This window comes from Triturus cristatus, chromosome 8 (genome assembly GCF_964204655.1).
Source record: "Triturus cristatus chromosome 8, aTriCri1.1, whole genome shotgun sequence".
Classification (NCBI taxonomy): Eukaryota; Metazoa; Chordata; class Amphibia; order Caudata; family Salamandridae; genus Triturus; species Triturus cristatus.
Window position 1 is genome coordinate 22,264,520 of NC_140591.1, and position 288,358 is coordinate 22,552,877.

General features: G+C 48.6%; 1 long non-coding RNA gene across 1 annotated transcript; it reads left to right on the forward strand.

Annotated features, from left to right (window-relative positions):
• The first annotated feature begins 10,009 nt into the window (after nt 1–10,009).
• Nucleotides 10,010–201,046, forward strand: LOC146799864 (uncharacterized). The gene is made up of 3 exons (XR_014968041.1): nt 10,010–10,085; nt 197,439–197,502; nt 200,215–201,046. It is a non-coding gene; the product is annotated as an uncharacterized LOC146799864 (long non-coding RNA).
• The last annotated feature ends 87,312 nt before the right edge of the window (nt 201,047–288,358 follow it).

Consider the following 288,358-nt stretch of genomic DNA (forward strand, 5'->3'; position numbering starts at 1 on the left):
TCACCCACCCACATTGTTTTAAAATCCTTAAGAAACATAACTGATGTACGAATATTTTGATATATTTTGGTTTCATATATGTTTTGGGTTCATACACCGATATGCAGCTTTTTGGCTGGGTTTGCACTGTAAAAATGCCAAATACATGCATAAAAACATTATTTTTCTCTCTTTAAATGTAGGAAATCGTGGAGGCATGGTCTCAAATACCTACAACCTAAAGCGTCCCTGGCTTCTCCCTAGAGGATATTATCGCCCGAAGACCACAATAAAAGCGTTACCTCTCAGCCCTGGGCATCTTTCGCTGCCTAACCTTCATCCCTAATGTCAAAGAGAGGTTCATTGCCTGGTGTTGAGTTTGGTGGATGGGATTTACTCAGTGAGGGGATGGAGTAAATGACTCCGTTGTCCTGAGAGAGTACCTGCCCACCAAACTTAGAGACATCTGCCAGTCAGGCGAAGGGCTCTTGTATTTACAGGAACCACCATCACAGCCATGCTTCAGTGGGACCTACATTTAGTCCTAACCTTTCTGATGTGCTCTCCTTTTGAGGCGCTACACAGCTGCTCTGTCAGGCTCATTACAATAACAAGCATTGGCATAGCCAATAGGTCTCGCCTTTGGGACCTTGTAAATGTTTAGCCATGCAACAGTTGCATAACTAAACACTTATAAGGTCCCAAAAGCGAGACCTATTGGCTATGCCAAGCGGCCGTGGGGCTGCGAAAGTGAAAGTGATCGCGATCAAACATGAAAGTAATCGCGGTAAAGCGCGGCGCGCGCGCCCGCGCACATGCACTGTAGCTCTGGGCTGGCCTGGTAGCACTTTTTGGAGCCCTCTCAATAAGTCTCGCCTGACCAGCGCAGGCGCTGCATCAGGCGAGACCTAAAAATGACCTTTCTAGTGACAATAACATCTGCCTAGATGGTCAGTGAGCTACAGGCTTTGCCATCATTCTCAGCCTCAATAACTTAGCATTAACCCGATCAGCTGGTTCTGAGGACCGTAGCATCCTTCCTACAGAAGGGGGTTAGTACCTTTCATTTAGGATAGTCTATCACCCTGCCTACTTTTTATGCTCCGCCTCACCGTTCTAACGAAGAAGAGAGACTCCGTTGTCTGGACCCAAAAAGAGCGTTGTCATGCTACTGCTCCGGCCCATTGTAGTATCTGGCAATTATCTACTAGAACCCACTCTGGTCGGATGGAACTTTTTACTTGCCCAATAGCGTGGAGGGAATAAACACAATTATCAAAAATGCTGTCCGCAATTTATCATAATCAAGGACTCGAGACTTAATCCCTTGGCTCTCTGGCTTTTATTATCAGCATAAAGATTTGCAGATACAGAGTCCTCAATACGAGGCACAACAAGTACATAGGCACTAACACAAATGCTACTCTACGAAGAATCCGCATACGGCTAAAAATAACTAAAAGCACAATCTCTAAAAGCATGAGGTAGAAAACTACCAAGCCAATGTCGATATTAGGGACACTGGACCATACCATCTCTGTCCCTACTCTGTACTAGATGACATCCCTACTTAGCAATCCCTTGAGACCCTCAATCAAAAGGTGTCAGAGTGAAACTTCCTAAGAAGTCTTCACTTAGAGAGCTTGGTCTAAGTTGCCCCCTCTAGCTCTTCGCCTGGCCTGTCTCTGCTCTGGGCTGCTCTGATCTGCCTCCACCCTCGGGGCGCTTTCCCTAATACAGAACCCCAAATCTCAGAACACGCCCTTCGCACCTCCTCTTCTGCGGGGTCATCTTTCAGTAATTTTCCACAGAGCGCTGTCCAGTTCCATCGTTCTCTACTAACGAGCAACTGTCCTTGCACCTGGGGTGAGATCATGCAAGACAGACATACTTCACATCTTTTAACTTGCAATTTACTACAGCCTAAAACCTCTACTGGAATAAATCCTTTTGGCCTATTGCCCTTGGCTAACATAAGAAAATACCAGGCCTTTCGCCTCAACGATATATGCGAATTCTGGCCACTACTACGGTTACACAAGCATGTCTAAATCACAGTATTGACATTTACGTCTTTCTTTCATGTGTGGTCAAACTAAACAGTCCACAGACACGTTTTCTAAGTTACACATTTTTAACATCACATTGTGTTCAAGTAAGCTAAACTCTATGCAGTTCTCTAATACGTTCACAGTATGCTTGTACATAGCTAATACTTCTATTGAAATCGATATAGATTATACAATTCTTAATACATTGCACACAAAATACCTGAGTACACATTTGATTATATGCGGGTGCCGACTAACAGTGAATATAACGCACCCCTACAATTTTCAAACTTTTAAGCGCTACATCACTACCGTGACCACACAAAAGAGTTCTGGGTGGCCGATCAACTCTTTGTGGGGTACGCCAGAGCCGAAAAAGTAAAGGCGGTGTAGTGCTCTACATCCAAAGCCACCTCCTGAAGGGTTGCGAGCTCATTCTACCAGAGCTAAGGCTGTGACTGCTGGATTAGCGCACATATTACCCGCCCTGATATCTGTCAGGCGGCCATAGGGGCTTCCCTGCACACGCTTACAAAGCACTACTGTCTTGATAGTCAGGTCCATCAAGGTATTTTGGCCGTTCGGTCCTACAGGAGTTTCTAGTATAATCCGACCCGCAGTCCTACCTCAGAGATGTATTGTTTGGGTATCTGTTCTAAGGTAAGGAATCTGCTGCTAGAATTCTCTATCACATGAACAAGGTACTTACCTTCTTCAATGCCATATTTGTTAGAGACTCTATCCAGCCGCAAATTTCTTACCAACCCACCCATCCTTCCCACACTGCGAACTGATTCAGAGTGAAGTGCGGTTCCCTTTCAAGGGCACTAGCTTGTACGCACCAGTAGTCATTGTTCTTCATGGCTCTGCGTTTTTGGGGTGGAAATTCGCAAAAAAAAAACTGACGTTAGCACTCTGGGGTGACGTCAATATAGGCCCGGAAATGTCACTTCCAGCCTGGATGAATCTAACGACACCACACAAAGCCAAACTGCGGCACCTACCGGCACGTTGGGGTGCTACTCACGAAATACATTCCGGATCCAATCTGACACCTGGGGATTATTCTACGGTAAGGAATCTGAGGCTCGATAGAGTCTCTACCAGATACGGCATTACCCCGTGTAAGTAACTTGTTCTTCAGCATTGTTACAAAGGCTTTTGATCCCTGGGTAATGAGGGCATGTGGGAACTGATAGGAAATTGTTCAATCTGTGACGGATGAGTGAATGAGTTTAATGATTAGGGTGCAATGGCTGTCAGTAAACATTATGCCACCTTGGTTTTGCAAATGTCTGTAGGTGGAGAACATCCTGGTCAGTAGGTGTACTTTGGTGCAAAGTAAACAACAAGGAAAGCCCTGGCATGAATGATGCCAAGTGGCAGTGTGAGCCATGACCTGTAAGCTGCAGTATGTGAGATAATGATCGCTTGTGAGTCTAAGCCTCATCCATCAGGAGATGTTCTCTTTCGGATGCCGTCAGGTGTTGGGGAGGAGTCTGAGCGATGCGCTCTAGAAGCCGTCCCCCCCACATTTTGCAGAGTAGCTATGGAGGATGAAGAGACAACAGCGCCTTGAACAATGTCGACACTTCCTCCTGTGTCCATTGATGAAGGTATCCTGTCTAAAACGACAATCTAAAAACATGCACAAATAATGCGCGTCCCTCACCTCATCTGATCCGAGTTTGACCCTTGAAAGCTAGGGTCCCATCCCAGTGGGTCTGATCCGAGTTTGACCCGTGAAAGCTAGGGTCCCATCCCAGTGGGTCTGATCTGAGTTTGACCCTTGAAAGCTAGGGTCCCATCCCAGTGGGTCTGATCCGAGTTTGGCCCTTGAAAGCTAGGGTCCCATCCCAGTGGGTCTGATCTGAGTTTGACCCTTGAAAGCTAGGGTCCCATCCCAGTGGGTCTGATCTGAGTTTGACCCTTGAAAGCTAGGGTCCCATCCCAGTGGGTCTGATCCGAGTTTGGCCCTTGAAAGCTAGGGTCCCATCCCAGTGGGTCTGATCTGAATTTGACCCTTGAAAGCTAGGGTCCCATCCCAGTGGGTCTGATCTGAGTTTGACCCTTGAAAGCTAGGGTCCCATCCCAGTGGGTCTGATCTGAATTTGACCCTTGAAAGCTAGGGTCCCATCCCAGTGGGTCTGATCCGAGTTTGACCCTTGAAAGCTAGGGTCCCATCCCAGTGGGTCTGATTCGAGTTTGGCCCTTGAAAGCTGGGGTCCCATCCCAGTGGGTCTGATCCGAGTTTGACCCTTGAAAGCTAGGGTCCCATCCCAGTGGGTCTGATCTGAGTTTGACCCTTGAAAGCTAGGGTCCCATCCCAGTGGGTCTGATCTGAATTTGACCCTTGAAAGCTAGGGTCCCATCCCAGTGGGTCTGATCCGAGTTTGACCCTTGAAAGCTAGGGTCCCATCCCAGTGGGTCTGATCTGAGTTTGACCCTTGAAAGCTAGGGTCCCATCCCAGTGGGTCTGATCTGAGTTTGACCCTTGAAAGCTAGGGTCCCATCCCAGTGGGTTGTGAGAAGACACTCAGACCAGATGACCTCACACCATAAGAATCCAGTCCCTTGAACATGAGCACAGCATGTTTCCAATCAAATACAATATTATTTATTTTTCATGACAACTGTAAATGTTATTCCCCTTGATTTGGAAGTTCCTACGGTGAATGACCGTGTGCACAACTGCCCAGGAGGATCAGATAACACAAGTACTCCACTTTTCTATAAGCTCCCACGAGTTGCACACCTGTGTTTGAACCCAGTGTTTACACTTCTTAGTGAAAATTGATCATTTTCCAATCAGTTCAGTGGTGATGTTCCTTCCAGCTGACTTCTCTGGTCATTGGCCCCTCCTCTTAATTATTATTGGTGTCTAGTTGCCCTGCTACAAATAATCTTGCTTTAGGAAGGACTTCAATTCTGTATATTTACCTGGTGAACACAGTAAAGGAGCTGACCTTCTTCCATGACGTGACCAAGATGCCAAGGAGATTGTCCTGAACACTAATGGCAACATGTTACTTTGATTGGCATGGAGGCATGGACCCATAATGCCATGCGTCAATGGGAAGTGAATTTGCATACCGGAGGCACAGGCTAAGCAATGTGCCCTCGATTAGGCAATGGCAAAGTTGGGGCACTGTCTTACTCAATTGCATCTGTGTAATCACTGGTGTTTGGTGTGGGTAGAGTGGCCATAGGATTACGCACAGACAGTGGCCTTGGCAAGGCTGTTAGGAGTGGGACATGATCACAAACTCTGTCTGGTGTTGACCGGTGTAGTACTGAGATCAAATGGGCCAAAGCCTGAATTTAAATAGATGCAAGTTTGTGAGCACTCTTACACAAGTGGCAAATAGTCTTCCCAGTGCTCAAACAACTCCTTCTCTACTTAAAGGTTTTTCAAACTTGTCATAGTCTAGCAAAACAACACATGTTTTGTCATTCCTGGCATAGCCCAATGACTTCATCAGGGCTTATGGTGTATATGTCACCTTATGGATAAGTCCATTCAATCAGGTAACCAAGCCTCATTAGTAATGACCATTAATTGTCAGAGGCGTAATCATGTGGATAAACGTAGGAGAGTATAACGTTGTGTGTATTGATGCAGTCTGTCCAGTGCCGGTGGGGTACTGGCAACTATCCAAGAGCTGACATATGCACTTTAAGCCCTGATGAAGTCAACGTTACGCCTAGATGTCGAAACGCGTAAGATGGCTAGAATATGACATGTTTGGAAACCTATTAAAGGATGAATGAGAAGACTATTTATCACTTGTTTTGGAGTGCTTGTAATCTCACAGCTAATGTATGGGGACCCATTTCCCAATCTTGGAGAGCATTGGAGTTGCCGTCCTCCCTACTTGCTGAGCCCCGAACTTCGAATCAGACAGAAAACAGACAGTGGCCTTGTATGAGTAATTTTGAACCGGTTTGAGGTGTGTGCCGACATTTCTCTGGTCACCCCAGTTATAAATTCTGAATGTAAATGTGTGTTTATGATACGGGTTAAACCAGGCTGGCCACTGTTGCCGCACCATGTGTGAGCTGCACACCAGCAGAAATGCTTCAATTCAAGTCTGTAAAGGTGGACTGCGCTTCCTGAAGCTGTCAGGGCATTGGCCATGTCAGGAAGACACAAGGCCCCAGCAGAAAGGTGCCATGAGAAGCCAGCGAATGGTATATCGAGGTCTGGGATACTTTATACACATTGGCAGCAGCTTCGGTGGTGATCTCAGTCACATCACTAATGGGCCTAATTATCGACTATTCTGAAAATAATAGTTCAAAGGCAGGTGCTGAAATGTAAACCTTATTGGTACTGTGACAAAACGGACGCTGGCTGCCGGGTCACTCTGGTTTCTGGTTCCCAAGTAAATCACTTGGAGGTCATTCCCTGTAGTGTTCAAGGGACTCCGTACTAGGTGACCCAGACTGGAACTCAGGTACTCTTTTGAGGTCTCGCCTAGCGATACAGCGTATGCGCTGCTTGCCTTGGCGAGACTATTGATATCGGTTTGGTGGGTGAAGGGGGACAGGACATGTGCGCGCCTGGACAGCCTATGTGCACACTCATGGCGTGTCTTCTCTGGCGATGTCCGCTTGAGCCCCGACAGCCGATGTGCACGCTCACGGCATGGCACGCTTTCGCGTTCCCTCTTGCTCGCTCCCTCCCTGTCTCCATCAGGTCCATTTTGCTTTCACTTTCCCTCCCCTGCGGCCTTTCAGCACAAGATGTGCACGCGTTTTCTGTGTGGGCACGGCGCTTCGGCGTGCTTTCACTTTCACTTACGGCTTAAATGTGCGCGGGCAGGTGAGCGAGAGCGGCCTGCTGCAGAGCATTGGAGGAGAGCTGTACGTGCCGCTCCAGCAGCGGCGGTCAGCGCTGGGGTCGGACTATTACGCATCTAATACTCGCTGGATTCAGGGTCTGCTTCCGGTTTGCCGGCCAGCCTCAAGGCACTAACCCCACGGTATGCAGGATCTCAGGGCAGTGATACTCTAGCAGCCCTAAGTACCTTGCAGGCCCAGGGGGTGTGGGGCTACAAGGAATCTATTGCCCCCTTTGTCTGGCAGATCGAGATCTGCTTTCTTTTTACCTGCCAGCCTGAAGGGCACCGAGGCCGCTGATCTCATATGATTAGCATAACAATCCCCTGGATCCTCTGCTAACATCTGGCTTATTCAATCCAATTTCCAGCCCCCTCCTTTAGCTGATTCATCGGGGGGGGGTGACCTTCTTAAAGGGGGGCCACAACTAACTTCCCGGCCAACCACAGGGAGCGCGAAAATAGGTCATGGTAAAAGGCCAGAGCCAGAGACATTTACAACAAGTGGGAAGCAGGTACGAGGGAGGGAAGAGCAGCGCTGTGCATGGCGGCCCCTTCCCTACCCTCCGCGCGCAAACAAGGCTGCAGTGAAAACACGCGAGCACACACGGCCACGGCAGGGTGGCGCACATGCACACAGCCGCATGGCCAACACACGCCGAAGCTTCTCTCTGAAAACATGCAGCAACACACACACAGCAATGCACACACACACAGACCGCACAGCAATGCACACATACACAGACCGCACAGCAATGCACACATACACAGACCGCACAGCAATGCACACATACACAGACCGCACAGCAATGCACACACACACAGACCGCACAGCAATGCACACATACTGCTGTCAGAACACATTCACACCTCCAGGAACATCTGCAGCAACAAACATACGCAGCCATGGAATGGCAGGGTCAAAGGCAAGCGCACAGATGCACACACAAGCTGACACTTTTTGAGGCACATATAGAGAACCACACGCAGACTGAGGTGAGCTGCACGTAGTCACGCAAAGGAACCCAGGCGGATATTCCTCCAGAAACATATGCAACAACACACATGTACACCTACAGAGGCCAAGGCAGAGTGGCACAGATGCACATGGGTGCACAGTGTCAAATATTACAGTTGGCGCTCATCGATGAACATATGAAGCATCATGCACAAGTGGGCACACACATACACACGTGTGCACTGCGTAGTCAGGATGCAGCACCACACAGATACACAGGCTTGATTGAGACGGATGGAGCTGTTCATAACTTGCTATTACAAGCATTTGCAATGCAATAAGTGTCGCATTTAAGCAAGTTTAAGCTAGTGTCATTGTAAATGACGATGCCTTTTATTTATGTTTTAAAAACGAAAACAAAAATAAAAGCATTGTTATTTGCAATGTCAATAGCTCAAACTCGAGACCTATTGCATTGCAAATGCTTGTTATTATTTGGCCCTCTGGATATTGAAGCAGAGCAGTACAAGGCTAACGCAGGGAACTGCCGCGGGCACAAAATTCAGAACTGAGCAGCACACACTATTGACAACAAATCAACGCCTACTGGAAAAGAAAACATACTTTAATTCACCCACAAATAAACGTTACTTTATGGATGAAATTCCAAATATATGCACAATCCAGGCCCATTGTACTGACCCGGGTGCTGCATAATACAAACTTATTCCGAGTTACCAGATTTAGCGGGCATTGGCCTTTCACAGTGACACGCTCAGCCCAACTTGCTTTCTCATAAGTTTTTAACAGTAAAGATGCCACGGTTAAAATGTGACCTGCAACTTTGCCCTCCTATTACATCTGCACCATGATGTGTGCTGACAGTAGTCCTAAAAGCTGAGAGTAGAGTCAAGAACTTACCAGAGACTTCATGAGCTCAGAGGAGTAAGAAAGTGCTCCGTGCGCACCCGGTCAGTATGCTGTGTGCCGCTGCGTGCAGCTCATGGCTCGGTATCATCAATGTGTGGACTGCTCTGGCATCCCTGTGAGGCCTTCTGCCTGTCGCTTGGAGATGGTTGAACATAGAAGGCGGTGGTGGACCTGCAGAATTCAGCCTGGCACGAAGGATTTCAATCTTTGGCGTCTTATGTGCTTAAAAAATAAAGGCTATAACTTCCAGGACAGGAGCTTGGACAAACCTTACCCACAGCCCTTTTAAGATGGTTGCCGATCCATAGGATGTTGTCTGAGGTTCCCAATCCAAGATGTCGTTGCGCTATTCCCTGTAATGTCAGTTCCTAGTTCAAGCACGCGCAAAGGAGGTTTTCACAAGATCTTTTGTCTTGTTCTTCAATCTTTGCTACTACTTTTGTCATTGGTTTTTGGCTTCCAGCAGTTGGAACTTTTACTACATCCAATTGGCCCAGAAGACATTTTACCCTTTCTGTTCGTAACTGGGAACACCAAGAGGAGACAACGGACTCCTTTCACATATACTGTTCTGTGCATGGCGACACCGCACAAACTGCGAGAAGATGCGGTTTCCTTGGACAATGAAGAAAGGGACTCCGCACACTGTCCCAGAGTCAAGATACAACAATTAGGCCGTCAACAAAAGCTTTCAACAATAAATAAATCAGGTCTACGGGGCCTAACCATGACTGTTCATTATATCAAAATTCACACCTTTTGCGTTAGTCACAAACATCTTATTACATTAACAAACCAGCCCTACTACTGCCTTTCCCAAAGCTTCCCTGAACATGATATATGAGGTCTACAGCCTTCGTCGCAGCCCTCCCTACCACGGGCAGATACGGTCTAGTGCTTTGGTCAAAGGGTTCCCATGTCACTCACACCCTTCTTCGTGTAATTGTCCCTTACTTTGGGGATGGCCAATCTGACACTGCAAAGGGTTCTAGCAACACTTGATGTTGTTTCACCAAGGACATTGTGCTGCAGAACTAAACACTTATAAGGCCCCAAAGGCGAGACCTATTGGCTGTGCCAATGCTTATTTCTTTGAGTTTCATGCCTCTGCTAAAGCCGATGACTAGGGATAGACAATGGGAAGTCCTTAGCCATTGTGGGCAGGTGAAATGGGAAAGTTTGCCTCAGGGAAGCCTCCCACCTGCGGCCACAGAACTGGGCTCTCTTTCAGCCACACACGTAAAACACCCCGCGACAGGAAAGCTGCCGGGCACCAGAAGGCGCCGCGCCTCGAGGCGCGGCCCGGGCAGCGTCTTCTGTCATTGGGTACGTGTGTGCATGCTTGTGTGAATGTTTGTGTGTGCATGTTTCGAATGGGTGTGCTAGTGTGTGCGCGTGTGTCTGTGTCTCCCCCGCACTGCCGCTGCTCATCACGGCCCCCCACTGATATCTTTAGTAATGCACCGTTTTAAACATGACATCTACCCCAACTCTAGACATCCAGGCGCGCCTCTGTGTAACCCCCTCTCTGTCTCTGTGTTAATAAACTGGGCACCAGGACTCCGTTCACCTCAGCGTTTAGTTACCCTCCTGCCCTGCCGGAAGCGGAACTACTTTCAGCCGCGTGAACTACTACTCGCTGGAGACGGCCGAGCCCCTTCCTGCCTGCCCTGTGTGTGTGTCTCACAAGTAATGACCAATAATCCATATCCGTGGCTCCTTATACACACCCCCTCGTGTCTGCTATGCGGTTATGTATACATTGCAGTTGTGAATACTAAATGTATACTTCTCTATGAATACCTACCCGGTAGATATATTGGTAATCGATATTGTGAGGTCACTGCAGTTGATCTAGAGCTGGTCTCGGTTTTGACATATACAACCAGAGGCGCAACTAGAGCCAAATTTCGGGGGGGGGGCTAATAAAAAAATCTGGGGGGGGGGGCTGAATCTTTAAGCCATAGGCAGAGTGGAGCTGCAGGGGCGCTTAGAAGGGGTGAAACAGCAGCGAGGCCTCATTAACATGCAAATGGTCTTTTAAAGACCCGTGAAGTGCTCGGGCGCGGCTGTGTCTGTGCCCGGGAGCGGTCTCATTCCGGGCTGCCACACACGACGGGGGGGCTGAAGCCCTGTGAGTCCAATGGGTGTTGCGCGCCTGCATACAACCGTGTAGCCTGGATGCGTGCATGTCAGTCTCGCGCCTGGGGGCGGGGTGCGAGGCTGCTGTACGCTGCTTGTGATCGCCTTTGTTGCTCAGGGGCTTGTTCTATTCCCCCTTCCGTGCCCCCCAGCTTTCGTCACCTCCATTCTTATCAACCCTCGCACTGCGCCTACCCGGTGCGACTTACACTCCTGCCCCCACACCCCCTGCCCCCATGGCGATCCCCAAAGAACTTAGCCAACAAGAATGGTACAGTTGTGGTCGTTGTTGGCCGCAGTTTTATTCTGGTTACATACATCTGGCATGACATTGGTCATATCGGGTTTTTGGCGAACCGCCATTTCTTTGGGACACAAAGCCGTGCCCCCCCATTCGTAGTGCGTTGCACTTCCAGTTCGTGAAGGACCCGACCCCCCAACCAGATCTGTTGTTGTCCGTTAGTGTTCTTCCTTTGGTCCAATTACCACTGGGACCACCATTTGGTTGGTCACCCAAGCTTTTTCTGGGTGTAGGGAGGGGTAGCTTTCTCTCCCCCCGGAGTTAGGCCCCAACTCGCTACCTTTTGTGCCCTGCCGACAGGCCGGGTCTGGGCCGCGAGCGCCGTCTCCGTTTGGTACCCCTCTTTCGTTGGCCAGGCCACATCACCCTGCCGTGCGGCATCCCAAGGTGAGCGGCCCTCCTCCTACACACCGCCCTGTCGGTGTGTTTCGTTAGCCAACCATCGTACCGCTATTCCGCCTATTCCGCAAACGTTCGTGTTGCTGTCCAGCACTGCGACATTGCTGTCTCGTAGGTGTGGGTGGGTGGGATTTGTAGAAAACCACGTCGGTGCGCCGCTCTCCCTGCTCCCCGAAGTTAGGAGCTCTCTGGGAGAGCGGCACCTTATATTGCTCATCTTCTTTTCCCGCCGATCGTGCCTGCCCCCCCCATTGGGGGGTTGCATCTTGTCCCGCACCCCCATTGGCTGCGGGGGGGAGTGGTAGCCGCGAGGCCAGCGCGTGGGCAGGAGGGGCTACTGCTCGCCGCTTTTGGTCGCCAAGGGCGCCCAAAACCGGTTCCTTCCTGTCACCTTCGGCGCGGCGAGGGTTATGGCGCCGGCCCCTGAGCCTCTCCCCCCCTACGGGGAGGAACGGCGGGCCTCTGCAACAACCCTCGCACTGCGCCTACCCGGTGCGACTTACACTCCTGCCCCCACACCCCCTGCCCCCATGGCGATCCCCAAAGAACTTAGCCAACAAGAATGGTACAGTTGTGGTCGTTGTTGGCCGCAGTTTTATTCTGGTTACATACATCTGGCATGACATTGGTCATATCGGGTTTTTGGCGAACCGCCATTTCTTTGGGACACAAAGCCGTGCCCCCCCATTCGTAGTGCGTTGCACTTCCAGTTCGTGAAGGACCCGACCCCCCAACCAGATCTGTTGTTGTCCGTTAGTGTTCTTCCTTTGGTCCAATTACCACTGGGACCACCATTTGGTTGGTCACCCAAGCTTTTTCTGGGTGTAGGGAGGGGTAGCTTTCTCTCCCCCCGGAGTTAGGCCCCAACTCGCTACCTTTTGTGCCCTGCCGACAGGCCGGGTCTGGGCCGCGAGCGCCGTCTCCGTTTGGTACCCCTCTTTCGTTGGCCAGGCCACATCACCCTGCCGTGCGGCATCCCAAGGTGAGCGGCCCTCCTCCTACACACCGCCCTGTCGGTGTGTTTCGTTAGCCAACCATCGTACCGCTATTCCGCCACGCCGCAGGGAGGCTCCCGTCTTCTTGCGGCTCCCCCCCTATGCTCGGCCTCTTTTTTTTTTTTTTTTTTATTTTTATTTTTTTTTTATTTTTTTTTTTTTTATCTGCAACCTGCCAAGGCCATCGCGCCCCAAAGGTTGCCCCAGAACATCTTCAACCCTTCTTCGGATAGATGCACCCCATCTTTGCCATACAGCTCCTGGCGCCCCAGGTGAATCAGGCCGTGCCTGATTGACTCCATGCCGTTGGCACTGCAAAATTTGTGCATGGCAATGTTCAGCTTCCTTCTGCTGTTCTCTACTGCTTTATGGGATTCTGCGCCCCTCCAGTGACCCCTGCTGATTATCTCCGACCAGATGATGGTTGTTCCCCCGAACGCCGCCGATGCCCTTACGAGGTCGTCTTGCATTGCGTGGCTTAACACTCTCCTCCCCATGCGTGTCAGGTCATTACCCCCGAGGTGGATGATCAGTATGTCTGGGTGCCATGCTGTATCCGCCAGGAGATGCTTAAGCATCGTCGTCAGCCTGCTCCAGCTCATCCCTGGTTGTCCCAGCCACCGGATGCACGTGTCTCTGGGCTTCCCCGCCAGCCTGTGGCCCGTCTGCCGCCACCAAGTACCCATCCTGGCGACGAACGAGTGGCCCACTACCCATACCAGCCGAGGGCGTTTTCCTGTTGAATAATGGGGCGCATATCAGATCATCATACAGTCTCTCCCTTTTTTTTTTTTTTTTTATATAGTTTGGCGTTCCTGTTGCGTGCCACCCTGCCGTGCGGCATCCCAAGGTGGCATGCTGCGCGCCACTGACCCTGCCGTGTGGCATCCCAAGGTGAGTGGCGCGACCGCATCCGCAGGTTTAAAGCAGCTGCGGCCTGATATACGTTTTGTAGGCCCTGGACCGCCATCGGCCTATTTCTTGGATTCTCGCCTCCGGCATGCCGTGTTGTGATGCTGCCGTTGCTGCGCCGATCCTGAACGAGTGGGGAGCGAACGCTCGCGAGGGCAGCCCTGCTTTCTCCAGGGCTTGGCGCATCACTGTAGTAAACTGAAACCTGCTCAGGTTACTACCATCCTGATGTTTGAACAGCGCTCCCCCGCCTGTGGGGCGAGCCACCATGTATTTCCGCAAGCAGCACACTGCGCATGACCTGTCGCTCTGGATGCACCTTAGCTCCACCACCGCGCCCTTTCCTTCTTGGTCGGTTTTTGACCTTCGCAGCTTTATTTGTACTGAGGCTGGCCCTGGCGTGACGTCCTCTGCTTGGACGCAGCGCTCCGCCGGCCCCTGCCTCCTGGGAGCCACTAGCTCGCTAATGCGGAAGGCGCCAAAGAACGCCACCGAGAATGCTGCTTGGAACAGGAGTAGCTCAAAGTCATCCCTCGTGCACCATGACAATGCTTCCATAATCGCACTTGTACAACTCCCCCTGCCACCCCTTGGAGGCCGGGGTCATAAATCGTTGTCACACATTATTACCAATGTGATGTCACGCATTGTCAGCTGGACATCATAAATCATGGGCCATAAATCATTATGCATCATAAATCATTCTGCCACAATTGGCCCTTACTTTGTTGCCATAAATCACTCTGCCTGATCCCCATAAATCAGCAGCCCGACATCATGGGTCGTAAATCATTGGTCATAAATCATTCTATCACAAGCCATCATAATTTCGTTATCATTTTGCCAACATATCATAAATCATGGGGTCATAAATCATCGGTAGGCCATAAATCATTCTGTCACAATCTGTCATCATTCGGCTGTCATAAATCACTCCGCATGAGCATCATAAATCATCAGCCATAAATCATCGGCTGGCCATAAATCACTGGTTTGTCTTTTTGCTCATTTGCAACTCCTAGGGTCGTAAATCACCCTGACAGCTCATAGATTGTTCTTTGTTGTTTACCACGCCCCTTTGCGTGTGGGGGGGTAGCTTTTTCCCCGGAGTTAGGCCCCCAACTCGCTACCTTGTTAGTCTCTTTTGTGCCCCACCTTCTGGCGGGGGCTGGGCTGCGAGCGCCGTCTCCGTTTGCTACCCCGATTTCGTCAGGCGCACTCTCCTCTCCATCGAGGCCCAGATGCGGCTTCAGCCACTCCCTGCCGTGAATCTCTGCCGCTTCTTTGATGCGCCTGAGAAGTTCTGCAATTTCTTCCGGCTGCCCTTCAGCCATTGCTGCCAGCGGGGTGCTGCCGCTCACTTATGCACCGAAGATGATCCTCCCTGTTCAAAGCCCTCCGTGCCGGGTCACGCTTGCTTTTGCTGCCCGTGAACTGCAAGGAGGAGGGGCACGTGGTGCGCGCTATGCTACCAAGGGCCTGCCGTGACCTATGGCCCCAAAATTCCTCCGGCGCGTCTCAGAAGCCGGGAGCACCCGCGACCTGGCGCGCGAGTGGTGGTGTCCGAAGAAGGAGCTGCTCCGCCACCGCGGACTCCGATGAGCTCCCCCCGCTTATGTTCGGGTTGTTCCGGGGGGGGGGGGCCTTGGATAGTTTCGCCGTGCGCCCAGTGCGTCTGGCCGCGGAAGCAGAATCGCTGTCTTGAAGGGACCAGCTGTTGGGGCACCAACGATCCCGCGAGCGGTACAAGAGGTGAGCCTCACCTCGGTGCTGGTCCCGTCGGTCCGCTCACCCCAGAACCCCCCTGGCTCCTTGGGGCTCCGCTACGCTCCTCAATCAGCGGCGTTCCGCTGCGTGCTTGCGTCCCGCTGGACGCACCGGCGCCCAGTGCGCCTGCGCCGCCGCTGCAGAAGCGGAGCCGCTACCTTGACGCGACCAGCTGTTGGGGGGGTCACCGACGGTCCTGAGAGCGGTGCAAGCGGTGAGTAGCACTTCGGGGCTATTCCTGTCCGTCCGGTCGCCTCAACCCCACAAGCGAAGGCTGTAGACGGGTCTCGTTCCTTGTGGCACCGGTAGACTCCTCAGCTGGCTGTAGACGGGTCTCGTTCCCAGTGGCTCCGGTAGACTCCTCAGCTGGCCCGTCTTCTTGTGCAGTACTTCGTCCGGGCAGTACTTCGTCCGGGCAGTACTTCGTCCTTCGCCTTCGTCTTTGTAGAAAACCACGTCGGTGCGCCGCTCTCCCTGCTCCCCGAAGTTAGGAGCTCTCTGGGAGAGCGGCACCTTATATTGCTCATCTTCTTTTCCCGCCGATCGTGCCTGCCCCCCCCATTGGGGGGTTGCATCTTGTCCCGCACCCCCATTGGCTGCGGGGGGGAGTGGTAGCCGCGAGGCCAGCGCGTGGGCAGGAGGGGCTACTGCTCGCCGCTTTTGGTCGCCAAGGGCGCCCAAAACCGGTTCCTTCCTGTCACCTTCGGCGCGGCGAGGGTTATGGCGCCGGCCCCTGAGCCTCTCCCCCCCTACGGGGAGGAACGGCGGGCCTCTGCAAAAACCAATCCCTTCACGTGACCGCATCTGAAAATCCAGCCCCACAAACGTTAGGGGGTTGCTGTAAGAGCGATGCCTGTGGGGAAGGCGCCGGTTTGTAAAGCAGGGCATTGCTTATCAACGAAGCGTTCGTACCTACTTTCCCTGTTGAATGCGTTAAGGTGATGTTTTTGTCAATCACTGTCTTTCAGGTGAAGATTTGTGGTCAGCCTGTAATGGCGAAAGTAATAACGCGTGTTGTTTTTGTAGCGCTTCATGCTGCACGTCTGCCATTTCTAAGCGCTACGATTAATAGCTATTGCTAGTATCCGGTGCTGATCCTCAATTGTCTTACCTTTGGGAGGATGGAAAGCGGAGCCGCCGTGCCAGGATTGGATCTTGTGAGCTGCTGATCTCCGCTTTGTCGAGTAGCAAACGTATAGCTCTTTGAGGTATCGCTGTAGTATCGCAGGCACTACTGCGCCGCACACAAAACATCCGTCATACCAACACCCACATATTGCAGAAAGTCAGTGTGTAAAGAATAAGGGGTTCATGTGGTTGTAGCAGGATCCAGCAAACATGCCAGACAGGATCTGCTATCCAGGGATCCAAATATAATAAGGAACAAGACGCAAGTGTACACTCTTATTGTGGCATCATTGCTGGGGGCATTTTAACCGTGAAGAGAGCATGGTAACTGAAAAAAGTTTCATTTGTTAGAGAAGATGGGCGTTACCAGCACGTGCTCCTCTAGACGGTTGTGGAGCTGACTCATCCTTTCATTCTTAAAAAGATTGATAAAATGCGTACCACTGAGTTTGCTTAAATTATCTTCCGTAGACAGTTCTCTCTATTGTCTGCTATTTAAAGGATTAAGATTACAATTGTGTTGGCTTTCCCCCTTCCAGGCTATCTCGCGTCGGAAGGTAGATTGCAGGGCCGGCTTTAACGCTGGTGGCGCCCGGTGCCACAATCATTTGTGGTGCCCCCACACCCCATGACCGCCTCCTCTAATTCTCTCACTAGCACCCAGCAAAAGTGCCTATCATATCTCCAACCATAAGGTATTGCTAAACACAGCGCCCACCCTGAGGTCGGCGCCCCGTCCACAGGTCAGCGCCCAGTGCGGCCGCACCGGTCGCACTGCCCTAAAGCCGGCCCTGGTAGATTGCTCTAATGTAGCATGCCTGAACTTGATGTTCTGGGAGATTCCCGAGGGGACGGTTACTGTCGGGAAGCTGACGAGGGTTGACGATTAAACTACTCTCTCCTGCCTCCTCCTCTGTTGCTGCGTCATTTCTTTACCTCCACAAATTGGTAATAGTCGTAGAACCAGGAAATACCCGAACCATCAGGATAATCTGTTGTGACTGCCAAACAGATCATTGTGGAGATGGGTGGCACTGCTAACCAAGCAGGCATGCAGGTCTTTGTATGAACCCGCCTCATGCCTGTTACGTCCTGTGTAGGACTGAGAATGACAGCGGGTAGGTAGGCGGGCAGCATGCACTCCGGGATCGGGGAGGAGATAGAAACACACACCTACGCTGTGCACTGCGCTTCGGTGCACTGACCCGGATCATCCGGTCCAGCCCCCATTTATTTAACTAGGCCCTTCCGGGTCACAGACGGGACCACCCTCGCGTAAGCGGGGGGGGGGTGTTCCCTTGAACATAACATTCCTCCTTTATCATGGCACAACAAAACAAAACACAACTCCAGTTCAAAAACGAGAGAGAGAGAGAGAGAGAGAGAGAGAGAGAGAGAGAGAGAGAGAGAGAGAGAGAGAGAGAGAGAGAGAGAGACAAAAGAACGGGAAAACACTGCATTTCTTTTCCTTAGTCCATTACAAAACCTCTCAGTCGAGACGACACCGCTGGATTGGCTCGGAGATGATATCTGTGTCCACCTCGACCTTCGCTCACATCTCTACGGCCTTCAGCTCCAGCCGCCCCTGGTGAATGTTCCACAACTGCCCCAGGCAGTGGGGGAACTGGCCCTGGTGAACCACTCTCCTCATCAAAACCGTCGCCCGTTGGTTCGCCACCCTCAGACTCTGGCACCATCTCACTTGGTTGTGCCGGACACCGGTACTTTTTGAATTGGGAGATGTTCCTGGTGACTGTCTCGTGGCCCCTCTGGGCAGTGACCATCGTGCCCTTAATTGTCTGAATCACCCAGGGCTCCGGTTCAAACGGAAGGGAGAACTTCCCTCGTGGATGTCGATTCTTCACCAGCACCCGGTCACCGGCCACCAACGTATTGCTCCTGGCATGGCGCCTCTGGGACATTCGGTCATTCTTAGCCCTCCTTTGTCGGAGGCGTTCGGATACTTGACGATACGCAGGCAAGGATGGTGTCACCTGGGGAAACACATCATTCAGCACCCGTTGATTGCACAGAAACCCAGGGCTGGCCATGGTGGTCGAGTGAGGCGTAAGTCTATATTCCTTTACGAAATTGTACAGGGCACACTCCATGTTCTGCTCTCGAGACATTGCTATCCGGAGCACTTTGTTTAGGGTGCGCATGAAGCGCTCGGCCTCACCATTAGCCTGTGGCCACCGTGGTGTGATCTTTACATGACGGACACCTCTTGATCGGAGGTATTCAGAGAACTCATGGCTGGCGAATGGCGGACCATTGTCTGTGCGTAGTTCCTTGATTAGCCCATGGCTGGCCATAATTTTCTCGAAACGGGGTATGGTGTTGCTCGCAGTAATGGAGTCCAGTATCTCAACCAGGTCTCGAAATTCTTCCACCAATGACTCGACATCCTCCAGGTGCACAGCGAATGCAAAAACCACCAGTTGCAGATGTTCCGCCGTACGACAGCCCAACAGCATCCCCGTACCCTCCTTGGTGACGTACACCTTGGTGCGGACGGAGTTGGCCTCGTGGGCGATGTCGGTGGTGAAGACGCCTACCACAGTGAGTGGTGTGCCGGAGCCATAAGCAAACACCTGTATGGACGTTGGCTTCAGGACGGGCTGAGTCGGGAAGGATTTCAGCATGGACTGGGCCATTATGTTTATGGACGCACCTGTGTCGATCAGCACCGGCGTTAGATGCCCTGCAATCTTGACGTGACACTTCGGTGCCCTTCGTCTCGGACATCCATCAGGCTGTAGGGCGTGAATTACATGGACCGTGCCTTCGTCCTCATCGTCCTCCATGTCGTCTTCCTCAGTTTCGGGTGGAGGGGCATCCACCGCATTGATCTGCCGACTTTGTTGCCGCTGACGTCCCGCCGAGCGGCACACTTTGGCTAGATGGTTCAGACGACGACACGCCGAACACCGTTTTCCTTGCGCAGGGCATGGACCTTGGTGTGGGTACGGGCCTCCGCACATGTAGCAGGTACGAGACGAGGGTGGTGGTTTTCCGTGTTCCGGCTTCTTCGTAGACGCTTTCTTCGGGGTAGTCGCCACCACCGCGTTTACTGGCTCTGTTTTTACTTGACGTTGGAGGGCCGTTTCCATATGTGCGGCGCGCACCTTGGACAATTCCTTGGACCGGCCCATGGTGAGAATGTCCGCCATGGAGATTCCGGGCAGTTCGAGGACTCTTTCTCTCAACTTCACGGACGAACAGCCTTGGATGAACTGCGCCCGCAGCTCGTCATCTGTGTCCGGTAGAGTACAGGTGCTTGCCAGTTCTTTCAGACGAGCATAGAAGGTGTCAACTGATTCCTCCGGTTGTTGCCTTGCTTGGCGTAAGAGAAAACGTTCGTAATCTGGATTCGCTAGGGGCTCAAAATGTGCGGTCAGGGCCGCTTTGAGTGTGGCATAGGTGTAGGGAGGGCCGGTTTCCACCACGGACTTGGCCAATCGGTGAACTGCAGAACCACCCAGATGCAGGAGCATGGGCCGATGTCGTTCAGGCTTGAGGCCGACTGCGGCAAAATAATTCTCCAGGCGCTCCAGCCACTCTTTCCACTTGGCCACCTGGGCGGACGGCGGGCCGTCCACAATGAACGCTTCCACCGGGGGAACCGTCGTCATCTTGGCGCCGACTGGGCGGGAGGACCAAAGTAGCAGGTGGAGGCAGACTGTGAAAACGACAGAGGCGGCGCTTCAGGGATTGACGCAGTCAAAACAGCCAAAACTCTGCACTTCCGGCGCAGGCCGCGGCAAAATGCGGCCTACAGGCACCCAGCATCCAGGCCACAGGGACCGGGCGTCGAGCGTCGGCGAGCACACCCCACGTGGCACCAGGCGGCGGCAGGTAAGACCCCCTGGGCAGGAATCAGCAGACACGGGCACCCCTCCGACTCACAGCAGCCTATGCGCCACACCGATGCCGCCACCACAGACAGCAAACCCCTGCAGAGACACAGACAGCAACTGACCGGGAAGAGTAGGCTGCAGGGGGTGGCGTCCTTCAATGCAGCACCGCCAGGACACAGGCACATGCGATGGGGCAAAGCCAGGCAGCAGGCCGGTCGATGAGAGCGCTCCCACGTGCTCTTGGTGCACGACGGCAGCTTCGATGCAGGCCGAGGAGGAAGAGAACACAGCACCGGGAGCCGGGAGAAAGCAGAGAGGCGGCCGGGACAGGCCGCGTGTAGACGCACGCACGTGCGAGTAGCAGCGCTCCGTGTGGCGGCCGCCACCGGAGCGGGTCAGGCAGCGAGGATCCAGCCGTCGTGTTGCGAGAGTCCGGAAAGACCCCCTCGTCGCCAGTTGTTACGTCCTGTGTAGGACTGAGAATGACAGCGGGTAGGTAGGCGGGCAGCATGCACTCCGGGATCGGGGAGGAGATAGAAACACACACCTACGCTGTGCACTGCGCTTCGGTGCACTGACCCGGATCATCCGGTCCAGCCCCCATTTATTTAACTAGGCCCTTCCGGGTCACAGACGGGACCACCCTCGCGTAAGCGGGGGGGTGTTCCCTTGAACATAACAATGCCCACATGCCAGTGCAGTCATAGCCCGGGCTCGGGGTTCCCAGAGTCCGAAAAGCAGTCTCATTTCAACCCAACTGCCCGTGGCTCTGACATAGCATTGGGCGCTGATGGCGTCTGTGTGCAGGAGTACAGGGCACCGGACTGCACTGCAAAGGGCATCCCACATACAAACTGGCAAACTCATCTGCATGGGGCAAGAGAGGACGGCGATTTTACCAGTGCTCGCTTGGGGAGCTGTCGGTGGGACGGGGCAGCGAGCGTGTGCACGCTGTCCATTAAACGGACTCAGCCATCCACGTTAGAGCAGGTTGGCATCTTGCCAGCGAGAGAAATGTTCTTCTTAATTTCATTCTGAATGATGGGAACTCCTAACATGTCAAGAAGGAGACTTGTTGGTAATTGCCGTCTAAGTATGAGATCAGGGGCGGCCTTAGGCATGTGCAAGCTGTGCACCTGCACAGGGCCACCAAACCCCAGGGGCCACCATGAGGAATCGGATACAATACATATTCGTGGCGGCCCCTGGCAGGGATTTGCCGCATGAACGACTGAGGCGTGCTAAATCTAATGTGATGCACGCTGAATGGTTGTTCTTATACTCTTTACATTAGCTATTGGACTCCTGAGGCGGAAGCCGGGAGAATGCATAACTTTGTCTTTTAAACATTTTAAAACTGTGATAACGTGTTTTTATCACCTCCCCTCCTACCTGCACTCCTGGGCTTCTCTTGAACAGCGCTCCTCGCTGCAACGACCCCTCACCTCCAGACGCCATTCTCGAGCGCGAGGCGCGCCACAGACACGCCCACTCTGTTGGCCACGCCCCCTCGACCTCTTGCGTATATATAGCGAGCGCTGAAGCGAGGCGCTTCATTAGCTATTGGACTCCTGAGGCGGAAGCCGGGAGAATGCATAACTTTGTCTTTTAAACATTTTAAAACTGTGATAACGTGTTTTTATCACCTCCCCTCCTACCTGCACTCCTGGGCTTCTCTTGAACAGCGCTCCTCGCTGCAACGACCCCTCACCTCCAGATGCCATTCTCGAGCGCGAGGCGCGCCACAGACACGCCCACTCTGTTGGCCACGCCCCCTCGACCTCTTGCGTATATATAGCGAGCGCTGAAGCGAGGCGCTTCATTAGCTATTGGACTCCTGAGGCGGAAGCCGGGAGAATGCATAACTTTGTCTTTTAAACATTTTAAAACTGTGATAACGTGTTTTTATCACCTCCCCTCCTACCTGCACTCCTGGGCTTCTCTTGAACAGCGCTCCTCGCTGCAACGACCCCTCACCTCCAGACGCCATTCTCGAGCGCGAGGCGCGCCACAGACACGCCCACTCTGTTGGCCACGCCCCTTTCAACTCCCCGCCTCACGACCATAAAGATGTGTCTTGGTAGGAAGCGCAGCGGACGAGCGCAGCGGGCGTGACGATTGCGCGCCGAAGGCGCGCCTAAGGCAAGCCCGTCTGCGCCCGTCCGCGACCGGCCGGGACTAGGGGCCTTACACTCTGCCCCACTTATCACCTACAGCCCGGACCTACTTCGCAGCTACCAGGGCCCCTGGCCCATCACGATCAGTACCAGCTCTCGCATTTCTGCTCTTGGCATAGCCTCCCTCTCTCCCCTCCCTCACCCTCCTCCTATTCTGGACACCCTGCCTACGACCTGTAGGCCTGCTCCTCCGCCAAACCTTAAAACCATCACAGCTTTCTACCTCAACACCCGTTCTGCTGTTGCCCACTCGCATGAACTCTCGGTTTTGCTGGACTTACAGGCCCCAGACCTCCTCTTCTTAACCGAGACCTGGTTCTGCGATGACTCCCTCCCTGCACTCCTATCCACCCTTCCAGCCTCCTACTGCGCCCTCAGGGCTGACCGCCCTTCGGGCAGAGCCGGGGGCGGCGTGGCAGTCATCGCACGCACCGATTTCCCTTTTCAAATTCTCCCTCTACCTAACATTGCTACCACCGAATTCCTGGTGATTCGCACAGTATCCACCTCCCCTCCTCTCACCTGTTTCCTTACTTATCGTCCTCCTCAGTCCCCCCTGCAGTTTCTCCCAGATTTTTTGGAGGTCTTGGCCACCATTGCAATCAACAACTCCTCCATCCTGCTCCTCGGCGACTTTAACTTCTGGCCTTCCGATCCTGCCGAATGTCTGTCATCTAAGGATTTTTCCGAAACCCTCCTCTCCCTTAACTTCACTCCCCATGTTCACTCCCCCACTCACATCAAGGGTCACCAGCTTGACCAAATCTGGTCCCTGAACTGCCCTGTGGAATCCTTATCTATCTCCCCTTGCACCTGGTCCGACCATCATTTGATTTCATTTCTCCTTCCTATCCTTCCCCCAGCTATGCCCCCCCGACCCAAAAACACCTGGGTCCGATCATGGGGCCGGGTCAATCTTGAGAATCTCTCCTCTCTCCTTGCTGATTCTCTCCCGCCTCTTCAGGGCCTCACCACCGTCTCCCAGGCTGACGCTATAGACCAGTGGCTCTCCCGCAGCTGCGACTCCGTTGCCCCGCTCAAGCGCATCACCTCTAAACGCGACAAAGACGCCAACCGGTGGTTTAACCAAGAGCTTAAAGCCACCAAACTTATAGTTCGCCGCGCAGAGCGGGCTTGGAGGAGAAACTACTGCCCCACCTTGAAACTGGAATATATCAATATCCTTAACCAGTACAAAAAAAGCATCCTGGAGGCCAAAACAGCTTATTTCTCCTCCAAAATCCTAGCAGCGGAGAACCAGTCTAAGGAGATCTTCTCCATCGTTCACAACCTGGCATTCTCGGACAGAACTGCGCTTAAACCTGCCCCGTCAAATGATCTCTGTCTTTCTCTTAATAATTGTTTCATCCAGAAAATTATCACCATTAAGGCCAACATCCCCCCACCTCCCCCTTCTTTTTTGGATCCCCAATGTCCCCCTCCCAAAGGCAAACTAATCACCTTTCCCCCTATCACCCGGGAAAACCTGACTACATTGGTGCCTCTGATCAAATCTGGCTCCCCTCTTGATCCCTGTCCTGCCCATATCCTCCGCCACATCTTTGTCTCCTGTCCAGATCCCCCCCTTCACCTCCTCAATTGCTCCCTCGCGCAAGGCATAGTTCCTAGCCCATTGAAGTCTGCGGTAATTGTGCCCATCTTGAAAAAACCTGGGGCAGATCCTTCTGTCCCTGCCAATTTCCGCCCCATCTCCCTCCTGCCATTTCTAGCTAAGGTGCTCGAGCGCCACGTCACCTACGCTCTGAGCTCCTTTGTGCCCTTGCCCCCCACCAAGCTGGTTTCCGCCCGCACACTCCACGGAGTCCGTGGTCATGTCGGTCCTCGACACCCTCAGGGAGGGTATGGACACCAATCATCACCAGGCCCTTGTGCTCCTCGACCTCTCAGCCGCCTTTGATACGGTGGACCACAACATCCTACTTTCCCGTGTCAGGGCGGCGGGGATCGAGGGGTCTGCCTTGGTCTGGTTGTCCTCCTTCCTGAGCGACCGCACCCAGGCTGTTCGCCTGGGTGACTTTACAGCGGACTTCCGGAAAGTCCAGTGCGGGGTTCCTCAAGGTTCATCTCTCTCCCCTCTTTTGTTTAATCTATATATCGCCCCTCTTATCTTCTCTCTCCAACAGATGGAGGTCGCCGTATTTAACTATGCGGATGACCTCCAGCTGGTCTTTGATCTCTCCTCTCCTTCTGCTGTCCTCAACTTTCAAACTGTCATGCTTTACATCAGGGACTGGATGGGCCACAATCACCTCAAACTTAACCCGGACAAAACCGAGTTGGTTTTGACGGGCGGCTCATCCAGCCCCTGGTCCCCCCTTTGCTGGCCTCCCTCTCTTGGTTCTCCTCCTGTCCCCTCCTCCTCTGTTAAAACACTAGGCATCAAGCTCAATTCCCAACTCACCCTCCACTCCCAGGTTAGCTCTGTGGTATCTTCCTCTTTCCTTTCACTGCGTACTATCCGCAAGGTGTCCCGCTTCTTTACTTTTTCCGCTCTCAAACTTATTATTCTGGCCATGGTGGTGTCCCGCCTGGACTACGGGAACGCTCTGTATGCCGGTATTCCTGCATACAGTTTGCGCCGCCTACAACAGATCCAAAACCAGGCGGCCCGCCTAGCCTTCAACCTTCCCAAATTCCACCACTCCACCCCACTCCTGAAATCTCTCCACTGGCTCCCAGTGCGGGCTAGAATTCAATTCAAACTCGCATCCATCACTTTCCTGGCCCGATTGGACCTGGCACCTGCCTTCATCTCCTCTGAGATTGTTCCCTATGTCCCCTCTAGGGACCTACGTTCTTCTTCTCAGTCCCTCCTCACCATCCCTCGCTTCCGGAGAAAGAAGTGGGGCGGCTCCAAATTTGCCATTCTAGCACCAATCCTTTGGAATTCCCTTCCCCTTCATCTCCGTGCCATCACCCTCTATCCCCAATTCCGTAAAAGTCTTAAAACCTACCTATTCACTAAATCCTTTGAATAAATGCCCATCCCTCTCTCCCTGCTCTTAACCCTCAGTCCCCTCTAGCTACAGCGCCAAGAAACCGCCGGTATACGTGCGCTTTATAAGTGCTTTTAAACTCAAACTCAAACTCTTTTCCTTTCTAACCCAGTCTCGTCTTTGTGTGGGGTCGGCCTTGTTTCGGGCTCTTCTGGTAGGTCTTGTGCTTGTTTAGAACTTTTTTTCCAGGAGAATCGAGCTTGTTTTAATAGTCCAGATCTGGCACCTCCGGAGGCTCGCATGCGCGCGCATGCGCAGTGCCCGCGAGTCCTGCAGCGAAGGGGTTACAGAAGCACCATGCATCACTGGCGGCAGGAGGGGTGGCAGCACCCGTGCCCGGCGTGCAGCGAGCAGCACCGAGACCGGCCGAGGCCATGCACCGGCGCGCCTAGAGACCCTGGGCAAGAAAGGCCGCCTTGCAGAGGATAGCATGCCAGTGTGCAACCTTTGGTGCCAGCTGCGAGGTGAGCAGCCCGAGGGTCAGGGCATGGGGAGGGGGAGTGAGGAGGTCAGCGTGTGCCACTGCAGAGTGAACCTGAGGGAAGGTGAGCCATTGGACGAGGGTGTGGGGAGCCCTGGGGAGGAGGGCAGATCAGGCGTAGGAATGTATCCCAGCCCGTGGGGGTGAGGAGCCGGGGGCGTGGCGAAGGTTGGGTGAGGATGTTATTGTAGATGGTGTGTGCTTTGGGTCTGGGTGGAGGTAAGCCATGTGAGGTGGCGAGCTGGAGGTATTCTGGTGGTCATGGGAAGGGAGGGCATGATGAATTGTGAGAGAGCCTCTCTCTCACGATTCATCTCTGAGAGGGCGCGGGTCGGAGAGGTGGTCACCGTGCGCCAGGGGTAGGGAGTGGTACAGATCGGCGCTGTATATTGAGGGAAGAGTGAGTTAGGAGTGCAGGGGCGGTGTTTACTTGTGGCTGAGGGGAGGCATGGTGACTTTTGGAGGTGTAACTTGGGAGGCACGGTCGTATTGGGGGGAAGAGGAGAGCAGGGTACGAGGTGTTAGACGTAATGTTAAGGATTCATTCAAATGATTACAATTACTTATCAACAATCATGAAAACAGAGTATGAAGCTGATACTTGTGATCTAATGAGTGGATCTGCCTGCACAAATCTTTTAAAACATCGAGTGTTCGAATGTACTTGGCATTTGGTTATGCCTGTTTATATGGTGTTGAGGCAGACATGAAATGCAAGCACCTATGGATGGACGCCTGGAATAGGATGGCAGTGCCTACCCATGTTAACTCAATCTAATGCCCTTTTGCAGAGACCTTGGTAGGAGACTGGCTTCTTGATCATTTCTTTAATTACATTCCAGTGCTTGTCATGTGACTAGCAGAGAAAACTAGTTTAACTAGTCCTCAGTTTGCAATTGGTGAAGCAGCCTTCTCTGTCCATACTAGGGGCATAGTTACCATTGGTTCAGCAAGTACAGTGGTACTGAGACCCAAAACCCTCAGGGGCCCATTGAACCCTGATAATTGCTATATTCTACTTCCTGAGCAGCAGCCAAAGGGGCCATTTTCCTTGCTTATGCCACGGCCCATGGGGTCGTTGGTACGCTGTGCTAGTGATTCGTACGTCTGCTTGAAAGTTGTCTCCTGACTGGATGTTCCTTGCACATTCATTTTGCTTCAGTGAACCTCTAGTGCCTTTTCATAGCCTTAGGACTCACTGTAATTAATCCTTGTTTAATAGGTGCTCTGTAAAGCGAGCAGAACTGGTTGCTGGAATATGGCACTATACAAGAAACCTTAATTAAATATATTGTATTTTGTCTTTTGACAATGTGGTAAAGTGGACGAGTCTTTGGTTACCTGTAGGCTGTCTTCAGGTTCAGTTAGTGACGTACTGAGACAGGTCTCTGTGTGCCATGATTTCAAGGTAGCTTACTCTCTTCCTGCTAAGGTCACTTCCCAAATAGATCATGAACTATTCTCCAGGCTCTACTGTTCTCAGTGGACTGATAAAACAGACCTTGTATGCCAAGTCACATGATCTACCCTATACTTTTATAACACTCTTCAAATAAACCTTCCATATGTAGCTAGTCCTCATAATGTGTCATACATGTAGTGGGAAGGGTAATTACTATCAATCAGTCAGAGTTTGTAAAGCTCAGCTGCTTCACACATAAGGGTCTCGAGGCGGTGTGGGATTCATGCTGCTGGATCATGCTGCTTGTGGTTGAACAGCGAGGTCTTGTGGTCCTTCCTGAACTGCTGGAGCGATGGTGAGGCTCTGAGGTGCAGGGGGAGGGTTTTCAGGTCTTCACTGCCAGGTGGGAGAAGTAGCGGCCTCCACTGTTTTATCAGCGGCTGCATTGGGTGGCTGCTAGGGAGATGGTTCTGGAACATATTTTCCTGGTAGGTTGGTGGAAATTCACTCGTTCATTAAGGTATGCTGGTCCTTCATTGTGTAGTCCAGGGAAGACATGGCTTGGCAGTTCGGACTGGACTGTTCCCATGAGGCACAGGGTCAAGGCTGATTTGCATATGGCCATGTCTGAACTGGGGTGGTGTGGTGAGCAAAAAAACGATGGATTTAGGGCCAGATCTCTGTACTGGGGTGAATGTATGACATTGTTCTGCATTCTGTCCATCAACTGTTGTTTTTGCAAGAAAATAAAAATGACACATCAAAATCTTTCAGCAGCCGCCACTGCTGATAGTCTTCTTTTTTTCCCTACCCACTGCTAGCCTCGCACGCTGCATTGCAAGCAAAATGAAGAGAATTCGAGTACACAAATCTGGTTATTCGAAACGAAAGAGAAAGGTGGCTCAGCAGGCTTTCGTAGTGTCACAGGAAGGAGCAATCCTGAACTTTATCACCCAAGGGAAACCTAAAGATGGAGAATCCTCTGGCCAGAGTACTGCTGATGCACTAGGTAAAACAGGCGCTGACGACCATAAAGAAGAACAAAAAAATGATGATATCCATGAGCAGAATGATACTCATGAGCAGACCAACGAAAATGAACAAGGTGACTCTGAAATTGATACAAACATGCAGCAATTACCAACTCAGGATGAGGATTATTACAAAAGACCCTCAGACAGAGAAACTGAAACATCATTCATCGGTCCATCAACATCTGGCATTCTGAAGGAGGTTCAGAGTTTACAGACGGATGATGCTGGTATTGAAAAGGAAGCCAAAGAGCAAGACCATGTTACAGACCCGTGTTCTGAATATGATTTATGTGATTGGAGGGATCCTACTTTGTGGCCGAACTCTCTTACGGACGCGCAACGTGTTTTTCTTGTTGAAAGGGGTCCCTCCAGAGACCCAGATTCTAAAACAAAGTATCCAAGTGATGAGCACTCAAAAAGTAAACGTTGTTTTTCTGTTACCATGTTACTGGTCATCTAACGCCTTTTCTGGACGTTTTATTAAAACACCTTCCTGAGCTCCGCCCCGCCCGGACCCCCTCTTCCGGGGCCCCCTACCTGCGCTCCCTGCACAGGGCCACCATGAGCCTAGAGCCGCCCCTGATGAGATGCATTTGCTATCAGAACCCTTTATGAGGATGCGCGTCATATAGCCCCGCACTGCTGAGAAGTTGTAATGTATGCGCTCTCGCGACTCGTTGCGCCGACCGATAGACTTATGTGTGACATTTAGAGCTCTGATTTGAAGCCATGGACAGATTTTGTAGCAAACACTCAAAAAGTGATGTGAGGAATGCTTACAAATAAGCACTGGCAATCGCACCGCGTGGGGTTCCAACCCAGCGTTTTTCACCAATCCTGCTGCTCTAGACTGAGTCCCACCCATGTGAATCAGTCCTGACCCTACTCTTCAGGGGTGCAGTCCAAACAGAGCTGCCAGGCGAGGACTCTTTCAGAAGGGAACCCAAGCAATCCCAGACAGATTTTGGAGATATTAGGCCTCATCAGTGAGGTTAGGGGGGTCCTATGGCAGGGGTGGCTTGTTCGGCTCGCAGGTGGGCGGTGGGTAGGCATGGGAGACGTGACTCGCGGAATGCTTTAAAAATATATGTTATATATTCAAATAAAACTTACCTGCTGCCTGTGTCCGACTCCAGGTCGGAACAGGAAGCAGGCAGCCAGGCTCCCACCCCAAAGCCGATCACAATGCTCCAGTGGAGTCTACGGTTCCTCCCCTGCAGCTCCGTCCCGCCCCCTCACACACTGCCGCAGCAGGAGAAAAAAATTAAATGATAACATTCTGTTATTATCATTTTATTTTTTCCTTTCTTTGCTACTCTTGGCAGTGGGGCGACGCTCCTCCGCCTTATCGAGGAACCGCCACTGTCCTATGTCACAGTGAGGAAGGGAAATATCCATTCTGGTGAGTGTTCACCAGTGTACTGGATGCACAGCGTGAACTATAGAATGAACACTCCACAGTATTATTTAAAAAACAAAGAAAACAAATCATTCCGTTAATTTATACAAAAGATGTATTGTAACTAAAGAACTTTGGAATCAGGTCAATCTTACCATCAAATTACAAAAAGTGAATGCACATAAATGAATAAAGTTCCAACAATGACATAAAAAGAACTCAAATACACTGTTGGTTCTAAATGACATCTCTAATACATGTTGTGACTAGATTACCCAGCCCAGCCCAATGCATTTCAGGATGATATTAATCCCTTCTTCAGGGGCCGCAGTAAAAGAAAATTATACACACAATAAATATATAGTTTGTGTAATATTTTTTGTAATTGAGACAACAGCGTGTAATGCCCAGATAAGGCAAAATGAAAAATATGTGTTGTGCATGGCAATGAAAACGAATTGTGAAAAATTAGACTGTGCTTGTGCAATACTGTTTAAAAGAAAATGAAAATCAGAATGAATATCACGTGAACGTGAATTGTTGAACTGGAATAAGCGAGAAACAGTGAGAAACATACGTGCATAAACAGAAAACGCTAAGAGTTCGCCAAGCCACCGAATCAGAAGTAAGGCGTAGTGTTACATGCGAGACCCTTGTTGTGAATCCACGACGTGCAACATGGGTGCCCTAATGACTGCCATATAAATCAAGAACCGAACTGTAATGCTAGGAGGATGTCGACTTACTGTGAGCTGTAGCAATAATGAGCCGATATCTGATGAATTCTAAAGCGACGGTGCTGGTGTTTGAACTGCAGAGAAAATGCCAGAACGCCCAATGTCATAACCCTCACATCTTTGGTAAACAGTTCAAGGTATGTAGCAAAAATGGAAAATTACCTCGAAAACTCCTAATGTGATGAATACGTGTGCCGATTGAAAATATCAACGTAGATAAACCACTATCACTTGCTACCTGTGGAAAACACCATATAATGACACTGCTTGAAAGCACACTAAGACCAATGCACAGTCGTAAATGCATTCCTATCTTTGATGCCGTAACTGTGGTATCTAAAGAGTATTTCGTGGAAGTATACTCCTTCACACTATGCGCTAACAGGTTTTACTGCCCTAAAGAAAAAACCATAGAGCCTTGTTCAAAAAAATCCATGTTAGCTTTTGCGCTGAAGCGCCACTATAAAGGATAACAAAATCGCAGCTCACCGGAACAGTGTGTGGAAACGCCGCCTTGAAAGTCAATTATCCGTCGAGTACCAAAATACCCGCTACAAGAAATATACGCGTCTGATCTAAACGTATTTAAAGGACAAGAGAATTCCCGCATCACTGATTGACGCGTCATAGGTAATAATAAACAAGCATTGGCCGCGCGGCCGTGAAAGCGAAGGTAATCGCGATCAAAGTTGAAAGCGATCGCGAGGACGGGCGCGCTGTGTGGTAAGCACACAAGTGGTGCACGCCCAGCCATGATTGGCAGCTGCGCGCGTGCACGCTCGCGTGAACGCAAGCGTTAGGCCAGCGCTGGTAGCGCTTTGAAAATCCTGTATACAAAATGTCCCGCCTGAGACAGCGCATGCGTTGGCTCAGGCGAGACCTAAAAAGAGGGTGGAGTGTTCTCTCACTGCGAGAACATTTTTTGAAAACATGATTCAAATGTTGGATTTTACAGCATAGTGGCGGTCAGTCATTGAAAACGTTGCACTTCGGTGTAAGGCAAAGAGAAAGAGCCGAGTGTGCAGTGTTTTCACCAATATTTATCCACACACACGTATCACTGATAAGAGAACAGTGAGATCTCGGTTCAAGACGTTTCTCGGTGTTCACTACATGTATCCTTGCCTTACTGCTACATTTATCTAGCAATGGCTTCACAGTTCTGTCGCTTGTTTCAGCTGCTCAAGAGAGACAGACCAGAGGCAGACAAGCAAACTTCCTTCATTCTAAGTGGATACTAACTCGAGTGCTGGCAGTACCCACGTGCGGCTCTACTGATGGAGGGTACCATCCATCCTGGCCGGTTTCACCCCAGATACTCAGCGCCTGCTACGACTGGCTGTGTAAGTGCCAGGCCTCGTCCCTGCAGGAGCCACCTGGGCATTGCCTGGGGTTGTGCTCATCTGTCTTTAATCCACCTTTTGTTTTGTGTCTGCTCGCCCCCGTAGTCCGCGGACGACGAGCCCTGCCCATGTTACACATCTGTTCATGAAGTTGCACACACACCTGTGTCCTTGAAAAGCTGCTGTTGTGTTTTTAGGTCTCGCCTGGCTTTAGCAGCGTGCATGCGCTGCCCTTGCCATGCGAGGGCCTTTTCGAATCAATACGGATTCCAAAGCGTACACGCGGACGGACAGAAGATGTGCACGCGGGGCATGGGATTACACGTGACATCTCTGCACAACGCGCGTGTTGGAAGGCGTTCCCCGGGGAGGCTGCGGAATGCGTTCCCGACCACCCGGAGGCCCACCTTACCCAGAGTTAGGCCGAGCAAGAGCAGGGAGGCCCTTCCTGGAAGGGTCTCGTACCTAGGATCGCACATGCTGCGCTTACTCTCTTCTTTGGATAGAGGGACGTCACACAGTAATTCGTTGCAAGATAATATGCTTTTATCGGTGGTTGTCAAGGATCTTTATGATCCGGCAGGCAGGTACAGAATTAATGCCACAAGCGGCAGCGATCTCGTGATGCGGGGAAAAGGGGTAGCGGGACAGTCTTTGAATCAGTGTCTCTGCGAGGTATCCGGCGCACAGCTCTCAATCCTCGAGCTGAGGGGATGTTGCTTCTCTCGGCAATCTCTGCCTATTCTCTTGGAGGAGCGGGCCGCGAGTCACTCAGCAGGCACCGGAGGGTCGTAGTTCAGGGAGCCGCGACGGCGTCAGCAGGGCTCAGATGGTTCAGAATTCGGTGAGCCGCGACGGCGTCAGCAGGGCTCAGATGGTTCAGAGTTCGGGGAGCCGCGACAGCGTCAGCAGGGCTCAGATGGTTCAGAGTTCGGGGAGCCGCGACAGCGTCCGCAGGGCTCAGGTGGTTCAGGGTTCGGGTAGCGTTCTTCTGTTCGGGGAGCGATCGAGCCGCAACCAAGTCAGCAGGCTCTCGTCAGTCCAGGTCTTCTCTGCTCCCGTCCCGTCAGCACCCCTTGTTATACTCCCCCTCCTCTTTGAAGTCCGGAGTCCTCGCGGAGAGGGGTCTGGTGCCTGGGGGGCGGTGTGACGGGGTTTCCTGTCGCTCGGCCCTTTGATCTGTTCAGGTGGGTCCGGGAGGGACCCCAGACACCCAGCAGGCGAGGCGCCCGCTCACCTGGGGCCTGGTGGCCGATCGAAACCTCCCTCGGGGGAGATACCAGAGGTGTGACAGGGTCGGCGCCTCTCGGTCTGGTTTGGGGGGGGTTTCGTTCGCCCTCGGCCGGGCATGCGTGTTGGGGATCTGGTCGGCCCTCGGGATGTTGGCCCACGGGAGTTGGAAGGCCGTGTCCACGAGGTTCGGCGTGGTTGTAGGGTAACTTGCTGGTCGGGAGGGCCCACGCCACGAGGCCGGTCTCACACGTGCCCCCCCCAGCTGAAAGGCGGGGAGAACTACCCATCCACTTGGGGGTTCTCCTCGCTGAAGCGGAAGAATCGGGACAGGCCGTCCGCGTTGGCGTGGTCCGTCCCGGGGCGATGTTCCACAGTGAAATCCATCCCTTGGAGGGAGATGGACCAGCGTAGCAGCTTGGGGTTTTCCCCTCGCATCTGCATCAACCACCGCAGGGGTCGATGATGTGTTTGTACTCGGAAGTGCGTTCCGAACAGGTAGGGCCGTAGCTTTTTGAGGGCCCAGACTACTGCGAAGGTCTCTCTTTCAATTGTGCTCCACCGCTGTTCCCGGGGCAGCAACCTTCGGCTGATGAAGGCTATGGGCCGATCTATGCCTTTGTCGTCGAACTGGGAGAGGACTGCCCCGATGCCGTGTTCCGAGGCGTCCGTCTGGACCACAAACTCCTGGGCGTAGTCGGGTGCTTTGAGCACTGGAGCCGCGCACATGGCGGCCTTTAAGGTGTCGAACGCCTTCTGGCAGGAGGGAGTCCAGTGTACTTTCTTGGGGTGTTTTTTGGAGGTTAGTTCTGTGTGTGAGGGGGCCTGCGATGCTGCTATAGTTCTTAATAAACCTTCGGTAGTAGCCGGTGAGGCCCAGGAAGGCCCGGACTTCCGTTTGGGTTGCGGGGGGTTCCCAGGACAAGATGGCGTCGATCTTCGGCTGGAGGGGGGCGACCTGCCCACTTCCCACCTGGTGCCCCAGATAGGTTACGGAACCGTGCCCAATTTGACATTTGCTGGCTTTGATGGTGAGGCCGGCCCGGCGCAGAGCCAGCAGGACTTGACGGAGGTGCTGGAGGTGCTCGGTCCATTGGGAGCTGAAGACCGCTATGTCGTCGAGGTGTGCTGCGCTGAACCCCTCTAGTCCGGACAGGACCCTGTTCACCAGCCGCTGGAAGGTGGCCGGGACATTCTTCATTCCAAACGGCATCACCCTAAAGCGGTAGTGCCCATCCGGGGGCAACACCCGAGGTAGTCGCTTTCGGAACTAGGACTACCGGGCTGGCCCAGGGGCTGTCGGAGGGTTCAATCACCCCGAGGTCTAGCATCTTCGCCACCTCGGTCTGGATGCAGGTTCGGACCCGATCAGGGACCCGGTAGGCCCGATGTCTCACTGGTGGGCTGTCGCCGGTGTTCACGTCGTGGACACACCAGTTGGTGACCCCAGGGGTCAGGGAGAAGAGGTCCGCAAACTGCCCTAGTAGCTGGCGGCAGTCGTCGGACTGTTGGGCTGTGAGGGCGGTTGACAGTCTCACTCCCTCCACGGACCATCGGTCTCTTTCGCCCCCAGAGGGTCTAGAAGGGGCTCGGTGTCTTCTTCGGCCCCATCGTCGGTGGCCAGGAGTAAACTCAATTCGGTCCGTACAAAGTGAGGTTTGAGGCGGTTCACGTGGAGAACCCGGAGGGGGTTCCGCGGGGACTGCACATCGACGAGATAGGTGACCTGGCTCTTCCGCTCGACCACCTTGAAGGGCCCAGTCCATTTATCTTGGAGAGCGCAGGGTCTCACCGGAGCCATGACCCAGACTTGTTGGCCCGGCTGAAACTCGACCAGCGTAGCATTCTGGTCATACCAGCGCTTCATTTCTTCCTGGCTAGCCTCGAGGTTCGCTTCTGCGAGTTCTCAGAATTTTCGGGTCTGGTTTCGGAGCGCCAAGATGTATCGGAACACATCCGGAGGGGTCCCCCGGGGGGTTGTTTCCCACCCCTCTTTGACCAGGCTCAGGGGTCCTCGGACGGGGTGTCCATATAGTAGTTCGAATGGGCTGAATCCCAGCGATTTTTGGGGAACCTCCCGGTAGGCGAACAGGAGACATGGGAGGAGGACGTCCCACCTCCGGCGTAGGGGTTCCTCGAGGCCCATGATCATTCCTTTCAGTGTTTTGTTAAAGCGCTCGACGAGGCCGTTTCCTTGGGGGTGGTACGGGGTGGTGAATTTGTACGATACTCCGCACTGCTGCCAGAGGGACTTCATATATCGGGAGATAAAGTTCGTACCCCGGTCACTCACTACTTCGCGGGGGAACCCCATTCGGGAGAAGAGCCCCATCAAGGCCCGGCCTACCACGGGGGCCGTCACGGTGCGGAGAGGGATGGCTTCGGGGTAACGGGTGGCATGATCCACCAGGACGAGGATGAAGCGGTGGCCCTGGGCGGTCTTGGGGTCCAGCGGTCCCACAATGTCGATTCCTACCCGCTCAAAAGGGGTACTGACGACGGGGAAGGGCTGTAGCGGAGCCTTGCGCCTGCCCCCACTCTTTCCGCTGGCCTGGCACGTGGGGCAGGACTTGCAGTGGGCCTCCACATTTGCTCGCATCTTGGGCCAATAGAAGTGGGTGACGAGTCGTTGGTAGGTCTTATCTTGGCCTAAGTGTCCGGCCAGGGGTACATCATGGGCCAGGCCCAGGAGGAGACTTCGGAAGCGTAGGGGTACCACTAGTACCCGGGCCGATCCCAACTCGGCCGACTTCTGTTCGCTGTACAGGAGGCCGTTCTCCCAGTATACCCAGTGGGTGCCAGTCCGGTCGCCTGCTGCTTGGGCCTCGGCCTGTTGTCGGGGTCCAATGAGGGACGAGCAGGTGGATTGTTCTTGGCAGAACTCTTCACGGGAGGGGCCCCCTTCGCAGGGCCACTGGGCCAGTTCTGGCAAGTCCCTGAGTTTGGTCAGGGTTTCGGGATCGGAAGGCACTGACCCCTCGTCGGGAGCGGTCGGTCCATCCAGAAGGGGGTCGTTGGCCGCTGGTGGTGTATTCTGGATCTCGGGGATGGTGGCGGTGTTTAGCGGCATGGCCTCTCCCCCCTCGGAGGAAGGCGCCCTGAGAGTCATTGAGCGCGTGGTGGCGCATACCCACTCGGGTAGGCCCATCATCTCGAGGTGGGCTCTTCGTTCCACTTGTCCCCACGGGGAGTTCTCAAGGTCGTTGCCCAGGAGGCAGTCCACGGGCTGGGAGGTTCGGACCGCCACCTTTAACTTGCCGGTGACTCCCCCCCATTCGAAGGGGACTAGGGCCATCGGGCAGAGGCTCTCGGAATTGTCTGATGATATGACGGGGCAAAAGGCGCCCGGCAGGATCTGATCTTCGGAGATCAGGCGACAATGAACCGCCGTGACACTCGCCCCCGTGTCCCGGAGGCCCTCGATGCTGTGACCATTGACCGTTACCTGCTGTCGGTACTTCTTCGTGTTGGCGGGCAGGGACGTTCCGGGGACCATCTCCCGGTCCCCTAGGGAGACCAAGGCCATGGCGGCTGGTTCCCATTCTTCGGAGTCTTCCATCTCTTCCCCCAGGGCTACGGAGGCCATCTGTCGAGCCGGCGGGGTGGTTGTGGCGGTTCGCTGGTACATGGGACATTGAGGGTCGCTGGCATAGTGTCCGGTCTGTTGGCAGCGGAAACAGGTGATCCTCACTCGGGGCCCCGGCCTCCCTGGTGGCCCGGTGCTGGCCGGAGGTGGAGCTGGAAAGGGCGGAGATTGTCCTCTGGGAGGGCTGAGCGGGGATCCCCCCGGGAGCTCCCTTTGCCGGCCTTGATTCCCTCCACCCCTCTGGCGGGGGGGTCCCTGACTGTGGCGACCGTAGTCTCCCAAGGGGCCCCGGGAGGCCCGGGTGTTCACCCACCGGTCAGCCTCGACGGACAGTTTTCGAGGGTCTGTGAGTTTGCTGTCCAGGAGGTGCTGGCGCAGCTCTACGAAGCAATTAGCGGACAAGTGTTCCCATGCGATTAGGTCGAACAGCTCCTCAAAGGTGGAGACCTTGCTGCCCTTGATCCATCCGTCCAAGGCCCGGCTGTAAAAGTTCACGTACTCCACCCAGGTGGTACCGGGTATCTTTTTGCAGTCTCTAAACCGTTGTCGGTACATTTCAGGGGTGAGCCCATATCTGGCTACCAGGGCCTCTTTCATGTGACTGTAGGAGTTCATCACCGTGGAGGGCAGGTCCAGCAGGGTATCTCTCCCCTCGCTCAGGAACCGGCCCCACAGCCCAGCCCCCCAGTCTTTCTGTGGGACTCGGTGGGAGGTCATGGCGACTTCGTAGGCCTTGAACCATTGCTGAATATCGTCGTTCTTATAGTATTCTTTCACCACATCTTTGGGGATGTGGACCTTTGGTTCCACGGTGGAGGAGATGGGTTGGGTTTCCGAGGGTCGGGCCTCCGCCTTCTTAGCCTTGAGCTCGATTTCTTTTAGGCTACGTTCGTGCTCTAGTTGGAGTTTTTTCTCTTCGTGTTCTCTCTGTCGTTTCTTTTCCTCTAGTTCTCCTTGTAGGCGTAACTGTTCCACTGCCAGTTTTTTTTCAGCCAGTTTTAGCTCTCCTTCGATTTTTAATTTTGCTAGTTCTAGTTCGTGGTTGCGACCTCTTTCTCGGTCCGCTAGTTCCTCTGGGGATAGGCCCCCCTCGGGGGCGGCCTTCCTCCCCGGGGTGCTTCGTGGTGCGTTGGGAGGCTCTCCTTCTGTTTGCGTCCGGGGAGTTTCCGCCTCGACCCAGGTTTTTAATGCCCCCTGGAAGTCCTCTTTCGTGCTTAGTCCGGTGGTAGCGATTCCAAAGTCTTTGCAAAATTGTTTCAGTTCTCGGTGCGTATAAGATTCTAACTGGTCCTTTTGGAATGCCGTGCTCGGGTTGGTGTCTGCGGCACCTAGGGAAGTTTCTCCTTCCATTTCTTCTTGGTAGTGCGTAAGCCGTCTACTGCACGATCTCTAGGTGTTGGCTCGGATCCCGTCGCCTGCCACCAAATGTTGGAAGGCGTTCCCCGGGGAGGCTGCGGAATGCATTCCCGACCACCCGGAGGCCCACCTTACCCAGAGTTAGGCCGAGCAAGAGCAGGGAGGCCCTTCCTGGAAGGGTCTCGTACCTAGGATCGCACACGCTGCGCTTACTCTCTTCTTTGGATAGAGGGACGTCACACAGTAATTCGTTGCAAGATAATATGCTTTTATCGGTGGTTGTCAAGGATCTTTATGATCCGGCAGGCAGGTACAGAATTAATGCCACAAGCGGCAGCGATCTCGTGATGCGGGGAAAAGGGGTAGCGGGACAGTCTTTGAATCAGTGTCTCTGCGAGGTATCCGGCGCACAGCTCTCAATCCTCGAGCTGAGGGGATGTTGCTTCTCTCGGCAATCTCTGCCTATTCTCTTGGAGGAGCGGGCCGCGAGTCACTCAGCAGGCACCGGAGGGTCGTAGTTCAGGGAGCCGCGACGGCGTCAGCAGGGCTCAGATGGTTCAGAATTCGGTGAGCCGCGACGGCGTCAGCAGGGCTCAGATGGTTCAGAGTTCGGGGAGCTGCGACAGCGTCAGCAGGGCTCAGATGGTTCAGAGTTCGGGGAGCCGCGACAGCGTCCGCAGGGCTCAGGTGGTTCAGGGTTCGGGTAGCATTCTTCTGTTCGGGGAGCGATCGAGCCGCGACCAAGTCAGCAGGCTCTCGTCAGTCCAGGTCTTCTCTGCTCCCGTCCCGTCAGCACCCCTTGTTATACTCCCCCTCCTCTTTGAAGTCCGGAGTCCTCGCGGAGAGGGGTCTGGTGCCTGGGGGGCGGTGTGACGGGGTTTCCTGTCGCTCGGCCCTTTGATCTGTTCAGGTGGGTCCGGGAGGGACTCCAGACACCCAGCAGGCGAGGCGCCCGCTCACCGGGGGCCTGGTGGCCGATCGAAACCTCCCTCGGGGGAGATACCAGAGGTGTGACAGGGTCGGCGCCTCTCGGTCTGGTTTGGGGGGGGTTTCGTTCGCCCTCGGCCGGGCATGCGTGTTGGGGATCTGGTCGGCCCTCGGGATGTTGGCCCACGGGAGTCGGAAGGCCGTGTCCACGAGGTTCGGCGTGGTTGTAGGGTAACTTGCTGGTCGGGAGGGCCCACGCCACGAGGCCGGTCTCACAGCGCGCATGGCGTGCTTTCGCTTGTTTTTCTTTTGTATTGCATCTGTTTATTTAGTATCACCTCGACCGAAGGTAAACCAACTCGACTGAAGGTAACGAAGCACTTTACATTATCAGTTGTATTTCAGATGGACAGGGACTGGAACTGTGCAATACGCATGGACATTCTCTACATTAATCATGCATGCACCGCGTGCCCCTGCTATTAAGACTTCTACCCAGGAGTTGCTTATTGTTGTGGATTGTCACAGGGTAAATGGCGAGCAGCCTCGGCGTTATGTAATATTCGCTATCCCCTTGTCGACGGCTCTCTTGCGTTGTCATCGCCCGAAACTCACCTAACAACCATTGAAAATGCAATACGTCTCGCTTTTAATAAAGTCAAAGCCATTTGCTTTGCCAATTGCTATACAATATCATTAGCAAAGCAAATGGCTTTAAATTAATCAAAGGCGAGACCTATTGCATTTTTAATGCTTGCTTTTGCTGCAGTTGTTTGTGACAGCGTCAGAGCATCACGCCCCGTTTAGACACTGCATACACCCAGCACTCTTTTAAACGCTCTCTCCGTATAGACACTGCATACAGCCAGCACTCTTTTAAACGCTCTCTCTGTATAGACACTGCATACAGCCAGAACTCTTTTAAACGCTCTCTCTGTATAGACACTGCATACACCCAGCACTCTTTTAAACGCTCTCTCTGTATAGACACTGCATACACCCAGCACTCTTTTAAATGCTCTCTCTGTATAGACACTGCATACACCCAGCACTATTTTAAACGCTCTCTCTGTATAGACACTGCATACACCCAGCACTCTTTTAAACGCTCTCGCTGTATAGACACTGCATACAGCCAGCACTCTTTTAAACGCTCTCTCTGTATAGACACTGCATACACCCAGCACTCTTTTAAACGCACTCTCTGTATAGACACTGCATGCACCCAGCACTCTTTTAAACACTCTCTCTGTATAGACACTGCATACACCCAGCACTCTTTTAAACGCTCTCGCTGTATCGACACTGCATACACCCAGCACTCTCTTAAACGCTCTCGCTGTATAGACACTGCATACACCCAGCACTCTTTTAAACGCTCTCTCTGTATAGACACTGCATACACCAGCACTCTTTTAAACGCTCTCTCTGTATAGACACTGCATACACCCAGCACTCTTTTAAACGCTCTCTCTGTATAGGCACTGCATACACCCAGCACTCTTTTAAACGCTCTCTCTGTATAGGCACTGCATACACCCAGCACTCTTTTAAACGCTCTCTCTGTATAGGCACTGCATACACCCAGCACTCTTTTAAACGCTCTCGCTGTATAGACACTGCATACTCCCAGCACTCTTTTAAACGCTCTCTCTGTATAGACACTGCATACACCCAGCACTCTTTTAAACGCTCTCTCTGTATAGACACTGCATACACCCAGCACTCTTTTAAACGCTCTCTCTGTATAGACACTGCATACACCCAGCACTCTTTTAAACGCTCTCTCTGTATAGACACTGCATACACCCAGCACTCTTTTAAACCCTCTCGCTGTATAGACACTGCATACACCCAGCACTCTTTTAAACGCTCTCTCTGTATAGACACTGCATACACCCAGCACTCTTTTAAACGCTCTCTCTGTATAGACACTGCATACACCCAGCACTCTTTTAAACGCTCTCTCTGTATAGGCACAGCATACACCCAGCACTCTTTTAAACACTCTCTCTGTATAGGCACTGCATACACCCAGCACTCTTTTAAACACTCTCTCTGTATAGGCACTGCATACACCCAGAACTCTTTTAAACGCACTCTCTGTATAGACACTGCATACACCCAGCACTCTTTTAAACGCTCTCTCTGTATAGACACTGCATACACCCAGCACTCTTTTAAACGCTCTCTCTGTATAGACACTGCATACACCCAACACTCTTTTAAACGCTCTCTCTGTATAGACAATGCATACACCCAACACTCCTTTAAATGCTCTCGCTGTATCGACACTGCATACACCCAGCACTCTTTTAAACCCTCTCTCTGTATAGACACTGCATACACCCAGCACTCTTTTAAACCCTCTCTCTGTATCGACACTGCATACACCCAGCACTCTTTTAAACCCTCTCACACTGCATACACCCAGCACTCTTTTAAACGCTCTCTTTGTATAGACACTGCATGCACCCAGCACTCTTTTAAACGCTCTCTCTGTATAGACACTGCATACACCCAGCACTCCTTTAAACGCTCTCTCTGTATAGACACTGCATACACCCAGCACTCTTTTAAACGCTCTCTCTGTATAGACACTGCATACACCCAGCACTCTTTTAAACGCTCTCTCTGTATAGGCACTGCATACACCCAGCACTCTTTTAAACGCTCTCTCTGTATAGACACTGCATACACCCAGCACTCTTTTAAACGCTCTCTCTGTATAGGCACTGCATACACCCAGCACTCTTTTAAACGCTCTCTCTGTATAGACACTGCATACATCCAGCACTCTTTTAAACGCTCTCTCTGTATAGGCACTGCATACACCCAGCACTCTTTTAAATACTCTCGCTGTATAGACACTGCATACACCCAGCACTCTTTTAAACGCTCTCGCTGTATAGACACTGCATACACCCAGCACTCTTGTAAACCCTCTCTCTGTATAGACACTGCATAAACCCAGCACTCTTTTAAACGCTCTCTCTGTATGGACACTGCATACACCCAGCACTCTTTTAAACGCTCTCTCTGTATAGACACTGCATACACCCAACAATCTTTTAAACACTCTCTCTGTATAGACACTGCATACACCCAACACTCCTTTAAACGCTCTCGCTGTATCGACACTGCATACACCCAGCACTCTTTTAAACCCTCTCTCTGTATAGACCCTGCATACACCCAGCACTCTTTTAAAGCCTCTCTCTGTATCGACACTGCATACACCCAGCACTCTTTTAAACCCTCTCACACTGCATACACCCAGCACTCTTTTAAACGCTCTCTTTGTATAGACACTGTATGCACCCAGCACTCTTTTAAACGCTCTCTCTGTATAGACACCGCATACACCCAGCACTCTTTTAAACGCTCTCTCTGTATAGACACTGCATACACCCAGCAGTCTTTTAAATGCTCTCTCTGTATAGACACTGCATACACCCAGCACTCTTTTAAACGCTCTCTCTGTATAGACACTGCATACACCCAGCACTCTTTTAAACGCTCTCGATGTATAGACACTTCATACAGCCAGCACTCTTTTAAACGCTCTCTCTGTATAGACACTGCATACACCCAACACTCCTTTAAACGCTCTCGCTGTATCGACACTGCATACACCCAGCACTCTTTTAAACCCTCTCTCTGTATAGACACTGCATACACCCAGCACTCTTTTAAACCCTCTCTCTGTATCGACACTGCATACACCCAGCACTCTTTTAAACCCTCTCACACTGCATACACCCAGCACTCTTTTAAACACTCTCTTTGAATAGACACTGCATGCACCCAGCACTCTTTTAAACGCTCTCTCTGTATAGACACTGCATACACCCAGCACTCTTTTAAACGCTCTCTCTGTATAGACACTGCATACACCCAGCACTCTTTTAAACACTCTCTCTGTATAGACACTGCATACACCCAGCACTCTTTTAAACGCTCTCTCTGTATAGACACTGCATACACCCAGCACTCTTTTAAACGCTCTCTCTGTATAGACACTGCATACACCCAGCACTCCTTTAAACGCTCTCTCTGTATAGACACTGCATACACCCAGCACTCTATTAAACGCTCTCTCTGTATAGACACTGCATACACCCAGCACTCTTTTAAACTCTCTCTCTGTATAGGCACTGCATACACCCAGCACTCTTTTAAACGCTCTCTCTGTATAGACACTGCATACACCCAGCACTCTTTTAAACGCTCTCTCTGTATAGACACTGCATACACCCAGCACTCTTTTAAACGCTCTCTCTGTATAGACACTGCATACACCCAACACTCTTTTAAACGCTCTCTCTGTATAGACAATGCATACACCCAACACTCCTTTAAATGCTCTCGCTGTATCGACACTGCATACACCCAGCACTCTTTTAAACCCTCTCTCTGTATAGACACTGCATACACCCAGCACTCTTTTAAACCCTCTCTCTGTATTGACACTGCATACACCCAGCACTCTTTTAAACACTCTCACACTGCATACACCCAGCACTCTTTTAAACGCTCTCTTTGTATAGACACTGCATGCACCCAGCACTCTTTTAAACGCTCTCTCTGTATAGACACTGCATACACCCAGCACTCCTTTAAACGCTCTCTCTGTATAGGCACTGCATCCACCCAGCACTCTTTTAAACGCTCTCTCTGTATAGACACTGCATACACCCAGCACTCTTTTAAACGCTCTCTCTGTATAGGCACTGCATACACCCAGCACTCTTTTAAACGCTCTCTCTGTATAGACACTGCATACACCCAGCATTCTTTTAAACGCTCTCTCTGTATAGGCACTGCATACACCCAGCACTCTTTTAAATGCTCTCGCTGTATAGACACTGCATACACCCAGCACTCTTTTAAACGCTCTCTTTGTATAGACACTGTATGCACCCAGCACTCTTTTAAACGCTCTCTCTGTATAGACACCGCATACACCCAGCACTCTTTTAAACGCTCTCTCTGTATAGACACTGCATACACCCAGCACTCTTTTAAATGCTCTCTCTGTATAGACACTGCATACACCCAGCACTCTTTTAAACGCTCTCTCTGTATAGACACTGCATACACCCAGCACTCTTTTAAACGCTCTCGATGTATAGACACTGCATACAGCCAGCACTCTTTTAAACGCTCTCTCTGTATAGACACTGCATACACCCAACACTCCTTTAAACGCTCTCGCTGTATCGACACTGCATACACCCAGCACTCTTTTAAACCCTCTCTCTGTATCGACACTGCATACACCCAGCACTCTTTTAAACCCTCTCACACTGCATACACCCAGCACTCTTTTAAACACTCTCTTTGTATAGACACTGCATGCACCCAGCACTCTTTTAAACGCTCTCTCTGTATAGACACTGCATACACCCAGCACTCTTTTAAACGCTCTCTCTGTATAGACACTGCATACACCCAGCACTCTTTTAAACACTCTCTCTGTATAGACACTGCATACACCCAGCACTCTTTTAAACGCTCTCTCTGTATAGACACTGCATACACCCAGCACTCTTTTAAACGCTCTCTCTGTATAGACACTGCATACACCCAGCACTCCTTTAAACGCTCTCTCTGTATAGACACTGCATACACCCAGCACTCTTTTAAACGCTCTCTCTGTATAGACACTGCATACACCCAGCACTCTTTTAAACGCTCTCTCTGTATAGGCACTGCATACACCCAGCACTCTTTTAAACGCTCTCTCTGTATAGACACTGCATACACCCAGCACTCTTTTAAACGCTCTCTCTGTATAGACACTGCATACACCCAGCACTCTTTCAAACGCTCTCTCTGTATAGACACTGCATACACCCAACACTCTTTTAAACGTTCTCTCTGTATAGACACTGCATACACCCAACACTCCTTTAAACGCTCTCGCTGTATCGACACTGCATACACCCAGCACTCTTGTAAACGCTCTCGCTGTATAGACACTGCATACACCCAGCACTCTTGTAAACCCTCTCTCTGTATAGACACTGCATACACCCAGCACTCTTTTAAACGCTCTCTCTGTATAGACACTGCATACACCCAGCACTCTTTTAAACGCTCTCTCTGTATAGACACTGCATAAACCCAGCACTCTTTTAAACGCTCTCTCTGTATAGGCACTGCATACACCCAGCACTCTTTTAAACGCTCTCTCTGTATAGACACTGCATACACCCAGCACTCTTTTAAACGCTCTCTCTGTATAGGCACTGCATACACCCAGCACTCTTTTAAACGCTCTCTCTGTATAGACACTGCATACATCCAGCACTCTTTTAAACGCTCTCTCTGTATAGGCACTGCATACACCCAGCACTCTTTTAAATGCTCTCGCTGTATAGACACTGCATACACCCAGCACTCTTTTAAACGCTCTCGCTGTTTAGACACTGCATACACCCAGCACTCTTGTAAACCCTCTCTCTGTATAGACACTGCATACACCCAGCACTCTTTTAAACGCTCTCTCTGTATAGACACTGCATACACCCAGCACTCTTTTAAACGCTCTCTCTGTATAGACACTGCATACACCCAACACTCTTTTAAACGCTCTCTCTGTATAGACACTGCATACACCCAACACTCCTTTAAACGCTCTCGCTGTATCGACACTGCATACACCCAGCACTCTTTTAAACCCTCTCTCTGTATAGACCCTGCATACACCCAGCACTCTTTTAAAGCCTCTCTCTGTATCGACACTGCATACACCCAGCACTCTTTTAAACCCTCTCACACTGCATACACCCAGCACTCTTTTAAACGCTCTCTTTGTATAGACACTGTATGCACCCAGCACTCTTTCAAACGCTCTCTCTGTATAGACACTGCATACACCCAGCACTCTTTTAAACGCTCTCTCTGTATAGACACTGCATACACCCAGCACTCTTTTAAACCCTCTCGCTGTATAGACACTGCATACACCCAGCACTCTTTTAAACGCTCTCTCTGTATAGACACTGCATACACCCAGCACTCTTTTAAACGCTCTCTCTGTATAGACACTGCATACACCCAGCACTCTTTTAAACGCTCTCTCTGTATAGGCACAGCATACACCCAGCACTCTTTTAAACGCTCTCTCTGTATAGGCACTGCATACACCCAGCACTCTTTTAAACACTCTCTCTGTATAGGCACTGCATACACCCAGAACTCTTTTAAACGCACTCTCTGTATAGACACTGCATACACCCAGCACTCTTTTAAACGCTCTCTCTGTATAGACACTGCATACACCCAGCACTCTTTTAAACGCTCTCTCTGTATAGACACTGCATACACCCAACACTCTTTTAAACGCTCTCTCTGTATAGACAATGCATACACCCAACACTCCTTTAAATGCTCTCGCTGTATCGACACTGCATACACCCAGCACTCTTTTAAACCCTCTCTCTTTATAGACACTGCATACACCCAGCACTCTTTTAAACCCTCTCTCTGTATCGACACTGCATACACCCAGCACTCTTTTAAACCCTCTCACACTGCATACACCCAGCACTCTTTTAAACGCTCTCTTTGTATAGACACTGCATGCACCCAGCACTCTTTTAAACGCTCTCTCTGTATAGACACTGCATACACCCAGCACTCCTTTAAACGCTCTCTCTGTATAGACACTGCATACACCCAGCACTCTTTTAAACGCTCTCTCTGTATAGACACTGCATACACCCAGCACTCTTTTAAACGCTCTCTCTGTATAGGCACTGCATACACCCAGCACTCTTTTAAACGCTCTCTCTGTATAGACACTGCATACACCCAGCACTCTTTTAAACGCTCTCTCTGTATAGGCACTGCATACACCCAGCACTCTTTTAAACGCTCTCTCTGTATAGACACTGCATACATCCAGCACTCTTTTAAACGCTCTCTCTGTATAGGCACTGCATACACCCAGCACTCTTTTAAATGCTCTCGCTGTATAGACACTGCATACACCCAGCACTCTTTTAAACGCTCTCGCTGTATAGACACTGCATACACCCAGCACTCTTGTAAACCCTCTCTCTGTATAGACACTGCATACACCCAGCACTCTTTTAAACGCTCTCTCTGTATAGACACTGCATACACCCAGCACTCTTTTAAACGCTCTCTCTGTATAGACACTGCATACACCCAACAATCTTTTAAACACTCTCTCTGTATAGACACTGCATACACCCAACACTCCTTTAAACGCTCTCGCTGTATCGACACTGCATACACCCAGCACTCTTTTAAACCCTCTCTCTGTATAGACCCTGCATACACCCAGCACTCTTTTAAAGCCTCTCTCTGTATCGACACTTCATACACCCAGCACTCTTTTAAACCCTCTCACACTGCATACACCCAGCACTCTTTTAAACGCTCTCTCTGTATAGACACCGCATACACCCAGCACTCTTTTAAACGCTCTCTCTGTATAGACACTGCATACACCCAGCACTCTTTTAAATGCTCTCTCTGTATAGACACTGCATACACCCAGCACTCTTTTAAACGCTCTCTCTGTATAGACACTGCATACACCCAGCACTCTTTTAAACGCTCTCGATGTATAGACACTTCATACAGCCAGCACTCTTTTAAACGCTCTCTCTGTATAGACACTGCATACACCCAACACTCCTTTAAACGCTCTCGCTGTATCGACACTGCATACACCCAGCACTCTTTTAAACCCTCTCTCTGTATAGACACTGCATACACCCAGCACTCTTTTAAACCCTCTCTCTGTATCGACACTGCATACACCCAGCACTCTTTTAAACCCTCTCACACTGCATACACCCAGCACTCTTTTAAACACTCTCTTTGTATAGACACTGCATGCACCCAGCACTCTTTTAAACGCTCTCTCTGTATAGACACTGCATACACCCAGCACTCTTTTAAACGCTCTCTCTGTATAGACACTGCATACACCCAGCACTCTTTTAAACACTCTCTCTGTATAGACACTGCATACACCCAGCACTCTTTTAAACGCTCTCTCTGTATAGACACTGCATACACCCAGCACTCTTTTAAACGCTCTCTCTGTATAGACACTGCATACACCCAGCACTCCTTTAAACGCTCTCTCTGTATAGACACTGCATACACCCAGCACTCTTTTAAACGCTCTCTCTGTATAGACACTGCATACACCCAGCACTCTTTTAAACTCTCTCTCTGTATAGGCACTGCATACACCCAGCACTCTTTTAAACGCTCTCTCTGTATAGACACTGCATACACCCAGCACTCTTTTAAACGCTCTCTCTGTATAGACACTGCATACACCCAGCACTCTTTTAAACGCTCTCTCTGTATAGACACTGCATACACCCAACACTCTTTTAAACGCTCTCTCTGTATAGACAATGCATACACCCAACACTCCTTTAAATGCTCTCGCTGTATCGACACTGCATACACCCAGCACTCTTTTAAACCCTCTCTCTGTATAGACACTGCATACACCCAGCACTCTTTTAAACCCTCTCTCTGTATCGACACTGCATACACCCAGCACTCTTTTAAACCCTCTCACACTGCATACACCCAGCACTCTTTTAAACGCTCTCTTTGTATAGACACTGCATGCACCCAGCACTCTTTTAAACGCTCTCTCTGTATAGACACTGCATACACCCAGCACTCCTTTAAATGCTCTCTCTGTATAGGCACTGCATCCACCCAGCACTCTTTTAAACGCTCTCTCTGTATAGACACTGCATACACCCAGCACTCTTTTAAACGCTCTCTCTGTATAGGCACTGCATACACCCAGCACTCTTTTAAACGCTCTCTCTGTATAGACACTGCATACACCCAGCACTCTTTTAAACGCTCTCTCTGTATAGGCACTGCATACACCCAGCACTCTTTTAAATGCTCTCGCTGTATAGACACTGCATACACCCAGCACTCTTTTAAACGCTCTCGCTGTATAGACACTGCATACACCCAGCACTCTTGTAAACCCTCTCTCTGTATAGACACTGCATACACCCAGCACTCTTTTAAACGTTCTCTCTGTATAGACACTGCATACACCCAGCACTCTTTTAAACGCTCTCTCTGTATAGACACTGCATACACCCAACACTCTTTTAAACGCTCTCTCTGTATAGACACTGCATACACCCAACACTCCTTTAAACGCTCTCGCTGTATCGACACTGCATACACCCAGCACTCTTTTAAACCCTCTCTCTGTATAGACCCTGCAAACACCCAGCACTCTTTTAAAGCCTCTCTCTGTATCGACACTGCATACACCCAGCACTCTTTTAAACCCTGTCACACTGCATACACCCAGCACTCTTTTAAACGCTCTCTTTGTATAGACACTGTATGCACCCAGCACTCTTTTAAACGCTCTCTCTGTATAGACACCGCATACACCCAGCACTCTTTTAAACGCTCTCTCTGTATAGACACTGCATACACCCAGCACTCTTTTAAATGCTCTCTCTGTATAGACACTGCATACACCCAGCACTCTTTTAAACGCTCTCTCTGTATAGACACTGCATACACCCAGCACTCTTTTAAACGCTCTCGATGTATAGACACTGCATACAGCCAGCACTCTTTTAAACGCTCTCTCTGTATAGACACTGCATACACCCAACACTCCTTTAAACGCTCTCGCTGTATCGACACTGCATACACCCAGCACTCTTTTAAACCCTCTCTCTGTATAGACACTGCATACACCCAGCACTCTTTTAAACCCTCTCTCTGTATCGACACTGCATACACACAGCACTCTTTTAAACCCTCTCACACTGCATACACCCAGCACTCTTTTAAACACTCTCTTTGTATAGACACTGCATGCACCCAGCACTCTTTTAAACGCTCTCTCTGTATAGACACTGCATACACCCAGCACTCTTTTAAACGCTCTCTCTGTATAGACACTGCATACACCCAGCACTCTTTTAAACACTCTCTCTGTATAGACACTGCATACACCCAGCACTCTTTTAAACGCTCTCTCTGTATAGACACTGCATACACCCAGCACTCTTTTAAACGCTCTCTCTGTATAGACACTGCATACACCCAGCACTCCTTTAAACGCTCTCTCTGTATAGACACTGCATACACCCAGCACTCTTTTAAACGCTCTCTCTGTATAGACACTGCATACACCCAGCACTCTTTTAAACGCTCTCTCTGTATAGGCACTGCATACACCCAGCACTCTTTTAAACGCTCTCTCTGTATAGACACTGCATACACCCAGCACTCTTTTAAACGCTCTCTCTGTATAGACACTGCATACACCCAGCACTCTTTCAAACGCTCTCTCTGTATAGACACTGCATACACCCAACACTCTTTTAAACGTTCTCTCTGTATAGACACTGCATACACCCAACACTCCTTTAAACGCTCTCGCTGTATCGACACTGCATACACCAAGCACTCTTTTAAACGCTCTCGCTGTATAGACACTGCATACACCCAGCACTCTTGTAAACCCTCTCTCTGTATAGACACTGCATACACCCAGCACTCTTTTAAACGCTCTCTCTGTATAGACACTGCATACACCCAGCACTCTTTTAAACGCTCTATCTGTATAGACACTGCATACACCCAGCACTCTTTTAAACGCTCTCTCTGTATAGGCACTGCATACACCCAGCACTCTTTTAAACGCTCTCTCTGTATAGACACTGCATACACCCAGCACTCTTTTAAACGCTCTCTCTGTATAGGCACTGCATACACCCAGCACTCTTTTAAACGCTCTCTCTGTATAGACACTGCATACATCCAGCACTCTTTTAAATGCTCTCTCTGTATAGGCACTGCATACACCCAGCACTCTTTTAAATGCTCTCGCTGTATAGACACTGCATACACCCAGCACTCTTTTAAACGCTCTCGCTGTATAGACACTGCATACACCCAGCACTCTTGTAAACCCTCTCTCTGTATAGACACTGCATACACCCAGCACTCTTTTAAACGCTCTCTCTGTATAGACACTGCATACACCCAGCACTCTTTTAAACGCTCTCTCTGTATAGACACTGCATACACCCAACACTCTTTTAAACGCTCTCTCTGTATAGACACTGCATACACCCAACACTCCTTTAAACGCTCTCGCTGTATCGACACTGCATACACCCAGCACTCTTTTAAACCCTCTCTCTGTATAGACCCTGCATACACCCAGCACTCTTTTAAAGCCTCTCTCTGTATCGACACTGCATACACCCAGCACTCTTTTAAACCCTCTCACACTGCATACACCCAGCACTCTTTTAAACGCTCTCTTTGTATAGACACTGTATGCACCCAGCACTCTTTTAAACGCTCTCTCTGTATAGACACCGCATACACCCAGCACTCTTTTAAACGCTCTCTCTGTATAGACACTGCATACACCCAGCACTCTTTTAAATGCTCTCTCTGTATAGACACTGCATACACCCAGCACTCTTTTAAACGCTCTCTCTGTATAGACACTGCATACACCCAGCACTCTTTTAAACGCTCTCGATGTATAGACACTGCATACAGCCAGCACTCTTTTAAACGCTCTCTCTGTATAGACACTGCATACACCCAACACTCCTTTAAACGCTCTCGCTGTATCGACACTGCATACACCCAGCACTCTTTTAAACCCTCTCTCTGTATAGACACTGCATACACCCAGCACTCTTTTAAACCCTCTCTCTGTATCGACACTGCATACACCCAGCACTCTTTTAAACCCTCTCACACTGCATACACCCAGCACTCTTTTAAACACTCTCTTTGTATAGACACTGCATGCACCCAGCACTCTTTTAAACGCTCTCTCTGTATAGACACTGCATACACCCAGCACTCTTTTAAACGCTCTCTCTGTATAGACACTGCATACACCCAGCACTCTTTTAAACACTCTCTCTGTATAGACACTGCATACACCCAGCACTCTTTTAAACGCTCTCTCTGTATAGACACTGCATACACCCAGCACTCTTTTAAACGCTCTCTCTGTATAGACACTGCATACACCCAGCACTCCTTTAAACGCTCTCTCTGTATAGACACTGCATACACCCAGCACTCTTTTAAACGCTCTCTCTGTATAGACACTGCATACACCCAGCACTCTTTTAAACGCTCTCTCTGTATAGGCACTGCATACACCCAGCACTCTTTTAAACGCTCTCTCTGTATAGACACTGCATACACCCAGCACTCTTTTAAACGCTCTCTCTGTATAGACACTGCATACACCCAGCACTCTTTCAAACGCTCTCTCTGTATAGACACTGCATACACCCAACACTCTTTTAAACGTTCTCTCTGTATAGACACTGCATACACCCAACACTCCTTTAAACGCTCTCGCTGTATCGACACTGCATACACCCAGCACTCTTTTAAACCCTCTCTCTGTATAGACACTGCATACACCCAGCACTCTTTTAAACCCTCTCTCTGTATCGACACTGCATACACCCAGCACTCTTTTAAACCCTCTCACACTGCATACACCCAGCACTCTTTTAAACGCTCTCTTTTTATAGACACTGCATGCACCCAGCACTCTTTTAAACGCTCTCTCTGTATAGACACTGCATACACCCAGCACTCTTTTAAACGCTCTCTCTGTATAGACACTGCATACACCCAGCACTCTTTTAAACGCTCTCTCTGTATAGACACTGCATACACCCAGCACTCCTTTAAACGCTCTCTCTGTATAGACACTGCATACACCCAGCACTCTTTTAAACGCTCTCTCTGTATAGGCACTGCATACACCCAGCACTCTTTTAAACGCTCTCTCTGTATAGACACTGCATACACCCAGCACTCTTTTAAACGCTCTCTCTGTATAGACACTGCATACACCCAGCACTCTTTTAAACGCTCTCTCTGTATAGACACTGCATACACCCAACACTCTTTTAAACGCTCTCTCTGTATAGACAATGCATACACCCAACACTCCTTTAAATGCTCTCGCTGTATCGACACTGCATACACCCAGCACTCTTTTAAACCCTCTCTCTGTATAGACACTGCATACACCCAGCACTCTTTTAAACCCTCTCTCTGTATCGACACTGCATACACCCAGCACTCTTTTAAACCCTCTCACACTGCATACACCCAGCACTCTTTTAAACGCTCTCTTTGTATAGACACTGCATGCACCCAGCACTCTTTTAAACGCTCTCTCTGTATAGACACTGCATACACCCAGCACTCCTTTAAACGCTCTCTCTGTATAGACACTGCATACACCCAGCACTCTTTTAAACGCTCTCTCTGTATAGACACTGCATACACCCAGCACTCTTTTAAACGCTCTCTCTGTATAGGCACTGCATACACCCAGCACTCTTTTAAACGCCCTCTCTGTATAGACACTGCATACACCCAGCACTCTTTTAAACGCTCTCTCTGTATAGGCACTGCATACACCCAGCACTCTTTTAAATGCTCTCGCTGTATAGACACTGCATACACCCAGCACTCTTTTAAACGCTCTCGCTGTATAGACACTGCATACACCCAGCACTCTTGTAAACCCTCTCTCTGTATAGACACTGCATACACCCAGCACTCTTTTAAACGTTCTCTCTGTATAGACACTGCATACACCCAGCACTCTTTTAAACGCTCTCTCTGTATAGACACTGCATACACCCAACACTCTTTTAAACGCTCTCTCTGTATAGACACTGCATACACCCAACACTCCTTTAAACGCTCTCGCTGTATCGACACTGCATACACCCAGCACTCTTTTAAACCCTCTCTCTGTATAGACCCTGCAAACACCCAGCACTCTTTTAAAGCCTCTCTCTGTATCGACACTGCATACACCCAGCACTCTTTTAAACCCTCTCGCACTGCATACACCCAGCACTCTTTTAAACGCTCTCTTTGTATAGACACTGTATGCACCCAGCACTCTTTTAAACGCTCTCTCTGTATAGACACCGCATACACCCAGCACTCTTTTAAACGCTCTCTCTGTATAGACACTGCATACACCCAGCACTCTTTTAAATGCTCTCTCTGTATAGACACTGCATACACCCAGCACTCTTTTAAACGCTCTCTCTGTATAGACACTGCATACACCCAGCACTCTTTTAAACGCTCTCGATGTATAGACACTGCATACAGCCAGCACTCTTTTAAACGCTCTCTCTGTATAGACACTGCATACACCCAACACTCCTTTAAACGCTCTCGCTGTATCGACACTGCATACACCCAGCACTCTTTTAAACCCTCTCTCTGTATAGACACTGCATACACCCAGCACTCTTTTAAACCCTCTCTCTGTATCGACACTGCATACACCCAGCACTCTTTTAAACCCTCTCACACTGCATACACCCAGCACTCTTTTAAACACTCTCTTTGTATAGACACTGCATGCACCCAGCACTCTTTTAAACGCTCTCTCTGTATAGACACTGCATACACCCAGCACTCTTTTAAACGCTCTCTCTGTATAGACACTGCATACACCCAGCACTCTTTTAAACACTCTCTCTGTATAGACACTGCATACACCCAGCACTCTTTTAAACGCTCTCTCTGTATAGACACTGCATACACCCAGCACTCTTTTAAACGCTCTCTCTGTATAGACACTGCATACACCCAGCACTCCTTTAAACGCTCTCTCTGTATAGACACTGCATACACCCAGCACTCTTTTAAACGCTCTCTCTGTATAGACACTGCATACACCCAGCACTCTTTTAAACGCTCTCTCTGTATAGGCACTGCATACACCCAGCACTCTTTTAAACGCTCTCTCTGTATAGACACTGCATACACCCAGCACTCTTTTAAACGCTCTCTCTGTATAGACACTGCATACACCCAGCACTCTTTCAAACGCTCTCTCTGTATAGACACTGCATACACCCAACACTCTTTTAAACGTTCTCTCTGTATAGACACTGCATACACCCAACACTCCTTTAAACGCTCTCGCTGTATCGACACTGCATACACCCAGCACTCTTTTAAACGCTCTCGCTGTATAGACACTGCATACACCCAGCACTCTTGTAAACCCTCTCTCTGTATAGACACTGCATACACCCAGCACTCTTTTAAACGCTCTCTCTGTATAGACACTGCATACACCCAGCACTCTTTTAAACGCTCTCTCTGTATAGACACTGCATACACCCAGCACTCTTTTAAACGCTCTCTCTGTATAGGCACTGCATACACCCAGCACTCTTTTAAACGCTCTCTCTGTATAGACACTGCATACACCCAGCACTCTTTTAAACGCTCTCTCTGTATAGGCACTGCATACACCCAGCACTCTTTTAAACGCTCTCTCTGTATAGACACTGCATACACCCAGCACTCTTTTAAACGCTCTCTCTGTATAGGCACTGCATACACCCAGCACTCTTTTAAATGCTCTCGCTGTATAGACACTGCATACACCCAGCACTCTTTTAAACGCTCTCGCTGTATAGACACTGCATACACCCAGCACTCTTGTAAACCCTCTCTCTGTATAGACACTGCATACACCCAGCACTCTTTTAAACGCTCTCTCTGTATAGACACTGCATACACCCAGCACTCTTTTAAACGCTCTCTCTGTATAGACACTGCATACACCCAACACTCTTTTAAACGCTCTCTCTGTATAGACACTGCATACACCCAACACTCCTTTAAACGCTCTCGCTGTATCGACACTGCATACACCCAGCACTCTTTTAAACCCTCTCTCTGTATAGACCCTGCATACACCCAGCACTCTTTTAAAGCCTCTCTCTGTATCGACACTGCATACACCCAGCACTCTTTTAAACCCTCTCACACTGCATACACCCAGCACTCTTCTAAACGCTCTCTTTGTATAGACACTGTATGCACCCAGCACTCTTTTAAACGCTCTCTCTGTATAGACACCGCATACACCCAGCACTCTTTTAAACGCTCTCTCTGTATAGACACTGCATACACCCAGCACTCTTTTAAATGCTCTCTCTGTATAGACACTGCATACACCCAGCACTCTTTTAAACGCTCTCTCTGTATAGACACTGCATACACCCAGCACTCTTTTAAACGCTCTCGATGTATAGACACTGCATACAGCCAGCACTCTTTTAAACGCTCTCTCTGTATAGACACTGCATACACCCAACACTCCTTTAAACGCTCTCGCTGTATCGACACTGCATACACCCAGCACTCTTTTAAACCCTCTCTCTGTATAGACACTGCATACACCCAGCACACTTTTAAACCCTCTCTCTGTATCGACACTGCATACACCCAGCACTCTTTTAAACCCTCTCACACTGCATACACCCAGCACTCTTTTAAACACTCTCTTTGTATAGACACTGCATGCACCCAGCACTCTTTTAAACGCTCTCTCTGTATAGACACTGCATACACCCAGCACTCTTTTAAACGCTCTCTCTGTATAGACACTGCATACACCCAGCACTCTTTTAAACACTCTCTCTGTATAGACACTACATACACCCAGCACTCTTTTAAACGATCTCTCTGTATAGACACTGCATACACCCAGCACTCTTTTAAACGCTCTCTCTGTATAGACACTGCATACACCCAGCACTCCTTTAAACGCTCTCTCTGTATAGACACTGCATACACCCAGCACTCTTTTAAACGCTCTCTCTGTATAGGCACTGCATACACCCAGCACTCTTTTAAACGCTCTCTCTGTATAGACACTGCATACACCCAGCACTCTTTTAAACGCTCTCTCTGTATAGACACTGCATACACCCAGCACTCTTTCAAACGCTCTCTCTGTATAGACACTGCATACACCCAACACTCTTTTAAACGTTCTCTCTGTATAGACACTGCATACACCCAACACTCCTTTAAACGCTCTCGCTGTATCGACACTGCATACACCCAGCACTCTTTTAAACGCTCTCGCTGTATAGACACTGCATACACCCAGCACTCTTGTAAACCCTCTCTCTGTATAGACACTGCATACACCCAGCACTCTTTTAAACGCTCTCTCTGTATAGACACTGCATACACCCAGCACTCTTTTAAACGCTCTCTCTGTATAGACACTGCATACACCCAGCACTCTTTTAAACGCTCTCTCTGTATAGGCACTGCATACACCCAGCACTCTTTTAAACGCTCTCTCTGTATAGACACTGCATACACCCAGCACTCTTTTAAACGCTCTCTCTGTATAGGCACTGCATACACCCAGCACTCTTTTAAACGCTCTCTCTGTATAGACACTGCATACACCCAGCACTCTTTTAAACGCTCTCTCTGTATAGGCACTGCATACACCCAGCACTCTTTTAAATGCTCTCGCTGTATAGACACTGCATACACCCAGCACTCTTTTAAACGCTCTCGCTGTATAGACACTGCATACACCCAGCACTCTTGTAAACCCTCTCTCTGTATAGACACTGCATACACCCAGCACTCTTTTAAACGCTCTCTCTGTATAGACACTGCATACACCCAGCACTCTTTTAAACGCTCTCTCTGTATAGACACTGCATACACCCAACACTCTTTTAAACGCTCTCTCTGTATAGACACTGCATACACCCAACACTCCTTTAAACGCTCTCGCTGTATCGACACTGCATACACCCAGCACTCTTTTAAACCCTCTCTCTGTATAGACCCTGCATACACCCAGCACTCTTTTAAAGCCTCTCTCTGTATCGACACTGCATACACCCAGCACTCTTTTAAACCCTCTCACACTGCATACACCCAGCACTCTTTTAAACGCTCTCTTTGTATAGACACTGTATGCACCCAGCACTCTTTTAAACGCTCTCTCTGTATAGACACCGCATACACCCAGCACTCTTTTAAACGCTCTCTCTGTATAGACACTGCATACACCCAGCACTCTTTTAAATGCTCTCTCTGTATAGACACTGCATACACCCAGCACTCTTTTAAACGCTCTCTCTGTATAGACACTGCATACACCCAGCACTCTTTTAAACGCTCTCGATGTATAGACACTGCATACAGCCAGCACTCTTTTAAACGCTCTCTCTGTATAGACACTGCATACACCCAACACTCCTTTAAACGCTCTCGCTGTATCGACACTGCATACACCCAGCACTCTTTTAAACCCTCTCTCTGTATAGACACTGCATACACCCAGCACTCTTTTAAACCCTCTCTCTGTATCGACACTGCATACACCCAGCACTCTTTTAAACCCTCTCACACTGCATACACCCAGCACTCTTTTAAACACTCTCTTTGTATAGACACTGCATGCACCCAGCACTCTTTTAAACGCTCTCTCTGTATAGACACTGCATACACCCAGCACTCTTTTAAACGCTCTCTCTGTATAGACACTGCATACACCCAGCACTCTTTTAAACACTCTCTCTGTATAGACACTGCATACACCCAGCACTCTTTTAAACGATCTCTCTGTATAGACACTGCATACACCCAGCACTCTTTTAAACGCTCTCTCTGTATAGACACTGCATACACCCAGCACTCCTTTAAACGCTCTCTCTGTATAGACACTGCATACACCCAGCACTCTTTTAAACGCTCTCTCTGTATAGACACTGCATACACCCAGCACTCTTTTAAACGCTCACTCTGTATAGGCACTGCATACACCCAGCACTCTTTTAAACGCTCTCTCTGTATAGACACTGCATACACCCAGCACTCTTTTAAACGCTCTCTCTGTATAGACACTGCATACACCCAGCACTCTTTTAAACGCTCTCTCTGTATAGACACTGCATACACCCAACACTCTTTTAAACGCTCTCTCTGTATAGACAATGCATACACCCAACACTCCTTTAAATGCTCTCGCTGTATCGACACTGCATATACCCAGCACTCTTTTAAACCCTCTCTCTGTATAGACACTGCATACACCCAGCACTCTTTTAAACCCTCTCTCTGTATCGACACTGCATACACCCAGCACTCTTTTAAACCCTCTCACACTGCATACACCCAGCACTCTTTTAAACGCTCTCTTTGTATAGACACTGCATGCACCCAGCACTCTTTTAAACGCTCTCTCTGTATAGACACTGCATACACCCAGCACTCCTTTAAACGCTCTCTCTGTATAGACACTGCATACACCCAGCACTCTTTTAAACGCTCTCTCTGTATAGACACTGCATACACCCAGCACTCTTTTAAACGCTCTCTCTGTATAGGCACTGTATACACCCAGCACTCTTTTAAACGCTCTCTCTGTATAGACACTGCATACACCCAGCACTCTTTTAAACGCTCTCTCTGTATAGGCACTGCATACACCCAGCACTCTTTTAAATGCTCTCGCTGTATAGACACTGCATACACCCAGCACTCTTTTAAACGCTCTCGCTGTATAGATACTGCATACACCCAGCACTCTTGTAAACCCTCTCTCTGTATAGACACTGCATACACCCAGCACTCTTTTAAACGTTCTCTCTGTATAGACACTGCATACACCCAGCACTCTTTTAAACGCTCTCTCTGTATAGACACTGCATACACCCAACACTCTTTTAAACGCTCTCTCTGTATAGACACTGCATACACCCAACACTCCTTTAAACGCTCTCGCTGTATCGACACTGCATACACTCAGCACTCTTTTAAACCCTCTCTCTGTATAGACCCTGCAAACACCCAGCACTCTTTTAAAGCCTCTCTCTGTATCGACACTGCATACACCCAGCACTCTTTTAAACCCTCTCACACTGCATACACCCAGCACTCTTTTAAACGCTCTCTTTGTATAGACACTGTATGCACCCAGCACTCTTTTAAACGCTCTCTCTGTATAGACACCGCATACACCCAGCACTCTTTTAAACGCTCTCTCTGTATAGACACTGCATACACCCAGCACTCTTTTAAATGCTCTCTCTGTATAGACACTGCATACACCCAGCACTCTTTTAAATGCTCTCTCTGTATAGACACTGCATACACCCAGCACTCTTTTAAACGCTCTCGATGTATAGACACTGCATACAGCCAGCACTCTTTTAAACGCTCTCTCTGTATAGACACTGAATACACCCAACACTCCTTTAAACGCTCTCGCTGTATCGACACTGCATACACCCAGCACTCTTTTAAACCCTCTCTCTGTATAGACACTGCATACACCCAGCACTCTTTTAAACCCTCTCTCTGTATCGACACTGCATACACCCAGCACTCTTTTAAACCCTCTCACACTGCATACACCCAGCACTCTTTTAAACACTCTCTTTTTATAGACACTGCATGCAACCAGCACTCTTTTAAACGCTCTCTCTGTATAGACACTGCATACACCCAGCACTCTTTTAAACGCTCTCTCTGTATAGACACTGCATACACCCAGCACTCTTTTAAACACTCTCTCTGTATAGACACTGCATACACCCAGCACTCTTTTAAACGCTCTCTCTGTATAGACACTGCATACACCCAGCACTCTTTTAAACGCTCTCTCTGTATAGACACTGCATACACCCAGCACTCCTTTAAACGCTCTCTCTGTATAGACACTGCATACACCGGGCACTCTTTTAAACGCTCTCTCTGTATAGACACTGCATACACCCAGCACTCTTTTAAACGCTCTCTCTGTATAGGCACTGCGTACACCCAGCACTCTTTTAAACGCTCTCTCTGTATAGACACTGCATACACACAGCACTCTTTTAAACGCTCTCTCTGTATAGACACTGCATACACCCAGCACTCTTTCAAACGCTCTCTCTGTATAGACACTGCATACACCCAACACTCTTTTAAACGTTCTCTCTGTATAGACACTGCATACACCCAACACTCCTTTAAACGCTCTCGCTGTATCGACACTGCATACACCCAGCACTCTTTTAAACCCTCTCTCTGTATAGACACTGCATACACCCAGCACTCTTTTAAACCCTCTCTCTGTATCGACACTGCATACACCCAGCACTCTTTTAAACCCTCTCACACTGCATACACCCAGCACTCTTTTAAACGCTCTCTTTTTATAGACACTGCATGCACCCAGCACTCTTTTAAACGCTCTCTCTGTATCGACACTGCATACACCCAGCACTCTTTTAAACCCTCTCACACTGCATACACCCAGCACTCTTTTAAACGCTCTCTTTGTATAGACACTGCATGCACCCAGCACTCTTTTAAACGCTCTCTCTGTATAGACACTGCATACACCCAGCACTCCTTTAAACGCTCTCTCTGTATAGACACTGCATACACCCAGCACTCTTTTAAACGCTCTCTCTGTATAGACACTGCATACACCCAGCACTCTTTTAAACGCTCTCTCTGTATAGACACTGCATACACCCAACACTCTTTTAAACGCTCTCTCTGTATAGACACTGCATACACCCAACACTCCTTTAAACGCTCTCGCTGTATCGACACTGCATACACCCAGCACTCTTTTAAACCCTCTCTCTGTATAGACCCTGCAAACACCCAGCACTCTTTTAAAGCCTCTCTCTGTATCGACACTGCATACACCCAGCACTCTTTTAAACCCTCTCACACTGCATACACCCAGCACTCTTTTAAACGCTCTCTTTGTATAGACACTGTATGCACCCAGCACTCTTTTAAACGCTCTCTCTGTATAGACACCACATACACCCAGCACTCTTTTAAACGCTCTCTCTGTATAGACACTGCATACACCCAGCACTCTTTTAAATGCTCTCTCTGTATAGACACTGCATACACCCAGCACTCTTTTAAACGCTCTCTCTGTATAGACACTGCATACACCCAGCACTCTTTTAAACGCTCTCGATGTATAGACACTGCATACAGCCAGCACTCTTTTAAACGCTCTCTCTGTATAGACACTGCATACACCCAACACTCCTTTAAACGCTCTCGCTGTATCGACACTGCATACACCCAGCACTCTTTTAAACCCTCTCTCTGTATAGACACTGCATACACCCAGCACTCTTTTTATTTATTTATTTATTTATTTATTTTTTGAAACCGTTTATTGCAATCTCAAGAATATACAAGTATGGGCCTACAACCTTCCGGCCGGCCGCTAGAATGGCAGGAGCATATGACATACGTTCAAAAAACACTTGGCGTTGCAGAGAAGCAAAATCAGGAGGTATCAACGTCGTGGGCCACATCGCTCTGACCCCACAATACGGTTTCATTTTATACAAACAACACGAAAAAACCACACCCGCAAGGCAACCCGCAATCGAAAGTAACAGCACGTGCTCCCCGAATGGGGGACCCCCGCCATCCACAGGAGTCTAAAGAGGGGAAGGGGAACAGATCGAGGACTGGGGGAACTCTGTGCCCGGGGCTAGGGAAAGGAGTCAACTAAGGGGACGGGGCTGGTGAGGCAGCAGGCAGCAGTGGTGGCGGGCAGATACCCCCGCGGTAGGCGTTCCAGGGGCCCCATACTTTCACCCATGCCCCAGGCTTACCCCTCGCCACATACACCACCTTTTCTCGGAACATGCACCAATCCATGTGTTCTTTCCAGGCCGGCACCGCCGGGGGCCTCTGGGATCCCCACAATTGAGCAATGTCACGCTTAGCTATCATATATCCCAGAGTCACCCATCGCGTCTGCGGAACCGAGAAGTCAGTTGGTTCCCACACATTCAGCAGGCATCTCCTCGCTTCAGGCAGCAGCGCGACATGCGTAACCACTCGCAGGACCTCATGCACACCACGCCAGAATCGCTCCACCTTCGGGCATTCCCACAAAATATGCAAAAAAGTCGCCAAAGCACCACACCCACGCTTACACAACCCATCCTCAGCATAGCCCATACGCAGAAGCCTTGGCCCCGTCATGTAAACCCGGTGGAGTACCTTAAGCTGGACGAAGCGAAGGCGAGCCGGTATGGCCACCTCCTTCGGAGAGGCCACCGCGGAAATCCAGTCCTCGTCGTCCAACTCCAGCCCATCGGCAACCCAAGCCTCGCGGAGGCCAGCCAGCAAGCCCGAGCGGTCATTAATCAATTTTTTGTAAATAAGGGAGATAGTGCTGTCCGGAACGTGGCCATCCAGCACTCTATCCTCCAGGGGGGAAGACTCCGGGATGGAGGCGACGTCTGAGAAGACGGAGCCCAGTGCGTGACGGACCTGCAAGTACCGAAAGTATTCACTGCCCTGCAGCTGAAACTCCGTCTGCAGCGTCTCGAATGTTTTAAAGCCCCCCCTCGTCCAGAGATCCCCCACTTTACTGATGCCTATCGTGTCCCACTTCTCGAAGCCCTTCGAGGTCCACAGGGAGCCCAATCGCTCAGACGCGTATAACGGTGATGCCCGGGTCAAACGGTCCTTCCACCCCATAGCTGCATTAGCCGCGTGCCATACTCGCACCATGACACGCGTAGGTCCCGTCAGGCGGGGGTCGGGCGCGCCAGAGTAGAGCGCTCGATTATAGTCGCCACCAGGCAGGAGCATCTTGTCCATTTCAAATGCTGGGTTTAAGGCGGGCCCGTAAAGGCCATGATTAATTGCAGCTAGCTGGGAGGCCCAGTAATACCATTTAATATCCGGGAGGGCAATCTCCCCGTCGTACCATGGGAGCGTCAACTTCGCCAGGGCAATACGCGGCCTCCCGTCCCAGAACAGGCGGCGCTGTAGACTCTCCACCTCACGAAAGTAGCGCGCCGGGACTAAATCCATAGTGTTCTGGAGAGCGTACAGGAAGCGTGGCAACGACACCATCTTAAACAATGCCGCCCGGCCGAGCAGCGAAAGCGGCAGGCGCCGCCAGCGCGCGACGTCCTCCTTCAAGCGCTGGAGGGGGGGAAGCAAATTCCGCTCGTAGCGGGCCTCCGGGTCCAGAGTAATATAAACACCCAGGTACCGAAACCCCTGAGAGGCAATCTGGATCGGGCAGCCCCGCGGGAGGACGGGAGCCTCCCCGGAAAGCACATACACACATGATTTAGCCCAGTTGATGACAAGGCCTGAGTTGCGGCCGAATGAGCGCAAAACATCAACCAGGACAATCAGTGATTTACGCGGGGAGGCTAGGTACAAAAGGATATCGTCAGCGTATAGGGACACGCGGTCCTCATACTCGGGGGTCCAACGGAGACCACGGATGGAAGGGTGCCACCGCAGCCACTCCGCCAGGGGTTCCAAGGCCAGCGCGAACAGGAGCGGCGACAAGGGGCAGTCCTGTGGCGTGCCCCGTCCCAGCTCGAATGGGACCGATACTCTTCCATTCACCACCACCTGCGCCAATGGGCCCGAATACAACAATTTGACCCAGCTGATGAACCCCGGGCCAAATCCAAACTTCGCCAGCATCGCCCAGATGTATGGCCACTCGAGCGTGTCAAACGCCATGGTGGCGTCTAAGGACGCCAATATGGCCGGCTCCCGCACAAACGGGACACACGCGAGCACCCCGTGCAAGCGCCGCAGATTGAGGGCCGTGTTGCGATGGGGAATAAAGCCGGACTGGTCTTGGTGGACCAGATCACCCACCACGCCGACCAGCCGGTTGGCTAGCACCTTGGCGAGGATTTTGGGCTCCGCATTGAAGAGCGAGATAGGCCGATAGGATGTAACCCGGTCTCGGGGTCTCCCTTCCTTGTGAATCACCACGATTGTAGCCAGACGCTGGTCCGGCGGGAGGGAGCCCAGCGAGTGGGCTGCCAGGAACATCGCGCGGAGGTGGGGTGCCAGTACATCCGGTCGCAGCTTATACAACTCGATAGGGATGCCGTTCGGGCCCATGGCCTTGCCGGATGCGACCGAGCGTATGGCGAGGGCAATTTCGTCGGAGGTAGGAGCAGCATCTAACGACACCCTGTCCTCCACCGAAAGGGACGGCAGCGCGATATCCCTAAGCAGGGCATGGGAATCCTCCTCCGAGCAAGGAGAAACCGGGGAATACACCTCGCGGAAATAATCCGCGAAACAAGAGACAATGTCTTCTGGCTCGGTGACACGCACACCATCCATCCTCTCAATCAGCGGGACCACACGACTCGCTCTCTCCTTTTTATCCAACCATGCAAGCAGTTTACCAGCCTTATCACCCACATCATACAGTCGCCCCTGTTGCTCTCTACAGAGGCCCCTGGCCGCCTCCGTGACGAGGGCCCTGTAGGCCGCCTGCTTAAGTTGTAGGACATGTAGTGCAGCATCCGTCACCCCACCCTCTAGAGCACCCTCCAATTCAGCGATTTCGGCCTCCACCCGGGTCACCTCCTCCTGCTCGCGCCTCCGGGCATGGGAGATAAAGGAGAGGGCTTCCCCTCTAAGAACTGTCTTGAAGGCTTCCCACAGGGAGATAGCCGAAGGGACGGACCCCACATTCTCATCGAAATACCGCTGCAAGGATTTAATCAAATCAGCGCGAATGGTGGGGTCGCGCAGGTACCAGGCATTGATTGGAGCCACCCTGCCCTCCCCCCTCGGAAAGACATCAACGTGCAACAGGAGCGGGGAATGATCTGAAATACCCCGCGCCAAATGGCGCACCTCTCCTACCCTCCCAACATAGGCTGCAGGGACAAGGACATAATCAAGCCGTGAGAGGCTACCATGGGCACCCGAGTGGAAAGTGTACTGCAGCTGCGTGGGATGTTTTAATCGCCAGCAGTCCACCAATCCCAGTGTATCTAAGAAGCCGGACAGCCACGCCTGCGCCCGGGGGAGGTCCCTAGGGGGGTGACGATCCACGGTCCCAGAAACCACCGCATTGAAGTCCCCCCCAACCACCAGAAGCCCCCCCGGAAGGTCAAGGAGGAGGCGCCCTAGGTCTGCAAAAGTGGTAGACTGTAACCCCGGTGGGACGTATACTGATACAAAGACAACTACTTTGCCCTCCATTCTCCCCACTAAGACAGTGTAGCGTCCCCTCTCATCATGGCGCACCTCGTCTATTTCCAACAGGAGCGAGTTCTTCACCATGATGCCCACCCCCCGTGAGCCCGACGTGAAGCCCGAGTGGGCCACCAAGCGATAGCCACGCCGATTCATGGCACAAAAGGAATTACCAATAAGGTGTGTCTCCTGCAGAAAGACCACATCTGGCGAAAGTCGTTTCAAATACTGCAGGACCACACCTCGCTTGATCCTATCCCCCAGTCGATTAACGTTCCAGGACAATAAAGTCAGGTCCCTACCCCCCATCACCTACAGAAGCCATCATTCGTCCCCCCGAGAGCACCTTAAAAACACCAATACAATAAAGGGTTTGCCTTGCGGTAAAAACGAACAACACCCCACCCCAACCCACCCATCCCAACAGAACTCCCCCCTCCCTGCACCCCTGCATGAGCCCAAACAGCCCCCCCAAAGTGCAGTGTGCCTGTCGCCCCATGAATGATTAAACTAACTAGTCCCCCAGAGGAGGAGGGAGAGCCCCCAAGAGACCCCGTACCACCTCCACAGGAGGGGAACTTGACGAACAGTCAAAAGTGACGACAATGTTGTCCAGAGCGAGGCCTGCTATTAGTTCCTCAGTCCTGATCCGGCGAGCCCTCCCCTCCAACCGCGCCCCCCCCACCCCCCCGGCCCCGATCCCCGGGCAAGGAGTCCAACCAGTCCCCGGCCGCTTCGGGACGATCAAAAAAGTGCGTGCGGCCATCCACCTCCACCCGCAACTTAGCTGGAAAAAGCATCGCATACTTGAGGTTCAGGTCCCGTAGACGACGTTTGACTCCGATAAAGCTCAGTCTCTGCTTCTGGACCGCTGGGGTGAAATCAGGATAGAAGTTTACGTCCATATTGTCAAGTCTGACGGGTCCTTGTTGCCTAGAAGTCTGCAGGATAGTGTCTCTGTCCCGAAAGTTGAAAATCCGGGCAATGAGAGGCCTCGGAGGGGCTCCGGCCTTAGGTCTTCCTCCAGGAACCCTGTGGGCACGTTCCACCGCAAAGAATTTACTCAGCCCCCGGGGCTGGAGATGGGTGAGAATCAGGTCCTCCACAAACAGGTCCGCCGCCGCCTCCTCACGTCCCTCCGGCACCCCTACAATGCGGACATTGTTCCTCCGGGCCCGACCCTCGGAATCCTCCAGTCGATGATCCATCAGGGCGCTCGCCTGGCCAAGCCGGCGCACCTCCTTTTGGAGGGCCGCCACGTCCGCTGTGAGGCCCGAGGTGGTGTGGGCCAAAGAATCGACCCGGTCATTGGTCTTGGATAAATCAGCCCTCACCAGGCCAACATCCACGTGGACCGAGTCAATCTTCTGCGCCAGTGTGTCAAAGCGCTGGTCCACCGAGGCCTTCATCTCGGCGATAGCGCCCATGACATCTCGCAGGGTCAGATCCGCGGGCAGAGCAGGAGCATCAGTCGGGCCCTCAGGGGACCTACGCGGCACCTCGGGAGATCCCTTCTGGAGGGTGTAGCGGTCCATGTTGTTGGACTGTTGGGCTGCGCCACGGCGGGTCGATTTCACCTTTGCCCGGTCGCCATCTTGTTTTGTGGACATGGTTTCAGTCCCCAAGTCGTGCCAATCACCTCGGAAAAGGCCGACAAACCAGTTCACGGGCTCCGGGGGGGGCAACCACAGGTCCGCAGAACGGAGCACAGCCGGCGGGCCAGCAGGGCACCCCAACGAGGCCACACCACCGCACAACGCCCCGCAACCCAACCTCGCCTACGCAGCAAGGAGGGTGCAAAAGCGAAAGTGAAAGTGCGGGGTACGCGAGTCGCCCAGCCCTGCCCGCCGCTGTTGATCACTTTGTCTCCGGGTCGCCCCGCAACTCCAATCCGGGGGGCCGGCGTGGAGAAGGCCGCAAACCTCAATCGGTGCTCCCGCCGGTGTCCGAGGTCCAATTTGGAAGCGGAAAACGGGTGACACCTCAGCTCGGGCTCACCAACACAGTCCCCTCATCTAGGACAGGATATTTTCAGGATTTATGTAGGAGGTCACGGAGGTCCTCGGGAGCCTCGCACCTACGCGGCCATCTTGGTTGCGCGCTAGGCTCCTCCTCCCCAGCACTCTTTTAAACCCTCTCTCTGTATCGACACTGCATACACCCAGCACTCTTTTAAACCCTCTCACACTGCATACACCCAGCACTCTTTTAAACACTCTCTTTGTATAGACACTGCATGCACCCAGCACTCTTTTAAACGCTCTCTCTGTATAGACACTGCATACACCCAGCACTCTTTTAAACGCTCTCTCTGTATAGACACTGCATACACCCAGCACTCTTTTAAACACTCTCTCTGTATAGACACTGCATACACCCAGCACTCTTTTAAACGCTCTCTCTGTATAGACACTGCATACACCCAGCACTCTTTTAAACGCTCTCTCTGTATAGACACTGCATACACCCAGCACTCCTTTAAACGCTCTCTCTGTATAGACACTGCATACACCCAGCACTCTTTTAAACGCTCTCTCTGTATAGACACTGCATACACCCAGCACTCTTTTAAACGCTCTCTCTGTATAGGCACTGCATACACCCAGCACTCTTTTAAACGCTCTCTCTGTATAGACACTGCATACACCCAGCACTCTTTTAAACGCTCTCTCTGTATAGACACTGCATACACCCAGCACTCTTTCAAACGTTCTCTCTGTATAGACACTGCATACACCCAACACTCTTTTAAACGTTCTCTCTGTATAGACACTGCATACACCCAACACTCCTTTAAACGCTCTCGCTGTATCGACACTGCATACACCCAGCACTCTTTTAAACCCTCTCTCTGTATAGACACTGCATACACCCAGCACTCTTTTAAACCCTCTCTCTGTATCGACACTGCATACACCCAGCACTCTTTTAAACCCTCTCACACTGCATACACCCAGCACTCTTTTAAACGCTCTCTTTTTATAGACACTGCATGCACCCAGCACTCTTTTAAACGCTCTCTCTGTATAGACACTGCATACACCCAGCACTCTTTTAAACGCTCTCTCTGTATAGACACTGCATACACCCAGCACTCTTTTAAACGCTCTCTCTGTATAGACACTGCATACACCCAGCACTCTTTTAAACGCTCTCTCTGTATAGACACTGCATACACCCAGCACTCCTTTAATCGCTCTCTCTGTATAGACACTGCATACACCCAGCACTCTTTTAAACGCTCTCTCTGTATAGACACTGCATACACCCAGCACTCTTTTAAACGCTCTCTCTGTAAAGACACTTGTTGGACAGGCCACACGAAGGGCTGGCTCCCTCCCCGCATGACAGGGCCCCAGCCCAGGCCCACCAGGCGTGACCCACGAGAATCACCCGCACCCCGTCTCCCGACGGAATTCCTGCCCTCGGACCTCCATGTATCACGGACCCAAGCCACCACCGGCTCCCCCGGCCGGGTCAAGCCGCCATCTTGGGCCCTGCGCCACGAGGCCGCGTGGCCTCCATCCGACCCTAACCCTGGGCCTGGCCGGCCCCGACATCCCGGCACCACCATCCACCCAGGAGGTGAGCGGACCACTTGGCAGGTCAATGGGAGAACGAAGCGCCAAGGACTCTCCCCCGCCAGGTGCCGATCGCCTCCAGCTCCCCCAGGCGCTGGCTCCACCCCCTGCTGGGTGTCTGGACACCTTCATCCCGGACCCTCCGACCTCCAAGTGCGAGGGTCCGGACATCAAAGGGCGCCTGCCCTATAACTGGGGCAGCTCCGGAGCAGGGGGGCAGTTGTATCCTGGAGTCGAGAGACACCGAGAGAACTCAGCCTTGACGGACTACTGGCGCTGCCGTAGCCCTATCTTGCGAACTATCGTCCTGCCTGCTGGCGCTGCCGCGGCCTTCTGCAATATCCATCCTCGTCGGGACCTGCTGGCGCTGCCGCGGACCGTTGTAACGACCACCTTCACCGGGACCTGCTGGCGCTGCCGCGGACCGTACCTCGACCATCTTCACCGGGACCTGCTGGCGCTGCCGCGGACCGTGTATCGACCATCTCCACCGGGACCTGCTGGCGCTGCCGCGGCCCGTACCAGCTAAACCACCAAGCTCGAGGATTGTGAGCTAACCACCATATCATCCGAACTACCAGACTGGTAAACAGACTGTCCCGCTACCCCTTTTTCCTATCTTGAGAGACTTAATCGAGGGGACCCCTGAGTCCAGACCTCCTTGTACCATTTCATCGTACCTTAAGAAGTGCATATAAAGAACGCTAAATCTTATCCTTGTGTGGTATCTGTCTGTGGGGGGGAAGTTATTTGTCTGTACGATCGCTGGAGACGGCTCTCCCCGGAGACCTCTCCCCTTGTCCTCGGCCGACCCTCCCGGTCCGTCTAACATTGGTGGCCAGCGGCGGGATCCGAATCAACGCGTAATCGTACAGAGAGTAGCTCACCCCACGACAAAACCACGATGTCAGCCAAAGATAGCGGTTCCACTGAAAAGTTCCAAATGGATAAGTTGGAAGAATATAGCCACCGCGAACTTAAACAATTCTGCATGGAACTAGGCATTGCTACCACCGGCCTGAGTACCAAAGATGATTTGAAGCACGCCCTTGAGTCGTGGACAGAAACTGGGATCGCCGGACCCTCCGACCAAAACAGTGTCGCACCAGAGGGGAACGCCACGGCTCCCGAGGAGCGGGGAACGGGCCTCTCGCAGGAGGAGATCCAGGAAAGAGAAAGAACCAGACTACACGAATTGGAAATGGCACGACTCAAGATGGACGGTGAACTCAAGTTAGCCGAGCAGAAAATAAATCTAGAGCATCTGCGGCTCCGAGAAGAGGGAGAAGAAAAGCAAAGACAGAGAGAGCTTGAGGAAAAAAGAATAACACTCGAACACGAGCGCAAACTGGCGGAAATAGAACTTCGGAAACAGAATAAAGAACCGGGGATGCCTGAGCGACCGCACACCCCGGGGGCAACCGAGAAAAAAGTCCACATCCCCAAGGATGTTGTCCGAGAGTATGTTCGAGAAGACGACATACAACAGTGGTTCAAAGCCTACGAGATCGCCATGACCTCCCACCGGATCGACCGGAGTGATTGGGGAGCCGGACTATGGGGGAGGTTCGTCAACGAAGGCCGCGATGCCCTGCTGCAGCTCCCAGATCACCAAATGTCGTCCTACGACCACATGAAGGCTGCCCTCCTCACCCGCTATGGCCTCACACCTGAAATGTACCGCCAGAGGTTCAGAGATTGCACCCGGATCCCGGGTACAACTTGGGTGGAGTACGTCAACTATTTCAGCCGAGCCTTCGAGGGTTGGATCAAGGGGAGCCAGGTAACAACCTACGAACAACTCTTTAACCTTATGGTATGGGAACACCTGTCGAACAACTGTTTCGTCGAGCTCAGGCAGCACCTCCTCGACAGTAAACTGACTGACCCCCGGCAGCTCGCCGCTGAGGCTGATCGATGGGAAAGCACCCGAGTGGGCCGGAGAGGACCACACGAGCAAAACCGAAGCAACCAAGGCCAGCACCGTCCCCGGGGAGGAGGAGGAGGCCAGGGGCGAGGGAGAGACAGCCCCCCGGCAACAACCGTGACCAGCACCCCGCCCCCGACCGGCCGGGGCAACCCCCCGATGCGTCCTGGGTTCCGAGCCAACGTCACGTGCCACCGATGCCAGCGAGTCGGCCACTACGCCAATGACCCGAGCTGCCCGCAGAACCAAACACCCAAGCCCCGCCAGGTGGCTGCCGCCGCCCTGGGGGAAGAACGACTATCAGAGGAACAGGACGAGTATGAGCCGGCCCAGCAAGAGTGGGAACCGGCCGGCATGGTTCTAGCGTGTCTAGGGGGAAAAGACATGGTCCCGCGGGCTCCCCTACCCGCCAACACCAGGAAATACGGTCAGTGGGTGACCATTAATGGGCATCGGGCCGAGGCCTTACGTGACACAGGCGCCAGTGTGACGGCCGTCCGCTGTCACCTGGTGAAGCCCGAGCAGATCCTGCCGAACATTCTCTGCCCCGTCCGCTCAGCCGACAACTCCGAAAGTCTGTGTCAAATGGCCTGCGTCCCCTTCGAATGGGGAGGGGTCTCCGGCCTGTTGAAGGTGACGGTCCGGGATGATGCCCCCGTGGACTGCCTCCTGGGGAATGACCTTGAGAGTTCCCCGTGGGCCACCGTCGAGAGAAGAGAGCACCTGGGGATGCTGGGCCTCCCGGACTGGGCCTGCGTAACCACCCGGTCCATGGCCGCCCGTGCCGTCCCCCGATCCGAAGAACCGGAATGGCCAGCACCTCCGCCCCCGGTCGCCCCAGTAGAAGACAACGACGAGGCCAACCCCCCGGAACCAACGATCGAAGGGGACACGCAACCCCAGGACTTACCCGGCCTGGCTCAATGGCGTCAAGAAGGGGGGCCCACCCAGGAACAGTTCCGCCAGGAGCAAAAGACCTGCCCCTCCCTCGAGGGACTCCGCCAACAAGCCAGCGCCCAGAGCGCAGGGGACTCCACCGGAACTCACTGGGTCTACTGGGAGAACGACCTGCTATACAGCGAACAGAGAATCGCGGAGCTAGGGGCCGGTCGAGTACTAGTGGTACCTCTCCGCTTCAGAGACTTTCTGCTCAACCTGGCCCACGATGTACCCCTGGCTGGACACCTGGGCCAGGACAAAACTTACAGTCGCCTAGTAACCCACTTTTTCTGGCCGAAGATGAGGAACGACGTCCTGAACCACTGCCGGTCCTGCCCCACGTGCCAAGCCAGCGGGAAGAGTGGCCGTAAGCTGAAAGCCCCTCTACAACCCTTCCCAGTGGTCACTACCCCGTTCGAGAGGGTAGGGATAGACATTGTGGGGCCCCTGGACCCCCGCACGGCGCAAGGACACAGGTTCATCCTAGTACTGGTGGACCACGCCACCCGCTACCCCGAGGCGGTGCCCCTACGAACTGTGACCGCTCCGGTGGTTGGCCGGGCCCTAATGGGGATCTTCTCCCGGGTGGGCTTCCCCCGAGAAGTCGTCAGCGACCGAGGGACGAACTTCATCTCCAAATACATGAAGTCCCTCTGGCAACAGTGCGGGGTCACCTACAGATTCACGACCCCCTATCACCCCCAAGGGAATGGACTAGTGGAGCGATTCAACCGCACTCTCAAGGGGATGATTGGGGGATTGGAAGAGCCCCTCCGTCGCCAGTGGGATGTACTACTCCCGTGCCTCCTCTTCGCCTACCGGGAAGTTCCCCAGAAATCCCTCGGTTTTAGCCCTTTCGAACTCCTGTACGGGCACCCTGTGCGAGGGCCCCTCAGCCTAGTCAAAGAAGGTTGGGAGATGGCCCCCCTAAAGACCCCTCCAGACATCTTCAAGTACCTCCTGGCCCTACGCAACCAGACTCGGCGCTTCAGGGAGATGGCCAAGGCGAACCTCGAGGCCAGCCAGGAAGACATGAAGAGGTGGTATGATCACAATGCCTCCTCCGTCGAGTTCGAACCTGGTCAACAAGTGTGGGTGATGTCCCCCACTGAACCATGTGCCTTGCAAGATAAGTGGACGGGGCCCTTCAAAGTGGTCGAGCGCAAAAGCCCCGTCACTTACCTCATCGACATGGGGACCCCCCGGGACCCCCTTCGGGTCCTCCACACCAACAGACTCAAACCACACTTTGTGCGCTCAGAACTTAGCCTCCTGATGGCTACGGACAGTGGGTCAGAGGAAGACTCCGAACCCCTCCCGGATCTACTGAAGGCCCAGGAGAACGACGGTTCCGTGGACGGGGTCCGGCTCTCCGATGCCCTCACCCCAGAGCAACGCCAGGGCTGCCGGGACCTCCTGCTGCGGTTCGCTACACTGTTCTCCCTCACCCCCGGGGTCACCCCTTGGTGCTTGCACGACGTGGACACCGGGGACAGTCCCCCTATCCGACACCGGGCCTATCGCGTACCAGATCGGGTACGGGCTTGCATACAAGAAGAAGTAGCCAGAATGCTCACGATCGGGGTCATCGAGCCCTCGGACAGTCCCTGGGCCAGCCCGGTTGTATTGGTACCCAAAGCCGCTGCCCCCGGCACCACACCTGAACTGAGATTCTGCGTCGACTACCGGGGCTTGAACGCTGTCACCCGGACCGACGCTCATCCTATCCCCCGGGCGGACGAACTGATCGACCGGCTGGGGGCCGCCCGCTACCTCAGTATCTTCGACCTAACAGCGGGCTACTGGCAGATCGGCCTCACACCCCGGGCTCAGGAACGATCTGCCTTCTCTACCCCCGATGGCCACTACCACTTCAAGGTCATGCCCTTCGGCATGAAGAACGCCCCCGCCACGTTTCAACGTCTTGTGAACCAGGTCTTGGCGGGGCTCGAAGAGTTCAGCGCGGCCTACCTGGACGATATCGCTGTATACAGCCGCCACTGGTCCGACCACCTCCTCCACCTCCAAGAGGTCCTACAGGCCCTCCAGCGGGCCGGCCTCACGATTAAGGCCGGCAAATGCCAAATTGGTCAAGGGTCCGTGACCTACCTTGGGCACCAGGTGGGAAGCGGGCTGGTGGCCCCGCTGCAACTTAAAATTGCTGCCATCCAGTCCTGGCAGCCCCCCGTCACCCAGACCGAGGTCCGAGCCTTCTTGGGGCTCACCGGCTACTACCGGCGGTTCGTGAGGGACTACGGCAGCATTGTGGGGCCCCTCACGGGTCTCACGTCCAAAAACCAACCGAAGCGGATTAACTGGACCCCCGATTGTCAAGCGGCCTTCGAAAAGCTGAAGGCCGCCCTGTGCACCGCCCCTGTACTCCAGGCCCCCGATTACAGTCGGGAATTCGTGGTACAGACAGACGCCTCCGACCACGGCATCGGGGCGGTTCTTTCCCAAGTGAACCCCGAAGGTCATGACCAGCCGGTGGCCTTCATCAGCCGACGTCTCCTGGCCCGAGAACAGCGCTGGAGCACAATCGAGAGGGAGGCCTTCGCAGTGGTGTGGGCCCTCAAAAAGCTCCGGCCCTATCTCTTCGGTACCCACTTCCGGGTACAAACCGACCATCGACCCCTGCAGTGGCTGATGCAGATGCGGGGGGAGAACCCAAAACTATTGCGCTGGTCCATCTCCCTGCAGGGAATGGACTTCACCGTGGAGCACCGACCGGGCCAAGACCACGCCAACGCGGATGGCCTGTCACGCTTTTTCCGCCTCGACGAGGAGAGTCCCCAAGGAGATGGGTGACTCTCCCCGCCTTCAGCTGGGGGGGACGCATGTTGGACAGGCCACATGAAGGGCTGGCTCCCTCCCCGCATGACAGGGCCCCAGCCCAGGCCCACCAGGCGTGACCCACGAGAATCACCCGCACCCCGTCTCCCGACGGAATTCCTGCCCTCGGACCTCCATGTATCACGGACCCAAGCCACCACCGGCTCCCCCGGCCGGGTCAAGCCGCCATCTTGGGCCCTGCGCCACGAGGCCGCGTGGCCTCCATCCGACCCTAACCCTGGGCCTGGCCGGCCCCGACATCCCGGCACCACCATCCACCCAGGAGGTGAGCGGACCACTTGGCAGGTCAATGGGAGAACGAAGCGCCAAGGACTCTCCCCCGCCAGGTGCCGATCGCCTCCAGCTCCCCCAGGCGCTGGCTCCACCCCCTGCTGGGTGTCTGGACACCTTCATCCCGGACCCTCCGACCTCCAAGTGCGAGGGTCCGGACATCAAAGGGCGCCTGCCCTATAACTGGGGCAGCTCCGGAGCAGGGGGGCAGTTGTATCCTGGAGTCGAGAGACACCGAGAGAACTCAGCCTTGACGGACTACTGGCGCTGCCGTAGCCCTACCTTGCAAACTATCGTCCTGCCTGCTGGCGCTGCCGCGGCCTTCTGCAACATCCATCCTCGTCGGGACCTGCTGGCGCTGCCGCGGACCGTTGTAACGACCACCTTCACCGGGACCTGCTGGCGCTGCCGCGGACCGTACCTCGACCATCTTCACCGGGACCTGCTGGCGCTGCCGCGGACCGTGTATCGACCATCTCCACCGGGACCTGTTGGCGCTGCCGCGGCCCGTACCAGCTAAACCACCAAGCTCGAGGATTGTGAGCTAACCACCATATCATCCGAACTACCAGACTGGTAAACAGACTGTCCCGCTACCCCTTTTTCCTATCTTGAGAGACTTAATCGAGGGGACCCCTGAGTCCAGACCTCCTTGTACCATTTCATCGTACCTTAAGAAGTGCATATAAAGAACGCTAAATCTTATCCTTGTGTGGTATCTGTCTGTGGGGGGGAAGTTATTTGTCTGTACGATCGCTGGAGACGGCTCTCCCCGGAGACCTCTCCCCTTGTCCTCGGCCGACCCTCCCGGTCCGTCTAACAACACTGCATACACCCAGCACTCTTGTAAACGCTCTCGCTGTATAGACACTGCATACACCCAACACTCCTTTAAACGCTCTCGCTGTATCGACACTGCATACACCCAGCACTCTTTTAAACCCTCTCTCTGTATAGACCCTGCATACACCCAGCACTCTTTTAAAGCCTCTCTCTGTATCGACACTGCATACACCCAGCACTCTTTTAAACCCTCTCACACTGCATACACCCAGCACTCTTTTAAACGCTCTCTTTGTATAGACACTGTATGCACCCAGCACTCTTTTAAACGCTCTCTCTGTATGGACACCGCATACACCCAGCACTCTTTTAAACGCTCTCTCTGTATAGACACTGCATACACCCAGCACTCTTTTAAATGCTCTCTCTGTATAGACACTGCATACACCCAGCACTCTTTTAAACGCTCTCTCTGTATAGACACTGCATACACCCAGCACTCTTTTAAACGCTCTCGATGTATAGACACTGCATACAGCCAGCACTCTTTTAAACGCTCTCTCTGTATAGACACTGCATACACCCAACACTCCTTTAAACGCTCTCGCTGTATCGACACTGCATACACCCAGCACTCTTTTAAACCCTCTCTCTGTATAGACACTGCATACACCCAGCACTCTTTTAAACCCTCTCTCTGTATCGACACTGCATACACCCAGCACTCTTTTAAACCCTCTCACACTGCATACACCCAGCACTCTTTTAAACACTCTCTTTGTAGAGACACTGCATGCACCCAGCACTCTTTTAAACGCTCTCTCTGTATAGACACTGCATGCACCCAGCACTCTTTTAAACGCTCTCTCTGTATAGACACTGCATACACCCAGCACTCTTTTAAACGCTCTCTCTGTATAGACACTGCATACACCCAGCACTCTTTTAAAGGCTCTCTCTGTATAGACACTGCATACACCCAGCACTCTTTTAAACGCTCTCTCTGTATAGACACTGCATACACCCAGCACTCCTTTAAACGCTCTCTCTGTATAGACACTGCATACACCCAGCACTCTTTTAAACGCTCTCTCTGTATAGACACTGCATACACCCAGCACTCTTTTAAACGCTCTCTCTGTATAGGCACTGCATACACCCAGCACTCTTTTAAACGCTCTCTCTGTATAGACACTGCATACACCCAGCACTCTTTTAAACGCTCTCTCTGTATAGACACTGCATACACCCAGCACTCTTTTAAACGCTCTCTCTGTATAGACACTGCATACACCCAACACTCTTTTAAACGCTCTCTCTGTATAGACAATGCATACACCCAACACTCCTTTAAATGCTCTCGCTGTATCGACACTGCATACACCCAGCACTCTTTTAAACCCTCTCTCTGTATAGACACTGCATACACCCAGCACTCTTTTAAACCCTCTCTCTGTATCGACACTGCATACACCCAGCACTCTTTTAAACCCTCTCACACTGCATACACCCAGCACTCTTTTAAACGCTCTCTTTGTATAGACACTGCATGCACCCAGCACTCTTTTAAACGCTCTCTCTGTATAGACACTGCATACACCCAGCACTCCTTTAAACGCTCTCTCTGTATAGACACTGCATACACCCAGCACTCTTTTAAACGCTCTCTCTGTATAGACACTGCATACACCCAGCACTCTTTTAAACGCTCTCTCTGTATAGGCACTGCATACACCCAGCACTCTTTTAAACGCTCTCTCTGTATAGACACTGCATACACCCAGCACTCTTTTAAACGCTCTCTCTGTATAGGCACTGCATACACCCAGCACTCTTTTAAACGCTCTCTCTGTATAGACACTGCATACACCCAGCACTCTTTTAAACGCTCTCTCTGTATAGGCACTGCATACACCCAGCACTCTTTTAAACGCTCTCTCTGTATAGACACTGCATACACCCAGCACTCTTTTAAACGCTCTCTCTGTATAGACACTGCATACACCCAGCACTCTTTCAAACGCTCTCTCTGTATAGACACTGCATACACCCAACACTCTTTTAAACGTTCTCTCTGTATAGACACTGCATACACCCAACACTCCTTTAAACGCTCTCGCTGTATCGACACTGCATACACCTAGCACTCTTTTAAACCCTCTCTCTGTATAGACACTGCATACACCCAGCACTCTTTTAAACCCTCTCTCTGTATCGACACTGCATACACCCAGCACTCTTTTAAACCCTCTCACACTGCATACACCCAGCACTCTTTTAAACGCTCTCTTTTTATAGACACTGCATGCACCCAGCACTCTTTTAAACGCTCTCTCTGTATAGACACTGCATACACCCAGCACTCTTTTAAACGCTCTCTCTGTATAGACACTGCATACACCCAGCACTCTTTTAAACGCTCTCTCTGTATAGACACTGCATACACCCAGCACTCCTTTAAACGCTCTCTCTGTATAGACACTGCATACACCCAGCACTCTTTTAAACGCTCTCTCTGTATAGACACTGCATACACCCAGCACTCTTTTAAACGCTCTCTCTGTATAGGCACTGCATACACCCAGCACTCTTTTAAACGCTCTCTCTGTATAGACACTGCATACACCCAGCACTCTTTTAAACGCTCTCTCTGTATAGACACTGCATACACCCAGCACTCTTTTAAACGCTCTCTCTGTATAGACACTGCATACACCCAACACTCTTTTAAACGCTCTCTCTGTATAGACAATGCATACACCCAACACTCCTTTAAATGCTCTCGCTGTATCGACACTGCATACACCCAGCACTCTTTTAAACCCTCTCTCTGTATAGACACTGCATACACCCAGCACTCTTTTAAACCCTCTCTCTGTATCGACACTGCATACACGCAGCACTCTTTTAAACCCTCTCACACTGCATACACCCAGCACTCTTTTAAACGCTCTCTCTGTATAGACACTGCATACACCCAGCACTCCTTTAAACGCTCTCTCTGTATATACACTGCATACACCCAGCACTCTTTTAAACGCTCTCTCTGTATAGACACTGCATACACCCAGCACTCTTTTAAACGCTCTCTCTGTATAGGCACTGCATACACCCAGCACTCTTTTAAACGCTCTCTCTGTATAGACACTGCATACACCCAGCACTCTTTTAAACGCTCTCTCTGTATAGGCACTGCATACACCCAGCACTCTTTTAAATGCTCTCGCTGTATAGACACTGCATACACCCAGCACTCTTTTAAACGCTCTCGCTGTATAGACACTGCATACACCCAGCACTCTTGTAAACCCTCTCTCTGTATAGACACTGCATACACCCAGCACTCTTTTAAACGTTCTCTCTGTATAGACACTGCATACACCCAGCACTCTTTTAAACGCTCTCTCTGTATAGACACTGCATACACCCAACACTCTTTTAAACGCTCTCTCTGTATAGACACTGCATACACCCAACACTCCTTTAAACGCTCTCGCTGTATCGACACTGCATACACCCAGCACTCTTTTAAACCCTCTCTCTGTATAGACCCTGCAAACACCCAGCACTCTTTTAAAGCCTCTCTCTGTATCGACACTGCATACACCCAGCACTCTTTTAAACCCTCTCACACTGCATACACCCAGCACTCTTTTAAACGCTCTCTTTGTATAGACACTGTATGCACCCAGCACTCTTTTAAACGCTCTCTCTGTAGACACCGCATACACCCAGCACTCTTTTAAACGCTCTCTCTGTATAGACACTGCATACACCCAGCACTCTTTTAAATGCTCTCTCTGTATAGACACTGCATACACCCAGCACTCTTTTAAACGCTCTCTCTGTATAGACACTGCATACACCCAGCACTCTTTTAAACGCTCTCGATGTATAGACACTGCATACAGCCAGCACTCTTTTAAACGCTCTCTCTGTATAGACACTGCATACACCCAACACTCCTTTAAACGCTCTCGCTGTATCGACACTGCATACACCCAGCACTCTTTTAAACCCTCTCTCAGTATAGACACTGCATACACCCAGCACTCTTTTAAACCCTCTCTCTGTATCGACACTGCATACACCCAGCACTCTTTTAAACCCTCTCACACTGCATACACCCAGCACTCTTTTAAACACTCTCTTTGTATAGACACTGCATGCACCCAGCACTCTTTTAAACGCTCTCTCTGTATAGACACTGCATACACCCAGCACTCTTTTAAACGCTCTCTCTGTATAGACACTGCATACACCCAGCACTCTTTTAAACGCTCTCTCTGTATAGACACTGCATACACCCAGCACTCTTTTAAACGCTCTCTCTGTATAGACACTGCATACACCCAGCACTCCTTTAATCGCTCTCTCTGTATAGACACTGCTTACACCCAGCACTCTTTTAAACGCTCTCTCTGTATAGACACTGCATACACCCAGCACTCTTTTAAACGCTCTCTCTATAAAGACACTGCATACACCCAGCACTCTTGTAAACGCTCTCGCTGTATAGACACTGCATACACCCAACACTCCTTTAAACGCTCTCGCTGTATCGACACTGCATACACCCAGCACTCTTTTAAACCCTCTCTCTGTATAGACCCTGCATACACCCAGCACTCTTTTAAAGCCTCTCTCTGTATCGACACTGCATACACCCAGCACTCTTTTAAACCCTCTCACACTGCATACACCCAGCACTCTTTTAAACGCTCTCTTTGTATAGACACTGTATGCACCCAGCACTCTTTTAAACGCTCTCTCTGTATGGACACCGCATACACCCAGCACTCTTTTAAACGCTCTCTCTGTATAGACACTGCATACACCCAGCACTCTTTTAAATGCTCTCTCTGTATAGACACTGCATACACCCAGCACTCTTTTAAACGCTCTCTCTGTATAGACACTGCATACACCCAGCACTCTTTTAAACGCTCTCGATGTATAGACACTGCATACAGCCAGCACTCTTTTAAACGCTCACTCTGTATAGACACTGCATACACCCAACACTCCTTTAAACGCTCTCGCTGTATCGACACTGCATACACCCAGCACTCTTTTAAACCCTCTCTCTGTATAGACACTGCATACACCCAGCACTCTTTTAAACCCTCTCTCTGTATCGACACTGCATACACCCAGCACTCTTTTAAACCCTCTCACACTGCATACACCCAGCACTCTTTTAAACACTCTCTTTGTAGAGACACTGCATGCACCCAGCACTCTTTTAAACGCTCTCTCTGTATAGACACTGCATGCACCCAGCACTCTTTTAAACGCTCTCTCTGTATAGACACTGCATACACCCAGCACTCTTTTAAACGCTCTCTCTGTATAGACACTGCATACACCCAGCACTCTTTTAAAGGCTCTCTCTGTATAGACACTGCATACACCCAGCACTCTTTTAAACGCTCTCTCTGTATAGGCACTGCATACACCCAGCACTCTTTTAAACGCTCTCTCTGTATAGACACTGCATACACCCAGCACTCTTTTAAACGCTCTCTCTGTATAGACACTGCATACACCCAGCACTCTTTCAAACGCTCTCTCTGTATAGACACTGCATACAGCCAGCACTCTTTTAAACGCTCTCTCTGTATAGACACTGCATACACCCAACACTCCTTTAAACGCTCTCGCTGTATCGACACTGCATACACCCAGCACTCTTTTAAACCCTCTCTCTGTATAGACACTGCATACACCCAGCACTATTTTAAACCCTCTCTCTGTATCGACACTGCATACACCCAGCACTCTTTTAAACCCTCTCACACTGCATACACCCAGCACTCTTTTAAACACTCTCTTTGTATAGACACTGCATGCACCCAGCACTCTTTTAAACGCTCTCTCTGTATAGACACTGCATACACCCAGCACTCTTTTAAACGCTCTCTCTGTATAGACACTGCATACACCCAGCACTCTTTTAAACGCTCTCTCTGTATAGACACTGCATACACCCAGCACTCTTTTAAACGCTCTCTCTGTATAGACACTGCATACACCCAGCACTCCTTTAATCGCTCTCTCTGTATAGACACTGCTTACACCCAGCACTCTTTTAAACGCTCTCTCTGTATAGACACTGCATACACCCAGCACTCTTTTAAACGCTCTCTCTGTAAAGACACTGCATACACCCAGCACTCTTGTAAACGCTCTCGCTGTATAGACACTGCATACACCCAACACTCCTTTAAACGCTCTCGCTGTATCGACACTGCATACACCCAGCACTCTTTTAAACCCTCTCTCTGTATAGACCCTGCATACACCCAGCACTCTTTTAAAGCCTCTCTCTGTATCGACACTGCATACACCCAGCACTCTTTTAAACCCTCTCACACTGCATACACCCAGCACTCTTTTAAACGCTCTCTTTGTATAGACACTGTATGCACCCAGCACTCTTTTAAACGCTCTCTCTGTATGGACACCGCATACACCCAGCACTCTTTTAAACGCTCTCTCTGTATAGACACTGCATACACCCAGCACTCTTTTAAATGCTCTCTCTGTATAGACACTGCATACACCCAGCACTCTTTTAAACGCTCTCTCTGTATAGACACTGCATACACCCAGCACTCTTTTAAACACTCTCGATGTATAGACACTGCATACAGCCAGCACTCTTTTAAACGCTCACTCTGTATAGACACTGCATACACCCAACACTCCTTTAAACGCTCTCGCTGTATCGACACTGCATACACCCAGCACTCTTTTAAACCCTCTCTCTGTATAGACACTGCATACACCCAGCACTCTTTTAAACCCTCTCTCTGTATCGACACTGCATACACCCAGCACTCTTTTAAACCCTCTCACACTGCATACACCCAGCACTCTTTTAAACACTCTCTTTGTAGAGACACTGCATGCACCCAGCACTCTTTTAAACGCTCTCTCTGTATAGACACTGCATGCACCCAGCACTCTTTTAAACGCTCTCTCTGTATAGACACTGCATACACCCAGCACTCTTTTAAACGCTCTCTCTGTATAGACACTGCATACACCCAGCACTCTTTTAAAGGCTCTCTCTGTATAGACACTGCATACACCCAGCACTCTTTTAAACGCTCTCTCTGTATAGACACTGCATACACCCAGCACTCCTTTAAACGCTCTCTCTGTATAGACACTGCATACACCCAGCACTCTTTTAAACGCTCTCTCTGTATAGACACTGCATACACCCAGCACTCTTTTAAACGCTCTCTCTGTATAGGCACTGCATACACCCAGCACTCTTTTAAACGCTCTCTCTGTATAGACACTGCATACACCCAGCACTCTTTTAAACGCTCTCTCTGTATAGACACTGCATACACCCAGCACTCTTTTAAACGCTCTCTCTGTATAGACACTGCATACACCCAACACTCTTTTAAACGCTCTCTCTGTATAGACAATGCATACACCCAACACTCCTTTAAATGCTCTCGCTGTATCGACACTGCATACACCCAGCACTCTTTTAAACCCTCTCTCTGTATAGACACTGCATACACCCAGCACTCTTTTAAACCCTCTCTCTGTATCGACACTGCATACACCCAGCACTCTTTTAAACCCTCTCACACTGCATACACCCAGCACTCTTTTAAACGCTCTCTTTGTATAGACACTGCATGCACCCAGCACTCTTTTAAACGCTCTCTCTGTATAGACACTGCATACACCCAGCACTCCTTTAAACGCTCTCTCTGTATAGACACTGCATACACCCAGCACTCTTTTAAACGCTCTCTCTGTATAGACACTGCATACACCCAGCACTCTTTTAAACGCTCTCTCTGTATAGGCACTGCATACACCCAGCACTCTTTTAAACGCTCTCTCTGTATAGACACTGCATACACCCAGCACTCTTTTAAACGCTCTCTCTGTATAGGCACTGCATACACCCAGCACTCTTTTAAACGCTCTCTCTGTATAGACACTGCATACACCCAGCACTCTTTTAAACGCTCTCTCTGTATAGACACTGCATACACCCAGCACTCTTTCAAACGCTCTCTCTGTATAGACACTGCATACACCCAACACTCTTTTAAACGTTCTCTCTGTATAGACACTGCATACAACCAACACTCCTTTAAACGCTCTCGCTGTATCGACACTGCATACACCTAGCACTCTTTTAAACCCTCTCTCTGTATAGACACTGCATACACCCAGCACTCTTTTAAACCCTCTCTCTGTATCGACACTGCATACACCCAGCACTCTTTTAAACCCTCTCACACTGCATACACCCAGCACTCTTTTAAACGCTCTCTTTTTATAGACACTGCATGCACCCAGCACTCTTTTAAACGCTCTCTCTGTATAGACACTGCATACACCCAGCACTCTTTTAAACGCTCTCTCTTTATAGACACTGCATACACCCAGCACTCTTTTAAACGCTCTCTCTGTATAGACACTGCATACACCCAGCACTCCTTTAAACGCTCTCTCTGTATAGACACTGCATACACCCAGCACTCTTTTAAACGCTCTCTCTGTATAGACACTGCATACACCCAGCACTCTTTTAAACGCTCTCTCTGTATAGGCACTGCATACACCCAGCACTCTTTTAAACGCTCTCTCTGTATAGACACTGCATACACCCAGCACTCTTTTAAACGCTCTCTCTGTATAGACACTGCATACACCCAGCACTCTTTTAAACGCTCTCTCTGTATAGACACTGCATACACCCAACACTCTTTTAAACGCTCTCTCTGTATAGACAATGCATACACCCAACACTCCTTTAAATGCTCTCGCTGTATCGACACTGCATACACCCAGCACTCTTTTAAACCCTCTCTCTGTATAGACACTGCATACACCCAGCACTCTTTTAAACCCTCTCTCTGTATCGACACTGCATACACCCAGCACTCTTTTAAACCCTCTCACACTGCATACACCCAGCACTCTTTTAAACGCTCTCTCTGTATAGACACTGCATACACCCAGCACTCCTTTAAACGCTCTCTCTGTATAGACACTGCATACACCCAGCACTCTTTTAAACGCTCTCTCTGTATAGACACTGCATACACCCAGCACTCTTTTAAACGCTCTCTCTGTATAGGCACTGCATACACCCAGCACTCTTTTAAACGCTCTCTCTGTATAGACACTGCATACACCCAGCACTCTTTTAAACGCTCTCTCTGTATAGGCACTGCATACACCCAGCACTCTTTTAAATGCTCTCGCTGTATAGACACTGCATACACCCAGCACTCTTTTAAACGCTCTCGCTGTATAGACACTGCATACACCCAGCACTCTTGTAAACCCTCTCTCTGTATAGACACTGCATACACCCAGCACTCTTTTAAACGTTCTCTCTGTATAGACACTGCATACACCCAGCACTCTTTTAAACGCTCTCTCTGTATAGACACTGCATACACCCAACACTCTTTTAAACGCTCTCTCTGTATAGACACTGCATACACCCAACACTCCTTTAAACGCTCTCGCTGTATCGACACTGCATACACCCAGCACTCTTTTAAACCCTCTCTCTGTATAGACCCTGCAAACACCCAGCACTCTTTTAAAGCCTCTCTCTGTATCGACACTGCATACACCCAGCACTCTTTTAAACCCTCTCACACTGCATACACCCAGCACTCTTTTAAACGCTCTCTTTGTATAGACACTGTATGCACCCAGCACTCTTTTAAACGCTCTCTCTGTAGACACCGCATACACCCAGCACTCTTTTAAACGCTCTCTCTGTATAGACACTGCATACACCCAGCACTCTTTTAAATGCTCTCTCTGTATAGACACTGCATACACCCAGCACTCTTTTAAACGCTCTCTCTGTATAGACACTGCATACACCCAGCACTCTTTTAAACGCTCTCGATGTATAGACACTGCATACAGCCAGCACTCTTTTAAACGCTCTCTCTGTATAGACACTGCATACACCCAACACTCCTTTAAACGCTCTCGCTGTATCGACACTGCATACACCCAGCACTCTTTTAAACCCTCTCTCTGTATAGACACTGCATACACCCAGCACTCTTTTAAACCCTCTCTCTGTATCGACACTGCATACACCCAGCACTCTTTTAAACCCTCTCACACTGCATACACCCAGCACTCTTTTAAACACTCTCTTTGTATAGACACTGCATGCACCCAGCACTCTTTTAAACGCTCTCTCTGTATAGACACTGCATACACCCAGCACTCTTTTAAACGCTCTCTCTGTATAGACACTGCATACACCCAGCACTCTTTTAAACGCTCTCTCTGTATAGACACTGCATACACCCAGCACTCTTTTAAACGCTCTCTCTGTATAGACACTGCATACACCCAGCACTCCTTTAATCGCTCTCTCTGTATAGACACTGCTTACACCCAGCACTCTTTTAAACGCTCTCTCTGTATAGACACTGCATACACCCGGCACTCTTTTAAACGCTCTCTCTGTAAAGACACTGCATACACCCAGCACTCTTGTAAACGCTCTCGCTGTATAGACACTGCATACACCCAACACTCCTTTAAACGCTCTTGCTGTATCGACACTGCATACACCCAGCACTCTTTTAACCCTCTCTCTTTATAGACCCTGCATACACCCAGCACTCTTTTAAAGCCTCTCTCTGTATCGACACTGCATACACCCAGCACTCTTTTAAACCCTCTCACACTGCATACACCCAGCACTCTTTTAAACGCTCTCTTTGTATAGACACTGTATGCACCCAGCACTCTTTTAAACGCTCTCTCTGTATGGACACCGCATACACCCAGCACTCTTTTAAACGCTCTCTCTGTATAGACACTGCATACACCCAGCACTCTTTTAAATGCTCTCTCTGTATAGACACTGCATACACCCAGCACTCTTTTAAACGCTCTCTCTGTATAGACACTGCATACACCCAGCACTCTTTTAAACGCTCTCGATGTATAGACACTGCATACAGCCAGCACTCTTTTAAACGCTCTCTCTGTATAGACACTGCATACACCCAACACTCCTTTAAACGCTCTCGCTGTATCGACACTGCATACACCCAGCACTCTTTTAAACCCTCTCTCTGTATAGACACTGCATACACCCAGCACTCTTTTAAACCCTCTCTCTGTATCGACACTGCATACACCCAGCACTCTTTTAAACCCTCTCACACTGCATACACCCAGCACTCTTTTAAACACTCTCTTTGTATAGACACTGCATGCACCCGGCACTCTTTTAAACGCTCTCTCTGTATAGACACTGCATGCACCCAGCACTCTTTTAAACGCTCTCTCTGTATAGACACTGCATACACCCAGCACTCTTTTAAACGCTCTCTCTGTATAGACACTGCATACACCCAGCACTCTTTTAAAGGCTCTCTCTGTATAGACACTGCATACACCCAGCACTCTTTTAAACGCTCTCTCTGTATAGACACTGCATACACCCAGCACTCCTTTAAACGCTCTCTCTGTATAGACACTGCATACACCCAGCACTCTTTTAAACGCTCTCTCTGTATAGACACTGCATACACCCAGCACTCTTTTAAACGCTCTCTCTGTATAGGCACTGCATACACCCAGCACTCTTTTAAACGCTCTCTCTGTATAGACACTGCATACACCCAGCACTCTTTTAAACGCTCTCTCTGTATAGACACTGCATACACCCAGCACTCTTTTAAGCGCTCTCTCTGTATAGACACTGCATACACCCAACACTCTTTTAAACGCTCTCTCTGTATAGACAATGCATGCACCCAACACTCCTTTAATTGCTCTCGCTGTATCGACACTGCATACACCCAGCACTCTTTTAAACCCTCTCTCTGTATAGACACTGCATACACCCAGCACTCTTTTAAACCCTCTCTCTGTATCGACACTGCATACACCCAGCACTCTTTTAAACCCTCTCACACTGCATACACCCAGCACTCTTTTAAACGCTCTCTTTGTATAGACACTGCATGCACCCAGCACTCTTTTAAACGCTCTCTCTGTATAGACACTGCATACACCCAGCACTCCTTTAAACGCTCTCTCTGTATAGACACTGCATACACCAAGCACTCTTTTAAACGCTCTCTCTGTATAGACACTGCATACACCCAGCACTCTTTTAAACGCTCTCTCTGTATAGGCACTGCATACACCCAGCACTCTTTTAAACGCTCTCTCTGTATAGACACTGCATACACCCAGCACTCTTTTAAACGCTCTCTCTGTATAGGCACTGCATACACCCAGCACTCTTTTAAACGCTCTCTCTGTATAGACACTGCATACACCCAGCACTCTTTTAAACGCTCTCTCTGTATAGGCACTGCATACACCCAGCACTCTTTTAAACGCTCTCTCTGTATAGACACTGCATACACCCAGCACTCTTTTAAACGCTCTCTCTGTATAGACACTGCATACACCCAGCACTCTTTCAAACGCTCTCTCTGTATAGACACTGCATACACCCAACACTCTTTTAAACGTTCTCTCTGTATAGACACTGCATACACCCAACACTCCTTTAAACGCTCTCGCTGTATCAACACTGCATACACCCAGCACTCTTTTAAACCCTCTCTCTGTATAGACACTGCATACACCCAGCACTCTTTTAAACCCTCTCTCTGTATCGACACTGCATACACCCAGCACTCTTTTAAACCCTCTCACACTGCATACACCCAGCACTCTTTTAAACGCTCTCTTTTTATAGACACTGCATGCACCCAGCACTCTTTTAAACGCTCTCTCTGTATAGACACTGCATACACCCAGCACTCTTTTAAACGCTCTCTCTGTATAGACACTGCATACACCCAGCACTCTTTTAAACGCTCTCTCTGTATAGACACTGCATACACCCAGCACTCCTTTAAACGCTCTCTCTGTATAGACACTGCATACACCCAGCACTCTTTTAAACGCTCTCTCTGTATAGACACTGCATACACCCAGCACTCTTTTAAACGCTCTCTCTGTATAGGCACTGCATACACCCAGCACTCTTTTAAACGCTCTCTCTGTATAGACACTGCATACACCCAGCACTCTTTTAAACGCTCTCTCTGTATAGACACTGCATACACCCAGCACTCTTTTAAACGCTCTCTCTGTATAGACACTGCATACACCCAACACTCTTTTAAACGCTCTCTCTGTATAGACAATGCATACACCCAACACTCCTTTAAATGCTCTCGCTGTATCAACACTGCATACACCCAGCACTCTTTTAAACCCTCTCTCTGTATAGACACTGCATACACCCAGCACTCTTTTAAACCCTCTCTCTGTATCGACACTGCATACACCCAGCACTCTTTTAAACCCTCTCACACTGCATACACCCAGCACTCTTTTAAACGCTCTCTTTGTATAGACACTGCATGCACCCAGCACTCTTTTAAACGCTCTCTCTGTATAGACACTGCATACACCCAGCACTCCTTTAAACGCTCTCTCTGTATAGACACTGCATACACCCAGCACTCTTTTAAACGCTCTCTCTGTATAGACACTGCATACACCCAGCACTCTTTTAAACGCTCTCTCTGTATAGGCACTGCATACACCCAGCACTCTTTTAAACGCTCTCTCTGTATAGACACTGCATACACCCAGCACTCTTTTAAACGCTCTCTCTGTATAGGCACTGCATACACCCAGCACTCTTTTAAATGCTCTCGCTGTATAGACACTGCATACACCCAGCACTCTTTTAAACGCTCTCGCTGTATAGACACTGCATACACCCAGCACTCTTGTAAACCCTCTCTCTGTATAGACACTGCATACACCCAGCACTCTTTTAAACGTTCTCTCTGTATAGACACTGCATACACCCAGCACTCTTTTAAACGCTCTCTCTGTATAGACACTGCATACACCCAACACTCTTTTAAACGCTCTCTCTGTATAGACACTGCATACACCCAACACTCCTTTAAACGTTCTCGCTGTATCGACACTGCATACACCCAGCACTCTTTTAAACCCTCTCTCTGTATAGACCCTGCAAACACCCAGCACTCTTTTAAAGCCTCTCTCTGTATCGACACTGCATACACCCAGCACTCTTTTAAACCCTCTCACACTGCATACACCCAGCACTCTTTTAAACGCTCTCTTTGTATAGACACTGTATGCACCCAGCACTCTTTTAAACGCTCTCTCTGTATAGACACCGCATACACCCAGCACTCTTTTAAACGCTCTCTCTGTATAGACACTGCATACACCCAGCACTCTTTTAAATGCTCTCTCTGTATAGACACTGCATACACCCAGCACTCTTTTAAACGCTCTCTCTGTATAGACACTGCATACACCCAGCACTCTTTTAAACGCTCTCGATGTATAGACACTGCATACAGCCAGCACTCTTTTAAACGCTCTCTCTGTATAGACACTGCATACACCCAACACTCCTTTAAACGCTCTCGCTGTATCGACACTGCATACACCCAGCACTCTTTTAAACCCTCTCTCTGTATAGACACTGCATACACCCAGCACTCTTTTAAACCCTCTCTCTGTATCGACACTGCATACACCCAGCACTCTTTTAAACCCTCACACTGCATACACCCAGCACTCTTTTAAACACTCTCTTTGTATAGACACTGCATGCACCCAGCACTCTTTTAAACGCTCTCTCTGTATAGACACTGCATACACCCAGCACTCTTTTAAACGCTCTCTCTGTATAGACACTGCATACACCCAGCACTCTTTTAAACACTCTCTCTGTATAGACACTGCATACACCCAGCACTCTTTTAAACGCTCTCTCTGTATAGACACTGCATACACCCAGCACTCTTTTAAAGGCTCTCTCTGTATAGACACTGCATACACCCAGCACTCTTTTAAACGCTCTCTCTGTATAGACACTGCATACACCCAGCACTCCTTTAAACGCTCTCTCTGTATAGACACTGCATACACCCAGCACTCTTTTAAACGCTCTCTCTGTATAGACACTGCATACACCCAGCACTCTTTTAAACGCTCTCTCTGTATAGGCACTGCATACACCCAGCACTCTTTTAAACGCTCTCTCTGTATAGACACTGCATACACCCAGCACTCTTTTAAACGCTCTCTCTGTATAGACACTGCATACACCCAGCACTCTTTTAAGCGCTCTCTCTGTATAGACACTGCATACACCCAACACTCTTTTAAACGCTCTCTCTGTATAGACAATGCATGCACCCAACACTCCTTTAATTGCTCTCGCTGTATCGACACTGCATACACCCAGCACTCTTTTAAACCCTCTCTCTGTATAGACACTGCATACACCCAGCACTCTTTTAAACCCTCTCTCTGTATCGACACTGCATACACCCAGCACTCTTTTAAACCCTCTCACACTGCATACACCCAGCACTCTTTTAAACGCTCTCTTTGTATAGACACTGCATGCACCCAGCACTCTTTTAAACGCTCTCTCTGTATAGACACTGCATACACCCAGCACTCCTTTAAACGCTCTCTCTGTATAGACACTGCATACACCAAGCACTCTTTTAAACGCTCTCTCTGTATAGACACTGCATACACCCAGCACTCTTTTAAACGCTCTCTCTGTATAGGCACTGCATACACCCAGCACTCTTTTAAACGCTCTCTCTGTATAGACACTGCATACACCCAGCACTCTTTTAAACGCTCTCTCTGTATAGGCACTGCATACACCCAGCACTCTTTTAAACGCTCTCTCTGTATAGACACTGCATACACCCAGCACTCTTTTAAACGCTCTCTCTGTATAGGCACTGCATACACCCAGCACTCTTTTAAACGCTCTCTCTGTATAGACACTGCATACACCCAGCACTCTTTTAAACGCTCTCTCTGTATAGACACTGCATACACCCAGCACTCTTTCAAACGCTCTCTCTGTATAGACACTGCATACACCCAACACTCTTTTAAACGTTCTCTCTGTATAGACACTGCATACACCCAACACTCCTTTAAACGCTCTCGCTGTATCGACACTGCATACACCCAGCACTCTTTTAAACCCTCTCTCTGTATAGACACTGCATACACCCAGCACTCTTTTAAACCCTCTCTCTGTATCGACACTGCATACACCCAGCACTCTTTTAAACCCTCTCACACTGCATACACCCAGCACTCTTTTAAACGCTCTCTTTTTATAGACACTGCATGCACCCAGCACTCTTTTAAACGCTCTCTCTGTATAGACACTGCATACACCCAGCACTCTTTTAAACGCTCTCTCTGTATAGACACTGCATACACCCAGCACTCTTTTAAACGCTCTCTCTGTATAGACACTGCATACACCCAGCACTCCTTTAAACGCTCTCTCTGTATAGACACTGCATACACCCAGCACTCTTTTAAACGCTCTCTCTGTATAGACACTGCAAACACCCAGCACTCTTTTAAACGCTCTCTCTGTATAGGCACTGCATACACCCAGCACTCTTTTAAACGCTCTCTCTGTATAGACACTGCATACACCCAGCACTCTTTTAAACGCTCTCTCTGTATAGACACTGCATACACCCAGCACTCTTTTAAACGCTCTCTCTGTATAGACACTGCATACACCCAACACTCTTTTAAACGCTCTCTCTGTATAGACAATGCATACACCCAACACTCCTTTAAATGCTCTCGCTGTATCAACACTGCATACACCCAGCACTCTTTTAAACCCTCTCTCTGTATAGACACTGCATACACCCAGCACTCTTTTAAACCCTCTCTCTGTATCGACACTGCATACACCCAGCACTCTTTTAAACCCTCTCACACTGCATACACCCAGCACTCTTTTAAACGCTCTCTTTGTATAGACACTGCATGCACCCAGCACTCTTTTAAACGCTCTCTCTGTATAGACACTGCATACACCCAGCACTCCTTTAAACGCTCTCTCTGTATAGACACTGCATACACCCAGCACTCTTTTAAACGCTTTCTCTGTATAGACACTGCATACACCCAGCACTCTTTTAAACGCTCTCTCTGTATAGGCACTGCATACACCCAGCACTCTTTTAAACGCTCTCTCTGTATAGACACTGCATACACCCAGCACTCTTTTAAACGCTCTCTCTGTATAGGCACTGCATACACCCAGCACTCTTTTAAATGCTCTCGCTGTATAGACACTGCATACACCCAGCACTCTTTTAAACGCTCTCGCTGTATAGACACTGCATACACCCAGCACTCTTGTAAACCCTCTCTCTGTATAGACACTGCATACACCCAGCACTCTTTTAAACGTTCTCTCTGTATAGACACTGCATACACCCAGCACTCTTTTAAACGCTCTCTCTGTATAGACACTGCATACACCCAACACTCTTTTAAACGCTCTCTCTGTATAGACACTGCATACACCCAACACTCCTTTAAACGCTCTCGCTGTATCGACACTGCATACACCCAGCACTCTTTTAAACCCTCTCTCTGTATAGACCCTGCAAACACCCAGCACTCTTTTAAAGCCTCTCTCTGTATCGACACTGCATACACCCAGCACTCTTTTAAACGCTCTCTCTGTATAGACACTGCATACACCCAGCACTCTTTTAAACGCTCTCTCTGTATAGACACTGCATACACCCAGCACTCTTTTAAACGCTCTCTCTGTATAGACACTGCATACACCCAGCACTCCTTTAAACGCTCTCTCTGTATAGACACTGCATACACCCAGCACTCTTTTAAACGCTCTCTCTGTATAGACACTGCATACACCCAGCACTCTTTTAAACGCTCTCTCTGTATAGGCACTGCATACACCCAGCACTCTTTTAAACGCTCTCTCTGTATAGACACTGCATACACCCAGCACTCTTTTAAACGCTCTCTCTGTATAGACACTGCATACACCCAGCACTCTTTCAAACGCTCTCTCTGTATAGACACTGCATACACCCAACACTCTTTTAAACGTTCTCTCTGTATAGACACTGCATACACCCAACACTCCTTTAAACGCTCTCGCTGTATCGACACTGCATACACCCAGCACTCTTTTAAACGCTCTCGCTGTATAGACACTGCATACACCCAGCACTCTTGTAAACCCTCTCTCTGTATAGACACTGCATACACCCAGCACTCTTTTAAACGCTCTCTCTGTATAGACACTGCATACACCCAGCACTCTTTTAAACGCTCTCTCTGTATAGACACTGCATACACCCAGCACTCTTTTAAACGCTCTCTCTGTATAGGCACTGCATACACCCAGCACTCTTTTAAACGCTCTCTCTGTATAGACACTGCATACACCCAGCACTCTTTTAAACGCTCTCTCTGTATAGGCACTGCATACACCCAGCACTCTTTTAAACGCTCTCTCTGTATAGACACTGCATACATCCAGCACTCTTTTAAACGCTCTCTCTGTATAGGCACTGCATACACCCAGCACTCTTTTAAATGCTCTCGCTCTATAGACACTGCATACACCCAGCACTCTTTTAAACGCTCTCGCTGTATAGACACTGCATACACCCAGCACTCTTGTAAACCCTCTCTCTGTATAGACACTGCATACACCCAGCACTCTTTTAAACGCTCTCTCTGTATAGACACTGCATACACCCAGCACTCTTTTAAACGCTCTCTCTGTATAGACACTGCATACACCCAACACTCTTTTAAACGCTCTCTCTGTATAGACACTGCATACACCCAACACTCCTTTAAACGCTCTCGCTGTATCGACACTGCATACACCCAGCACTCTTTTAAACCCTCTCTCTGTATAGACCCTGCATACACCCAGCACTCTTTTAAAGCCTCTCTCTGTATCGACACTGCATACACCCAGCACTCTTTTAAACCCTCTCACACTGCATACACCCAGCACTCTTTTAAACGCTCTCTTTGTATAGACACTGTATGCACCCAGCACTCTTTTAAACGCTCTCTCTGTAGACACCGCATACACCCAGCACTCTTTTAAACGCTCTCTCTGTATAGACACTGCATACACCCAGCACTCTTTTAAATGCTCTCTCTGTATAGACACTGCATACACCCAGCACTCTTTTAAACGCTCTCTCTGTATAGACACTGCATACACCCAGCACTCTTTTAAACGCTCTCGATGTATAGACACTGCATACAGCCAGCACTCTTTTAAACGCTCTCTCTGTATAGACACTGCATACACCCAACACTCCTTTAAACGCTCTCGCTGTATCGACACTGCATACACCCAGCACTCTTTTAAACCCTCTCTCTGTATAGACACTGCATACACCCAGCACTCTTTTAAACCCTCTCTCTGTATCGACACTGCATACACCCAGCACTCTTTTAAACCCTCTCACACTGCATACACCCAGCACTCTTTTAAACACTCTCTTTGTATAGACACTGCATGCACCCAGCACTCTTTTAAACGCTCTCTCTGTATAGACACTGCATACACCCAGCACTCTTTTAAACGCTCTCTCTGTATAGACACTGCATACACCCAGCACTCTTTTAAACGCTCTCTCTGTATAGACACTGCATACACCCAGCACTCTTTTAAACGCTCTCTCTGTATAGACACTGCATACACCCAGCACTCCTTTAATCGCTCTCTCTGTATAGACACTGCTTACACCCAGCACTCTTTTAAACGCTCTCTCTGTATAGACACTGCATACACCCAGCACTCTTTTAAACGCTCTCTCTGTAAAGACACTGCATACACCCAGCACTCTTGTAAACGCTCTCGCTGTATAGACACTGCATACACCCAACACTCCTTTAAACGCTCTCGCTGTATCGACACTGCATACACCCAGCACTCTTTTAAACCCTCTCTCTGTATAGACACTGCATACACCCAGCACTCTTTTAAACCCTCTCTCTGTATCGACACTGCATACACCCAGCACTCTTTTAAACCCTCTCACACTGCATACACCCAGCACTCTTTTAAACGCTCTCTTTTTATAGACACTGCATGCACCCAGCACTCTTTTAAACGCTCTCTCTGTATAGACACTGCATACACCCAGCACTCTTTTAAACGCTCTCGATGTATAGACACTGCATACAGCCAGCACTCTTTTAAACGCTCTCTCTGTATAGACACTGCATACACCCAACACTCCTTTAAACGCTCTCGCTGTATCGACACTGCATACACCCAGCACTCTTTTAAACCCTCTCTCTGTATAGACACTGCATACACCCAGCACTCTTTTAAACCCTCTCTCTGTATCGACACTGCATACACCCAGCACTCTTTTAAACCCTCTCACACTGCATACACCCAGCACTCTTTTAAACACTCTCTTTGTATAGACACTGCATGCACCCAGCACTCTTTTAAACGCTCTCTCTGTATAGACACTGCATACACCCAGCACTCTTTTAAACGCTCTCTCTGTATAGACACTGCATACACCCAGCACTCTTTTAAACACTCTCTCTGTATAGACACTGCATACACCCAGCACTCTTTTAAACGCTCTCTCTGTATAGACACTGCATACACCCAGCACTCTTTTAAACGCTCTCTCTGTATAGACACTGCATACACCCAGCACTCCTTTAAACGCTCTCTCTGTATAGACACTGCATACACCCAGCACTCTTTTAAACGCTCTCTCTGTATAGACACTGCATACACCCAACACTCTTTTAAACGCTCTCTCTGTATAGACACTGCATACACCCAACACTCCTTTAAACGCTCTCGCTGTATCGACACTGCATACACCCAGCACTCTTTTAAACCCTCTCTCTGTATAGACCCTGCAAACACCCAGCACTCTTTTAAAGCCTCTCTCTGTATCGACACTGCATACACCCAGCACTCTTTTAAACCCTCTCACACTGCATACACCCAGCACTCTTTTAAACGCTCTCTTTGTATAGACACTGTATGCACCCAGGACTCTTTTAAACGCTCTCTCTGTATAGACACCGCATACACCCAGCACTCTTTTAAACGCTCTCTCTGTATAGACACTGCATACACCCAGCACTCTTTTAAATGCTCTCTCTGTATAGACACTGCATACACCCAGCACTCTTTTAAACGCTCTCTCTGTATAGACACTGCATACACCCAGCACTCTTTTAAACGCTCTCGATGTATAGACACTGCATACAGCCAGCACTCTTTTAAACGCTCTCTCTGTATAGACACTGCATACACCCAACACTCCTTTAAACGCTCTCGCTGTATCGACACTGCATACACCCAGCACTCTTTTAAACCCTCTCTCTGTATAGACACTGCATACACCCAGCACTCTTTTAAACCCTCTCTCTGTATCGACACTGCATACACCCAGCACTCTTTTAAACCCTCTCACACTGCATACACCCAGCACTCTTTTAAACACTCTCTTTGTATAGACACTGCATGCACCCAGCACTCTTTTAAACGCTCTCTCTGTATAGACACTGCATACACCCAGCACTCTTTTAAACGCTCTCTCTGTATAGACACTGCATACACCCAGCACTCTTTTAAACACTCTCTCTGTATAGACACTGCATACACCCAGCACTCTTTTAAACGCTCTCTCTGTATAGACACTGCATACACCCAGCACTCTTTTAAAGGCTCTCTCTGTATAGACACTGCATACACCCAGCACTCTTTTAAACGCTCTCTCTATATAGACACTGCATACACCCAGCACTCCTTTAAACGCTCTCTCTGTATAGACACTGCATACACCCAGCACTCTTTTAAACGCTCTCTCTGTATAGACACTGCATACACCCAGCACTCTTTTAAACGCTCTCTCTGTGTAGGCACTGCATACACCCAGCACTCTTTTAAACGCTCTCTCTGTATAGACACTGCATACACCCAGCACTCTTTTAAACGCTCTCTCTGTATAGACACTGCATACACCCAGCACTCTTTTAAGCGCTCTCTCTGTATAGACACTGCATACACCCAACACTCTTTTAAACGCTCTCTCTGTATAGACAATGCATGCACCCAACACTCCTTTAATTGCTCTCGCTGTATCGACACTGCATACACCCAGCACTCTTTTAAACCCTCTCTCTGTATAGACACTGCATACACCCAGCACTCTTTTAAACCCTCTCTCTGTATCGACACTGCATACACCCAGCACTCTTTTAAACCCTCTCACACTGCATACACCCAGCACTCTTTTAAACGCTCTCTTTGTATAGACACTGCATGCACCCAGCACTCTTTTAAACGCTCTCTCTGTATAGACACTGCATACACCCAGCACTCCTTTAAACGCTCTCTCTGTATAGACACTGCATACACCAAGCACTCTTTTAAACGCTCTCTCTGTATAGACACTGCATACACCCAGCACTCTTTTAAACGCTCTCTCTGTATAGGCACTGCATACACCCAGCACTCTTTTAAACGCTCTCTCTGTATAGACACTGCATACACCCAGCACTCTTTTAAACGCTCTCTCTGTATAGGCACTGCATACACCCAGCACTCTTTTAAACGCTCTCTCTGTATAGACACTGCATACACCCAGCACTCTTTTAAACGCTCTCTCTGTATAGGCACTGCATACACCCAGCACTCTTTTAAACGCTCTCTCTGTATAGACACTGCATACACCCAGCACTCTTTTAAACGCTCTCTCTGTATAGACACTGCATACACCCAGCACTCTTTCAAACGCTCTCTCTGTATAGACACTGCATACACCCAACACTCTTTTAAACGTTCTCTCTGTATAGACACTGCATACACCCAACACTCCTTTAAACGCTCTCGCTGTATCGACACTGCATACACCCAGCACTCTTTTAAACCCTCTCTCTGTATAGACACTGCATACACCCAGCACTCTTTTAAACCCTCTCTCTGTATCGACACTGCATACACCCAGCACTCTTTTAAACCCTCTCACACTGCATACACCCAGCACTCTTTTAAACGCTCTCTTTTTATAGACACTGCATGCACCCAGCACTCTTTTAAACGCTCTCTCTGTATAGACACTGCATACACCCAGCACTCTTTTAAACGCTCTCTCTGTATAGACACTGCATACACCCAGCACTCTTTTAAACGCTCTCTCTGTATAGACACTGCATACACCCAGCACTCCTTTAAACGCTCTCTCTGTATAGACACTGCATACACCCAGCACTCTTTTAAACGCTCTCTCTGTATAGACACTGCATACACCCAGCACTCTTTTAAACGCTCTCTCTGTATAGGCACTGCATACACCCAGCACTCTTTTAAACGCTCTCTCTGTATAGACACTGCATACACCCAGCACTCTTTTAAACGCTCTCTCTGTATAGACACTGCATACACCCAGCACTCTTTTAAACGCTCTCTCTGTATAGACAATGCATACACCCAACACTCTTTTAAACGCTCTCTCTGTATAGACAATGCATACACCCAACACTCCTTTAAATGCTCTCGCTGTATCAACACTGCATACACCCAGCACTCTTTTAAACCCTCTCTCTGTATAGACACTGCATACACCCAGCACTCTTTTAAACCCTCTCTCTGTATCGACACTGCATACACCCAGCACTCTTTTAAACCCTCTCACACTGCATACACCCAGCACTCTTTTAAACGCTCTCTTTGTATAGACACTGCATGCACCCAGCACTCTTTTAAACGCTCTCTCTGTATAGACACTGCATACACCCAGCACTCCTTTAAACGCTCTCTCTGTATAGACACTGCATACACCCAGCACTCTTTTAAACGCTCTCTCTGTATAGACACTGCATACACCCAGCACTCTTTTAAACGCTCTCTCTGTATAGGCACTGCATACACCCAGCACTCTTTTAAACGCTCTCTCTGTATAGACACTGCATACACCCAGCACTCTTTTAAACGCTCTCTCTGTATAGGCACTGCATACACCCAGCACTCTTTTAAATGCTCTCGCTGTATAGACACTGCATACACCCAGCACTCTTTTAAACGCTCTCGCTGTATAGACACTGCATACACCCAGCACTCTTGTAAACCCTCTCTCTGTATAGACACTGCATACACCCAGCACTCTTTTAAACGTTCTCTCTGTATAGACCCTGCAAACACCCAGCACTCTTTTAAAGCCTCTCTCTGTATCGACACTGCATACACCCAGCACTCTTTTAAACCCTCTCACACTGCATACACCCAGCACTCTTTTAAACGCTCTCTTTGTATAGACACTGTATGCACCCAGCACTCTTTTAAACGCTCTCTCTGTATAGACACCGCATACACCCAGCACTCTTTTAAACGCTCTCTCTGTATAGACACTGCATACACCCAGCACTCTTTTAAATGCTCTCTCTGTATAGACACTGCATACACCCAGCACTCTTTTAAACGCTCTCTCTGTATAGACACTGCATACACCCAGCACTCTTTTAAACGCTCTCGATGTATAGACACTGCATACAGCCAGCACTCTTTTAAACGCTCTCTCTGTATAGACACTGCATACACCCAACACTCCTTTAAACGCTCTCGCTGTATCGACACTGCATACACCCAGCACTCTTTTAAACCCTCTCTCTGTATAGACACTGCATACACCCAGCACTCTTTTAAACCCTCACTCTGTATCGACACTGCATACACCCAGCACTCTTTTAAACCCTCTCACACTGCATACACCCAGCACTCTTTTAAACACTCTCTTTGTATAGACACTGCATGCACCCAGCACTCTTTTAAACGCTCTCTCTGTATAGACACTGCATACACCCAGCACTCTTTTAAACGCTCTCTCTGTATAGACACTGCATACACCCAGCACTCTTTTAAACACTCTCTCTGTATAGACACTGCATACACCCAGCACTCTTTTAAACGCTCTCTCTGTATAGACACTGCATACACCCAGCACTCTTTTAAAGGCTCTCTCTGTATAGACACTGCATACACCCAGCACTCTTTTAAACGCTCTCTCTGTATAGACACTGCATACACCCAGCACTCCTTTAAACGCTCTCTCTGTATAGACACTGCATACACCCAGCACTCTTTTAAACGCTCTCTCTGTATAGACACTGCATACACCCAGCACTCTTTTAAACGCTCTCTCTGTATAGGCACTGCATACACCCAGCACTCTTTTAAACGCTCTCTCTGTATAGACACTGCATACACCCAGCACTCTTTTAAACGCTCTCTCTGTATAGACACTGCATACACCCAGCACTCTTTTAAGCGCTCTCTCTGTATAGACACTGCATACACCCAACACTCTTTTAAACGCTCTCTCTGTATAGACAATGCATGCACCCAACACTCCTTTAATTGCTCTCGCTGTATCGACACTGCATACACCCAGCACTCTTTTAAACCCTCTCTCTGTATAGACACTGCATACACCCAGCACTCTTTTAAACCCTCTCTCTGTATCGACACTGCATACACCCAGCACTCTTTTAAACCCTCTCACACTGCATACACCCAGCACTCTTTTAAACGCTCTCTTTGTATAGACACTGCATGCACCCAGCACTCTTTTAAACGCTCTCTCTGTATAGACACTGCATACACCCAGCACTCCTTTAAACGCTCTCTCTGTATAGACACTGCATACACCAAGCACTCTTTTAAACGCTCTCTCTGTATAGACACTGCATACACCCAGCACTCTTTTAAACGCTCTCTCTGTATAGGCACTGCATACACCCAGCACTCTTTTAAACGCTCTCTCTGTATAGACACTGCATACACCCAGCACTCTTTTAAACGCTCTCTCTGTATAGGCACTGCATACACCCAGCACTCTTTTAAACGCTCTCTCTGTATAGACACTGCATACACCCAGCACTCTTTTAAACGCTCTCTCTGTATAGGCACTGCATACACCCAGCACTCTTTTAAACGCTCTCTCTGTATAGACACTGCATACACCCAGCACTCTTTTAAACGCTCTCTCTGTATAGACACTGCATACACACAGCACTCTTTCAAACGCTCTCTCTGTATAGACACTGCATACACCCAACACTCTTTTAAACGTTCTCTCTGTATAGACACTGCATACACCCAACACTCCTTTAAACGCTCTCGCTGTATCGACACTGCATACACCCAGCACTCTTTTAAACCCTCTCTCTGTATAGACACTGCATACACCCAGCACTCTTTTAAACCCTCTCTCTGTATCGACACTGCATACACCCAGCACTCTTTTAAACCCTCTCACACTGCATACACCCAGCACTCTTTTAAACGCTCTCTTTTTATAGACACTGCATGCACCCAGCACTCTTTTAAACGCTCTCTCTGTATAGACACTGCATACACCCAGCACTCTTTTAAACGCTCTCTCTGTATAGACACTGCATACACCCAGCACTCTTTTAAACGCTCTCTCTGTATAGACACTGCATACACCCAGCACTCCTTTAAACGCTCTCTCTGTATAGACACTGCATACACCCAGCACTCTTTTAAACGCTCTCTCTGTATAGACACTGCAAACACCCAGCACTCTTTTAAACGCTCTCTCTGTATAGGCACTGCATACACCCAGCACTCTTTTAAACGCTCTCTCTGTATAGACACTGCATACACCCAGCACTCTTTTAAACGCTCTCTCTGTATAGACACTGCATACACCCAGCACTCTTTTAAACGCTCTCTCTGTATAGACACTGCATACACCCAACACTCTTTTAAACGCTCTCTCTGTATAGACAATGCATACACCCAACACTCCTTTAAATGCTCTCGCTGTATCAACACTGCATACACCCAGCACTCTTTTAAACCCTCTCTCTGTATAGACACTGCATACACCCAGCACTCTTTTAAACCCTCTCTCTGTATCGACACTGCATACACCCAGCACTCTTTTAAACCCTCTCACACTGCATACACCCAGCACTCTTTTAAACGCTCTCTTTGTATAGACACTGCATGCACCCAGCACTCTTTTAAACGCTCTCTCTGTATAGACACTGCATACACCCAGCACTCCTTTAAACGCTCTCTCTGTATAGACACTGCATACACCCAGCACTCTTTTAAACGCTTTCTCTGTATAGACACTGCATACACCCAGCACTCTTTTAAACGCTCTCTCTGTATAGGCACTGCATACACCCAGCACTCTTTTAAACGCTCTCTCTGTATAGACACTGCATACACCCAGCACTCTTTTAAACGCTCTCTCTGTATAGGCACTGCATACACCCAGCACTCTTTTAAATGCTCTCGCTGTATAGACACTGCATACACCCAGCACTCTTTTAAACGCTCTCGCTGTATAGACACTGCATACACCCAGCACTCTTGTAAACCCTCTCTCTGTATAGACACTGCATACACCCAGCACTCTTTTAAACGTTCTCTCTGTATAGACACTGCATACACCCAGCACTCTTTTAAACGCTCTCTCTGTATAGACACTGCATACACCCAACACTCTTTTAAACGCTCTCTCTGTATAGACACTGCATACACCCAACACTCCTTTAAACGCTCTCGCTGTATCGACACTGCATACACCCAGCACTCTTTTAAACCCTCTCTCTGTATAGACCCTGCAAACACCCAGCACTCTTTTAAAGCCTCTCTCTGTATCGACACTGCATACACCCAGCACTCTTTTAAACGCTCTCTCTGTATAGACACTGCATACACCCAGCACTCTTTTAAACGCTCTCTCTGTATAGACACTGCATACACCCAGCACTCTTTTAAACGCTCTCTCTGTATAGACACTGCATACACCCAGCACTCCTTTAAACGCTCTCTCTGTATAGACACTGCATACACCCAGCACTCTTTTAAACGCTCTCTCTGTATAGACACTGCATACACCCAGCACTCTTTTAAACGCTCTCTCTGTATAGGCACTGCATACACCCAGCACTCTTTTAAACGCTCTCTCTGTATAGACACTGCATACACCCAGCACTCTTTTAAACGCTCTCTCTGTATAGACACTGCATACACCCAGCACTCTTTCAAACGCTCTCTCTGTATAGACACTGCATACACCCAACACTCTTTTAAACGTTCTCTCTGTATAGACACTGCATACACCCAACACTCCTTTAAACGCTCTCGCTGTATCGACACTGCATACACCCAGCACTCTTTTAAACGCTCTCGCTGTATAGACACTGCATACACCCAGCACTCTTGTAAACCCTCTCTCTGTATAGACACTGCATACACCCAGCACTCTTTTAAACGCTCTCTCTGTATAGACACTGCATACACCCAGCACTCTTTTAAACGCTCTCTCTGTATAGACACTGCATACACCCAGCACTCTTTTAAACGCTCTCTCTGTATAGGCACTGCATACACCCAGCACTCTTTTAAACGCTCTCTCTGTATAGACACTGCATACACCCAGCACTCTTTTAAACGCTCTCTCTGTATAGGCACTGCATACACCCAGCACTCTTTTAAACGCTCTCTCTGTATAGACACTGCATACATCCAGCACTCTTTTAAACGCTCTCTCTGTATAGGCACTGCATACACCCAGCACTCTTTTAAATGCTCTCGCTGTATAGACACTGCATACACCCAGCACTCTTTTAAACGCTCTCGCTGTATAGACACTGCATACACCCAGCACTCTTGTAAACCCTCTCTCTGTATAGACACTGCATACACCCAGCACTCTTTTAAACGCTCTCTCTGTATAGACACTGCATACACCCAGCACTCTTTTAAACGCTCTCTCTGTATAGACACTGCATACACCCAACACTCTTTTAAACGCTCTCTCTGTATAGACACTGCATACACCCAACACTCCTTTAAACGCTCTCGCTGTATCGACACTGCATACACCCAGCACTCTTTTAAACCCTCTCTCTGTATAGACCCTGCATACACCCAGCACTCTTTTAAAGCCTCTCTCTGTATCGACACTGCATACACCCAGCACTCTTTTAAACCCTCTCACACTGCATACACCCAGCACTCTTTTAAACGCTCTCTTTGTATAGACACTGTATGCACCCAGCACTCTTTTAAACGCTCTCTCTGTAGACACCGCATACACCCAGCACTCTTTTAAACGCTCTCTCTGTATAGACACTGCATACACCCAGCACTCTTTTAAATGCTCTCTCTGTATAGACACTGCATACACCCAGCACTCTTTTAAACGCTCTCTCTGTATAGACACTGCATACACCCAGCACTCTTTTAAACGCTCTCGATGTATAGACACTGCATACAGCCAGCACTCTTTTAAACGCTCTCTCTGTATAGACACTGCATACACCCAACACTCCTTTAAACGCTCTCGCTGTATCGACACTGCATACACCCAGCACTCTTTTAAACCCTCTCTCTGTATAGACACTGCATACACCCAGCACTCTTTTAAACCCTCTCTCTGTATCGACACTGCATACACCCAGCACTCTTTTAAACCCTCTCACACTGCATACACCCAGCACTCTTTTAAACACTCTCTTTGTATAGACACTGCATGCACCCAGCACTCTTTTAAACGCTCTCTCTGTATAGACACTGCATACACCCAGCACTCTTTTAAACGCTCTCTCTGTATAGACACTGCATACACCCAGCACTCTTTTAAACGCTCTCTCTGTATAGACACTGCATACACCCAGCACTCTTTTAAACGCTCTCTCTGTATAGACACTGCATACACCCAGCACTCCTTTAATCGCTCTCTCTGTATAGACACTGCTTACACCCAGCACTCTTTTAAACGCTCTCTCTGTATAGACACTGCATACACCCGGCACTCTTTTAAACGCTCTCTCTGTAAAGACACTGCATACACCCAGCACTCTTGTAAACGCTCTCGCTGTATAGACACTGCATACACCCAACACTCCTTTAAACGCTCTCGCTGTATCGACACTGCATACACCCAGCACTCTTTTAAACCCTCTCTCTTTATAGACCCTGCATACACCCAGCACTCTTTTAAAGCCTCTCTCTGTATCGACACTGCATACACCCAGCACTCTTTTAAACCCTCTCACACTGCATACACCCAGCACTCTTTTAAACGCTCTCTTTGTATAGACACTGTATGCACCCAGCACTCTTTTAAACGCTCTCTCTGTATGGACACCGCATACACCCAGCACTCTTTTAAACGCTCTCTCTGTATAGACACTGCATACACCCAGCACTCTTTTAAATGCTCTCTCTGTATAGACACTGCATACACCCAGCACTCTTTTAAACGCTCTCTCTGTATAGACACTGCATACACCCAGCACTCTTTTAAACGCTCTCGATGTATAGACACTGCATACAGCCAGCACTCTTTTAAACGCTCTCTCTGTATAGACACTGCATACACCCAACACTCCTTTAAACGCTCTCGCTGTATCGACACTGCATACACCCAGCACTCTTTTAAACCCTCTCTCTGTATAGACACTGCATACACCCAGCACTCTTTTAAACCCTCTCTCTGTATCGACACTGCATACACCCAGCACTCTTTTAAACCCTCTCACACTGCATACACCCAGCACTCTTTTAAACACTCTCTTTGTATAGACACTGCATGCACCCAGCACTCTTTTAAACGCTCTCTCTGTATAGACACTGCATACACCCAGCACTCTTTTAAACGCTCTCTCTGTATAGACACTGCATACACCCAGCACTCTTTTAAACACTCTCTCTGTATAGACACTGCATACACCCAGCACTCTTTTAAACGCTCTCTCTGTATAGACACTGCATACACCCAGCACTCTTTTAAACGCTCTCTCTGTATAGACACTGCATACACCCAGCACTCCTTTAAACGCTCTCTCTGTATAGACACTGCATACACCCAGCACTCTTTTAAACGCTCTCTCTGTATAGACACTGCATACACCCAACACTCTTTTAAACGCTCTCTCTGTATAGACACTGCATACACCCAACACTCCTTTAAACGCTCTCGCTGTATCGACACTGCATACACCCAGCACTCTTTTAAACCCTCTCTCTGTATAGACCCTGCAAACACCCAGCACTCTTTTAAAGCCTCTCTCTGTATCGACACTGCATACACCCAGCACTCTTTTAAACCCTCTCACACTGCATACACCCAGCACTCTTTTAAACGCTCTCTTTGTATAGACACTGTATGCACCCAGGACTCTTTTAAACGCTCTCTCTGTATAGACACCGCATACACCCAGCACTCTTTTAAACGCTCTCTCTGTATAGACACTGCATACACCCAGCACTCTTTTAAATGCTCTCTCTGTATAGACACTGCATACACCCAGCACTCTTTTAAACGCTCTCTCTGTATAGACACTGCATACACCCAGCACTCTTTTAAACGCTCTCGATGTATAGACACTGCATACAGCCAGCACTCTTTTAAACGCTCTCTCTGTATAGACACTGCATACACCCAACACTCCTTTAAACGCTCTCGCTGTATCGACACTGCATACACCCAGCACTCTTTTAAACCCTCTCTCTGTATAGACACTGCATACACCCAGCACTCTTTTAAACCCTCTCTCTGTATCGACACTGCATACACCCAGCACTCTTTTAAACCCTCTCACACTGCATACACCCAGCACTCTTTTAAACACTCTCTTTGTATAGACACTGCATGCACCCAGCACTCTTTTAAACGCTCTCTCTGTATAGACACTGCATACACCCAGCACTCTTTTAAACGCTCTCTCTGTATAGACACTGCATACACCCAGCACTCTTTTAAACACTCTCTCTGTATAGACACTGCATACACCCAGCACTCTTTTAAACGCTCTCTCTGTATAGACACTGCATACACCCAGCACTCTTTTAAAGGCTCTCTCTGTATAGACACTGCATACACCCAGCACTCTTTTAAACGCTCTCTCTATATAGACACTGCATACACCCAGCACTCCTTTAAACGCTCTCTCTGTATAGACACTGCATACACCCAGCACTCTTTTAAACGCTCTCTCTGTATAGACACTGCATACACCCAGCACTCTTTTAAACGCTCTCTCTGTGTAGGCACTGCATACACCCAGCACTCTTTTAAACGCTCTCTCTGTATAGACACTGCATACACCCAGCACTCTTTTAAACGCTCTCTCTGTATAGACACTGCATACACCCAGCACTCTTTTAAGCGCTCTCTCTGTATAGACACTGCATACACCCAACACTCTTTTAAACGCTCTCTCTGTATAGACAATGCATGCACCCAACACTCCTTTAATTGCTCTCGCTGTATCGACACTGCATACACCCAGCACTCTTTTAAACCCTCTCTCTGTATAGACACTGCATACACCCAGCACTCTTTTAAACCCTCTCTCTGTATCGACACTGCATACACCCAGCACTCTTTTAAACCCTCTCACACTGCATACACCCAGCACTCTTTTAAACGCTCTCTTTGTATAGACACTGCATGCACCCAGCACTCTTTTAAACGCTCTCTCTGTATAGACACTGCATACACCCAGCACTCCTTTAAACGCTCTCTCTGTATAGACACTGCATACACCAAGCACTCTTTTAAACGCTCTCTCTGTATAGACACTGCATACACCCAGCACTCTTTTAAACGCTCTCTCTGTATAGGCACTGCATACACCCAGCACTCTTTTAAACGCTCTCTCTGTATAGACACTGCATACACCCAGCACTCTTTTAAACGCTCTCTCTGTATAGGCACTGCATACACCCAGCACTCTTTTAAACGCTCTCTCTGTATAGACACTGCATACACCCAGCACTCTTTTAAACGCTCTCTCTGTATAGGCACTGCATACACCCAGCACTCTTTTAAACGCTCTCTCTGTATAGACACTGCATACACCCAGCACTCTTTTAAACGCTCTCTCTGTATAGACACTGCATACACCCAGCACTCTTTCAAACGCTCTCTCTGTATAGACACTGCATACACCCAACACTCTTTTAAACGTTCTCTCTGTATAGACACTGCATACACCCAACACTCCTTTAAACGCTCTCGCTGTATCGACACTGCATACACCCAGCACTCTTTTAAACCCTCTCTCTGTATAGACACTGCATACACCCAGCACTCTTTTAAACCCTCTCTCTGTATCGACACTGCATACACCCAGCACTCTTTTAAACCCTCTCACACTGCATACACCCAGCACTCTTTTAAACGCTCTCTTTTTATAGACACTGCATGCACCCAGCACTCTTTTAAACGCTCTCTCTGTATAGACACTGCATACACCCAGCACTCTTTTAAACGCTCTCTCTGTATAGACACTGCATACACCCAGCACTCTTTTAAACGCTCTCTCTGTATAGACACTGCATACACCCAGCACTCCTTTAAACGCTCTCTCTGTATAGACACTGCATACACCCAGCACTCTTTTAAACGCTCTCTCTGTATAGACACTGCATACACCCAGCACTCTTTTAAACGCTCTCTCTGTATAGGCACTGCATACACCCAGCACTCTTTTAAACGCTCTCTCTGTATAGACACTGCATACACCCAGCACTCTTTTAAACGCTCTCTCTGTATAGACACTGCATACACCCAGCACTCTTTTAAACGCTCTCTCTGTATAGACAATGCATACACCCAACACTCTTTTAAACGCTCTCTCTGTATAGACAATGCATACACCCAACACTCCTTTAAATGCTCTCGCTGTATCAACACTGCATACACCCAGCACTCTTTTAAACCCTCTCTCTGTATAGACACTGCATACACCCAGCACTCTTTTAAACCCTCTCTCTGTATCGACACTGCATACACCCAGCACTCTTTTAAACCCTCTCACACTGCATACACCCAGCACTCTTTTAAACGCTCTCTTTGTATAGACACTGCATGCACCCAGCACTCTTTTAAACGCTCTCTCTGTATAGACACTGCATACACCCAGCACTCCTTTAAACGCTCTCTCTGTATAGACACTGCATACACCCAGCACTCTTTTAAACGCTCTCTCTGTATAGACACTGCATACACCCAGCACTCTTTTAAACGCTCTCTCTGTATAGGCACTGCATACACCCAGCACTCTTTTAAACGCTCTCTCTGTATAGACACTGCATACACCCAGCACTCTTTTAAACGCTCTCTCTGTATAGGCACTGCATACACCCAGCACTCTTTTAAATGCTCTCGCTGTATAGACACTGCATACACCCAGCACTCTTTTAAACGCTCTCGCTGTATAGACACTGCATACACCCAGCACTCTTGTAAACCCTCTCTCTGTATAGACACTGCATACACCCAGCACTCTTTTAAACGTTCTCTCTGTATAGACCCTGCAAACACCCAGCACTCTTTTAAAGCCTCTCTCTGTATCGACACTGCATACACCCAGCACTCTTTTAAACCCTCTCACACTGCATACACCCAGCACTCTTTTAAACGCTCTCTTTGTATAGACACTGTATGCACCCAGCACTCTTTTAAACGCTCTCTCTGTATAGACACCGCATACACCCAGCACTCTTTTAAACGCTCTCTCTGTATAGACACTGCATACACCCAGCACTCTTTTAAATGCTCTCTCTGTATAGACACTGCATACACCCAGCACTCTTTTAAACGCTCTCTCTGTATAGACACTGCATACACCCAGCACTCTTTTAAACGCTCTCGATGTATAGACACTGCATACAGCCAGCACTCTTTTAAACGCTCTCTCTGTATAGACACTGCATACACCCAACACTCCTTTAAACGCTCTCGCTGTATCGACACTGCATACACCCAGCACTCTTTTAAACCCTCTCTCTGTATAGACACTGCATACACCCAGCACTCTTTTAAACCCTCACTCTGTATCGACACTGCATACACCCAGCACTCTTTTAAACCCTCTCACACTGCATACACCCAGCACTCTTTTAAACACTCTCTTTGTATAGACACTGCATGCACCCAGCACTCTTTTAAACGCTCTCTCTGTATAGACACTGCATACACCCAGCACTCTTTTAAACGCTCTCTCTGTATAGACACTGCATACACCCAGCACTCTTTTAAACACTCTCTCTGTATAGACACTGCATACACCCAGCACTCTTTTAAACGCTCTCTCTGTATAGACACTGCATACACCCAGCACTCTTTTAAAGGCTCTCTCTGTATAGACACTGCATACACCCAGCACTCTTTTAAACGCTCTCTCTGTATAGACACTGCATACACCCAGCACTCCTTTAAACGCTCTCTCTGTATAGACACTGCATACACCCAGCACTCTTTTAAACGCTCTCTCTGTATAGACACTGCATACACCCAGCACTCTTTTAAACGCTCTCTCTGTATAGGCACTGCATACACCCAGCACTCTTTTAAACGCTCTCTCTGTATAGACACTGCATACACCCAGCACTCTTTTAAACGCTCTCTCTGTATAGACACTGCATACACCCAGCACTCTTTTAAGCGCTCTCTCTGTATAGACACTGCATACACCCAACACTCTTTTAAACGCTCTCTCTGTATAGACAATGCATGCACCCAACACTCCTTTAATTGCTCTCGCTGTATCGACACTGCATACACCCAGCACTCTTTTAAACCCTCTCTCTGTATAGACACTGCATACACCCAGCACTCTTTTAAACCCTCTCTCTGTATCGACACTGCATACACCCAGCACTCTTTTAAACCCTCTCACACTGCATACACCCAGCACTCTTTTAAACGCTCTCTTTGTATAGACACTGCATGCACCCAGCACTCTTTTAAACGCTCTCTCTGTATAGACACTGCATACACCCAGCACTCCTTTAAACGCTCTCTCTGTATAGACACTGCATACACCAAGCACTCTTTTAAACGCTCTCTCTGTATAGACACTGCATACACCCAGCACTCTTTTAAACGCTCTCTCTGTATAGGCACTGCATACACCCAGCACTCTTTTAAACGCTCTCTCTGTATAGACACTGCATACACCCAGCACTCTTTTAAACGCTCTCTCTGTATAGGCACTGCATACACCCAGCACTCTTTTAAACGCTCTCTCTGTATAGACACTGCATACACCCAGCACTCTTTTAAACGCTCTCTCTGTATAGGCACTGCATACACCCAGCACTCTTTTAAACGCTCTCTCTGTATAGACACTGCATACACCCAGCACTCTTTTAAACGCTCTCTCTGTATAGACACTGCATACACACAGCACTCTTTCAAACGCTCTCTCTGTATAGACACTGCATACACCCAACACTCTTTTAAACGTTCTCTCTGTATAGACACTGCATACACCCAACACTCCTTTAAACGCTCTCGCTGTATCGACACTGCATACACCCAGCACTCTTTTAAACCCTCTCTCTGTATAGACACTGCATACACCCAGCACTCTTTTAAACCCTCTCTCTGTATCGACACTGCATACACCCAGCACTCTTTTAAACCCTCTCACACTGCATACACCCAGCACTCTTTTAAACGCTCTCTTTTTATAGACACTGCATGCACCCAGCACTCTTTTAAACGCTCTCTCTGTATAGACACTGCATACACCCAGCACTCTTTTAAACGCTCTCTCTGTATAGACACTGCATACACCCAGCACTCTTTTAAACGCTCTCTCTGTATAGACACTGCATACACCCAGCACTCCTTTAAACGCTCTCTCTGTATAGACACTGCATACACCCAGCACTCTTTTAAACGCTCTCTCTGTATAGACACTGCATACACCCAGCACTCTTTTAAACGCTCTCTCTGTATAGGCACTGCATACACCCAGCACTCTTTTAAACGCTCTCTCTGTATAGACACTGCATACACCCAGCACTCTTTTAAACGCTCTCTCTGTATAGACACTGCATACACCCAGCACTCTTTTAAACGCTCTCTCTGTATAGACACTGCATACACCCAACACTCTTTTAAACGCTCTCTCTGTATAGACAATGCATACACCCAACACTCCTTTAAATGCTCTCGCTGTATCAACACTGCATACACCCAGCACTCTTTTAAACCCTCTCTCTGTATAGACACTGCATACACCCAGCACTCTTTTAAACCCTCTCTCTGTATCGACACTGCATACACCCAGCACTCTTTTAAACCCTCTCACACTGCATACACCCAGCACTCTTTTAAACGCTCTCTTTGTATAGACACTGCATGCACCCAGCACTCTTTTAAACGCTCTCTCTGTATAGACACTGCATACACCCAGCACTCCTTTAAACGCTCTCTCTGTATAGACACTGCATACACCCAGCACTCTTTTAAACGCTCTCTCTGTATAGACACTGCATACACCCAGCACTCTTTTAAACGCTCTCTCTGTATAGGCACTGCATACACCCAGCACTCTTTTAAACGCTCTCTCTGTATAGACACTGCATACACCCAGCACTCTTTTAAACGCTCTCTCTGTATAGGCACTGCATACACCCAGCACTCTTTTAAATGCTCTCGCTGTATAGACACTGCATACACCCAGCACTCTTTTAAACGCTCTCGCTGTATAGACACTGCATACACCCAGCACTCTTGTAAACCCTCTCTCTGTATAGACACTGCATACACCCAGCACTCTTTTAAACGTTCTCTCTGTATAGACACTGCATACACCCAGCACTCTTTTAAACGCTCTCTCTGTATAGACACTGCATACACCCAACACTCTTTTAAACGCTCTCTCTGTATAGACACTGCATACACCCAACACTCCTTTAAACGCTCTCGCTGTATCGACACTGCATACACCCAGCACTCTTTTAAACCCTCTCTCTGTATAGACCCTGCAAACACCCAGCACTCTTTTAAAGCCTCTCTCTGTATCGACACTGCATACACCCAGCACTCTTTTAAACCCTCTCACACTGCATACACCCAGCACTCTTTTAAACGCTCTCTTTGTATAGACACTGTATGCACCCAGCACTCTTTTAAACGCTCTCTCTGTATAGACACCGCATACACCCAGCACTCTTTTAAACGCTCTCTCTGTATAGACACTGCATACACCCAGCACTCTTTTAAATGCTCTCTCTGTATAGACACTGCATACACCCAGCACTCTTTTAAACGCTCTCTCTGTATAGACACTGCATACACCCAGCACTCTTTTAAACGCTCTCGATGTATAGACACTGCATACAGCCAGCACTCTTTTAAACGCTCTCTCTGTATAGACACTGCATACACCCAACACTCCTTTAAACGCTCTCGCTGTATCGACACTGCATACACCCAGCACTCTTTTAAACCCTCTCTCTGTATAGACACTGCATACACCCAGCACTCTTTTAAACCCTCTCTCTGTATCGACACTGCATACACCCAGCACTCTTTTAAACCCTCTCACACTGCATACACCCAGCACTCTTTTAAACACTCTCTTTGTATAGACACTGCATGCACCCAGCACTCTTTTAAACGCTCTCTCTGTATAGACACTGCATACACCCAGCACTCTTTTAAACGCTCTCTCTGTATAGACACTGCATACACCCAGCACTCTTTTAAACACTCTCTCTGTATAGACACTGCATACACCCAGCACTCTTTTAAACGCTCTCTCTGTATAGACACTGCATACACCCAGCACTCTTTTAAACGCTCTCTCTGTATAGACACTGCATACACTCAGCACTCCTTTAAACGCTCTCTCTGTATAGACACTGCATACACCCAGCACTCTTTTAAACGCTCTCTCTGTATAGACACTGCATACACCCAGCACTCTTTTAAACGCTCTCTCTGTATAGGCACTGCATACACCCAGCACTCTTTTAAACGCTCTCTCTGTATAGACACTGCATACACCCAGCACTCTTTTAAACGCTCTCTCTGTATAGACACTGCATACACCCAGCACTCTTTCAAACGCTCTCTCTGTATAGACACTGCATACACCCAACACTCTTTTAAACGTTCTCTCTGTATAGACACTGCATACACCCAACACTCCTTTAAACGCTCTCGCTGTATCGACACTGCATACACCCAGCACTCTTTTAAACGCTCTCGCTGTATAGACACTGCATACACCCAGCACTCTTGTAAACCCTCTCTCTGTATAGACACTGCATACACCCAGCACTCTTTTAAACGCTCTCTCTGTATAGACACTGCATACACCCAGCACTCTTTTAAACGCTCTCTCTGTATAGACACTGCATACACCCAGCACTCTTTTAAACGCTCTCTCTGTATAGGCACTGCATACACCCAGCACTCTTTTAAACGCTCTCTCTGTATAGACACTGCATACACCCAGCACTCTTTTAAACGCTCTCTCTGTATAGGCACTGCATACACCCAGCACTCTTTTAAACGCTCTCTCTGTATAGACACTGCATACATCCAGCACTCTTTTAAACGCTCTCTCTGTATAGGCACTGCATACACCCAGCACTCTTTTAAATGCTCTCGCTGTATAGACACTGCATACACCCAGCACTCTTTTAAACGCTCTCGCTGTATAGACACTGCATACACCCAGCACTCTTGTAAACCCTCTCTCTGTATAGACACTGCATACACCCAGCACTCTTTTAAACGCTCTCTCTGTATAGACACTGCATACACCCAGCACTCTTTTAAACTCTCTCTCTGTATAGACACTGCATACACCCAACACTCTTTTAAACGCTCTCTCTGTATAGACACTGCATACACCCAACACTCCTTTAAACGCTCTCGCTGTATCGACACTGCATACACCCAGCACTCTTTTAAACCCTCTCTCTGTATAGACCCTGCATACACCCAGCACTCTTTTAAAGCCTCTCTCTGTATCGACACTGCATACACCCAGCACTCTTTTAAACCCTCTCACACTGCATACACCCAGCACTCTTTTAAACGCTCTCTTTGTATAGACACTGTATGCACCCAGCACTCTTTTAAACGCTCTCTCTGTAGACACCGCATACACCCAGCACTCTTTTAAACGCTCTCTCTGTATAGACACTGCATACACCCAGCACTCTTTTAAATGCTCTCTCTGTATAGACACTGCATACACCCAGCACTCTTTTAAACGCTCTCTCTGTATAGACACTGCATACACCCAGCACTCTTTTAAACGCTCTCGATGTATAGACACTGCATACAGCCAGCACTCTTTTAAACGCTCTCTCTGTATAGACACTGCATACACCCAACACTCCTTTAAACGCTCTCGCTGTATCGACACTGCATACACCCAGCACTCTTTTAAACCCTCTCTCTGTATAGACACTGCATACACCCAGCACTCTTTTAAACCCTCTCTCTGTATCGACACTGCATACACCCAGCACTCTTTTAAACCCTCTCACACTGCATACACCCAGCACTCTTTTAAACACTCTCTTTGTATAGACACTGCATGCACCCAGCACTCTTTTAAACGCTCTCTCTGTATAGACACTGCATACACCCAGCACTCTTTTAAACGCTCTCTCTGTATAGACACTGCATACACCCAGCACTCTTTTAAACGCTCTCTCTGTATAGACACTGCATACACCCAGCACTCTTTTAAACGCTCTCTCTGTATAGACACTGCATACACCCAGCACTCCTTTAATCGCTCTCTCTGTATAGACACTGTTTACACCCAGCACTCTTTTAAACGCTCTCTCTGTATAGACACTGCATACACCCGGCACTCTTTTAAACGCTCTCTCTGTAAAGACACTGCATACACCCAGCACTCTTGTAAACGCTCTCGCTGTATAGACACTGCATACACCCAACACTCCTTTAAACGCTCTCGCTGTATCGACACTGCATACACCCAGCACTCTTTTAAACCCTCTCTCTTTATAGACCCTGCATACACCCAGCACTCTTTTAAAGCCTCTCTCTGTATCAACACTGCATACACCCAGCACTCTTTTAAACCCTCTCACACTGCATACACCCAGCACTCTTTTAAACGCTCTCTTTGTATAGACACTGTATGCACCCAGCACTCTTTTAAACGCTCTCTCTGTATGGACACCGCATACACCCAGCACTCTTTTAAACGCTCTCTCTGTATAGACACTGCATACACCCAGCACTCTTTTAAATGCTCTCTCTGTATAGACACTGCATACACCCAGCACTCTTTTAAACGCTCTCTCTGTATAGACACTGCATACACCCAGCACTCTTTTAAACGCTCTCGATGTATAGACACTGCATACAGCCAGCACTCTTTTAAACGCTCTCTCTGTATAGACACTGCATACACCCAACACTCCTTTAAACGCTCTCGCTGTATCGACACTGCATACACCCAGCACTCTTTTAAACCCTCTCTCTGTATAGACACTGCATACACCCAGCACTCTTTTAAACCCTCTCTCTGTATCGACACTGCATACACCCAGCACTCTTTTAAACCCTCTCACACTGCATACACCCAGCACTCTTTTAAACACTCTCTTTGTATAGACACTGCATGCACCCAGCACTCTTTTAAACGCTCTCTCTGTATAGACACTGCATGCACCCAGCACTCTTTTAAACGCTCTCTCTGTATAGACACTGCATACACCCAGCACTCTTTTAAACGCTCTCTCTGTATAGACACTGCATACACCCAGCACTCTTTTAAAGGCTCTCTCTGTATAGACACTGCATACACCCAGCACTCTTTTAAACGCTCTCTCTGTATAGACACTGCATACACCCAGCACTCCTTTAAACGCTCTCTCTGTATAGACACTGCATACACCCAGCACTCTTTTAAACGCTCTCTCTGTATAGACACTGCATACACCCAGCACTCTTTTAAACGCTCTCTCTGTATAGGCACTGCATACACCCAGCACTCTTTTAAACGCTCTCTCTGTATAGACACTGCATACACCCAGCACTCTTTTAAACGCTCTCTCTGTATAGACACTGCATACACCCAGCACTCTTTTAAGCGCTCTCTCTGTATAGACACTGCATACACCCAACACTCTTTTAAACGCTCTCTCTGTATAGACAATGCATGCACCCAACACTCCTTTAATTGCTCTCGCTGTATCGACACTGCATACACCCAGCACTCTTTTAAACCCTCTCTCTGTATAGACACTGCATACACCCAGCACTCTTTTAAACCCTCTCTCTGTATCGACACTGCATACACCCAGCACTCTTTTAAACCCTCTCACACTGCATACACCCAGCACTCTTTTAAACGCTCTCTTTGTATAGACACTGCATGCACCCAGCACTCTTTTAAACGCTCTCTCTGTATAGACACTGCATACACCCAGCACTCCTTTAAACGCTCTCTCTGTATAGACACTGCATACACCAAGCACTCTTTTAAACGCTCTCTCTGTATAGACACTGCATACACCCAGCACTCTTTTAAACGCTCTCTCTGTATAGGCACTGCATACACCCAGCACTCTTTTAAACGCTCTCTCTGTATAGACACTGCATACACCCAGCACTCTTTTAAACGCTCTCTCTGTATAGGCACTGCATACACCCAGCACTCTTTTAAACGCTCTCTCTGTATAGACACTGCATACACCCAGCACTCTTTTAAACGCTCTCTCTGTATAGGCACTGCATACACCCAGCACTCTTTTAAACGCTCTCTCTGTATAGACACTGCATACACCCAGCACTCTTTTAAACGCTCTCTCTGTATAGACACTGCATACACCCAGCACTCTTTCAAACGCTCTCTCTGTATAGACACTGCATACACCCAACACTCTTTTAAACGTTCTCTCTGTATAGACACTGCATACACCCAACACTCCTTTAAACGCTCTCTCTGTATCGACACTGCATACACCCAGCACTCTTTTAAACCCTCTCTCTGTATAGACACTGCATACACCCAGCACTCTTTTAAACCCTCTCTCTGTATCGACACTGCATACACCCAGCACTCTTTTAAACCCTCTCACACTGCATACACCCAGCACTCTTTTAAACGCTCTCTTTTTATAGACACTGCATGCACCCAGCACTCTTTTAAACGCTCTCTCTGTATAGACACTGCATACACCCAGCACTCTTTTAAACGCTCTCTCTGTATAGACACTGCATACACCCAGCACTCTTTTAAACGCTCTCTCTGTATAGACACTGCATACACCCAGCACTCCTTTAAACGCTCTCTCTGTATAGACACTGCATACACCCAGCACTCTTTTAAACGCTCTCTCTGTATAGACACTGCATACACCCAGCACTCTTTTAAACGCTCTCTCTGTATAGGCACTGCATACACCCAGCACTCTTTTAAACGCTCTCTCTGTATAGACACTGCATACACCCAGCACTCTTTTAAACGCTCTCTCTGTATAGACACTGCATACACCCAGCACTCTTTTAAACGCTCTCTCTGTATAGACACTGCATACACCCAACACTCTTTTAAACGCTCTCTCTGTATAGACAATGCATACACCCAACACTCCTTTAAATGCTCTCGCTGTATCAACACTGCATACACCCAGCACTCTTTTAAACCCTCTCTCTGTATAGACACTGCATACACCCAGCACTCTTTTAAACCCTCTCTCTGTATCGACACTGCATACACCCAGCACTCTTTTAAACCCTCTCACACTGCATACACCCAGCACTCTTTTAAACGCTCTCTTTGTATAGACACTGCATGCACCCAGCACTCTTTTAAACGCTCTCTCTGTATAGACACTGCATACACCCAGCACTCCTTTAAACGCTCTCTCTGTATAGACACTGCATACACCCAGCACTCTTTTAAACGCTCTCTCTGTATAGACACTGCATACACCCAGCACTCTTTTAAACGCTCTCTCTGTATAGGCACTGCATACACCCAGCACTCTTTTAAACGCTCTCTCTGTATAGACACTGCATACACCCAGCACTCTTTTAAACGCTCTCTCTGTATAGGCACTGCATACACCCAGCACTCTTTTAAATGCTCTCGCTGTATAGACACTGCATACACCCAGCACTCTTTTAAACGCTCTCGCTGTATAGACACTGCATACACCCAGCACTCTTGTAAACCCTCTCTCTGTATAGACACTGCATACACCCAGCACTCTTTTAAACGTTCTCTCTGTATAGACACTGCATACACCCAGCACTCTTTTAAACGCTCTCTCTGTATAGACACTGCATACACCCAACACTCTTTTAAACGCTCTCTCTGTATAGACACTGCATACACCCAACACTCCTTTAAACGCTCTCGCTGTATCGACACTGCATACACCCAGCACTCTTTTAAACCCTCTCTCTGTATAGACCCTGCAAACACCCAGCACTCTTTTAAAGCCTCTCTCTGTATCGACACTGCATACACCCAGCACTCTTTTAAACCCTCTCACACTGCATACACCCAGCACTCTTTTAAACGCTCTCTTTGTATAGACACTGTATGCACCCAGCACTCTTTTAAACGCTCTCTCTGTATAGACACCGCATACACCCAGCACTCTTTTAAACGCTCTCTCTGTATAGACACTGCATACACCCAGCACTCTTTTAAATGCTCTCTCTGTATAGACACTGCATACACCCAGCACTCTTTTAAACGCTCTCTCTGTATAGACACTGCATACACCCAGCACTCTTTTAAACGCTCTCGATGTATAGACACTGCATACAGCCAGCACTCTTTTAAACGCTCTCTCTGTATAGACACTGCATACACCCAACACTCCTTTAAACGCTCTCGCTGTATCGACACTGCATACACCCAGCACTCTTTTAAACCCTCTCTCTGTATAGACACTGCATACACCCAGCACTCTTTTAAACCCTCTCTCTGTATCGACACTGCATACACCCAGCACTCTTTTAAACCCTCTCACACTGCATACACCCAGCACTCTTTTAAACACTCTCTTTGTATAGACACTGCATGCACCCAGCACTCTTTTAAACGCTCTCTCTGTATAGACACTGCATACACCCAGCACTCTTTTAAACGCTCTCTCTGTATAGACACTGCATACACCCAGCACTCTTTTAAACACTCTCTCTGTATAGACACTGCATACACCCAGCACTCTTTTAAACGCTCTCTCTGTATAGACACTGCATACACCCAGCACTCTTTTAAACGCTCTCTCTGTATAGACACTGCATACACCCAGCACTCCTTTAAACGCTCTCTCTGTATAGACACTGCATACACCCAGCACTCTTTTAAACGCTCTCTCTGTATAGACACTGCATACACCCAGCACTCTTTTAAACGCTCTCTCTGTATAGGCACTGCATACACCCAGCACTCTTTTAAACGCTCTCTCTGTATAGACACTGCATACACCCAACACTCCTTTAAACGCTCTCGCTGTATCGACACTGCATACACCCAGCACTCTTTTAAACGCTCTCTCTGTATAGACACTGCATACACCCAACACTCTTTTAAACGCTCTCTCTGTATAGACACTGCATACACCCAACACTCCTTTAAACGCTCTCGCTGTATCGACACTGCATACACCCAGCACTCTTTTAAACCCTCTCTCTGTATAGACCCTGCATACACCCAGCACTCTTTTAAAGCCTCTCTCTGTATCGACACTGCATACACCCAGCACTCTTTTAAACCCTCTCACACTGCATACACCCAGCACTCTTTTAAACGCTCTCTTTGTATAGACACTGTATGCACCCAGCACTCTTTTAAACGCTCTCTCTGTATAGACACCGCATACACCCAGCACTCTTTTAAACGCTCTCTCTGTATAGACACTGCATACACCCAGCACTCTTTTAAATGCTCTCACTGTATAGACACTGCATACACCCAGCACTCTTTTAAACGCTCTCTCTGTATAGACACTGCATACACCCAGCACTCTTTTAAACGCTCTCGATGTATAGACACTGCATACAGCCAGCACTCTTTTAAACGCTCTCTCTGTATAGACACTGCATACACCCAACACTCCTTTAAACGCTCTCGCTGTATGGACACTGCATACACCCAGCACTCTTTTAAACCCTCTCTCTGTATCGACACTGCATACACCCAGCACTCTTTTAAACCCTCTCACACTGCATACACCCAGCACTCTTTTAAACACTCTCTTTGTATAGACACTGCATGCACCCAGCACTCTTTTAAACGCTCTCTCTGTATAGACACTGCATACACCTAGCACTCTTTTAAACGCTCTCTCTGTATAGACACTGCATACACCCAGCACTCTTTTAAACACTCTCTCTGTATAGACACTGCATACACCCAGCACTCTTTTAAAAGATCTCTCTGTATAGACACTGCATACACCCAGCACTCTTTTAAACGCTCTCTCTGTATAGACACTGCATACACCCAGCACTCTTTTAAACGCTCTCTCTGTATAGACACTGCATACACCCAACACTCTTTTAAACGCTCTCTCTGTATAGACAATGCATACACCCAACACTCCTTTAAATGCTCTCGCTGTATCAACACTGCATACACCCAGCACTCTTTTAAACCCTCTCTCTGTATAGACACTGCATACACCCAGCACTCTTTTAAACCCTCTCTCTGTATCGACACTGCATACACCCAGCACTCTTTTAAACCCTCTCACACTGCATACACCCAGCACTCTTTTAAACGCTCTCTTTGTATAGACACTGCATGCACCCAGCACTCTTTTAAACGCTCTCTCTGTATAGACACTGCATACACCCAGCACTCCTTTAAACGCTCTCTCTGTATAGACACTGCATACACCCAGCACTCTTTTAAACGCTCTCTCTGTATAGACACTGCATACACCCAGCACTCTTTTAAACGCTCTCTCTGTATAGGCACTGCATACACCCAGCACTCTTTTAAACGCTCTCTCTGTATAGACACTGCATACACCCAGCACTCTTTTAAACGCTCTCTCTGTATAGGCACTGCATACACCCAGCACTCTTTTAAATGCTCTCGCTGTATAGACACTGCATACACCCAGCACTCTTTTAAACGCTCTCGCTGTATAGACACTGCATACACCCAGCACTCTTGTAAACCCTCTCTCTGTATAGACACTGCATACACCCAGCACTCTTTTAAACGTTCTCTCTGTATAGACACTGCATACACCCAGCACTCTTTTAAACGCTCTCTCTGTATAGACACTGCATACACCCAACACTCTTTTAAACGCTCTCTCTGTATAGACACTGCATACACCCAACACTCCTTTAAACGCTCTCGCTGTATCGACACTGCATACACCCAGCACTCTTTTAAACCCTCTCTCTGTATAGACCCTGCAAACACCCAGCACTCTTTTAAAGCCTCTCTCTGTATCGACACTGCATACACCCAGCACTCTTTTAAACCCTCTCACACTGCATACACCCAGCACTCTTTTAAACGCTCTCTTTGTATAGACACTGTATGCACCCAGCACTCTTTTAAACGCTCTCTCTGTATAGACACCGCATACACCCAGCACTCTTTTAAACGCTCTCTCTGTATAGACACTGCATACACCCAGCACTCTTTTAAATGCTCTCTCTGTATAGACACTGCATACACCCAGCACTCTTTTAAACGCTCTCTCTGTATAGACACTGCATACACCCAGCACTCTTTTAAACGCTCTCGATGTATAGACACTGCATACAGCCAGCACTCTTTTAAACGCTCTCTCTGTATAGACACTGCATACACCCAACACTCCTTTAAACGCTCTCGCTGTATCGACACTGCATACACCCAGCACTCTTTTAAACCCTCTCTCTGTATAGACACTGCATACACCCAGCACTCTTTTAAACCCTCTCTCTGTATCGACACTGCATACACCCAGCACTCTTTTAAACCCTCTCACACTGCATACACCCAGCACTCTTTTAAACACTCTCTTTGTATAGACACTGCATGCACCCAGCACTCTTTTAAACGCTCTCTCTGTATAGACACTGCATACACCCAGCACTCTTTTAAACGCTCTCTCTGTATAGACACTGCATACACCCAGCACTCTTTTAAACACTCTCTCTGTATAGACACTGCATACACCCAGCACTCTTTTAAACGCTCTCTCTGTATAGACACTGCATACACCCAGCACTCTTTTAAACGCTCTCTCTGTATAGACACTGCATACACCCAGCACTCCTTTAAACGCTCTCTCTGTATAGACACTGCATACACCCAGCACTCTTTTAAACGCTCTCTCTGTATAGACACTGCATACACCCAGCACTCTTTTAAACGCTCTCTCTGTATAGGCACTGCATACACCCAGCACTCTTTTAAACGCTCTCTCTGTATAGACACTGCATACACCCAACACTCCTTTAAACGCTCTCGCTGTATCGACACTGCATACACCCAGCACTCTTTTAAACGCTCTCTCTGTATAGACACTGCATACACCCAACACTCTTTTAAACGCTCTCTCTGTATAGACACTGCATACACCCAACACTCCTTTAAACGCTCTCGCTGTATCGACACTGCATACACCCAGCACTCTTTTAAACCCTCTCTCTGTATAGACCCTGCATACACCCAGCACTCTTTTAAAGCCTCTCTCTGTATCGACACTGCATACACCCAGCACTCTTTTAAACCCTCTCACACTGCATACACCCAGCACTCTTTTAAACGCTCTCTTTGTATAGACACTGTATGCACCCAGCACTCTTTTAAACGCTCTCTCTGTATAGACACCGCACACACCCAGCACTCTTTTAAACGCTCTCTCTGTATAGACACTGCATACACCCAGCACTCTTTTAAATGCTCTCACTGTATAGACACTGCATACACCCAGCACTCTTTTAAACGCTCTCTCTGTATAGACACTGCATACACCCAGCACTCTTTTAAACGCTCTCGATGTATAGACACTGCATACAGCCAGCACTCTTTTAAACGCTCTCTCTGTATAGACACTGCATACACCCAACACTCCTTTAAACGCTCTCGCTGTATGGACACTGCATACACCCAGCACTCTTTTAAACCCTCTCTCTGTATCGACACTGCATACACCCAGCACTCTTTTAAACCCTCTCACACTGCATACACCCAGCACTCTTTTAAACACTCTCTTTGTATAGACACTGCATGCACCCAGCACTCTTTTAAACGCTCTCTCTGTATAGACACTGCATACACCTAGCACTCTTTTAAACGCTCTCTCTGTATAGACACTGCATACACCCAGCACTCTTTTAAACACTCTCTCTGTATAGACACTGCATACACCCAGCACTCTTTTAAAAGATCTCTCTGTATAGACACTGCATACACCCAGCACTCTTTTAAACGCTCTCTCTGTATAGACACTGCATACACCCAGCACTCCTTTAAACGCTCTCTCTGTATAGACACTGCATACACCCAGCACTCTTTTAAACCCTCTCACACTGCATACACCCAGCACTCTTTTAAACACTCTCTTTGTATAGACACTGCATACACCCAGCACTCTTTTAAACACTCTCTTTGTATAGACACTGCATGCACCCAGCACTCTTTTAAACGCTCTCTCTGTATAGACACTGCATGCACCCAGCACTCTTTTAAACGCTCTCTCTGTATAGACACTGCATACACCCAGCACTCTTTTAAACGCTCTCTCTGTATAGACACTGCATACACCCAGCACTCTTTTAAAGGCTCTCTCTGTATAGACACTGCATACACCCAGCACTCTTTTAAACGCTCTCTCTGTATAGACACTGCATACACCCAGCACTCCTTTAAACGCTCTCTCTGTATAGACACTGCATACACCCAGCACTCTTTTAAACGCTCTCTCTGTATAGACACTGCATACACCCAGCACTCTTTTAAACGCTCTCTCTGTATAGGCACTGCATACACCCAGCACTCTTTTAAACGCTCTCTCTGTATAGACACTGCATACACCCAGCACTCTTTTAAACGCTCTCTCTGTATAGACACTGCATACACCCAGCACTCTTTTAAGCGCTCTCTCTGTATAGACACTGCATACACCCAACACTCTTTTAAACGCTCTCTCTGTATAGACAATGCATGCACCCAACACTCCTTTAATTGCTCTCGCTGTATCGACACTGCATACACCCAGCACTCTTTTAAACCCTCTCTCTGTATAGACACTGCATACACCCAGCACTCTTTTAAACCCTCTCTCTGTATCGACACTGCATACACCCAGCACTCTTTTAAACCCTCTCACACTGCATACACCCAGCACTCTTTTAAACGCTCTCTTTGTATAGACACTGCATGCACCCAGCACTCTTTTAAACGCTCTCTCTGTATAGACACTGCATACACCCAGCACTCCTTTAAACGCTCTCTCTGTATAGACACGGCATACACCAAGCACTCTTTTAAACGCTCTCTCTGTATAGACACTGCATACACCCAGCACTCTTTTAAACGCTCTCTCTGTATAGGCACTGCATACACCCAGCACTCTTTTAAACGCTCTCTCTGTATAGACACTGCATACACCCAGCACTCTTTTAAACGCTCTCTCTGTATAGGCACTGCATACACCCAGCACTCTTTTAAACGCTCTCTCTGTATAGACACTGCATACACCCAGCACTCTTTTAAACGCTCTCTCTGTATAGGCACTGCATACACCCAGCACTCTTTTAAACGCTCTCTCTGTATAGACACTGCATACACCCAGCACTCTTTTAAACGCTCTCTCTGTATAGACACTGCATACACCCAGCACTCTTTCAAACGCTCTCTCTGTATAGACACTGCATACACCCAACACTCTTTTAAACATTCTCTCTGTATAGACACTGCATACACCCAACACTCCTTTAAACGCTCTCGCTGTATCGACACTGCATACACCCAGCACTCTTTTAAACCCTCTCTCTGTATAGACACTGCATACACCCAGCACTCTTTTAAACCCTCTCTCTGTATCGACACTGCATACACCCAGCACTCTTTTAAACCCTCTCACACTGCATACACCCAGCACTCTTTTAAACGCTCTCTTTTTATAGACACTGCATGCACCCAGCACTCTTTTAAACGCTCTCTCTGTATAGACACTGCATACACCCAGCACTCTTTTAAACGCTCTCTCTGTATAGACACTGCATACACCCAGCACTCTTTTAAACGCTCTCTCTGTATAGACACTGCATACACCCAGCACTCCTTTAAACGCTCTCTCTGTATAGACACTGCATACACCCAGCACTCTTTTAAACGCTCTCTCTGTATAGACACTGCATACACCCAGCACTCTTTTAAACGCTCTCTCTGTATAGGCACTGCATACACCCAGCACTCTTTTAAACGCTCTCTCTGTATAGACACTGCATACACCCAGCACTCTTTTAAACGCTCTCTCTGTATAGACACTGCATACACCCAGCACTCTTTTAAACGCTCTCTCTGTATAGACACTGCATACACCCAACACTCTTTTAAACGCTCTCTCTGTATAGACAATGCATACACCCAACACTCCTTTAAATGCTCTCGCTGTATCGACACTGCATACACCCAGCACTCTTTTAAACCCTCTCTCTGTATAGACACTGCATACACCCAGCACTCTTTTAAACCCTCTCTCTGTATCGACACTGCATACACCCAGCACTCTTTTAAACCCTCTCACACTGCATACACCCAGCACTCTTTTAAACGCTCTCTTTGTATAGACACTGCATGCACCCAGCACTCTTTTAAACGCTCTCTCTGTATAGACACTGCATACACCCAGCACTCCTTTAAACGCTCTCTCTGTATAGACACTGCATACACCCAGCACTCTTTTAAACGCTCTCTCTGTATAGACACTGCATACACCCAGCACTCTTTTAAACGCTCTCTCTGTATAGGCACTGCATACACCCAGCACTCTTTTAAACGCTCTCTCTGTATAGACACTGCATACACCCAGCACTCTTTTAAACGCTCTCTCTGTATAGGCACTGCATACACCCAGCACTCTTTTAAATGCTCTCGCTGTATAGACACTGCATACACCCAGCACTCTTTTAAACGCTCTCGCTGTATAGACACTGCATACACCCAGCACTCTTGTAAACCCTCTCTCTGTATAGACACTGCATACACCCAGCACTCTTTTAAACGTTCTCTCTGTATAGACACTGCATACACCCAGCACTCTTTTAAACGCCCTCTCTGTATAGACACTGCATACACCCAACACTCTTTTAAACGCTCTCTCTGTATAGACACTGCATACACCCAACACTCCTTTAAACGCTCTCGCTGTATCGACACTGCATACACCCAGCACTCTTTTAAACCCTCTCTCTGTATAGACCCTGCAAACACCCAGCACTCTTTTAAAGCCTCTCTCTGTATCGACACTGCATACACCCAGCACTCTTTTAAACCCTCTCACACTGCATACACCCAGCACTCTTTTAAACGCTCTCTTTGTATAGACACTGTATGCACCCAGCACTCTTTTAAACGCTCTCTCTGTATAGACACCGCATACACCCAGCACTCTTTTAAACGCTCTCTCTGTATAGACACTGCATACACCCAGCACTCTTTTAAATGCTCTCTCTGTATAGACACTGCATACACCCAGCACTCTTTTAAACGCTCTCTCTGTATAGACACTGCATACACCCAGCACTCTTTTAAACGCTCTCGATGTATAGACACTGCATACAGCCAGCACTCTTTTAAACGCTCTCTCTGTATAGACACTGCATACACCCAACACTCCTTTAAACGCTCTCGCTGTATCGACACTGCATACACCCAGCACTCTTTTAAACCCTCTCTCTGTATAGACACTGCATACACCCAGCACTCTTTTAAACCCTCTCTCTGTATCGACACTGCATACACCCAGCACTCTTTTAAACCCTCTCACACTGCATACACCCAGCACTCTTTTAAACACTCTCTTTGTATAGACACTGCATGCACCCAGCACTCTTTTAAACGCTCTCTCTGTATAGACACTGCATACACCCAGCACTCTTTTAAACGCTCTCTCTGTATAGACACTGCATACACCCAGCACTCTTTTAAACACTCTCTCTGTATAGACACTGCATACACCCAGCACTCTTTTAAACGCTCTCTCTGTATAGACACTGCATACACCCAGCACTCTTTTAAACGCTCTCTCTGTATAGACACTGCATACACCCAGCACTCCTTTAAACGCTCTCTCTGTATAGACACTGCATACACCCAGCACTCTTTTAAACGCTCTCTCTGTATAGACACTGCATACACCCAGCACTCTTTTAAACGCTCTCTCTGTATAGGCACTGCATACACCCAGCACTCTTTTAAACGCTCTCTCTGTATAGACACTGCATACACCCAACACTCCTTTAAACGCTCTCGCTGTATCGACACTGCATACACCCAGCACTCTTTTAAACGCTCTCTCTGTATAGACACTGCATACACCCAACACTCTTTTAAACGCTCTCTCTGTATAGACACTGCATACACCCAACACTCCTTTAAACGCTCTCGCTGTATCGACACTGCATACACCCAGCACTCTTTTAAACCCTCTCTCTGTATAGACCCTGCATACACCCAGCACTCTTTTAAAGCCTCTCTCTGTATCGACACTGCATACACCCAGCACTCTTTTAAACCCTCTCACACTACATACACCCAGCACTCTTTTAAACGCTCTCTTTGTATAGACACTGTATGCACCCAGCACTCTTTTAAACGCTCTCTCTGTATAGACACCGCATACACCCAGCACTCTTTTAAACGCTCTCTCTGTATAGACACTGCATACACCCAGCACTCTTTTAAATGCTCTCACTGTATAGACACTGCATACACCCAGCACTCTTTTAAACGCTCTCTCTGTATAGACACTGCATACACCCAGCACTCTTTTAAACGCTCTCGATGTATAGACACTGCATACAGCCAGCACTCTTTTAAACGCTCTCTCTGTATAGACACTGCATACACCCAACACTCCTTTAAACGCTCTCGCTGTATCGACACTGCATACACCCAGCACTCTTTTAAACCCTCTCTCTGTATCGACACTGCATACACCCAGCACTCTTTTAAACCCTCTCACACTGCATACACCCAGCACTCTTTTAAACACTCTCTTTGTATAGACACTGCATGCACCCAGCACTCTTTTAAACGCTCTCTCTGTATAGACACTGCATACACCCAGCACTCTTTTAAACGCTCTCTCTGTATAGACACTGCATACACCCAGCACTCTTTTAAACACTCTCTCTGTATAGACACTGCATACACCCAGCACTCTTTTAAAAGATCTCTCTGTATAGACACTGCATACACCCAGCACTCTTTTAAACGCTCTCTCTGTATAGACACTGCATACACCCAGCACTCCTTTAAACGCTCTCTCTGTATAGACACTGCATACACCCAGCACTCTTTTAAACGCTCTCTCTGTATAGACACTGCATACACCCAGCACTCTTTTAAACGCTCTCTCTGTATAGGCACTGCATACACCCAGCACTCTTTTAAACGCTCTCTCTGTATAGACACTGCATACACCCAGCACTCTTTTAAACGCTCTCTCTGTATAGACACTGCATACACCCAGCACTCCTTTAAACGCTCTCGCTGTATCGACACTGCATACACCCAGCACTCTTTTAAACCCTCTCTCTGTATCGACACTGCATACACCCAGCACTCTTTTAAACCCTCTCACACTGCATACACCCAGCACTCTTTTAAACACTCTCTTTGTATAGACACTGCATGCACCCAGCACTCTTTTAAACGCTCTCTCTGTATAGACACTGCATACACCCAGCACTCTTTTAAACGCTCTCTCTGTATAGACACTGCATACACCCAGCACTCTTTTAAACACTCTCTCTGTATAGACACTGCATACACCCAGCACTCTTTTAAAAGATCTCTCTGTATAGACACTGCATACACCCAGCACTCTTTTAAACGCTCTCTCTGTATAGACACTGCATACACCCAGCACTCCTTTAAACGCTCTCTCTGTATAGACACTGCATACACCCAGCACTCTTTTAAACGCTCTCTCTGTATAGACACTGCATACACCCAGCACTCTTTTAAACGCTCTCTCTGTATAGGCACTGCATACACCCAGCACTCTTTTAAACGCTCTCTCTGTATATACACTGCATACACCCAGCACTCTTTTAAACGCTCTCTCTGTATAGACACTGCATACACCCAGCACTCTTTTAAACGCTCTCTCTGTATAGACACTACATACACCCAACACTCTTTTAAACGCTCTCTCTGTATAGACAATGCATACACCCAACACTCCTTTAAATGCTCTCGCTGTATCGACACTGCATACACCCAGCACTCTTTTAAACCCTCTCTCTGTATAGACACTGCATACACCCAGCACTCTTTTAAACCCTCTCTCTGTATCGACACTGCATACACCCAGCACTCTTTTAAACCCTCTCACACTGCATACACCCAGCACTCTTTTAAACGCTCTCTTTGTATAGACACTGCATGCACCCAGCACTCTTTTAAACGCTCTCTCTGTATAGACACTGCATACACCCAGCATTCCTTTAAACGCTCTCTCTGTATAGACACTGCATACACCCAGCACTCTTTTAAACGCTCTCTCTGTATAGACACTGCATACACCCAGCACTCTTTTAAACGCTCTCTCTGTATAGGCACTGTATACACCCAGCACTCTTTTAAACGCTCTCTCTGTATAGACACTGCATACACCCAGCACTCTTTTAAACGCTCTCTCTGTATAGGCACTGCATACACCCAGCACTCTTTTAAATGCTCTCGCTGTATAGACACTGCATACACCCAGCACTCTTTTAAACGCTCTCGCTGTATAGACACTGCATACACCCAGCACTCTTGTAAACCCTCTCTCTGTATAGACACTGCATACACCCAGCACTCTTTTAAACGTTCTCTCTGTATAGACACTGCATACACCCAGCACTCTTTTAAACGCTCTCTCTGTATAGACACTGCATACACCCAACACTCTTTTAAACGCTCTCTCTGTATAGACACTGCATACACCCAACACTCCTTTAAACGCTCTCGCTGTATCGACACTGCATACACCCAGCACTCTTTTAAACCCTCTCTCTGTATAGACCCTGCAAACACCCAGCACTCTTTTAAAGCCTCTCTCTGTATCGACACTGCATACACCCAGCACTCTTTTAAACCCTCTCACACTGCATACACCCAGCACTCTTTTAAATGCTCTCTCTGTATAGACACTGCATACACCCAGCACTCTTTTAAACGCTCTCTCTGTATAGACACTGCATACACCCAGCACTCTTTTAAACGCTCTCGATGTATAGACACTGCATACAGCCAGCACTCTTTTAAACGCTCTCTCTGTATAGACACTGCATACACCCAACACTCCTTTAAACGCTCTCGCTGTATCGACACTGCATACACCCAGCACTCTTTTAAACCCTCTCTCTGTATAGACACTGCATACACCCAGCACTCTTTTAAACCCTCTCTCTGTATCGACACTGCATACACCCAGCACTCTTTTAAACCCTCTCACACTGCATACACCCAGCACTCTTTTAAACACTCTCTTTGTATAGACACTGCATGCACCCAGCACTCTTTTAAACGCTCTCTCTGTATAGACACTGCATACACCCAGCACTCTTTTAAACGCTCTCTCTGTATAGACACTGCATACACCCAGCACTCTTTTAAACACTCTCTCTGTATAGACACTGCATACACCCAGCACTCTTTTAAACGCTCTCTCTGTATAGACACTGCATACACCCAGCACTCTTTTAAACGCTCTCTCTGTATAGACACTGCATACACCCAGCACTCCTTTAAACGCTCTCTCTGTATAGACACTGCATACACCCAGCACTCTTTTAAACGCTCTCTCTGTATAGACACTGCATACACCCAGCACTCTTTTAAACGCTCTCTCTGTATAGGCACTGCATACACCCAGCACTCTTTTAAACGCTCTCTCTGTATAGACACTGCATACACCCAGCACTCTTTTAAACGCTCTCTCTGTATAGACACTGCATACACCCAGCACTCTTTCAAACGCTCTCTCTGTATAGACACTGCATACACCCAACACTCTTTTAAACGTTCTCTCTGTATAGACACTGCATACACCCAACACTCCTTTAAACGCTCTCGCTGTATCGACACTGCATACACCCAGCACTCTTTTAAACCCTCTCTCTGTATAGACACTGCATACACCCAGCACTCTTTTAAACCCTCTCTCTGTATCGACACTGCATACACCCAGCACTCTTTTAAACCCTCTCACACTGCATACACCCAGCACTCTTTTAAACGCTCTCTTTTTATAGACACTGCATGCACCCAGCACTCTTTTAAACGCTCTCTCTGTATCGACACTGCATACACCCAGCACTCTTTTAAACCCTCTCACACTGCATACACCCAGCACTCTTTTAAACGCTCTCTTTGTATAGACACTGCATGCACCCAGCACTCTTTTAAACGCTCTCTCTGTATAGACACTGCATACACCCAGCACTCCTTTAAATGCTCTCTCTGTATAGACACTGCATACACCCAGCACTCTTTTAAACGCTCTCTCTGTATAGACACTGCATACACCCAGCACTCTTTTAAACGCTCTCTCTGTATAGGCACTGCATACACCCAGCACTCTTTTAAACGCTCTCTCTGTATAGACACTGCATACACCCAGCACTCTTTTAAACGCTCTCTCTGTATAGGCACTGCATACACCCAGCACTCTTTTAAATGCTCTCGCTGTATAGACACTGCATACACCCAGCACTCTTTTAAACGCTCTCGCTGTATAGACACTGCATACACCCAGCACTCTTGTAAACCCTCTCTCTGTATAGACACTGCATACACCCAGCACTCTTTTAAACGTTCTCTCTGTATAGACACTGCATACACCCAGCACTCTTTTAAACGTTCTCTCTGTATAGACACTGCATACACCCAGCACTCTTTTAAACGCTCTCTCTGTATAGGCACTGCATACACCCAGCACTCTTTTAAACGCTCTCTCTGTATATACACTGCATACACCCAGCACTCTTTTAAACGCTCTCTCTGTATAGACACTGCATACACCCAGCACTCTTTTAAACGCTCTCTCTGTATAGACACTACATACACCCAACACTCTTTTAAACGCTCTCTCTGTATAGACAATGCATACACCCAACACTCCTTTAAATGCTCTCGCTGTATCGACACTGCATACACCCAGCACTCTTTTAAACCCTCTCTCTGTATAGACACTGCATACACCCAGCACTCTTTTAAACCCTCTCTCTGTATCGACACTGCATACACCCAGCACTCTTTTAAACCCTCTCACACTGCATACACCCAGCACTCTTTTAAACGCTCTCTTTGTATAGACACTGCATGCACCCAGCACTCTTTTAAACGCTCTCTCTGTATAGACACTGCATACACCCAGCATTCCTTTAAACGCTCTCTCTGTATAGACACTGCATACACCCAGCACTCTTTTAAACGCTCTCTCTGTATAGACACTGCATACACCCAGCACTCTTTTAAACGCTCTCTCTGTATAGGCACTGTATACACCCAGCACTCTTTTAAACGCTCTCTCTGTATAGACACTGCATACACCCAGCACTCTTTTAAACGCTCTCTCTGTATAGGCACTGCATACACCCAGCACTCTTTTAAATGCTCTCGCTGTATAGACACTGCATACACCCAGCACTCTTTTAAACGCTCTCGCTGTATAGACACTGCATACACCCAGCACTCTTGTAAACCCTCTCTCTGTATAGACACTGCATACACCCAGCACTCTTTTAAACGTTCTCTCTGTATAGACACTGCATACACCCAGCACTCTTTTAAACGCTCTCTCTGTATAGACACTGCATACACCCAACACTCTTTTAAACGCTCTCTCTGTATAGACACTGCATACACCCAACACTCCTTTAAACGCTCTCGCTGTATCGACACTGCATACACCCAGCACTCTTTTAAACCCTCTCTCTGTATAGACCCTGCAAACACCCAGCACTCTTTTAAAGCCTCTCTCTGTATCGACACTGCATACACCCAGCACTCTTTTAAACCCTCTCACACTGCATACACCCAGCGCTCTTTTAAACGCTCTCTTTGTATAGACACTGTATGCACCCAGCACTCTTTTAAACGCTCTCTCTGTATAGACACCGCATACACCCAGCACTCTTTTAAACGCTCTCTCTGTATAGACACTGCATAAACCCAGCACTCTTTTAAATGCTCTCTCTGTATAGACACTGCATACACCCAGCACTCTTTTAAACGCTCTCTCTGTATAGACACTGCATACACCCAGCACTCTTTTAAACGCTCTCGATGTATAGACACTGCATACAGCCAGCACTCTTTTAAACGCTCTCTCTGTATAGACACTGCATACACCCAACACTCCTTTAAACGCTCTCGCTGTATCGACACTGCATACACCCAGCACTCTTTTAAACCCTCTCTCTGTATAGACACTGCATACACCCAGCACTCTTTTAAACCCTCTCTCTGTATCGACACTGCATACACCCAGCACTCTTTTAAACCCTCTCACACTGCATACACCCAGCACTCTTTTAAACACTCTCTTTGTATAGACACTGCATGCACCCAGCACTCTTTTAAACGCTCTCTCTGTATAGACACTGCATACACCCAGCACTCTTTTAAACGCTCTCTCTGTATAGACACTGCATACACCCAGCACTCTTTTAAACACTCTCTCTGTATAGACACTGCATACACCCAGCACTCTTTTAAACGCTCTCTCTGTATAGACACTGCATACACCCAGCACTCTTTTAAACGCTCTCTCTGTATAGACACTGCATACACCCAGCACTCCTTTAAACGCTCTCTCTGTATAGACACTGCATACACCCAGCACTCTTTTAAACGCTCTCTCTGTATAGACACTGCATACACCCAGCACTCTTTTAAACGCTCTCTCTGTATAGGCACTGCATACACCCAGCACTCTTTTAAACGCTCTCTCTGTATAGACACTGCATACACCCAGCACTCTTTTAAACGCTCTCTCTGTATAGACACTGCATACACCCAGCACTCTTTCAAACGCTCTCTCTGTATAGACACTGCATACACCCAACACTCTTTTAAACGTTCTCTCTGTATAGACACTGCATACACCCAACACTCCTTTAAACGCTCTCGCTGTATCGACACTGCATACACCCAGCACTCTTTTAAACCCTCTCTCTGTATAGACACTGCATACACCCAGCACTCTTTTAAACCCTCTCTCTGTATCGACACTGCATACACCCAGCACTCTTTTAAACCCTCTCACACTGCATACACCCAGCACTCTTTTAAACGCTCTCTTTTTATAGACACTGCATGCACCCAGCACTCTTTTAAACGCTCTCTCTGTATCGACACTGCATACACCCAGCACTCTTTTAAACCCTCTCACACTGCATACACCCAGCACTCTTTTAAACGCTCTCTTTGTATAGACACTGCATGCACCCAGCACTCTTTTAAACGCTCTCTCTGTATAGACACTGCATACACCCAGCACTCCTTTAAATGCTCTCTCTGTATAGACACTGCATACACCCAGCACTCTTTTAAACGCTCTCTCTGTATAGACACTGCATACACCCAGCACTCTTTTAAACGCTCTCTCTGTATAGGCACTGCATACACCCAGCACTCTTTTAAACGCTCTCTCTGTATAGACACTGCATACACCCAGCACTCTTTTAAACGCTCTCTCTGTATAGGCACTGCATACACCCAGCACTCTTTTAAATGCTCTCGCTGTATAGACACTGCATACACCCAGCACTCTTTTAAACGCTCTCGCTGTATAGACACTGCATACACCCAGCACTCTTGTAAACCCTCTCTCTGTATAGACACTGCATACACCCAGCACTCTTTTAAACGTTCTCTCTGTATAGACACTGCATACACCCAGCACTCTTTTAAACGCTCTCTCTGTATAGACACTGCATACACCCAACACTCTTTTAAACGCTCTCTCTGTATAGACACTGCATACACCCAACACTCCTTTAAACGCTCTCGCTGTATCGACACTGCATACACCCAGCACTCTTTTAAACCCTCTCTCTGTATGGACCCTGCAAACACCCAGCACTCTTTTAAAGCCTCTCTCTGTATCGACACTGCATACACCCAGCACTCTTTTAAACCCTCTCACACTGCATACACCCAGCACTCTTTTAAACGCTCTCTTTGTATAGACACTGTATGCACCCAGCACTCTTTTAAACGCTCTCTCTGCATAGACACCGCATACACCCAGCACTCTTTTAAACGCTCTCTCTGTATAGACACTGCATACACCCAGCACTCTTTTAAATGCTCTCTCTGTATAGACACTGCATACACCCAGCACTCTTTTAAACGCTCTCTCTGTATAGACACTGCATACACCCAGTACTCTTTTAAACGCTCTCGATGTATAGACACTGCATACAGCCAGCACTCTTTTAAACGCTCTCTCTGTATAGACACTGCATACACCCAACACTCCTTTAAACGCTCTCGCTGTATTGACACTGCATACACCCAGCACTCTTTTAAACCCTCTCTCTGTATAGACACTGCATACACCCAGCACTCTTTTTTTTTTTTTTTTTTTTTGAAACCGTTTATTGCAATCTCAAGAATATACAAGTATGGGCCTACAACCTTCCGGCCGGCCGCTAGAATGGCAGGAGCATATGACATACGTTCAAAAAACACTTGGCGTTGCAGAGAAGCAAAATCAGGAGGTATCAACGTCGTGGGCCACATCGCTCTGACCCCACAATACGGTTTCATTTTATACAAACAACACGAAAAAACCACACCCGCAAGGCAACCCGCAATCGAAAGTAACAGCACGTGCTCCCCGAATGGGGGACCCCCGCCATCCACAGGAGTCTAAAGAGGGGAAGGGGAACAGATCGAGGACTGGGGGAACTCTGTGCCCGGGGCTAGGGAAAGGAGTCAACTAAGGGGACGGGGCTGGTGAGGCAGCAGGCAGCAGTGGTGGCGCGCAGATACCCCCGCGGTAGGCGTTCCAGGGGCCCCATACTTTCACCCATGCCCCAGGCTTACCCCTCGCCACATACACCACCTTTTCTCGGAACATGCACCAATCCATGTGTTCTTTCCAGGCCGGCACCGCCGGGGGCCTCTGGGATCCCCACAATTGAGCAATGTCACGCTTAGCTATCATATATCCCAGAGTCACCCATCGCGTCTGCGGAACCGAGTAGTCAGTTGGTTCCCACACATTCAGCAGGCATCTCCTCGCTTCAGGCAGCAGCGCGACATGCGTAACCACTCGCAGGACCTCATGCACACCACGCCAGAATCGCTCCACCTTCGGGCATTCCCACAAAATATGCAAAAAAGTCGCCAAAGCACCACACCCACGCTTACACAACCCATCCTCAGCATAGCCCATACGCAGAAGCCTTGGCCCCGTCATGTAAACCCGGTGGAGTACCTTAAGCTGGACGAAGCGAAGGCGAGCCGGTATGGCCACCTCCTTCGGAGAGGCCACCGCGGAAATCCAGTCCTCGTCGTCCAACTCCAGCCCATCGGCAACCCAAGCCTCGCGGAGGCCAGCCAGCAAGCCCGAGCGGTCATTAATCAATTTTTTGTAAATAAGGGAGATCGTGCTGTCCGGAACGTGGCCATCCAGCACTCTATCCTCCAGGGGGGAAGACTCCGGGATGGAGGCGACGTCTGAGAAGACGGAGCCCAGTGCGTGACGGACCTGCAAGTACCGAAAGTATTCACTGCCCTGCAGCTGAAACTCCGTCTGCAGCGTCTCGAATGTTTTAAAGCCCCCCCTCGTCCAGAGATCCCCCACTTTACTGATGCCTATCGTGTCCCACTTCTCGAAGCCCTTTGAGGTCCACAGGGAGCCCAATCGCTCAGACGCGTACAACGGTGATGCCCGAGTCAAACGGTCCTTCCACCCCATAGCTGCATTAGCCGCGTGCCATACTCGCACCATGACACGCGTAGGTCCCGTCAGGCGGGGGTCGGGCGCGCCAGAGTAGAGCGCTCGATTATAGTCGCCACCAGGCAGGAGCATCTTGTCCATTTCAAATGCCGGGTATAAGGCGGGCCCGTAAAGGCCATGATTAATTGCAGCTAGCTGGGAGGCCCAGTAATACCGTTTAATATCCGGGAGGGCAATCCCCCCGTCGTACCATGGGAGCGTCAACTTCGCCAGGGCAATACGCGGCCTCCCGTCCCAGAACAGGCGGCGCTGTAGACTCTCCACCTCACGAAAGTAGCGCGCCGGGACTAAATCCATAGTGTTCTGGAGAGCGTACAGGAAGCGTGGCAACGACACCATCTTAAACAATGCCGCCCGGCCGAGCGGCGAAAGCGGCAGGCGCCGCCAGCGCGCGACGTCCTCCTTCAAGCGCTGGAGGGGGGGAAGCAAATTCCGCTCGTAGCGGGCCTCCGGGTCCAGAGTAATATAAACACCCAGGTACCGAAACCCCTGAGAGGCAATCTGGATCGGGCAGCCCCGCGGGAGGACGGGAGCCTCCCCGGAAAGCACATACACACATGATTTAGCCCAGTTGATGACAAGGCCTGAGTTGCGGCCGAATGAGCGCAAAACATCAACCAGGACAATCAGTGATTTACGCGGGGAGGCTAGGTACAAAAGGATATCGTCAGCGTATAGGGACACGCGGTCCTCATACTCGGGGGTCCAACGGAGACCACGGATGGAAGGGTGCCACCGCAGCCACTCCGCCAGGGGTTCCAAGGCCAGCGCGAACAGGAGCGGCGACAAGGGGCAGCCCTGTCGCGTGCCCCGTCCCAGCTCGAATGGGACCGATACTCTTCCATTCACCCCCACCTGCGCCAATGGGCCCGAATACAACAATTTGACCCAGCTGATGAACCCCGGGCCAAATCCAAACTTCGCCAGCATCGCCCAGATGTATGGCCACTCGAGCGTGTCAAACGCCATGGTGGCGTCTAAGGACGCCAATATGGCCGGCTCCCGCACAAACGGGACACGCGCGAGCACCCCGTGCAAGCGCCGCAGATTGAGGGCCGTGTTGCGATGGGGAATAAAGCCGGACTGGTCTTGGTGGACCAGATCGCCCACCACGCCGACCAGCCGGTTGGCTAGCACCTTGGCGAGGATTTTGGGCTCCGCATTCAAGAGCGAGATAGGCCGATAGGATGTAACCCGGTCTCGGGGTCTCCCTTCCTTGTGAATCACCACGATTGTAGCCAGACGCTGGTCCGGCGGGAGGGAGCCCAGCGAGTGGGCCGCCAGGAACATCGCGCGGAGGTGGGGTGCCAGTACATCCGGTCGCAGCTTATACAACTCGATAGGGATGCCGTTCGGGCCCATGGCCTTGCCGGATGCGACCGAGCGTATGGCGAGGGCAATTTCGTCGGAGGTAGGAGCGGCATCTAACGACACCCTGTCCTCCACCGAAAGGGACGGCAGCGCGATATCCCTAAGCAGGGCATGGGAATCCTCCTCCGAGCAAGGAGAAACCGGGGAATACACCTCGCGGAAATAATCCGCGAAACAAGAGACAATGTCTTCTGGCTCGGTGACACGCACACCATCCATCCTCTCAATCAGCGGGACCACACGACTCGCTCTCTCCTTTTTATCCAAACATGCAAGCAGTTTACCAGCCTTATCACCCACATCATACAGTCGCCCCTGTTGCTCTCTACAGAGGCCCCTGGCCGCCTCCGTGACGAGGGCCCTGTAGGCCGCCTGCTTAAGTTGTAGGACATGTAGTGCAGCATCCGTCACCCCACCCTCTAGAGCACCCTCCAATTCAGCGATTTCGGCCTCCACCCGGGTCACCTCCTCCTGCTCGCGCCTCCGGGCATGGGAGATAAAGGAGAGGGCTTCCCCTCTAAGAACTGTCTTGAAGGCTTCCCACAGGGAGATAGCCGAAGGGACGGACCCCACATTCTCATCGAAATACCGCTGCAAGGATTTAATCAAATCAGCGCGAATGGTGGGGTCGCGCAGGTACCAGGCATTGATTGGAGCCACCCTGCCCTCCCCCCTCGGGAAGACAACAACGTGCAACAGGAGCGGGGAATGATCTGAAATACCCCGCGCCAAATGGCGCACCTCTCCTACCCTCCCAACATAGGCCGCAGGGACAAGGACATAATCAAGCCGTGAGAGGCTACCATGGGCACCCGAGTGGAAAGTGTACTGCAGCTGCGTGGGATGTTTTAATCGCCAGCAGTCCACCAATCCCAGTGTATCTAAGAAGCCGGACAGCCACCCCTGCGCCCGGGGGAGGTCCCTAGGGGGGTGACGATCCACGGTCCCAGAAACCACCGCATTGAAGTCCCCCCCAACCACCAGAAGCCCCCCCGGAAGGTCAAGGAGGAGGCGCCCTAGGTCTGCAAAAGTGGTAGACTGTAACCCCGGTGGGACGTATACTGATACAAAGACAACTACTTTGCCCTCCATTCTCCCCACTAAGACAGTGTAGCGTCCCCTCTCATCATGGCGCACCTCGTCTATTTCCAACGGGAGCGAGTTCTTCACCATGATGCCCACCCCCCGTGAGCCCGACGTGAAGCCCGAGTGGGCCACCAAGCGATAGCCACGCCGATTCATGGCACAAAAGGAATTACCAATAAGGTGTGTCTCCTGCAGAAAGACCACATCTGGCGAAAGTCGTTTCAAATACTGCAGGACCACACCTCGCTTGATCCTATCCCCCAGTCCATTAACGTTCCAGGACAATAAAGTCAGGTCCCTACCCCCCATCACCTACAGAAGCCATCATTCGTCTCCCCGAGAGCACCTTAAAAACACCAATACAATAAAGGGTTTGCCTTGCGGTAAAAACGAACAACACCCCACCCCAACCCACCCATCCCAACAGAACTCCCCCCTCCCTGCACCCCTGCATGAGCCCAAACAGCCCCCCCAAAGTGCAGTGTGCCTGTCGCCCCATGAATGATTAAACTAACTAGTCCCCCAGAGGAGGAGGGAGAGCCCCCAAGAGACCCCGTACCACCTCCACAGGAGGGGAACTTGACGAACAGTCAAAAGTGACGACAATGTTGTCCAGAGCGAGGCCTGCTATTAGTCCCTCAGTCCTGATCCGGCGAGCCCTCCCCTCCAACCGCGCCCCCCCCACCCCCCCGGCCCCGATCCCCGGGCAAGGAGTCCAACCAGTCCCCGGCCGCTTCGGGACGATCAAAAAAGTGCGTGCGGCCATCCACCTCCACCCGCAACTTAGCTGGAAAAAGCATCGCATACTTGAGGTTCAGGTCCCGTAGACGACGTTTGACTCCGATAAAGCTCAGTCTCTGCTTCTGGACCGCTGGGGTGAAATCAGGATAGAAGTTTACGTCCATATTGTCAAGTCTGACGGGTCCTTGTTGCCTAGAAGTCTGCAGGATAGCGTCTCTGTCCCGAAAGTTGAAAATCCGGGCAATGAGAGGCCTCGGAGGGGCTCCGGCCTTAGGTCTTCCTCCAGGAACCCTGTGGGCACGTTCCACCGCAAAGAATTTACTCAGCCCCCGGGGCTGGAGATGGGTGAGAATCAGGTCCTCCACAAACAGGTCCGCCGCCGCCTCCTCACGTCCCTCCGGCACCCCTACAATGCGGACATTGTTCCTCCGGGCCCGACCCTCGGAATCCTCCAGTCGACGATCCATCAGGGCGCTCGCCTGGCCAAGCCGGCGCACCTCCTTTTGGAGGGCCGCCACGTCCGCTGTGAGGCCCGAGGTGGTGTGGGCCAAAGAATCGACCCGGTCATTGGTCTTGGATAAATCGGCCCTCACCAGGCCAACATCCACGTGGACCGAGTCAATCTTCTGCGCCAGTGTGTCAAAGCGCTGGTCCACCGAGGCCTTCATCTCGGCGATAGCGCCCATGACATCTCGCAGGGTCAGATCCGCGGGCAGAGCAGGAGCATCAGTCGGGCCCTCAGGGGACCTACGCGGCACCTCGGGAGATCCCTTCTGGAGGGTGTAGCGGTCCATGTTGTTGGACTGTTGGGCTGCGCCACGGCGGGTCGATTTCACCTTTGCCCGGTCGCCATCTTGTTTTGTGGACATGGTTTCAGTCCCCAAGTCGTGCCAATCACCTCGGAAAAGGCCGACAAACCAGTTCACGGGCTCCGGGGGGGGCAACCACAGGTCCGCAGAACGGAGCACAGCCGGCGGGCCAGCAGGGCACCCCAACGAGGCCACACCACCGCACAACGCCCCGCAACCCAACCTCGCCTACGCAGCAAGGAGGGTGCAAAAGCGAAAGTGAAAGTGCGGGGTACGCGAGTCGCCCAGCCCTGCCCGCCGCTGTTGATCACTTTGTCTCCGGGTCGCCCCGCAACTCCAATCCGGGGGGCCGGCGTGGAGAAGGCCGCAAACCTCAATCGGTGCTCCCGCCGGTGTCCGAGGTCCAATTTGGAAGCGGAAAACGGGTGACACCTCAGCTCGGGCTCACCAACACAGTCCCTTCATCTAGGACAGGATATTTTCAGGATTTATGTAGGAGGTCACGGAGGTCCTCGGGAGCCTCGCACCTACGCGGCCATCTTGGTTGCGCGCTAGGCTCCTCCTCCCCAGCACTCTTTTAAACCCTCTCTCTGTATCGACACTGCATACACCCAGCACTCTTTTAAACCCTCTCACACTGCATACACCCAGCACTCTTTTAAACACTCTCTTTGTATAGACACTGCATGCACCCAGCACTCTTTTAAACGCTCTCTCTGTATAGACACTGCATACACCCAGCACTCTTTTAAACGCTCTCTCTGTATAGACACTGCATACACCCAGCACTCTTTTAAACACTCTCTCTGTATAGACACTGCATACACCCAGCACTCTTTTAAACGCTCTCTCTGTATAGACACTGCATACACCCAGCACTCTTTTAAACGCTCTCTCTGTATAGACACTGCATACACCCAGCACTCCTTTAAACGCTCTCTCTGTATAGACACTGCATACACCCAGCACTCTTTTAAACGCTCTCTCTGTATAGACACTGCATACACCCAGCACTCTTTTAAACGCTCTCTCTGTATAGGCACTGCATACACCCAGCACTCTTTTAAACGCTCTCTCTGTATAGACACTGCATACACCCAGCACTCTTTTAAACGCTCTCTCTGTATAGACACTGCATACACCCAGCACTCTTTCAAACGTTCTCTCTGTATAGCAGAGGTCTTCAAACTTTTGGATGCCGAGACCCCCCTGTCAACATTTTGAGGCGTAAGGACCCACTCCTGACAAAAATGTCTAAACCTGTTGACTAAATTGCATGGGATGAAAATGTAAATGAGGTTATGTGATGCAGCGTATTTTGGGATAGCATTGCTTCATTATTTTGACATTTGTTACACACAGTAACGCTGAGGAAAGATTTCACCCAATCAGTACCCATTTATAACCAAAATACAGCAATTATCATCAGAAAGATTTCAAGTCAACCTTTTTGAAGGGGCTTCCACTCCGCAGGAATACGTGCTGCCACATTAGAAGCTCACCTGGCCCGGGCCGGGAGAAGCAGGGGTCCCTTAAAACCCTGGCGGTTTTGTGCAGAGTTAAGCAGTTTACCCATGCAGCTTTCCTCTCACCCCCTCCCTTCCATCCCTCTCTCCTCTCCTAACCCGGATCCCTCTCTCACTTTGCAGGCCATTTTCTTTCACACCTGTTTACAACTTCTGAACTCTCCGCATTCAACCTCTCACTTCACCTTTAATCACCTCTTGCCATTCTGTCTTTTTACTGCCCTCATCTCTAACAGTCTCTGACATTTATCTCATGGCCTCTCTGGCCCTGTCACCTCCCGTGCCCCTCAGCACTTCTCATTCACCTCGTCTCTCCATTCAAATTTTTGTCTATTTGTATCTTACACCTCTCCAGTCCCCCCATTCCTCTTTCACATCTCCCCTTTGTTCTAACAGAAGCCCTCACCTTTGGCTCACACTCACTTCTTGTGTGTCCACACTTCTCTTCGACAATTCACATTTCTCCTCATCCCTGACCTCTTCAATCAAATTCTCTCACTCCCTTGCTGTCCTCTCTCATCCTCTCATCACCAAGCATACGGGTCGGACCCGTATGCTCCTCTCGGCAGGTGCCACTCTGCTTATTGTTCCCTAATTCAAGAAGGCCTGAATTGTCTGTCTCGCTGTTTTGGTGCAGGCGCGCAGTTATGGAACGTGCACCCTCTTTTGCTTCGCTCCACCAAGAATCTATTATCCTTTAAGAAGATATAAAAACCTTTCTCTATGCTCTGTAGGTTACCCCATTTGGCTGGTTCTCCTTCTCCTGTGTGTTTTTCATTTGCCTTCAGGCAGTCGATGGTTATTAGCCCCAGGACATCTTTTTGCAACAGTAGTGCACTACAAATGTAAATAATGATAGGGAGAAGCAGGGGAGCCACTAGACCAGAACTTCAGAGGGAGGGGGGGGGACTAACACTCCCAGTCAGGGCTGGTCCTAACGCTGGTCGCACCCGGTGCATCAGTCTTTTTTGATGCCCCACCCCCGTTTCCTCCTTCTCCATGAATTCCTTCACTGCCACTCACCAACAATGCACCACATCTCTCTATAGCACCTTTCTGACAAGCATTTCATTTTTTATTGCACTACTCATAGTTTACTCACACTCATTTCTGGGATCTGCAGGTACATATTCTTTGTAGCAGGCACATTAACCCTCTGCGCTGTGTGGGTGACAAGAGTGCCCATGTGAGTGCACGGTGAGCGATGCAACAGTGAGAGTAGGACAAGAGGGGTGAGTGAGGGGGCGTATGAATTTGGGTGCAGATGCAAGTTCAGAATGGGATGAATGAATGTATGATTACTGATGGGCTTGTTTGAGTGAGTTGCATATTGAGTAGTGAGGGGGACAGGTGAGTGAAGTGTCACATGAGTGCAGGATGAGTAGTGTGCTTGTGTGACTGCAGGGTGAGGTATAAGGTGAGCAGCGCAAGTGCATTGTGAGTGCAGAGTGATCACTGTGAGTGCAAGGTGAGCGGGTGAATGGTGCGAGTGCATGGTGATCAGTGTGAGTGCATTGTGATGGCTGTGAGTGCAGGGTGAGTGTGAAAATGAAGGACGAGAATGAGGAATGAGTTGTCTGAATGCAGGGTGCATTCCCAGACCCAAGAAGTAACTCAGCATGTTATTGACGGCGGCGTAGAGTTTAAGATCTAAGTTAAACTTTTGCGGCATTAATCGGAGATCGAGGGTGAAGGAAATAAATAATGTGCTGATCCTGCAACAAACTTACAGTCCTATGGTTAGGGTTGCCAGCAGATTATTTTGATGGCCCAGTCGGTACAAAAAAAAGCAGTCACCTAAAGCGGTATTTTCAGCACTTATCTGTGCATACTTCCAACAGCAAATATAAATAGAAAGCACTTTTAATTGTGTTCTAGGGCTGCCTCAATGATCCATGACTGATAATTAAAGAGAACAAAGACAGAAAAGGCACATAACCAATGCATACATACTTTTTTATTTCTAAGTCTATTTAGTACCAAGAGGAGATCTTTGCAGGCTCTTTAAACAAAACACGGCAGGCATTTTTCTTTTGGCAAACCTACTTTACATTCCTTTCCATGAAATGCATTCTCACACTACAGCAGTAAATGTAAAATACAAATGTAAGGAATAGGCTGAGTGGGGACCCAGGGGGTACTTGAACCAGGGAAAAAACCTAAGCCTCTGTAACCAGTTTGCAAAGGCTTGTAAATATGCAAATGGTCTTTAAAGACCTGTCAAAAACACGGGAGTGCTGGAGATAAGAATCCAGACACTGCCCAGCTGAGCCCCCAGCAGCTCAAGTTTCACTGCAGCAGCCCGGGCTAAGACACAGGACGGGGGAAGGGGGGGGGGGGGCTGAAGCCCTTGGGCCTGGGCAGAAGTGTGACTGGGAAGGCGCGACCCCCTTTGCATCACTCCACGGCCCCCCTGGGGGTCGCGCCCCACAGTTTGAAGACCCCTGCTGTATAGACACTGCATACACCCAACACTCTTTTAAACGTTCTCTCTGTATAGACACTGCATACACCCAACACTCCTTTAAACGCTCTCGCTGTATCGACACTGCATACACCCAGCACTCTTTTAAACCCTCTCTCTGTATAGACACTGCATACACCCAGCACTCTTTTAAACCCTCTCTCTGTATCGACACTGCATACACCCAGCACTCTTTTAAACCCTCTCACACTGCATACACCCAGCACTCTTTTAAACGCTCTCTTTTTATAGACACTGCATGCACCCAGCACTCTTTTAAACGCTCTCTCTGTATAGACACTGCATACACCCAGCACTCTTTTAAACGCTCTCTCTGTATAGACACTGCATACACCCAGCACTCTTTTAAACGCTCTCTCTGTATAGACACTGCATACACCCAGCACTCTTTTAAACGCTCTCTCTGTATAGACACTGCATACACCCAGCACTCTTTTAAACGCTCTCTCTGTATAGACACTGCATACACCCAGCACTCCTTTAATCGCTTTCTCTGTATAGACACTGCATACACCCAGCACTCTTTTAAACGCTCTCTCTGTATAGACACTGCATACACCCAGCACTCTTTTAAACGCTCTCTCTGTAAAGACACTGCATACACCCAGCACTCTTGTAAACGCTCTCGCTGTATAGACACTGCATACACCCAACACTCCTTTAAACGCTCTCGCTGTATCGACACTGCATACACCCAGCACTCTTTTAAACCCTCTCTCTGTATAGACCCTGCATACACCCAGCACTCTTTTAAAGCCTCTCTCTGTATCGACACTGCATACACCCAGCACTCTTTTAAACCCTCTCACACTGCATACACCCAGCACTCTTTTAAACGCTCTCTTTGTATAGACACTGTATGCACCCAGCACTCTTTTAAACGCTCTCTCTGTATGGACACCGCATACACCCAGCACTCTTTTAAACGCTCTCTCTGTATAGACACTGCATACACCCAGCACTCTTTTAAATGCTCTCTCTGTATAGACACTGCATACACCCAGCACTCTTTTAAACGCTCTCTCTGTATAGACACTGCATACACCCAGCACTCTTTTAAACGCTCTCGATGTATAGACACTGCATACAGCCAGCACTCTTTTAAACGCTCTCTCTGTATAGACACTGCATACACCCAACACTCCTTTAAACGCTCTCGCTGTATCGACACTGCATACACCCAGCACTCTTTTAAACCCTCTCTCTGTATAGACACTGCATACACCCAGCACTCTTTTAAACCCTCTCTCTGTATCGACACTGCATACACCCAGCACTCTTTTAAACCCTCTCACACTGCATACACCCAGCACTCTTTTAAACACTCTCTTTGTATAGACACTGCATGCACCCAGCACTCTTTTAAACGCTCTCTCTGTATAGACACTGCATGCACCCAGCACTCTTTTAAACGCTCTCTCTGTATAGACACTGCATACACCCAGCACTCTTTTAAACGCTCTCTCTGTATAGACACTGCATACACTCAGCACTCTTTTAAAGGCTCTCTCTGTATAGACACTGCATACACCCAGCACTCTTTTAAACGCTCTCTCTGTATAGACACTGCATACACCCAGCACTCCTTTAAACGCTCTCTCTGTATAGACACTGCATACACCCAGCACTCTTTTAAACGCTCTCTCTGTATAGACACTGCATACACCCAGCACTCTTTTAAACGCTCTCTCTGTATAGGCACTGCATACACCCAGCACTCTTTTAAACGCTCTCTCTGTATAGACACTGCATACACCCAGCACTCTTTTAAACGCTCTCTCTGTATAGACACTGCATACACCCAGCACTCTTTTAAACGCTCTCTCTGTATAGACACTGCATACACCCAACACTCTTTTAAACGCTCTCTCTGTATAGACAATGCATACACCCAACACTCCTTTAAATGCTCTCGCTGTATCGACACTGCATACACCCAGCACTCTTTTAAACCCTCTCTCTGTATAGACACTGCATACACCCAGCACTCTTTTAAACCCTCTCTCTGTATCGACACTGCATACACCCAGCACTCTTTTAAACCCTCTCACACTGCATACACCCAGCACTCTTTTAAACGCTCTCTTTGTATAGACACTGCATGCACCCAGCACTCTTTTAAACGCTCTCTCTGTATAGACACTGCATACACCCAGCACTCCTTTAAACGCTCTCTCTGTATAGACACTGCATACACCCAGCACTCTTTTAAACGCTCTCTCTGTATAGACACTGCATACACCCAGCACTCTTTTAAACGCTCTCTCTGTATAGGCACTGCATACACCCAGCACTCTTTTAAACGCTCTCTCTGTATAGACACTGCATACACCCAGCACTCTTTTAAACGCTCTCTCTGTATAGGCACTGCATACACCCAGCACTCTTTTAAATGCTCTCGCTGTATAGACACTGCATACACCCAGCACTCTTTTAAACGCTCTCGCTGTATAGACACTGCATACACCCAGCACTCTTGTAAACCCTCTCTCTGTATAGACACTGCATACACCCAGCACTCTTTTAAACGTTCTCTCTGTATAGACACTGCATACACCCAGCACTCTTTTAAACGCTCTCTCTGTATAGACACTGCATACACCCAACACTCTTTTAAACGCTCTCTCTGTATAGACACTGCATACACCCAACACTCCTTTAAACGCTCTCGCTGTATCGACACTGCATACACCCAGCACTCTTTTAAACCCTCTCTCTGTATAGACCCTGCAAACACCCAGCACTCTTTTAAAGCCTCTCTCTGTATCGACACTGCATACACCCAGCACTCTTTTAAACCCTCTCACACTGCATACACCCAGCACTCTTTTAAACGCTCTCTTTGTATAGACACTGTATGCACCCAGCACTCTTTTAAACGCTCTCTCTGTATAGACACCGCATACACCCAGCACTCTTTTAAACGCTCTCTCTGTATAGACACTGCATACACCCAGCACTCTTTTAAATGCTCTCTCTGTATAGACACTGCATACACCCAGCACTCTTTTAAACGCTCTCTCTGTATAGACACTGCATACACCCAGCACTCTTTTAAACGCTCTCGATGTATAGACACTGCATACAGCCAGCACTCTTTTAAACGCTCTCTCTGTATAGACACTGCATACACCCAACACTCCTTTAAACGCTCTCGCTGTATCGACACTGCATACACCCAGCACTCTTTTAAACCCTCTCTCTGTATAGACACTGCATACACCCAGCACTCTTTTAAACCCTCTCTCTGTATCGACACTGCATACACCCAGCACTCTTTTAAACCCTCTCACACTGCATACACCCAGCACTCTTTTAAACACTCTCTTTGTATAGACACTGCATGCACCCAGCACTCTTTTAAACGCTCTCTCTGTATAGACACTGCATACACCCAGCACTCTTTTAAACGCTCTCTCTGTATAGACACTGCATACACCCAGCACTCTTTTAAACACTCTCTCTGTATAGACACTGCATACACCCAGCACTCTTATAAACGCTCTCTCTGTATAGACACTGCATACACCCAGCACTCTTTTAAACGCTCTCTCTGTATAGACACTGCACACACCCAGCACTCCTTTAAACGCTCTCTCTGTATAGACACTGCATACACCCAGCACTCTTTTAAACGCTCTCTCTGTATAGACACTGCATACACCCAGCACTCTTTTAAACGCTCTCTCTGTATAGGCACTGCATACACCCAGCACTCTTTTAAACGCTCTCTCTGTATAGACACTGCATACACCCAGCACTCTTTTAAACGCTCTCTCTGTATAGACACTGCATACACCCAGCACTCTTTCAAACGCTCTCTCTGTATAGACACTGCATACACCCAACACTCTTTTAAACGTTCTCTCTGTATAGACACTGCATACACCCAACACTCCTTTAAACGCTCTCGCTGTATCGACACTGCATACACCCAGCACTCTTTTAAACCCTCTCTCTGTATAGACACTGCATACACCCAGCACTCTTTTAAACCCTCTCTCTGTATCGACACTGCATACACCCAGCACTCTTTTAAACCCTCTCACACTGCATACACCCAGCACTCTTTTAAACGCTCTCTTTTTATAGACACTGCATGCACCCAGCACTCTTTTAAACGCTCTCTCTGTATAGACACTGCATACACCCAGCACTCTTTTAAACGCTCTCTCTGTATAGACACTGCATACACCCAGCACTCTTTTAAACGCTCTCTCTGTATAGACACTGCATACACCCAGCACTCTTTTAAACGCTCTCTCTGTATAGACACTGCATACACCCAGCACTCTTTTAAACGCTCTCTCTGTATAGACACTGCATACACCCAGCACTCCTTTAAACGCTCTCTCTGTATAGACACTGCATACACCCAGCACTCTTTTAAACGCTCTCTCTGTATAGACACTGCATACACCCAGCACTCTTTTAAACGCTCTCTCTGTAAAGACACTGCATACACCCAGCACTCTTGTAAACGCTCTCGCTGTATAGACACTGCATACACCCAGCACTCTTTTAAACGCTCTCTCTCTGTATAGACACTGCATACACCCAGCACTCTTTTAAACGCTCTCGCTGTATCGACACAGCATACACCCAGCACTCTTTTAAACGCTCTCGCTGTATCGACACAGTATACACCCAGCACTCTTTTAAACGCTCTCACTGTATAGACACTGCATACACCCAGCACTCTTTTAAACCCTCTCTCTGTATAGACACAGCATACACCCAGCACTCTTGTAAACCCTCTCTCTGTATAGACACTGCATACACCCAGCACTCTTTTAAACGCTCTCTCTGTATAGGCACTGCATACACCCAGCACTCTTTTAAACGCTCTCTCTGTATAGACACTGCATACACCCAGCACTCTTTGAAACGCTCTCTCCGTATAGACACTGCATACACCCAGCACTCTTTTAAACGCTCTCTCTGTGTAGGCACTGCATACACCCAGCACTCTTTTAAACCCTCTCTCTGTATCGACACTGCATACACCCAGCACTCTTTTAAACCCTCTCACACTGCATACACCCAGCACTCTTTTAAACGCTCTCTTTGTATAGACACTGCATGCACCCAGCACTCTTTTAAACGCTCTCTCTGTATAGACACTGCATACACCCAGCACTCTTTTAAACGCTCTCTCTGTATAGACACTGCATACACCCAGCACTCTTTTAAAGGCTCTCTCTGTATAGACACTGCATACACCCAGCACTCTTTTAAACGCTCTCTCTGTATAGACACTGCATACACCCAGCACTCTTTTAAACGCTCTCTCTGTATAGGCACTGCATACACCCAGCACTCTTTTAAACGCTCTCTCTGTATAGACACTGCATACACCCAGCACTCTTGTAAACGCTCTCGCTGTATAGACACTGCATACACCCAGCACTCTTTTAAACGCTCTCTCTCTGTATAGACACTGCATACACCCAGCACTCTTTTAAACGCTCTCGCTGTATCGACACAGCATACACCCAGCACTCTTTTAAACGCTCTCGCTGTATCGACACAGCATACACCCAGCACTCTTTTAAACGCTCTCACTGTATAGACACTGCATAAACCCAGCACTCTTTTAAACCCTCTCTCTGTATAGACACTGCATACACCCAACACTCTTGTAAACCCTCTCTCTGTATAGACACTGCATACACCCAGCACTCTTTTAAACGCTCTCTCTGTATAGGCACTGCATCCACCCAGCACTCTTTTAAACGCTCTCTCTGTATAGACACTGCATACACCCAGCACTCTTTTAAACGCTCTCTCTGTATAGACACTGCATACACCCAGCACTCTTTTAAACGCTCGCTCTGTATAGACACTGCATACACCCAGCACTCTTTTAAACGCTCTCCCTGTATAGACACTCCATACACCCAGCACTCTTTTAAACGCTCTCTCTGTATAGACACTGCATACACCCAACACTCTTTTAAACGCTCTCTCTGTATAGACACTGCATACACCCAGCACTCTTTTAAACGCTCTCTCTGTATAGACACTGCATACACCCAGCACTCTTTTAAACGCTCTCGCTGTATAGACACTGCATACACCCAGCACTCTTTTAAACGCTCTCTCTGTATAGGCACTGCATACAACCAGCACTCTTTTAAACGCTCTCTCTGTATAGACACTGCATACACCCAGCACTCTTGTAAACGCTCTCGCTGTATAGACACTGCATACACCCAGCACTCTTTTAAACGCTCTCTCTCTGTATAGACACTGCATACACCCAGCACTCTTTTAAACGCTCTCGCTGTATCGACACAGCATACACCCAGCACTCTTTTAAACGCTCTCGCTGTATCGACACAGCATACACCCAGCACTCTTTTAAACGCTCTCACTGTATAGACACTGCATACACCCAGCACTCTTTTAAACCCTCTCTCTGTATAGACACTGCATACACCCAACACTCTTGTAAACCCTCTCTCTGTATAGACACTGCATACACCCAGCACTCTTTTAAACGCTCTCTCTGTATAGGCACTGCATACACCCAGCACTCTTTTAAACGCTCTCTCTGTATAGACACTGCATACACCCAGCACTCTTTTAAACGCTCTCTCTGTATAGACACTGCATACACCCAGCACTCTTTTAAACGCTCGCTCTGTATAGACACTGCATACACCCAGCACTCTTTTAAACGCTCTCCCTGTATAGACACTGCATACACCCAGCACTCTTTTAAACGCTCTCTCTGTATAGACACTGCATACACCCAGCACTCTTTTAAACGCTCTCTCTGTATAGACACTGCATACACCCAGCACTCTTTTAAACGCTCTCTCTGTATGGACACTGCATACACCCAGCACTCTTTTAAACGCTCTCGCTGTATAGACACTGCATACACCCAGCACTCTTTTAAACGCTCTCTCTGTATAGACACTGCATACACCCAGCACTCTTTTAAACGCTCTCTCTGTATAGACACTGCATACACCCAGCACTCTTTTAAACGCTCTCTCTGTATAGACACTGCATACACCCAGCACTCTTTTAAACGCTCTCCCTGTATAGACACTGCATACACCCAGCACTCTTTTAAACGCTCTCTCTGTATAGACACTGCATACACCCAGCACTCTTTGAAACGCTCTCTCCGTATAGACACTGCATACACCCAGCACTCTTTTAAACGCTCTCTGTGTATAAGCACTGCATACACCCAGCACTCTTTTAAGCGCTCTCGCTGTATAGACACTGCATACACCCAGCACTCTTTTAAACGCTCTCGCTGTATCAACACTGCATACACCCAGCACTCTTTTAAACGCTCTCTCTGTATAGACACTGCATACACCCAGCACTCCTTTAAACGCTCTCTCTGTATAGACACTGCATACACCCAGCACTCTTTTAAACGCTCTCTCTGTATAGGCACTGCATACACCCAGCACTCTTTTAAACGCTCTCTCTGTATAGGCACTGCATACACCCAGCACTCTTTTAAACGCTCTCGCTGCATAGAGACACTGCATACACTCAACACTCTTTTAAACGCTCTCGCTGTATCGACACTGCATACACCCAACACTCCTTTAAACGCTCTCTCTGTATAGACACTGCATACACCCAGCACTCTTTTAAACACTCTCTCTGTATAGAGACACTGCATACACCCAGCACTCTTTTAAACGCTCTCTCTGTATAGACACTGCATACACCCAGCACTCTTTTAAACACTCTCTCTGTATAGAGACACTGCATACAGCCAGCACTCTTTTAAACGCTCTCTCTGTATAGACACTACATACACCCAGCACTCCTTTAAACGCTCTCTCTGTATAGACACTGCATACACCCAGCACCCTTTTAAACGCTCTCGCTGTATAGACACTGCATACACTCGGTGGAAACAATTCACCTAGATGCATAGTTAATTTCGCTCAAAAACATCTATTCTTTTGGGACTGGGCAAATGGATGTACGATTCTTTCCTTACCACAAGCTGGGCATTTGGAATCTCCTAATCGATAATGTTTGGGAAGTGATTTTCCTTCCTAAAACATGGACCTCCTCGGGCCAGCCACGACCCTTGCTATCGCAGAAGGATATTCTATCTCACACCTTGTCGGCAAGGGCCGACCTGGAGGGGGAAGAGCTGTGGCTCTTTAGTTGCATAATGAAGGTGGAAGGTCTACGCAATGCAGAGGAGCTAGCTTTCTCACTTAAAATCTCAGCTTGAGCCGAGCTTCCATCAACCCACCAGACATCCGTGTTCCGTCTCCCTGGCACACATCCCCTCCCATTCACCAAAGCCACAGTCGAGGTCGTCCCTTCGCCTACCTCGCGGCCAAGGCCTGGAATGATCTTCCCTTGCACCTACGAACATCACCCTCCCTGGTAGATTTCAGAAGGGGACTCAAGGCCTGGCCCTTCGATTGAGACCAGCAAAAGTCTCCGGGGCTCGGATACCCTCAGGGGTGAAGAGCAGCGATTTATAAATGATTGATTGGTTGATTGATTGAGGTAATATCTCTCTTTGGGGGTGCTGATCTATTATCACCTGGAATATTTTGGTAATGATGAGGTGCTGCTGATTCAATATTCCAGTTTCACCGTATTGGGTGATTTTAATGTTGAATGCGGACGATCCTGATAATAAAGAGGCTTCTGCCCTAATGGAAGCTTTGCATACCCTCACCCTTGTCCGTAAGGTCCCAGGTCCTACACACTCGTCGGGACACGCCCTGGACCTGGTTTTCCAGACCTGCGATTCTCTTAGTGCTGGTGAACCCTGCTTGGCGACGTGGTCGGGCCACTATTTTGGTCTGTTTTTTGTCCCTCTCCTAAAATATCTCAGAAGGCCCAAATCCCTAAAGCTCCTGTGCGTTCCTGCCATAAAATGAGGGATCGAGACCATGCCACAATGTTAGGCAGGCTAGAGAGCCACACGATGGGCGATAGGGAGCCGGATGTGACCTGTTTTAACCACTGCCCCATCCAGGCCTTTGAAGACATTTCCCCAGTGACCATCAGGTCGGTGAGGAGGAGACAACCTTCATCTGCCTGGTTCTCCCCACGCCTTCAAAGTGAAACACAGGCCTGAAAAGATTGGAGAGAAATGGAGGAAACATCATCTCCCCAACGATAAAAGGTGGAGGGCGCTCCTTTGCCTACAATGCGGCTTAACTACGGAATAGCCTTCCGCCTTCTCCGAGATCAGCTAAAATGGAACTTCCGTTTCGAAAACTATTGGAGACCTGGATTTTCCAGAACAGAGCCCTTTAGTCCTCATTATTCTGGTCTGTGCTGCACTACCAGCGCTGGGATGCCTAAGGCTAGCCATGTGCTGTACAAGTGCCCTATAGAACAGAATAGAACAGAACAGAACAGAACAGACCAGAACAGGACAGGACAGGACAGGACAGGACAGAACAGGACAGCACAGGACAGAACAGGACAGGACAGGACAGAACAGGACAGGACAGACCAGGACAGGGCAGGACAGAACAGGACAGGACAGGACAGAACAGGACAGGACAGGACAGAACAGAACAGAACAGAACAGACCAGAACAGGACAGGACAGGACAGGACAGGACAGAACAGGACAGCACAGGACAGAACAGGACAGGACAGGACAGAACAGGAAAGGACAGACCAGGACAGGGCAGGACAGAACAGGACAGGACAGGACAGAACAGAACAGGACAGGACAGGACAGGACAGAACAGAACAGAACAGAATAGAACAGAACAGCACAGAACAGGACAGGACAGAACAGAATAGAATAGAATAGACTAAGGTGAGATATATAAGACCGCCTTGAAGGATTTCCGAAAGTTAATTTAAAAAAAACAAAGTGGAAATTTTCACCTCTTTAATACCAGCCAAATCACAAAATTCGTCCAGGGAAGCTTTTAAGATTGTTAAATCGTCCTTGTCCCAGAATGCTAGTCAACAGAAACTCCCTCCCTCGGAAGCTGTAGTTGACATGCTGGTGGTACATTTTTAAAACAAGGGGGAGGATATTCATGCCTTCTTTTGTAAAGGGGATGCTACCCCCACTGACCCTCTAAGCTCACCGTCCCTCACCCAAGAGGGAGTAGCCTTAAGTACCTTTAATAGTGTTTAACCTGCTGAATCAGAAGCCGGCATCTTGATGGCCAGCTCTGGGTCTCCTTCTGACCAATGCCCCCTGCGGATGTTAAAGGCAGTGCCCCCACTTTGAAAAAAATCCTATGAATAAATGATTTAACCAATCGCTACACTCTGCTTGTGTCCCCCTTTGCCGGAAAAAAGCATTGGTGGTCCCACTATTAAAAAAAACCGAATTTATATACCTCTAACCTCAATAATTACATGCCCATTTCTCTGCTCTCTGTACTCGACAAAATCCTTGAAAACATAGTCAATAAACAACTAACGCAATTCTTAGAAGCCAACAATATTCTTCAGGTGAGCTCTGCCCTGGCCATGGCATAGCGGGCACACTTTTGAACAGGGCCGGACTGGGAACGTATACCAGCCCTGGCAATTGAGTCGGATGGCCCCTGCTGCTTTTGTTACAGGGGGCCGATATTGCAACACTGCTGGAAAATCACCCACCACCCTTACGGCCCACCAGGAAAATGCATGGTGCCCGCTATGGCCAGTCCGGCCCTGCTTTTGGAGGTATCCGAGTTTGTTAAGTTCAGTCTGATGATGGCAATAAAGTTGTCATCAGCCTCTTAGACATGTCGGCTGCTTTCAAAACTGTATCCCATAGTGTTCTCTTAGAACGTCTTGAGGCTTCTGGGGTGAGGGACAGAGCCAAGTAATGGCTAAAACCTTTTCTTTCAGAGAGAGGTCAAGCGGTTCACCTCTCCCCTTTCACCTCTAGCTTCAATGTCTTTAGATGCCAGGTCCCTCAGGGCTCGGCCTTAAGCCCCACCTTATTTAATATCTATATATCTGTAAGGCCCCCTCACTGAGGTGGTTGAGCCCTGGGGTTTTAAGGTTATATCCTATGCGGATGACACCCAACGACTACTATCCTTCCAGCTAGTGCACAAGAGTACCCTTCATATACTTGGTTCCCAAATTTTGGAGCAGCCTGCCCCTGAAGCTCAGGAAGCTAGACTCGGAACCACGATTTAAAAAGGCTTGAAGACTTTTACTTTTTAGGCAAAACTAGGCAGTGGCTAAATGCAACCTACAGATGAGTGCAGGGATGCTTCGTCATGCAGCCGTTCACTCTAAAAGTAGTATTTCATTCATTCATTCATTCAAGCATTCATTTATTCAGCGATAGAGAATGTGAGAGAAAAAAGAAGAGGAAGAGAAAAAAAGACAGGAGAAGGAATGAAAGGAAAGGAAGAAAGATAGGGGCGAAGGATTTAGTGAACGGAGAAGAAGAAAGAATAACAAAGGAAGAAGTATAAAAAGAAAGAAGAGCTTGACAGAGAGAGAAGAAAGAAGGCAAGAGGAAGAAAACGAGAATGAGAAACGGATATAAAGTAAGAAAAGGAAAGATGAGAGACAGAAAAAGTAAGAAAGAGTAGAAGAAAAATGAAAATAAGAAAGGAACAGAAAGGAGAGATGTGGAGAAAATGACAGCAATGGAGGAAGAAGGGAGAAACAGAAAAAGTAGAATAAGTAAATACAACAAGAAACAGAGAAAGGCAGATAAAGAACAGCAGAGTAGGAAAGAGGAAAACAGAGAAAGTAAATCAGACTAAAATAAAAGAGGGGAAAAGACGAGAAAAAAGCACAGGAAGAAAGAAATAGGACAAAAGAAAATAGGAAGAGGGAAATCAAGAAAGAGGGGTGGAAGGAAAAACTAAAGGGAAGAGGTAAAAAAAATCAATGAAAGAACTATGACAATAATTAAGAGAAAGAAAGGTGAAAAATAAAGAATTAGAGAGAAATAAAGAATGAAGCTTAGGAAAAAGAGAAAAAACTAAATGAAAGAAATAAAGAAAGAAAACCACAAGAAAGAAACAAAGAAGGGGAAAATGGAGGAAAGGGTGAACATAAAGCCAGAAATGAGAAAAAAGAAATAAGTAGAGGAACTAGCAACAGTAAAATAAATACAAGAAAAAAGAAACTGAAAAACAATGGACAACAAAGAAGGATGAAAATAAGTTGAAGAAGAAAGAAATAGTGTAAAAATAGGAAGAAAGAGAGAGAGAAGGAGAAAGAAAGATGGAATTATACAAATCAAGAAAAGAAACAAAGATATGAAAGACGAGGAAGAAAAAGGGGAGGAAAGAAAAGGAGAAAAGTAAATAATTTTTTTTACTGTAGCAGATGGGGTGCATCTGCCGGTCATCCTGCACGGACAGCTTTTGAGTCACAGAAACAGGAGCAGTGGTTGAAATAGCTTCCTTGTCAGTTGGGCACCTGTGCCTTCCCAAGCCTGCCGACAGGCAGCTAACATGTGTGAGCTACTCAGTGGCAGCTAATGGTAGCTCGCGATCGACCCGTTGGAGACACCTGGTGTAGAGAGACCGTGCATACACCCACCATGCTATTAAACGTCTCTGAAGAGAGAGACCTTGAATGCCCCCAACATTCTTTTAAACATTCTCCTTACAGAGAGGCTATGCGCGCACCCTACTACATTACGCATTTTTTTAAACATTCTCTGCATAGTGAGACCCTGCATACATCCAACATTCTTTCACACATTCTCTGAATAGAGAGACCCTGCATACACCCAACATAATTTTAAGCATTCTCTGTATTGAGAGACCCTGCATACACCCAACATTCTTTTAAACATTCTCTCTATAAAGAGACTGTGCATACACCCAACCTTTTTTAAATATGCTCTCTATAGAGAGGCCCTGCATTCACCCAACATTCTTTTAATCAATCAATCAATCAATCGTTATCTTTATTCTGTCAAGAAGATATCAGACCATAAAAGCACAATACAACAAGTATAACAAATAAGACAATACCTTAGAAACAGGGTTCCAAACAATACAGATCCCCCCATAATTATAAAACGACAGACCTTTCCATATGCCCATTTAACAGTCAATTAAAAAAAAAGAAATTTATAACATATCTTTAAGAATATTCATGGTGTACTATCATGGAGCAGCAGGAAGGTAAGAGCCAGTAATACTGGGCCCGCCATCCCTGCCTGTCATGCTCACCTGAAGCAATCACCAATCCGTAACAAAATCATCAGTTCATAAAACAGACTTCCTAGCGTAAATTACTTTTCACAAGAAGGATGACATTCTTAGGCAGATATCAATTGTCGGGAGGGACTGCAAAAATAGATACGCTGGACGACATTGATGGAAATCTAGATGCTTTAGGTAACTTAATGTATAATGTTTCCTCCATTTGTTATAAAATTTGCAGAAGAGAACAACGTGCATTGTTGTCTGTGCCGAAACATTATCGCAAGGACACTTGAAGAAAGTGGAGGACCAATCGTTCACATCTGGAAACGTAACCATAGGGTGAAAAATGTCCATCCTAAAACGTGTTAAAATGTATTCATGCTTTTGGTGTGGGACCTGGATAAGATACAATTGAGTATCGTAACTAGACAGAACCTTTCAATAGTGCTTCCGACAGCCTGTTATTCTCCATGTGTACTAAACAGTCAGTTTTTAGGTCTTTTCTGTTTAGTTTCGCTAAACTTTCAGGAGTGTTAAAATATTCTGGGTGCCCCAAATTATTGCAAAAACTCTCTACATATTTTAACCAGGTAATTTGTGCGTATTGAGTAGAGTTTAGGCATTCCCTGATGACAAGTTGATTAAAACCAGTATACTCGGATGTCCACAATTTATGCCACAAGAGTATGGGCTCAATCTTAATTAATATTCTTTTAAACATTCTCTCTATAGAGAGACCCTGCATACACACAACATTCTTATAAACATCCTCTCTATAGAGAGACTCTGCATACACACAACATTATTTTAAACATTCCCTCTATAGGGAGACCCTGCTTACAGTCAACATTCTTTTAAACATTCTCTCTATAGAGAGACCCTGCACACACCAAAACATTCTTTTAAGCATTCTCTCAATAGCGAAACCCTGCATACATCCAACATTCTTTTAAACATTCTCTCTATAGAGAGACAGCGCATACACCCAACATTCTTTCAAACATTCTCTCAATAGAGAGACCCTGCATACAAACAACATTCTTTTAAGCATTCTCCATTTGAGAGACCCTGCATACACCGAACATTCTTTTAAACATTCTCTCTCTAGAGAGACCCTGCATACACCCAACACTCGTTTAAACATTCTCTCTCTAGAGAGACCCTGCATTCACCCAACCTTCTTTTAAACATTCTCTCTATAGGGAGACCCTGCTTACAGTCAACATTCTTTTAAATATTCTCTCTATAGAGAGACCCTGCACACACCCAACATTCTTATAAGCATTTTCTCTATAGAGAGACCCTGCATACACACAACATTCTTTTAAACATTCTCTCTATAGAGAGACCCTGCATACATCCAACATTATTTTAAACATTCTCTCTATAGACAGACAGAGCATACACACACCATTCTTTTAAGCATTTTCTCTATAGAGAGACCCTGCATGCATCCAACATTCTTCTAAACATTTTCTCTATAGAGAGACCCTGCATACATCCAACATTCTTTTAAACATTCTCCATTTGAGAGACCCTGCATACATCCAACATTTGTTAAACATTCTTTCTCACAGTTTGCTTTTTAGGTCTCGCATGAGCCATCGCATACACTACTCTGGCGAGACATTTAGTAAGCGGGTTTTCAAAGTGCTACCCACATGCTTTTTCCGGCCAGCAGCTTGCTGTTACGCGCACAAGCGCACGCGACATGCACAGCTGCCATCTGGCTTTATCGCGTGAATCCGATCGCGATCACTTTCACTTTTGCGGGGCGCGCGCACACAACCCCTGCGCTTCTTTTCACACACGCACCACTCGCGTGCTTGTTTTCTTTCTGTTTTCTGTTTTTACATTGAAACTGCTGTTAATACCGCTACTCCACGCCAACAATGCACACCTCTGAATGTTTCCGAGCTTTCGCATTATGCCTGTGTCTCAAAATATATATTCCGATTGGCTTATTGGCTTGTACTACAGACTCTGCCCTTTACGTTTCTGATTGGCGTTTCTTGCGGAAGATCTGCTCTGTCAGTAGGTGAGCTTCCTCCGCATTGTGCGCCTGTGTATACTAGGTCTCTGGAGTTTCATTGATCAACGATGAAGCTAACTTAACCCTGTGCGTCGCTGCTTCGTTTCGGAACAACCAAATTCCCTTCTCACCGGATTGGTCACTTTTGGAATCTCCTCCCTTTCTATTTTCTGGTCCGTTTTCCTTTCTCTTACCGTGCGCTTCGTTGTTTTCAGAGTGATTGGTTGTTTGTGAAACCCTGCCCCTCTTCCCTCACAGACAGTGTTCTGATGGTGCTGGTTGGAGCAGTAGGAGCGGACCTGGCAAAGGCTGTGACCGAAGCTCTAAGTGAAGGATGGTGTTCTGCAACTGTACGCGGCAACGATGTGAGCTGTTAATTATAGTGAAAGCTAAGAGCTTTACTGTAGTAGTGAGCGGAGAAGGGTTAACCCAGGAGCTTGAACCCCCCCCAGTCAACATAGCGTCCACCCTTCTGCCGTCTTTCTCTTACTTGCCACCTGTATTGTTTCTGTTTTCATCAGACCACCAAGTACATTCAGGGGCACAGATTATCTTACAGGTCCCCTGATGCCCTTACTTCGTTACCTCTAATGTACGGGTCTGCAACCTTTTCCATGATTAGAGCTACTTACGTCTAATGAAAATGATCGTGGCAAACTAATTTTGCGTTTTATAATGACGCGACATGCGGGCTGTAGCGCGCCTTCATTGTTTGCCATAAACGCGTGCTGCATATATTACTTTCTATGGACAGAACGTTCAGTATTTACGGCGGCCCATTTCTCCTTATTAGGCTTTCACTTAAACACAGATAACTACTTATGGACTTAATAATGATGTGACGTGCGCCAAGATAATTATTCGGCTTCTTCCACCAGGGCAATGGATTTCTATGCCCCTCCCCTACGGGCAGCATAACAAGGGGGAACTGGTAGCGGTTAGTTTCCATCCCATTAGGAGTTCCTAGAGACAGAGAGTTGAAATGCCTTGGTGACTTCTTGGGACTGACATAATGTCTGGTATGCGCCTTATCCATAGCGGCTATAGTGAGACCACATGCTCACAATGTATTATCAAAATGGATTTTTTCTTACTTCTACCTCTTCCTCTACCTCTCTCCCTCTACCTCTCTCCCTCTACCTCTCTACCTCTCTCCCTCTACCTCTCTACCTCTCTCCCTCTACCTCTCTACCTCTCTCTCTACCTCTCTCTCTACCTCTCTCTCTACCTCTCTCTCTACCTCTCTACCTCTCTACCTCTCTCTCTACCTCTCTCCCTCTACCTCTCTCCCTCTACCTCTCTACCTCTCTCTCTACCTCTCTCTCTACCTCTCTCTCTACCTCTCTCTCTACCTCTCTACCTCTCTACCTCTCTCTCTACCTCTCTCCCTCTACCTCTCTCCCTCTACCTCTCTACCTCTCTCTCTACCTCTCTCTCTACCTCTCTCTCTACCTCTCTCTCTACCTCTCTACCTCTCTACCTCTCTCTCTACCTCTCTCCCTCTACCTCTCTCCCTCTACCTCTCTACCTCTCTCTCTACCTCTCTCTCTACCTCTCTCTCTACCTCTCTCCCTCTACCTCTCTCCCTCTACCTCTCTACCTCTCTCTCTACCTCTCTCTCTACCTCTCTCTCTACCTCTCTCCCTCTACCTCTCTACCTCTCTCTCTACCTCTCTCTCTACCTCTCTCTCTACCTCTCTCTCTACCTCTCTACCTCTCTACCTCTCTCTCTACCTCTCTCTCTACCTCTCTACCTCTCTACCTCCCTCTCTACCTCTCTCTCTACCTCTCCACCCCTCTCTCTACCCATCTCTCTCTACACACCTCTCTCTACCCAACTCTCTCTACACACCTCTCTCTACCCACCTCTTTCTACCCCTCTCTCTACCCACCTCTCTCTACACACCTCTCTCTCTCTCTCTCTCTCTCCCCCTCTGTCTCTCTCTACACACCTCTCTCTACCCACCTCTCTCTACACACCTCTCTCTACCCACCTCTTTCTACCCCTCTCTCTACCCACCTCTCTCTACACACCTCTCTCTCTCGCTCTCTCTCCCCCCCTCTCTCTCTCTCTACACACCTCTATCTCTCTCTCTCTACACACCTCTCTCTCTACCTCTAAGTGGCAGTCGGAGCCTGATAGCACTGCTTGTCCTTTTTAAAAAAAAGAAAAATCATTGGCATAGCCAATAGGTCTCGCTTTTGGGGCCTTATAAGTGTTTAGCCATGCAACAGTTAATGTTGTTGCACCAAGTATATTGTGCTACATAACTAAATACTTATAAGGTCCCAAAAGCGAGACCTATTGGCTATGCCAATGCTTGTTCAGCTTAGTTACAAAAGGCTTAATCTGTGACCAATCAAATTCACAAGTACATTTATGAAATACCCTGGAACAGTTCTTGGTGGACAAGTTGTCTTGTCTGAGCTCGGTGGTGTGATCCTCGCCCGTGGCTGTGTTTCAGGTTTGTGCTGCCGACCCTGGGGCTGCCTCAAGGCTTCTCAAGGAGGCTAAAGGTCTCCTCTGTGGGATTTTTCAGCAGGCCAATCAGCTGTGCCTGGCTGGAACACAAGGAGCTGATGGCAGTTTAGGGTGTAAGGATGACTGCCTAGATATATAATGCAATGCCGTGAGCCACAAAGATAGGGTGGATACAGCGCTGGCATATATTGGGGTACTCTAGATACAGTATTAGAGGCTACAGCGCTGGCATATTGAAATAAAAAGAAGAGCCTTCACAGGTTGCTTGAAGTTTGGTGGTAGTTTATTCATCAAACAGCATCCCGGCAGAGAGTAGCTTCTTCACTTCAATCTCTCTCTTCTAACTGTTTATCCTAGAACATATCATCACTTCCACTCCATTTGTATCTAAGTAACAGGCCTATGACATAAGCAGTAGACATCTCTACATATATATTGGGGTACTCTGAATGCTGGGGGTGCAGTTCTGGTGCCTACAGCACCGGCATACGTTGGGGTGCTCTGAGACCTAAGGATATAATGTTGGAAGCTATAGTGCTGGAATACATTGGGGTGCACTGAGCCCTGAAGATATGGTGTTAGAAGCCACAGCGCTGGCATACACCAGGATTCTCTGAGCCCTAAAGATATAATTTTGGAAGCTACATTGTTCGCACGCATTGGGGTGCTCTGAGCCCTGAAGATATGGTGTTAGAAGTTGCATCGCAGGCATACATTGGGGTGCTATGAGTGCTGGGTGTGCAGTTCTGGTACCTACAGCACCAGCATATATTGGGGTGCTCTGAGCCCAATGTATGCAGTGGTTGAACCTAAAGCACTGCCATATATTGGGGCGCTGTGAGCCCTATGGGAGCTGTGCTAGAGCCCTTTGCTACTAACATAACAGAACTTGAGGGAATGATCAACTGTGTCAAGCAATCAATGGCAAAGCCAATAGGTCTTACCTATTGAGGGTGGGATGGCGGTAATGGGAAAGCACATGAACAACGGAGGGTAAGAGGGCAGGAAGCGCACCTACAACAGAGGGTGGGTGGGGATGGGGAAGCATATGGACAAAGGAGACGGTTAAGGAAGCAAGAACAGCAATGGAATGTGGCGGGCTGAGTGGAAAAAGAACAGCAACTGAGGGAGGGAGAACGAGAGGACAAAATCATAGCTAAGAAAGAAAAACACAAAGTACATGAGGGAGACAGCTGGAAAACATGCACTCTCGATGAGTGCTTATAGAAAAAAGCAAACGTTGCAGCTGAAGAGGAGCAGTGAAAGGACACAAGTAATGGGTCCCTGCTCCAGGGAACGGTAAAACACCAGAAGAGAAGGAGAAGTTCATGGAAGCTGACAAATAAGAAGCAAGCGAATGAGAGTGACAACATAGCCAACCAATAGTACGCAATGGGCAGGCTTTAAGCCACTGCAAGTTAACAATATGTCTCGCGACAGAAAGAGCACGTGCTGTCTCAGGCAAGAAATAATAAGGGACATGTGCTAATATGTATTGGAGTTTGCTGCCAGAACGTGCACGGTTTAAAGGGTTCCAGGGCAGCACGCTGCCCGGCGTAAGCGCTTCAACTCATCATCAGAGGTAGTAAGCGCTATAGAAATGCAGTTACAGAACAGTACAAATATCATGGGGTTTTCAGAGCCCTGCAGATGTGCACCTTTTTTCAAAGATGGACGTGATCTGAGACAAAGCAACAACACACTGGCACCCTCGCCATGAAGAGGTTGAAATACTCTTCTCTGCTAAAAAAGCATGAAAAGCGTCTAAAAGGGCTTACAGTACTCATTGAACAGCACTGAACTGCAAAAAGAAACTGAAAACTACAAAATGTGACAACAACTATATGTGCACCAGGAAAGTGACAGAATGCTTAGGGGGCAAAGCACCTGTGTCGAATAAATGATACATGCCAATATGTTAAGCGTGTGTTTTCAGATTTTGTAATGCTGACAAACAAATGTTAGCCTTGCCTACCAAAACACCTGTGCTAGTTGTGGCATAAAAGAACACACCAGAAAATGAAGATGTAGTGTGGAATCCAAGGAAATGACATTTGCAAATGTAGCTTTTTAGAAGTCGTCCTTTATTTGCATAAGGACCCCAGCAACGCACAACCAACACCTCATCTGCTCCCCCCTGCGTCTTCCATCAGATAGTCATTCCCTAAGTCATCGCATTCTATATCCAGAACGTGATGACATAAAAGAAGGTACACAAAACAACACACCTCCCTCCTTAACAACAAAAGAAAATACAACACAGTATATAGCTATCATTTCAACATTAAAAATATAAATATAGAATCCTAACATGGCATGTTCTACTACCAAACATAATGTGGATAAAAAACAGAGGATAAAACACTACATGAAATCATACAAAACCCAATACTGAATGAAATGGAAATATACACAGTTAAGATAGTGTGTACAGTGAGATGGTAAAAGAATTTACCCTACAATATAGTCCTTCCATTTTTCGGGAAGCACCCAGAATTTCCTCCCGCTTCCCCTGATCGTGAGAGCGGAGTACTTTCCACTTCAATGTTTGTTCCCTCCCAGAGACACCGCACTTGGTCTCTTCTCCATTACCAATACTCATATCCATCAACCACTGATTGAGGGGCCATCAGCACCCGCCAACCTTCACCTGCACACTTCTGACAAACGCCAAGCTTTGTAAAATGCCAAACTCTACCATCACTCACGTTAGCTGAGTTGTTAAACAACGTAAACACTTTAAAAGGACCTATAGATTTACTAGAGTCCTTTTCCCTGTCTCTTGGGATCTTTCACTTTGACATAATCACCAATATTCAGCATCACCACCTTCACACCACGTTTTCGATGAAGTGTTTCAGCGGGAGGGGATTTCCGAATCACTATTGAGTGATAACAGCCCTCACTTTATTTGGAGGATACTACAAGACTTCTTAATGAGGGATAGCTTTCCATGGGTGCAGACCACTGTATATCATCCTTCTGGCAATGGTGCTGTGGAGCGCTTTAGTAGAGTTTTGATGGAGAATATACAATTGCCTATTAAAAGTTGTAAGAACTGTGAAGTGGAGATCAAAACCCTTATCCATAACACAAATGTATGCCCTTTCGAGAATAAGTCATTCAACATAATGATATACTTATTAACAAAGGGCCTTATTTATGACCCCTTGCGTCACTTTTGCGCCACAGCTGCGTCACTTTTTGTGACGCACCAGCAGGGTAAAAAATGTGCCATGTTACGTCATATTTACAAAGTGAAGTATCTAGGCAGATGGGTCCCTTTGTGAACCCCCCTGCGCCACATTATACCTGCGCCAGGTATAATGTATGCAGGGGGCGTTCCGACGCAAGTAAGCCTCGTAGAAGTGACACAGTGAAATCTATCAGATTTCAGTGCGCCACTTCTAGGACGCAAATGCATCAATATCTTACGCCTGCCTCACAGCAGGCGTAAGACTGATGCAAGCGCTTTTAACATGGGACTTGTCCATGTGAAATGACCCGCTGATATAGTTGCGTCACTTTCGTGACGCACTCCAGGAATGTGTCATTTTTGCACCTACAGATATGTCTGAAACACTGACGTATCTGTAACTCCTTGCGACATGATGCATCATACTGTAAATATGACGCATCAAGCATGTCGCAAGGAGGGCGCAATGAAAAGTGACGCATCGCTGTTTTCTCGCAGTGATGCGTCACTTCTCATAAATGAGGCCCAAAATACTTATTCAGGATAGGTCGTAAAATGTCAATGGCTAAAACCTCCCACGCTCCATCTGGACATGCGAAGGGATTCAAAGGGGGTTTAAAAGTGATTAAACTCTTGCCAGGATTCATGCATTCAACACACTCGCGTACAAACCTTTCCATCGCAATACCTACCCCTGGCCACCAATATTGAGGTTTGACTCTTCTCTTGCGCTTGATGTTTCCTAAATGACTCTCATGATGTATTCCTACAATCTTCTTCCTCGGTGCTGACGGTGGAAACCCCCTCAAAAGGAATCCATCATCTCCCAAGAGCAGCCCATTCTTGACTTCCCAAAGTGGTTTCACTGCTACCCTAACCATTTTCTTTTCTGGCTGGCCCTTCTCCGTGTGTTCTTTATCCTGGCATAAAATCACATCATTTTCATATCTGCAAATCCAGTCTGCTGTGGAAATGCCCTCAGAAGTCACTTCATCTAAGACAGCAACCCACAAATGTCACCACTGGTCATCGGTCTTACCCCGTTCCATTCATGGCGCTCTACTCAAAAAGTCTGCCACTTTATTCTTCGCAATTAAAATCCAATATCCTTAGGGATGACCTGGCAATACAGGACTTCCAGTCCAGAAGTAGTTCACATTTGTGGCAGTGGCTCGTGAACAGTTCAGATCAAAGAATTCTGCCCCCAAACATACTGGCTGGACTTTCCAATCCCCCATACACCTGCTAGCATTTCTCTTTCAATAGCAGAGAGTGTTTCTTCAGCTGGAGCCTGGCAGCTCTCTCACCATTCCTGACAAAACTTTAGAGGATTCATTGCAGATCTGTTGTGAGAAGCATTCTTCTTCCTTTAACAGCAACACTTGTTCTAGGCTATTAGGGCTCACATTCCTCTGATCTAGCTATCCCAAACAGATGGCCTCTTCTCACCCACATAAAGCTTCCCCCCTGATCCACACCCTCGGAATTCAAATGTGACCGCCCTATACCCACCTTATACCCACCCATAGGTATTGGTTCCCTTGTAAAACGTTCCTGGTGAACTTGTGTGAGAATCAATTCTTCACCTAAGGCATCAACAAATGTATCATTCCACACTGACTTATTAATAATCGTGAGACCTCCTCCTAAAATGACGGTGCAGACAGGTTTAGAGCCCCTCTGTGTCCCACTTCTAAGGCTTCAGATTCTAAACTCACATTCTGTTTCACATTCAGCCTCATTCTCTGAGGAGGACCCTGAAGAAGCAGTGATGCATTAAACAGTGGCATTGGGGTTTCTCCCTACGGAAAACTGTAGCAAAATGTCCCATGACACCAGAATATGAGCATTTTTGCTTCCATGCAGGCAGACGCATATAACTTGCTAAGTTTTCTTTATTGCCACATCTATAACACCCTTTCTGTGTTTTACGTGTAACTTACACAAATTTGTTGCTCTTAGATGCATTGATATTGTGATCAGTGTACTTCTTCGAACCAGCTTTTTTAGACACTGAAACTTTGCTTATATAGTTTTTCCACTCAGTGTTGAATAGTGCGGCCTTAACACCAGGGTCGGATTCTCCATTGGAGTGGAATAGCTTTGCCCCATTTAAATTACCCCAGAAAAACCCCATAGACGAAAAACTAAAATGGTAATGAAGTTAATTCATTACCATTTAATTTGTTGACAACCCGTCCTGACTCAGGAAGGGGCAGGGCCTGTTGAGTGGCAGCAGTGGTGGGCTGATTGTGGAGTAGTTTAGAGTGCTCATGTCTTGCGACGGCCAGCCTGACGCACGCACTATAAACCGCTCAACCCAGCTGTCATTGGATGGCTGCCACAAATTCTAAGAATCCCACTCCTTCCACAAAAGAAAAAGTGAGGAGGTCCAGCGCTAACATTTTTGCCAGCCTCGCGTGGTTGGGTGGTTGCACTCGTAGGGCCCCTCCAGCCTAAACATGCCCATAACAGTACCGTGGATTTTCTTCTTTTCTGGGGCCACTGACACAGGCAGCTTTCGAGAAGTAGGTGATAGGAGACTCAATGTGGTGGGGCAGTCACTGTATGCCATTGTGTCTCCATTGCACTCTGAGTCTTCTTGTGCTACTGTGAAGTCGCTGAGGTGGGTGAATCTGCTGGCAGACTGCTGGGGACACGGCTGCTTTGCGTGAGGATCTCACCCTCTTCTTCCTCCATGATTTGACTTGTGCTTGTATCTGATGTTCCACAGCTGTCTTCACCACCATGACCATGTTCAGCAATTATATTTAAGGTGCTCCTCCCACTTGATTGTGTGCTGTTTTTTCATATGGGTCGTCTGGCCTCCAGTACCATAATGTGTACCAGGCTTACCTTGACGAACATTTGTGTGGTAAATGGTGCATACTGCAATGTGCTCCCCCGCTTTGCTAACAGTAAAAGAGTCCCAAACTGGAGAGGAGTGCTTTTTTACTGTGCCAATGTCGAAGAAAAACTGGAGGTGGTTGGGTGTGTCGTTGATTGCCTCTCTGCTTCTCCTGAGGCAGGGGTTGGTGCAGGTCTCAGCTGTGGCTTTCAAATATGGGCGCTGATGGCATGCTACCTGTGCCAGATCCCTCGGAGCAGGTTGAATAGAAATGTCAGACTCCTTCGTGTCACCTTCCGCAATGACTGCCTCGTTGTTGTCATCCTCCTCATCCTCCCCTTCCATAAGTCCAGAACTTTTTATTTCCCTTGCCACTCCTGTTGTGTCCTGGACTCTTCCGTGTCCACTCCTTGCCCCTATCATCATTAGAAGTGGTGCTGGAGAAGATGGTGGAGATTTGAGAGCCAATGATTCTAAACGAGGAGGTTCAACTTCTTGCTCGGAAGGAAGCTCAACTGCCCTGTTCTTCTCAACAATTAGGCAAACGTACCATTGCTGGCTGCGGCTGCTGTCCACTTTGCTCTGTTTCCTGAAACAATTGTCTATTATTTTGCGAAAGGGACACAACTAATTCAATGTCACTGCTTGTTGGGGTCATCAGGATTGCAGTGGCCCCCCTCACTGACAGACATGGTCTTGGGCCTAGGCTGGGGTGCTGCTGTTGATGCAGGAGTGCTGCTCTCAAGTTGCTCCCCAGAGGCCGGAGCAGCGGGCACACAACGTGGTGAGCCAAAAAAGATTTGGGGCGACATGCCACTGGTGGGAAGCTGCTTCTTCTCACTGACCACTTTCTTGGAGGCCTCTTTCTTTGGGGCCATATTAAAGCTCTCATTTGGCAGTTGCACGAAACTGCACCAGCAGAAGTGATTGGAGGACTGGCGTGTGACTGCACAGGCCTTCTGTTTGGCCGTTCTGCGGGTGGTGTCTCTTCTCTTGTGCACCTAAAAGCAAACAAGCAAGAAAAACATTTAGTGTGAAACGTGGCATTGTTTGCAGTTCGGATTTGTACAGGCAAAGTCAGAATTAGTGTGGTTGTTCACTTAGGTAATAACCGCTTTAAAGTCAAACCACTCTACCATCCCAGGAAATGTAAATTCCACATCAGAATAACACACGATATACAGAATGATAGCGCTCTTTCCTTTATGTTCATATATTCTAAAGGAGACACCTGTGGCACTCAGGGAACTGCATGGGTAAATGGAATAGGAATCTGTTAAAAAATGGAGTTTAGTGTGCACCTATGGCAGGCAACGTGGTCCAGGGCAAATGGGATAATCATCGTTACACAAATGAATGATGCCAACGTCTACTCTAAAGTGCACCGTAGCCAGGGTGTCCAGGAGGAAATGGAATTATATACCTAAATAACTGAATGCTGCTGGGCGGCTGTGCACCTGTGGTGGATGGATGGATGATGGAATGACCGAGGAAAAATGGGGAAAAATGCAAAATAAAAAAAATGAAATAAGAAAAGTTAAAATAATAATAAATAAAAAAAAAACATTTTTCTTTTTTAAAATTTCAATTATAAAGAAATTACAATAACATTTTATAAATTAAATAAGAAAATGTAAATAAAAAGTTAAGATAAAAACTATATTACATTTTTGTTTAATACTTGCTGATGTTTTTATGGGAGGATGAGAAGAAGGAGGTGCAAAATAAAAAAAATGCATGTAATATATATAAACCCTGCTCATCAAGATCATATTATTAATATACATACTACAATGATCCTTAAGCATATTATTAAACTGATATTTCATCCCCCCATGCAAGACTATGGCAAAGGCACACTGGCTGGGTGCACAAAATGGGTGTCAGCCAGTGCCACGTGGTCAAACAACAACAATGAGCAAGAAGGCATGGCCACAACAACGAACACATGCACGCCTACGGCAAAAGCACACTGGCTGTCTACACAAAATGGCTGCCAGCCCAACCACATGGTCACAACACCAATCAGCAAGACATGCAGGCATATGGCAAAAGCACATTGGCTGGCTATACACAGTTTGCAGAAATAAAACGTGAAATACCACCAAAACCACATTTTGTAATTTAATCCAATGCCATCCATGGCCTAAATGATGTCTTAATTCAACAGACACCACAGAAAATGTTGTTTCATGCATTCATGGATAGTACAGGGCCTACGGGCTGAAAGGCCCATTGGTAGACTAGGATACAAAGTGAATTAAATCAATATTGCTAATTTAGTAAAAATCATGGAGTATATGTAGTGAACTGTGTAACATTTTTCCTTTATAAAAGAATAAAAATTACATGAAAAAAAATAACTATGCCCCTACTGAAACAGGCCACCCACCACAATAAATTAAAAACATAGATTAAAAGTACAATTAAATCCAGGTGCATGCCCCCAATTAAACAGAGAACACCCTTATACGCCAGTTTTTCAACTTGTGAAATCTCAAATACATAGTCCTTAAATACAATGTATATATGCAGCAGACAAGGTGAGCAATCCTTTCAGCTCCAAATCCAGGAGATGGACAAAGAACTGGGAGGAGCCTGCTGGAAAGGAACAAAAAGTAAAAAGAAAAGGCTTCTCTCACAAAAAAACATTTCAAATGGCCAGCTGGAAAATAAATCCACTTGAAAAGCCTCTCAGCTGCTTTTCAAGCACAACGGCTGCTTGAGCGGTACATTGGTGCAGTCACAGCCAGAAGCCGTGCAAGAGCGTATGAAGTATTGGGCGAGCTCATTAGCAGCACAAGATTATCGTGCCGTTTGCGAGTGCCAAAACAAATCTCGAGCCTACAAACGGAAACAAACTCTACTTTGTGCCTGGGAAGGCGGAATACAGGAACTCTGCACTCTTCAGCGAAGGGCAGAGTGCCCGAATTCTGCAACTTTCCACGAGTGGAGCAAACCTAAAAAAAGGCCCTTGTTTCCAAATTGGGGCAGTTTTGAACTTATAAAGACACTTTACATATGTGTTTTGCAAGGTATAGAAGAAAGTATGCATTTGAGCTTACTGCAAGCAATGTTTGTTAGGGAAATCAATGTCGAAATCAGGCCAGAAGACTATAAAATAGGCCCACAAACAGCCCCAAAAACTGCCCACACATTGACCTGTCAAACTAGCCTGTCGGGCACTGCCCGATTGCCCTATGGGCCAGTTTGACCCTTGATATAGGTTTCCTGTACTCTAATTAAACATTCTGGTGTACAGACTCTTGTCCTGGTTTCTTGCTGTCACATTAATGTTTTGTGGAATTGACACTTTACAAATAACCCCTCATTTAATCCATATGCCCTATTGCATATACGTTGCATGGGTGGTCGTTCTTTCTTCCCATAACTGGGATATCTGGAGAATGCCTCGTGATTCAGCATGCGCCTTGACCCTGAGTGCCCCACTTCTGGTATATCTGGTAGCCTGACTTTTGTTTTAGCCCTGGTACCGTGCTAACCTAGAATGTGAGTAGAGGCCTTGTATGTGCCTGAAAGGCGAGTTCAAGTGCCTGTCCTTTGACCTGGAAGGGCACACCAAGCATGCCCTTATGCTGGATAGAGCAGTACTGCCCCTCTCTTGGTTTTAGCACATAAAGAAGTGCTGAAGCATACCACGTTTTCTGAATACTTAGGGGCATATTTACAACATTATGGGGCAGCGTGGTGCTGCAAGCAATGTTTCTGCACTGTGCTGCATCATTTCAAAAGCACAGGGATGCGCTATTTACAACAATATGACACATCCCTGTGCTCTCCCCTGCGCCGGCACTAAAACAACAGCCTAGCACCAACACAGACACCCTTGCACCATGGTGCAAGAGTGCTTGCGTTGCAGGGATGATTGTATTTGTGCACCTTTCTGCACAAAGACAATAATTAATGGCATTTTGCTCTTTGTATGTGTGCCGCATAATGCAGGACACATAGAAAGAGCAGAAAATGAGGAAAGATAAAAGTATTTCTCCTCATTGTGCCACATTAATGCCACCTGAAAAGGTGTTAGTTTTTGGCACTGCCTCAGATTTACGAATCCTTTCAAATCTGGGGCAGTGTCAAAAAGCTATGGGTGTTGCGTGAGAACACCCACAGCATCACCCATGACACGCCACTTTGACGCAGAGTACTTGGTGTAAGAGGGCCATATTCACAAGGCTGTGTAAAGCCACGCAAAGTGGCTTTGACTAGCCTTGTAATTATGGGCCAGTACACAGCGCCAGCAGAGCGTCAAACAAAGTGATGCTCCGGTGCCACTAGTGCTTGTAAATATGCCCTTGTGTGTGTGTGCGTTAGTGGCAAATACAATATCAATACACTCCATGATATATATACATATAATTGTGGTAAATAAAATTCCTTTACCTGGACTTAATTTGATACGGAAACATAATAAAATAGCTCAGTAAAATGAGAGGCAGAATCCGTGGTATTAGAGGTTCGGAATGGGCTTTATTCCAATGAACGATTATAATCGGTTGCTCCAAGTTCCATCACCACGGAGGTTCAGGAAGTGAAGTACATACATTATTGACATGAAATGACTTTTATAGAACATACATTACAATGAAGCGAATGCAATAGGCGTAACAATTGATAAGGAAAATGACGATTTATCTGCGTAACCAAAAATGGGTGGAACAAGGAGTAAAAAGGAACATAATTGGTTATGATGTCACATATAGGTGGATCTATAAGATAATACTTGGCATAGATGCGCGCGCAGCAGCATGACGTGTAATTGACGTGCAACTAGGGGGTGAAGGGGACTTGACATTTAGCTCTACATGTGGAGACAAGAAGTCTGGGGGGTCAAGTCAACCTAATCCCAAATCATATCTAACATCCTATGTTTAAAGAACTATGTTATCCACGAAAGAAGGACTCTCGGGCAGAATCTATTCTATACTGACTGTGCGTGCGTGTACAAGCGTCTAAGTGTCTACACTAAATGCGAGGGGGTAGAAATATTCCATGGTAACAGGGCTATGAATTACTTGCATGAGGACAGAGAAGCCGGGCCTTTTGCTTGGTAACTGGAAGAATGTTTACTTAAACTACTAGGCAGGAATGCATCGGCTGAGGGGGAAGCAGATAATTCGAAGGTGAAATACAGTTCTTGGCAGAGAATAGGCTGATGTCAGGCTTCGTGAGCCGCGCAGAGAATGAGACAAAGTTCATGGTCACAGATGCAGGCTCAGACTGGAGCTTTCAGAGGCAGAAGGCAAGAAGAGTTTGATGACAGAATCAGGGCCTACTTGCCTGGACTGTAAAATGGAGTAACTGAGCCATATAAAGCCGGTGGCCTTTCATATTTAGGAATGGAATATCCAGCCTATTCATGGCGGATCTGACAGAGGACATGTTGACGGTGGACGCACATGTATTTGCGTCTTCATAACTGGAACTGGAGGGAACATACATGTACTTGTAACATGCACATAGAACCGTTGGGGTCCAAGATAGGGGACATAACTGACCAGAAAAATCCATATTTCCACATTCCCTCCTTGTCCCCTACTTGCCCGTTAAGAGATATCAATCTTCATTAATCCATTGATCTGTTCATATAGCATCATTTGTTCTTCTTTCTTCTTCCGTGACGAATGAAATCTTGGTGGTGGAATACACGATGTGGCACACAGACCACAGATCGCTGGTCCACATTGTAGACATAGACAGCAACTGAATAGTATGAGAAGGCCAATACCTAGGAAGGATAGAACTCTCCATCCCCAGGCTGATATCACACTCCAAAACCAACTGGACCAAGTCCAAGTGCCTGGGTTCTGGTGTATCTGGTTTACAATCTTATGAAGGCGAGTTATGGCTCTATATACTGATGGCGAATTTTCTGGTATGAATACGCAGCAGCTTGATCCGATGACCCTACAAGCTCCGCCCCTATCAGCCAGGATGACGTCAAGGACAAGACGATTTTGAAGCACAACAATCCGCATAGCAGACTGCTCTTCTGTTAAATTGCCTAGGGCGGAAATAGTTTCATTCACTACTGCTTCAAGGGTTCTAGTTAATCTACGTATCAGTTTACTATTAGTAACAGTACCTATATAGGGAAAGATGCCTTTATTGAAATCTGTGTATTTTTCCCATGCTGTTTCAGTGTAATCGACAATTGGGAGATCTCTCCGCTCTCTGTTGTGTACTAAATGAATATTTCTGTAATAATCAGGAGGAGCTAGGAAAACAGGTGGCAAAAGGAATGCAATGTAGCAGGTACCATCCCAATCTAGAGGTAGACGCATATATGCAGTCTGACCACATATAAAGTAGGAGTGGCGATAAGCTCTAAATGAAGATTTGCCTTGATCACTGAATTCTACTATAGTAGTGCATTTACTATGGCCCATATGTATGGAACCAACCTTTCTTACACACAATTCACCTTTCGCTGGGAATACTGACATGGTGGGTAAGACTAGTTCAACTTCGGATACGACATTTAGAATCATGAGATTAGGTGTAAAATTACCTAATCCATATACTTCATTTTCTAGATCAGTTCCTGTTCTTTTGGGGCGACCCTCCTTGTCAGGGTAGCAGACCTTGAGTAAAACTAGGTTCAGGTTTCCCCATACCCACTGATCTTGGTAAACTACTGTGTCTGAGTCTATGGAATTGATTAAACTAAACCATGCTCCACAGGAGCCATTATGTGTAAATGGGTGTGGAAAGAATGGCAGGACTCCTTCATAATTCTGATAGGGAGGGAGCCGACCACACACCCAACAATTGGTGGCATTACTAGTCTGATGGGAATGATGTAACATACTAATGAAAGTGTTATTGCGCAGCGCAAGTCTATAAGACAATTCATGCGGCGGTAAGTCACTAAAAGAATGTTCTGCGGTAACATTGTAAACGTTTCTGGCAATAGGGTAATATATGTGCAACAATATACTTGCAGTAATTATTAAAAGACTTAAGGAAAACAAGATTATTAATGTCACTATGCAATGGCTACGCAGTGATTTACAATACGCCTGTCGTTTCAACATTTTTCGCGACAGTCCATGATTCAGGTCTAGAGGATACATGTCAGAGACAAATTCAACCGCTTCACCTTGGAGAGGACTTAAACAATCAAATTGTCTGACGTTCTAGGCCTCAATTTTACTTTATAGAGTTCGGTTTCAGTCTTTTCAACCAAAGGAAGTTTTGAATCAGTCTGTGAGGGAGTGCAGGGCACAATGTCTATATCCGAGGATAGTCCATGAAATTTCTTGATATGACTTGAATGAATCCAGCCCTTGCGGCCCTCGATCTTCACGGCTGTCCTTGTGGTCAGCAGAACAAACTTGGGTGTCTTCCACCTGGGCTCCAGCTGAGTCTTTCGGTCGAAATTTCTCACAAATACGAGATCACCCGGAACTACGTCATGGGGTTTCACCTCAGTGTTGTCGGGAAAGGCTGCAGCTACCTGTGAACGACAAGATTGTAGTGCAGACATCAAGGAAGCCAAGTAATCTGTCAGCATATTACAGTCAACATCAGTTATTTTGCGTGGTATAGGCGTCCCCCACATATTTGGTGGTCTACCAAAGATCACCTCATACGGGGATAGCCCTGTTCGAGAGTGTGCTACCATTCTCATGTAAAAGAGTGCAACTGGTAACGCTACTATCCAGTCGACACCTTTCTCTCTGCATATTTTGGACAATCTGATTTTCAGTATCTGATTATGTCTTTCTACGAGACCTGCTGCCTCGGGGTGTCGGACACAGTGGAATTTCCACTGATATCCTAACAGAAGTGAAACATGTTTCATTAATTCGGATGAGAACGGCTGGCCGTTATCTGAGTAGACAACACGTGGTAAACCGTATCGTGGGAAGAATTCTCGAACCAACTGTTTGGCAGTAGTCGGGGCAGTGTAATCTGAAACCGGGTACGCCTCCGTCCAACGGGACAGAGCGCAGACAACTACGAGAACATATTTGAATCCTCGACATCGTTCCATCTGGATATAATCCATCTGGAGCACTTCAAAAGGGTGATCAGGAGGATGAAATCCACCCTGTTCTACGGGAACGCTTTTTCCTGGGTTAAACTGACAACAGATCATACAGGTACGGACTTTTTGTTTGGCTGCTGCTCGTAAATGTTTATTGAACCAAATGTGTTGAATGCTGTCTAGCATAGCTTTTTCTCCGAGATGTGCTGGACTATGTGTAGTGTTAATTATAACTTGGACCATTGAATCAGGAAGGAACCATACAGACTTTTCCTTCATCATCCATCCTTGGTCCGTTTGTATCCCTCCTAATTCAGTCCATTTCTTTATTTCGTCTGGTGTAGCATGTGTCTGTATGTCAATTACGTCAAGAGTAGGATCTTTAACTGTCATACACTGTGTCGGTGTCGGGACTATTGTCTTTATCATGTCGGGGGTTTGAGTTTGAGCAGTCTGTTTAGCTGTTCTGTCGGCTAGATCATTGCCTTGGGAAATGATATCAGTAACCTTCGTATGAGCCTTACATTTCATAATTGATATTGCAGTGGGTCGATGTATTGCATCTAATAAGGCATGAATGAGGGGTCCGTGCTGAATGTGGGCACCGTGGGAAGTTAAATAACCTCTCTCTCGCCACAGCACGCCGAAGTCATGTACAACTCCGAATGCATAACGTGAATCAGTGTATATGTTGACTTTCTTATTCGTGGCTTGAATACAGGCTTGTGTCAGAGCGATGAGCTCTGCGGCTTGAGCTGACAAAATATTTATACGATTAGTTTCAATGACTTCAGTATCTGTTGTGACTGCGTAAGCGGCCACTAACTCTCCTGTACTTGTTCTCATACATGAACCATCTACATACAATGTCAGGTCTGGGTCTGACAATGGGACATCGGTTAAGTCTTGTCTGGGCTTTGTCGTTATAGTAATAACTTCAATACAGTCATGAGCTAGTGGGCCTGTTCCGGTTACTGGCAAAAGTGTGGCAGGATTCAATGTGTTACAGCGTCTGATTTCTATGTGTGGCTGAAACAATGTAAGCTCGTATCCTGTAAGTCGCGCTATAGTCAAGTGTTGTGTTTGCGTTCTGTTTACAAGAACCTCTACTGCGTGTGGTACTTGAACTGTCAATGGATGTCCTAACACTATGGCATCGCTTTGTCTGATTGCTAAAGCTGTCGCTGCTACTGATTTCAGGCATGCAGGCAAAGCCTGAGCTACGGGATCTAATGTACTAGAAAAATAAGCACATGGTTTGTGTGCTCCTGCTTGTTCCTGTGTGAGTACTGACAAAGCAGTACCTTCGCGTTCTGTAACAAAGAGTGTAAACTGTTTTCTGTAACATGGTGTTGCTAAGACAGGTGCTTGACATAAAGCTTTCTTTAGGCTTTCAAAAGCTTGTGTATGTTCCTGAGTCCAAGGGAAAACAGTCGATGTGGCTGCCTCCTGTGTTGTCAACTGAATGAGTGGTTTTGCTAGAAATGCGTACTGAGGGATCCACTGCCTACAATATGAAGTGAGGCCTATGAAAGCCCGCACCTCCTTTTGTGTCTTGGGTGTTGGCATGTTAGCTATTAACTGAATGCGGTCTGGTGTAAGCTGCCTTCCCTCCTTGGACAGCGAGTGTCCAAGATAAACAACTCGCTGGACACAGAATTGCAGCTTAGAAGGGGACACCTTGTGCCCCTTTTCGGCTAGAAATTTTAAAACTGTCAGTGATGCTTTTTCACATTCCGGTTCGCTTCTCGCGGTGATCAGCAGATCATCGACGTATTGAAGCAGGGCAGTGTTAACTGGCATGTGGATACTATCTAGTTCTCGTTTCAGTGCTTGGCTATAGATGCTGGGGCTTTCTGTAAATCCTTGAGGTGCGCGTGAGAATTTAAAGCTACGTCCATTTAAACTAAATCCGAACAAATATTGGCTTTCCGGATCTATTGGGACGCTAAAAAAGGCATTCTTGAGATCAATTACAGTAAAGAATGTTGCTTCGGAATCAATAGCTGTCAGTAATGACGAGATATCTGGGACCACAGGGAATTGTGGCACAATGCATTTGTTTAACTCGCGCAGATCAATAACCAATCGATATACTGGCGGGGCCTTTGGATCTGTTCGTTTAAGAATCGGAATTATCGGTGAATTACATACATTGGAGTCTGTTTCTACAACTACTCCTTGGGTAATGAGCTCGTCAATGATTTGTAGTAAAGCCACTACAGCATCTGGTGGTAACTTGTATTGTCGCATTCGTGGTAGCACCACTCCTGCCTTTAATGTGACTCGATATGGTGTAATATTCATGCAACCAACATCAGTAGGGCCTTGTGCCCATAGATGTGTAGGTAAAGTCTGCAGTCGGGGATCCATGTCTCTAGACACATAGTGACCTTTAAAATCACGTAAAAACAATCTTACTCCTTCCGGAGAACAACATATTATGGCTCCTAGAGCTTTCAATGTTTTTATTCCTAATAGATTTTCGGGACATGATTTAGTAAGCAATAAATCTGTAGTTCGGGTCAAAGGTCCTATCGTAAGTGGAAGAGGCTGTGATACTTCATTAACAATAGGCTTTCCTGAAAAACCAAGGGAAATATTCTGTGAGCCTGAGAGGGGTGCCCCTGGAACTTCACTACGTTTTATGGTCGTTCGACTTGCCCCTGTATCGAGTAAGAATTTTCTGTCTTGGCCTAATAATTCACTATGTATATAAGGTCCTTCTTGATCTACAGGGATCTCGATAAGGGGTAAGTCAACTTCCCTCTCTAGGCTAGTTCATGCGTATCTCTGATACTCAGGATATTCATACTGTGCGGTCTGATACATTTGTCGTGTTGTTGTCTGTGTGGCAGCAACAGGCAACGGTGGTGCAGCTGGCACAAACTGTATTGGCTGTTGTGCGGCTGGCATGGCCTGGGCATGCTGCGGAGCTCCTTGTTCATTCTGATCTTGTCTAAGTGGCCGTGGTCTTTCTTGTGTTTTACCTATGGCGATATTATGTTTTAAAACTGGACAGTCGTGTACGTAATGACCTGGCTTTTTACAATAATTGCATGTCCCTTTTACAGGTCCTGCTGAATCGGAATGTGTCATACCCTTTTTATGTCCTTCAGCTGGAACTGTCTGGGAAACTAGCATTTTCATTTTCGTGTCTTTCATGCGTCTGTGTTCATGTTCTTGTTCCTCTCTAATTCTATTGTGATGGTACTGTAACATTTGTAACATTTGTGATGGAGTGTTACCTTGCCAGGTACTCTCGAATTTTAATACTCTATTCTTTACTGGGGGCAGGGCATTTTCTACTAATTTTGTTACGAACAGATGTGGGTATGATTCGCTACTTGCTTTTATGCCACTATTTATACCAAAACATTTTTCAAATCGGGCATAGTAATCACTAGTGTCTTCATCTTGCTTCTGTTTACAGGCTGAAATTGTACCCCAATCTTCCTTTTTCGTAGTTAATAAACGTGGCAGTACCTGTACTAGTAAACCTGGTAGTGCTTTAGTTTTATCCCCAAGTCCTGCTCCTGCAGTTCGGGCCTTTTCTTCTGCTTCTAATGCTGACCATTCTATCTTTTGGTCTCCTACCTCCCACTCTTTTTCCTTGAGTTTCTCATAAATACCAGCAGGCATCAATACCTTTAATATTGTCATAATGTCGGGATAGGTATACTCTCCCATGAGTAACATGTCTTTAATTTCTCGGTGAAAACCCGCTGGATCTTTGTCATGACTGGGTACCACTTTCTTCATTTGTAACAATTCTATTTTTGATATGGGCGTATATACAAATACGCGCTTAAACTCGTTGTCCTCGCCTTTTATTGGGTGCACTTCTCGTAAGGGATTCTGTCTATCCATGTGATACGTGGTTCTTTCCTTGACGGGCAATGAGACATGCTCTGCGCATACAAAAAGAATATACTGCTTTCTTGATTCTAGAATTTCTTTAATTAATTTAGTACCTGCACCTCTCCATTTATTCATAAGCAATTCAGTCAATATGTCAGGTAAGGGACCAGGGTCCGAATGCTGACTCCGATATAGTATAATGAGTTGTTGAATCATATAAATCCCAACTAACCTCTGTTCATCTGGGGTGAGATTCAAAAATGTGCGTACTACTGTATCATCACTATATTTTCCGGGACTGTCCACCCAATGGACAGCTGCCCTGGCTAAATCTTGTTCATCCATAGAATCGAGAAAATGATAACCCCTTCGTTCTCGGAGTAGTTTGTCGGCGGTTTGGAACGAATGCTCGTTAGACCTTATATTAATTATAGGTATTTGGAAATTCCTGTTATTATCTGGACATATCGGACGTATCGGGTCAATAAGACATCTATTACTATTACAAGATCTTCCTCTTCCTACATAGGCTATGGTGTCTGACTGTCTCGCGGGCAGTCCTGACCCTTCTTCCTCGCTTTGTTCGAACTCGTCTACCTCTAATCTCTCTTCGTGTAGGCGTTCTATTTCTTTACGGATCTTTCGGCACATGGCTATTATACAGTTTTGCTTATCATGTCTCCCTTCTGATATATTCTGGCTCCATCTGGTAAGAATTTGCATTGCTTCCGGGTCTACCCCCGGTCGGTCTTGATTTCTGATCACACAATTTATGAGGAAACGTAACAGTTCCCCCTGTATCTCTACTTTCTGGTATTCCATAGCTCTGTTAATACATTCTGGATCTCGCCCTGTTTGGACAAAATGATATATTTTATCTAGATGCGCAGTCATTCCTGGTAACTTCCCTAAATACACCGCGGCTCGTCTGATACGCAATGATGCCAGGGTCATTTCGTCCTCTTTACCGGGCACAGGGTCATATCTGCAATCTATAAGAAGTTCCTTCAGCGTACGGGCACTTATGAGTTTGGGTGTACGTGAATGAGCTGACTCTTGAAAAGTAAGTTTATTTATTCTGGGTGGCGTAGAAAAAATATTGGTAGCACCTCCCGTGGCCCCATCTGGGGTGTCGGGTGTGAAAGGATTCGTCGAACGTGACACAGCAACTACAGGTGTGGACACAGCTATAGAAGTAGCTGTAGGAACAGATGCAGAAACAGATGTGCTTGCCGGAACTTGTGACTCGATTTGTTGCTGTAGGGATACGGGCACTGGATCTTGGCGTTGAACCTCCCTGATAGGCGGTCTATGTGGGGCAGAATTTGCATACTCGGGAGCTGCGTCATCTAAATATGAGGAAAGAAAAACATCTTCTGCGGTTCTAGGATGCCCCTTAGGATGTACCTTTATTGGGAACAATGGGGGTGGCAAGTCTTTCGGTATTTCTGGAGTAGCCTTAGGTAATCCTTCGGCCAGAAGGGGATACATACCATTCATAAGGGCATTTCTTTGCCTATCTACTTGTTCTGATTTCACTCGGATACCTTCCTCAATTAATAGATTTTCTCGAACTTTATTTGAACTCTCTTTATTCTTTTCTTCCTGCCTACGTGCTTTTTCTGTGCGTCTATGAGATTCTTTACGCCATAACTCAACGGCGTCTTTCTGTGACTGTCTGACCTTCCTTTTCCATAACTCTTCTTCTACTTTCATGATGCACTCTGCATCCCAGGTTCCCGCTGCGGGCCACCTCTGACTTTCTGGTAATCCCTTGGTGTAGTCTACCCATAAATCAAGAAATAATATAGCGTCTAAGCCATGTTTATGATACATAAAGTGCCCTGGAGTGTCCCTAGGAGGAATAGGGACGGCTTCTTCGAGAACCCCTTTTCTAGTAGTGATCTGTCTTAATTTCGAAAAGAGCGGCATATTGGCAACTGATCCGATACTTAATCTTGAACACACTTAATACAAAAGCACAATAATGAACAACCATTCATACCACAATATGCAGGACGTTTAACACATTTAAACATTAAACATTAAACATTCTTAACCTTTAAAATAACCAACAATGATGATCGTCTGCATAACTAATCACCAAGCATAATTCTTTGACAATAACTAGATACTTCGGAATACTTGATATACTGCTAAACAGTACAGATACACTGCTAAAACAGTGCAGACCGGATTTGTGTACCCAAACCCGTCTTGACCGGCACAACCTATGTGCACGTCAGAAATGCCTCCCCAGTAATGGTACTCACCGGGTAGCTTCGGAAACGGAAGGCCTCGGTAACTTGAACTTTAACCGGACTGGACTCGACTCGACTCGTCGGAAACTGGACTCGACTTGGGACTTCGGAAACTGGTGGGCCTCTGTATACCTCGGATCTTGCTCTCTCAGCTAGGCTCTGGTCGGGATACTTCGCACTTCTCACCGCCTCGTCTGGGTGTTGATCGCAGCCTCAGTCGCCCCCGCTTGACCGGAGGGAGATACAGGAAATCCTGCTGGTACGCGTTATTGTCCGTCCAGCTGTGGCAGGTGACCGGGCCTGCAACTCACCGCCGGCGCGTGAGATGAGAAAGTGTCCCTGTTCGGGCGCCTACACTAAATGCGAGGGGGTAGAAATATTCCATGGTAACAGGGCTATGAATTACTTGCATGAGGACAGAGAAGCCGGGCCTTTTGCTTGGTAACTGGAAGAATGTTTACTTAAACTACTAGGCAGGAATGCATCGGCTGAGGGGGAAGCAGATAATTCGAAGGTGAAATACAGTTCTTGGCAGAGAATAGGCTGATGTCAGGCTTCGTGAGCCGCGCAGAGAATGAGACAAAGTTCATGGTCACAGATGCAGGCTCAGACTGGAGCTTTCAGAGGCAGAAGGCAAGAAGAGTTTGATGACAGAATCAGGGCCTACTTGCCTGGACTGTAAAATGGAGTAACTGAGCCATATAAAGCCGGTGGCCTTTCATATTTAGGAATGGAATATCCGGCCTATTCATGGCGGATCTGACAGAGGACATGTTGACGGTGGACGCACATGTATTTGCGTCTTCATAACTGGAACTGGAGGGAACATACATGTACTTGTAACATGCACATAGAACCGTTGGGGTCCAAGATAGGGGACATAACTGACCAGAAAAATCCATATTTCCACATAATAACAAACTCACATCACAGCTGTTGAATTCATTCGATATGACCTTCCCCTCAGAAGTTCGTGGTCAGGCAGGCCCTGCAGCCAAGGCCTGAAGCAACTGACTGACAGATCACAAGTGGGGTGATACGTAACCCCTAGAAAAACGCTAGAACAGAAATCTCAAATGGATCCCACAGATAGACAGTGACACAACAATGGTCGTAGGAGATTGTCCCTCAGTAAAACAATGTTTGACCGTAGGGAGAGCACGTTCCCAAAACACCATAAAGTCAGATGCCACACTAAGTTAGGAACGCTCAACCAATCAGACTACTGCATGCACACTACACACAGTGATCACAGACACCCCATAACGGACAACGGGCCTCACATTGTGTCCATGCAAGGTCGAGACCCACCTGAGCTACTAATCAAATAACAGATTTATGACCCCATGACTAGGGCCAGATTTCTGCCTCCAAAGGAATGTACAAATTATTTTATGAAGCTTAATGTAATGCATATAATGGCGGCGGAAACCAATGGGCTTTAACCCCTTCGATGCGTGCGTTGGCCAACCCACGTACGATTTCACCGGCACCGCGGCGGATTTTACGCCGCGGTTAACGGGTTAAGACTGTCTTCAGACCCCGACTTTGTTGCTCGTTCTCCTGGCCACTGCGTTTAATTAAATTAACTGTTCCTGTTTTGCCAAACGCCTCTTGTCTTTTATTTTTTAAGGTGCATTCACATTCGAGCAACATCTTTTTGAGCCAGATAGGAGAAATTAGTTCTTCGAACCTGACTGCAGCTGAAGGACAAAGACCCCACCCATACAGATTCCCATCTGCGCAACAACAAAAACAGTGAGCAGACGCCGCAATTCACTGGCGGTTCGGCTGAATCCACAGGGCTGAGGTCTGTCAGTGGGTAAGAGACTACATCTGATCCTTACTCCCAGTATTTGGTGAACAAGGAAGAAGCGTTAAAATCTAACTTGAGCGCCCTGACACAAACAGAAATCTGATATATTGCCTCTTTTATGTATCTGAGCTGGATAGTCGCATGGCGGCTTCAAAGGCGATCCCATAGAGGTCACCCTTCTGGGATAGTCAACAAGATAGGAAAGGTAAGGGTTGTTTAGTCACTTGGACCGCTGGCGTGACACTGAGGGCATGCTTGTCTCTGGGTGTGATACAGGGACCACTTGGACCGCTGGGAGTGACACAGAGGGTATGCTTGTCTCTGGGTGTGATACAGGGACCACTGGGCGAGACACAGATGGTATGCATAGCCTCAGGGTGTGATATAGAGAGAACGGCTCAATCTCATTTTTTGGTTTAAAGAAGTTTTCTCAGTATCACTTGTCTCTTAAACACTGTTGGTGTCTGAAAGAAGTGAAAGGTGGGATTCGCTTGGACTGCTGGGTGTGACACAGAGAGTACGCGAAGCCCCTGGGTGTGAAACAGGGTGTAATTTATTTATTTATTTATATAGCGCACTAATACCAGAAGGCTTCTAGGCGCTGACATCCAATCTCCAGCCTGCCATGGGGGATCGGAAGAAAGGGAACTAATCACTGCATAGCTTTAGGCCTCAAAAAGCCAGGTCTCCAGACTCTTCCTGAAGGATATCCGGTCTGATGAATTTTTTAGTGAGCATGGCAATTGAATCCATAATCGGGTGATAATGTATAAAAAACTTTTCCCACCCCAATTGGAGAGATGTGCCTTGGGTGCCACCACCAGCCGATGGGAAGCAGACCGCAGCATTCTGGGAGGCGTATACCAACGAAAGAGGTCCATCAGGAAGGCAGGACCCCGATTGTGCAGCGCCCTAAAAGCGATGCAGAGGGCCTTAAACTCAATCCTCTTTTCCACCGGGAGCCAGTGGAGGGAATTAAGGGCCGCCTTTGCAGAAGCATATTTAGGTAGTTTAAATAGCAGGCGGGCGGCTGAATTCTGCAAGACTTGCATCTTGATAAGAAGGGCTTTATTAATACCAATCAAGAGGCCATTGCAGTAGTCCAGCCTAGACAACAATAATGCCGAGACCACTGTTTTCTGTAGGTCAGGTGGTATAAAGCAGAAGATATTCCTCAGAATTTTTAGGATGTAACAGATGGCTGGCGTAATTGCATTCACATGATGGGAGAACTAGAGAGTGGTGTCAAAGATGACTCCCAAGTTCCTGGCCTTGGAGACTGGAGTGGGGAGAGGGCAAAGTTCACTGGGCCACCAATCTGAAGACCAATGGGAGACATCTCTGCCAAAGAGAAGAACCTCCGTTTTATTGGAGTTCAGTTAAAGGCAGTTCTCAGACATCCATTTGCTCACCAGTCTCATACAGGCACGAAAGTTGTGAATAGTGCTGCGAGGGTCCTCTGAGATGGATACTATAATCTGAGCGTCATCGGCGTCTGACACCATGGCAAATCCAAAGGATATAATAAGCCTGGCCAGGGGAACCACATGCAAATTAAATATGGTCGGGCTGAGGGACGAGCCCTGTGGAACCCCACAAGGAAGAATGAAACACTGAGAACTCAGGCCATTCGTCTCCACAAATTGTTCCCGATTAGAAAGGAAAGAGTTAAATAGTTGTAAGGCGGTGCCGGCAATGCCTGTCTCTTGAAAGCGACGTAATAGGAGGCCATGGTCCACTGTGTCGAATGCTGCCGACAGATCGAGAAGGATCAGTGCCGCCATGCCTCCCTTATCTACAGAGCGCCTTATTTCCTCTGCGGCCATAATTAGTGCAAGCTCCGTGCTATGACCACCGCGAAAACCATATTGGGAGGGATCCAAGATGCTGTTGTTATTGATAAATGTGGTGAGTTCTTGATTCATGTATTTTTCAAGGATTTTTGCAGGCAGTGGGAAACGAGCTATTGGCCAGATTGGATTTCTTTAATAGTGGTAAGATGGAAGTCTTTTTCTAAACTTTGGGGAAGATACCTGTTTGCAGAACAAGCTTAAATAGCTCTGTGAGATGGCCGGGTATCAGTTCAGTTACTGAGATTACGATCTTGAGGGGACAAGGATCCAGTGGTGCTCGATTTGGCAGCAGTGAGAAGTTTGACCACCTGCTCGTAAGAGATTGGAGGGAATTCGGAAAGAAGTACGGAATTTGGGCTACTGGAGTAATTTGATTGAGAGGGAACCCGACTGCTTGCTAGCTGAGTAGGGTTCCGTGTAAATTTGTTGTAAATGTCACGAACCTTACAACAAAAGGTGGAAGCCAGGGTGTCACAGAAGGCTTGATCTGGGATTGTCTCTTTGTGTACCTGTATTTGGTTCAGTTTTTGACCTGTGACGAACAGTTCTTTGGCATTGTTCTTAGCTCTGTCAATGGTCTCTGAGAAATACTTAATTTTTGCAGCATGAATCCTACCTTTATAGTGGGTGAGTATTTCCCTGTAGCGCTCTTCTTCCTTAGGATCGTCAACTCATCCGAAAACCATGGTTCAGAGGGGGCTGTCCTCGTGGTTTTTCCGGGTTTTTGGGGAATGGTTGCCCGTATTGAGGATCTAATCCAGTCATGGTAATCTAGGGCTGCTCTCTCTGGGGCCGTAGAAAGGGGTGGTCTATATCACGACAAAGTTCAGAAGATAATTCAATGTGATCTAAGCGACGCCAGAGAAAACGACTCTGGCTTTTTATAGGCACTTGCTTATTACATACGGGTGATGGCAGGGTAAGAGTGAGCAGGACCGCTGCGTGGTCCGACCAAAGGAGTTGTAGGTTCCTATTAAATTTCCAAGAGCGCACAGTCAGAAAAAACCACATCCAGCAGGTGACCAGCTCTATGAGTAGGACCTTCTGTCAACTGTGTCAGACCAACGCTAGAGAAAAGGTCTATCAGGGCCTTCGAATCATTGTCTTGACCATTGTCTAAATGAACATTTAAGTCCCCTAGTATAGTATAATCCTGGAAGTTCACTTTGTTTTCTATTAGATGCCCCAGAGATTGTAGAAAGTTGGCACTGGGTCCAGGGGGGCGATAGATGAGCATGCCATTGAATGAATGGGTTTGACTAATGGTTATTTGGAAAGTGACTGCCTCACAAGATAATCCAGTGGGAATGTCCTTAAAAGTGGCTTTTAAGTGGATCTCATATACGACTGCGAGTCCCCTGCTTTTTTTCCCCTTACGGCCTTCCTAAAGATGGAGAAGCCAGGTGGAATAGCTACCACCAGGTCAGGACCTGAGGCTACATCTGCCCAAGTTTCTACCACGAACAGGATGTCCAGCCTCTGCTCTTCAGCAAAGTTGGAGAATTCAAACTTATGTTTAATGAGCGAGTGAGTGTTAATAAGCGAGCATTGAAGTCTTGACTGGGCCTAATGGGAGGTCCCTGAGGATTTAATTTTAGTGTAGGAGAGCTCTAAGTCACAGATGTGACATTTCCAGGGGTGTGAACTGGTGCCACAGCTAAAACTAGGGCCTGCACAGCGCAGCCTGGAGGTGGACAAGGCCAGCAAACTCGCCCGGGAGTATGTGTATATCGTAAGAAGGGCTTACCTAAACCTGGCAGTGTGGCTGGCACTGTGCGCGGTCCATGCGCGGACGGGTGCAGACGGGCTTGCCTTAGGCGCGCCTTCGGCGCGCAAGTGGTGCACCCGCTGCACGTGTCCGCTGTGCTTCCGCTTCAGGGGCGATTAAATAGGGGCAGGCTCAGCCTAAAATGTAAAGACTAGACCGTCACTCGACAAACCACCTCAATATGGCAGCCGTCAATGCGGAAGTACTCTCCCCTTTGCCTGCTCTCTCCACTCAAACGGCCAAGGTGCCGCGGTGGTCCGGAGAGCAGCAGAAGGAATGAGGTAAGTGCAGGCTAAACAAATATATAAAACCGCTATCGAAAGTAGTATTATAAACACAAATTAAAAGCTAAAATGCAAGTGATGTTAGGGAAAAATTTGGACCTTAGAGAGTAAGGGGCAGCATGTGCTTGGACAAGGAGGGCCTGTAGTGGTCGAGCTGCTCCTTCTTCTCCTTGTAGTGGTCGAGCTGCTCCTTCTTCTCCTTGTAGTGGTCGAGCTGCTGCTCCTTCTTCTCCTTGTAGTGGTCGAGCTGCTCCTTCTTCTCCTTGGAGTGGTCGAGCTGCTCCTTCTTCTCCTTGGAGTGGTCGAGCTGCTCCTTCTTCTCCTTGGAGTGGTCGAGCTGCTCCTTCTTCTCCTTGTAGTGGTCGAGCTGCTGCTCCTTCTTCTCCTTGGAGTGGTCGAGCTGCTGCTCCTTCTTCTCCTTGTAGTGGTCGAGCTGCTCCTTCTTCTCCTTGGAGTGGTCGAGCTGCTCCTTCTTCTCCTTGGAGTGGTCGAGCTGCTCCTTCTTCTCCTTGTAGTGGTCGAGCTGCTGCTCCTTCTTCTCCTTGGAGTGGTCGAGCTGCTCCTTCTTCTCCTTGTAGTGGTCGAGCTGCTGCTCCTTCTTCTCCTTGTAGTGGTCGAGCTGCTCCTTCTTCTCCTTGGAGTGGTCGAGCTGCTCCTTCTTCTCCTTGTAGTGGTCGAGCTGCTGCTCCTTCTCCTTGTAGTGGTCGAGCTGCTGCTCCTTCTTCTCCTTGTAGTGGTCGAGCTGCTCCTTCTTCTCCTTGGAGTGGTCGAGCTGCTCCTTCTTCTCCTTGTATATTGTTGCTATCTTTGTCCTCGAGCCTATATTGAAAGACTATCGGACTCACTTAGTTCCGTGTTCCGCGCAGAGCCCCCCCTCGTCGTTGAGTGGCATGTGCTAGGAGCAGGCTTATGTTTTTTGACAAAGTCATAATTTTTTCATCTCTGTCATTTTTCTCTTTTACTCCTATTTCCTTTGCGTTTTTCAATTGATGCCGTTTTTTGATGTTGTGGTGTTCGTAGATTAATGCAACTGTGTTTTATGTTGAATGTTATGTCCAGTTAACGATTCTATGCGTGTATGAAAAAGTCGTCATTTATTCACATTTTGCTGTTCCGCTGCTAAAAAACAATTCAAATGTTTTGAGTTAACCAATGCACTTTCTGACAGGTTGTTATTTTTCATGTGTTGTTTTATGTACTAAGTTTGTTTGATGCATCTTTGTCCTCAGCTGAGTTCATTGTAAAATTAATTATTGCCGGCATAACCACGTGTAGATAGTCTTTCCCCACAAACAGAGTAGGATTTAAGTTTTTTTTAGAAAACAGAGAACTCTAAAAGTGGACTAAATCTCTTTAAAAAAGTTTCAAACTCATCATGAAGACGCCTTTAAACCACATGCAAACTAGGTTCCCCACGCAGGCTGAAAAGCTAAATACGTTTTACCGTGAGTGGCACAGACACACCAAGACACATGGTTTCCGCTGGCCAGAGGGGGGGAACTTTCAACTCCAACATAATCAAACACACAAAGATCCACATTCAGACCAGATACATAGGACAGAAAAAGACTAAAAGAGAGGCACTGTTTGAACTGTGGGACATCTTTGAGGTGGCCCGACCTACAATTCTGTCCAAGAACCCGCAAGCAAGGCTTCCACACCTCCCCCACCCTACACCGGATTGGAGGTGCTCTCTCTGATGCCGGCCATCCCAGCTGTTCTTGCTTTAGGTTACACCACCCTGCCGGTTGAGGGGGCTGGAGGGCCCCCTACCAGGCAGCAAGCCATTAGATTAAGGGCAGCTAAGATGTTGTCCAACCGGCTAACCCAAGAGACTTCAGCCTCACCACAGTTCGGTGCTAGAAACCCTCGAAGTTCGACCTCCCATCCATCGTGCACAACCCATCAAACCCCAGCGGCACGGGGAGCATACACTCCATCCAGTAGGGCACTCCCAGGAAACCGGGAGGTTCATAGCGGTATTGGATAGCAATACCACCAGTGGGGGGCAGTGGAGTTTCCAGCCTCCCGGGGTCTGACACCAAGGGGGGAGCCACCGAGGGTATGCTCAGGCAGCAGAAGAAACAACTCGGAGTGTGCTGCAGGACAAATCCCTTCCAAGGAAAACCACACTCAGTACTGAGCAAAGGAAACAGCCTGGGTGGTATTGGAGGAGAGGTGCGGGTTGAGAATGGAGAGAGAAAGAGCTCCCGTCAGGGAAGCACAGAGGGAGAGCAGCGAGATGCACCCTCTCCCGGAGAGCTGAGCTAGGACCTTAGTTCCACATGAAGAGAAGCCCGAAATAGAATCAGAAGCGAGGCCCTCATCGGGAATGAGAACGCCACGGAATCCTCAGCGTAGGAGAGGGGCCAACCTACAAATAAGAGATCAGGATGCCTAGCCCAAACTCAGTTAGGCCACAGGAGAAGCAAAATGCACCTCTGCACTCGCACCAGGAGAGCAACGATGAGAACATGTGCCACTCCCCCTCAACGCGCTGGTCAAATGAACTTACCCAAGAGAGATAGTTTTGAGAGACGAAGGTGAGGTTGATCCAGCGCGGAGGACAACATTTTCATATTCTCCTTATGTCACAGATTCTTATTCACAACAGCTCATTCATACACTCATTCATTGGTGGGGCCCATAACACCAACACTCTCATCATTCAATCAATCTCACTTGAATCTGTACACAGGAGGAAAAGGCGCTGGACATGGGTACCTTATTGCCTATCAGGATCAATTTGCTTTTACATTATACACACATTCTATATACATCTTCAGAATCCTGACTTTAACATCGAGGCACTCCACTGTTTGGTCGATGGACCAACTAGTTGGACTGGTTGATGGTGAATTAGAACCAGCTAAGACACAATTAAAGCCCAGGAAACATTTGGTATTTTCTGTAATTAATTTAAGAACCACCAACTCATTTCTTATTATTTCAATTTTGTTTATCTTAGTATTTACTAAACTCTTAAATTTTGCACTTATTATCTAGAGCTCATTATTTGATCATAAATGTATTAAAGAGAAAATATGAACATTCAGAAATTACTTTTAGACGTAGATTTTCAGAAACGTACATTGAATCATTACCAATTGAAAGATGACGAAAGGTTCAAATCAAACAGGGAGTTATCTGCATTCTCAAATGAAGGCTCCCTCGAACAGGCAGTCCAGTCCTCACCAAAGGATCCGACCGGCTTGCGGAATACAGGATACAGTGTAGTAAAGTTCAGAACTTCAGCAAAGTCCGACCATCAATCCGGAGCATGGACCAATTCCACACTCAGACTGATAGCGTAGAATTTAGGAAAACACAAAGAAATAACCCAAAGATATATGCAGCCACAACCGAAACCCAATGAACGAACCCACGAACGAACGCTGCTGCAACCAACCCTTCCAACTCCAACTGCCACATTATGATTGATGAAAGGGTTTTTATACCCTTTTCTGTCTTACTTCATTTTAGATATAGTAACTTTAGGGGCAGACCAAATTTTCTGATTCTACAGTTCGGGGTTATCAGTAGTTTATTGAATTTTTTTCCAGTGCAAACTGGTTCTTCATAGTGACTTTTCACAAAGTTTTCAAATCAACATTTTCTGTTCCGTTCCCAGGCGGGGAAACAATAGTTGTATCTTTTTCCGAGGTAAAAAGGATCCCACTGATAGGTCCTCTCTTCCTTGACACCCATTTGGTCATCTTCTGGCCTGCGGTCAAGTTATCAACTTTCGGCCTTGGCAGGGAACACGATGTCAGGAGTTCAAGCTACCTCGTGATTTCGAGGGCCATCTGGGCATTCGCAGAAGTCATCACGTGCACATGGTGGCATCTGCTTCAGAGAACGCCATCTTGGGTACTGCGGCCTATTAGGCCCGAATGTCAATTTAAGCAGACATAGACATAACAGCAATTAAAATATAGAAATGAAAGTTCTGATGTTCAAACCCATACTAATCCCAAGATATATTAGTATTTTCCTAGCTGTAGCAACACTTAAAGCAATAATACTTACCACTTGATAACTTTTAAAGCACAAATGATCGCAAAGCAACATGAATCATACAATTTTACTATTTCACCACAATCTAAGGTTAGTTTTGCGTTCCATAGTTAATTAATTAATTGTTCTGCCATGCAATTAGCAATTTAGTCCCATGTGTATTTATGTTTATCAAGGTGTCAAGGTTGATTAGTAACACTTCCAATGCAAACATGTTATTGTAAATTAATTTTTAGAATGATTTCGTAATTAATTTCATGCAAATTAGAGGAGGTATACAAAATGTTGTTTTACCTGCTCCATCAAGGTCTTTGCATAACCATTCTGCCACCTGCTAACTCGCTGGACCGCTGCGAGCGTGTAATTGGCACAAGTCTTGAAGGGAGCTCTGCCGCCGAACCCCAGAGGGTTTCCACCCAGTCCTCACGGCAGATGTCAGGGAGGCTGGCAGCAGCCAGACCTCAGAGAGTGCTACTACTGTCACAGAATGGACCACATGGCTGACCGATGCCATCTGAGAGCTTATGATGAGCAAAGACCAATACGCCTGGCCCGCAAAATCCCCATCTTCAGAACCAGGCCCAAATCAATCTGAGCGCACAGCACATTCAGTCACCAGGGAGTCAGTCAGCAAACACACCACTGCAACAAGGACCAGGTGGTTGGCCAAACACTTGGCAACAGCAGCAGGCAGAGAACTCAGCCTAGAAAGGACCCTGGCCACAGACATGGCAAGGAGGGATGACTGTCTGGGAAGGCAATACCTTCACACAATCGCCCAATCCAAATGCGCAGTAGGCCTAAAAATCTCCAATACTACACAAGCACTTCATACTCACTTCAGAACGCTCACCACAACAATGAAGACTAGTCACATAGCATTAGGGGAAAACTCAAGCCTTTACTTGTTTTCAGGAAAAATTCAGGGCTGCGGTATATTCTTTAGATCGGGAATCTGCACTAAAATTCACCATTTGGGTGCCTGCGGGGACCTAGGCCCCACTGTGCCGCTGGTCCCTCTGGGCAGGGTTGGCTGGCCATGACCCGGGGGAGGGCAGTCTGACAAAGGGGCAGGGCGGCCCCTGGCCAACGCATATAACGAGCACACAGGTCCCCTCAGCAAAGTTACTAGGGAAAGCCTCAGATTAAAAGATTGATTAAAAGGACCCCCTTCTCCAACATTTTAAGGCCTCCAGCTAGTGGTGGCCCCCTTTTAGTTCCAAAACGAGGTGACACCCCAGTGCCGGATGCAAGGTTATACATGCATTTGGGATATTGGTGTCCCCATAAAAACTCAGTAGTCCACACACAAATAAGCAACAATTGGCCCCAAATTCTGTTTGGTCACCAATGACACAGCTATCAGACTGCGGACTGAACTCCTCCTCTTCTGATGTACATGTCATTCCCTGAAGGACTCTGGCTGGCCCTCCACGGACAAACAATGCAAGGTGGGGTTTGCATGGCCTTGTAGTGCTCTATCTGCAACACTCCATTGAATGTGCATTAAACATTCATTTTCACACCGCTGTGTCGTGTCTATGATCTTGCAAGTGTGAGGTATGGATGAATGTAGGGTCAATGATTCCCCCTTACGTCCATGTTACTCAGGTTTTGGGACTTGGGTCACAGGGTGACACATTGCCGAATGCGTTCCGGGTGGACCCGACACTAGGACAGAGACACACGCATTAGTTACTTCCTTGTCCAACCCAGAACGGAACCACACCCAGAGCCTCGTCATCATTGGTCACACCCTTACGCTGGACTGGCTTACGCTCACAGGGGACGACGACAACGCTACATGTCCCAGGTCTTCCCTGTAGGGATCTGCTGCTCACAGGTCTAGTTGTCAGCATGCCACAGCCACTCCCTCACGGCTGGTTTACACCCACACCACACCCATCAAGCACAGGTGTCACAGGACATGTGACCCTGCCAATATAAATGGTCTGGCGCACGTGCTCGATGCCATTTCCACTCTGTAACTGGGTGTCTCCGTGTGGTTCTCATTTATGCATGAGGGCCTAGGGCCCTGCCACCTCGCATTGCCCAGTGCCAGGGGTGAAATGATGACGTCCGCACCACGCGACTTAATCATAAAGGGTCCATGGCTTGCAGTGCACAGACTTGGTGGCAGCGGATACACTGCGGCAGGCACAGGCACACCGCCACGGGACGGTGTCTTTCGGTGCACTGAGGTGGGGGCACCTTCAGTGCTGAGCGGGTGTGAAGCCTGCGATGATGCGCCGTTCTGGCGGTCCGGACTGGTAGGATTAGTGTGAGCCCTGCTGGACCGCAGTGTAGGCCTGAGCAAGCGGGCAGTGCGGGCCTACCAACACGTGGCGTTGCCTCACGGTTCACAGAGTTAGTCTAGAGCTGAGCGGGTGTGCAGCCTGCGATGATGCCGTGTGCACTGATATGTTCTCTGCCATAGCGAAATCAAGACCCAGAATCAAGTATGTGACCTGGTGGTCCACAGTGCGGGGCTGCATGATGTGGAGGGTACCATGGTTTCGGGCCCCGGGCTTGGAGGCCCCACCGGCACGTGGTGGGCCCTCTTGGAGACACGCCGGTGGCAGAAGGTGAGCAGTGAGGCCTGGTTGCCCAGGGGAGGGCAATCACCGCTGGGCGCCGGGAGGGGCTGGGGTGCATCAGTCTGTGTGCGCAGGGGCGGGCAAGCGATGACGGCTTGTGCTACTGTATGGACTCTGCCATTTATGTCTCTGGAAACTGTTTCAGATGAGGGACCTGGGGGACTACAGTGTGTACCGGCACGTGGTTGGAGACACACCGATGGCAGCAGGTGAGCAGTGAGGCCTGGGTCCGCAGTGTCGGCACTCTCTCTCCCTCTCTTACTCTCTCCCTCTCTCTCTCTCTCTCTCTCTCTCTCTCTCTCGCTCTCTCTCTCTCTCTTTCTCTCTCCCTTTCTCTTTCTCTCTCCCTCTCTCTCTTTCTCTCTTTCTCTCTCTCTCTCTCTCTCTTTCTCTCTCCCTCTCTCTCTTTCTCCCTCCCTTTCTCCCTCCCTCTCTCTCTTTCTCTTGCCCTCTCTCTCGTTCTCTCGTTCTCTCTCTCCCTCTCTCTCTCTCTCCCTCTCTCTCTCTCCCTCTCTTTGTCTCTCCCTCTCTTTCTCTCTCCCTCTCTCTCTCTCTCCCTCTCTCTCTTTCTCTCCCTCTCTTTCTCTCTTTATCTCTCTCTCGCTCTCTCTCTCTGTACTTTGTTGAAAGCATGACACAACTTCTTATCTAGGTTTTTGTCTTACAGAATGTCCTGAGAAGACCCGACATGACTCTTCCGAATTGTTGTTTTTGCTTTATTCTGTAATAAACTGATTATTTGGATATTCTAAGATGAATGAATGATTCTTCTTTTTCTGACCACACATGTATGTTAGGTGTTGTGATTGTGCGACTACAGGCAAATTGTGTGGTTCATGATTTCGTGGAGTTGATTCAATGGGGGGGGGGGGTGCCTGGGGTAGGGCCCTGGGGGGTCCCTGGGGGTGATGGCTGTGGGTGTTGTTGCCCTATTGGTGCTCTTGGCTGCATGGTCAGTTGCTCCTGGGCATCTGTTGTTCTTCATGTGTGGCTCTGGGCTGTGCTCACTTGTCTGGTGCCGGTTGTCATCCGACTTAACACCAGGTAAGAGCAGGTGTTAGTTTCCTGCTGCTAACGCACCTTATCGCCTGTTTTGTGATCTTATCACTGATCTGGCTGGTCGTTGAGAATGTTGCGAAGTGGTGTTGTTGCGGGTTTTTGCTCGGGAACACCTACTCTGCATCTCATTAGCGTTAGTTGCCGGGGCATCTGTGGCAATGTTTTTGCGGCTGCTATCGCAGGTAAACTGGTGCTATGGGCTGTTAGCATCAGCTTGTGAATGGGGCGACTTTGGCTGCGCTAAAGTGCCGATAACTCGGCAATAGATCCTTGAGAATATGCCCCAATGTGTAGGTCAAAAGGTACCATCGGCATCGATAACACTACACACACACACACACACTCATACACCCGTAGGGAAAGTAGGGTAATAAGAGTGCCAAAAGGCCGTAAATGATAGTTAGGTAAAAAGAGACATTCACACACCCACGAAGATCACGCCACTAAAATACACACTTTTATGATTGTGAGGGGGAGGACTAAATGCCCCACACAAATAAAACTCAGGCGACCCATGACCAAAAACTCACCAATACCTAAAATGACAGTCAAATTTGGGCCCCCCCATCCAGTACAATGCCAAAGATTGCACAAAAAGGATGCACAGAAATGCCCCAAAAAGGACAAGCACAGGAATTTCCGAGAATTAATAATGATGTATGTTTTTCTAAAAGCTAACCTACAACCCACAGCTCTTACCCAACAGGCCTGAAATCGAGCCATACGTGCACCATCTTTACAGCAGCCCGCCACCTGTTTAGTAGCAACCTCCGAAATCCCAAAGAGGCCTGAGGGTTCAAGCCAAAAAGATCATAGACTATTTTTACGGACACTTTTTACAACTGGCTGTGCCAAGCAAAGACACCACAGACATAAGAAAGCTGCAGATGACCCCTCCAGACACCATCCAAAGACTTGCAATGTTCCAAAAGTTATGTATTATTGCACCTTTGTACGCTATCTGCTTAAAATGGCCATAGCAGGGAAATAGGCCTAGCCATATGGAGCCGACCTCGACATTTCCGCAGCGCTTGCATAGGGACCTCACTTACACTTACACTGAATCAAACACTAGTATTCCACATGCACAACACAGCACACTCTAGAACAACACATGGTACCAGCACATGACCGCCGTAGGTGCCCAGACGTCGGATAGGTTGTGCTGTGTCTGCTTGCTGATACCTCACGCCGTGGGCGCAGGCAGACTTTTCTTATCCCAAGAAATAGCACCAAACAAAGCAAAATGTCTCATCCACTTGTACCGATGTAGGATTAGGGCCAAGATACAACCCAGTAGAGTAGAACCCCGTAGAGTAGCCGTACAAATTACCCAGTATGAAACCAACTCCACAGCACTACATCTTTTTTCAAAGCCTACCGAAATTCATACTGAGCTAGAAAGGATGCGCAGGTGAGGCATTATAGGCGAGGACACTGTTTGGCCAGAGATTTTCCAGAGGAGAAGTTCTTGGAGGTAGCAAAGCCACCGCACCAGTGCACAAAGATGCCCACTCCCCCCTCTGTCTGTTGTCCCAGGGTGGCCGTTGGCATGTCTGGGGCAGTATTCTTCAATAACAAATGGACCCCAGAAATGGAATTCCAGTGCAGGGCCATTCAACTTGATGATACAAGGGGAAATGGTTCCAGAAGGTTAGAGTTAAATGCCAGCATAGATACCCCATCTCAGGAAATCAGGAACACTGAGATAGATAGGTAGGCTGGAGCGGGTGGTGACATAATATAATATAATATAATACATTCGCTGGTGGGGCCCATAACACCAACAGGTACACATGGCCAGAAGGGAAGGGGTAACCCCTAATTGTACCGAAACATACACTGTTTTCCTTTTGTTTCAGAGGCAAAGGAATGATACCGCTTGGCACGAATGAGAATTGTGAAGCAAACTGCACGTACCAGATATGCAATGGGGCACCTCCATGTTGATGGATACCTATTGGTAATGTGGGGAGTTTGCCTACACCCCCCTCGTCCCTGGATGGCGGGGTCTTCTGCACCCTTGTGATCATACACATGCCGATCCTGGTCATCTCTGGAGAAGATCTGTCTGAGTTGTTCCAACATCTGCTACAGAAGAATAAAACTGTATTGCATCAGGCTTGAGAAAAACAGAACTGCTGATTAATTTTACTAGGCTCCGCATGAGGGCATCACAGTAAACGTAGGAGGGTCCATAACCTTCTTCACCTTGCAAACAAAGGCGAAACCCCTGCTGGTTGCAGATAACCAGGTGGGAAATGCTGAAGATGACCAACGATACTGAGCTCAGCCGAAACGCTATCAAGAACTAAGAGCAATCCACCATATGGTGATGCAACATAGGTATGTGTTGGACTTGATAACCGCGATGGAGGGTGAGGTGTGTCAAAACCAGTGCTTCCTGCTTTACTTTCATCCCTGAAAATGACCTGGATAACGGGACACTGGCTTTTGCCATCCACCAATTGCATCGTATTCAAGCTGACATAAACAAGGAGGGAGGGGCCCTTGAGCAGAACTGGCTTATCGACTTATTTTCTTGGTTCCCCCATTGGGTGATCAGAATGTGCCAGTGGTTGCTTCCAATTATTCTTTTTGTGCTATTTTTGTGTGGGTTCCTACAAGTGAGGGTTTCCTGTTTTTTGGTGTAAACTTTATTATTAAATGTACTTTTCTCGTACAATAAACACAATACAGAACTGTAAAGATTGAAATGTAATACAATCACAAGAAAATATAAAGCATTAATTTGCATCCAAATCTAATACTATATCAATAACTACTGCATAAAAGTGATAATAAACAAATAAAACAGAAAGGGCTACAGTGAACGTGTACTAACTAGTGAGGACTAAAATACATGCTTTGAATTGAGGATCAAGCAGTAATATATGAATCTAGGCTAGTCCACATGTTAGATTTGGAAGTAGCTGTTTCATTACGAGTAAGTAGATATGAGGAGTGCCCACGTCTCAGAAAAATAATCCATTCCCACCAAACATTAACTGAAAGTAACTTAGCATCTTTCCAATTAGAAGTAATAGACTTTAGTGCAGTAAAAATAAGGTTGAAAAGTTTACAATCCATATGAGACAATGTAGTCTTCAGGAGAAAAGATGTATGGATTATAATAGAAAAGGATAAAGATGTTTGGATTTTAAGGATCCGAGTTATAATATTCCATACATCTGTCAAAAAAACAAAAAATAACAAGACATTTGTAGAATAAATCTCCAATCATAGTATTACAATGCCAACAGTTTAGAGAATGTAATAGTTTACCTTTAAATAGTTTATACGGAGACCAGAAGCATTGGTATAGCAGATAAATATTAGTTTGTATGTATGAGGGAAGCCGGAAGATAACTAGCAGTGTTGGACTTCCAAATGTCCTTCTATGTCACATTAGAGAGATGAATATTTCTGAATGGTGACCATTTCTGAGTAAAAAGTGTAAAGGAGGAAATTGGAGTAGGAAGTTTTAAATATACTTTAGAGGAAATAGGAGTAGAAAGTTTTTAATATACTTTAGAGGCTATGTGTCCTGTATGACTAAACATGTTAATACAAAACTTCACACTAGAAGGTTGGGTCAAAGGTAGCAGTTGAGGATATGCATTAAGAATGGTGTTACATAGTAACTTATATTTAGGAAAATCAGATGAAGGTAAACTATATTTAGCTTTAAGGTCTTCAAATGTATAAAACATATCTCCTTGACATATATCAGCAACAAAGAAAATACCAGCAACAATCCATAAATTCCTAAAAGAAATATGTTTATGGCACTGGAGTTTGGGAAACTTTCTTGGTAGATGCAATGGCAAAAGACAAATTTCCATCAAATGATAAAAGGGCAATCTTAGAAGCCGCAAAAATGGGTGATCGTTTGCCAAATGAACTATTGGCCATAGTAAGGAATGCAAGTAATGGATATGGTGTCAATATATATTCCTCCAGAGTAAGCCATTTGGGTGCATTAGAAGGAGAAATATTATGAAACCATAATGAACATTGTGTCTCAAGAAATGAAATATGACATTTTTTTAAATCTGGAAGACCAACTCCTCCCTCACATTTGTCCAATTGCAATGTTTTAAGACAAATGTGTGTATGCTTATTGTTCCAGATAAACTTAGTAAATAATTTATAACGTTTAACAAAAAACGTAGAAGGAAAAGAAAGGGGCAACATGGACAACAAATAGTGGATTTGTGGCGTTGTGGAAATTTTAAGTGCCGCAATACGTCCCCTCCAATTTAAATGACGATTGGACCAGCCATCCAGTTTCTCTTTAGTACTATTTATTATTGTAGAATAATTGGGTTCAACTGTACTTTTAATCGAATCAGTAAATGTTATGCCTAGATATTTGAGTGTTTTTGGAGACCATAATACATCAGTGTTTGCCAGCATTGTAGAATTACGTAAAATATTTAGGGGTAAATCTCTGTCTTATTAATATTCAAGGAGTATCCAGAAGCTGCAGCATATTTATGAATAATATTGAAAATAATAGGTAAGGAAACAAGAGGATCATTAGCATATAATAACACATCATCAGCATACGCAGAAACCTTTACATTAGTTTTTTTCAAAACAACCCCTGTGTATTTGTCACTAATGTGGAGAGAACACAAGAGGGGTTCTATGGCAATAAGAAATAGCAAGGGCGATAGTGGACACCCTTGACATGCTCCGCTATATACACGGAATGGAGAAGAACAAGCACCATTAACAAAAATACAAGCCGAGGGTGCCGAGTACAATGCTTTAATCATGTTGAGAAAAATAGGCCCAAACTGAAAAACCTCCAATGTATTAAATAAAAATTGCCAGTTTACTTTATCAAATGCTTTTTCCGCATCCAAGGCCAAAACACCAACTGGGCAATTGATGGCTTTCGCAAGAGATAAGACATGACAAAGTAAGTGAGTGTGATGGGCTGACAACCTACCCTTCATGAAGCCAGTCTGGTCAGGTTGAATAATGAAGCAAAGGAGGGGTGATAATCTATTTGCAAAAATGTTGGCATATATTTTACAATCCTGGTTCATTAGAGATATGGGACGATAATCTGACACTAAAGTAGGATCCTGTTTTGGTTTAGGGACAACAGTGATAGTGTCTTCATTAAAAGAGCCACCCATCGTGGAAGTGTGTAGCAAGTCCATAAAAAGGGAAAGTAAGATAGGAAAAGATTTGTAAAATTCAGCCAGAATACCATCTGGGCCAGGTGTTTTATTGGGGTTTAGTGCTTTAATAGCTGTGATTGTTTTTTGAATATCGATAGGATTTTCTAAGGCGAATCTATCAGTGCCAGAAATGTGAGGTAATTGACAAGTATTAAGAAATTCAGTGATGAAGGAAGTGACCCGATTTGGGTCACCCGGGTCTCTCACGACCACCTATACGCCTTCCCAATAAATGAAGAGTCGATCAGGCAGTAGACAATGCCAACCAGTTAGTGTATTCGTAATACGCTGCAGCGGAGCCCAGTCTGACCAGTCTCCTTAGATGACTGCAAAGGGGTCTGGTCTCCCTCTGCTCGGTAATACATATTATACAATTCCAACACCTTGAGAGTCCTGCCCACACTGGAATTTTCCAGTTCAGGCCATGATGAACAAAGAAGAAGGCACATAAGATGGGCCGTGCGACTGGGCAGGGAACATGCTATCTCAGTCCCAAGGCCGCTCGGCAGCTCTCTACCATGTAAAGCTGTGAGAACTAGTGTATCTAACGGTAAAGGTATGCAACAATGGATAGTACATTCATTAGTGCAGCAAAGCTTCAACCTTGAGAAGTACAAGAAGGAGACATAGGGCGACCTTTTCTGCAGAGGCAAGCATTATGAGACAGACACTCGATCTCAGTTACAGAAGAACAAGGCGTCAATAAAGATGGCGCCATGCATGCTAACCTAAAGAAGAACAGTGGTTTAAACTAAGCAAGGGGAGCATTTAGTCATATGCATCACGGAAATAACATTTCAAATCTAACAGAACCTCCTTTTAGCATGCATGCTAATAGGCTTTATTGGCGCCATCAGGTCAGGGTCTTTACAATTCTATAGTTAAGAGAAAAGGGGATATACATACATGCAATCAGTATTCAAATATCCTGTAGGAGAGTAGGATCTGCTTCACATGTGTACCCCCACTTTATGCTGGTGTTTCACTGTATTTCGACCTTAGTCTGGCTGTGGCCCTGCTAATCAGGACCACAGCCTAGCTGCTTCCTCTCTAAAAGGGTTTGCATGTACATTAGGTATATATCTAATTGGACTCTGGAGTGCCGTATAAGCCCCTAGTATATGGTATACTATGTACCTAGGGCATAGGTACCTGAGAGGCCTACCAGGGGCTGACGCATGTTTTATGCCACCCCTGGGAAGCACTCCAAAATGGCACCACAGGTCTGGGTAAGGGTGTGCCTGAACCCCTTACAGTGGTATAGGCTACCTATATCACTACCATTGCACACACATATAAAACCTATAAGTAACTCCCATGGCAGGCCTTAACACTCCTGAAGGCAGAGTGCTTGGTTCTTATGTGAGAGGGTGCCCCTGCATGAGCAGAGCCCCTCTGCAGCGTTCGGAGTACCTCCTCTGATGCTGTTTGTGGTGCAGCCTGACCATATACTCTGCATTGTCTACATAGCCCCCAATCTGTATCATTCATCTGTTTTTAATATCAATATTGATCCTGTTTGCTTTACAATCATTTACCAGGGTGGTGAAGCGCCTGTGTAGGTCGATGGCAGTTCTATGCTGAGGTACATTCTTTTCCACTTGATACAAACAGATGAAATGATGCCTTCTTGTGTGTCCCTAGGACCCAGTGGGACCGAGTGCCCCCTCCTAGACCTGTAGGACTCCAGTGAAGAGCGGTGCTGATGAGAGTCATTCGGGAAACCCAGAGAATCAGCAGTCGTGAGGCAAGTCATAAAAGGTCCTCACATGGATATTTCAGGCAATCTGTATGAACTTGGCCAGGGGTTCTGGCCACAAACAGGGTGCGGACAGGTGCAAGGGGCGGAGAGGTGAGTGCCAACAGGGTGTGGGTAGGCACAGAGGAGCTTGTCCTTGGCACGCCATTAAAAGAGAGGAATGATCAAATACCCTTGTAAACTCACTCCATACTTTTCCAATAGAAAGTGCCAACACACACCTCTTTATAACTCAATTCATCTTAAACTCATAATCTACAACTTTTAAATCACTCTACATCTCTTTCACCTAGTAAGCGCGCCCAAATCAGTGCCATGTGATGTCCGCTTGAGAATTTTAGGGCCTGAGTCAGAGTTTGGCGGACGGGGTCTGTGAGAAGTTGGCCTGGTATATGATGTTCACTAATTAAAGTGACCACCTTGTACCATGCCAAGCAACCCTTATGGTGTGGTTGTAAGTCAACCTTTTCGGACTAGCTGCCCTAGTGGTAGCGGAGGCTAAGCAGTCTTTGAGGCTAAACTCGTTAAAGCGTGTTAAGCAGGCTGTTTTACCAAATGTAACCCCCCTTTATACCAATGAAAGGACACCACACAGATATATATTCAAAATATATATGTATTTATTTCTCAAAGTATCCCCTAGACTCTTTATGAGCACAGGAGCACAAATCGTTAAACAAGACAACGTTATAATATACAGAAGTTGCACTTTATATGGATGGGCCCTGGTGGCCACTCAAACCATATACTAAAATAGTGGTATAAGTACCACGAACAGGAAAGGGAAAAGGCCTAGGGCCTCTAGAATCGCTGGGCCTACAAGGAGCTATCTTCAGTTAGTGACCAGGAGGTCCACGGGTCACGTGTGCAGTGAGGAAAGTTACACGCGGGCTCCCATAGGTTTTCAATGGGTGCGTAAAAGTTTAAAAGTTACTGCAGAAAGGGTCTTCTGGGTGGACTACGATCTTAAGATTCAAAACACAGACACTAGAGATGTTTCTCTACACTTGGGCACCGGAGTGCCAGCTTTACCTCACCCACAGGAAGCGGGTGCATAGGTCTCGAAGTGTGTCGGGTTTCTTCTATCGATTCAATTGAGCCTGATGACAAAGATGCTGCAGGCGGTCGGTCCAGAAGAGATGCGGTGGATCCAAGAGTGGATCGGAGTTGTAGAAGACCTGAAATCAGAGGGGACAGTGTTCACAGTCACTAGCCAGTGACCGGCGTGGCACCAGGTAGGTACCAGGCGATGTCGGGTGCAAACAGGTGGTTAGGTGTAGCTTGTCTCCGCAGCCACGTGGTCCCTGAAGGTCGACGACGTCCAGGAGTCGAGTCACAAGCTGTCCCACGCAGGTTCTCGCTGTCGGCGGTATCGGTGACTCGAAAGAAGCACACAAGCCTTGGCAAAGGCAGGAGTCGTGGAAAGAGAGGAAAGCTGATTGTTCTGACCAGCAAGGTCAGAGGGGCTGCTCTTTTGGAGAGCAGCTAGGGCCAGTCTGGAGCAACCAGACCAGTGTCGTTGTTTTCAAAATAGGTCGCCAAAATGGCCACTAGCCAACGGGCCAGGGACCGGGCAGGCGCGTTGAGATGCAAAGTGCAGAGGGGCCCCACGCAGATCGTGGAGATGCTGGAGGGCTCACCTTTGGTGCAGATGCTGATCGGTGGTTGGGCTTCTCAGGACCCAAAGCACAACTTGGAGGGAGCCTCTGTCGTTGCGCTTGCAGCTTGTCGTCGGTCTTCCAAGATGGTTGGCTCCACATGTCTCGGTGCCTCCACGGGTTCCTTCCTTGCAGGGACTGTGGATCGGGCGGTGAGAGGTCTGGAGGTCCAGGTCTTGTCTGGCTCTGGGCTCGGGCTCCGGCAGGAGGCAGCGGCAAAGCAGACGTTCAATAGCTGGTTGGTGCTTGCGTTAGCAAGATGGTCACTCCCTGACCATAGGGGAGATTTCCTTCAGTCCTCAGTGCAGCAGAGCGTCGAAGTTCCCGTCTTCTTCTTGTGGTTAAGTTGATTCCAGGATGTCTGAAGTCTTAGGACACAGCTCCTACCTTTAAGCGGATTCTAGGGGCCGGACTACCTGCTAGGTCCCTCCCTAAGGGTGGGACCAGAAAGGGGGGTGGTTACACCCCCAATCCTTTGTCCAGCTCACCCCAGGTCCGGGGCTGGTGTGCCCCAGGACTGGTTTGAACTGGCACATGCACAGAGGCTCCTTGTGAGCCTCAGGCATGTCTGGTTTCTTTCAAACCCTACCTGACCAATACACAAAATCCTGTCTGGGGTGGTGCTCGCACCTCCCCTGGCAGGAAACCCTTTGTCCACGTCTCCCTAGCTGGAAGGACTCCCAGCAGCAGGAGGGCAGACTTGTGTCTGTGGTGGCAGCATCCATTTTGTGGAGCTGAGGCTATGTCTAATTTTACCCGGGTTTCAGATACTGTACATGTCGTGTCCCTCTAGAAGGGTGGAATGCTAACCCCGTCGCCAGAATTGGCGAGGGGTTAGTATTCCAATTCGTATGACACCTTACCCGACATGTTTTGATAAAGCCAAACCAAAGGTAGCATTTAACCGCGAGGTTCATAATGCACTTAAGAGTATATGGTATGACGATATCTGGAAACGGTAGAAGGAAGTTGTTCCAACCACTGCAGACAGGCTCAGCTCATGCCAGAGCACCATCTCACATGGAACCAAGCACTCTGCCTTCAGGATTGTCAAGGCCTGCCATAGGAGTGACTTATAGGTTAACATGTGTCCCATTTAAGGTTAGGTATAGGTATACTACACCTAAGTAAGAGGTGGTTACACCAACTTACCCCAGCTGAGTGATCAGCCAGTTGTGTCAAATTTGTTAGGCCAGGCCAGGGGTGGCACAATACATGCTTCAGCCCCTGGTGGCCTTAGATACACCAATGCCCTGGGTACCTAGTGTACACTGGTACAGGGGCTCACAGGGTGATCCAATTCCAATTGGTTATGCACCTATGGTGCACAGTGTCAATTTAGTAGAGAGAACAGCAGGCTGGGGGTCTGATTAGCAGGCCCACAGCCTCAATATGTCAAAAACCAGTGAAGCAAAAAGCAAAGATTTGGGGTGACCATAGGATAGCAGACCCTACTCTCCTACACAACCCCCCGCCCCCAAACGCAGGTACATTAAAATAGCCTTGACCAGTCTCGTCTTCATGTCCTAAGTGGAAGTACCTGGAGAGACCATCTGCATTCCCATGGTCTGTACCTGGCCGGTGCTCCACTGTAAAGTCCATCCCCTGTAGGGAAATGGACCACCTAAGCAGTTTGGGGTTTTCACCCTTCATCTGATTTAGCCACAAGAGGGGCTTATGGTCGGTCTGAATCTTGAAGTGAGTGCCAAACAAGTATGGCCTCAGCTTCTTCAGGGCCCACACCACAGCAAAGGCCTCCCTCTCAATAGCTGACCAATTCTTCTCTCTGGGGGTCAACCTTCTGCTAATAAAAGCAATGGGTTGGTCTTGGCCATCTACATTAAGTTGTGACAGCACAGCTCCCACACCCAACTCAGAAGCATCTGTTTGGACAATAAACTCTTTGGAGTAGTCAGGACTTTTCAGGATAGGTGCAGAGCACATGGCCTTCTTCAGGTCATCAAATGCCTTTTGACAGCTTACTGTCCACTGAACCTTTTTGGGCATCTTCTTGGATGTCAGATCATTAAGAGGAGTCACAATGGACCCATAGTTCTTAACAAACTTCCTGTAGTACCCAGTCAAGCCCAAGAAAGCTCAAACTTGAGTCTGGGTGGTTGGAGGAGACCAGTCCTTGATGGATTGTATCTTACTCTCCAGTGGTTGAACTTGGCCTCCACCTACAAGGTGGCCCAAATACACAACCTTACTCTGCCCTATCTGGCACTTAGTAGCCTTGATAGTGAGACCTGCCTTTTGCAGAGCCTCAAGTACCTTCTTCAGGTGGATCAGGTGATCCTCCCAGGTGGAGCTAAAGACAGCAATGTCATCAAGATATGCTGCACAAAAGTCATCCAACCCAGTAAGGACTTGATTCACCAACCTTTGGAAGGTGGCAGGTGCATTCTTCAGACCAAAGGGCATCACCAAAAATTGATAATGCCCACCTGGGGTTGAGAATGCTGTTTTGGCCTTAGACTCCTCAGCTAATCTGATTTGCCAATAGCCAGCTGTCAAGTCAAATGTGCTCAAAAACTTAGCAGAAGCTAGTTTATCTATGAGCTCATCTGCCCTTGGAATAGGATGTGCATCTGTCCTAGAGACAGCATTGAGTCCTCTGTAATCCACACAGAACCTCATCTCTCTCTTGCCATCTTTGGTGTGAGGTTTGGGGACCAGAACCACTGGGCTAGCCCAGGGGCTCTCTGAGGGTTCAATGACACCCAGTTCCAGCATTTTGAGGCCCTGAAAACTGCTATGTTCAACACTCCGTCCATCATTTCCTTTGGTTTTGCTTTGTTCGCCATAAGTTGGCAGGGTATGCTCAGACGTGAGTCCCTTGCTCACTTTGCCACTGGATTCAAGCAAGCCTGGCTGAAGATGGCTGAAATGCCAGAAACCGCTCCTAGGAAGCTTGTTTCCAGTCCAGGGAAGACATGGCTTGGCAGTTCGGGCTGGACTGTTCCCATGAGGCACAGGGTCAGACTGATTTGCATATGGCCATGTCTGAACTGGGGTGGCAGAGTGGGCTAAAGAACGGTGATGGATTAAACCCAGATTAGTTGACTGGGGGTGAGTGCTTGCAATGTTCAACACTCCGTCCATCATTTCCTTTGGTTTTTGCTTTGTTCGCCATAAGTTGGCAGGGTATGCTCAGACGTGAGTCCCTTGCTCACTTTGCCACTGGATTCAAGGAAGCCTGGCTGAAGATGGCTGAAATGCCAGAAACCGCCCCTAGGAAGCTTGTTTCCGGTCCAGGGAAGACATGGCTTGGCAGTTCGGGCTGGACTGTTCCCATGAGGTACAGGGTCAGACTGATTTGCATATGGCCATGTCTGAACTGGGGTGGCAGAGTGGGCTAAAGAACGGTGATGGATTAAACCCAGATCAGTTGACTGGGGGTGAGTGCTTGCAATGTTCAACACTCCGTCCATCATTTCCTTTGGTTTTTGCTTTGTTCGCCATAAGTTGGCAGGGTATGCTCAGACGTGAGTCCCTTGCTCACTTTGCCACTGGATTCAAGGAAGCCTGGCTGAAGATGGCTGAAATGCCAGAAACCGCTCCTAGGAAGCTTGTTTCCGGTCCAGGGAAGACATGGCTTGGCAGTTCGGGCTGGACTGTTCCCATGAGGCACAGGGTCAGACTGATTTGCATATGGCCATGTCTAAACTGGGGTGGCAGAGTGGGCTAAAGAACGGTGATGGATTAAACCCAGATCAGTTGACTGGGGGTGAGTGCTTGCAATGTTCAACACTCCGTCCATCATTTCCTTTGGTTTTTGCTTTGTTCGCCATAAGTTGGCAGGGTATGCTCAGACGTGAGTCCCTTGCTCACTTTGCCACTGGATTCAAGGAAGCCTGGCTGAAGATGGCTGAAATGCCAGAAACCGCTCCTAGGAAGCTTGTTTCCGGTCCAGGGAAGACATGGCTTGGCAGTTCGGGCTGGACTGTTCCCATGAGGCACAGGGTCAGACTGATTTGCATATGGCCATGTCTGAACTGGGGTGGCAGAGTGGGCTAAAGAACGGTGATGGATTAAACCCAGATCAGTTGACTGGGGATGAGTGCTTGCAATGTTCAACACTCCGTCCATCATTTCCTTTGGTTTTGGCATAATACATGCTTCAGCCCATGAGGGACCCTTGGTGTACCCATGCCCTGGGTACCTTAGTTACATATACTAGGGACTTACAAGGGTACTCCAGTAGCCAATTTGGGATGTACCTAAGCACCTGATTCACAGGATCTCAGTCAGACTAGTCGGTAAAACATAATAACACCAGCAAAAAGTGGGAGTGACCTTGAAAGCAGATCCTACTTTCCTACATTGGTTTATCCTTTTTTCGGTCTCGCCTATGCAGCGTGCATGCGCTGCATAGGAAAAAGACCTTTAGCCATCGATTCCCTTTTTCAGTCAAAAACGTGCACGCGTTGCATTGCGTTGAATGGCAACGCGTGCACGTTTGGCGATTCCCTTGCGGGAGCGAGCAATGGTTCCAGTCACTTTCGCAAGGGAAACCGGTGCAGGCCCATTCCTCTCTCCCCTCCCCCTGCTGCCTCCTTTCAGTGCGTGGCGCGCGCGCACGCTTGTTTACTTTCCGTGGAACTTTCCCTTTAAAGTGCAGCAGGGTGAGTGGGCAATAGTATGGCTTCAGCAGTCCCAGTGCTCCGTCAGTCTTGCATAGCAGACTATGCTGCTTTATTTTTATATTTCTTTTTTGGGTTAGTTTTGTATGTATTCCTAAATATCTGGTTTTAGTTTTTGTTCCTTATAATAATATTGTTCCACTCTTAGACCATTGTTTCGGTCGGAGCGCATTCTCTCGTACGCCCACCATGAAGCCCTGCACTAGTAGACTCAGAGAGGGGAACAGGGGAGGGTTGCGGCACGTCTTCTTTTTATTTCCCTGCCATGATGTCCTGCTCTAAGCGAACTCGGAGGAAGATTACAGCGTGACTGGTGTGCTCGCACATTCCCCGCCGTTAGGTCTTGCTTTTGGAGACTCTGTAATACAATGGTAGAGATGGCGAGCACTTGCGTACCGCATTCTCAGTTTTTTCCGCTGCGACACGCATTGCTCTTGCACCGCGAGTTTGGTACCAACTGGCCGTTCTATGCGGCATTGCCTGGGAGTCCTGCTGTAGCGACCTCAGGGGATGCGTTGTGGCCGACTCGGCCACTTTCTTCATTTTTGGGCAATCTGACCTACGTGCAGGCCCATTACTTGATTGTGGTCCTGCTGAGCAGTTCGGGGGCACTTGCGTCTGTTCTGGCCCCACTTGTCCAGCGCAGGGTATTCAGTGCTAGGTGCTCTGCTTGAACTAGTCCGATTTCTGGATGGGAGCGTGTTGATTGTCTGGAGGTTCTCTGCATGTGTGGGCCTTTTTGGGCTACTTGCGTGTCAGTATGCATGCTCTATTGTTTGGCCGCCTCTCCAAGGGGCACAGAGACCTCTCTGTTGCAGGAGCTATATCTCAGTGGCTAAGTCTTGTGTCTCTGGTGACACGGCCCTCCCTGAACATGAGTTTGTATCCTGGTGATGCTCTCTGAGTATCTTGCGGTAGCATTTTGTCTGTTGCCTTATTGACTAATGGGGCTGCTCCTGTACAGACCCTTCATTTGGTGTGTGTGTGCAAAGTCCTGTTTTTACAGTGGTCCTCCGACACATTGGGCTGTGCATGGCTTTTCCTGCTGTGGTTTTGTAGGAGGTGTATTTGGGTTATTTTCCGTTACAGGTGTCATGTGCCTTTGCCACTGCCGCTCCATTCCTCTGTACAAACGATGTCGAAGGGTGTTGATGGCCGTGGTGTTTGTTTATGTGGACGCCACTCCCATGGTTCCTGTTGTTGTTGTGGTGTTTTTCCATTCATTTGTCGATTAGTACAGCGACCTATTCTTCTTCTCTTCTATCGTTGGTCTCATACTCCGGTCCCTGTGGGTACTGTTGGATCGGGTTGTGGGCTTCTCTTCTACCCTGGCTTTGGTTTAGAGCCGGATGGGCGATTGTCTGGCATTTCTGGGACTCCCTAGGTGCAGCTGCATCTTCTGTAGGGTTGTCCATGGCGATCTATCTTGCACTTGTGTTGGGTTTTGTCATGGTGGTCTGCTGCTGCCCAGGTACGTTATTGGTGCCCTGGTCCTTTCTCTGGGGTTGGGTTGTTTGGGCCCCCCCTTGGTGGTCGTATCTGAGTGGGCGGCTGTGGTTCGCATGCTGCTGGCTGCTGTGATGGTTATGGGGCGGCCGTTTCTTGCCTCTGAGGGCTTTTGGTGCTTCCAGCCGGGAAGGCCCATTCGACCCTTTCATGGTGGGATGTGATACAGGGGTGGCCCTGCCACCAACATTTCCGGGATTTGGCATGCAGCTGTTGCCTCTCGGTACACCCCGAACCCCTGGCTTAGTGTCCGTGATAGTCACCCAGGAGGGTGGTCGGAATTCTCTTGTTTCCATTGCTTTGAGCCAACACTGTGGCAGTGCAGTGGGTGATTCATGTGGTGGGGGAAGGCATTCTTAAGGTGGCCCACATGATGTGTTGCCTTTTGGCGACTGAATCTATATTTGTGCTGCTCTCGGAGTCTGGAGATCAATGAAGCCTGAGTCATAAAAAATAAGTGTTTGTGTAGACCTACTCCTAAGCAAAAGAATAGATCTATGGCGCTAGTGTATGAAGGCGATATCTGAACTTGCAAGTCTCCCCAGTCTGAAAACAGTACCTAGCAATCTTACAGAAATGTATATGTTGCATAGGGTACGCCATAGTAAATTGATAGAGCACAGATTAATTAATAATAAAACAGACAGGGCAAAGCAATACAAATATCTGTGTCACACATGAGTGGGCTGTGCAACAGAAATGTTACCACGGTGAGACCACCTAGTACTTCACGCATGCGCGGTACATGTGCCACATGACCTTTCCCCGAATGCATGCTAATTACATTCAATGATGCAGACGGGCCAGCAAACAAAACAGCTGTCCCAAAAGAACAACGCATGTATATTTCCCAGAAAACATACAAAAGTAATTCCATTCCTAACAAACTCATGCTTGTTTATGTCATGCCAGGAAACATCTGCCACAGAGTTGAGTAAGGGTGTGTATCGTAGCCGTGTATGTCACATGCACTTGTGTTCCCAGAATGCAGATCTGTATATGTGTCTGAACCATGCACAGCTAAACGTTTTTGCAACGGCATTGTGACGTACAAATGAGGCATAACAATGGGAGAGGTCTGTGATGTTTGAGTTCTTGAAATGTTTGCATCACATACACTGTTCACAAGCGTTGCCGGTGAAGGTTGTGGTTATCTGATAAGAGGGGATCATTCGTGTTGTTTGAATACAGAGTCGCACCCCAAGCTATTCATTTTAAGGAAATTCACAATATTTTTCTTACAAATATCTGGTCACCTTACTCAGTACTGAGTTAAAAGTGTGAACTAGTGAGATGAGCGTGGCTGACCAAGTGGAAATGAATTCCAATCAAGAGAATTTCCCTTGGGAGGGGCGGGGCAAAGGTGTGTTGTGGAAAAATAATTTGGATTCAGAGAAATATATTTAGGTTTTTAACCTTTTTCAGTGTCATAATTATTCTTTGCTCCACTGACATATCGAGCTTAAGTTACGACCAGTGTGTACACGTACGTGGACTACCAGTGTGTGCCCCGATTCCATCAGTGAAAGTGCCTGTTCTTGTGAGCTGCACCTCCTGCCCTTCAAACTTAGGACATTCTTAACTTGCATCTGTTGACCCCTTCGGCTTCATTGCATTGCAGGATGAGGAGGACTGTAGGAAGCTATGTGAGTGGTAGTTATAATTCCGATAAGTCATGGACCGATTGTGAATCAATCTCTACTTTTCTACTTATCGAACTCAGCCGTGAGTCTGACAGGCTCCAACGCATGGCTCTTTTACAACCCCTGGCACATGTGTGAGGGTTGCCCACAGAACGGACATTCCTCATGCAAAGGCGTTTCGGAAATCCGAGGAACGTCACGGAAACCACCATTGTTTAATGGCATTTAAAAAACAGTTCTATGCAAAGTCTTTACTCCCTCCTTCACCCAGAAGTTTGCGGCCAGATTCGCAAAACCAAGACTGAGTTTAGCTTTCACGCGCACATCGCCTTCTTATTCGTGCAAAACTACTTTTGAAATTCACGGAAGTTAGTTTCACACTCTTAGGCATTCACCCACCCCAATATTTTTTGGGGAGTAAATCTGCAGCTTGCGGCGATGAGTGGACATTGGAGATCTGGGCTCCACCACGAGTCTGTGCAGACCACGGAGACTGCACGTTAGACCAGTGAGGATTCAGAGACCACTCTCTCACCTCGTCCCCCGAGAAATACCTGACAGGAACGCAGAGAGCGCGTGGCTGTCAGAAATTTTCAAAGGTAAAAATACAAACAGAACTCAGAAATGCTTCCCGGAGTAGAACTGAAAACCTGCGGTTGTTTGACATTTCCAGACGTATCCTGACCAAACTCTGTGAGCCCCGAAATGAGTCCCCCTGTAACAGTGAGGGTGTGTATGTCTCAAGGCAGGTTTTTTAATTGCCTATCGCATGTTCGTGCTCCTTATTCACACACCCCGGGTCATGCAGATCATGTGCTTCAAAAGTAGGCCCAGGAGGGCCTGATCCCCAGACTCCTATCCGCAGAAAGATGTATAAATATCATTTATTTACTAGGTAATGCTTATCCTGGACACCTGGCATTGATGTCGCCTTTCTGAACTGAACCAAGATGGACACAAAAATTGTGAAGTGCACTTAATTCTGTAAAATGCAGTGCAAGTGTCTATGAATGCTCAAAACTCAAAGGGTTATGGCACAGTGGTGGACCACCGTAATAGCGTAGGCGCTTCCACGGAGTCTTACCTGGGATAGAAACTAGGGGGAGATTTACAAGAAAGTGACGCATCTGTAGAGATGTGTCACTGACCCTGCGCCACCCTGAGAAACCCTTACGCCACAATGGAGATGCTGTATTTACAATACAGCGCACCATGGCACAAGGATTGACAGATGCGTCAGAAATTCAAGCACGACGCAACTCTAGCAATGCATTTTGAGGCCTATTCCCACTACACTGCATCACTCCTTACGCCTGCTTCAAGCAGGCGTAAGGTTTGGACGCAGTGCTGTCCTAGAAGTAATGCAGAGAAATCTTGTAGGTTTCACTGCACCACTTTTACGAGGCTTTGCTGCGTGGGAACGCCCACCCTGCATACATTATACCTGATGCAGGTCTACTGTGACACAGGGCTTTACAACGTGACACATCTCCCTAGATGCGTCACGTTGTAAATTGGCCACATTTTTTACGCTGCCGTTGCGTCACAAAAGTGACGCAACAGCAGCGCAAAAGTGTCTTAAGGGACTTGTAAATCTGCCCCTAGGTGTCACATGCAAAAGTGGAAAAATATACATAGATAGCAGACAATCTCCCTTTGTCAATCATGAGTGAATTTTCCATACGTAAAGGGCAGGTTTAAAAAAAACATAAGTGCAACGCAGTGCAAGTTAAGTTGCTGCGCTGCATTGTGCTGGGGGAGAGTGCAATATGGGGCCATATTACTACTGTCCATCCATTCCTCTCTTCTGTCCTCAGACCGCTCTACTTTCCACCCATATCTTCTGAAACCTCCACCAGTTCCTCTCTGGCATCCACCCATGCCACTCTACTGACACAAACTTCTCTTCAAGTCTACCCATCTCTCTATGCTGCCCACCTATTCTTCTATGGCAGCGACCCATACCATTTTACTTCCCCAAACCTCTCTTGTGTCTTCCTCTCTCTCTCTGCTGTCCACATACTCCTCTCTATTGTCCCCTCACCCTCCTGTACTGTCACCCATACACTGCTGAAGCCCACCCAGCAGATTCTACAGTCGACACATCTCGCTCTGTTGTCGACCCACACATCTCGTCTCTCCTTTGAGGCCCCTGCGTCTTTCTACCCTTTTGCTACCTTTCTCGTTTGCTCCTCCAACCCTCTCCCCTTCGTCGCCCTTACTTTATTCTCTTCCGTTCTGCTTACCTCTCTCCGCTCATTCGTACTTTGTGTCCTCCCTATTAGTTTCTTAACTTGTGTCCACCTCTTTTATCTCTTATATTTTTTCATCCCACCCTTCATTGGTTCTCACTTTACTCCATTCACAACACCAATCGACTTCGTTGCATCGCTTCAGTATGCATCATTCTACCCTCCTGCATTTTTTCCTGCCTATCTCTTTCTGTCTGCCTCTACGCTCGATTGCCTCTCTTCTCTCTGCTCCTTGCATCTCTCCCATTATTTTTATGACTCCGTACCTTTCCTTAGCCTCCCTTCTTCTGGGCGTCCCTCTCTGTACACCGTTCTGTATCGCTTCCTACCCTTCTTTAAATTAAATCGCTCCCTGTTGACCTGTTTATTCATCCTCCCCAGCGCCTGTCTCCAGTGTCTACCCAGGTTCTCCCATTAATGCCCCCTCCCGAGCCTGTGAATCTTATCCTCTTCTGCATCTCTTACTCACACTGCCGTTTCTCCTCCCTACCAGATGTTTGGCTTATTCTTTCATTTTCCTTACTCGAAGGTGATCTTACCCCCTGCTGTTTCTCTTACACATCCCAATGTCTCATTTACTTTCTTATTTTAAATACTCTTTAAAGGGGATCTTCCACCCACCTGTTTCTTGTGCTCTCTCGCAGCTAGATGGTTTGCTTATTCTCTCATTTTCTTTACTCGAAGGTGATTGTACCCCTACCTCCTGTTGTTTAATACTTTGCCGCCTCTCGCTGCCCCCTCTACCAGTATCTTTGTAGTGCCTATATCTGCCTTTTCGTTATTTTCGTGTCTGTCTTCACCATTTTCTGTACTTCTTCCTTGCTTTCTCTGCAAGGCCTTTCGTCTTCTATTTCGCTACCTTTCCCTTCGTGTTTTCGCTCACCTCTTCTCTGCCATCAGTCTACTAACGCTTTCCCCTCATTCCCTCCACGTGTCCCTCTCCACCATTGGCTCTCACCCTCTCACTTGGCAGGGTTTTCACTTCACAGCTAACACACACAGCATTTGTTTCCTGCCCATGCACTCCCCCCTCCCTTCACGTTCGCAGATGTATCTCATCCACGGTCGGAGACAGCTTTATTGTCCCTACATGTTTCAACAAAATGGGTCCTTCCCCTTTGGTCTCTGTGTTTTCACCCATGGGGCTCGTTGCTTTTTTCCCCGTTGTTTCTCCATTGCTGTTATTTGCCCCGTCGTTGTTGCTTTGTCATTGCTTGCGTCGTCATTAACTGCCCCGATGTTGTTTGCCCCTTTCACCCCTCTCAGGCGATGGAACCTGCAACTTAACATGCGCCTTCCTAGCACATTGCTTGCACTGAACCCCACACGCTCTTGCTTACACCTCCCAATCTCTAATGCCATTCCGCGTCCTTGCTTACTCTGCCCCACTCCTGCATATGTAGCTTGTAATAAGTTAAGTTAGGACAGTGCTTGAGTTACCTTTTAAAGTTGTCTTTTTGCACTGTGTTCATAATGGCCAATGGAGACTGCACGGAGTTAGACATGAATGAAACGTTCCACAAAGTATTTGGAAAATATGCAGAATCTAGTCCTTGAGTGTTATCAAATGTTGCTATATTTTCAAGTGGACATTTTTAGATAAAACTACAATCCTTCTCCGTCTCTCCAGGAAGAACATTAATCAATGGAGTTATCTTGACATTTTTATTGTTGCCTGAAAATTGCCGGAGGCAAAGAACACAGCAGCAGGTGCTTGTAAAACGATAATATATGGTGCCCCCACCCGAAGTCAGTGCCCGGTGCGGTGGCACCGCCCTAGAGCCGGCCCTGCATGTAACTATTATTGATGCCTTCTGCTTGTGAAGGTGCTGGTTGTCCTGCCTGAGTTGTGGGCTACAGTGCATGATGTGTTGATGCAGCTGTGTGATGTTTGTTCCATGCCAGAGCTCTTTCAACCGGAACTTGAAATAAGAGCCAATTCAAATGCTTGTAAAGAATAAACATGTTTCTGGCGGCCTCTTAATGTCTTTGCTGGAATTTTCCTTCATTATTTCAAGCCTTCAGGATGTTAGTCAGTTGTTGCTCTGCAGTTACCAAGCGCTAGTGTGGTTGGTGTGAATCCACATAACAATAAAAAACGTGGCACTTGTCAGGAGCATAAACTTAGCAATCTGAAACCCTCTGTGCTGCAACAGGAGAACAGATCTGGTCGTGATTATCTTCCATACGTAATATACTGCATAGCTATACAGTTATAATGTCCCAAAGGCGAGACCTATTGGCTATGCCAATGCTTGTTTCTGTTTATCACCATCAGTAGAACCCTGGATAAAGTAGGCACAGAAAAAACACAATAATGACCCACCGCACCCTGGGAGCAAACTCCAAAGGGGTGGGCTTCATTATTTTGTGTTTGGTTTTCAAAAATAAATTCCCACTTTGGGAGTTTGTGTTTGAAAAAACAATATTTAAAGTTTGGTGGGCAGACGTCACGACTGGAACTGAGGTGCTGGCGGCCTCGTCCAAGTTACAGAGATGGCTGCTGGACCAGGGGGCATCTCTGAATCTGAGGGCAGTGACCCCCACCAGACGAGCACAGTCCAGGCCTCCGCCTGAATCTCTTCCAACTTAGTTCAAACTCAGGCGCAGGCTCGGGGCTGCCAGAAGGAGGTCATTCTCCAGACTGAGGGTGCCCAGCCCCAGCATGTGACTGGCTAACTTGTTGGGCTCTATGCAGTGGTGTGCAGAGTGAAAGATAACTTTAGGTGACTTGATTCCTTCTCGGGGGTGGAGAGGGCGTGGCCTAACGGCCCGAGCTGCAGACTTCGGATCTGAAGGAACCAGGCAGGTTCGAGTCTCGGCGTGGGCTCAACATCCTGTGACTCTGGGAAATCCCTTTATGTCTCAGTGTCCACAATTCAGCGCCTTGAGACCCTCACCGGGGAGTGGCCGCTTTACAAATCCTGGCTGTATTTATTTGTGCTTCGGGGCCTCAATAAGACACTGTTCGCACGCACAGGTACACAACAGACAGTCGGACAGAGAATACACACAGACTTACAACCCCAGAGAGCAGTCAAGTAAACAGACTCCAATGCCCAGACATCAGTGGACACAGACGAGCAATCATAGACGACAGGGTGCAGCAGATGTCACGTGACCTTGTGGAGCAGGTGACCACAAACAGGGGGTGAGGGCCTACATGCCACAGGATGAAAACCCGCACACATGATTATCTGCACATCTGCAAGAAGCTCGGGTCACGTGACGCCTTCAGCCAGACCTGACCTTTGAACCAGCAGTGCTTCCCGATGGTGTCTCTAAACTGTTCTTGTAAAGAGATTACAGTCTGTGAATGAATGTCCGGGCTGCATTCCAAGAGCCCTAGACTCTACTGACCCGCTGAAAGCTAAAGTCAATAGAAGTAAATATCTCTTTTACCCTGGTACTCTTTGGAGTTGCAGAATGAGAAAAACTTTATAAAAAAAAAAAACTGGAACACATTGGGCGAATAGCATATGTGGGCAAATATGGAAAAAAACTAAAAAAAAAACGGACAACAAAATCTATAAAAACTTTGTAGATCGGCAATAAAAAGTCGTACTGTCAGTAAAATTTAAAAAGCTGATCCGTCAGATCATAAAGTGTTCAGAGTACTGACAGAGGCATGCTTTCCCACTTCATGTAAAACTGAGATGACACCTTGTGACCGCCAAGAAGCCTTTTTTGAATGTACAAAGCCCTATTTTGCAATTTGGTAACCTATTACCGACTTGCACAATGGGTTAGCGACTCGGTATTTGGAAGGGGCGTGCGAAGGGTGTCCTTCCTACTAGCGACTCGCAGTGGAAGGTCAGAATGTTCTGTGACCGAAATGTGGTCACAAAATATTAGCATTTTACTGCCTACTTCAAGTAGGTGGTAACCTATTTGCAAACATGAAAGAGTCCCAAAAGAACCCCTTCCCCTTTGTGAATGTTTCCAAAAACGTTTTTGAAGAGCAGGCCGTGACCCCATGGACGGCTGCCTGCTCTTAAAAAATGAAAACTTTGTATTTTTCTTTTTGAAACGCATCCTGTTTTTCCTTAAAGAAAACAGGCTGCTTTTAAAAAAAACACACTGGTTTATTTAAAAGCAAACACAGACATGGGGGTCATGCTGTCATCCCTGTGATTTTACCAATTCCCAAAGGGTCGTCAATTGCGAGCTACCCCATGAATATTAATCAGGTAGGTCTATTTGCGACACGCTTGGAATCATTAAATGTGTTAAACACACATTTGTACATTGCTGTTTGCGATGACCTAATAGCAAATCTCAAAAATTCAGTATTAGGTAATCGCAAACACAAAACTGCGCACATCTGGCCCTTTGTGACTCCGTTATTCCACAAAAAGATCATCAGCGTTAGGAAACATTTTAAGGTGGAGACATTGTGATGGAGGCACAGTGAGCTTCCGTGGGCCATGCACCTACTATTATCATGTTTGGAGTCTCTAATGGAGGAGGAAGCGATAGCCTCAGTTCTAACAATTAAATCTGGTTCACCGTTAGATCCCTGCCCTGCCTCTTGCTATCCGCTGGCGGGGGTTGTTTTAGCTCCAGTCTTTACGGACTTGTGTAATTCGTCTTCTGGAGCTGCACTTTGCTGTACATGATGGAAAAGTTTCAAATTCGCCCATCTTAAAGAAACCCTCATTAAACTCAGTTATTCTGTCAAACTATAGAAACCAATTCCGAGACTGTCTTTTATTGCCACAATATTTGAAAAAGACCTCGACAGACAGTTGAAAAATCGTTGCGAGGTCAGAAAAATACTTGATATAACACAGGCATGTTTTAGACCAACGCATCCAGCGCCTTGACTCCCTCACGGGTGATGTGCCGTGCTTTATAAATCCTGATTGATTGATTGATTGATTCTACAGGAAATGCGCTCGCATCAGTTCTGGATAACATCATGATGCTGTTGGACGGAGGAGAGAGCGTAGCATTAATCCTGGCGGATCTTACTGCTGCGTTCGATTCGTTTCTCCAGAGACTACAGACATTGAGAGTGCACGGTAAATCCTCGGACTGGTTTTCGCCTTTTTCTGTCACACAGGTCAGAAACGGTGAGAATGGCACCTTTTGCTTCTACAGAAAATCCGCTATGGTGACGGGGCTCCAAATACCTATATTAATTCCTACTCTGTTTAATATATATATCTCCCCCCACCCCGCGGCAGCTGTTGTGTCAAAATAATTATTCCAAGGGCCACACTTACCATTGGCCCGCAATATCCATTAAATAAGGAGCAGTTGGCAACGTGGAAGGTTCAAACGTTTATTAATCACCATAGATCTCTATATAGAGGAGCCTCGTCGATCCTCACCCATCAGGTGCGCCGAGGAAGACTGCTGGCTCCTTGACAGCAACACACTTTTATACATTATCAGCACAGCATACAAAACCTTATATGTGGAAAAGTACCAGTTAGCCCTGGCGCCCCTAATGAGCTCATGCCTATTTCTAGTTTCGGTTACACATACAAAGGGTTACTATCTTTACAGAGAAGGTCGGAAGGGTGACTCCCTTCTCGTCCCAGGTCTGGAGGAATTCGCTTGATACTCCCTTTTCGCAGATGTGACCTTGCTTCTCAGCAACTCTGTCTGTCTCCTAATAATTACCGTGAAAAGGAAAGGCAGATGGTGTGTAAGAGGGCCACGTGACTCCTAAGCGAAAGAGCCGCAATCCAAGATGGAGGCAGTTTGGTTCTCGGCCCTTTTGTCAGGCTAAACATAAAGGGGATTTCGATCCTTCGAATGTACCATGGCTAAGCATACCGTCATTAGATATACTGCGCTATCATACCATAATAACTTGAATACCTCAGAACGGCCCTTTAGCGCAGCATAGCTAATAACGAAGTCAGTCTTCGAAAATACCCTCATCAATCTGCATTAAATCATGCGTCTCTTTCTGGGTCCGTTGAGCATCGATCCTGGTTTGGTTGGACGTGGGCTTAGGAATGGATCGGCGAACCTGAGTAGCACAATATGCACAACAGGCCGGCCCGCATTGCAGGCAAATGCAACAGGTAAAAAGGAATCCTACTGCCCCCAGGAGAATCATAAATAACTTCCATCCCCAGGCGGTCACCAAACCCCAGAACCACCCGGACAATGACCAAGTACCAGTGTCGGTGTGAATTTCAGAGGCTAGTCGATGCAGTTTCTGGATAGCTAGATGAACGGAAGGGGCGGAGTCAGGTATATATACACAACAGGAACTGCCGATGACCCTACAAGCTCCACCTCGATCAGCTAGGATAACGTCTAAAACAAGACGATTTTGAAGGGTCACGAGCCGGGTCGCCTGGAGCTCCACTGTGATATTAGTTAATATCCCTGCCGTAGTGTTAATCACCCCCTCCACCACTCTGGATAACCTCCTAACCTCCTTACTATTGAGGATGGGTCCCCCATATGGGCAACGCTCCTTTTATAATATCAACAAAATGTTGCGCTGGAGTGTCGGTTTGGTCAGTGGCATCATTACTGGCGCCTACAGCTGTTAGGCTTCGTCGATTTAAGGTATGAGACTTATGATAGTCAGAAGGAGCTATGTACACCGGGGGGTAAAGGAAAGACAAGTAACACCTACCCATCCACCCCCTGGGCAACCAGGTATAGGCGTTTTCACCACATACAAAATAAACATTGGGAGGGGTGAGTGTAGGGGGGCTACTGTATGTCTGTAGTTTATAAGTGTAATTACATCTGCTATATCCTACGAACAAATGCCCCATCCCCTGCACGCAGAAAGAGGAGGATGTATTCAACACCGGGACCGGAATGATTTTTTCATTTGAGACATTTCGCTCTTGGAAGTATTTGAAATATTCAGTAAAGTTAAAAGTCATGAAATCCAGTACTTCATCCCTCAGCCAGGTATCATTTTCATGATCGGTATATACGTTCATGCAGGCGGTGGGGTCAAGGGTACCATCCGTTCCCTCAGCATTAGGGGTGAAACCTTGGTGTGTCTCTATATATGCTAAAATCAAGGCGTAATCCTTCTCTGAGAATCGACGTTCATCTATAGTGTAGTGTTCGTACAACATGGATAACATTTTAAACCAAGCTTCGCAACTACCTAAGTAAGACAGAGGCATTGATATGAACAAATCTTGCTTATGCATCACTGACGGGAGAAGCCCACAGACCCAACAATCAGTAACGTTTGTGGAGCTATGAGTCTGGTGCAGCATTTCGATAAAGGCATTATGTACATATGTCTGTCGGTGTCTTTCTTTATGAGGGGCAAAGGTCTGGAAATGATGTTCCTTAGGGGCAGGAGTAGACATTATCAGAGTGTGCACAGGATGACGAAACTCTAAATATATGAACAAACCTAAGCATAGTACAAATGATACCATCAGTATAGAAATGAAAACAACTTTGACACGCAAGCTCCATGAAGAGAACATTGGCAAATGCGGGGGAACAGCACGGGGTACTATGGGACGCCCGTCCTCAGGGACAAAACGAGCAAAAGGGTACATTTTTCCTCACTAAAAGTCCAATATAATCTCGGGCAACAAGGGGGGTCTACAAGCAGTCCGACCTGCCGGAGGGTGCTTCTTTCCTGTGTCCGTTCAGAGCCTCACAGGCAGACTCCTATTGTTCAGAAAAACAAAAAAAAGGAAAAAGCAAAAACTTCTCGCGTTGGAGTCACACTTGACGCAACTCGTGTTGAAAAGAGATCTCCACCTTTTCCCCTTTTCGTCTCATCAATGTCTCTATCTTCCTTCTGAACAGAGCTTTACTTAAAGTTCCATGCTCTCAACGAGTTCAGTCCAGTGTTCCGACAATCCTCAGGTCTCTGCAGCGGCCTCCAGCTGCACTTGCCGGGGCTAGACCTGGGACTCGTTTATTTTCGGGGCCGCAGGTGATATCGATCCCGACCAGGGGTTTCAGGATTCGTGAACAAGGTGGGCACAGTGGGGTCAGATGAGGAGCTGGGCTCCCAACCAGATTCTTCACTTTGGACGATTGGGTGGTGACAAAAAGGGGTTTCAATGCCCTCAGCACTCTCCCCTCGCCCGTCAACCTCTCTGCGGGTGTCCGGGGAAAGTGACTCTTCTGCGCTGGGCTCACCCTGAGTCGGCTGACCTTCCTCCTGGTCCAGTTGCTCCCTTGGCAATGGGAGAGGAACTCGCTTAAGATGGGAGATATGGATCCAGTGCTGCTTCCCTTCGACTTTCACCGCTGTTCGCGTGGCCAGGAGCACCTGGTATGGCCGGGACCAGCGCGGATCCAAACTCGATTTCCGTTGGTAGTTTCGGACCAGGACCCACTGTCCTGGTTCTACGCCGTGTCCAGGACCCTCCGGCAGGGGCTGCAGTGTGGCAGATATCTGTTGATGAATGGAACGAAGATCTTTAGTCAGAGCATACAAGTAATCAGTCAACATAGGATATTCAATGTCCCTGAAAGACTTGGGCCGGGGTACTCCCCATACGTTGGCAGGTCTGCCAAAAATGACTTCGTAAGGGGAGATACCACTCCGGGAATGGGGAGTAGTTCTTACGGACAACAGGGCCAGGGGGAGGAGATCGGGCCACTTTAACCCCGTCGTCTCCTGAAGTTTAGCCAATCGCAGTTTTAAGATTCCGTTATATTTTTCAACTAGACCCGCTGACTGGGGATGTCGAGCGGCATGAAACTTCTGCCGGATGGACAGGCCCTTGCATACATACTTAACTAAGTTAGCATTAAAATGGGTCCCATTGTCACTCCAAATCACCCTTGGCAACCCATATCGAGGAAAGAACTCTTTTACCAGGGCTTTCGCCGTTGCCAATGCAGTGTTCTCCTTCGTGGGATACGCTTCTACCCATTTGCTAAAGGTACAAATCACCACCAGCACATATTTCAGATTGTTAACTCGCTCTAGCTGTATGTAATCCATTTGGAGTACTTCGAAAGGCAAGGTGGGTGGTGCAAAACTACCTGCTAGGACGGGGATACTAACCCCAGGATTATGCTGGAGACAAATTATACAATGCTGGACCAAGTTCCTAGCTGTCTTGGGGATATTGACATTATACCAGACAGAATCCAATATGGCACAGATGGCCTGAACTCCTACATGCGAAGGTCCGTGTGCCATAGTTACCACTGCATTTACAAAGGCGTTCGGTAGCAACCATCTACACCTTTCTGACAGGTCGGTCCAACACCCATTCTCATCAAGCCTCCCCACTTGCTCTTGCCAGTATATCAGTTCTTCCGAGGTCGCCTCTTTCTGTAGCTCTTTCACACTATCTATGGTGTTATTAAAAACCTCTGCTTCTATCATTTTTGTCACTACAAGCATGGAAGTGGTGTCAGACCGGGCTGTTTCTTTTGCGATCTGGTCTGCAAAGGCATTTCCCCTCCCCACATCATCAGTTATAGTTTTGTGTGCACTGCATTTGACTATAGCCAGGGTCTTGGGCAATGTTAACGCGGCTAATAACCGTTCAACTAGTGGCCCATTCTTTATTCTCTCACCGTGAGATGTCAAGAATCCTCTTTCTGCCCACAACCTCCCGAAGCTGTGCGCTACACCGAACGCATACTGGCTGTCGGTGTAGACGTTCAGCTTGATGCCTTTTCCCAACTCGCAAGCCCTGAATAATGCAACCAATTCGGCTGCCTGGGCTGACCGGTATGGTATCTTCGCTGCCTCGACTACCGTTTGTAGAGTAGTGATCGCATAGGCCGCAGCTGTCTTACCATCCGGTAATCTGAAACATGACCCATCTACATATAATTCCCCTTGGGCATCAGAGAGTGGGGTGTCAGTTAGGTCTATCCGACCCTTGGTTTCTTCTTCAGTTCGAAAGATACAATCATGCATGCCTTGTCCACCGCCCTCCGAAGGGAGGGGTAACAACGTGGCAGGGTTCAAATAAACACATCTTTTGATCGTTATGTGAGGTGAAAACAGGGTCAATTCGTACCCCGTAAGACGCGCACTAGTTAAGTGCTGCGTCTGTGTCCTGTTTAATAATACGTCCACAGCATGAGGCACCATCACTGTCAGATCCGTATTCAGGACTAGCCCTTCCGATTGTCTGATGGCTATGGCAACTGCCGCTACAGCCCTCAGGCAACTGGGAAGCGCTCTGGCGACGTTGTCCAAAACCGCCGAGAAATATGCACAAGGCCTTTGCTTACCACCAAAGTCTTGTGTCAACACTGAAAGAGAACAACCGTCCACCTCATGCACATAGAGCACAAAAGGTTTCCGGTAGTCAGGGGTGCCAAGCACAGGAGCAGAGCAAAGAGCAGTTTTCAGAGCGGAAAAAGCGGTCTGGCATTCGTCAGTCCAAGGTGAAGGTTCATGCACATCCTTCGTAGTTAAATACAGGAAAGGTTTAGTCAAGAGAGAATAGTTAGCAATCCATTGGCGACAGTAGGAGGTTATGCCAAGCAAAGCGCGGACATCACGTTGCGTGCGAGGAACAGGCATGTTAGTTATGGTTGCAATACGTTCAGCAGTTAACCGTCGTCCCTCCTTCGACAGGAGATGACCGAGATAGGTCACCTCCGGTCGACAATATTGAAATTTAGAGAGCGACACCTTGTTACCGTGAGTGGCCAGATGTCGTAGCAGGGTAACCGTGGCATCGCGGCAACCCTGTTCTGTATCAGAAGCCACAAGAAGGTCATCCACATACTGCAGCAGGACATTACCTGGGGGCAATTGCAAAGAGTCCAATACCCTCTTCAGGGCTTGGCTATAAATACTAGGACTTTCAGTGTACCCCTGGGGAGCGCAACAGAATCTGAAACTGCGGCCTCCTAATGAGAAACCGAACAAATGTCTACTATCCGGATGAATGGGAATACTAAAGAACGCATTCTTTAAATCAATCACCGAAAAAAATGTGGCAGTGGGAGGAATCATTGTTAAGATAGAATTGATGTCCGGCACCACAGGATACTGGGGTACCACAATTTTATTGATTTCTCGTAGGTCAATCACAAATCGATAGGTATTAGCATAATCAGGGGACTGGGGTGCAGGGGCTCGTTTAAGAATCGGGAGAATCGGACTGTTACAGGTATTGGACGCCGTTTCTTCCACCACCCCTGTTTTAATTAAGTCGGAAATAATGGCCAGTAAGGCACGTTCACCTTCGGGGGCTATTTTGTATTGCGGAATCCTTGGCAGTTGAGCATTCTGTTTTAAGGTGATGGACACCGGTGGAATTGGTAAGTACCCCACATCAGTGTCCCCCAGGGCCCAAAGATCTTTCGGGAGTGTCGCAAGCTCAGGGGGTAAGGAGTCGGTTTTAGCAAAACATTGGATGGAGGGGACAGAGTGATTCCTAATAGTTAGGTAAACTCCATCGGGGGAGCAAAAGATGCGTGCATGCAATCTTTTTAGTATATCCATACCCAGGAGATTTTCCCCACACTGAGAGGTGAGGAGAAAGGGTGATTCAATCGTTATTGGTCCCACAGTAAGGGAAAGGGGTTTCGAAATGGGGCTTACCACCGGAGTTCCAGAGAACCCCACGGACACATTAGTCTGGCCAGACAGAGCAGCCCCCGGGACCAAGGCACGTGAAACAGAACTGTTCATAGCCCCTGTGTCAACCAAAAACTTACCTGATGCCTCCAGCAATTGTGCATGGACATAAGGTCCAGCCTGATCTATCGGAATTGACACATGCCCCTTACTCTGCCCTTGGCTATCCTATGCTTGAGTGTACCCAATATCCTCATCCGTCACACGTCCGTCATGGTAGTATTGTTTACCCTGACTCTGATCGAAATAATTTTGACTGTTCTCACCTCTGACCGCCTGTTCTTGCCTCGTGTATCCACCTCGATGTCCACTTACTCTACCCCTTCCACGTCCCCTAGAAGCAACGTTCTGCTCATGCAGTAACGGGCATTGAGCTCTCCAATGCCCCTCCTCCTTGCAGAAAGCACATTGATTTATGCCAAGATCCGTTTGTCCAGTCGAGTGCACGGGCCCCGCCCCTCTCGGAACGAAATTCTGCAACCCTCTCCCTCTTCCTCTACCCCTCTCCACTTGCTGTAACAATACTCGTGTCTTCAAATCCTTCGACTTTCTTTCTGTCTTATCCTTGCTCTCATTTTCCCGATGCTCATAATACTGGGCCATGCTTAATATCGTGGAAGGCGTGGTGGTCGTCCAGGTACTCTCGGCTGCCTGTAGCCGAGCCGATACCTCGGGTAGCAAATTTGTCACAAATCTATTAACAAATAAACGTACACCTCTCTCCGTAGCCAGGTCCTGCCCGCTGAAATCAATGAATACTCCCTCAAACCTTGTGAAGAAATCAGATACACTCTCATCCTTCTTTTGTTTACAGGCCGTCAACTTGTCCCAATCTACCTTTCTGGGCGGGATCAATGAATGCATATATGTTATTATTCTCTCGGGTAGAGCCAATATCTCAGCTCGGGGCTTATTCCCCGGTTTGCGATCTCTATCCCAGTTTCTCAGTTGGTCCCATGTCCCTCCAAATTCCGTGACATGGTCCTGGTCATGTACTTGGCGCCAAATATCCACCGGTACTAGTAGGGCGAAGAATAATTCGATATCTGCCAGCGTCATCACTGCTGACGAGGCGGCTTCGGTCAGTTCCTTATAATAGGCAGTGGGGTTCTTTCGAGGGTCGGGCAACTGGCTTTTCAAGGATAATACCTCACTCCGCTTCCAAGGGGTATAGACCCATTGTTCCTGGAACCGGGCGTCTATTCCCGGACGGGTAACGACACCGTTACCATCCACCACCGCGGCAACTTCCGGATGGAAGATAGGCTGTACCTCCCGCATAGGGAATTGGGATGATCCGGCGGGAAGGGCGGACTCCAGACGAGTTCTATAAGAGACCAAAGTCTGCACCTTCCCATACACGTCTTCAGGTGTCAATCTGGATCTGTGAGCCTGATCAAGAATATCATATAATATGGCCGGAGCTCTCCCCTCCTGGTGTACCTGTTCCCATATAGAGATGAGACGGTTGGCCATATGCTCCAGGGCATGCTGTTGCATTACCGGCTCGTAGTCCCTCATGGTACTCCAGATATCAGCAAGAGTATAAATAGAATGTCGCATCCACTGGGATGCTTGTGTGGCAATAGCTGCCCTTTCTTCCGTTCCCAAAGCAGAACGAGTGAACAACCTCCTTCCCTCTGTTAGACTGGCCGGATGTACCGGAGTGGTTACAGCTGCTACTGGTGTTGTGCTAGCGGAGGAGGAGGGTAGAACAGAAGGGGAAGACATTGACCCCGTCGGCAGCTGAGGGGTCCCGGCAGCAGCTGTCGGAAATAAATTAGGTAACAGGGCTATAACGTCGGACACAGATGCCGACAACTGGGAGAGGTTAGGCAGGGAGGGAGAGGCAGTATTGGCCGGGGGAGCCGGAGCCGAGGCTCCCAGGGACGTATCGGGTGTCGGGGCTGTGGCCCTTGACACCTCGGGGTATAGTTTCTGGGGCACATAAGGGGGCGGTGGCCTGGTGTCCAACAGATCTTCTATTTCATCGTCCGCATTTGGGCGGGTCACATAACTTTTATCAATTTTTAGTCTAAAATCGCGATTCATGCAATCCAATCCTTTCTCTACTCTTTCTCGGTCATAGGCCATAGCCTTCTGAGTAACATTCTGTCCCGCCTTAGCTCTAGCCACTTTCTCTTCTTTTATTCGCCGTTGTTTGGCCTCCTTCTGCCACGCAATTAGAGCATCAAACATGGCTTGCCTACTTCGCCTAGAAAACAATTGTTCTTGTAGGAACGCAATTTTCTTTTCATCAAATGAACCAGTCTCGGGCCACCGTAATTCTTCATTACCCTTAGTATACTTATGCCATAGAGTGCAAAACAGTAAAGGAGAGATTCCATGCTTGACATACATAAAATGGCTCGGACTGCCCTCCGGTGGGGCGGGTTGGCTCTCAGCTAATCTAGAGTCACTTGTGCGGCAGCAGCAGCCAAAACAATTCAATTTACTGAAACAAGACATTTTGGTTAGTTTTTAGACATGTACATATAAAACAACAATCAGACACAACATACAATCAATATCAGAGAACCAAGCCCGTCGACTCTGGTTCAGGGTCCAGGCTTCAAACTGCACACAGGGATTCCGGTTACCCTCCTGGCTCACCACTAAGACCAACCCCTCCTCCAACAAGGACTTGCCTCGTCGGGAGTATGGCCTGTGGTTACCCAGTCCAGGTCACAGGTCCTTCCACGTGCAATCTTCCTATATTACTCCGGCGCGCTATTTCTAATCAAACCAATATCATCTGTACGTACTTCGAGTCAAACCACTGTAATGCAAACCTAATCAAACAAGACACCACTCTCCGGTGCGTGTCTTCGAATCAATGAACCGCTGTCCAGCGCGAGCTTCAAACAAATGCAACCAGTGCTCAAGTCAAGACGAATGCATCGTTCTCAACGAATGCTTTCAAATCAATCAATTAGCACACCGTCCTCGACGCGTGCTTCAACAAAACATAATGCACCGTTTACAACGCGTGCGTCAAATCAAATCAATCTATACTCACCGGGTGCACCCAGATACGAATGTTCGTTCTCCGCTGCCAACTCCTCCTGACCAACTTAGTCCATTCCCTGGGTTAAGCCCGTAGGACCCCGGTGAAGGGTCACTAGCAGCAGGGGACGTACCGAAAAGTCGCGCAGGGTGGGAGAACTCTCCAGGCTCCTTCTCCCGTCGACCGGTCAGGACGCCCCCAATCCCACCACCCGAATACGGGGGGCGTTTGACCCTGTCACGGGGTCCCTTCGTGGTCGCCAACTCTTGTGTCAAAATAATTATTCCAAGGGCCACACTTACCATTGGCCCGCAATATCCATTAAATAAGGAGCAGTTGGCAACGTGGAAGGTTCAAACGTTTATTAATCACCATAGATCTCTATATAGAGGAGCCTCGTCGATCCTCACCCATCAGGTGCGCCGAGGAAGACTGCTGGCTCCTTGACAGCAACACACTTTTATACATTATCAGCACAGCATACAAAACCTTATATGTGGAAAAGTACCAGTTAGCCCTGGCGCCCCTAATGAGCTCATGCCTATTTCTAGTTTCGGTTACACATACAAAGGGTTACTATCTTTACAGAGAAGGTCGGAAGGGTGACTCCCTTCTCGTCCCAGGTCTGGAGGAATTCGCTTGATACTCCCTTTTCGCAGATGTGACCTTGCTTCTCAGCAACTCTGTCTGTCTCCTAATAATTACCGTGAAAAGGAAAGGCAGATGGTGTGTAAGAGGGCCACGTGACTCCTAAGCGAAAGAGCCGCAATCCAAAATGGAGGCAGTTTGGTTCTCGGCCCTTTTGTCAGGCTAAACGTAAAGGGGATTTCGATCCTTCGAATGTACCATGGCTAAGCATACCGTCATTAGATATACTGCGCTATCATACCATAATAACTTGAATACCTCAGCAGCACATATGAAACATTTTGGTCTCTCTCGCATGTCTTATGCAGATCAATCAATCAATCAGACATTTATAAAGTGCAGCAAGTGAGGGTCTCGAGGCGCTGGAGATGTTGGTGGTTTTTCATTCGAACAAACTGGTCTTGAGCTCTTTCTTGTATTGCTGGAGCGACGGCGCGGTGCTGGAGTGCAGGGGGAGATTGTCCCATGCCCTGGCCACCAGGTGTGATAAAGAGCGTCCTGCTCTGTTGGTTCAACAGATCCAGGGGTGTCTGTGAGGAAGAGGGGGGGCAGATCTGAGGTGTCTGGTCGGTTGGTGGAAGGTCAGGTGTTTGTTGATGTATGCTATTCCTTCATTTTCCAAATATCGCGCCCCCTGGCAGGTGATATCACCTCAGGACATCAGCTTGATATCATCGGCATGGAAGTGGTAGGCTATGTTGGAGTGTGCATTGGGGCTCTCTATAATGAATAGAGCATGTGTGGGGGACGTTGGAACCTTGAGGGACCACCTGTGAAAGAGGGGTGGTATGGGGGGGAAGAGAGAAGTGGATATTTTTATTAGAATGAGGGAGAGCCACCTCAGAATGGCCCTCCGAGTCCGATTCTTCCAGGAGTTTTGGGAGCAAGAACCGATTGGCTCTGTCCAGATGGGTCAGAATCGTTTGATGGGTCCAGGTAAAAAAAAAAGCTCCATGTGGCAATGAAGCCTCAAAGGAAAAAAATTTCTCTGAAAGAAAAAAACAGTTCTCTTTTACCAGCTTCATCCAGCATCTGGTGTCAGCTAGTGGAGTGGCCGCCCTCAGAGGTCTCATTGTAGATGAACAATCAAGTCCTGCTTTTTTTGTTCTATAAAAATACATTTTCTGACAGGAGCTTTAGCCCTACAAATCACCAGAGCCAGGCCAAAGATTCCTTCTCCCTCTCCCTTGAGACACCTCTGGCTGTGTCAAAAGCTGCTGCAGATCAAAGAAAAGCACAAGAGAGGCCTCAACTTTTGAAGGATGCTCAGGGCATTGTCTAGTTTTCGAAGGATCAGAGGATCAACGCGGCAGATCTAAACCCTGACAAGAAGTTGTAGGCTCAGACATTCCTAGTGAAGTGTATGTGACAGTCTGTTCGTCGGTGTTGCAATCTTAAGGCCCTGTGTGATTCCTGGTGCAGGAGATCTGTGTCGCAAGTCTCTTCACTAGTGTTCTATATGATCATGGTGGCTGCTCACCAAGAGAGGAATGTATGACGTTACAACGCAAACATTTACAATGCATGCCTTTGCAACGCAGTTTTTACATTGCAACATCTTTTACAATGCATGTTTTTACAACGCATGCCATCACAACTCATTTTTTGAAACTACATTTACAACGCATGCCATGACAATGCATTTTTAGAAACTACATTTACAACGCATTCCATTACAACGCATATTACTTTTAGGGCATAGTAGGGTAAGTGTTGGATAGTGTTGGGGTAAAAATTACTATTCCCCATTACTTACCTTATAATGCGTTGTAATGGCATGCGTTGTAGTGACATGCGTTGTACAGACATGCGATGTAATTGCTGCATTGTAATGGCATGCAATGTAAAGGATGGTGCGTTGAAATGACTGCGTTGTAAAGGTAGTGTGTTGTAATGACTGCGTTGTAAAGGTTGTTTCCCCAAGAGAGTGCTATGGTATGTTAGTTCACCCAAAGTAGTACTCAGGATAGCAGAGGCAACTACTATGCCCTGCCAAAGCTATGACACTACTAATGGTTGGCAACGTGAAGTGAAAATACTTTTATTTGATTTCTTTAAAATAATAAAAGGGTGGAGCGAACCACCTTGGTACATGAGGTATCAAACAATTGTTCTAGGTTAAAATGCAATAAACACATTTGTTAGGACTATTTCTGTATGAAGTCCCGCCCTGTTCAGGAAGCAAACTTAATTAAAACTGTACACAAGCATGTATGTGTATCCAGGGTATAGCATGTGTATCCAGGGTATAGCTTAGCATGTCTATCCAGGGTATAGCATGTCTATCCAGGGTATAGCATGTCTATCCAGGGTATAACATGTCTATCCAGGGTATAGCATGTGTATGCAGGGTATAGCATGTCTATCCAAGGTATAGCATGTGTATCCAGGGTATAGCATGTCTATCCAGGGTATAGCATGTGTATCCAGGGTATAGCATGTATATCTAGGGTATAGCATGTCTATCCAGGGTATAGCACGTGTATCCAGGGTATAGCATGTGTATCCAGGGTATAGCATGTGTATCCAGGGTATAGCATGTGTATCCAGGGTATAATAAAGTTAAAATAGATGAACAAGGCGATTCTGAATAGTCAAGTTCAGTTCATCAGTCTTACTGATGGTTGGCAATGTAACAAATAACAGGTTGAACCTTATAACCCTAAGAACCAGGGTAATTACAGCACCTCAAATGAATGGTTCAATTGGAGGAAGGGGGTACAATAATTGATGTCAATACTAAATGTACCAATCAACACAAAAGATAGGTAAGCAAAACAGTACTGCTCTAAGTCACCCAAAATACCATCAAATGCAGAGTGAGGGGTCCCATACTCCAAAGGGACAGGGTCGGTGCTAGACTTAAGAGTCGTGGATAATTCCCTTGGAAATCACTTATTATTCAGTCAGCTGAACATACAAGCTTCACATCACAAGCATTCCTCCAGTCTTGAAAGAGCCAAGTGCTGCACAATTATTTGAATTTTTATATCTCCAATTTAATAAAAACTTTTTTCATTCAATGTGTGAAAAATTAATATAAAGCTTCATCAGTTAAAATTGTCACAGATATTTTTAAAAAGTACATAAAACCCACATAAATACAATAATGAAATGGAGAGAAAGCATATAATATATCGGGTTAATTCATAGGGATCAATAAGATCAATAAGAACAGCACATTGCAGAAACCAATTTCTTTTCAAATGTGATTCTATGTTACTGAAATTTAACTAACTCTAAGGTCCTGATTTTGATGCATTTAGGAAATCCTCCCGATCTAATCGGTTTAGAAATGGTTCCCGACCGACTCGGATCGGGAGAGTCCGACCGACCGAGTACGATGCATCCGGATGCTTCCAGATACGATTTGGTTGGACTCCCATTGACTTCTATGGGAGCCTATGTTCCAAACAGCATCGTAATCTGGCCCTCAGTCTGGAAGACACGTTCCCAATCCGATTTGGAAGGAGAAAGTGTCGTTAGGAGGCCTTTCTAACCGCATCGTAATCAGGCCCTAAGTATTGACACGTTTCGGTGGGTTGTACAATAAAAAAACACCTTTTTCAGGACAGCAAGGATATTCCCCTCCTAAAAATTTCATTATATAGAGCATCCTGTGTGGAAAACATAAATATGTTTAAGTACGCACATCGCATGAACGTCATGATGAAACAATAAGACATTCACATACAGTTGTTGATATAGTACGTATAGAAATCCTTGCTGCGAAAGATAATTGATTTTTTTAACCATATCCCAGCCCCCTATTACTCACTTCATGATTGGAGGTATCTCAAATTACAAACTTCCCACATATTTTATATTATCCAATAATAGTGAGGTAGAAACTGCACATTCATTCATCTAGTATCCTTAATATAGCTAACTCACCAGTGAGAAGCACTCGGATTACGGAAATTTGCTCTGCTTGGTCAACTACCATATGCAGAAAGCGGAATTTAAAAAACCTGCACATGGACAGATAAAGGGAGGGGGACAAGACAATCAGTCCCTCTCGTCTTTCCATGTTGTCTTTAATAAAGCTCGTCCTGTTTTATTGTCCCCATACCTCTCTTCATGTTGAATAGCTTTTCCAACTACAGTATGATTTGTTCAGTTTCTCAAACAGTGCTGGAAAGCGCTATTAGTACCCCATATTCCTCACAAGGGACCACAATCTGAGGTCTCCACAAATTCACTAAGTAGAGTATATAGAAATATAACATTTGTATATTTCAATGAATGTTTCATAAAAGCATAATTATGTAAAAGGTGTTAAAGCACATACCTCCAATCTGGGTAACATCAATCTCCCTTAGGGTAACATAGATGAGTGTGTAGGCTAAAAAGCTTTCTTCTAATGTTTTTGGTGGGCAAGAAATTATACTATTGTGTCATGTCCCAGTGCCTAAAAAAACAAAAGACTAAACTAACTACTTGAATCTCCTCTCAAGTCCATCCAATCAATTACGGATCTATTCTATAAGTTCCCACTTTTACCTGAGTTATATAAATAAAAAATTGTAAATTCACTTCAACATCATTATAATACCTTAAGGAACCTCCCTGTCGTTAAAGCAATTTTGCATGGGGGGTACCCTTTTTTGTTTATGGTCAGACCACCCACTCGAATTTAAGGCGTCCCAATCCTCATGGACTCCAAACAAAGCCGTACTGTGATCGCTGTCCTGACTACCTAGGCGGGGATGCTCTCTATCCTTAAATATCCAACACGCGTGCACGGCATCTTGACCGGAGTGAATCTATTGCTTCGCTGCCGTGTCACGGATAAAGGGCATCCTGTGCTGATGACGCGGTCACGTGTTAAAAGTGTTCCTCATTAACGGAACACCTGCGACAAGTCTGCATACACATCAGGCAATGTTTGAACGGTAAGTACTAAACGGGAGATGCCTTCCAGGAACAGATCTATCATAAGTTACCTGTGATTAGATCTGTCAATAATTCGATGTTTGTTTCATCTGTAGACTTCCTAATATTACCAATGCATCTGCATGTATTTGCCTGAGTCTTAAAATGTAATATTCAAAGTGTTTATGCTGACAAAGAGTACCTAAAGTTATAACAAGCATCTGCAATGCAAAAGTCTTGCATTACTGATAGTTTGAGGTATTGGCGTTGCAAATAATACTGCAACCTCAATAGCTCATACTTTCATTATTGTGCGACCCAGTGCATTGCAAATGCTTGCGTAGTGAGCAAGGAACCAGCATTGTATGTCTCAGGGCAGTACCGCAAGCTGCTCCTAGAGGTCCCTAGTGAGCAAGGCACAGCACTGAATGTCTCGGTGCAGTACCGCAAGCTGCTCCTAGAGGTCGCTAGTAAGCAAGGCACTAGCACTGCATGTCTCGGTGCAGTACTGCAAGCTGCTCCTAGAGGTACCTAGTAAGCAAGGCACCAGCACTGAATGTCTAGGTGCAGTACCGCAAGCTGCTCCTAGAGGTCCCTAGTGAGCAAGGCACCAGCACTGCATGTCTCGGTGCAGTACTGCAAGCTGCTCCTAGAGGTACCTAGTAAGCAAGGCACCAGCACTGCATGTCTAGATGCAGTACCGCAAGCTGCTCCTAGAGATCCCTAGTGACCAAGGCACCAGCACTGCATGTCTCGGTGCAGTACCGCAAGCTGCTCATGTAGGTTCGTAGTGAGCAAGGCACCAGGCCACCGGGCCCCACTGCCCTTACCTGTACGGGCTGCGGCTGCTAACACAAAATACCATGACAGAGAACAATAAAAAAGTAAACTTATTTATAAAAAATACATGAGTTAAAAATATGCCAACACATGGTAGCATCACACAATTATATACAAGCAACGTGACGGCACAGGGCAAATAACTGCAACTGCAGAAAGACTTGTGCAAAGCATAAGACAAACAAACATACAATAGTCTGCAAGTGAATATATCATATAATTATTAAGTTGAGCACAGAAAAATTCAAGCGGTCTAAGTTGAGAAAATAGTGCTGCTCCTGTTGCTCAAGGAATAGACGTTTCGACCCATTGGTTTACTTGACCAGGGTCATCATCAGGGCAGATGCCAAAAAACACTTCAAAAAATGCAACATAATGGATATTAAACAGAAAAGTAGAGCTATTTCTCCACACCTGTGAAGTACCTTTATATTCTGTTTTGAAGCAGTCTGCACAACACCTATATATCATCGATTGTGCACGGGCATGCACTATTTTGGGGTGGTCGTGTAATTGTGTTCACGCCTCCAGTTGCCTTCTTGAGCAGTGGACCTCTGCCTACCTCGCCTTTGTTCTTCTGTTCTGCGCGGTTGTGGGATGTTCGGAGTGATAGAGGGTTGAATGGGCCCCTCAAGTTTCCTTGGAACTGTGTTTTATTTTTTTCAGGTTCGACTTCTATGGTTGTGCGTTGGACCTTGCTTCTAAAATAACTTTGGGACTTGATTCATTCTGTATATCTTCGTGTTGCTTGGTATATTTTGTGCTGACTCAACCTTCGTCGTTCCCCCTGGTGTATTATATTACTAATGAGGCTGCCCGAGGCCCACAAAGGGAGCCCCCCAGGAGGGCAGCCACCTTAGTGCCACATGAAGGCACATAGCCACCCGGGCTAGTGTTTTGACCTTTTAGGGTCTGGCGCGTACGCGTCATTTCCGGCACGCCAGTGGGCGGAAAGCAGCTATATCTACCTCTCCAGCCCACCTGGTGATCCTTTTTCACTGAGATCGCACAACTTGTCCCTCCCTACCGCTTACCCAGCGTGTCGGCTGGTAAGGTGGTTAGGGTAGGTAGGCTGTTAACTTGTTATTTTGTGTTGCAGGTGGAGTTACAAGGCGATCCAGAGGCTGAATGGTACATATGGGTGTCCTCTTCAGGACCAGCAGAAGGGTGCAAATGCCAAATAGCCCCAGGAAGTCCTTACGGCAGGACCCTGGAGGAACGACGGCGCCCCGTTAGTCCTGTGGGCGGTTGTAAACCTGAGCAACAGGGGGCTTGCCTAGATATACTCCGTCCCCTCAAGGGGCGTGAGTAAATGGGTGGACAGGTGGTCCACGTAATGTAAGGGGTAGTCCCCCTAAATGGTGAGCACCGATTGGTTAGGGCCACGGTGCAATTTGGCTCATCAGGTGGGCAGGGCAGCTTAGGGGTGTCACTACTGCCTGCCCTTGGATCACCCGTTAGTTAACCCACCATGTTGGCATATATTTTATTATGCAAATAAACCTGCAGCGATATTTCTCAACAAACAATGGGTCTTGTGGGTTCTTTATTATGAGATTGCTGTGTTTGCAGGAGGGGTATGTTGGTGATATTGGCACTATGGTTGGCGGCAGCGGATTCTAGCGGGGAGTGCCAGTCATTCTTCCTGGGTCTCAGTGGGTGGATTGCCTGCTGGCTCTCCTTGGTAAATCCATGTAGTAGGTCATAACTGACTCTCACTCGTTCCCCGTGAGTATATGTTGGGTGTGCACGTGAGGGCGTAGTTAGACATGAGGCGTGGTTCCCAGAATAGGGTGCATCTCTGTGTGCATGAAGCTCTTTCTAATCCACAACATACAATACACAAACGTACAGTGGTAGGTCACCCTCCAAGCGCTGGCTTTGGTTACCTGACAGTGTCATGCGCCATGTGAGGGTCGGTCCCCCAAAGGCTTGGCGCTAAATGTGAATCCATGGGACATTTGGACATGCCAGCTCACCCCAGACTGGATATAAGTGGACCTCTCGTGCATATACTGTCTTCACTATTTACTCTAAAAAGGGGTGGAAAACCATGCAGGGAAAAGAGTGGAGCAGAGACCCAGTCCATGGCTGCCTTCCTTCAGAGGGTCAGGCTGCAGAGACCAAGTCTGCTGCTGAGCCCTGGGGAGGGGGAGATAGGCAGCCTTTGCATGACAGCAGTGAGGTTCTTAGTGCTGCGAAGTCAGACTGAGAGTCCAGAGGTGGCGCTCTACTGCTCTGCACATCTCAAAGCTCATCACTCCGAGCCGACCTTTCGCAGAAGCACTGCAGGAACGAGGCTGACGAGTGACCCTGCAAGAGTGGCCTCATGAGGTGGCATATCACACACATGTGAGCCCCTACACCCTGCAGACATGAGACCTGTGTGTGAACCTTCAAGAGGGACCTCAAGAGGTGGTGTATCACACACATGTGAGCCCCTACACCCTGCAGACATGAGACCTGTGTGTGAACCTTCAAGAGGGACCTCGTGAGGTGGCGTTTCACACACATGTGCGCCACAACACCTGAAGGCACGAGGCTGATGAGCGACCCTGCAAGAGGGGCCTCGTGAGGTGTCGTGTCACACGCTTGTGAGCCCCTACACTCTGCATACGAGACCTGTGTGTGAACCTGCAAGAGGGACCTTGTGAGGTGGCGTGTCACACGCTTGTGAGCCCCTACACCCTGCATACATGAGACCTGTGTGTGAACCTTCAAGAGGGACCTCGTGAGGTGGCGTTTCACACACATGTGAGCCCCTACACCCTGCAGACATGAGACCTGTGTGTGAACCTTCAAGAGGGACCTCGTGAGGTGGCGTTTCACACACGTGAGCCCCTACACCCTGCATACATGAAACCTGTATGTGAACCTTCAAGAGGGACCTCGTGAGGTGGCATTTCACACACATGTGCGCCACAACACCTGAAGGCACGAGTCTGATGAGCGACCCTGCAAGAGGGGCCTTGTGAGGTGTCATGTCACACGCATGTGAGACCCTACACCTGCAGGCACGAGGCTGACGAACGACCCTGCAAGAGGGACCTCATGAGGTGGCGTTTCACACGCTTGTGAGCCCCTACACCTGCAGGCACGGGGCTGATGAGAGACCCAGCAAGAGGGACCTCGTAAGGTGGCGTGTCACATGCTTGTGAGCCCCTATACTTGCAGGCACAAGGCTGACGATCGACCCTGCAAGAGGGACCTCATGAGGTGGCGTTTCACACGCTTGTGAGCCCCTACACCTGCAGGCACGAGGCTGACGAGCGACCCAGCAAGAGGGACCTCGTGAGATGGCGTGTCACATGCTTGTGAGCCCCTATACTTGCAGGCACGAGGCTGACGAGCGACCCTGCAAGAGGGACCTCATGAGGTGGCGTTTCACATGCTTTTGAGCCCCTACACCTGCAGGCACGGGGCTGACGAGAGACCCAGCAAGAGGGACCTCGTGAGGTGGCATGTCACATGCTTGTGAGCCCCTATACCTGCAGGCACGAGGCTGACGAGCGACCCAGCAAGAGGGACCTCGTGAGGTGCGTGTCACATGCTTGTGAGCCCCTATACTTGCAGGCACGAGGCTGACGAGCGACTCTGCAAGAGGGACCTCATGAGGTGGCATTTCACACGCTTGTGAGCCCCTACACCTGCATGCACGAGGCTGACGAGCGACCCTGCAACAGGGACTTCATGAGGTAGCGTGTCACATGCACGTGAGCCCCTACACCTGCAGGCAGGAGGCTGACGAGAGACCCAGCAAGAGGGACCTCATGAGGTGGCGTGTCACATACTTGTGAGCCCCTATACCTGCAGGCATGAGGCTGCCGAACGACCCTGCAAGAGGGACCTCATGAGGTGGCGTTTCACACGCTTGTGAGCCCCTACACCTGCAGGCACGGGGCTGATGAGAGACCCAGCAAGAGGGACCTCGTGAGATGGCGTGTCACATGCTTGTGAGCCCCTATACTTGCAGGCATGAGGCTGACGAGCGACCCTGCAAGAGGGACCTCATGAGGTGGCGTTTCACATGATTTTGAGCCCCTACACCTGCAGGCACGGGGCTGACGAGAGACCCAGCAAGAGGGACCTCGTGAGGTGGCATGTCACATGCTTGTGAGCCCCTATACCTGCAGGCACGAGGCTGACGAGCGACCCAGCAAGAGGGACCTCGTGAGGTGTGTGTCACATGCTTGTGAGCCCCTATACTTGCAGGCACGAGGCTGACGAGCTACTCTGCAAGAGGGACCTCATGAGGTGGCATTTCACACGCTTGTGAGCCCCTACACCTGCATGCACGAGGCTGACGAGCGACCCTGCAACAGGGACTTCATGAGGTAGCGTGTCACATGCACGTGAGCCCCTACACCTGCAGGCAGGAGGCTGACGAGAGACCCAGCAAGAGGGACCTCATGAGGTGGCGTGTCACATACTTGTGAGCCCCTATACCTGCAGGCATGAGGCTGCCGAACGACCCTGCAAGAGGGACCTCATGAGGTGGCGTTTCACACGCTTGTGAGCCCCTACACCTGCAGGCACGGGGCTGATGAGAGACCCAGCAAGAGGGACCTCGTGAGATGGCGTGTCACATGCTTGTGAGCCCCTATACTTGCAGGCACGAGGCTGACGAGCGACCCTGCAAGAGGGACCTCATGAGGTGGCGTTTCACATGATTTTGAGCCCCTACACCTGCAGGCACGGGGCTGACGAGAGACCCAGCAAGAGGGACCTCGTGAGGTGGCGTGTTATTGTTATTGTTATTGTTATATTTCATTTATAACACGCTCGGCTACTCACGAGTATCCTGGCGCGAAACCTGAGACAGACAAAGGATATCAGACAAAGAGAAATGTTTTCAGCTTCCTTTTAAAGGCAGCAAGCTCCTGTGTAAGACGAAGAGCAGGGGGGAGGGCATTCCAGGCCTCGCTAGCTCTGACCGCCAGAGAACAGCCTCCCATCCTCTGAAGTCTGAATCTGGGAACCAGGGCCATGCCCAGAGAAGCCGAGCGCAAGGCCCGTGCAGGGGCGTAAAAAGAGAAACGTTTCTGGAGGTAGAGGGGACCCTGACCATGAAGGGCACGGTGAGCCAGAACCAACGCTTTGATTCTGGCCGCTACTGGAAGCCAATGAAGGGCAGTCAGATGAGAGGAAACACTCAGCCTAGAGGAGAGGCCCAGTAGCAGCCTGGCAGCAGTGTCCTGGACCGTCTGCAATTTCCTGATGAGGTATCCCGGAGAGCCGATGTAGAGGGAGTTGGCATAGTCAAGCCGGAAAAGAATCAACGCGCAGGTGACTGTGACTCTGGCTGCCTGCGGAAGGAGAGGAAAGAACTTTCTCAATGTTTTAATAAGTCCAAAGCAGCAGCCACCAGTTTTCTTAACCTGGGTGGAAAACAGCAGACTCTCCTCAAACCAAACGCCCAGGTTCTTAGAGGGCCGACCCTCAGACGAGGGGAGGGAGAGCTCCAGAGGCCAAAGCTGATGCCGGAAATCAGAGGGAAAAGGGCCGAAGAGCAAAATCTCCGATATTTGGTCATTACACTTAAGCTGAGCCCCTGCAAGCCAGGCGAAGATGGCACGCAGACACTGTTGAGCACCCAGAACTGAGCTGACAGCCTTATCCCAGGTAAAAAGCAGCTAAGTGTCATCAGCGTAGGCCATCACCTTAGCACCAAGTGCTTCAGCCAGGTGAATCAGAGGCGTGACATAAATGTTGAAGAGCAAAGGGCTCAGGGAGGAACCCTGAGGGACACCCGTAGTGACCAGGCGAGGGGAGGAATGGCAAGGCGGAAGCCAAATCTGCTCAACCCTTTCCTCCAGGAAAGACCTGAGCCAACCCCACACGGCCCCTGAGACACCGATCTCAGCAAGGCGGGACAGCAAGAGATCGTGTGGGACCGTATCAAAGGCCGCCGAGAGATTCAATAGAATCAAGGCGGCCCTACCCCCAGCATCGAGGCATGTCCGGATGGCCTCCACAACCTCGACAAGAACTGTCCCAGTGCAATGGCCCGACCGGAACCCAGATTGTGATGGGTGAAGAAGACCCTCAGCCTCCACAAAATCAGACAATTATTTAAACACCGCCTTCTCACAAATCTTAGCCATCGCTGGCAGGAGGGAGATGGGACGGTAGTTAACGGGGTCATGCGGGTCCAAAGTAGGTTTTTTGAGTAGCGGCAGAATCTTAGCCTCTTTCCAGACTTGGGGAACCACCATAGTCTGAAGGCAGAGGTTAACAATATGATTAACTTCTAAATAGATGTTATCTGCAACCGCTGCAAGGAGTCGAGCCGGACAGGCATCAGCCGGGGACCCTGATTTGAGACCTCTGAGGATTTTCAGACTAGCCAAAGGGTACACTGGAGAGAAAGCGGACAGCACGGTATAGGGAACCGGGCGCACCGCCAGCAGGTCAGGCCGGGCACGTGCGTGGGGGGGAAAAGATGCCTGAATAGCCAATATTTTGTCGCTGAAGGCGCCTGACGAGTGTTGCACCAGTCAAACGAAGAGGGAGCCACATTAATCTGGGCTACCGGGGAGGTAAAACTCTGAACTATGGAAAATAATTCCTTAGAGTTGTTCCTGGCCGCCTCGATGCGGGAGGTGTAAAAGAGACCTTTAGCCTCCGAGATGGCGGCATAATAGGATCTCTGGGCAGATCTAAGCCGACTTTTGGCCGCCGGGCAGTAGCTGCTCCTGCGCCAGTCACGCTCCAGAATTTTACACTCCTGTTTAAGCACCTTAAGGGCGGGCGTAAACCAGGGTTTAGAGGGGGTGATTCTGGCCGGTTTGATGGGGCGGGAGGAGATGATGGAATTGACAGCTCCAGACACCCAGCCTGTAAACCTGGATAAACAATCCTCCAGACCCCCAGACAACGAAGGTCTGGAAATGTCGAGAGCATGAGCCAGAACCATGGGGTCTACTCTCCCAAAAACGGGTTTCAGGAAAACAGGTGCTTGGGCCTCCGCCCTGGCGATGGACCAGAAAAAGTAAGATAAAAAATGATCAGACCCGCGTGTCACATGCTTGTGAGCCCCTATACCTGCAGGCACAAGGCTGACGAGAGACCAAGCAAGAGGGACCTTGTGAGGTGGCATGTCACATGCTTGTGAGCCCCTATACCTGCAGGCACGAGGCTGACGAGCGACCCTGCAAGAGGGACCTCTTGAGGTGGCGTTTCACACGCTTGTGAGTTCCTATACCTGCAGGCATGAGGCTGACGAGAGACCCAGCAAGAGGGACCTCGTAAGGTGGGGTGTCACACGCTTGTGTGCCCCTACACAGGGTCGGATTGGGATCACAATTCGGCCTGGGCACTCCCACAAAAGTGGCCCACATTCCTGGATCAGGCCCGTTCATCAAGCTCGTTTTTAGAGAAATGTTTGATAAATTATGTATTTTAAAGCTCATAGAGCCAGAACCATTGGTAAAAACTAGAAGCACTACATTTTGGTGGGGCGGGCTAAGTGAAATGAAGTGTCCCAAAGGCCACAACTCCTGAAATGTTTGCCACCTGGCCATTTTTATTAACCTGCATTGCCAGTATTTTAATGCCCTTGCCAGTACAAAAATGAAGAAAAACACCTAAAGCTGGTATTTTGACCCCTGATCGATATGTACTTTAAAGTTTGAACAGTAAACAAAAGGTGAAAGCAGTTTAAAATGTGGTCTACATCCTCTTTAATGATCCCAACTGATAGATAAAACTAAACAAAGGAAGAAAAGCCATGTTTTATCTCAACATGTTTTATATATTTTTTGCAAGCACACATTAGCAATTCTATTACAGGGTTTGCATCGATTAGACCACTCGCTTTTAGACCATATAAATCTTTGCAGGTCCTACATCTCGCAACAGTATAGAAGAGAAAGAAAATCAGATAGGGGACAGACACCTGAGAGTGACATTGCTTTAAAACAAAATGCGTCTGACACGCAGTGGGGCAGTTGTTACGCCTTATGACATGCCTGCAGGACCTAGCGGCCACATTGGTTGGGACCAATAGGGCCCCTTTACATTCTTGAAGGGGTGGAGCCTCTCTTGGGGTGCCAGGATGTGTCTCCCCGGCCTACCACGTTTTCATGGGGGCTCAAAAGAGTCTAGGAATGTGTCCAGGGAATTCCACATCCTTCTGGAGGGCGAATTCTGAAGTGCCATGTTGTCTGCTCCTCTAAGATGCGTGATCCAGTTGAACCATCCTTTGTAGGATGTCTTACTAGTGTCTTTCCAGTTAGTGAGGACCATTTTCACCGCTGCTGTCAGTAGCAAGTCCAGAAGGTCCCTGTCGTGTACTGACCTCAGCTCCGATCTCATAAATGCCGTGGTTATAGTGGAGAGTCCATTTGTTAGCGTGCAGTCAAACAGTTTATTTAAAAACCTAAAGATTTCTCCCCAGAATGTTTTGAGAGCTGGGCAATAAAGGATAAGGGGTGCTAGATCCCCTTTTTCTTTGTTACAGTTCCAGCATACTGCCTCCTCCCTGAGGCCTAATGAGTATAATCGTGCAGGGGTCCAGAAAGCCTTGTGAAGCTGCGCTGACGATATTTTAATATTAACAGAACAGCCAAAGACCTCAATTGTTGGCATGATGCATACAATACCGGAATAGTACAAAAGAGGGTGGTGATGGACGGAGCATCAGAACCAATCAAACATTCACACCCAGTCAACAGATCTGGGTTTGATCCATCACCATTCTTTAGCCCACTCTGCCACCCCAGTTCAGACATGGCCATATGCAAATCAGTCTGACCCTGTGCCTCATGGGAACAGTCCAGTCCGAACTGCCAAGCCATGCCTTCCCTGGACCGGAAACAAGCTTCCTAGGACCGGTTTCTGGCATTTCAGCCGTCTTCAGCCAGGCTTGCTTGAATCCAGTGGCAAAGTGAGCAAGGGACTCACGTCTGAGCATACCCTGCCAACTTATGGCGAACAAAGCAGTACAATAGAGGGTGGTGATGGACGGAGCATCAGAACCAATCAAACACTCACACCCAGTCAACAGATCTGGGTTTGATCCATCACCATTCTTTAGCCCACTCTGCCACCCCAGTTCAGACATGCCCACATGCAAATCAGTCTGACCCTGTGCCTCATGGGAACAGTCCAGCCCGAACTGCCAAGCCATGCCTTCCCTGGACCGGAAACAAGCTTCCTAGGACCGGTTTCTGGCATTTCAGCCGTCTTCAGCCAGGCTTGCTTGAATCCAGTGGCAAAGTGAGCAAGGGACTCACGTCTGAGCATACCCTGCCAACTTATGGCGAACAAAGCAGTACAGTACCGGAATACTCTAGGTTCTCTGGGTATAAATTAAACAAAGAAAAATCTGAATGCAAACCACAAAATATTCATTGCACGAGTGACTGCCTTGGGGTGGTCGGGCTTAACCTTGCAAGCGGGATATATCAATTACCTAGGTATAAAATTTGGTAATGACCTAATCAACACACTACATCATAATGAGAAAATAATGCTAGAGCAGATTAAGAAACTCCTAGAATCATGGTCACCAAAGTTTATAATGTGGTGGGGGAGAATTGAAACGATTAAAATGATGATCACACCAATGATTACCTATCTGATCAGCATGCTCCAACTCCTCCTCACAGATGATTTCCACCCCAAAGTTGATATTCTGATCTCCAATTTCCTTTGGCGTGGAAAGAAAGCACGGATAAGCATAAAAAAACTAAGACTGGAGAAAAATCAAGGAGGGGTAAATCTAGCAGACTTCAAAACTTTCCAGTTAGTGTTTCTGGCAAAACAAGGCTCGTACTGGATAGCGCCGCCGGCTACACACCGGCATGGTTGCAGATGGAGAAGGCCATCCTAAATAACCTAAGCCCTCTCGCTCTGCTAACAGCAAAGAGATACCCCCACACCTCAAAGCCAATCTTTAAAAACACTAAAATTGCCCTACTAAAGGCAGATAAGAAGCTAGAAAACAGCATCAAGGTGTTGAAAAATGAATCACTCTGGGCCAATAGCAGGATCCTATACAAAGGGAAAAGTTTAACCTTTGAATCATGGATCGAGAAAGGAATCCACTATCCTCTCCCATTAGAAAATGAAGCTTACCCTGTCACCTTCGCCGAACTCAAGGAAAGAAAAAAACTAAATGATATTGAATTTTATAACTGCCTAAAAATCCGATCGGCTTTGTCCAAAGCCAAACTTTTAACCTCGCAACCATCAATCTTCCAGTTCGTATCTAATATAAATAAATTAGGGCACCAGGTCTCACACCTCTACAAACTCCTCCGTCCTAAATCCTCCAAACGTAACAACAAGACTGTAGCCTACTGGGATAATCAAACTAAAGCCACCCTCAATGATCAAGAATGGGCCACACTATGGTCATCGGCTTCACGTAGGAAAAAAAACCATGTTAAGAAGGAATACAGACTTATTTATTATTGAATAAAGAATCCTCTCTCATTATTAAGTTCCAGCCTTTGCAGATTCTTAAAAAATGAGCAAACAGAAGGTTATTCTTTTATTGTAGTTTTATTTAGCGTAAACTCGGCCAAAGCGCGCAATTACATGAGCACCAGTTACATTACCGAAGGTCAAATACATTTTTCTTTTATGCCTTGTGCAATTAAGTCATTTGCCCAGAATCACAGGCGGTTGAGGTGAGGCTGGGACTCAAACCTACTTCCATAGTTCACATTAGGCAGCTCTGACCCTAATATTACATTATCTAAATGTTCCGCTCTGGGAAAGGTGCCTCACAGCGAGGTTTATGCCAACATACACCCCCCCACCACCACCAAGGCCCGAAAGACACTGAAGGCGAGGTGTCAACAGCAAGCCCTCAGCGAGGCCACTCACTGAGCCCCCCCAGCCCAGCCGACTGTAGCCTCAGGGTGATGGCCTGCGGAGGACGAGTGATGAAAAGCAGTGAGTTGCTGCTGTTGCTCCAGGGGAGCCGAGGGGGTGATGGCCACAGCAGGGGGGTGGGACATTGCTTCTGGGCGTATGCACCAGCCCCACGGGAGGCCAAGATAAAGTCTGCAGCGGACAGAACAATATTGGCCTATGGACGCTGCTCTAAGCGACCCCCTCAGAGCCTCCCTTCCCATGATGCTGCCCCCCCTTACAGTGGCCTGGTGGGGAAGACAATGAGGCTCTGTGGGCCGGTTGACAAAAACGGCCCACTGCTGACCCCTAGGCAACGGCCCATCGGCCAATGACGACTGCCCGCCTTCCCAATCCGATGTTGCACCTACACCCTGCAGGTGTGAGCCCAGTGTGTGACCCTGTGAGTGGGACCCTGTGAGTGGGACCCTGTGTGTGGGACCCTGTGAGTGGGATCCTGTGAGTGGGACCTTGAGAGTGGGACCTTGAGAGTGGGACCTTGAGAGTGGGACCTTGAGAGTGGGACCTTGAGAGTGGGACCCTGAGAGTTGGACCCTGGAAGTGGGACCCTGGAAGTGGGACCCTGAGAGTTGGACCCTGAGAGTTGGACCCTGAGAGTGGAACCCTGAGAGTGGAACCCTGAGAGTGGAACCCTGTGAGTGGGACCCTGTGAGTGAAACCCTGTGAGTGGAACCCTGTGAGTTGGACCCTGTGAGTTGGACCCTGTGAGTGGGACCCTGTGAGTGGGACCCTGTGTGTGGGACCCTGTGAGGTGGGCCCTGTGAAGTGGGCCCTGTGAGTGGAATTATGTGAGTGGGACCCTGTGAGTTGGACCCTGTGAGTTGGACCCTGTGAGTGGGACCCTGTGAGTGGGACCCTGTGAGTGGGACCCTGTGTGTGGGACCCTGTGTGTGGGACCCTGTGAGGTGGGCCCTGTGAAGTGGGCCCTGTGAGTGGAATTATGTGAGTGGGACCCTGTGAGTGGGACCTTGTGAGTGGGACCCTGTGAGTGGGACCCTGTGAGTGGGACCCTGTGAGTGGGACCCTGTTAGTTGAACCCTGTGAGTGGGACCTTGTGAGTGGAACCCTTAGAGTGGAACCCTGTAAGGTTGAACCCTGTGAGTGGGACCCTGTGAGTGGGAGCCTGTGAGTGGGAGCCTGTGAGGTGGGCCCTGTGAGTGGGATACTGCGAGTGGGACCGCGTGACTGGAACTCAGTGAGTGGAACCCTGTGAGTGGGACCCTGTGAGGTTGAACCCTGTGAGTGGGACCCTGTGAGTGGGGCCCTGTGAGGTGGGCCCTGTGAGGTGGGCCCTGTGAGTGGGACCCTGTGAGTGGGAGCCAGTGAGTGGGAGCCTGTGAGGTGGGCCCTGTGAGTGGGATCCTGTGAGTGGGACCGTGTGACTGGAACTCAGTGAGTGGAACCCTGTGAGTGGGACCCTGTGAGGTTGAACCCTGTGAGTGGGACCCTGTGAGTGGGACCCTGTGAGTGGGACTCTGTGAGGTGGGCCCTGTAAGTGGGATCCCATGAGTGGGATCCTGTGAGTGGGACCCTGTGAGTGGGACCCTGTGAGTGGGACCCTGTGAGTGAAACCCTGTCAGGTGGGCCTGTGAGGTGGGCCCTGTAAGTGGGATCCCATGAGTGGGATCCTGTGAGTGGGACCCTGTGAGTGGGACCCTGTGACTGGGACCCTGTGACTGGAACTCAGTGAGTGGAACCCTGTGAGTGGGACCCTGTGAGGTTGAACCCTGTGAGTGGAACCCTGTGAGTGGGACCCTGTGAGTGGGACCCTGTGAGTGGGACCCTGTGAGTTGAACCCTGTAAGTGGGATCTTGTGAGTGGAACCCTGAGAGTGGAACCCTATGAGGTTGAACCCTGTGAGTGGGACCCTGTGAGTGGGACCCTGTGAGTGGGACCCTGTGAGTTGGGCCCTGTGAGTTGGGCCCTGAAGTTGGGCCCTGTGAGGTGGGCCCTGTGAGTGGAATCCTGTGAGTGGGACCCTGTGAGTGGAACTCAGTGAGTGGAACCCTGTGAGTGGGACCCTGTGAGGTTGAACCCTGTGAGTGGGACCCGGTGAGTGGAACCCTGTGAGTGGGACCCTGTGAGTGGAACCCTGTGAGTGGAACCCTGGGAGTTGGACCCTGTGAGGTGGGCCCTGTGAGTGGGATCCTGTGAGTGGAACTCAGTGAGTGGAACCCTGTGAGTGGGACCCTGTGAGGTTGAACCCTGTGAGTGGAACCCTATGAGTGGAACCATATGAGTGGAACCCTGTGAGTGGAACCCTGTGAGTGGAACTCAGTGAGTGGAACCCTGTGAGTGGGACCCTGTGAGTGGGACCCTGTGAGGTTGAACCCTGTGAGTGGGACCTTGTGAGTGGGACACTGTGAGTGGGACCCTGTGAGTGGGACCCTGTGAGTGGGACCCTGTGAGTGGGACCATGTGTGCTGACCTTGTCACCACCGTAAGTCCCTGGAAGCTACTCATAGCTGGTGACCTGTAACGTGGAGCAGACATCTGAGACTCACGGACCGAAAGCTGCACAGAGGACACAGTCTGTCCTCTCACCTGTGACCCTCCATGGAGACCACCTGGGGCTCCCCCCGACCCCATGAACATCAAGGTCCCCACATCACTTAAGGTGAAGCCAGCAGCCTCTATCCTGGGAGCACCACTGGGGGGCAGGCACCCAGCTGCACCTCCCACCGCCTCTGGGGGGGTCAGGCACCCCTGGCTGCATGTCCCCCACCTCTAGGGGGCAGGCTCCCCTGGCTGCACCTCCCCCACCTCCGGGGGTCAGGCACCCCTGGCTGCACCTCCCCCACCTCTAGGGGGCAGGCTCCCCTGGCTGCACCTCCCACCACCTCCGGGGGATAGGCACCGCTGGCTGCACCTCCACCACCTCTAGGGGGCAGGCTCCCCTGGCTGCACCTCCCCCACCACCGGGGAGCCGACACCCCTGGCTGCACCTTCCCCACCTCTGGGGGCAGGCACCCCTGGCTGCACCTCCCCTACCACCGGGGAGCAGACACCCCTGGCTGCACCTTCCCCACCTCTGGGGGCAGGCACACCTGGCTGCACCTCCTACCACCTCTGGGGGCAGGCACCCCTGGCTGCATCTCCCCCACCTCTGGGGGGCAGGCACCCCTGGCTGCACATTCCCCACCTCCGGGGGACAGGCACCCCTGGCTGCACCTCCCACCACCTCTGAGGGGCAGGCACCCCTGGCTGCACCTCCCACCACCTCCGGGGGATAGGCACCGCTGGCTGCACCTCCCCCACCTCTAGGGGGCAGGCTCCCCTGGCTGCACCTCCCCCACCTCCGGGGGTCAGGCACCCCTGGCTGCACCACCCCCACCTCTAGGGGGCAGGCTCCCCTGGCTGCACCTCCCACCACCTCCGGGGGATAGGCACTGCTGGCTACACCTCCCCCACCTCTAGGGGGCAGACTCCCCTGGCTGCACCTCCCCCACCTCTAGGGGGCAGGCTCCCCTGGCTGCACCTCCCACCACCTCCGTGGGACAGGCACCCCTGGCTGTGTGAAGTCTTAAAGGGCCTATTTAGCATGGCTGCGCATAGGCGCTGAATAAGACACGGGAGCCGATCTGCCGTGCCGAGGCCACGCCTCTTTATTTAAACGAGCTAGCGTCTAACCTCACGCGTCAGCGCTAGCGCACCTCGGCAGAGCGGAAGGCTAGAACGCCTCGCGCACGCCGAATACTACACTCCTTCCAACCTTTATAAAACTTTAAGCAAAACATAAAACCAACGATGAATCTATTACCAGTCTGCCAGTCCTTACAGGTTACACCATATAGTCCGCCAGCTGGGATGACGGTGCCTGGTTCTTCCTCAGGTTGTAGCGGGATGGGCTGCCTCTGGCAAGGGCCACCTCGGGGGTTTTGCGCCTTGGGGTGTTCGGCTCTACCCGGGCTGGGGAGCTGCCAGGCGGGTTACCCCCCGGGGTGGCTGGGACGGACGGAGAACCACCATTCTCGCTCCGATCGTCCTCCACCTCCTGATCTCCGCTTGGCTGGTCGGGATCCGGCCCCTCGGGCTCGGCCCCGGGGCATGAGGGTGTTCCTGGGTGGACTTTTTTGAAGAAGGACACATCTCGCGTGACCGTTTCAGCACCTCTTTGAGCGGTCACCATCGTGCCTGTCCAGCGAGTGACAACCCATGGTTGTGGTTCGAAAGGAAGTCTGAACTTGCTGCCTGGGTAGCGGTCCTTCACGTACACTCGATCTTGCTGTTGTATCGTGGACTCCTTAGCTCCCCTTCGCCGGCTGGCGTGGTCGTTCGAGCGCATCCGATTGGCTAAGGTCTTTTCGTTGGTGGCTTGTGCCGGAACCCATGTAGGGTGGTGTGGGATTGTGTCACTTACGATTCTCCCCATGGTGGCTGTTCCTGGCGCTGCCTCGGTTGTGACATGGGGGGTCAGCCGGTATTCCCGCAGAAAACTGTAGATCGCTCTCTCCAGTGGAGATCCGTCAGCCATGGCGATGCGAATGGTTTTGTTGAGTGTCCTCATAAACCTCTCCACCTCTCCATTGGCTTGGGGCCACCGTGGTGTTATTTTGCGGTGACGGATCCCCCAGCTCTTGAGATACTCTGCGAACTCCTGCCCTTGGAAAGGCGGTCCATTGTCGGTCTTGACCACCCCGAATATGCCATGAGTGGCGATGTTTTTTTCAAACTTCACGATCACTTCAGTGGCTGTCTGGCTCCTCACAATTTCGACCTCTGGGTATTTGGTGAAGTCATCGAAAATGACCAGCGCGTACCGTCCATCGGGGAGATGTCCGAAGTCGGCACTTACGCACTCCCATGGTCGCAGAGGATTGACTTCGGTCGCCACCGGGTGAGGGCGTTCCGGCTGTCCTGCGGCTTGGCACCACGTGCAGGTTCTCACCGTCTGTTACACCATCGCATCCATGCCTGGGAACCATACTTTGGCTCGGAGCCTGCCCTTTGTCTTTACCATTCCTTGATGTCCCCTGTGGGCGAGGTCCACCGCCTGTTGAGCGAGGCTGGCTAGTCTCGGACCCCACAGAAGACATCCTTGGGCATCAACAGACAGCTCACTTTTTACTTTCAAGAATGATTCCAGTGTCAGCTTGGCTTGGGGCGTTCTTCTGTTGAGCGAGGCTTGGATTGTCCTCTAGTCTCCCGACCTGACAGCCTCCGCTGCTGCTCTCACGCATTCATCACCTTCTGAGGCCTCTATTATTGCGGCCAGGCTCATTGGGAGGGGTCGTGACCACTCTGTCACATACCGGACGTACTCCTCTGTGTCCTCGGCCTCCTCCTTCTCTTCGGTTGTGGCTTTCCGCGGGTGCCGTGACAGATAGTCCGCCGGGTTCGTGGCCCCTGGTTTGTACTCCACCCGGTAGTCATACCCTTGTAGTTGGAGTATCCATTTTTCAATCCGGGGTGGCGGCTTTGAGGACGACCCTTGGAATAGAGGAATGAGTGGCTTGTGATCGGTTGTCACCGTGAAATGATGTCCATACACGTACACGTGAAAATGCCGGCATACCCAGTGGATGGCGATGGCTTCTCGCTCGATTTGCGAGTACCGCTGCTCTGTTTCAGTCAGGGACTGGCTGGCGTAGGCGATGGGTGCCCACTCCTCGTTGTCCTGGAGTTGTGTCAGGACCGCTCCCAGCCCAAACGGGCTCGTGTCGACCGCCACGTTGGTGGGCTTTGCCGGGTCAAAGTATGAGAGGGTAGTGTCCGCGGACAGGGCCGCCTTCGTTGCTTGGAACGCCTGTTCCTGTCCCGGGCCCCACTGCCACGTGGTGGACGACTTGGTCAGCTCCCTGAGGGGTTTGGTGAGGTTGGAGAGGTCCGGAATGAAGCGGCCGCAGAAGTTGACCATGCCCAGGAAACTTCGGGCCTCCGAGATGTTCGTCGGAGCTGGGGTGTGAGAAGTTGGCCTGGTATATGATGCTCACTAGTTAAAGTGATCACCTTGTACCATGCCAAGCAACCCTTATGGTGTGGTTGTAAGTCAACCTTTTCGGACTAGCTGCCCTAGTGGTAGCGTAGGCTAAGCAGTCTTTGAGGCTAAACTCGTGAAGCGTGTTAAGCCAGCTGTTTTACCAAATGCAACCCCCTTTTATACCAATGAAAGGACACCACACAGATATATATTCAAAATATATATGTATTTATTTCTCAAAGTAACCCCTAGTCTCTTTATGAGCACAGGAGCACAAATCGTCAAACAAGATTACAGTAGAATACACAGAAGTTGCACTTTATATGGATAGGCCCTGGTGGCCACTCGAACCATATACTAAAATAGTGGTATAAGTACCACGAACAGAAAAGGGAAAAGGCCTAGGGCCTCTAGAATCGCTGGGCCTACAAGGAGCTAACTTCAGTTAGTGACCAGGAGGTCCATTGGTGGCGTGTGCAGAGCAAATAGTCACACGCGTGCTCCCATAGGTTTCAATGGGTGCGTAAAAAGTACAAAGTTACTGCAAAGAAGATCTTCCGGATGGACTAGGAACTCAAGATTTGGAACACAGGCACTAGAGATGTAATACTACACTTGGGCACAGGTGTGCCAGCTTTACCTCACCCACAGGAAGCGGGTGCATAGGCCTCGAAGTGCGTCGGGTTTCTTCTATCTGTTCCGTGGAGCTTGAAGGCAAAGATGCTGCAGGCGGTCGGTCCGGGAGAGATGCAGTGGATCCAAGAGTGGATCGGAGATGTTGAAGACCTGTAAGCAGAGGGGACAGTGTTCACAGTCACTAGCCAGTGACCAGCGTGGCACCAGGTGGGTACCAGGCAATGTCGGGTGCAAACAGGAAGAAAGGTGTAGCTTGTCTCTGCAGCCACGTGGTCCCTGGAGGTCGACGACATCCAGGAGTCGGTTCACGAGCTGTCCCACGCAGGCTCTCGCTGTCGGCGGTGTCGGCGACTTGATCGAAGCAAACAAGCCTTGGCAAAAGCAATTGTTGTAGGAGATGAAATAAGCTGATGGTTCTGACCAGCAAGGTCAGAAGGACTGCTCCTTTGGAGGGGAGCAAGGGCCAGTCTGGAGCAACCAGACCAGCGGTGTATTTTGTAAAGTTCGTCGCCAAGATGGCTACTAGCCAGCGGGCCAGCAACCGGTTAGGCGCGTCGAGTGGCAAAATGCAGAAGGGCCCCACGCAGATCGTGGAGATGCTGGAGGGCTCACCTTTGGTGCAGATGCTGCTCGAGGGTTGGGCTTCTCAGATCCCAAAGCACAACTTGGAGGGAGCCTCGGTTGTTGCACTTGTCAGCTTGTCGTGGTCGTTTCAAGATGGCTGGCTCCACGTGTCTCGGTGCCTCCACGGGTCTCCTCTTTTCAGGGACTGTGGATCGGGCGGTGAGAGGTCTGGAGGTCCAGGTCTTGTCAGTCTCTGGGCTCGGGCTCCGGCGGGAGGCGGCGGCAAAGCAGACGTTGATTCGCTGGATGGTGCTTGCGTTAGCAAGGTGGTCACTCCCTGACCACAGGGGAGATTGGCTTCAGTCCTCTGTGCAGCAGAATGTCGAAGTTCCCGTCTTCTTCTTAGTTTCAAGTTGATTCCAGGATGTCTGAAGTCTTAGGACACAGCTCCTACCTTTAAGCGGATTCTAGGGGGCGGACTACCTGCTAGGTCCCTCCCTATGGGTGGGACCAGGAAGGGGGGTGGTTACACCCCCAATCCTTTGTCCAGCTCGCCCCAGGCCCGGGACTGGTGTGCCCCAGGACCGGTTTGAACTGGCATATGCACCGAGGCTCCTTGTGAGCCTCAGGCATGTCTGGTTTCTTTCAAGCCCTACCTGACCAATACACAAAATCCTGTCTGGGGTGGTGCATTCACCTCCCCTGGCAGGAAACCCTTTGTCCACACCTCCCAAGCTGGAAGGACTCCCAGCAGCAGGAGGGCAGACTTGTGTCTGTGGTGGCAGCATCCATTTTGTGGAGCTGAGGCTATGTCTGATTTTACCCGGGTTTCAGGTACTGTACATGTCGTGTCCCTCTAGAAGGGTGGAATGCTAACCCCGTCGCCAGAATTGGCGAGGGGTTAGTATTCCAATTCGTATGACACCTTACTCGACATGTTTTGATAAAGCCAAACCAAAGATAGCATTTAACCGCGAGGTTCATAATGCACTTAAGAGTATATGGTATGACGATATCTGGAAACAGTAGAAGGAAGTTGTTCCGACCACTGCAGACAGGCTCAGCTCATGCCAGAGCACCATCTCACATGGAACCAAGCACTCTGCCTTCAGGATTGTTAAGGCCTGCCATAGGAGTGACTTATAGGTTACCAGGTGTCCCATTTAAGGTTAGGTATAGGTATACTACACCTAAGTAAGAGGTGATTACACCAACTTACCCCAGCTGAGTGATCAGCCAGTTGTGTCAGATTGTTAGGCCAAGCCTGGGGTGGCATAATACATGCTTCAGCCCCTGGCAGGCCTTGGGTACACCAATGCCCTGGGTACCTAGTGTACACTGGTACAGGGGCTGACAGGGTGATCCACTTCCAATTGGTTATGCACCTAGGGTGCATAGTTTTAATTTAGTAGAGAGAACAGCAGGCTGGGGGTCTGATTGGCAGGCCCACAGCCTCAATATGTCGAAAACCAGTGAAGCAAAAAGCAAAAATTTGGGGTGACCATAGGATAGCAGACCCTACTCTCCTACATGGGGCATCTTGGACATTCTTCACCTTGTCCGGGTCTGGGGCCACCCCTTGGTCTGAGAAGGTGTACCCAAAGAAACTGATCTTGTTCTGCAGGAACTGACACTTCTCCCGGTGCAGGGTCAAGCCTGACTCCTGAATCCTCTTGAGGACCCCTCTCAACCGCTGGTGGTGTTCCTCTATGGTTGACACGTATATGAGCAGGTCGTCGCTCACATTGAGCACGCCGGGGAGCCCACTGAGCACTTCTCTGATGGTATTTTGGAATACCTCGGCGGCACTCGAGATGCCGAAGTTCAGGCGCCGATATCGTCTGAGGCCCACATGGGTGGAAAATGTGGTGATGTACCTCGAGTCCGGATGAAGTGGTAGCTGGTGGTAGCCTGACCGTAGGTCCATCTTCAAAAACCACCTGGCCCCGTTCAGCTCCCCCAGGATGTCATCAATGGTGGGCGTCAGGTGTCGCTCTCTTTTGACCGCGGCGTTAGGGAGGCGCATGTCCACACAGATGCGGACTTGTCCTGGCTGCTTCGGCTTCCTGGCGATGACGATCGGGGATACCCACGGGGTTGGCCCACTGACCTTTTCGATGATGCCTTGTCTCTCCAGGGCCTCCAGCTCCTCCTCGACCTTCTGCCGCAGGTGGAAAGCAATTCTCCGGTGCCTCAACGCCACTGGTTGGACCGATGGGTCGATGTGTAAGGATACTTCATTTCCTTTCAGGCACCCGATGCCGTTAAAGACTTCTCCAAACTCTTCCATGATGGTATCCAGTTCTTCCTCCAGGACTGCCATGGCAAACGAGATCAGTCTCAATTCTTCGGCCGATTGCCCGCTCAGCAGAATCCTGCTTCCCTCTTCCGTGACATAGACGGTGGTGTTGATGCTCCTCTCACCATGTTGTAACTCTGTTTTGAAGCACCCGATGAGGGGAATGGGCGTCTTCTGGCCTTATGCGAACACCCGAATCTTCGCCTCTCTCAGCGGGGGTTTGACCCACAGTTGGTGGTAGACATTGGCGGCCATCAGCTCGATGGAGGCCCCAGTGTCAATTGTCGCCTTTACCTCTTGTTGTTGTACTAGGATGCGACATTTCGGAAGTCTGCGCTTCTTCTTCTGTGGTTGATGGATTGCAAACACAATGGACTGGGTACTCTTCGGTGTCATCGTCCATGTCTTCACTGTCTGCTTCTTCGCGTACCGCATGGGCCGCCTCCTTCTTGACTCTGGTGGACCGGCACACCGCCGCAAAGTGGTTCATCCACCCACAGGCACCGCACTTCTTCCCTCTGGCCGGGCAGTCTTGCATGCGGTGGGTTTGGCCGCCACAGTACCCACAGTCTTTCTTCTTTGCCTCCGGCTACCGTTTCCCTCCGGCTTGCCTTCCTTTTGGTCGCACTACGTTCACCGCTTCCGCCACTTGCACTTGCTCCGTCTTGACAGGGCGATGTAGGGCCGCCTCCATATGCGAGGCTCTCGCTTGCGATAGCTCCTTCGACCGTCCGAGAGTGAGGATGTCCGCCAGTGGCTTTCCTTCTTCCTGGAGGACCGTGACACGAAGCTTAGACGAGTAACAACCCTGCATAATCTGCGCCTCGGATCTCCTCCTGTTCGTCGTGGAACCCACACGTGCTGGCTAACTCCTTCAGCCTGCCATGGAACGCATCCAGGGACTCGTCCGCCTCTTGTTTGGCCTGACGGAAGATGAACCTTTCATAGTCTCTGTTCGCCATGGGCTCGAAGTGGGCGTTGAGCGCGTTTAGCAGTGTGTGGTACGTTTTCGGCGTGGCTTCCACGAGAGTTTTGTAGATGCGGTGGATGTCTTTGCCTCCTAGGTGGAGCAGCAACGCTCTGCGCCTTTCCCTCGCGATGCCAGCCCCTTCGAAGTAAATTTGTAGGCGGTCTGTCCAATCCCTCCAGCGCGGGGTGAGGGACGACGGGGCACCGTCAACGGCAAACGGCTCAATGGCGGGAATCGACGCCATCTTGGCACGTGCGCAGCACGCGGTGGAAGCTGGCTTCCTCTCCTCTGCGTCGACGCCACCAGGCGTGCACCCCCTACGGGCGTGGCGCGTAGACTCCCCTCGCGCTTCTGCACCAAGCGGCGAGTGCGCCTACCTCCAGACGTCATCCGCGGGACCCCTTAGGCGCTTCTGGGTTGAGGTGATCACACCCGGCGTAGGCCTGAACCATAGGAGGGCGCGGTCGTCGTCAGGCACCTCGTGGGGCAGGTGCGGCACCACCTGGGCGAGGCATACCCCTTACCGGCTGTGGATTGGGGCACCAGGGCGCACACCGCGTCACCTTCGATGGCTGGGTGGGCCTCCAGGGCACTTGCAGTGTTCCTCACCAGGCCTCACAGCAGGCTCAGCCGGGTCACCAGGAGGGGGCCTGCACACACAGGCTCAGGACACACGGGTGGCCAAAATGGACACTGTGGGGCATGAAACAGCACATCAGGGCTCAATAGACCCTCGTCGTCAGTGTGAAGTCTTAAAGGGCCTATTTAGCATGGCTGCGCATAGGCGCTGAATAAGACACGGGAGCCGATCTTTAGTTAACACACACGCGGCTCCGACTGCCGCGCCGAGGCCACGCCTCTTTATTTAAACGAGCTAGCGTCTGACGTCACGCGTCAGCGCTAGCGCACCTCGGCAGCGCGGAAGGCTAGAACACCTCGCGCGCGCCAAATACTACAGGCTGCACCTCCCACCACCTCCAGGGGATAGGCACCGCTGGCTGCACCTCCCACCACCTCTGAGGGACAGGCACCCCTGGCTGCACCTCCCCCACCTCCGGGGGTCAGGCTCCCCTGGCTGCACCTCCCACCACCTCCGGGGGACAGGCACCGCTGGCTGCACCTCCCCCACCTCTGGGGGGCAGACACCCCTGGCTGCACCTCCCCCACCTCTGCAGCTGACGGACACACCTGACACTGAAGAGACCCGGAACAGTTCTGCAAGCACTCGAAAGAGACAGCTGGACAGTAAGAGACACACACATCAGGGCCCCAGAATCGTCCCTCTGTGCAGCCGGAAACACCCTAGCTTTGAGACTTCTGCGGCTGCGACTCTGGTCTTCTGCATGCAGCTCATTCACTGAGATACCACAAAGGGAGCTCAGTGCCCCAGGTGTCATTGAAGGAGCTGGACCTGCTGGGCCACATAGTAAAGGTCTCACTCCATTTACAGACAAAGTGACCCGCCGTTCGGACACTCCTTTCATCGTGTCCTGACTGAACTAGGGGGCAGAAGTAGGGAGGGAAATATCTTTATTTCATCTCTGTATTTCCTCTGTCCACGTATTCTGCCACAAACGCAGAAAGAAGACATGGCTCTAAGGATTGATTTTTGTGCAGGAAGGTGCCCCTTTCAGCGCAAAATAAATTCTGCCCGCAACACAGGCACCCCTGCTCTATGGTGCAAGGGGCCAGGGCCGGACTGGGAACAGAAACCGGCCCTGGCAAACTGCTCAGCCTACCCCCCCATTGGGGCGAGGGGGGGAGTGCAGCTGAGCAGTTTGCAAGGGCCAGTTCAGGCCGATTTTGTTACAGGGGGGCGATATTGCCAACCCCGGTAGCAAAAACTGCCCCCAGGGGCCCCAAACCGGCCCCACCCTAGCGGCCTACCGGGAAAACGCCCGGTGCCCGCAATGGCCAGTCCGGCCCTGCAAGGGGCCCTGCATTGGCGCTCGGCTTTACACAGTGCACCAGCACTAATAGGCAGCAGAAATGCTGCATATTTTTTTTAATATGGAGCCTTTCTGACCTCTCCCTTTCCCTCAACGCTGCACGGTAACTTTGCTTGCTGCCCTGCATGAAGCAAAAGTTTATTAAATGTGCCCCTTAATCTTCCTGCAACCATCAAGGTGTACAAAGAGAAACAGAGAATTCATCATGAAAAACATAAAAAACAACCCACTGTTTCCATTCCCTGGCATTTTATTAATCACAGCACTAAGGGCCACATGTACCAACCATTTTGTGGTCGCAAACGGCCCGATTCACCGAATTGGGCCATTTGCGCTCCCAGAAATGCTTTTGGCATGAACAATGCCGAAATAGCGATTTGGCAATCGCAATTTGGGTTTTGTGATTTGGTAATAGGAAGGGCGGTCCTTAAGCGTCCCTTTCCAGTACCTAATCATAGTGGTATGTGTGGATGTTGTGCCACTGAAATGCGGCCACAAAACATTTGCAAATTACCTCAATTTGAAAAAATGATGACAACCCATTCGCAAATCAGAAGGGGTCCCCAAGGGATCCCTTCCCCTTTAAGAATGGTTGGTCAAATATTTTTTTACGAACAGGCAGTGGTCCCGCGGTACAAAAAGAAAGCGTTTATCAATCATTTGGTAAGGCATCCCGTTTTCCTTTAAGAAAAACAGGCTGCATTTTAAAACAAAAGATTGCTTTATTTAAACGCAATCACAAACATGGTGATCTGCTGACCCCAGCAGGCCACCATCCCCGTGATGGCTACAATTCTTAATGGGTCGCACATTGCGACCGACCTCATTAATTTGCGTTTATGTTTTCTTACAGCGCGCATTGCAATTTCCTAATTACGATACGCTAAGAACCGAAATTTGAAAATCGCAATTCTGAAGTTTTGTACATGTGGCTCACAATCCCTTGTGAGGTTCGAGAGCAGTGAGAACATGTATCTAACAAAATTCCAATACATGAGGGAACTATTTTTTTTTCTTCTAATGGATGGCTATTGAGTACCAAAGCAAACTCTTCCACCAAGTGCGTAGTGCCAGCTAACCAAGGTAACGATGCCGCACAACCCAGCAAAGCATCCATATCTGCATTCTTCGGCTGAGGCAGTAATGTTTAGCCAAAGTATGCAAGAAGGACCATGCTGCAGCCCAGCAGATGTCAACTACCAGGTCGTCTCTGGTGAGAGCCGAGAAAGCAGTCATGGCCCTAGTGGAGTCGGCACAGGGGTCCGGCAAAATATATTTCCTGGCCAAGGAGTGAAAGACCCTAAAGCAAGGATACGTGAAGGTGGAACAGTGTGTTTGGTCACTGCCGTGCCCTTCTTGCTCCAGCCAAGTCCTGTTCCTTGTGGTCGGTGTAATGGGATACACATCCAGCCACTCCTCCTCTTCTGAGGGCTGAGAAGTTGGGAAGAAAAGTTGAAGAATGATGGGCTGGCCCATGGAAAATGAAGATACAACATTTGTTAAAAAAATAAAATAAAAAAGGATGGCCAGGTACAAAGAATTAATGTATCAGCATTTTGAGATGGAACTTGAGCATCTGACCAGTTTGCTATAGAGCAGGTTCACCCCGTGCAGGAAAGGAAAAGGGGGCGAGTGCTGAGTGCCGACAGATGGGTGCAACAAATCCTCCTCATCCAATCCGAGACAATCAGAATCATCTATCCTTGACCTTCCTGTACCTTGGTGAGGTCCTTCGACAGAAGCAGAATGACCTCTCCCACTGTCCATGTGAACCTGAATATACAAAAGCAGCTAAGTATGCACTCTATGGAACCAAACTCAAACTATTGCCTCAATTCTAATCAAGAATAATCAATAATTCAACTAATTTTGTGTGCACCTGAGAAGTGGCACTGCCAGCCACCTTTATGGAACAACACAGCAAAAAAATCTAGACAGATGTCTAGAAAAACAAGTGCACTACAAGTGCCCAAGTGGGGCGTAATCACCTTCAGACATGAAAGTATAACTTGAATATGACGTATGTGTCAGTAGAAAATGAACAATTACTTACAAAGACAAAACAATATAGAACATTGAATACATTGACATACATAGATAATTCTCCACACCAAAAACAAGTTTTCATCAATGGAACTGAGTCCATGTATCTTTTTAATTAAGTCAATGAAGATAAAAAAGCTTGACAGAACGTTGCTTATTCTCAGCAAAAGTCTGTACTTCCGATTTCACATATCAAATCCCAATGCATTTCGGGCTTTAAATTCAGCCCTTCATCAGGGGAATCTATAAGAACGAACAATATTTGTATCAATTAACATGTAAACATCAAAGATTATCATAATCAACATATGTACAATTATGCTGCTCAAGGAAAGGCAGGGTTCTAGGGAATAGCATTATGGTTTTTGCAACAGAAGCGAAATACCACCACCAAAGCAGTTGTGAAAAGGAGCAGGAAAACGAAAACACTATAATCCAAAATTGTGAACTGTTGTTGAAAACAATATGTGCTCTAAAGAGGAACAAATCATACCTTAATATACTACGATGAGTGAGACACAGTTAAAGAATCGAAAACGAAGGACTGAGTGTGTCTGTGCAACTCCTGAAGTTACGCTGCAGAAAATGAGAACAAAAACTCAAAAAGTCGTCCCAAGTGGATAAACACCGACCAAACCAGTGTAAAACCACTTACCAGCACTATGTCTCAATGTCACGTAAAGCATCCAAGTGAGCCTCCGTTTGCTGCCACATATAACAACACGCGAAAGGTTTAGAACTGCGGTTGCAGTAATGATCAGCGTTCTAACTATAAAAATAACGAAACCCAAATGTCAGGATTCTGGTCTCAAAAAAACTAACTGAAGTTAAAGTTATCCAATAAAGAAGAAACGCTTACCCAATCCAACTGTAATCCACGCAAACCAACCACCAACAATGGCGTTTGAAAAGCTATCCGTGTTAGCGTGTTTAAAACAGAACTGGTCATAGAAACAGGAATAACGTATGAACTGTTCTAATACGATGACAAGAGGACGCCATCTTCAAGAATTCCACCAAAACTACAGGCAAATACTATTAAAAACCTCATTGCACCCAAAATAGAAAAAAGGGAAACGGAAGAAGAAAAGCCACTGATGCAGCAAACCTTTAATGCTTTACAAAACTCAGGGTAATTTTAAAAAAGTGAAATCAACACAGTGCATGAATAACCATTTGTAAATATACAGTACAACCCCCAAGGGGGAATTTTAGAGAAAACAAGCCAATTCAAACTTGTCATTGAGCCCCTTGGGCAAGAGGCTTTGCATAAACCAGATCCAGTAAGCTTCACATTGTAGCAAAAGCTTTGTAGTATCCCTGTCAGAACGTACTGTTACTTTCTCTAAAATACCAAAACGTAGTTGAGCTATGGAATGTTTTTTGTCTGCCCAATGAACTGCGAGTGGTGAACTTGTGGTTTTAGTGCGAATTCTGCTCTTATGTTCGGTAATTCGAACACGTATTGACCTTTCAGTTTTCCCAACATAGTAAAGCTCGCATGGACACTTGATGAAATAAATAACATGATGACTATTGCAATTAGCATCAAAACTAAGAATAATCTTTTTGCCTGTCCATGGATGTGTTACATATCTGCCAGTGATGGCGTTGTGACAATGCGAACAGTTCATGCAAGTTGTCATGCCTTTGAACATCGTGTTGGGTCTGACTATGGTCTGATTAAGGATCTCTTTTATGTTATTAGATCTCTTGTACGCGAATAGCGGTGGCTCAGCAAAGAGATTTTGGAAATCAGGTTCATTTTGAAGTAGATCCCATCGTTGTAGGATACTTTTTTTAATGAAATTGGAGTTACTAGAGAAAGTAGATACAAATACTTCTCGACTGGGAGAAACCGGTTTGTCTTGCTTAAGTAGAAGTGACTCACGGCTCTTCATCATTGCTCGGCTTGCAGCCTCATTCACCACTTTAGGGGGGTAACCCCTGGCTAGAAATTTGTTTTTAAATTCATGCATGGTCTGCACGCTTGACTCAGGGTCAGAAGAAATGCGTCTGATTCTTAACTATTCACGTACAAGAGATCTACCATTGTAACAACTCAGCAGTCTAATAGTCTAATCTCGTGGTTTTCCTTGCTCAATGCACAGTCCTCCTAATCCTCCCAGTCGTAGCAAGCCAATCCCAATGTCTAGTCTCCAAACCCCAAGTTTATCAATTCCAGCCTCCACATCTAACATCCTTCTTCTCAGACACACTCTTGCAAATGCTGCGATATGTCATGATCAGGAGCATAGATGTCAACAGTGGAGTGGGTGCAGTGGAACCATGGCCCAGGGGTATGAAGGTCCCACTGCACAACAATTATGACTATCTTTACTACTAGAACAGAGGTAAGGTGGTGCCGATGTACTTGTTTGCTGTAGGGCCAATTTAACACATGCTATGCCACTGTTCATGATTTAATTGGTGGGCCTTCAGCATTCATCTGTCTAAGCAACCCTGATCCTGCTGTATTCTAATGACACTCACAGCTGGCCCCAACATAAATGCCCAAGCACAGTGGCTTTAATTCCCCACAGCTTTCTAGACCCTAAAGAAGACACGCCCCCTTCTACTGCATCCACTTTAGCCAGAGCCCTGCTTAATGCAAGAACGACCATCAAAAATGTTGCAATAGAGACAAACTCACAAATGAAAACCCAATCCATCGTCTTGCTATCACCGAACCCTGCTTCTTAGACTCCATGCTTCCCACTCTTCTTCTCAATGCTTTCACCAGCAAATCATCTTCCAAATGTAGTGCCTTCTCCAGATACTATGGGGGCTTCTTCTGACACCTGACAGTGAACCAGACCCATGAACTCTGAGGAATGGATATCACAAAACATTCACAGACCCCAGAGAATATCCGTGACATTTAAATACATCTACTCTCAAAAACAGGAGTCACAAGATCTGGATTCTCTTCATGAGCTCACAAAGCCACTCATAAAGTTGACTGTCAATCAAAATGACAGAGCGAGCTGTCAGCAATAAGCATTAATAACAATACCCATTACAATTCACAAAACAATAAAGGCAGGCTCGTAACGCACTGGGAAATTCACAGATTTCATTTGAATCAGATTAAATGAGCTCTCCTGCAGTATTTACCAGCATAGTCAGTTGGTAAGTGGGCAGTGGAACGAAGCCTTACTAATCACTGTGCGATCTGTGGCAGAGGGTGGCTAGGCTGAGTGTCGGATGACATCGGGACTGTGCAATGGCTCTGGGTGATTTTTCTAATACTGGCAGGGGACTAGAGTTCATTGATTCTGCTCACGAGAAAGTGCCACTCTTAGCCGTAGAAATGTCACTCATAATTAATTAATCACACTGAAATTGTGAAACTGTCACACATTGCCGCCATCTGTAACGTTGGAAGCTGTGAAACACCCTTGCATGTTTTTAAATATCCCCGAATTTCGGACCGCGGCTGGTGCAGACAATGCCCAGTGGTGCAACCAGGCAAAGTGACGATATCCAATGTGTCTGTTTGTCTCTCTTTTCTAATTCTCATTTCCACAGGTCTACATTTGACCATCATATTGTCATTGTATAGCCAATGTATAGCCAGTACATGATTGGGGTTGGTAACGGATTCAGATAAGTGTGAAAGCACCCGTTGGATCTGATTGCAAGGTTAGCGCGTTCTCATATTACCATCACCCCCATTACCGCCGCATCACCATTTTCATTACTATTACAACTACAACCACCATTTCCACCAGTAAACAAATCAAAAAATGAAACATTCGTACACTGCACACTAAAACAAATTATATAGAGAAATCTTCCATTACCACTACCACCATTACCACAACCATTTCGACTACCACACCACCAGCTCATTGTCACTAACAAGAGCACCATCATTACCCCTACCGCTACTATTACTACAACACATTAGCACCACTGCTATTACTACCACCAATACTACCATCACCATTAGCAGTGTTACACTACCATTACCTCCATCAACATTACCAATACCAAAGCAATTGTGCCTGCTTGTGTTCACATGTTTTACTAGATGAACGCCAGATCAAAAATTGCAGTAGAAGAAAACATTGTGTTGAAGAAATGAGCCTCGGTTAAACAGCCCTGCTCGGTGCAAGCGACTGCACTGCTATGAAACTAGCACAACTCCCCTACCCCGCTCTCATCCCTCATTAGAAAACAGTAAATCGTGGCTGTCAATACAAACCCCTTGATTTATGGCAGAATAGCAATTACCGAATCATTGAGGCATTGTGACTGGGGCATGTATTTTGGCAGGTATGCTTGTCTCCGTTATTGACTGGGGCGAGCTTTGTTTAAGTCTGAACTGTGAAAATGTAGTAATTGACAGGGAGCGCTTGGCAGCTCGCACTGGCAGCCTTGCCAGGCATTATGCGCAATTGAAAAGAAATCATAACCCCCAGAAAACCCAGGATATTTGTTTCACCGACTGGACATGGATTCAGAGTGCCAAGTGCTGCAGCAGGCCGCTTTTCAAGCACTTTGACATGCTGCACCGAGCCTTTGTCACTTTGTGTTCGAATTATGATATCGTTTTTTGTAAATGCTGGGTATTGTCTCATCATCAGTTGGTAAACTACATCCCAGCTTTGTTTCCAGGTTGCCTGGGTGAGATGATTCAGAGAGATTACGGACGGACGTCCGACGTAATAAGAAAAGCGGGGTACTTTAAGTATGTCCGCAAAACGTTAAAAGTTGGCCATCACTAAATCTGAAGGAAAAGACTAAACTTTAGTCTTTTCCTTCAGATTTAGTGATGGCCAACTTTTAACGTTTTGCGGACATACTTCCCAACACTGTACCTGGAAACACACAGATTCAATGACGTGTCTCCAGAAACAAGCACAAAACTCCGAAGCTTATCAGCCGGCCCAGCATTTTCCCATGTTTCCCCAACCGATCCTACCTGTGTGTCCTCAGTCCTCAGCCACCGTCCAGTCCACGAGTCACGACGACCACGAGGCTCAGGCGACGCGCACGAAGTGAACCCGACCGTTACCGGATCCAAGCAGCACGCTTACCTTACGTCAAGCTCGGCATCCAATCAGGATTGCCCCTGCTCATGCTGCGCGGTGACCGGCCAATCCTGGCACAGTGACTGCTCGCCCTGTCGCCCTTTTGCTGCCAGCGCTGCCGCCAGCAGGTCCTGCACCCCCCCCCCCCCCTCTACTAGCTAATGGGGCCGGCCTGGGTGCGCATGCTCGGGCAAGTTGCTGCCCGAAGCATACATGCGGGGAAAGGGGAAAAAAAAACGTTTTTTAGACCTGTCAATCATCCGGCTTCAAATCAATCACCACACCAGCCAGCCCGCCCCCCTGCACACTCCCGATAAAGTCGGGTGCTGCCCGGCGCCGCCGGAATAATGTGCGCAGTAAATGGTAATTTGGCAAATGGTAAAAGTTTAAAACATTATATTTTAATTATTTAACGCGGGTCCAAGCAGCAGGGCTGGTGGGGCAACGCCCCTACGCCCCAATGGACGCACCGCGGCTGGTAGGAGCCCTGCTCCTAAGAAATCAGATCCACTTTTGACCCAAGAAGAATCTCTGCCTGAGGAGGAGGCACCGGGAAAGCTGTAAGGAGGAAGACTGTCCCTATCCTGGGGGACTGGCCTGCAGTGGTGTCCTTGCTGCCAAAGGAGAGAAGAGGAACCCTTTGCTGAAGACTTTGCTTTATTTATACTTTCAAGACTTGTGCTTTTCAAAACGATCTCCAAGGGCTTGGAAGTGAGCTTGCCCCCTGAACTGAGCCCCAGGACCATTGGGCTCAACCTGACCTTCAGTCGCCTGCCGCTGGACTGTGGTGTTCCTTCCCTCGCCGGAGTCGTGACCCCTGTGCCCCCAGCCCCTCCTTGAGCCGTGACCTGACTGCTTAGCCGCCCCTGCCTTGGGAAGAGCCTCGCTCGATCTGAGCCGCTCCCCCGACGCCGTGCTGGGCTGCCCCGTCACCTCACTCGCCGGAGGCTCGCTGTGCACCGTCACCCCCTCCCGCCGGAATTGGCGTTGTAAGCATCCTCAAGCCTCGGACGGCCCGGACGTAGACTGCGTGCCCGGCTGCCCCGCTTTGTTCACTTGCCACCTGTAAACACCCCCGCTCTTGCCGTGAGCCTGAAGGATCAGATCCCCCCTCGTGAAGTGTGGGAGCCCCGGACGCCGCCTCGCCCTTCTGACGAAGAGCCGCTGAAATCAAGCACCCCCCTTCACGTCAAGAAACAAGGTACTGTACTTACGAACTCAACCGCGAGCTCACATCAGATCCAGGGTCCACAACGTTCTGATTTCCCTGTCGTCTGCCGCGTGCTGCCCGGTTGCCGCCTCAGCGCGAAGTGCGCGGAGGCCCGCAGTTCACCTTGTCACCCGCCTAAGAACTTTCCGATCAAGAAGAACTTTCCGTATTTATAGAAATTGTGGCCCCACCGTTTCACCGTTACTGGGCCTTGTACTAAATCTGCTGAAACTATATAAAAATCTTATTTTCGTATACAACCTGATTGGTGTCCGTTTGTGGTGCATGCAAGGGGTTTACTGTATGAATAATTGCAATTGCTTAACCGTGTACGTCTGAGGTTTAGCCTGGACTGCTCGCGCCACGCACCTAGAGGGTGAGCAGGGGTTATTCTGAGGAGTCATCCTTCGCCCTGACTAGAAGTAAAGGGTCCCTGCTTGTCGCTGGCACTTACCTGCGCCAACCAGAGCCCCCTCATTTCTAACATTGGAGGCAGCGGTGAGGATTTTCGGATTTGCATTTGTAGTTGGCATATAGTGAATCATTGATCGCCACATAGTGAGTGCAGACCAATAACGCAGCCACAATACTAGTGACTTTTTGCTTTGCCAAGAATCTCCATTTTTGAGAAACCATGCCTGGTTCACTCCCTGCAGGAAGGGCAGCCTCTATAGTCTCTGGAATGGACGATGTAGATTGGGGAGAAGGCGCACTTGAGAGCTACACAAATGAGGATTTAAAAGGTTTTTGCTCCAAGTTCAGAATTGCCCAAACTGGATTGAGAAACAAGGCCCAACTCGTAAAGGCGCTGAGGGCCTGGTATGAGTCAAGGGCACCAGAGAATATGGTGGAATTGGGTCACCCAGAAAGCGTCCATGAGTTTGCCAGAGGCCTGTCGCCAGAAGAGTTGGCAGACAGGGCAGCAATCAGGGCACATGAAGTGGAGATGGCAAAGCTTAATGGGCAGATGGATATGGACAAACAAAGATTAGCCATGGAAGAAAAGAAAATCCAAATGGAACATGAGATGAAGCTGAGGGAGCTGGAGCTGAAAGCAAAAAGTTTGGAGCTTAATCCCTCTGGTGGCCGCACACCGCCAGTGCCGGCGGAATCAAGGGTATATATTCCTAAAGATGTGGTTAAGGAGTTTTTTAAGAATGATGACATAGGGCAGTGGGTCAAAGCCTACGAAGTAGCCATGTCCTCCCACCGGGTCCCTGAGAAGGATTGGGGAGCGGGGTTGTGGGGACGGTTCTTGAGTGAAGGGCGGGACACACTGCTAGATTTGCCCTCAGAAGTGTATAACTCTTACCCCCATATGAAGGATGCTTTAATGACTTGGTATGGGTTAACTCCTGAAATGTATAGACAGAGGTTCAGGGGTTGCACTAAGATTCCCAATAGTACGTATGTGGAGTATGTGACTTTTTTTTGCAGAGCACTGGATGGTTGGGTAAAGAGTAGCAAGGTTAATGATTATCAAGAGCTTCTTGATTTAATGGCATGGGAGCACTTGTCCAGTAATTGTTTTCCTGAGCTACGCCAGCACCTGATAGATAGTAGGCTGACTAACCCTAGGAAGCTTACTGAGGAGGCGGACCGCTGGGTGAGTACCAGGGTCCACAAGGGTCATGTGGGAGATTCCGCCAAGGGTCGGCAGGGTCCCCAGCAGAAGAGTGGGGGGACAGGGGTAACCCGAGGGAGTTCCCAAAAAGGCCCCAAAGTAATCCCCAAGGGAACCAAGGGAAAGGTTCTCAGCCTCCCCCACCCCCGAGACCAACCTGGGCCCCAACAGGTCCTCCTGTTCAGAAGGGGCCCCTAAAATGTTACCGGTGTGGTAACCTGGGGCATTTTGCCTCTGATGTGAAGTGTCCGTTGTATGCTAAACCAGCACCCACTGGTGCTCCACCCCGGCAGGTGACTAGTGTAGCATTGGGGGCGGAGATGGGTGTCCAAGGTGGGTGGGGTCCCACAGAGATGTCCCTTGTCTCATTAGGAGACTATGAAGTGGTCCCCCAAACCCAGCTGCCTGATAACACTAAGAAGTACAGGCAGTGGGTGACCATAAATGGCCGTAGGGTGGAAGCTCTGAGAGATACAAGAGCCAGTGTGACAGCTGTCAAGTGTCACCTGGTGTCTCAAGAGCAGGTTGTCCCAGGAGCATTCTATCCGGTTGTTGCCGCTGACAACACAGAGAGTCAATGCAAGGTGGCTCAGGTTCCCTTTGAGTGGGGGGGGGTCTCTGGTACTCTTCAGGTAGCTGTGAGGCCCGCCATGCCTGTAGATTGTTTGTTAGGGAACGATTTGGAGAGCTCACCTTGGGCTAAGGTGGAGCGGAGTGCTCACCTGGAGATGTTGGGTATGCCGGATTGGACGTGTGTCACCACACGGTCCATGGCAGCGAGTAGAGGTACTCAAGAGGTCCTGGAGCCTGAGAGGGAGGCCCAGGAACCGGCCTCAGACAGAAGGAGCAGGGGGTGCGGGAAACCGGCCCCCGAAGTTCCCACGGTCCAGGAGGAAGCAGACCTTGAGGGGGATGCCCTGGAGCCTACAGGGGAACAGATAGCTGAACTGGGGGACCTACCGGAGCTGACCCATTGGCAGCAGGAAGGAGGCCCCACCAGGGAGGACTTTTGTAAGGCGCAAAGAGAATTCCCTTTTCTCGTGGGTATGCGGCACCAGGCTGCAGACCAGGCCGCAGGTGATCAGTCTGGGTCACATTTCATCTACTGGGAGAACGACCTCCTGTATACAGTGCCCTAGGTTGCTGAGCCTGGGTCAGCCCGTGCGCTCGTGGTACCCCAGTACTTCAGAGCCTTCCTACTGGGGCTGGCTCACGATGTGCCGTTGACAGGGCATTTGGGGAAGGACAAGACCTTTGAAAGGCTTGTCACCCACTGTTATTGGCCTGAAATGCGCAGGAGTTCAGACACTCTCTGCAGGACATGCCAGACTTGCCGGGCAAGAGGAAAGAGTGGGAGGAAGCAGAAGGCTCCACTCCAGCCATTCCCTGTGGTCGGTACCCCATTCCAGCGAGTGGGGATTGACATTGTAGGGCCACTGGACCCCAGGACAGCGATGGGCAATAGGTTCATCCTGGTCCTGGTGGACCATGCCTCCCGGTACCCGGAAGCCATCCCTCTGCGGACAGTGACGGCCCCCAAGGTGGGACGTGCACTGATGGGAATTTTCTCCCGAGTGGGATTCCCTCTAGAGGTGGTGTCTGACCGGGGTACCAATTTCATGTCCAAATACATGAAATCCCTTTGGCAAGAGTGTGGTGTAACCTACAAGTTCACCACACCTTACCACCCCCAAGGAAACGGGTTGGTTGAGAGAGTCAATCGAACCCTCAAAGGCATGATAATGGGCCTAGAAGGACCCATGAGGCGTAAGTGGGACGTCCTCTTGCCATGCCTTCTCTTTGCTTACCGTGAGGTGCCACAGAAGTCTCTAGGGTTCAGCCCCTTTGAGCTCCTGCACGGCCACCCAGTGCGAGGACCTCTAAGTCTGGTCAAGGAAGGCTGGGAGCAATCTCCCAGGAAACCTCACCAGAATGTATACAGTCACATGCTGGCCTTCCGGGATCAGACTAGGCGATTCAGGCAACTTGCTGAGGCAAATCTGGAAGCCAGCCAGGAGGAAATGAAGCGATGGTACGACCAGAATGCCACTCTGGTAGAGCTTCAGCCTGGACAAAAGGTATGGGTTTTGGCCCCAGTGGAGCCCTGTGCGCTCCAGGATAAGTGGACCGGTCCCTTTGAGGTGGTGGAGCGCAAGAGTCCTGTTACCTACGTGGTGGACCTGAAGTCTCCTAGGAACCCCTTAAGGGTCCTACATGTCAACCGCCTCAAGCCCCACTTGGAGAGGTCTCAAGTGGGCATGCTCCTGGCAACAGATGCTGGGATGGAAGAGGAGACCGAGCCTCTTCCAGACCTCCTGTCAGCCCAGGAGCAAGATGGGTCAGTGGATGGTGTCATCCTCTCTTCCGCCCTGACCCCTGAGCAACAGAATGATTGTCGCCAGTTGCTGGGGCAATTTTCTGATCTGTTTTCCCTGGTTCCCGGTGTCACTGATTGGTGCATCCATGATGTGGACACTGGGGATAGTCCACCCGTGAGGCACAAGGCCTACAGGGTGACTGACAGGGTGAGGTCATGATTCAAGGAGGAGGTCTCCAAGATGTTTGCACTCGGGGTAATTGAGTCCTCCAGCAGTCCTTGGGCCAGCCCAGTGGTCTTGGTCTCAAAGGCTGCAGCGCCGGGAGCCACACCCGAACTCCGGTTCTGTGTGGACTACAGAGGACTCAATTCAGCCACCAGGACTGACGCACACCCCATCCCCAGAGCTGATGAGCTCATAGATCGGCTAGGGGCTGCCAACTACCTCAGCACGTTTGATTTAACGTCTGGGTACTGGCAGATCGCCTTGACCGATGGGGCCAAAGAGAGGTCAGCATTTTCCACCCCAGATGGGCACTACCAGTTCCCGGTTATGCCCTTTGGGATGAAGAATGCCCCTGCCACCTTCCAGAGGTTGGTCAACCAGGTGTTGGCCGGACTGGATTCGTTCAGTGCTGCCTACCAGGATGACATCGCTGTGTTCAGCTCCACTTGGGAGGAACACCTGCGCCACCTCTGGGAAGTGTTGATGGCGCTGCGGAGGGCAGGCCTCACGATCAAGGCGAGTAAGTGCCAGATCGGGCAGGGTTCCGTGGTGTACTTGGGGCACCAGGTTGGGAGCGGCCAGGTGGCGCCCCTTCAACCCAAGATAGAAACCATCCTGAATTGGGAGTCGCCCAAAACCCAAATAGAGGTGAGAGCCTTCATAGGTCTCACCGGGTACTACAGGAGGTTTGTCAAGGGGTATGGCAACATCATTGCCCCCTTGACAGCGATGACTTCTAGGAAGCAGCCCAGGAAAGTGATTTGGACTGACACCTGTCAGAAAGCTTTTGAGGCCCTGAAAGCTGCTATGTGCACGGCGCCCGTGCTCTTGGCTCCCAACTTCTCCAAAGAGTTTATCGTTCAGACAGACGCTTCAGAGCATGGTGTGTGGGCTGTTCTTTCACAGATTAATGAAGAGGGCCTAGATCAACCTGTAGCCTTCCTTAGCAGGAGGTTACTTCCACGGGAACAGAGATGGAGTGCTATTGAGCGTGAGGCATTTGCTGTGGTCTGGGCGCTGAAGAAGCTAAGACCCTACCTGTTTGGGTCTCCCTTCCGGGTTCAGACAGACCACAGGCCCCTCAGATGGTTGATGCATATGAGGGGTGAGAATCCAAAGCTGTTGAGGTGGTCCATTTCCCTACAGGGGATGGATTTCACGGTGGAACATCGCCCTGGTACAGATCACGCCAATGCTGACGGTCTGTCCAGATTTTTCAGCCTTAGTGAGGAGGAACTCCCTGGGGTAGGGTAGTTCTTCCCACTTTTCAGCTGGAGGGGACACGTGTTAGACCTGGCACCTTGGCGTGAGTCTCCCTTCCACTTTTGTCGCTGTTCCTCATGTGTTTTTATGGTGTTGGCCACTCAGCGCACTGTGCCACTGCCAACCAGTGCCACAGTGCAAGTGCTCCCTATGTAAAATGTATATGTTGGTTGGGTTCCATGATTGGATTATTTGGTTTACTGTCAGACCCCAGTAAAGTGCACCAGGAGTGCCAGGGCGTGTAAATACAAATGCCGCTGGTGGGCTTGCAGCACTGGTTGTGCCACCCACTGAAGCGGCCTGGTAAAATGTGTCTAGGGTCTGCCATTGCAGAACCCGCGTGCAGTCTGGTACTGACATGCTGACTGGCAAGTGCCCACACTTGCCAGTCCCTAAACCTTCCCTTAACTTCATGTTAGTCACCCCCCTGGTAGGCCCAAGGGCAGGGTGCGTTGTAAGCATAAGGTAGGACAAGCCCTGATGTGCGTGGCATGTCCTAATAGTGAATGACCGCCATCTTCGTTGTTCACTATTGTAAGGCTACCCTGTTCTCATAGGCCAGCATGGGCGGTTAGGATTATTACATTCTATGATCCTAACCGACCCAGGGAACATGGTAGGAGATCGAGTTTAGTATACCTGAACTCGGAATAATAAGGTACATCTTTTCGTAAGGTTTATTTTAATATTCTGCGTTTGCAAATGGCACTTTTAGAAAGTTGGCCTTTGCTTGCCTAACCATTTCAGCCCGCCTCTGCGTGATGTGTATCTGATGTCTGGCTTGCGTGAGTGACAGGGCTGGGGGAACCCAGATGGGCAGGGCTAGGTAGCCTGGTGGTGAATAGGAAGATTGACAGGTAGATGGGTGGGAGGAGTACACCTGGACTCTGAATAGGACTGTGCTCTGCCACCACAATGCCGGCTCCGCCCCCTGTGGAGCGTCTGATCACTCTGCCCTGCACTCTGAAAGAAGAAGCCTGCATCGCGTCAACAAGTGCTCCAGAACCGGACTGAACTAGGCAAGGTCCCCCTGTCCTGGGAGAACAAAAGAAATGCAGATAAAGGTAGGAGCCCTGCTCCTAAGAAATCAGATCCACTTTTGACCCAAGAAGAATCTCTGCCTGAGGAGGAGGCACCGGGAAAGCTGTAAGGAGGAAGACTGTCCCTTTTCTGGGGGACTGGCCTGCAGTGGTGACCTTGCTGCCAAAGGAGAGAAGAGGAACCCTTTTCTGAAGACTTTGCTTTATTTATACTTTCAAGACTTGTGCTTTTCAAAACGATCTCCAAGGGCTTGGAAGTGAGCTTGCCCCCTGAACTGAGCCCCAGGACCATTGGGCTCAACCTTACCTTCAATCGCCCGCCGCTGGACTGTGGTGTTCCTTCCCTCGCCGGAGTCGTGACTCCTGTGCCCCCAGCCCCTCCTTGAGCCGTGACCTGACTGCTTAGCCGCCCCTGCCTTTGGGAAGAGCCTCGCCGTGCTGGGCTGCCCCGTCACCTCGCTCGCCAGAGGCTCGCTGTGCACCGTCACCCCCTCCCGCCGGAATCGGCGTTGTGAGCATCCTCAAGCCTCGGACGGCCCGGACGTAGACTGCGTGCCCGGCTGCCCCGCTTTGTTCACTTGCCACCTGTAAACACCCCTGCTCTTGCCGTGAGCCTGAAGGATCAGATCCCCCCTCGTGAAGTGTGGGAGCCCCGGACGCCGCCTCGCCCTTCTGACGAAGAGCCGCTGAAATCCCGCGCCCCCCTTCACGTCAAGAAACAAGGTACTGTACTTACGAACTCAACCGCGAGCTCGCATCGGATCCAGGGTCCACAACGTTCTGATTTCCCTGTCGTCTGCTGCGTGCTGCCCGGTTGCCGCCTCAGCGCGAAGTGCACGGAGGCCCGCAGTTCACCTTATCACCCGTCTAAGAACTTTCCGATCAAGAAGAACTTTCCGTATTTATAGAAATTGTGGCCCCACCGTTTCACCGTTACTGGGCCTTGTACTAAATCTGCTGAAACTATATAAAAATCTTATTTTCGTATACAACCTGATTGGTGTCCGTTTGTGGTGCATGCAAGGGGCTTACTGTATGAATAATTGCAATTGCTTAACCGTGTACGCCTGAGGTTTAGCCTGGACTGCTCGCGCCACGCACCTAGAGGGTGAGCAGGGGTTATTCTGAGGAGTCATCCTTCGCCCTGACTAGAAGTAAAGGGTCCCTGCTTGTCGCTGGCACTTACCTGCGCCAACCAGAGCCCCCTCATTTCTAACACTCGAGATGAAGTCTTCCAGATCCAGCCTGACACCTGGGAACCTCTAAGGTAAAGAATCTGCGGCTAGATGTCTCTATCAAATACTATCTACTGTGTGGCTAGAATCCTATTCAGACATCACAAGAGTGTTGGACTTGGACTAAAAAATATCTTCCATTCATGTCATAGCACTTTTTTAGGTCTCGCCTGAACCAGCTGCTCTGCAGCTGCTCTGGCGAGACATTTAGTAACTGGGTTTCAAAAGTGCTACCCAGAGGCTTTCCGGCCACCAGCTTGCTGTCACACGCACAAGCGTGCGCGACGTGCACAGCTGCCAGCTGCCATCTGGCTTTATCGCGTGAATCCGATCGCGATCATTTTCGCAGCGCGTGCACACACAACTCCCAGGGTTCAAATCTGACGACCATCTTGAAGAGATGCCATTCCCTGTAAATCGTAACAGTAGAAACAAAATATTTACACAGTAAAATCGAAAAGAAAAGGACAATACACTCAGTTTTTTGTTAAATAAATGTATGTACAAAACAGATGCATCCACTTAACATAAGTAGAGAAACCAAGTTAATATTTAACCATTAGTATACCATGTGCTGGAAGAATATAACTCTTTCGTATAATTAAAAAATGTATTTAGCAGTGCTTTCTTCAATTGAACTTTTTACCGCAACATTACAGAGCAGACACAATTTTAAGGGGCCTGCCATAATTCCACAAAAGCTAGTATAGTTAAGCGCATTTTGTCCGTCTTCACTGTTCTGGTTTATAGAACTCCAGCAACAAATACCAAGACGCCCAAGTGACGTCATGATACCAAGCTCCCGCTGTTGACTAGGCGGAATCAACCTGTTGCAGACAGCAAGAGGCGGAACCCACCAAGTTTGCACATTTGCGGGCAGCGTTGAAGTGCTGGCATGGATAAGCTAAAGTCTGTCCTTAGCGGGCAGGACCATGAGGAGGACCGCGGTGGTATGACCGAGGTGAGCTCTATAGCAGTACTATTTACACCCAATTGCCAAGGCTAAGGCAATTGCGCATGAGCGGACGTTCTGTTTAATGTGTAAGTAACAGTGTATAGTAACATTGTGTAGTATTACAGGGCCCCCGCCTATATTACCCACCACAAGCTTCGGCGGAGCATGGGTAGCTGGTCGTATTTATTACACATTCACTATTACTCTTTGACTCTAAAAAGAAGAGAACTTCCATTTTGGCGTCGACTTAGTGGATATACGGGGTCTACCGTCCAAGTAATTGTGGCTCATTGTTTTTTTAATTTGTTCTAATTATTATTATTATTTGGAAGAACTAAGACTGCAGGCTTAAATTCCATTTTTAATGCACAAGCGATCCTTGCATATATGCAACTAGCTTTGTGGTCTACTTTCAGAATAGTTTTTTATCATTTGGCCTCAAAATTCGTCCGAATGGTGTGTTCTCTGTTGGCTACTTTCGCAATAAACTCTTGTGTCAATTGGAATTGAGAATTTTCTGATCTACGCATATTTTTTGACCGGGTGTGTCTGATGTGGCCCAAATAATGGTGACAGACACTGATCGATTTCCCTTCCTCCATAAGCCTGTTTCGATAGTCGGTGGGTCCGCAGAGCTGGGAAACTAAGGTGCAGCCTCACTGACCTGACGGGGGACAAAACTTTAAAACATCATGTCTAAACCCTAACTCTAGCGTGTAAAATGTGAACGGTAACCTACAGAATGAAAAATAAATGCAGCAAGGAATGATATTGTTTCTGAAGCAATCTAAGCATTCTTAGCATGGTTGGAAAGTTAATAGCATCTTAGTACTAGCAATAGAGTAATAAGGGGTATGCTAAATTTGAAATATTAGTAGATTTCCTGTTTGTTTACTTCACCTCGCTGCTCACTAGTACTCTCAGACTTCAGCATTAGACAGAGCCGCCCATCGCTGCTGGTTTATTTTGGATCCCCTCCTCCCGTTCTGCACTATAAGCCCTGCCCCCACCCTGCGTGCACAAACATAGCCTTTCCCTTCTCTCATCAGCAGGCCACAGTGGTGCGGGACCGATGCTGGGGCAGCGTCCCCATTTGTATGTTTCTGTCAGGCTCCCCGTGTGCACTCACGATCCATGCCGCCTGGTCCTTCCTTTGTGTTGTATTGCAAATACATTTCTGCCATTTATTTATGTATATTTATTTTTGGGAGTTTTATGTAGCCGGAACTCGACCCGCAGTTCTCAGAGCACTTTACATGAACACCAGTTGATCTATTTCATTGTGCATCGTTACAGTTTCTTCTTCCGTGAGCAATTCCGGATTGTCGTTTTCCCCTCCCTGCCTTCTGTTCTTCCTGCTCTCCCTGTAGCAGCCGCTGAACTGGCTGCTCTGGCCTCTATTCTGGCCTCCATCCACTGACCATACTCTACGTCAGGGCATTTGTGCTCAGACGACCCTCAAACTGAAGTTCACTCTCGTGGGAATGTGTCCCTGGCCCCACGCCGTTCATCTACACAGAAAACCAGGCTTTCGGTGGCATTTTCTGAGGGCACCAGACGATTCAAGTGACACCATGCAGACAAAGTGAAGTGCCTGTATGGGGCTGTTACTTAAAAAAGCTAGTCCTTAAAAAATGCCTCGGGTTGTAGGACCAGCGACACTTCAAGGTCCAACACACAACGGATGATCGGCTCTTCGCGATACAAAATACTGATGACCATGCCGCGCCCCTGGGCGTCCGCAGCAGCATAACAATGGACCTGGAGTCAGTTTGCGACTAGATTGCTCCTCTTCGCCCCGTGAGGAGGACTCATTGAAGCACTACAATTTCCATTTCTTTTCAAGAGGTTATGTTACCTGCGTGTGCAAATACACTGCCCATGCCACGTGCGCAAGCAGATGCACGCACATTCCAACGATAAGCCAAGCTGCGAGCCACCACTATGTTCATAACTGAGACATATTTAAATGAATTGCTGGATTAAGATTTCGTGTAATATTAGTAGATTTCCTGTGTGTTTACTTCACCTCGCTGCTCACTAGTACTCTCAGACTTCAACATTAGGCAGAGCCGACTTTTACGGGTTTTCCACTCTTCGTTTATTTGCAATGCGACTTATACTTGGCCGCAGCTCTGCGTCCCACACACCGCTGAGGCCTACACTGAACTCAACATAATTGAGTTTTCATTCAAGTCAAACATTGAGATGCGACTGGGCAGTTTTTAAGAGCATTATTAGCTTAGACGCGGAGGAAACAAGCATTGGCATAGCCAATAGGTCTCGCCTTTGGAACCTTATAAGTGTTTAACCAATGCAAAAGTTAATGTTGTTGCAACAAGGATATTGTGCTGCATAACTAAATACTTATAAGGTCCCAAAAGCAAGACCTATTGGCTATGCCAATGCTTGTTTTCTTTACTTTTAGCCATTCTGCTGTCCAATGTGGCTAAACAAAGCATTGACAAATCCAGTAGCTCTTGCATCAACAAGGTCTATTGACTTTGCTGATGCTTGTCTTTTTCTGCTGGGATGAGAGGCTGGGAGGGGGCAAGTAACAACATGGGAAGTTGGGAGGGGACAAGCACAATAGGGAAGGAAAGAAGAAGGCAAGCAAAAACAGGGGGAGAGGGACAGGAAGATGAGAGGAGGTAAACGGCAACATGCAAAGGGACAGGAATGTGGGAGGGGCAAGCAATAACAGACTGGGATGTGAGGGTGAGAGGGGCAAGCAACAACATGGAGAGGGACAGGAAGGTGGGAGGGGGCAAACAACAACATGGAGAGGGACAGGAAGGTGGGAGGGGGCAAGCAACAACACGGAGAGGGGTAGGAAGGTGGGAGGGGCAAACAACAACATGGAGAGGGACAGGAAGGTGGGAGGGGGCAAACAACAACATGGAGAGGGACAGGAAGGTGGGAGGGGGCAAACAAAAACATGGAGAGGGACAGGAAGGTGGGAGGGGGCAAACAACAACATGGAGAGGGACAGGACGGTGGGAGGGGGCAAGCAATAACATGGAGAGGGACAGGAAGGTGGGAGGGGGCAAACAACAACATGGAGAGGGACAGGAAGGTGGGAGGGGCAAACAGCAACATGGAGAGGGACAGGAAGGTGGGAGGGGCAAACAACAACATGGAGAGGAGCAGGAAGGTGGGAGGGGCAAACAACAACATGGAGAGGGACAGGAAGGTGGGAGGGGCAAACAACAACATGGAGAGGGACAGGAAGGTGGGAGAGGCAAGCAATAACAGACTGGGATGTGAAGGTGAGAGAGGCAAGCAACAACATGTAGAGGAACAGGAAGGTGGGAGGGGGCAAACAACTACATGGAGAGGGACAGGAAGGTGGGAGGGGCAAACAACAACATGGAGAGGAACAGGAAGGTGGGAGGGGCAAACAACAACATGGAGAGGAGCAGGAAGGTGGGAGGGGCAAACAACAACATGGAGAGGGACAGGAAGGTGGGAGGGGCAAACAACAACATGGAGAGGGACAGGAAGGTGGGAGGGGGCAAGCAATAACAAACTGTGATGAGAGGGTGAGAGAGGCAAGCAACAACATGGAGAGGGACAGGAAGGTGGGAGGGGGTAAACAACAACATGGAGAGGGGCAGGAAGGTGGGAGGGGGCAAGCAATAACATGGAGAGGGACAGGAAGGTGGGAGGGGGCAAACAACAACATGGAGAGGGACAGGAAGGTGGGAGGGGCAAACAACAACATGGAGAGGAACAGGAAGGTGGGAGGGGCAAACAACAACATGGAGAGGAGCAGGAAGGTGGGAGGGGCAAACAACAACATGGAGAGGGACAGGAAGGTGGGAGGGGCAAACAACAACATGGAGAGGGACAGGAAGGTGGGAGAGGCAAGCAATAACATGGAGAGGAACAGGAAGGTGGGAGGGGGCAAACAACTACATGGAGACAGACAGGAAGGTGGGAGGCGGCAAACAACAACACGGAGAGGGACAGGAAGGTGGGAGGGGCAAACAACAACACAGAGAGGGACAGGAAGGTGGGAGGGGGTAAACAACAACACGGAGAGCAACAGGAAGGTGGGAGGGGGTAAACAACAACATGGAGAGGGACAGGAAGGTGGGAGGGGACAAACAACAACATGGAGAGGGACAGGAAGGTGGGAGGGGACAAACAACAACATGGAGAGGGACAGGAAGGTGGGAAGGGGCAAGCAACAACATGGAGAGGGACAGGAAGGTGGGAGGGGGCAAGCAACAACATGGAGAGGGACAGGAAGGTGGGAGGGGGCAAACAACTACATGGAGACAGACAGGAAGGTGGGAGGCGGCAAACAACAACACGGAGAGGGACAGGAAGGTGGGAGGGGGAGACAACAACATGTAGAGCGACAGGAAGGTGGGAGGGGGTAAACAACAACATGGAGAGGGGCAGGAAGGTGGGAGGGGGCAAACAACAACATGGAGAGGGACAGGAAGGTGGGAGGGGCATGCAACAACATGGAGAGGGACAGGAAGGTGAGAGGGGGCAAGCAACAACATGGAGAGGGACAGGAAGGTGGGAGGGGCAAACAACAACATGGAGAGGGACAGGAAGGTGGGAGGGGCAAACAACAACATGGAGAGGGACAGAAAGGTGGGAGGGGGCAAGCAATAACACAGACTGGGATGAGAGGGTGAGAGAGGCAAGCAACAACATGGAGAGGGACAGGAAGGTGGGAGGGGGCAAAAAACAACATGGAGAGGGACAGGATGGTGGGAGGGGCAAACAACAACATGGAGAGGTACAGGAAGGTGGGGGGCAAGCAATAACATGGAGAGGGACAGGAAGGTGGGAGGGGGCAAACAATAACATGGAGAGGGACAGGAAGGTGGGAGGGGGCAAACAACAACATGGAGAGGTACAGGAAGGTGGGAGGGGCAAACAACAACATGGAGAGGGACAGGAATGTGGGAGGGGCAAACAACAACATGGAGAGGGACAGGAAGGTGGGAGGGGGCAAGCAATGACAGGGACAGGAAGGTGGGAGGGGCAAACAACAACATGGAGAGGGACAGGAAGGTGGGGGGGCAAACAACAACATGGAGAGGGACAGGAAGGTGGGAGGGGGCAAGCATTAACACAGACTGGGATGAGAGGGTGAGAGAGGCAAGCAATGACACGGAGCACGAGAGGCTGAGGAGTGGGTAGAAGGACAAGAGGGAGACAGGATGCAAGCATATGCACTCTTATGGAGTGATACAACAAAAATGAAAAAGGGGCAAACAACAACATGGAGAGGGACAGGAAGGTGGGAGGGGGCAAACAACAACATGGAGAGGGACAGGAAGGTGGGAGGGGGCAAACAAAAACATGGAGAGGGACAGGAAGGTGGGAGGGGGCAAACAACAACATGGAGCGGGACGTGACGGTGGGAGGGGCAAACAACAACATGGAGAGGGACAGGAAGGTGGGAGGGGGCAAGCAATAACAAACTGGGATGAGAGGGTGAGAGAGGCAAGCAACAACATGGAGAGGGACAGGAAGGTGGGAGGGGGTAAACAACAACATGGAGAGGGGCAGGAAGGTGGGAGGGGGCAAGCAATAACATGGAGAGGGACAGGAAGGTGGGAGGGGGCAAACAACAACATGGAGAGGGACAGGAAGGTGGGAGGGGCAAACAACAACATGGAGAGGGACAGGAAGGTGGGAGGGGCAAACAACAACATGGAGAGGAGCAGGAAGGTGGGAGGGGCAAACAACAACATGGAGAGGGACAGGAAGGTGGGAGGGGCAAACAACAACATGGAGAGGGACAGGAAGGTGGGAGAGGCAAGCAATAACAGACTGGGATGTGAAGGTGAGAGAGGCAAGCAACAACATGGAGAGGAACAGGAAGGTGGGAGGGGGCAAACAACTACATGGAGACAGACAGGAAGGTGGGAGGCGGCAAACAACAACACGGATTGACCAGCTAAGTACCCTGAGGCGGAAGCCGGGGTGTCTGTGTTGCTGCTAGACTTGCGTGTTTTTGAATCATTTTTAAATTGCACTGTGTTTCGTGTGTGTTTTTAAAAAGACGTAAACACTTACTTAGTCAGCTGCTTGGCTCTTTTGCACTAACAGCGCCGAGGGGGAAGACCAAAATCCCTACTCAGCGTCACTGCACCCACGTGACTCGGGGCCACGCCCACCCACGTAGCCACGCCCACTCCAGGAAGCAGATAAGCGCCGCGCTCGCTCTAAGCCGGTGTTGACCAGCTAAGTACCCTGAGGCGGAAGCCGGGGTGTCTGTGTTGCTGCTAGACTTGCGTGTTTTTGAATCATTTTTAAATTGCACTGTGTTTCGTGTGTGTTTTTAAAAAGACGTAAACACTTACTTAGTCAGCTGCTTGGCTCTTTTGCACTAACAGCGCCGAGGGGGAAGACCAAAATCCTTACTCAGCGTCACTGCACCCACGTGACTCGGGGCCACGCCCACCCACGTAGCCACGCCCACTCCAGGAAGCAGATAAGCGCCGCGCTCGCTCTAAGCCGGTGTTGACCAGCTAAGTACCCTGAGGCGGAAGCCGGGGTGTCTGTGTTGCTGCTAGACTTGCGTGTTTTTGAATCATTTTTAAATTGCACTGTGTTTCGTGTGTGTTTTTAAAAAGACGTAAACACTTACTTAGTCAGCTGCTTGGCTCTTTTGCACTAACAGCGCCGAGGGGGAAGACCAAAATCCCTACTCAGCGTCACTGCACCCACGTGACTCGGGGCCACGCCCACCCACGTAGCCACGCCCACTCCAGGAAGCAGATAAGCGCCGCGCTCGCTCTAAGCCGGTGTTGACCAGCTAAGTACCCTGAGGCGGAAGCCGGGGTGTCTGTGTTGCTGCTAGACTTGCGTGTTTTTGAATCATTTTTAAATTGCACTGTGTTTCATGTGTGTTTTTAAAAAGACGTAAACACTTACTTAGTCAGCTGCTTGGCTCTTTTGCACTAACAGCGCCGAGGGGGAAGACCAAAATCCCTACTCAGCGTCACTGCACCCACGTGACTCGAGGCCACGCCCACCCACGTAGCCACGCCCACTCCAGGAAGCAGATAAGCGCCGCGCTCGCTCTAAGCCGGTGTTGACCAGCTAAGTACCCTGAGGCGGAAGCCGGGGTGTCTGTGTTGCTGCTAGACTTGCGTGTTTTTGAATCATTTTTAAATTGCACTGTGTTTCGTGTGTGTTTTTAAAAAGACGTAAACACTTACTTAGTCAGCTGCTTGGCTCTTTTGCACTAACAGCGCCGAGGGGGAAGACCAAAATCCCTACTCAGCGTCACTGCACCCACGTGACTCGGGGCCACGCCCACCCACGTAGCCACGCCCACTCCAGGAAGCTGATAAGCGCCGCGCTCGCTCTAAGCCGGTGTTGACCAGCTAAGTACCCTGAGGCGGAAGCCGGGGTGTCTGTGTTGCTGCTAGACTTGCGTGTTTTTGAATCATTTTTAAATTGCACTGTGTTTCGTGTGTGTTTTTAAAAAGACGTAAACACTTACTTAGTCAGCTGCTTGGCTCTTTTGCACTAACAGCGCCGAGGGGGAAGACCAAAATCCCTACTCAGCGTCACTGCACCCACGTGACTCGGGGCCACGCCCACCCACGTAGCCACGCCCACTCCAGGAAGCTGATAAGCGCCGCGCTCGCTCTAAGCCGGTGTTGACCAGCTAAGTACCCTGAGGCGGAAGCCGGGGTGTCTGTGTTGCTGCTAGACTTGCGTGTTTTTGAATCATTTTTAAATTGCACTGTGTTTCGTGTGTGTTTTTAAAAAGACGTAAACACTTACTTAGTCAGCTGCTTGGCTCTTTTGCACTAACAGCGCCGAGGGGGAAGACCAAAATCCCTACTCAGCGTCACTGCACCCACGTGACTCGGGGCCACGCCCACCCACGTAGCCACGCCCACTCCTCTATCACCTCTTTATCATGCTCACTACTCGACAGCGCAGCGGTCGAGTGCAGCGGGCACACCATCAGCACGCCGAAGACACGCCAAAGACTAGCCCGTCTGTGCCCGTCCGTGCCAGGATGGGGCACGAGGCCAAGGCTCCCACTCCCACTTCACCCCCTAGGCTGGTAAGAACATCTTCCGCTCTGAAAGCGTTGCGCCCTACCCCCAATCTGAATTGCTCTCTGTTCAACCTTCACAAAGTTGGAACTCATGTTTGCTCCGAATGTAACCTATCTACCACCGTATACCAACCCCACCCCGACCCATCTAGGAGACACAGGAAATGCAAACTGTTACGTAAAAACGTGCCGCCAACATACGTATTTTATAGTACAAACTGTCGATCATTGCCCAAACATAAGCATGATATCTTCAATCTCCTTGCCGAAAAAAGTCCTAGCGCTGTTTTCTTAACTGAGACATGGCTGCATGACAGCGCCGGCCCGGATGTTGCTATTGCCCTCCCCGATAACTATGCCATTGTTAGAATAGACAGGGAAAAACAGGTAGGGGGTGGGATTGCTATCATTTTTAACAGAGAATTCAAATGCACTTTGGAATCTGTATCTATTCCAGACTGTGAAGCGGGTCTTTTCAAAATCTCTTTGAACCCTAATTTTACAATGTCAGGCCTTCTGATTTATCGACCCCCAGGCAACCCTTCTCAATGGGTATCAAACTTTGCAAATTCTATTACTCCCTACTATATGTCATCAAGCAATTTTTCCCTGCTGGGTGATCTAAATCTACACCTTGAAGATCCCACTATCCCTTCTTGCTCTAATCTGTTGGAAGACCTAACTGCATTCAATTTGTCCATATTAAATTCCAGCTCTACTCACATAGCGGGCCATTTGTTGGACCCCATAATATCCAACATCAGGGAACTTACGTACATTGCCACCATACCTTCTGGCTGGTCCGACCACCATCTTATTAATTTTAGCATTACTCTTCCACCCTCTCCCAGTTTGGAACAAAACACTGATGTCACTTTCAGGAAAAATTTGGAAGTCAGTCGACATCGATGCTTTAAACGCGGCACTAAAACATAACCCTCCAAGCCTAAACTCCAACATGGACCGCGTAGCAATTGAAACACAAAACTGGCTAACAAATGCAGCAAATAATTGTCTGCCCTCTACTCGCACCAAAGGGAGTAGGCATCGTCCTCCAGCCCCATGGTTTAACGACAGCCTTAAAATAGAAAAATCAAAATGCAAAGTACTAGAACGCAAATGGCGAAAAAAGTACGACCCTAATGCCAAAAGAAGCTATCATGAAGCCAGAAACCATTATCATGCTGCCTGTACAAAAGCGAGAGCTGCTTTTGTCTCTAAAACAATTATCGAAGCAACTAACATGCCTAAAACTCTTTTTTCCAAAGTTAAGGAATTGGCGGGCGCACATACCACAGCTGTTGCACCCCCACTAAGCACAAAACAATGCCAGGCGTTAGCTTGTTTCTTTACTGAGAAAATCGATAAAATTATCTCAGACATCAAGACAAACAATTCTGATTCTGATCCTCCTCCTCTTTCTGACCCACTTTTGCCTCAACCCACTGCTCTGGGTGAAAATTTACTGGAAGCCTGGCCGACTCTTTCACTAGAGAAATTGAAAGGAATCCTAAAAACTGTTAAATCCGGCTCCCCTAGGGACCCCATCCCTATTAAAATTATTAAAAAGTTGGATGACCAGTCTTTGGAAATCATTGCCAATCTCTTAAACTTATCCCTCGATCTCGCCACTGTCCCAGCCTTATGGAAGCATGCCATGGTGACGCCCCTTTTGAAAAAGCCTACTGCTAACCCAGAAATAATGGCCAATTACAGACCTATATCTCTGCTCCCTGCTTTTTCTAAATGTCTTGAGAGACACGTACACTCTACTTTAGCCATTTTTGCAGAAGAAAATTCCCTACTCCATCCCTCGCAATCTGGCTTCAGGGCTGGTTTCTCGACTGAAACCGCCCTGTTAGGTGTCACTGAACACATCAGAAAACTTCTTGATCAAGGCCAGACGGTCGCACTTGTGTTATTGGACCTAAGTGCGGCGTTCGACACCATCTCCCATGAAACGCTTATTAAAGAGCTATATACAAATGGTGTAAGAGGAAAGGCTCTGGATTGGATCAAATCCTTCCTGGCAAATAGAACCTTTCAGATCGCATCTGCACAAGCCGTGTCAGATACCCTACCTGCATCACATGGAGTGCCTCAGGGGTCCATCCTGAGCCCTCTGTTTTTTAATATCTATCTTAAACCTCTGGCAGAATTTGTTGAAAAGTTAGGTCTAACGCTTATGAATTATGCCGACGACACCCAAATCATTTT